This window comes from Heterodontus francisci, chromosome 31 (genome assembly GCF_036365525.1).
Source record: "Heterodontus francisci isolate sHetFra1 chromosome 31, sHetFra1.hap1, whole genome shotgun sequence".
NCBI lineage: Eukaryota > Metazoa > Chordata > Chondrichthyes > Heterodontiformes > Heterodontidae > Heterodontus > Heterodontus francisci.
Window position 1 is genome coordinate 32,828,894 of NC_090401.1, and position 288,358 is coordinate 33,117,251.

The window sequence follows — 288,358 nt, forward strand, 5'->3', positions numbered from 1 at the left end:
CCCATATCATATCAAAGCAATTAAAACAAATTAGCATCACCAATAGAATACAGCTCCTACAAACCTAAGGTGTGCCCAGTCAAAGTGGTTTCCTGCAGACCAGCTGCAAGAGAGCTGCTTGAACATCAGTTATGGATGCTGCCTTCTAATGTCATGTCACCAGTTTAATGAGACCTCAGGGACTTCCTAATACTTTTTGGCATAAATTGTTTTTTAATCTTTATGAAATACTGCAATAATAATCTGAGTAGAATCTAGATATCTGTCAGAAGGAGGTTAGATTTCACTCAAAAATGGCACTTGGTGCCAATTATGGAAAAAATGTTTCCTTAATCAACATACTTCTTTGTTTTCTTTACGAATATATATATATAATTCAAGGGCCACAATTTTGCTTTCCTATTATGATATGCTCAACCCATTCTCTTCAGCAAGAAACTCTGAACTGATATGTCAGAGCTTCTGAAAAATCCTTTTGTAGAATTTCAATTTTGTTTCAATGTGAACATATTTTAATTTGACAATATTACTAATGCTCAGTATTAATTTTTACTGGCATTGCATGTAAGAATATTTTAAATCATGAAATTAAATTAAAATCTACACAAAATTATTTCAGATAAATATTCAAGTTTAGGATTTTGTTGTCATATAGTGATTTTGCACCCATTACAATAATTTTGAAAATCTGAATAGAACTTTTAAAGGAGAAGAATAGCTGCTGAGGTTAAATTAAACAATTTAACCAGTGTTTACCAATACCTGCCATATAATCATTGGCCAAATCAGTTGTAAAGAGCTGGGCAAGCCTGCCACCTGCTGACACATTCCATTAAATACAAACAAACTACGTGAGCAGTTCTTAGGGATTCATCATCTTGAGGCTTGAATTCTGTAAACAAAATACCAGCACAAATTCAGCATCGAGTAATTCCTAGAACCAATAACAAGCTGTGTCTTCATTATAGTTGTCTCTGGTTGCACCCCTATTGTTATTCCTCTCATGTTTGTTCACCCCATATCATAAATGTTTGGATCCAAGATTGATGAAAAGTATTTCAAATTAAACCAGAATATACTTTTTCAAAAAAAAAATTAAAATTTCCAGAGGGTTGGGTAATCCACAGATATCCTCAGGAATGTGTGCCCTGACATGCAGCATGGTAAGGGATATGCATCATTTTGAAAGAGCGCGTACAATTAGAAATTTTCCGCTTACGCTTGTAAGTCTAGAAGAAAATATTTTAGTAACTTTACCCTATTTATACAGCAAATGAATAATTCTTTCTTTCATGAGCCAGACCTAGCTAGTGAACAAGTGAATTTGGTATCCTGGATTATCACTTAGGACTAGGAAAGATATTGATCCTCAGTCTGCAAGGTGTTTGGCGATGGGCCTCAGAAATAAAGATCAAATGTTCATAGCTGAATAAAAACTGACAAAAGTTGGACTGACAGCTTAAAACAAAGATTGATACAGCCCCAGAAAACTGTTATTGACACATGAAGGCACACCGTTCGATTGAAAGTGCAGCAGTACTTGGGCTTGTCATAACTTAAACAATCTTTTTTGCAATACATAAAGATGCAGTTTGTAACAGCAGTTGATTTAGAAATTACTAGAGAGAATGTAAGTACTGAAGGCATGAAGTATATTTTATCGGGGCATTTCCCCCATGGCCAAACTAAGTTTGAACAAACAATCTGGTGCATTTTCTAGCTAATTGGAGCTTGTTATAATTGAATAAATCTCAGTAATTTCTTTCAAGTAGAACTCATCACAATTCCAACCCCAGTCCAAATGTTAGCTTTGAAACCCAAGCAGTGACAACAATGCTCCAAAGCAATTACTGCATTCAAACCAGAAACATCCCTTATATCTCAAGAAATCAGTTACAACCAGTCCTGAAGAAAATAAAGCTTCACACACGGCAATAGCCTGGCATACCCCAGAACGTGTGAGGAAAATAAAAATAACATGCCTTCAAAGGTCCCATTTTAACAGTAATATTTGTTATGGTGTGGCTGGTCTCCACTGTTCACCTCCCAACTGACCACAGTGTTTTTTGTTTAAATTAGTGCTTCAGCCCGTTTTGTTGACCAAATAAACAATGACAAGTTTTCTCATGAGCTTAAAATAGATTAAAAATTTATTGAACACGATTCATCACCCATGCAAGCATGCACTCTCACAAGCCCACTCAAGAGGAGATAGATAGAGGGTAAAGGGTAAGAGGTGTTAAGAGTTAAAAGTGCAAAAGTCTGTTGTTTCAGAAAAACCTGCGAGATCCTCTCGGAAGGTGAGTTTTAAAGTTGCAGACCTGTTTGCTGGTTTTCTTGTATTTGCTGGGTTGCTGAAGACTTCTGGCTGTATATTTCTGTTTGGAGACCATGTTGATATTTTTAGTTCATGTTACGACCAGGTGAGAAAGGTAACTAGGTGTCTCTTTCAGCCTTCACCTGGTCTTATTGTAACAGGATTTAATTTTTAAACATAGTGTTTTGAGCTCCCCCTTTGGTGAATCCTTGTTCATTGCTTTCCAATTATCAGGCAAAGAAATGAGCATAAATAGGCTTTCTTAGATTTAAACAAAAGTGAAATTTATTAAAACTTGAACTCTAATTCGGTTAACACCTATGGTTACACGGCACGCCCACGCTAGCATACACACGCAGTACACATATGCAAATAGGGACAGAAAAGAGAAGAAAAACAAAGTGAAAAAGTTTGAAACAATCTCTGAAGGGGATTTGCTACTGTGCTTCGAGCTCACTGTAGAGTCCCTGATTGTAGGTAGTCTTGCTTTTCATTGGGGCCCGGTATTCTTCTTAAACCTGGTTTACTGTAGGAGACTTTTCTCTCTTGGGGTTCATGTGGCTTCAGTTCCCTGAGAAAGAGATGGGAGCAGACAGGAGAGGCTGCACCGAGCCAGCTACGAGAGGTCTTTTCAGTCCAGGAGCAAACAGCTTTGAGTTCAAATTCTCTTTGGCAAGTTAAAAAAAAAAACAAGTCAGTTAGTCACGTGACTAAACTGGTCTGACTACGTGTGCTCGTGTATTCGGCCATATTAGCAGTCAACCTGGAATGAGAGCTCCTCCACCCTCAACGCCTGGTAAGCAAAAGTCCATTGTGGAATGAATAAGTCAGGGCATGGTCTTTTGTCCCTTTTAAGCACTGTCTGTAAATATGCAAATATCTTTCCAGTTAAGGGCATGGTGTTTGTTTTTTAAACAAGTTCTTTCTTTACTCCAGTAACAGTTTAAAAATCAATGTTCATGTGGCAAAATTAATGTGCCTCATACTTGGCAGGTGGGGCCTGCATGACAGTTCAGTTTTCACTGGTGGAGTTGTTTGAAAGGCAATCTCTTTCTTCTGCTGCTGTTGGCTTTCAACTTGTCTCAGCAGGATTCAAATGTTAGCTGGAACTGGTCCTTTTCTTTCTTAGTTTTGCACTGGAATTCAAGATGGCTTTCGATGTTGACCGTGTGGCTGGAGAGACCAGACTGATGTTGATGACAGAGCTGGAAAAGACCCCATTAAGTCTTAATGAGTTCACCACACCATTAACACACTCTTTTTGCCTTCACCCCATGACCTCCTTGTTAGTTATCTCTCTGGCCCTCTGTCCAATCCCACACCTTACCTTTCCTACCACCCCTGCTTTATTTGCTTAAAACCTATTACATTTCTAACCTTTGCCAGTTCTGATGAAAGATCACTGACCTGAAACGTTAACTCTACTTCTCTCTACACCGATGCTGCCAGACCTACTGAGTATTTCCAGCACTTTGTTTTTATCTCATTAAGTATTAGTTTTGCCCATGTGACTTTAGTTTTCAGTTCCTGCCGGGCCTGGGGAGCCACACTGGGGCTTTTCACTCCCCAGGCCCTTAATTGGCCTTGGGTGGGACTTGCACCTCCTTGAGGCAGGAAGTCCTGCCTTTTGGAGATGCTGGCCAATCAGCATGCCGGCAGCTCTTAATACCAGCAGTACCACCCAGCCAACAGAAGCAAAAGGAACAGCAGCCCCGAAAACAAGGTCGTTTTTGGGGGCCTTGCTGGTGACAATCGGCCAGGCCCCAGTGAGGCGGCGGGGGGTCACTTAGAAATGGAGGTCGGGAGGATGAAGGTTGGATTGTGGGGGAGGCTCTCCACGGGGCACAAGGTGCATGCTCATGAGGGCTCCCCCATCCCACAGCCCGCAAGGAGGTCATCAGGTTTTACCTGGCAGCATTCTGAAGGCCTTTGCCACTCGATCAGTGGTAAAATACCAGCGGCAAAAGGAGGCCCTTAAGTGGCAGTTAATTGGCCACTTAAGGACGTCAATTGGCCTGGGGCCCCATGTAAAATTGCAGCGAGACGGGAAGTTATCAGGAATGGCAGCCCCCCAAACAAGCCCATTCATGCAAGGTGGGGTGGCACCGTAAAATTCCAGCCAGAGTGTCTGGGAGTGCCTTTGTTTTAGCTTTTGAGTATAGCTCACATCTGTGTGTGATAAGCTGTCTCATTTCCATGTAAACGGGATGAATTGATTTCAGTTCCAGTAGACATGGGTGCATTTTAGTACAGTTGTTGTTACGGCTCATGTGACTTATCCTCCATTTTATTGACAGTAAATACACCAGTCTTTTAAAATTTTTTTTTTTTTTTAAATATAACTCTTCCATTGGTTTCAATATTTTCATCACTGCGCTTCTCGTGAGCATGACATATTCAATTGCATGTGGGATGTATGGGGGTTGGTTGGAAGGTATCACACACGCAACTGTGACTCAGAAACCAATAGCTCATTTTAACTTTTTTCTGCCTCCGATTCATGTACAAATTCCACACTCAAATTCACAAACAGATATAACGAAGTGCTTTTGCCAGAGGGAATAGAGATCTCACGTCCTCTTAAATCACTAGTCTTATAACCAGTGAACTACCAGTCCTGAAACAGTGCACAATTATGAAGTGGATTTTTTTTTTACTGTGGAAGTTTTAAGAATCAATGAGTGAAACTGGGTAAGTTGAAGATTTATTTATGAAACAACATATTATAATCTTCAGAACCCCGATTAAATTAGTAACAAATCATAATGGACACTAGGTACAAGGCTGGTTTTAGCTGTGCTTATTCAGTAAGAATCCACGAGGCGGAGAGTATCGTGGATAATACGTATAGAGAGGTGGTCACACCGCAGTCTCAGACTCCACAGGCAGGAGGGGAATAGGTGACCACCAGGCACAGCAAGAGGACGAGGCAGGCAGTTCAGGAATCTCCTGTGGCTATTCCCCTGCAAAACAGATATACTGCTTTGGATACTGTTGGCAGGAATGGCCTCCTAGGGGAAAGCAGCAACAGCCCAATTTGTTGCACCACGGTTGGCTCTGCTGCACAGGGGGAGGAGTAAAAAGTGTGGGAATGCAATAGTTATAGGGGATTCAATTGTAAGGGGAATAAATAGGTGTTTCTGTGGCTGCAAAAGAGACTCCAGGATGGTATGTTACCTCCCTGGTGCCAAGGTCAAGGATGTCTCAGAGCGGTTACAGGACATTCTGAAGGGGGAGGGTGAAGAGTCAGGGGTCGTGGTACACATTGGTACAAATGACATAGGTAACAAAAAAAAAGGATGAGGTCCTAAAAGCTGAATAACGGGAGCTAGGAAGGATGTTGAAAAGTAGGACCTCAAAAGGTAGTAATCTCAGGATTACTACCAGTGCCACATGCTAGTCAGAGTAGAAATAGCAAGATAATATCGGATGAATACATGGCTGAGGAGATGGTGTGAGGGGGAAGTGGGACGAGTACAAACTGGACGGGTTACACCTGGGCAGGACCAGGACTGATGTCCTCGGGGGAGTATTTGCTGGAGTGGTTGGGGAGGGTTTAAACTAAAATGGCAGGGGGATGGAAACCTTTGCAAGGAGTCAGAGGAGGGGGGGATCAAAGACAAGATAGACCAAAATCAATCAGGGCCACAGTGAAAAATAGTGGGAAGGGGACAAGTAATGTTAAAAACACAAGTCTTAAGGCTTTGTCCCTGAACGCATGGAGCATTCACAATAAAGTGGATGAATTAAGTGCACAAATAGATGTAAACGGGTATGATATAGTCAGGATTACAGAGATATGGCTGCAAGGTGACCAGGGATGGGAAATGAACATCCACGGATATTCAGTATTTATGAAGGACAGACAAAAAGCAAAAGGTGGTGGAGTTGCATTGCTGGTTAAAAGAGGAAATGAACGCAATAGTGAGGAAAGATATTAGCTCTGACGATGTGGAATCTGTACGGGTAGAGCTGAGAAATACTAAGGGGCAAAAAACATTAGTGGGGGTTGTATATAGACCCCCAAACTGTAGTGGCGATTTTGGGAATGGCATTAAACAGGAAATTAGAGATGAATGCGATAAGGAACATCTGTAATTATGGGTGATTCTAATCTGCATATAGATTGGGCAAATCAAATTAGTCACAATACCATAGAGGAGGAATTCTTGGAGTGTATACGGGATGGTTTTCTGGACCAATACTTTGAGGAACCAACTAGAGAACAGGCCATCCTACACTGGGTATTGTGTAATGAGAGAAAAATAATTAACAATCTAGTGGTGCAAGACCCCTTGGGGGATGAGGAAACATAATATGATAGAATTCTTCATCAAGAGTGACATAGTTGATTCTGAGACAAGGATCCTGAATCTTAGTAAAGGAAACTACGAAGGTATGAGGGGCGTGTTGGCCATGACGGAGTGGGAAGCATTACTTAAAGGGATGATGGTGGATAGGCAATGGTAAACATTTGAAGAGCGCATGGATGAACTGCAACAATTGTTTATTCCTGTCTGGTGCAAAAGTAAAACAGGTAAAACAGCTGGTGGTGAGAAGGGCCCTCCCAGTCAGATCCTTCATGCACACCCGAAGTCTCGCCCCCTCCGCACAGTGCCCCCGCGTTGGCTGTGGTGGGGAAGAGACGGTCGCCCACCTCCTCCTGGAATGTGCCTTTGCAAAGCAGGTGTGGAAAGAGATGCAGTGGGTTTTGTCAAGGTTCGTCCCAAGCAGCTCTGTAACACAGGAGTCTGTGCTCTACGGGCTGTTCCCAGGGACGCACACCGAGACAAACATCAACTGCTGCTGGAGGACTATCAATTCGGTGAAAGACGCCCTTTGGTCTGCCCGAAACTTGCTGGTCTTCCAGCGCAAAGAGTTGTCCACCACCGAATGTTGCAGACTGGCACATTCCAAGGTCCAGGACTACGTGCTGAGGGACGCACTAAAGCTTGGGGCAGCCGCAGCAAAGGCTCAATGGGGAAAGACCACAGTGTAAGGTTCCCCCACCAAGCTAGACTGAGGGGCTGAATCCATGGGAAACCCCTCGAACTGTATCGTTTATATTCTGAATTGCTGTAAATGTAAAACTGTAATTGACATGACAATTGAGAAACGGAAGGGTTGGGAAGAAACTCATGACAGTATTGAAGGAAACTGATCTCCCTTGCAATGTTTGTATTTTTTGGTGCTGTTTGGAAACTGTTTGGCAATGTAATTTTTACAGATTTTTATGAATAAAGTATATTTTGGAAATAAAAAAAAAAGTAAAACAGGAAAGGTAGCCAAACCATGGCTTACAAGGGAAATTAGAGATAGCATTAGATCCAAGGAAGAGGCATATAAATTTGCCAGGAAAAACAACAGACCTGAGGATTGGGAGCAGTTTAGAATTCAGCAAAGGAGGACCAAGGGATTGATTAAGAAGGGGAAATAGAGTACAAGAGCAAGTTTGTGGGGAACATAAAAACTGACTGTAAAAGTTTCTATACGCATGCGAAGAGAAAACGATTGAAGACGACAAATGTAGGTCCCTTACAGTAAGAAACAGGGGAATTTATTATGGGGAATAAAGAAATAGCTGACCAACTAAATGCATACTTTGGTTGTCTTCACAAATGAGGACACAAATTTCATACCAGAAATGTTGGGGAACAGAGAGGAACTGAAAGAAATCAGTATTAGTAGAGAAATGGTGCTGGGGAAATTGATGGGATTGAAGGCCGATAAATCCCCAGGGCCTGATGGTATGCATCCCACAGTACTTAAGGAAGTGGCCCTAGAAATAGTGGATGCATTGGTGGTCATCTTTCAAGATTCTATAGACTCTGGAACAGTTCCTATAGATTGGAGGGTAGTTAATGTAACCCCACTATTTAAAAAGGGAGGTAGAGAGAAAGCAGGGAATTATAGACCAGTCAACCTGACGTCAGTAGTGGGGAAAATTCTAGAGTCCATCAAAGATTTTATAGCAGAGCACTTAGAGAACAGTGGTAGAATCGGGCAGTCAGCATGGATTTACGAAAGGGAAATCATGCTTGACAAATCCACTAGAATTCTTTGAGGATGTAACGAGTAGAGTTGATGAGGGGGAGCCAGTGGATGTGGTTTATTTGGACTTTCAGAAGGCTTTCGACAAAGTCCCACATAAGAGATTAGCATGTAAAATTAAAGCGCATGGGATTGGGGGTAGTGTATTGCGATGGATAGAAAATTAGTTGGCGGACAGGAAACAAAGAGTAGGGATAAATGGGTCTTTTTCTGAATGGCAGGCAGCGACTAGTGGGGTACCGCATGGATCGGTGCTAGGACCTCTGCTATTCACAATATACATTAATGATTTCGATGAGGGAACTAAATGTAATATCTCCAAATTTGCAGATGACACAAAACTGGATGGGAGGGCGAGTTGTGAGGAGGATGCAGAGAGGCTTCAGGGTGATTTGGACAAGTTGAGTGAGTGGGCTAATGCATAGCAGATGCAGTATAATGTGGATAAATGTGAGGTTATCCACTTTGGTAGCAAAAAACAGGAAGGCAGATTATCTGAACGGTTATAAACAGAGGGGAATATGCAGCGAGACCTGGGTATTCTCGTACACCAGTCCCTGAAGATAAGCATGTACGTGCAACAGGCAGTAAAAAAGGCAAATGGTATGTTGGCCTTCATAGCGAGAGGATTCGAGAACAGGAGCAGGGATGTCTTGCTGCAATTATACAGGGCCTTGGTGAGGCCACACCTGGAATAGTGTGTGCAGTTTTGGTCTCCTTATCTGAGGAAGAATGTTCTTGCTATAGAGGGAATGCAGCGAAGGTTTACCAGACTGCTTCCTGGGATGGCGGGACTGACATCTGAGGAGAGATTGAGTCGGTTAGGATTATATTCGCTGGAGTTCAGAAGAGTGAGGGGGGGGAATCTCATAGAAACCTATAAAATTCTAACAGGACTTGACAGGGTAGATGCAGGAAGGATGTTCCCGATGGAGGAGAGTCCAGAACCAGGGGTCATAGTCTAAGGATACGGGGTAAACCTTTCAGGACTGAGATAAGGAGAAATTTCTTCAGCCAGAGAGTGGTGAGCCTGTGGAATTCACTACCACAGAAAGCAGTTGAGGCCAAAACATTGTATGTTTTCAAAAAGTTAGAAATAGCTCTTGGGTCTAAAGGGACCAAAGGGTATGGGGCGAAAGCCAGAACAGGTTACTGAGTTGGATGATCAGCCATGATCATAATGAATGGCAGAGCAGGCTCAAAGGGCCTACTCCTGCTCCTATTTTCTATGTTTCGAATCAATCAGCTGACTAGGGAGCTGAGTAAACCCGAGCCACTACACATGTAGTGTCTCCCACCCATCCTCCTCCTCTAACCTAATAATAAGACCCTTTTTACCCTCCTCCTCTAACCAAAAAGGACTGAGCAGGTAAGCTATTTACTGTTTTTGTTAATATCTATAGTTGTACTTAACTAAGGGGTAATTGAATAAAAGAAATGGCAGCCAGTGTAGTGTATTGCTCCTCCTGCAGAATGTTCGAGGTGAGGGAAACCTCCGGTGACCCTGCCGACTTCACCTGCTGGAAGTGCATCCGTCTCCAGCTCCTATCAGACCGTGTTAGGGAATTGGAGCTGGAGCTGGATGAACTGAGGATCATTCGGGAAGCTGAGGGGTTGATAGATAGAAGCTACACGGAGGTCGCTACTCCACAAATCAAAGGCAGCTGGGTAACAGTTAGAGGTGGGAAGAGGTCAGTGCAGGGATCTCCTGTGGTCGTTCCCCTCAACAACAAGTATACAGTTTTAGATACTGTTGGGGGGGACGGCCTATCGGGGGCAGGCTGCAGTGACCGGGCCTCTGGCACGGGGTCCTGCACTGTGGCTCAGAAGGGAAGGAGGGAGAACGGGAGAGCACTAGTCATCGGGGACTCGATGGTGAGGAGTACGGACAGGCGGTTCTGTGGGCGCAGGCGAGACGCACGGATGGTTTGTTGCCTCCCTGGTGCCAGGGTCCGTGATGTTTGTGCGTCTTCAGGATCCTTAAAGGGGAGGGGGAGCAGCCAGAGGTCGTGGTGCACATTGGCACCAACGACGTAGGAAGGAAGGGTGGCACAGATATTAGAAGTGAGTTTAGGGAGTTAGGCTGGAAGCTGAAAGCTCGGACGGACAGAGTTGTTATCTCTGGTTTGTTGCCGGCGCCACGTGATAGTGAGGCTAGGAATAGGGAGAGAGCACAGCTGAACACGTGGCTGCAGGAATGGTGTAGGAGGGAGGGCTTCCAGTTCTTGGATAATTGGACTGCATTCTGGGGAAGATGGGACCTGTTCAAACACGACGGGCTGCATCTGAACCAGAGGGGCACCAATATCCTGGGAGGGAGGTTTGCTAGTACTGTTCGGGAGGGTTTAAACTAGTTTGGGAGGGGGATGGGAACCGGACTTGTAATCCAGGGACCAGTGGGTCCACTCAGAAAGACAAAGAGTGTAGTGAGGTATTGGGGAAGGTAGCACTGTCACAGAGGACAGATGGGCACGGAGAAGGGTTAAAGTGCGTATACTTCAACGCAAGAAGCATCAGGAATAAGGTGAGTGAATTGAAGGCGTGGATGGGCACTTGGGACTACGATGTTGTGGCCATCACTGAAACGTGGATAGGTGAGGGGGAGGAATGGTTCTTGGAGGTACCTGGTTATAGATGTTTTCATAAGATTAGGAATGGTGGTAAAAGAGGTGGGGGGGTGGCATTGTTAGTTAGAAATAGTGTAACAACTGCTGAAAGAATTTTCGAGGAGGATCTGCCGACTGAGGCACTGTGGGTTGAGGTCAGGAACAGGAAAGGAGCAGTCACCTTGATGGGAGTTTTCTATAGGCCCCCCAATAGCAGCAGGGAGGTGGAAGAGCAGATTGGGAAACAGATTTTGGAAAGGAGCAGAAGTCACAGGGTAGTAATTATGGGGGATTTCAACTTCCCAAATATTGATTGGCAACTCTTTAGATCGAATAGTTTGGATGGGGTAGTGTTTGTGCAGTCTGTCCAGGAAGCTTTTCTGACTCAGTATGTAGACTGCCCGACCAGAGGGGAGGCAATATTGGATTTGGTACTAGGTAATGAACCAGGGCAAGTGATAGAGCTGTTGGTGGGCGAGCACTTTGGAGATAGTGATCACAATTCTGTAGCATTCACTGTGGTAATGGAGAGGGATAGGTATGTGCAACAGGGCAAGGTTTACAATTGGGGGAAGGGTAGATATGATGCTGTCAGGCAGGAACTGAGGAGCATAAGTTGGGAGCATATGCTGGCAGGGAAGGGCACGGTCGAAATGTGGAACTTTTTCAAGGAGCAGATAGTAGGGGCCATTGATAAGCATGTCCCTGTCAGACAGGGAAGGGATGGTCATGTGAGGGAACCGTGGTTGACAAGAGAGGTTGAGAGTCTTGTTAGGAAGAAGAAGGATGCGTATATAAAGTTGAGGAAAAAGGGCACAGGCATAGCTCTGGAGGGATACAAGATGGCCAGGAAGGATCTGAAGAAAGGGATTAGGAGAGCTAAGAGAGGGCATGAAAAATGCTTGGCGGGTAGGATAAAAGAAAACCCCAAGGCCTTTTACGCGTATGTCAGAAATATGAGGATGACTAGGGGGACCATAGGTCCGGTCAAGGACAATAGCGGGAGACTGTGTGTTGAGCCGGAAGAGATAAGTGAGGTTTTGAATGAGTACTTCTCTTCGGTATTTACGAATGAGAAGGGGTGTATTACTGAAGAGGACGGTGGGAAGCAGACTGGTAAGCTCGAGGAAGTGCTCGTTAGGAGGGAAGATGTGTTGGGGTTTTTGAATAACTTGAAGATAGACAAGTCTCCCGGGCCTGACGGGGTATATCCAAGGATGTTATGGGAAGCAAGGGATGAAATTGCAGAGCCGCTGGCAATGATCTTTTCATCTTCTCTGCTGACGGGGGTGGTACCAGGTGATTGGAGGGTGGCAAATGTTGTGCCCCTGTTCAAGAAAGGGAATAGGAACAACCCTGGGAATTACAGGCCAGTTAGTCTTACTTCGGTGGTAGGCAAGTTGATGGAAAAGGTGCTGAGGGATAGGATTTCTGAGCATCTGGAAAGACACTGCTTGATTCGGGACAGTCAGCACGGTTTTGTGAGGGGTAGGTCTTGCCTCACAAGCCTGATTGAATTCTTTGAGCAGGTGACCAAGCAAGTGGATGAGGGTAAACCAGTGGATGTGGTGTACATGGATTTTAGTAAGGCATTTGATAAGGTCCCCCATGGTAGACTTATGGAGAAAGTCAGGAGGCATGGGATAGTGGGGAATGTGGCCAGTTGGATTAAGAATTGGCTAACTGATAGAAGGCAGAGAGTGGTCTTAGATGGTAAATACTCAGCCTGGAGCCCAGTTACCAGTGGCGTGCCGCAGGGATCAGTTCTGGGTCCTCTCCTGTTTGTGATTTTTATTAACGACTTGGATGAGGAAGTCGAAGGGTGGGTCAGTAAATTTGCAGATGATACAAAGGTTGGTGGAGTTGTGGATACCGAGGAGGGCTATTGTCGTCTGCAAAGGGACTTGGATAGGTTGCAGTGCTGGGCTGAAAAGTGGCAGATGGAGTTTAACCCTGAAAAGTGTGAGGTCGTCCATTTTGGAAGGACAAACATGAATGCAAAATACTGGGTTAACGGTAGGGTTCTTGGGCATGTGGAGGAGCAGAGAGACCTTGGGGTCTATGTGCATAGATCATTGAAAGTTGCAACTCAAGTGGATAGGGCTGTGAAGAAGGCATATGGGGTGTTAGCGTTCATTAGCAGAGGGATTGAATTTAAGAGCCGTGAGGTGATGATGCAGCTGTACAGGACCTTGGTAAGGCCTCATTTGGAGTACTGTGTGCAGTTCTGGTCGCCTCATTTTAGGAAGGATGTGGAAGCCTTGGAGAGGGTGCAGAGGAGATTTACCAGGATGTTGCCTGGAATGGAGAATAAGTCTTACGAGGAAAGGCTGAACATTCTAGGCCTCTTCTCATTAGAAAGGAGAAGGATGAGGGGTGACATGATAGAGGTTTATAAGATGATCAGGGGAATAGATAGGGTAGACAGTCAGAAACTTTTTCCCCGGGTGGAGCAAAGCGTTACAAGGGGTCATAAATTTAAGGTGAAGGGTGGGAGATATAAGGGGGATGTCAGGGGAAGGTTCTTTACCCAGAGAGTGGTCGAGGCATGGAATGCCTTGCCCGGGGAAGTTGTTGAGTCAGAAACTTTAGGGACTTTCAAAAGGCTTTTGGATAGGTATATGGATAAAGGAGAATGATGGGGTATAGATTAAATTGTCCTTGACAGAGGACAAAGGATCGGCACAACATTGTGGGCCGAAGGGCCTGTTCTGTGCTGTATGTTCTATGTACTGATCACATGCCATCACTTTTGTTGGAGTCTCTGTTTGGGTAAATCTGTGAACAAAACTGACTGCTTCATAAGTTTGGTATCTTCACATTAAAGCCCAAAGTAAGATATTACGAAGAAATATTTTATGCAGTATGGAATGAGATTACATTCAGAATTTAATAATGACAGCATGCATCATAAATATTGAGATAGTAGTCTCTATCCGCAATGCTTTTATATGAAAAGCAACATAGAGCTGAAGATAAACTACAAAAGGGGTGCAGAACAAGAAAACACCATTCAAGGTTTAGCTCAGCAAGTTTCTGAAAAATTGGCAACAGCTCCCAAGAAGTTGCCCTCACCTGACAGATGAGCCTTTCTGGTTGATGCCAGTCCTATCATATGAAATACAAAGACACCACAGACTGAAAACCTATCCTGGAATAAACTAGTTTTCATGGTTAGAGGCTTCCACTGCTCACTGTTTCAAACAAAATGCAACTCTTTTGTGCATATTCTGCCCTCTGCTGGTGCCTCAAAGCCCAAAAACTTCCCAGAAACAAAGATTAAATTTAGTATATTTTACTGCATAAATTAAAAACAATCTATAGAAGTTATTGCAACATTTTTTCATGTACCAGGTTATTTGCAACTTTCAATAATCCCAATGCAAAAGTTATGTTTTAATGCATTTTATTGATTTATCACAATTCAAGTGGGAAATGTGCTGTGAACTTGTGCAAAACAATTTGCTCTCCAAACACACCATCCCAGAATTTGGAGAGATCGTGGGGGGAAAACTACCATTGTTCCTAGGAGGAGAGTTAAAATAAGATACTGACAGATTGGTGAAGAGCCACGTCCACCAGTTTCATTTCACTTCATTCAGCTCTTTATACTTGTATTTGTTGGAGTCTGTGTTTGGGTAAATCTGTGGACACTAGTTCCCCCTCTCTTCTCCTCCCTCCCCCCCCACCCCACCCAACCCCGAGACTCCATTCCCTCTCTTATCCCTCCTCCCCGAGTCCCAGTCTCTCCAATACTGATTGGAGTGGAATTTGGCGTATAAACACATAACTTGGCTTTACTCATCCAGGAGACCACCGATAGAAATTTTGCAAAGTTTCACCTTGGTGAGTATAGAAAGCTGTAAACAGAATCATCAGCTCCTACATTCATCTCTTAGGAGGCTGAAGGAGGACTAACCCACCCCACGCCAGATTCCACTCCAATCAGTATTGGAGAGACTGGGGCTCAGGGAGGAGGGACCAAGAGGGATAAGAGAGGGAATGGAGTCTCAGGGGAAGAGAGGGGGAACTAGTGAATAAGGGTTGGGAAATTGGGGGTGGGTGCAGGAGGGAAGAGAACTAGAGAATGCGGTGGGGTCGTGTGGGCACGGCATCCAGCATTTCATGCAGAGTTGGGGGCAGCAGCAGAGTGGAATGAGTGCCGAGAGGAGCAGCCAGTAAAGGGTCGAGTGCAACTTACGGGACTTTACTATGGGTAGTGAAAAAATTGTTTCCACTGGCGTACGAACAGGTAACAGAAGGGACACAGACCGAGAATTTTCACTGCGCTAAAGAAAATCCCTGCCCTGATCTAACTTTGCAAACTCCAACTCCCATTTGTTCACATCAGGCAGAGAGGGGAGGGTAATAGCTTGCAACACAACTGCAAGCTGCAATCCCACTCCTTCAGTTCCTCTGAGCAACAAATCCCACCAACAACCCAGAGCTTGGTGCTGTGTCTCGGGATCTTGCTTAATTTGTAGCTGGGGCCCAGAAGCTCATCCAAAATTCAGCCTCAGACCTCATTTTAACAATAGAGGTGAGCTACTGGAACAAGTCAGACCTCCAGAGGCAGGTCACCCAACATTGGGGATCAAATTTGAACCTGTTGCACTGCCAAACAGCGAAGTGAAACAAATGCAGGAGGACTGAGCATGGGCTGCTAGTGGCCCACAGTAATGCTTTGGAGCTAGGAGAGGCCCATTTTCCTCTACCAGCTCTTCAGCAGCCTGCAGCAGTCCCTTTCAAAGGCCACTGTTGAACTAGAAAAATTAGTCAAAGCTTGCACCACACATGTTCCCTGTAGTTCGTCACACATTTTGCATAAGAGTCCTGAAACAGGCACAGGACCTTTTTTGCATATTTGAATAATCCAACATAGACTTCAGGCAGCTGCCAGGGACATCTGAAAGCAGCAAGGACCACAATGCAGAGTAGATGCAGACCCTCACCAGAAATCGATAGATGTTCAAAAAAAAAAAAAAAAATGGGTGAAACATTAATTTCTACTCAGTTCTGATGAAAGGTCATCAACCTGAAACATTAACTCTGCTTTTCTCTCCACAGATGCTGCTTGACATGCTGAGTATTTTCAGCTTTATTGTTTTTATTTAATTTCTATCCAAGTGTGTCCAAATGACTTTTGCTGAATACAGCCCACTTTAAGTGCTAGGATGTTAAATCAGACTTATGTAAAATGAGTTTGACACCTCCACCATCGAAGCACTTAAGGTGAAAATCAAAAGACAAAAACGCCAAATATTCACCCAAATTACTTTGCTATACCAGCTATAACTTGGTGTATAGACACTGAATAAACTAGCCTCAACTACAGATTCAAATTCAAAACATTACACATCTAAAGAGTTCAAAACAAAGTGTTACCTACTGTCCTGAAAATAGTGGCTTGCATGAGTTTCCTGCAATTTTGAAAAGACCTGAAGTTTCTTTCCCTTCTGGGCCCGGTATCTTGGATTTTGAAAGACCTTCTTTTGAACTGCACACAATTATGTTCCACAGTACCAAATAATATAAATAGATCAAAAATGGAAGAATTATGCTACACATATTGTTAACAATGTATGTTGTGCACTGATGTTAAGAGATTTAATGGTGTACGTAGACTTGTCCTGGTATCAGACTAATACATGGGTGTACAATCCTACCACCAGCATTCAAAGCCAAATACAGAGAACTGTCTCCATATATCAAAATTCACTATTACCCAACAAAAATATAACCTGATATTTTGAGAGACCAACTATTAAAGTTAACAAATATTAAAATAAGCCAATTATAAACTGATTTTTTTTTTTTAAAAAGTGCAGTAAGTACCCTCTAACATAAAATGACTGCCAGTGAAAGAGAAAATCCAATTTTGGCTTCAATTAATGAAGATAAAGAACCAATGTTGCTCTCATCACTTATGACATGATCTGAAGACTTTAATAGGATTACTATCTTGCAATTTCAATTCACTGATACCTATAGTCTGCTATTCTTAAATCATCAATCAGCTGATACTTTAACCACATGCAGCATAGTTTTAAAAAATCTGATATTAGATCAGGAACAACAGAATGCCTGGGACTTGGTCCGGGGTTTGGGAGGGGGGGTGGGCGGTGCGGGGAGAGGCAGGGGAAAACGAGGGAAAAAAGGGGAAGAAAATATTGCAACACTGATGAAAAATTACAGGTTTATTCTTGCACACATTCTGACATCAGAATTAGATTAGATTAGAGATACAGCACTGAAACAGGCCCTTCGGCCCACCGAGTCTGTGCCGAACATCAACCACCCATTTATACTAATCCTACACTAATCCCATATTCCTACCAAACATCCCCACCTGTCCCTACATTCCCTACCACTTACCTATACTAGTGACAATTTATAATGGCCAATTTACCTATCAACCTGCAAGTCTTTTGGCTTGTGGGAGGAAACCGGAGCACCCGGAGAAAACCCACGCAGACACAGGGAGAACTTGCAAACTCCACACAGGCAGTACCCGGAATCGAACCCGGGTCCCTGGAGCTGTGAGGCTGCGGTGCTAACCACTGCGCCACTGTGCATTTACTTTTTATAGACCATACAAGGATTCAGTAGGCTGTGTGTATATAGTCTCATTACACAATAATGAACCTTGAAAAAAATAACAGCACCTTTGCAATGAACAATCAGCTTGGTGAAGGGATTAAAACAGGGGGGCATTTCAAAGAAGCCCATAATAACCAAGCAGGCTCTGTTTTGTGTAGGAAACCAATTCATAAGCACTTTTTAAGAAGTCTTCCCATCTCCAGGTCCCCATGTATTACCCACCAATGTGCAACAGGGAAGGCATGTATAAAACACCAAAGCCTCTGCCAACACCAATTTGTAATTAGACATTATGTGTCACAGCAGCGCAGGTTGCCCACACCTTCCAATCATTTCTTCCTCCTCAGTCATCACATCTAACCAATAATGCATCAACAAGTTGCAAGGCAAATCAAACTGCTTTAGATCAGCTCAAAGATCATTGTTCAGGGCTAAGACGTGGTCAAGATTTCTATTAAGATGGTTTAGACCATAACCACATTTAAAGGCTGTATGTTAACTACTAGCTGCTGGTCATAAGACATGGAAATTTGCCCCTACCCGCTTCAGAACTTGATCATTTTATCAAAATGAAACTTTCATTGAGTGTGGGAGCAGTTTCTCTCACCCTTGAGCTTGATCAAAAACTTGTGATCTACAGCCTTTACAAAAAAAAGGAATATTTTGCAATTAAACCCGATATGCTCCCTCTTGTATCGATAACTGTAGAATATTTTAAGCATAATTGGCTAGATAAGCAGTCACCCAAGTTGGGCCAATTTAAGCACCAGCTTCAATCATACATCTTCAGTGTTCTATGGACTTCTTATTCAATATTTATATGAATAGAAAAGGTGATTAGCATACTTGATCATATAAATATAATTTAATTTCAGATTTAGCAAATCAAAACAGAGGCCCAAGGTTTATGGATGTTTGTATATGACTCTGAACAGTGGTGTCTTTCCATTGACCACTGGAAAATTTGAATGAAACAAGTTCTTGGCATGTGCTAGGCCCAGGTAAATGAAACAAACTTTGTTACTTAGATCTTCGTCATTTGAAATTATAGAATAGTTCTCAGCAGATTCAGAACTTCATGAAAAGGACAAAACATCTGCAGCCAGTTACAGATTTATTGATAACCCAAGTTTAAAACAGATCTGTGAAAGAAAGAAGCTATAAATATAAAGGCATCAAGTTATCAGATCAGGAATATGGAGGTTTAAGTGAATACTGAAGCAAGTCAACATCATAGTACACTCAATCACCTGCAGAGTGTGATGGTATCAGTTCTAATCACACTGAATGCATACAAGTAAAATATACAGTGGCATTTTAAGATGTTCTGATAAGGGAGTGTAAAACACAGTACAAGTAGTAGTAACAATGGGAGTTCTTGTGTATTAGGATATGCAATATTGTTGTACAAGGCTTTGTCATATGGTATAATCATTTAAACACATGCTGATATTACTACTACCCAAATGTAGTATCTCCCTCTTTCACCTGTATTACTTGATTAGCCAATTGACCAATTTTTCTTGTGATTGTGCAGTTGCTTTTTATTAAAGCAAAAACTCAATTCACTTAGTATCATTAATCAATGATGGAAGCCAAGTGGTTATTCATGGTCATTATCGGTAGCATTTTGAATGAAATATTATTCAGCAGAGATCAATGGAACCAAGACAGGCTTCACACTCAATTCACCCAATTACTGGCATGTATTTGAATGTTCTGCACCACTTGTAAACAGAACTAAATCAAAGTTAAATAAGCTTATGACAACAGTTTCCTGCAGGAATTCAGGACACCTGTAATACAACTGCAGAATGCTGACAATCACCACACCAAACCACCACAGCAGGCTTAGGGCCTCCACTTGCCTTCACTCCAGACTCCATTCATTTTCATGAAATCCAAGTGTTTCATTATTTCATTTGTGCATTTTTTGGCATTAAGCTTTTGCAGTGAAGGTATAACTCAAATATTCTGAATCCCATTGAAATTGGAAGGGGGACCAAACTGCAATCTGCAATGTACTGTAGGAATGATATCAGTACCAGCACTGGTGTACATATTCTGGACCATTCTAAGCAGTATGTCATGCTACACAAACTGTCAGGACAAAAGTTATTTATGCATACAGTATCCCCTTTTGCATAAATCCCTCAAAACTATAATTGGTCTTTTCACAAAAGATCAGGTGACTGTAGTTATTTTAATATTGGCAGTAGCAGCATACACCACTACAATTATCTCAACTTTCACCTAGGGTCCACAAACCAAAACCTTTAGATAGGAACGAGTCAAAGAAATGTTGTGGTGTGGTGTGGGTGGGAAGTGGGGTAGGGGTCTTGGGCAGATGATACTTGGAACAATAAATTGACAATCGTAGAAGTTATTGAGCCATGAAAAAGGATGCTATCTTATTCTATTTGTACAACAGTACAAATCAGATCAAAAGGCTGAACCAGTGGAAATATTATTCTGGCATGATTGTGGGTTTGGTACTTTGCAAAGCCACCACTGTACTGACACAGCTAGACCGCCCAGTGTAGAGATACAGAATCGCTTAGCGTTAATCCACAAAAGTTCAGTACACAATGTTCTTCTCATCGAGAAAGGGCACCACTCTAGTCTTTAATGCAAGTCCTGTTGTGCTTTGCTTGCATTTTGTTTTGTCTACTGCTGTGTCAGCAGACTTGGATCGCGGGAAGGTTGGCACAGTCATCCTATGGTTGGGCTACACAGCAGCTCTGGGTGTGCCATTGTGAGTCACTGTCTTCATATTCTGCATATTCACTTGGTGGCTGCTTGGTCTGTGAGCACTCACTCCAACCTCAAATACCTCATGGATGGCTTTACGAAAACAATGGAAATTGTAGTCTATCAAACCTGTAATAGAAATCAGGTACACTCTAAAACACCTTCAGTTTTCCACTTCTTACAGCCATACAACTTCCTGATGGAGGTAGAAGACTTTTGCCAAGATCTATGGGCAGCATAAAAAGGGGAAGTAATCCTGGTTGGAAGTGCTGTAATTTAAGCTAAGCTTCACACACATTGAGAGTTATAAATGTAGGGCAATGTCTTTCAAAATAATAGATCCACTAAGCAACTATTAAATGGTAACTGTGAAAAGCAATTGCAATAGTCTTTACTATTGAAATTCTGAAATGTTACAACTACATAATTCAAATCCTATAAAATGTACAGTTGTGTTATTTAAATGGTGTGCATGGCTTGCATCCATGCCAGGAAATCCTTTCATCTACACCACAGCAAGTGGCTGATAGTACCCAGCTTTTTTTTTTACTGCAATAGTTTCTCCAACAATTCTTGTGGTACAACCATGTTTACCTTTCTGGCATGGGCAAAGGATAGATTGGTCCTCCAGTCACTTCCTAAACAACTTCAGAACACAACAGAAAAGTTTCACTGACTTGGTGTAGGGTTAATTTGATATCATTTTAAAGAAATAGGTAAAATTACTGAATTGGAAATTTTCCTAAAACCAAATGCAAACTCTGCTAGTACACATTGTCGAAATATTGGACAACACTAAATTCAAAATGTTTTAAACCTGGACGGCAACCAGTTCTATCATGTGAAGTTTGTTATTGCAATGCAAATTCATGGCAAAATTCTGGTGGAAAATTAGACGTCTTACGATGGCGTGTGTCTGATTGGTGTCCTGTAAATTATCCTAAGGCAGAACAGGAGCTTTTGGTGTGCTAATACAATTTGCTGAGTAACTAGCTCGATTGTCTTCTACATATCACCTCCTGAACTTAAAAAGGAGTGATGTCATAAGATTAATACAAAAAGTTATTAAAATCATAACAGTATTGTTTAAATACCATTTAAGATTTTGCTAGTGCACCTCAAACTAGTAGGCTTTGCCAGCCTTCAGAACACACGAAAGGTCACAGACGTGAAACATTAACTCTGCTTCTCTCTCCACAGATGCTGCCTGACTTGTGTGTTTCCAGCACTTTGTGTTTTTATTTCAGACAACTAAATAAGGTTGAGTACTGTAGGATTAGTAGGCAGATACTGAGTTGGATAGGGGACTGGCTGCATTATCGTAGATAAATGGTAGTTATTAATGATAGTTCTGCATGGGGATCAATTACTAGGCAAATCCCATACCGATTGACATTAGGACCATTGTTCATTTTTGTCAAGGATCCTGATGAAAGCTTCGGAGGGAAACTGTCCATAGGTTTGCGGATGATAGATACGTGCAGGTGTAAAGATCATACAAGAGCAAAAACAAAAGTCATAGGCAGCTCCAAATGTTATAGGGTATGGATCCATATCTGGCTGTGGTCTTTTGACATAGATACATTTATTATGTACATGTATAGAGGAAATGGCAAGGAGTATGATTACACCACGCAGAGTGGAATGCTCAAGGATGCCGAGTAGAAGGACGACCCTTGGAATTATAGTGCACGAGTCACTAAAGATCCACAATTAGTGCTGCAAGGCTGTTTCAAAAGTGTTAGAATGCATTGACAGATCAATTAAATAAAAAAGTAATGGCACTATGTTCCTCTACAAGACCATGGTTAGGCTTCATCTAGAATATTATGCCCACTTTGGTCCCATCACGTGCTGGGTGATAATGTAGGCACAGAAAAGGCTCTGGGAAGGGCCACTAGATTGATATCTAGTTTAAATGCCCTCAGTTACCACAACAGACTAAGAGTTGGGGCATCATACTCTCAAAAAGTATAGATTTGATTCAGGCTTTTAAAATAAAAATGTAGAACAGTCCACATGGACAGGCATTTCAAACTAGACAGATTAGAGAGAGCCAGGCAACATGAATACAAGTTACTCAAGCATGGAATTAAATTAGAAGTTATGAGGTACTTCTTTACACAGTATTATTGACCTTTGGAACAAGTTGCCAGCGCTGCAGTGAGTGCAGATTTACTACAAACATTCAAAAGGAAGCTGGGCAAGTTCGAGTCTGGCCAACATAACTGCATAGGTAAGTATTGGAGAATGTTTCTCCAATCACCACAGTATCTTGGATCCTGCCCCATATCACTTCAGGGGCCAGAGAGGAATTTCCCAAAATATTTTCTGAAATTGGCCTAGTTTTTCTACCTTTCCCAGGCATCTGCATGGCTGGTTAGCTGGGGAGTGTGGCAACAATCAGGGTCATGGTGGATAGATATTATGCTGACAGTATAGGATAGACCAATGAACGAGCTGATCTTACCCTATCCTTCATTTTTATATGTTCAGGAATATGGAGTGTCTAGAAAAGACAGCGTAGGCTGGAAAGTTAGTTAGTGGTGTAGCCCGAAAGCCCAAATACTTGGAAGCCAAATGAAGTTAGTCTAGTGGGAGGTAGAAAGCTACCAAATGATTGTAGGATTAGCAGGCAGATATTGAGTTGGATAGGGAACTGGTTACATTTTCATACATAAATGGTAGTTATTAATGATAGGAGTTCTGCATGGGGATCAGTTACTAGGCTAGACATTACCAATACAAAAAATCCAGGCTAGCATTAGAGACCACCAGATTAGCACAAGGAGGAAGACAGCTTTCTCAATGGAGAGACAGGAAGGACATGAGATAAAAGGGAAGTTATTTTAAAGGGCAACCAAATATAAATGGGAAAGCTCAAGTGGTTCAGTTAGAGTTTATAATTGTAATGCATCACTGCAGCAGAGAAGCCACTAGAAGCAATACTCATCTTGTTATTTCCAAATGATACAAACAGAGAAAATGAAAGTCATGACACCCTTGCGGGACAGTGACTACAGAATGATTATATTCAACATGATTTGACAATCAGAAATACAAAAATATCTAGGAAACAGGTAAAGCCATTAAAAAGGACTAACTTCAAAGTAAATTAGTGAGCAGCTTCTGCAAATTGGGAAGGATTGTTCAGCAATACTTCTGTAGAGGACAAGTGGAACACCTTTAAAAAAAAAAGATAACGCAAGCCAAATATATATCTGGAACCAGCAGCTCAGGCTAAACAGGTGTAACCCTAAATGGAACAACAAAGCAAAAATGAAGGACGAAAGTGGTCTCGACAAATCGCGAAGGGAGAAAATTCAGCATATTTAAATCAGTAGCAACTCAGACCCTAGTTTGCATTACCTTTTCTCTCAAAGCTTTCCTCTCTCAGAATGCATACAAGAGCAAGAAACCTAGTCACTTCCTTTAAGTACAGGACTGTTGTATTGTTGAGTTTGATAATTGCCATAGACTCTTTATCATATGCACTTCCAGTGCCATCTTCTTTAAGTCTGCAGAGATAATTTATTATATGTATTACTTTCAGATTATTACATTAATTCTTCCGGCTTCTCTAGAATGCAATTTGACACTCATAACTGTTATAAAAAGAGGAAGACTAAATCTACAGAAAAAAAACTCCAGTTAAATTATTAGCATATTACTGCAGTGTATAATTTCAGTCACTAGATGGCAGAATATGCAGATCTTGCCAGCAAAATCCAGTGTGTGAAATATTAAATGCATCTTCCTGAACCAGGACATGGTATACTCCACATCGTGAATTACAAAACTACCATCAGATTTTCCATATCATGGCCTGAAAAAATGTTCAAGAAATGCTTTACTCGTTTTTAAAATTAATTTTTTTTTAATATAAAAAAGCAAGGTGAAGAATTATGAGACAGGATTGAAGGTGACAGGACAAGTAGAGAAGGCCGTTTTAAAACGTTTATAAATCATGGATTAGGCCCCAGGTGGTGTAGTGTGTCCAATTCTGGCCATCACATTGTAGGAAGCATGTCAAGGCTTAAGAGGAGATCTACTAGAATGGTACCAGGGGTGAGAAATCTGTTACGTGGAGAAACTGGAAAAACAGGTTGTTCTCTTTACAGCAGAGACGGTTAAACAAAGGCTTAATAGATGTTCAAAATCCAGACTATTGACTTGATACAGTAAATGAGAAACTCTTTCCAGTGGCAAATGGATCAGTAACCAGAGGAAACAGAAGCGATACAAAGAAACACTATTTTTTTTTTACATAGAGAATTGTTGTGATCTGGAATGCACTGCCTGAACTGGCTTCACCACCTTTCTATAAATTGCAAAAGACAATTGGATAATTATGTGAAAACATTTTCTGGGCTATTGGAAAAGTGCAGAGGAGTGGGAGTAACTTGATAGCTCTTTCAAAGAGCCAGCACAGGCACTATGGGCTGAATAGCCCCCTTGTGTTGGATAATTCTATGATATTGACCTCTACGCTTCAGTGAGAACTTGTTACTCAGAAATGGGCAACACTCACTTTGGGAGTTGGGAACAGCAGAAAACTGAAGGGTTTATTGCAGAATCTGAAATGCAGCTTCAAATAATGATTGATAGAGGTAGCGCAGCAGGATCCTTTGATCATCTGTCATATATCAACTGAAACCAATCAGAATGTACAGCTTCGAGAGGGGCTTTCTGCATCATTAGGGCAGAAAAGTGTGGCAGAAGAATCAATAACTAGAGGATATAGATTTAAGGTAATTGTCAAAAGAACCAGAAGTGAGATGAGTTTTTTTAAATTTTACAAAGCATTCTGTTTTGTTTGAAAGAGTGGTGAAAGCAAATTCAATAACTAGCAAAAGGGAACTGGATAAACACTTGAATGGGAAAAAAATTGCAGGCCATGGGAAAAGGACAAAGGAATGGGACTAATTGGATAGCTCTTTCAGAGCTGGTGCTAGGACAATGGGCTGAATGGCCTCCTTCTGTGAGGTATTATTCTATGATTGGGATCATAGGAAAACACCTCTTCACAACAGAAATTGCAAGGATGGCCAATTTACTCATGCACAAAGTGGAGTGGGTGAAAATGCTCGCAAAATGAAAAAACTGCTGGATTCCATCTTTGTCCCAATCCTCAAATATTTCCTGCAACAATGGTTCTGATTAGTTTGTCTGGTTTCATAGTACAGGCTACAGAAGTGTACTAAAACTGTATATATTCATTAATGCTTGTAGTTACTTACCCATAAATGCAGGAGACATCAATCACCACATCGATCATATCACAGCACAGCTCATATGACTGCATGTCTACAGGCGAACTGTCCGTGGCAATATAGATTTTGCTGACTACATCAAAAAGAAAGGCTTTTTCAATCCCTGAATTCTGCAGAAAAAAAATCAACAGTTTAAACGTCAGGTTTATCATGCTTAGATTTAAAAAAGCTATTGCTTTAAGAAAAGTGATTTTCACCAATTGAAAACCTCAACTGGTTACTCTCGTTTTTGTACTGGACCTCTTTTAAACTGTTACAGCAGCCAGTGCAATAAATGTATACCAGAAACTGCCTTGGATGTGAGGCAGACAGAAGCAGGAGACAATCGGGATAACAATGCCCTATATTTTCTGCTGTAGTCAATACTTGGATGCCATATGAGCTACTCCTCTTAGTTCCAAGTCACTTAATTCAAATAAAAACAAAAAATGCTGGAAATACTCAGCAGGTCTGGCAGCATCTGTGGAGAGAGAAGCAGAGTTAACGTTTCAGGTCAGTGACCCTTCTTCAGAACTTTTTCACTTAATTCAAATTATCTAATAATTCAATTACTGCAGCATTAAGTTCCCACTTTGCTGTGTTACTGATGCTCCTCAATTCACATTGTCATTTTTGCACTGTAAATAATCTTCCAATCAGGAGACTATAATTCTAATTTTATGCACATTTGAACAGCACCATGCATTAACTAATAGAAGAAAAACTCAGGCCAGACACTGAAAACATTTAATGCGATTTGCAAAATATGCACAGATCTGCAAAATTTAAAAACTTATGACACCACTAAATTAAATACAGATCTCCAACAGATCTATTAAAAACGTAATTGATGTAATTTGTTGCGGTATTCACAAAAATTTAAACTGGTCGATAGTCGTTTGCATTTTCCAATCAGCTTTGAAGGACTGATGAAAGGCTTCCCGGTTTCCCAGGTAAGCCGATGACATGCTCGGTGTCTCAATAATGTGATGACCAGGCTTTATGTCCCGGACAATCCACCTCAACCACTGGGCCAGGTCCCATCTTAAAAGGCCTCAATCCCACAAATATAACAGGCAATGAGCAAGTAATTTAAACAAAAACATCTAAAAAAGTGGAACAGCTCAACCAATTGTCTACTGGGACCGCCATTTTTAATTTACATTTCAGTAGGTGGTGTCAAGTTCCAGGACTTCCCTCCTACTGCTGAAGTTCCTGAATGAACAGTAATCCAGAACCTGAAAATGAACTGCAACAGATTACAACATGGTCTTTGTGACTTCACTCCAGAGTTATACTGCACATTTTGCATTGTTGTGAAGCAGGTTTGGCACTCCACCAATGCAAAATGTATAGTTATAACCATCATACAATAGGTATAATATGATCAACTTCAGTGTGAAAACAGATAGAAATGTCCAGCCAGATTTTATTTTTTTAAATTAAGATTAAAAAAAGTCATTAGCCTTCATCCTCTATTCTGGATTGAAAGTGTTATAATCTAGGTACTCACAGATATAAAGATGTTAAGTAGATTTTCCAGTGTTGGCAGCTGTGGGATAAGCTTCTGTACTACTTTACTAAATGCTTCAAATATTGAATGATCATAGATGCTGGTTAAGTAAAAGCTGGTTAAAAAAAAAGGCAACATAATCAGTAATATTGAGCAAGTCTAATTCTACCAAGTCAAAAGCTATTCAACCTGCCCAGAAGTACATCAACAAAATGAAACCTGAAGAAACTGACATTACATGCAAGAAATTCAGCCAAGATTTTAACCCAATATACTTTAGCTAATATTGACCTTCACTTTAAAAAAAAAACTACAAATTTGTGGCAGAGAGAAACTCTAAAAATTGAGACTGCACAATTACATGATTTGGGCGGCGCAGTGGTTAGCACCGCAGCCTCACAGCTCCAGCGACCAGAGTTCAGTTCTGGGTACTGCCTGCGCGGAGTTTGCAAGTTCTCCCCGTGACCGTGTGGGTTTCTGCCGGGTGCTCCGGTTTCCTCCCACAGCCAAAGACTTGCAGGTTGATAGGTAAATTGGCCATTGTAAATTGCCCCTAGTGTAGATAGGTGGTAGGAGAATGGTGGGGATGTGGTAGTGAATATAGGATTAACGTAGGATTAGTATAAATGGGTGGTTGTTGGTCGGCACAGACTCAGTGGGCCGAAGGGCCTGTTTCAGTGCTGTATCTCTAAATAAATAAAATAAAAAATAAATAAAGCAGCTCTGTGACATGGACATGATCAAATCCCTCCAAATCCTCAACCACCAAACAACTGGGGCTAGATTTTAGAGACAACAGATCATGGCAGATTACTGCTCGTTATTCCCAACAGCGCTAGAAGGATGGATTTATATCGTCAAGAGTTTACGCAAGAAATTGTTTCAATTTTTTGTTTAGCAGCAACTGGCCTATCCAGGAAAAAGTGTCCATCCTTTTTGATAGGCCTTTCAGAGGTTTTGCAATTCTAAACCAAAATGCTGAGTTTATGAAACTAATGGTTTACAATATGAATGAACTACAAGGCTGTAATGTAACAAAGCGAATATACTGTGGGTGCAGTGTATTCAAGCTCATCGTTGGCAGGTTTCTACTCGGAACGCCTCATGATGAGTTTCTGATCTCACATCATACAGCCATGGAGAGATATTGTGAAAATGGCATGTACTTTCCAACAGGGGGGCTCTGAAAAGAATAAGGAGGCCAGTTACCCTAGGCATTAATGGTAAATGTCAAGAAGCAGATCTCCATGCATCATTTTATCCAGGGAAAGACAGAAAAAGTTCTCCTTATACTGCCACAGTACAGTGAAACAAACAAGTTTACTGGTTAAGGCACTATTGGTCCCCAGGAGCTGCCAAGTACAGCCATTTAGTATAGCCGCTTTTCTAGTTTACAGATTAAATTGGTTAGAAAAAAGTAAACTAAAGCATTATACAAAAAAAAGGACAAACTAGGATGAGACAGCTGCAAGAACAAGCATTTAATGTTGAATTAAAATTAGTGTTTATTTTCGTAGTTTAAGGTGGTCATAACTTAATAGAACTTTAGTTGCTAAAATGTTAACATTTGCTTAAGTGTCACAAGCTGAAAATGATTAAAATTAGTTGTCCTGGAGACATGGGCCTTTCCCTCGAGGTGCTGATAGCACAAAATGTTACAAATATGAAGTGCAAAATAATCTACCCAAAAGGTCTGGGCTGCAACCATCCTAAAGCAGTCATCAAGGCTATTTAGGAAAAGCTATACTTGTCTAAACAAGGCTACAAATTCAAGATTGACTGAAGCTCTTTTAAACAAAATAGAGGAAGCATTATGAAAAAGGGTGAACTGCAGTTTACGAATAAAAAGAGTTTTATTATTCTTGACTTGAGCAAAAACTGATAAAGGTGTCAAATGAAAAACAAAAACTGCAAATGCTGAAATCAGAGAACAAAAATTAGAAAACATATTGGAAATATAAATCCAGTCAACCAACATCACTTTTTTTGCACTCTCCAGCCCAATATTTTTTGTGCTGTAACTTGTTGGAAGTGCGAGCTGCAAGCAGCATAGCAAAAGCAACAGGGCACCTGGGACCTCAGTCAACGGTGGGGCCAACACTGTATAAACTTAGCCAATAAGATTTAAGGATTGAGAAAGAGGAATGACGAAGTAGAGTAAATTAGACTTAAATCAGGTACAGAAAGCGAAAAGGGAAAGGAAAAAATTGGATTGAAAGAAGGAAAAGAAAAAATGCAAATATTTTAAATGACATTTTTAAAATCCTGAAGGACAATTTACTAACTGAAGGAATGAAACTCCAGTTTACATTGTTCACTTTCTGGGCCAGAGAAGATAATTGGCACTGCATTAACAGTTATCACCTCATTAAAAAGGTACTTACAGATTTAACTATCAAACTTAACTTTCAGTGGCAAGTTGTTAATTTGTAAATCCAGGAAGTTTTTAAAAACAAGTGCAGCTGTCTGTGAAGCAAACTTCAGAGCAGCATAAATCAACCAGCAAGTTCTGCGGCGTTGCAACTCACGACATATCTCTTAATCCCCAGAATTTGTTGAGCAATTTTCACATTTATAGTGGAGTGTGTCATTAACACGTCATTATTTCTACAGCAAGATTATAAAATGCATTAGGATTTAGGACAACCAAAAAGCTGGAAGCAGAGATTTTGAAATAAATACCAAGACTGACAATTACTCCAATGATCCACATTTCATATCAATGGTTAATTACAACATAAATACACCATTTTTCTGAAGCGAATTCAATCTATAGAGCATATTTGATATCAATGAGCCTGACAACAATGCAGCAGTTCTTCTGTCACCCATATTGCTTACCTCAGGTGGAGTTTCTCTAAACCAGCATCAGCAAGGTCATCATTGGCTCGCTGGTGAATGTCTCTTTGGGTTTCTATCTTGTGATCATCTGACAAACCATCTACTTTGTGGATGAATACTTCAAAATTGATTTCAGGATTGACTTTATATGCTCTGGATACTGTCAGGTGAAGTCTTGCTAGAGCTTCCATATAATCATCCTGCCAAGGACACAATATTCATCAGTAAGCCAACATTGGAAAGGAGTGCAACACAAACCACATTACACCATCAGCATCAAAAAAAATCACAGTGCACACTCAGACCAATAAAAAGCAAACACAGGCCAGCTTCTGTGGAACAGCAATCATCCTATTATTTTTCAACATTTGATTTTTCTGTCATCTGACCAAGCAGCAGCTCCAATCACTGATGTGGCTAATTATGGCACATATTTTTGTTTCATTTCTTGTTTAGGGGGTAAGGGAAGAGGAAGAAAAGCAGCTTTAGCAGATTAGATTCCTTTTGATTTTATTAACTATTTCATTCACTGAACAGATCCTGTAAAATGGTTTTATCCTGACAGAAACCAAATTCTAAATCTGGAACTAGCAGCAATTCAGATTTATTGTTGCAGCAGAAGGCAACAGTTTGGGTCCTGGCTTTGTAATAAAACAGATATCTGGGTGAAAATTCACAGCAACTGCTGTCCCTTCTACTATTGTCTGTTTACAGTTCTTCCCCTTTGTTGAAAAGTGAACTTTGAACTAACCTCAAGTATTTTTAGTTATTGCAAGTTGTACCCTGAATCAAATTTGAGCATTGCAGAATGTTACAGCACAGAAACAAACCATTTGCCCCATCAAATCCGCACAGATGAGCTGCATCTAATTTTTGTATATAACCGACAAACAGCACTTACCCAAATGACCATTTCTTCACTTGAGTAGCACTGGGCTGTTCAACTGTAGCAGACATCATCAAGCCACATTCTATCCTATCCAATGTCTACATTTAAGCAGTTTTAAAGTTGCCTTAAATAAAGTTAAAAGGTTGAAATACAACCCTATTTTGTTCCCAAACAGGCATTGAATAAGAATACTTGAACAAAAATTCTAGCTCATTATCCTTCCCAGTTTGGTGGTGGGGGGGGGGGGGGGGGGGGGGGCAGGGTAATGGAGGCCAGTTCAAGATGGACAGAGGATCAAACTTGGGGTCTCACTTGTTTGCACGTTGCAACATCTGACTATGTTTGTGTGCACTTACCCTTTTAACAATGGCGGGGGGGGGGGGGCGCGTGCGATGGTAGAGGAAGCTAAAGTGCTCAAAACTAAATGGGGTAGAAGAGTATTCCTCTCTCATTTGACACCATGCCACTAATGTACCCTTGCAAGTGCCTATGGAATAAGTTTGAATTAAACAAGACTGCAGATTTCACTTAATAACCCCTTGTAAAATAAAGTTATTCAACATTGTTAGAGAAAAAGCATCAGCACAGGAGATTACAGTTATTACTTAACTTGTAAATGAAATCAATTGCTGCTTTTCTCTGAAGTGCAGTCTGTTAGTTCAATAATAGATTGGTCATACTATTAAGACAAGGGCTTTACAAATATACAAAGATAAATTTTGCCCTTTCAAAACAATTGTTCTGACTAATTTAGTACCTTTTCTAAGATGCCTCATCTCCTTTTAGTTATTTATTTCTAACGTTTTTTTTGTAAATAGGGCAGAAAGTTGATTTTCTGTAAAGTCTCTACCAATACCCCTCTGTACCTAGCTGCTGGCACATTGCGTGGGAGCAGCCTATATTTCCTGAGCTCTGTGCATCAGTGTCCTTTCCCACTGCATCACCAAGTAGACCTCCTTTTACTAGTTTCCTCATCAGACAGGACACATGTACAGAAACATCTACAGTTTCGTCACAAACCTTAGAGCACATCAGGTGAGAGGAGAGAACAAACATAACTGCAACATCCTATTAACACTTTACATTCTAACATATGCTTTGTCATCCACTAATGGTTTAAACTTCAAAAAGAATTCAGCAGTTTTGTGGAAGGGTAAATTTGATGCAAAGGTACATTATCTAGGGGGAGAAACAGAATAAGGTGTATTCATGAGACAAAAAATAGCAATATAAAATGCACATATTTCTCTAATTGAAATCATTTGACAAAAAAAATTGTACTTGTAAAACTATTGAATCCCACTTCCCAGGAAAGTGGAAAGGACAGCCACGTTTTAAAAGTTTAACGCTAGCTTCAGAACTCAAGAGTCTCAAATCTCATGAATGTCACGACACACTAAATTGCACATGACTGTTCAGCTTTGAGAAACATCATGACTTGGACCAATCATTTAAATAACGGCCCGGAATTCACTGTGAAAATAACAGTTTAATGTGCATGTATTATTAAAGTGCAAATAATCCAGCAAATTTGTGGCAGAGATACAGCACAAGTTGCAAATTGCTACAAATTGCTGGATGATTTGTGCTGCCCTTTGGCCTCGCAAAAACAGAAGCATGTTGTCAACTTGCCCGTGACTTTGAAGAATTTGCTGCATTTGCACTGTTAAAACAAATTAAACTCACTGCAGAAAATTTTAGTAAAAGGCTCTGATGTTAAGTACTAGTAATGACAAGATTTATGTTCCTGCAATGCCACTTTAACCTTTTCTGGCCCAGAAAGGGAACAATTGAAACTGTGGAGTCTCAATCCCGCAGGTAGTAATTTGTTTCCCAAGTTTTTAAAAATGAAAACTTTTTTTTCTTAGTTTTCCTTTTCTCCCTCTTATTCAATCTTTTTTCCTTCAATTTCTCCTGCTGTGAGTAATATGACTCTAATGCACCCCTTTTCCTTTTCTGTCTTTCCTGTTTCTTTCTCTATTTTTAAATCTCACTGGTTAAGGAGATACTGTTGGACCCGTTGTTCACCAAGATCCCAGATGCTTCGTTGACCCCCGTTATCAGCTTGCACTTCCAGCAATTTGCAGTGCTAAAAATTTGAGCTGAAGGGTGAAGGAAAATGTAACAAATGGGGCATGTCGCAAAATGCCCCACTCCAGCAAATTCTGGGCCATGGCGTGCAATGCTATCAGAAAACACTTCAGGCATCCTTGTCACTGATCTGCAGAGTTCATCTGTCAACCGCACCTAATAAATTGTATGCAGTTAATAGTGGAGAATCAAATCTCAGATCTTAATCACCAATTTCAGCCTTTCAATAATTCAGAAGATAAGCTGACCTCGTGGCATTTTGCACATAGGGATTTAAGACCATATTTTGTAGTCGTGTAAAACAGGGTTGATATAATTAAACCATGGTGCACAGATGTAATTCAATCCCGATTTTAAAGTCAATAATTCTGCTCAAGCTTATATTTCCATTATAAATTCTCATGTATATATTTCTAATAGAAAGTGCCTATTATCACCCCTTCCACCAGTGGTGGCACTGCATCAACTTAGAACCAAAGAAAAATTACGGCACAGAAAGAGGCTATTTAACCGATCGTGTCCGTGCCGGACAAAAAAGAAAACTAGCCGCCCAATCTAATCCCACCTTCTAGCACCTGGTCCTGTTCCGTAGCCTTGCAGGTTACAGCACTTAAAAGAATTGAGGGTTTCTGCCTCCACCACCATTCCTGGCAGTGAATTCCAAACACCCACCACCCTCTGGGTGAAAAAGCTTTTCCTCATGTACCCTCTAATCCTTCTACCAATCACTGTAAATCTGTGCACCTTGGTAACTGACCTCTCCAGTAGGGGAAAACAGGTCTTTCCTGTCTACTCTATCCAGATCCCTCATAATTATGTCACCCCTCAGCTTCCTCTGTTCTAAGGAAAATAACCCTAACTGATACAATCTTTCCTCACAGCTGCAACTTTCAAGCCCTGGCAACATTCTTGTAAATCTCTATACTCTCTCCAGAGCAATTATGTCCTTCGTGTAATGTGGTGACCAAAACTGTATGCAATACTCCAGCAGTAGCCCAAACAGCGTTTTATATTGTTCCAGCATTACATCCCTGCTTTTGTATTCCATACCTCGGTCAATAAAGGAAAGCCTTCCACATGCCTTCTTCACCACTCTACCTACCTGTCCTGCCACCTTCAGGGACCTGTGGACATGCACTCCAAGGTCTCACACTTCAACCCCTCGCAATATCCTCCCATTTATTGTGTATTCCCTCGCTTTATTTGCCCTCCCCAAATGCATTAACTCACACTTCTCTGGATTGAATTCCATTTGCCACTTTTCCACCCACCCAAACAAACCATTTATATCGTTCTGGAGTATACGGCTATCCTCGATCAACTGCACCGTCAATTTTTGTGTCATTAGCAAATTTCGCAATCGTTCCTCCCACATTTAAGTCCAAATCATTAATATATACCACAAACAGCAAGGGACCCAACACTGAGCACTGTAGAACGCCACTGGAAACAGCTTTCCATTCACAAAAACATCTCACTACTATCCTTTGTTTCCCGTCACTGAACCAATTTTGGATCCAACCTGCCACATTCCCCTGTATCCCATGGATTTTCATTTTACTGACCAGTCTGTCATGCGGGACCTTGTCAAATGCCTTACTAAAATCCATGTCAATCACATCCACTGCACTACCATCAATCCTCCTTGTTACTTCCTGAAAAAAATCAACTAAGTTAGTAAGACATAACCTTCCCCTAACAAGGGGAACACTGCAATTACAGCAAGATAAATTTACATCAGCGGTCTCCATTACAAATGTGGACATAGGAATTTATAATGGAAAGATGGGACCAGAAGTTTGTGCAGATGAAAATTTTAATATAGATTCTGCTTTACAACTGCCTTTCCCTCCCCAACACCAAAAATTACCTTAACTGCATTGAATTCTCACTGTGATGCTGCACGGCTGCAAGTACGGACATGCTCAATGAAATTATTTGGGAAAGAGACTTGAAACTTCAAGGTGCTTTTCAAGTGCTTCTTGGAAAATATAGCATTTGCCTTATTCACTGCAGCTATATAAACAAGTGTGTTTATGCTTTCAAACAGTAAATAAAAGAATGGTTGGTTCAATAAATGTTGTATAAACAACCCTGGCACAACAGGAGACTTGAAGGAAAAAGGCCAATCTTATACAGTGTATAATGAAGACTTTTTGTCTGATGTTTAAATTAGCCAGGCCTTAAGGAATAGAAAAAGCTACTTCCTGACCGAAAAAGCAAGTTTTTTTTCCCACCATTGGTCTAAACACACTGATCAGTGACCAGCCCTCATCAGGGGTTGGAACCTTCAGATTTTGAAGCTTCTGAGCTCTGAACTTCGCACAGAGCTTCATAGAAATAATGGTGACAGGTGCAAGTGGAGCAACAGCAGAGATGGCAAGTGCACAGTTAGAAGCAGGCACTGGTGGACTAGACAGGGCCAAAGAGGCCAGTGAGTAGCAGGACAGTAGACCAGGTTGGCAAACGAAGAACAAAAGAGTAATGGAGGTGTAGGGGCTTTAGTCTATGGAGGAGTGGGGTAGGATGGATGTTTACGGTATTGGGGGCTAGGACTTTGTCTATAGGGATTAGGGCACAAAGTGCTGTCAACACTTATACATGCTATGATTTTTGCATATTTTGTTTAAAAATAAGTAATGGGAAAATTAAATCTGAAGTTTTTACATTTAAATTTCTCAGGTGAAATATGAATGGGGGATGGTTGCGTAGTGGTAATGTTGCTGAACTAGTAGAGGCACCAATTAATACTTTGGGGACAGAAGTTCAAATCTCACCATGGCAGCTGGTGGAATTTAAATCCAATTAAGTAATAAATCTGGAATTGAAAGCTAGTCTCAGTAATGGTGACCATGAAACTACTGGATTGTCGTAAAAACCCATCTGGTTCACTAATGTCCTTTAGGGAAGGATATCTGCCATCCTTACCTGGTCTGGTCTACATGTGACTCCAGACCCACAGCAATGTGGTTGACTTTTAACTGCCCTCTGAAATAGCCCAGCAAGCCACTCAGTTGTAACAAACCACTACAGAAAAGTCACAGAATTAAACCAGACGAGCCACCTTACATCGATCTAGGCACTGAAACGACAATGACACACCCTGCCCAGTCAACTCTGCAAAGTCCTCCTTATGAACATCTAGGGACTTGTGCCAAAGTTGGGAGAGCTGTCCCATAGACTAGCCAAGCAACAGCCTGACATGCTCATACTCACTGAATCATACCTTATGGCCAATATCCCAGACTCCTCCATCACCATCCCAGACCCACCAGAGGTGCTGGCACAGTGGTATACAGTCACAAGGTAGTTGCCCTGGAAGTCCTCAACATTGACTCCAGACTCCATGAAATCTCATGGCATCAGGTCAAACATGGGGCAAGGAAACCCCCTGCTGATTACCGCAAACTGCCCTCCCTCAGCTGATGAATCAGTACCCTTCTATGTTGATGATTAGGACAGGTTTAGATAAGGTAGACAAAGGAAATCGGATCCCATTAGCTGATGGTACTAGGGGACACAGATTTAAGGTTTTGGGCAAGAGATACGGATTGTGGGGGGTGGGGGGAAATGTCAGGAAGAACCTAACTCGCTGCCAATGGGTGATGGAAGCTGAGACAATTAATGATTTCAAAAGGAAACTGGATGGGCACAGGAGAGAAATAAACTTACAGGGCTAAGAGGATAGAGCAGAGGAATGGGACTGAATGGATTGCTCTACAGAGAGCCGATAGGGACTTGATGGGGCAAATGGCCTCCTTCTGCGCTGTAATGATTCTATTCCATGATCACCGGAAGAGGCAGGGATGGTAGCAAGGGGACAAAATGTATTCTGGGTGGGGCCTTCAACGTCCATTACCAAGACTGGCTTTGTCGCACCACTACTGACCGAGCTGCCCAAGTCCTGAAGGACATAGCTGCAAGACTGGGTCTGTGGCAGGTGGTGACAGAACAAACAAGAGGGAAAAACCTGCTTGACCTTGTCCTCACCAATCTACCTGCCACAGTTGCATCTGTCCATGACAATATGGGTAGGAGTGACCACCGTACAGTCCTTGTGAAGATGAGGACCCGACTTCTCACTGAGGATACCATCCATTTTGTTGTGTGGTACTACCACCGTGCTAAATGGGATAGATTCAGAACAGATCCAGCAGCTCAAAACTGGGCATCCATGAGGCACCGTGGGCCATCAGCAGCAGCAAATTGTATTCCACCACAATCTGTAACCTCATGGCCCGGCATCTCCCTCACTCTACCATTACCATCAAGCCAGAAGATCAACCCTGGCTCAATGAGAAGTGCAGGAGAGCATGCCAGGAGCAGCACCATACATAACTAAAAATGAGATGCCAACCTGGTGAAGCTCTAACGCAGGACTAGATGCATGTTAAACAGCAGAAGCAGCCTATGATAGATAGAGCTGAGCTATCCCACAACAGATCAGATCAAAGCTCAGCAGTCCTGTCACATTCAATTGTGAACAACATAATAGAAGGCAGCCATTCAGCCCTTTGAGCCTGTTCCGCCATTCAGTTAGATCATGGCTGATCTTCTACTTTAACACCATTTTCCTGCACTGTCCCCATATCCCTTGATGTTTTTAATATGTAGAAATCTATCGATTTCATTCTTGAACATACTCAATAACTGAGCCTCCACAGGCTGCTTGGGGAGAGAATTCAAAAGATTCACCACACTGAGTGAAGAAATTCCTCCTGATCTCAGTCCTAAATGGCCTGCCCCTCATTCGGAGACTGTGCCCCCGGGTCTGGACTCCCCAGCCAGGGGGAACATCCTTCCTCCATCAGTCCTATCGAGCCCTGTAAGAATTTTGAATGTTTGAATGAGGTCACCTCTCATTCTTCTAAACTCCAGAGAACAAAGGCCCGGTCTATTTACCTTTCCTCATAGGTCAATCCCTCCATCCCATGAATTAGTTTGGTGAACCTTAGTTGCACTCCCTCTATGGCAAGTACATCTTTCCTTTGCACACACTACTCCAGGTGTGGTCTCAACAAGGCTCTATATAACATACCATTTGCCTTGTTAATTGCTTGATGGTGGACAATTCAACAACTAACCAGATGAGGAGGCTCCACAAACATACCCATCCTCAATGATGGGGGACATAGCATGTCAGTGCAAAAGACAAGGCTGAAGCATTTGCAACCTCTTCAGCCAGAAGTGCCAAGTAGATGATCTATCTCAGCCTCACAGATGAAACTCTTCAACCAATGCAATTCCCTCCACGTGATAAAGACACAGGATACAGCGAAGGCTATGGGCCCCCGACAATATCCCCATTGTAGTGAAAACAATTACAGTCCCATCAGTCTACTGTGCAGAAACCACACCTGCCAAAATGGAAACATATTAATTTCGGCATATGGAACACCATGTGAACTTGTAATGTACATGGAACATAACTTGTTTTTAAAAAAAACACAGAACAGTGGCTGGATACATGGTTCACATTTGCATTGACAGACAGTTGCCAAGAGGAGTGCTCCCTGATTCAATTAGCCAGATGGGTTTTGTCAATAGTGATGATCAAAAGTCATTGATAGTAAATGTCTGTGTAAGAGCTAACATTTAATCCACCAACCTCCCCCCCCCCCCCCCCGCCCCCCAAAGAGTGTGTCTAGTAAGCTTTGAAGAACCAACAAACCTCCCAGTGATGCTGTCTCAAACAAAGAGCTAGTCACATGACTAACCTGCTGGCCAACCTGAGAATTGATTGAACTGTACTCACAGTAAAGTTTTGAGACAGACTGGTTTTTGAAGACCAAAGAGAAGCAAGGTCTCTCTCCCTCTCCCACAAAATTCCAGGGACCCACGGAAGTAACTTAAGCCTCAAGACAGAAGACCCCTGCAGCCTTCTAGTACCAATAAAACAAGTTTAAAAGTGTGCACTGGGCCCCAATGAGAACTGCAAGACTCAACCTCAAAGACTTTATATCCAACCCAAAACCAGTAACTGAATTCCATATACTACTTCAAACCTTCCCCCTTTAATTCTTTCTCCTCCTCTGTATCTATCTTGGTATGTCTATCGTATACGCATGCTAGCATGGTTGCAACGCATATTTTTAGTAGTTTTAAATGAGTTAGCGTTTTAAGGTTAGTAAACTTACACCTTTCTTGTTTAAACCTGAAAACCTGTCTGGTTGATTCTTTTACGATTACAATTCAAAAGCAGTAAGCAAGGACTCACTGAGGGGAAGCTAAAAACATTGTGTTTTTAAAAGTTAAACCCTGTTACAGCCAAACCAGAAAAGGGCCAAGTGGAGAGCCCTAGACCCCTTCCTCACCTGGTCGTAACAGAAATTTGGGGGCTAGCGTCCAATATTGGATCCACAGACTAACGAGAAATTGGAAGTGGGAAGTCAAATTGATCCAAATCAAACTGATCCCAATCAAAAAGAGAAAAGATTTCAATACAGGTTTTCCTGTGGTCATGTGCGCTAGAATACGAACATGTCCGCGACCGAAGCCAGTACACTCCCAAGCCAGGGTGAAGTAACTTGGGATAAGTTAAAGGCACTGTCTATGGAAGAGTTGAGGAATATGGCTGAGCAGTGTAGTATCACTTTCCGTGTCAAGGCTAGGAAATCGGAACTCCTAAGGCTAGTAGCCAACCATTTTTCCCTCGAATCTGAAGCAGACAGGGTTTGAAATGGACTCCGACAGGGTCTTGATGGCAAAGATACAATTGGAACAGAGGAAGCATGAATTAGAAGGCAGGGAGAGAGCGAGAGACCGAGACAGAAATTTCCAGAAGGAACAGGAGGAAAGAGCTGTGGTGGATTGAGTTAGCTAGGGGGCAACACAGTAACCCCAGTGAAAGCATGGAAAATACAAGTGCTGCAGAGCTGTGTACTGAATTTTTTAAAATTTCCAGACTGATTCCAAAATGAGATGGAGACATGGAAGCATTTTTTGTACCTTTTGAGAAACTTGCAAGGCAGTTAAAATGGCCGACTGAGAATTGGACTCTTCTGCTGCAAAGTTAGTTAATAGGAAAAGCCCATGAGGTTCATTCCCTGTTGCCAGATAAACTCAAATTATGAACTGACAAAAAATGCTATTCCCGGGGCATATGAGCTAGTACTGGAAACATACCACCAAACGTTCTGAACCCTCAAGAAACAGACTGATCAAACGTACTTGGGGTTTGAGAGAAGCAAGCAAGCAGCTGGCTTTTGACCAGTGATTGGGAGCTCTTAAAGTGCAGCCCAGCTATGAAAACCTCAGAGAGGTGATTTTGCTAGAGGAATTTAAAAACTCTCTCCCACTCTCCATAAAGACCCATGTGGAGGAAAAAAAGTACATACAGCGAGGCAAGCCACAGTTCTGGCTGATGAATTTGCTGTAAGATACAAGTCGGTTCTCCATGGAAAAACCTTTCCTAGGTCACCCCCACAAATCCAAAAAGGACAAAGTGTGGGGAGGTGATAGGAGCCCAAGCAGTCCCGGGAGAGAAAGAAAAGCAGGACACATAGGGGGTCCTCCTCCAGCCAAAACGGATTGTGCTGTAAGTAGGAGTGAGACCCGGCGATCTGTGTGCTTCCATTGTAATAGGGCAGGTCATCTCAGAGCTGACTGCTGGAAACTACGGGGAAAGCCTGTAGGGTTAATCAAGGCACACCCACTCAGTGAAGGCGAAAGGACCCTGATGGAAAGCACAGCTGAACAAGCTGTAGCTTTGACTGCAGCAGCAGTAAGACCCAGAAAACATACTGCTGCAGGTGCAGGAAAATTTAATAGGATTCCTGAAGTTTATTAGGAGTTTGTGTCTAAAGGGAAAGTAACCCCATACCCCTTGAGTGGGACAAGCAAGCCCACAGTAATCCTCTGGGATACAGGGGCTACTAGATCCTTTTTACTGGGAAAAGGCCTGAACTTTCCCCCGGAGAGTGCAGTAAATACCAGAATGGTGTTGAATGGTATTGGAGGGCAGTGCACACCTGTACCTTTACACCGGGTGCACTTGGATTGTCCCTAGTTTGCCTGTTGACGGGGTTGATCTGCTCCTAGGTAATGATCTGGCAGGGGCAAAGATGGTACTTCCCCAATAGTGAAAGAGAGACCGCAGGAGGTAAGAGAGACAGGGCAATGGCAGGAGACAGTCCCCTGCAGTTCCCCTGAATGTGTAGTGAATCAGGCCATGACCAAACCAGCTCCCCCAGAAGAGACTGAATTGGCACTGCAGACAGATGACCATGAGGTCTGTCTGTCTGAAACTTTCTTTGGAAAGATTAAATGGATCTTCCCTAGCTGAGGCTCAGTGAGCCAGCCCAGTACTGCGAGCATTAGCACAGGCTGCCCAGGCTGAAATTGAAGCAGAGGGAGTCCCTGATTGCTATTATTTAAAGAATGAGGTACTGATGAGGAAGTGGAGTTCTCCTCACAGACCTGAAGACAAAGAGTGGACAGTGGTTCACCAGTGGTGCCGCAGAGGTACCGGAGAGAAATATTAGAATGGCCCAGGAGATTACAGTGGCTGTACATGTCGGTATACGAAAAACCAAAGACCGCATAAGACAGCAGTCTGACTGGCCAAAACTCCACAAAGATGTGGTAGAGTACTGTAGGAGTTGTCATATGTGCCAGGTTGAGGGAAAACCCCAACCCACAGTGAAATCTGCACCTCTAATTCTTGTATCGGTTTTTGGGAAATCCTCCAGCAGAGGGCCGGTGAATTGTAAGGGATGCCTGCCAAGAACAAAAGGGGACAGACAGGCACAGGGCTCGCAAAAAGTTAGAGAGGAACAGGGGAAAAGGGACAAAGAGGACAGGTTAAAGGAAGTCCGGGAGGATTCCCAAATGAAAACCCCTACTGTCTGGTCAGCCCACCCTGAACTGTTTGAAAAATTAGACACCGCGTCCTCCTATGGAAATGCAGACACCAGAAGCACCCCTCCAGAGTGGCTGACAGCATTTACAGAAACCTGCAAGGACAACGCAAGTCCTCAAGAGGGCAGAGAAACAGTGAGGGTGATGCCCACCTGGTCGAAGTACCACAGGGGTGTGTAGTGGAATTTGGACAAAATACCTGTAAGCAGGAGTGTCCCAGTGGATAAAGGGAAGATTAGCAAAGAATTTCCCCCCTCCCCCGCAACCCCACAGTCAGGAGAAAAAGGGAACCGACCATACCCTAAAGTAAAAAGCACTTTCATGACTCATCAGAGCACTGAAAGCGAGGTCAGAGTGGATCCACCCACTGCCAACTCCCATAATCAGAACTCCAAACCAGGATTAATTAAATCTAACCATCCCCCTGCAGACCTCAACAGGAACAAAGGCACCCTAGACAATCATGGAAATGTTCAAACTTCAAAACTCCCCAAAAATCACATGTTTATTGGGATGCCCATTCCCAATGTATTGTAGACGGATAGTGAAAAAACTTTAAATCCCTTGAGCAACACCTAACTGTCTTAGACCCACCTCAAGGTAAAAGGGGTAGTTTAAAGCAGCACTACTACAAAAGAAAAGACAGGCTGCAACAATTTTAAGATTTCTGAATGAAATGAGAGAAATGCATGTGTGTTTTCCTGTACTTTCTCTTCCTTCTAATTTATAATGAAATGCTTCTCCTAATGTCGCATTTCATTCAGCTGGAGGTGGAGATGTGACGGAAATCACACTGCAAAAATGGAAACATATCAATTTCGGCATATGGAGCACCATGTGAACTTGTACTGGACATAGAACATAACTTGTTTAAAAGACATTATAGAACAGTGGCTGGAAACATGGCTGCACATTTGCATTCTGAGAGAGTTACCTAGCGAGACAATGGCAAAATTTAAGTCAATAGAAATCAGGGGAAAACTCTCCAATGGTTGGAGTCATAATAGTACAAAGAAAGATGGTTGTGGTTGTTGGAGGCCCAACATCTAAGCCCCAGGACATCACTGCAGGAGTTCCTCAGGGTACTGTCCTAGAACCAACCAGCTTCAGTTGCTTCATCAATGATCTTCTCTCCATCATAAGGTCACAAGTGGGGATGTTCACTGATAATTGCAGTGTTCCGTACCATTCGCAACTCCTCAGATACTGAAGCAGTCTGTGCCCACATGCAGCATGATCTGGACAACATTCAGGCTTGGGCTGATAAGTGGCAAGTAACATTCATGCCACGCAAGTGCCAGACAACAACCATCTCAAATAAAAGAGAAGCTAACCCTCGCCCCTTGACAATCAACAGCGCTATCATTGCTATATCCATGACCATCAACATCCTGGGGGGTTACCATTGACCAGCTATATAAACACTGTAGCTACAAGCGGTTCAGAGGCTGGAAATTCTGCAGTGAGTAGCTCACCTCCTGAATCCCCGAAGTCTGTCCATCTACAAGGCACAAGTCAGGAATGTGATGGAATACTCTCCGCTTGCCTGGACGAGTGTGGCTCCAACAACACTCAAGAAGCTCAACATCAAGGGCAAAGCAACAGACTTGATCAGCACCCCATTCACCACCTTAAACATTCACTCCCTCCACCACTGGCAGACAGTGGACAGCAGTGTGTACCATATACAAGATACACTGCAGCAACTCACCAAGCCTCTTTTGATAGTACCTTCCAAACCTACAACCTCTTCCACCTATAAGGACAAGTGCAGCAGACGCATGAAGCACTGCCACCTGCAAGTTCTCCTCCAAGTCACACATTATCCTGACTTAGATCTGTATCAACAATCCTTCACTGTCGCTGGGTCAAAACCCTGGAACTCCCTTCCTAACAGCACTGTGGATGTACCGACACCGAATGGACTGCAGCAGTTCAAGGCGGCGGCGAACTGCCACCTTCTAAAGGGCAATTAGGGACAGGTAACAAATGCTGGCCTTGCCAGCAACACTCCCATCCCACGAAACAGACACAGTGAATTGCAAATGATGATAATGCTAAGCCATGTAATAACTGTATTACTGTTGAAAGTTTAAATAGCAGGGTTATTCACTGCACATTGCCAAATCTCAGCACTAAAAAGATGATGAATATTGCTCTGTTACTAAGGCCCCTGAAGATCCAACTTTTTTTAAAAATCGCGTCAGATTTAAATGGCTGGCAAGGGCTCCAAGAAAAGCCAAGTAGATTTTAAGGACTGCATTTGTCAAAACAGATGGGTACACTTTTGCGAAACAGAGCAAACACAGTGCTTTTGTCTCATGATACAAACTGAGAGAGGTATTAAAGAACACAACATGCAAAGCCACTACAAGACCAGCCACAAAGCAGGATTTGGCACATATAGGGGACTTACCTTCCATGAAATGGTCAATAATTTGAAAAATTAACTCACCACAGCATCATATTTTCTAGCTTGCCAAGAGCAATAGTTGGGGGGGGGGGGGGGGGGGGGGGGGGGGGGGGGAAGTCTTTTGGGCCTCCTTATCTCGAGACACACACACATTATAACTAGTCTTCCTTCAGTAAAGATGGTTGCAAAAGCAGCAAGGCCCTCGTCAGGCGAGTGTTTTTTCGAAGCAGCACACGACAGCAAACATTTGCCCAGAGAAGATACGACAATTTCATGCAACACAATTCAAAAAGAGTGCACCAACTGTTTTAAGAGCGCCAAGCAACTGTTTCAAAAGGGTCCTTAGTTTTGTGTGGTACGGGCTTGCTCTGATTAAGACAGCAATAATGTGGACATTGTCCAGCTGGTCATCTTCAAGGGAAGAGTTGGTCACTCCTTCAAACCAGTGACTTCTTTGATCGTATGGTAGGAAATACAGGGAACCAGGAAAAAGAGATAGAAATAAAACTAAACGTGTTTATAATTTCAACAATGAGAAGTAATCTACTGCACTTCCAACAATAATAAAAACAGAAAATGCTAGAAATGCTCAGCTAATCAGGCAGCATCCGTGAAGAGGCAGAGTCAACACTTCAGGTCATAAGAGTTTTACAGCACAGAAACAGGCCCTTCAGCCCAACGCGCCTGCTTCGACCATCCAGCACCCGTCCTAACTAATGCCATTTCCCCGCACTTGGCCCGTAGCCTTGTATGCTATGGTGTTTCAAGTGCTCATCTAAATACTTCTTGAAGGTTGTGAGTGTTCCTGCCTCTACACCCCCTTCAGGCAGTGTTTTCCAGATTCCAACCACCCGCTGGCTAAAAAAATTCTTCAACTCCCTTCTAAACCTCCGGCCCCTTACCTTAAATCTATGTCCCCTAGTTACTGACCTCTTCGCTAAGGGAAAACGTTTCTTCCCATCTATCCTATCAATGCCCCTCATAATTTGTATACCTCAATCAGGTCCCCCCTCAGTCGTCTCTGCTCCAAGGAAAACAACCCCAGCCTATCCAGTCTGTCTTCATAACTGAAATGCTCCAGCCCAGACAACATCCTGGTGAATCTCCTCTGCACCCTCTCCAGTGCAATCACATCCTTCCTATAGTGTGGTGACCAGAACTGTACACAGTACTCCAGCTGTGGCCTAACCAGCATTTTATACAGCTCCATTGTAACCTCCCTGCTCTCGGCTAATAAAGGCAAGTATCCCGTATGCCTTCCTAACCACCTTATCTACCTGTGCTGCTGCCTTCAGTGATCTATGGACAAGCACCCCAAGGTCCCTCTGTACTCCCGAGGGTCCTACCATCCATTGTATATTCCATTGCCATATTAGACCTCCCAAAGTGCATCACCTCACACTTCTCAGGATTAAAGTCCATTTGCCACTGCTCCGCCCACCTTACCAGCCCATCTATATCGTCCTGTAGCCCAAGGCTTTCCTCCTCACTATTTACAACACCAATTTTTGTGTCGTCTGCGAACGTACTGATCATACCCCCATATTCACGTCTAAATCATTCATGTACACTACAAACAGTAAGGATCCCAGCACCGATCCCTGCGGTACCCCATTGGTCACAGGCCTCCATTCACAAAAACAACCCTGTACCATCACCTCCTGCCATTAAGCCAATTTTGAACCCAATTTGCCAAATTACCCTGGATCCCATGGGCTCTTACCTTCTTAACCAATATCCCATGCAGGACCTTATCAAAAGCCTTACTGAAGTCCATGTAGACTACATCAACTGCTTTACCCTCATCTACACATCTAGTCACCGCCTCAAAAAATTCAATCAAGTTAGTTAGACACGATCTCCCCCTGACAAAGCCATGCTGACAATCCCTGATTAATCCCTGCCTCACCAAGTGGAGATTAATCCGGTATCTCAGAATTTTTTCCAATAATTTCCCTACCATTGATGTTAGACTCACCGGCCTGTAATTACCTGGTTTATCCCTGCTACCCTTCTTGAATAACGGTACCAGATTTGCTGTCCTCCAATTCTCTGGTACCTCTCCTGTGGCCAGAGAGGATCTGAAAATTTGTATCAGAGCCCCCGCCATCTCCTCCCTTGCCTCACATAGCCTGGGATACATCTCCTCTGGGCCTGGGAATTTATCCACCTTTGAGCCCGCTAATACAGCTAATACTTCCTCCTTTTCAATGCTAATTTGATCAAGTAAATCACAATCCCCTTCCCTGATCATTACACCTACATGTCCCTCTCCATAGTGAACACAGATGAAAAGTAATAGTTCAAAACCTCACCTATGTTCTCCGGTTCCACACACAGATTGCCTCTTTGATCACTAATGGGCCCCACTTTTTCCCTGGTTATCCTCTTGCCCCTAACATATTTATAAAACACCTTGGGATTTTCCTTTATCTTGTCTGCCAGTGATTTTTCATGCCCCCTCTTTGCTCTCCTAATTACTTTTTTTTTTTAGTACTCCCCTACACTTTCTATACTCCTCTAGGGCCTCCGCTGTTTTCAGCACTCTGAATCTGCCATACGCCTCCTTTATTAAACCTTATCCAATCCTCTATATCCCTCGACATCCATGGTTCCCTTGACCTGTTGATCCTACTCTTCACCTTTACAGGAACATGCTGCACCTGAACCCTCAGAATTTCCCTTCTAAGTGACTCCCACTGGTCTGACTAGACTTTCCTATAAGAAGCTGCTCCTAGTTCACTTTGGCCAGATCCTGTTTTATCATATTGAAATCTGCCTTCCCCCAATTCAGTACGCTTATTTCCGGTCCCTCTATGTCCTTTTCCATAACAACCTTCAATCTGAGAGTGTTATGGTCACTATCCCCAAAATGCTCCCCTTCTACCACTTGTCCGGCTTCATTCCCTAGGATTAAGTCCAATACCGCTCCTCCTCTTGTAGGAGGCTCTACGTGCTGGCTCAAAAAGCTCTCCTGAATGCACTTGAAGAATTCTGCTCCTTTTAAGCTTTTTGCACTAATACTATCCCCTCTAATAAAGGGGAAGTTGAAATTTCCTACCATTACCCTATTATTATTGCACCTCTGAGATTTGGCTACATACCTGCTCCTCTACCATGCCTGACTGTTTGGAGGCCTACAGTACACCCCCAGCCAACTAATAGCCTCCTTTTTGTTTTTAAGTTCTACCCAATTGGCCTCAGTAGAGGAACCTTCTAAGATATCATCCCTCCTTACTGCAGTAATTGTCTCTAATCAACAGTGCAATGCCACCTCCTCTTTTACCCCCTCCACTATTACATCTGAAGATTTTATACCCTGGGATATTAAGCTGCTAGTCCTGCCCTTCCCTCAACCATGTCTCAATGACAGCAATATCATATTCCCATGTGTTAATCAACACCCTCAATTCAGCTGCCTTACTAGTAAGACTCCTTGCATTAAAATAGATACAATCCAGCCTTGCATTATTTGCCTGAACCTTAACAGGTCTACATTTACTCTGTCCTCCGGACTGACTTTGCTTCACATTTATATTTAATTGCATTGAAGGAGTGCAATAGAGGTTACCACGGGGAGATACGCCGAGCTCGACCATTGTTTGGTAAATTTTTGAAGAATGATTGAAAAGCAGCTCGATGGATATCATCTACTGTGGAACTCGTCGTCCGCCTGGGTTATGTAGGTCTACTCGTCCTGGTGCAGCCACTGTGTGAGCTATGTGCCCAACTGGAAGGCGCTGGCCAGGGACGTGAAAGGCGGCCCAAGTGCCCATGAGGCGGTCGAGGCTCAGGGCCTCAATCCGGCCTCGGTCGCCCTTCCGCCGTCACAGCTGGGAACCGGGAAGGAAGCTCCATCGTGAGCTGGATGGCGACCAAGAGCGCAGCATCAGCCTGGAGGATGCTGATATCGAGGAGACTGTGCAGGCTGTGGGCTGGCCCGCTCGCCAGAGTCGCGCCCCCGCTGGACACCTCCCCCCAGCACCCCCTCCTTTGCACCCCTTTCCCCCTCCCCCCACACCCCCTTCCTGCGATCCCTTCCCCAGTTCCACCTCGCATTGCCCACACCCCCTTCCCTCCATGAAATCACACAGCTTACTTGTTAGGGCCCCTGCTTAGAGATAGGAGCCAACAACCCCACTGCCTTGTGGGCATCTTGGGAGAGACCAAGGCTAAGGGAGTAAACCCTAACAGAAAAATCCGGAGCGGAACCCCGAATGCGGTCATGTGTCACCTTTGGCACGTTTCCGGCAGTTCCAGCAGCCATATTAGTGCCAAACTTCGTGCTCTACACTCCTTTGGACCCCACTAGGAAGGCCGAGAGGGGGGGTTTTGATGCTTGGGCAACTCACAACCTCCCTACATCCGCCCAGGCATGCGCCATGGAGAGGTCACTCCATAGTCGCCTCACAGCTACCAAAACAACACAGAAGGTAGCAGTTACGAATTATAAGTCCAGCTCAATTGGCATAGAGATTGGGCGCCACAGGTTGCCTTTGTCGGTGGGAGAGGTCATCGCATCTCACTGGACAGCTACCGCCCGCCACAAACTGGGCAGCCCTCCCCGTCAGTAAGGTTCTGTCCCGCCACAGTCCATCTGCTTCAGTGGGTGCTTGGAGCTCAGGGTCATTGCCCGAAAAGTGGACTGCAACACCGCACCTAATAGCATGACAAAAAAAAAAAGAGGTCCAACCCTTAATTCTGACGGTCTAGCTTACAAAAATGTGTGTCCTGGCCTGTCGGAAGACCTTGCACAAATCAACAATTCTCGGAAGACTGCCATCATTAACAACAAGCTCAGTAGACTCAATGTGGACATTGCAGCACTTCAGGCGACAAGCCTCCCTGCAAGCAGATCTCTATGAGAGCAAGACTACACCTTCTTCTGGCATGGCAGGGATCCTGAAGAAGCAAGACAGCATGGAGTGGGCTTCGCCATCAGAAACTCTTGGCTCAGCATGATAGAGCCACCTTCAAATGGCTCAGAACGCATACTGCCCATCCGATGGCTCACCGCCTCTGGTCCAGTACACCTACTCAGCATCTAGGCTCCAACACTCTGCTCCCCACCTGAAGTTAAAGACCAGTTCTATGAAGAGCTCCATAATATCATTAGTAGCATTCCCAATACTGAACATTTGTTCCTGCTGGGAGACTTTAATGCCAGGGTTGGGGCCTCATGGCTCAGCAGTACCACATAACTCATGGCCCTACTGCCTTGGGCGCTATGGCATTGGAAGGATGAATGAAAATGGACAGAGACTGCTGGAGTTGTGTACCTATCACACCTCTGCATCACTAACTCATTCTTTCATAGTAAACTCAGTCACCAGGTTTCATGGAGGCACCCAAGATCACGTCGTTGGCACCAGCTGGACCTCAGTCACAAGGCGAGCCTCTTTAAACAGCGTTCAAATCACACGCAGCTTCCACAGTGCGGACTGCGACACCAACCACTCCTTGGTGTGCAGCAAAGTTAGACTCAAACCAAAGAAGCTACATCACTCCAAGCAGAAGGGCCGCCCACGCATCGACACTAACAGAATTTCTAATCCACAGCTGTTACATAAGTTTCTAAATTCACTTGAAAAAGCCCTTCAAAACACTCCTACAGGGGAAGCAGAGACCAAGTGGGCCCACATCAGAGATACCATCTATGACTCAGCAATGACCATCTATGGCAAACGTGAGAAGCAGAATGGTTTCAATCTCACTTTGAAGAGCTGGAACCTATCATAGCCGCTAAGCGCACTGCACTGTTGAACTACAAGAAAGCCCCCAGCAAGTTAACATCCGTAGCACTTAAAGTAACCAGAAATGCTGCATAGAAAACAGCTGGGTGGTGTGCAAATGACTCCTGGCAACGCCTATGCAGTTGTATTCAGCTGGCCTCCGACACCAGAAACATCAGAGGAATGTATGATGGCATTGAGAGCGCTTTTGGGCCAACCATCAAGAAGATCGCCCCCCTCAAGTCTAAATCAGGGTACACGATCACTGACCAACGCAAGCAAATGAACAGCTGGGTGGAGCACTACCTAGAAATGTACTCCAGGGAGAATGTTGTCACTGAGACCGCCCTCAATGCAGCCCAGTCTCTGCCAGTCATGGATGAGCTGGACGAACAGCCAACAAAATCGGAACTCTGTGATGCCATTGATTCTCTAGCCAGTGTAAAAGCCCCTGGGAAGGACGGCATTACCCCTGAAGTAATCAAGAGTGCCAAGCCTGCTATACTCTCAGTACTCCATGAACTGCTTTGCCTGTGCTGGGATGAGGGAGCAGTACCACAGGACATGCGCGATGCCAATATCATCACCCTCTATAAGAACAAGGGTGACTGCGGTGACTGCAACAACTACCGTGGAATCTCCCTGCTCGGCATAGTGGGGAAAGTCTTCGCTCGAGTCACTTTAAACAGGCTCCAGAAGCTGGCTGAGCGTGTCTACCCTGAGGCACAGTGCGGCTTTCGAGCAGCGAGATCCACCAGTGACATGCTGTTCTCCCTTCGCCAGCTACAGGAGAAATGCCGTGAACAACAGATGCCCCTCTACGTTGCTTTCATAGATCTCACCAAAGCCTTTGACCTCATCAGCAGACGTGTTCGCTTCAGACTTCTAGCAAAGATCAGATGTCCACCAAAGCTACTAAGTATCACCTCATTCCATGACAACATGAAAGACACAATTCAGCATAGCAGTGCTTCATCAGACCCCTTTCCTATCCTGAGTGGCGTGAAACAGGGCTGTGTTCTCGCACCTACACTGTTTGGGATCTTCTCCCTGCTGCTCTCACATGCGCTCAAGTCTTCAGAAGAAGGGATTTCCCTCCACACAAGATCAGATGGCATGGTGTTCAACCTTACCCGTCTAAGAGCGAAGACCAAAGTACGGAAGGTCATCAGGGAACTCCTTTGTGCTGATGCTGCATTAACATCCCACACAGAAGAGTGTCTGCAGAGACCCATCGACAGGATTGCAGCTGCCTGCAATAAATTTGACCTAACCATCAGCCTCAAGAAAACGATAATGCGAAAGGATGTCAGAAATGCTCCATCAATATTGGTGACGACACTCTGGAAGTGGTTCAAGAGTTCACCTACCTAGGCTCAACTATCACCAGTAACCTGTCTCTAGATGCAGAAATCAACAAGCGCATGGGAAAGGCATCCGCTGCTATGTCCAGACTGGCCAAGAGAGTGTGGGAAAATGGCGCACTGACATGGAACACAAAAGTCCGAGTGTATCAAGCCTGTGTCCTCAGTACCTTACTCTATGGCAGTGAGGCCTGGACAACATATGTCAGCCAAGAGTGACGTCTCAATACATTCCACCTTCGCTGCCTCCGGAGAATCCTTGGCAACAGGTGGCAGGACCGCATCTCCAATGCAGAGGTCCTCGAGGTGGCCAGCATCCCCAACATATACACCCTACTGAGCCAGCAGCGCTTGAGATGGCTTGACCATGTGAGCGTTATGGAAGATGGCAGGATCCCCAAGGTCACATTGTACAGCAAGCTCATCACTGGTATCAGACCCACCGGCCACCCATGTCTCCGCTTTAAAGACGTCTGCAAACGCGACATTAAGTCCTGTGACATTGATCACAAGTCGTGGGAGTCGATTGCTAGTGATCGCCAGAGCTGGCGGACAGCCATAAAGGCGGGGCTATAGAGTGGCAAGTCGAAGAGACTAAGCAGTTGTCAGGAAAAAAGACAGAAGCGCAAGGAGAGAGCCAACCGTGTAACAGCGCCGACAACCAATTTTATCTGCAGCGCCTATATAAGAGTGTCACTCTAGAATTGGCCTTTATAGCCACTCCAGGCACTGCTTCACAAACCACTGACCACCTCCAGGCACTTACCCATTGTCTCTCGAAACAAGGAGGCCAGAGAGAGGGAGAGAGATCACCCTCTACTGTGCTTCCACTTAGTATCCCATCCCCCTGCCAAATTAGTTTAAATCACCTCCTCCCCCCCACCACAGCACAAGCAAATCTCCCAGCAAGGATGCTGGACCCGTTCTGGTTCAGGTGCAACCCGTCCATCTTATACAGATCCCACCTTTGCCAGAAACAGGCCCAGTGATCCAAGAATCTAAAGCCCTCCCTCCTGCACCATCTCCCCAACCATGCATTCATCTGCTCTCACCTCCTATTCATATACTCACTAACCCATGGCACTGGAAGAAACCCAGAGATTACAATCTTTGAGGTCCTACTTTTTAATCTGCTGCCTAGCTCCTTAAATTCTTTTTGCAGGACCTCAGCCCTCTTTCTACCCATGTCATCGGTACCAATGTGGACCACAACCTCCGGCTGTGCACCCTCACCCTCCAGAATACTTAGTAGCCGTTCAGTGATATCCCAGACCTTTGCACCAGGGAGGCAACATACGATCCTAGAATCACATCCGTGACCACAGAAACGTCTATCTGCAACCTTTCATCAGAACAGAACAATTTTTGTTAAAATATAGTGAACAGGATATGACCTTTTCCTGCATCTTGAGCAGGCATTTACATGCCTGAAGCTGTCACAGGCTACTTAATGGCCTGACTACTTGTGCTGCTACAGCTACGCATGGGGACAGATATGGAATGGTTAAGGCTGTTTGTCAAGATGGTGCCCATCAGTAAGATAAATGAGTTCCGAAAAAGAGTCACTGACCTGAAACGTTAACTCTGCTTCTCTTTCCACAGATGCTGCCAGACCCGCTGAGTGGTTCCAGCATTTCTTGTTTTTATTAATAAGATAAATACTGTCTTTTGTTATTTTCTGTGCTGTCATCGGGAAAGCAGATAGATTAAATTGTCCCATTGGTGCTGCAAGTTGAAAGAGCCAATTCAAGCCACCACCACTGCATAGCACATCAAGCAGAATCATCAACCCACTACCAGCCATGGACATGGTCCTTTAGTCAAGCAAGAGACTTGACCATTGCCAGTTTTGAAATCTGATGAAGTGCACAATACAAGATCCTGCTGTCTTTATGTATGCTGGCTCAACCACTACGCAGTATTCAGATGTTCTTTATATTGTACCATTAAATACACAGACCTATTCATGGAGTAGGAAGAAAAAACCCTGCTAGAGCTCTGACATGAAGCATGGCTACTGGACCTTGTATTTCACAAAGCACCAACTATTCTCAACAAGAGGTGGACCACGTTTGGCACGAGTGTTTAGTCATGTGTATGCTTGAGAGAGCAAGATTCAGTTGTTTGACAGCCAGCTGGTTTATGGCCAAGTTATTGCAATTCCCTCAGGTGCTGCCATCCAAAAGGCCAAGACTGCAGCCATTATTCTTCATCAATGGGGTGGGGGGGGGGGGGGGGGTGGGAAAGAAAGGGGGCAGGGAATGCAACTTTGCCAGCCATTTCAGACTCCAGTAACTAACTGCCACAACTGGAAGTGTTTGGAAGCCTTTTTACTTTCAACATTTACAGTGCCCCAATACCTAATGGGATGGATGGGTTCCAGTGCAACGACCTGTCGAAGATTAAGTTCGAATAGGTGCACCAACATTCTACGTAGCTGTTGAGAAGAATTTGAAGTCTGTGATGTAATGCTATTATTTGGTAGGATGCAAGTGTACAAATATTCTCACAAATGAACTTGCAGGACACCTGGTCACATTTGCAGGACTAGAATGTCTTTGGTTTTCCAAGCTGAAGCTGACATCACTAATGAAAGACCAGGAAAAGCAGAAGCAAGCTCATAACTGAAAAACTGGTCAATGGTGTTATGAAACAAATAGTTGCCCAATAATTAGAAGCATTTTTTGTTGTAAATATAAAGCCATGATCTTACATGCTAAAGATGTGTGAATGTTTGTTCAATGAACGTGCAAATGTTTTATTGAAAAAGTGATGCAGTCATTCACAGCATTTAATCGTGATTCTGTTTGATCCAAAGCGATTCCACATGTGCAGACTACTAGACGATTTTGCTTTTGTACATCTGATACCCTACTCTAAAAGATTAGCCTTCCCTGGCATAATGTATAAAAGCTAAAATAATTTAATTTTTTAAAAATTCATTCATGGGATGTGGGCGTCACTGACTAGGCCAGCATTTATTGCCCATCCCTAACTGCCCTTGAGAAGGTGGTGGTGAGCTACCTTCTTGAACCGCTGCAGTCCATGTGAGGCAGGTACACCCACAATGCTTTTAGGAAGGAAGGGAGTTCCAGGATTTTGACCCAGCGACAGTAAAGGAATGGCGATATAGTTCCAAGTCAGGATGGTGTGTGACTTGGACGGGAACTTGCAGGTGGTGGTGTTTCCATGCATCGGCTGCTCTTGTCCTTCGAGGTGGTAGAGGTCGCGAGTTTGGAAGGTGCTGTCTAAGGAGCCTTGGTGAGTTGCTGCAGTGCATCTTGCAGATGGTACACACTGTTGCCACTGTGCGTCACTGGTGGAGGGAGTGAACGTTTGTTGATGGAGTGCCAATCAAGCGGGCTGCTTTGTTCTGGATGGTGTTGAGCTTCTTGAGTGTTGTTACAGCTGCACCCATCCAGGCAAGTGGAGAGTATTCCATCACACTCCTGACTTGTGCCTTGTAGATTGTGGACAGGCTTTGGGGAGTCAGGAGGTGAGTTACATGCCGCAGGATTCCTAGCCTCTGACCTGCTCTTGTAGCCACGGTATTTATATGGCTACTCCAGTTCAGTTTCTGGTCAATGGTAGCCCCTAGGATGTTGATAGTGGGGGATTCAGTGATGGTAATGCCATTGAATGTCAAGGGGAGATGGTTAGATGCTGTCTTGTTGGAGATGGTCATTGCCTGGCACTTGTGTGGTGCAAATGTTACTTGCCACTTATCAGCCCAAGCCTGGATATCATCCAGGTCTTCCTGCATTTCTGCACGGACTGCTTCAATATTTGAGGAGTTGTGAATGGTGCTGAACATTGCTCAAACATCCCCACTTCTGACCATATGATTGAAGGAAGGTCATTGATGAAGCAGCTGATGATGGTTGGGCCTAAAACACTACCTTGAGGAACTCCTGCAGTGATGTCCTGGAGCTCAGATGATTGACCTCCAACGACCACAGCCATCTTCTTTTGCGCTAGGTATGACTCCAACCAGCCGAGATTTTTCCCCGATTACCATCAACTCCAGTTTTGCTAGGGCTCCTTGATGCCATACTCGGTCAAACGCTGCCTCGATGTTGAGGGCAGCCACTCTCACCTCACCTCGAGTTCAGCTCTTTTGTTCAGGTTTGAACCAAGGCTGTAATGAGGTCAGAAGCAGACAGCTTTTTACATTTTATGACCGATTGACATTACACTCTGGGTACAGCTAGAACAGAAACAAAAACCTTTCTGGAATTTTCAGTATAAAGACATAAAACCATTATCTTTTGTCAGTTTGAGTTTAAAAAGCAGCAAGTGATAACACCTTTAATTTGAAGTTTTAGCTCAAAAATGTTTCTTATATTTATCTTCCAGCTTGTTTTCAAGTCATTTGGAAAAACAAATTGAACAGAGGTGTTACCACTGAGAAAAATATTTTCGATAAACAATTCAAAAATAAAACTCAAGTGTTTTAATCAATTAATTTAAGCACTTAATAGTTTCAGCATAAAACTTCCTGAAAAGCTTCTAAATTAATTCTCATGTTTGTTGGCAATTATGAGAAAAAACTCATCCTATTCAAATGAGAAATTATATAAAAAATGATGCAGATTAGGAAGTTCTTCACAGTGCACAAATTCAGGTGACAGGATACTGAGAATTACAGGAACTGACTTTGTACTTATATAGAATAGACTATATATGGTTTGAAAGATTGTAAGTTTTTATCTTCAATGAACAAGTAGTCAAAAGTTTTGGAATAAAAGCCCAGCCATTAGAAAATAATTAACTGCATTTATATGGAATCCTGTGGCAACACAAAATACTTTCAGGATGCAAGAATAAATCACTAGTACCTAATCTTCTGGTTTACATAACCATTATATCAGCGTGTGAACACTTTAGAATCTTTAAGTATGAATGAATCACTAACGGCCAATTAATGATAGTGACTGCAGAAATGTTAGGTACACTAAACAACAAAAAGAACTCGGTGTCAGAACTTAAAATCAAGGCTACACTTGACATTTCTTCAGATAGATACAATTTTTAAAACAAAAATGATTGCTCGCTGTCAGTTGTCATCCTCACTTGCGTTTCATCAACTCTTCCATCTATGAAAACTGGCACCTCATGGTGCAGGAGTAATGCAACTCACCAGATGGAGCAGTATATAAAAAAAAAAATCACAGCTCAGTTTATTTGGTGGTGGGTGAGGGTGGCTGCACAGGACCAAAATCTGTAATAAATTGCAGTGTGTGAACCCCCATCACCCCCAAAAACAAATTAGATCCACTTTTCCTTCCAACAGTTGGAGTTGGAAATGTAAACTGAATTGGCATTGCGAGGGAGTGTGTGTGGATGTCTGTTTTATAAACGGAATTGAAGGAGTGTTGATCTAAATAAGATTGGAACAAAAAAAAACTTACAGCAATACCTTACAATATCAATACATGCTCCATAATTAAAATAAATATCTTACAGCTGCATTGTACTGAAGAGCAAAACCTGCTTTTGAAGCAAGGCAAGTCAATGCTGATCTCAAAGTCTTCTTTTAAATGTATACAAGAAAACTCGATCAACTTTCATATAAAAAAGTACATTTGTAAATGAGTTAATGCCAAAGTGCAGAACCTTTACGTAATCTGAACTATTAAACCCAGAAAAATAGCAAAAATGAATCTTTTCTAATTTAAAATAAAGTGTATGCTTTATCTGGACAGCTTCTAAACCAGCACCTTTTAAATCCTCAGCATTTGTATTGTTAGTTGCGTTGGCCTCTATACACATTCCAATTTGGAGGAAAGCACACTAACGAGTCCATTGCACTACAAAAAAAATGGAGCCCAGACTGCAAGTGCAGGAGGATTGGAAAGAAGGAAAAGGACAAGGAGGAATCACAACCATAAATCTGCACACTGGCTAAGTTATCTGCCTGCAGGTGGGGCATAGAGGTAAGCAATGCTTAGTGTTCGTTTTAGGGAATTTCAAATAAGGTAACAATTTAATGGGGAAAATGTTTTGCTCTAAGAGTCTCACCATTAAGACTGACTTGATAGACAAGTAACAAGTACTAGTTAATAAATCATTTGGCCAACATATTGATTTAAATATAATGGGTTGCGCTTCGAAAATGTTACAACATCTGCTGTTGTGAAATTGGTAAATTTACAAGCACTAGAGGAGTTCAGTATCATCACCTCATTCCATGACAATATGAAATGCACAATTCAACATGGCGGCTCATCAGACCCCTTTCCTATCCTGAGTGGCGTGAAACAGGGCTGTGTTCTCGCACCCACACTTTTTGGGATTTTCTTCTCCCTGCTGCTTTCACATGCGTTCAAGTCTTCTGAAGAAGGAATTTTCCTCCACACAAGATCAGGGGGAGGTTGTTCAACCTTACCCGTCTAAGAGCGAAGTCCAAAGTACGGAAAGTCCTCATCAGGGAACTCCTCTTTGCCGGCGATGCTGCTTTAACATCTCACACTGAAGAGTGTCTGCAGAGTCTCATCAACAGGTTTGCGGCTGCCTGCAATGAATTTGGCCTAACCATCAGCCTCAAGAAAACGAACATCATGGGGCATGACATCAGAAATGCTCCATCCATCAATATTGGCGACCACGCTCTGGAAGTGGTTCAAGAGTTCACCTACCTAGGCTCAACTATCACCAGTAACCTGTCTCTCAATGCAGAAATCAACAAGCGCATGGGAAAGGCTTCCACTGCTATGTCCAGACTGGCCAAGAGAGTGTGGGAAAATGGCGCACTGACACGGAACACAGAAGTCCGAGAGTATCAAGCCTGTGTCCTCAGTACCTTGCTCGATGGCAGCGAGACCTGGACAACGTATGTCAGCCAAGAGCAACGTCTCAATTCATTCCATCTTCGCTGCCTCCGGAGAATACTTGGCATCAGGTGGCAGGACCGTATCTCCAACACAGAAGTCCTCGAGGCGGCCAACATCCCCAGCTTATACACATTACTGAGTCAGCGGCGCTTGAGATGGCTTGGCCATGTGAGCCGCATGGAAGATGGCAGGATCCCCAAAGACACATTGTACAGCGAGCTCGCCACTGGTATCAGACCCACTGGCCGTCCATGTCTCCGCTTTAAAGACGTCTGCAAACGCGACATGAAGTCCTGTGACATTGATCACAAGTCGTGGGAGTCAGTTGCCAGCGTTCGCCAGAGCTGGCGGGCAGCCATAAAGGCGGGGCTAAAGTGTGGCGAGTCGAAGAGACTTGGCAGTTGGCAGGAAAAAAGACAAAAGCACAAGGGGAGAGCCAACTGTGTAACAGCCCCGACAAACAAATTTTTCTGCAGCACCTGTGGAAGAGCCTGTCACTCTAAAATTGGCCTTTATAGCCACTCCAGGCACTGCTCCACACACCACTGACCACCTCCAGGCGCTTACCCATTGTCTCTCGAGATAAGGAGGCCAAAGAAGAGGAGCTCAGTGGCTTTGCACAAAGGATGACAGAAGCCCGAGGTATGCTGCAAATGCACCATTGTGGGCTTACATGATTACAATCATTTCACACCAGTCCTGCAGTTGCTTACCATTACTCATTCTCTCTCCCTAGTAATTTCCCCGGTACAGCCCTCATCTCCTCTTAAGTCCAAGTGACGCAGACTTGAAAGGATATCCTCCACCAGATCTCGCTAGACCACATAAAGCACGATCAGATCCTGCTCTCATCTGCCAAAATTGCTCAATATTCCAGGAACATCCTGGAATGCAAAGATAATCCCCGGTTTCATTTCTGTACTGAAAACCATCTTAAACTCCACTCCCCCGTCTCCTCCACCTCACCTTCAAAAGTGCAAGCAGCTCATGGACTTCTTTGTCACTAAAGTTGAGACCATCTGATTAGTTGTCTTTGCCACATCCCTCTCTTCCACTAGCCCGCCGGGCCAAACTTCTTCTAAAGTTCCCTGCTGCCCCAGCCCCAAACTCAGATCTTTCTTTAGTTTCTCTCCTTATGCCCTCACCGAGCTCATCTTGTCCATAAGACCCACCTCCTGATCCCTCGACCCTATTCCCACTAAACTGACCACCCAACTTCCCCTCCTGGTCCCCACGTTTCCTGATGTTAATGGTTCTCTCTCTTCAGGTGTTGTGTTTCTTTTCTTTAACACTGCCGTTATCACCACTCTCAAAAAACAACCCTGATCCCACTGCCCCTGCAAACTACCACCCCGTCCCCAATCTCCCTTTCTTCTCCAAAGTCCTTGAACGTGTTGTTGCCTTCCAAATCCATGTTCATCTTTCCTAGAACTCCATATCTGAATGCTGCAAATAAGGTTTCCGCCCCTACCAAAGCAAGAAGTGGTTCTTATCAAAGTTACAAATGACATCCTGCGGCTGTGGCAAAGGTCAACTTTCCCTCCTCATCCTTATCAACCTCTCTGCTGCCTTTGGCACGGTTGACCACACCACCCTCCTCCAACACCTCTCCACTGTCGTCCAGCTGGGTGGGACTTCTCTCACTTCCTTCCATTCTTATCTCATCACAGCCACAGTATCACTGGCAGTGGTTTCTCTTCCTGCTCCCCCATCATTGCCTTTGGTGTCCACCCAGGTCCTCCTATTTCTCAACTTCATGCAGCCCCTTGGTGACAGCATCCAAAAACAAAGCATTAATCTTCACATGTATGCTGACAACACCACACTCTACCTTACCACCACTTCTCTCAAATCTTCCACTGTTGCTAAATTATCAGACTGTTTGACCGACATACAGTATGGAATGAGCAGAAATTTCTTCCAATTGAATTTTGGGAAAACTCAAGTCGTTGATTTTGGTTCCTGCTCCGAACTGTCTTCCCTAGCCACGGACTCCATCCCTCTCCATGGCAACAGTCTGAGACAAAATCAGTCTGTTCACAACCTTGGTGTCATATTTGACACCGAAACGAGCTTCAAAGCTCATATCCGCATGATCACTAAGGCCACCTACTGCCACCTCCATTAAGATCGCCCAAATTCACTCCATCTCAGCTTATCTGCTGCTGAAACCCTCGTTTATGTTTTGTTACTTCTAGAGCTGACTATTTCAACACACTCCTGGTTCGTTTCCCACATTCCACTCTCCGTAAACTTGAGGTCATCCAAAATTCTGCTGTCCATGTCTCAACTCGCACCATGTCTTATTCACCTATCACTCCTGTGCTCGCTGACCTACATTGATTCCCAGCCAACATCTTGATTTTAAGATTCTCATTCTCGTTTTCAAATCCACCCATGGCTTCGTCTCCCCCCATCTCTATAATTTCCTCCAGCAGCACAACCCTCCTTGATGTTTGCGCTCATCTAATTCTGGTCTCTCAAGCATCCCCGATTTTAATTGCTCCACCATTGGTGGCCACGTCTTCAGTTGCCTAGGATCTAAGCTCTGGATTTCCCTCCCTACACCTCTCCACCTTGCTTTCCACCTTTGAGACGCTCCTTAAACTTACTTTGAACAAACCTTTGGATAAGGAAGGGTGTGGCTGCATTGGAGGCGGTTCAGAGGTTTACTAGATTGATACCTGGAATGAGCGGGTTGCCTTATGAGGTAAGGTTGGACAGACTGGGCTCGTTTTCACTGGAGTTTAGAAGAGTGAGGGGCAACTTGATTAAAGTATATAAGATCCTGCGCAGTCTTGACAAGGTGGATGTGGAAAGGATGTTTCCTCTTGTGGGCGAGTCCAGAACAAGGGGGCAGAGTTTTAAAATTAGGGGTCGCCCTTTTAGGAGAGACGAGGAGAATTTTTTTCTGAGGGTTGTGCGACTTTGGAATTCTCTGCCTCATAAAGGTGGTAGAGGCGTGGTCGTTGAATATTTAAGGCGGAGGTAGATAGATTCCTGTTAGGCAAGGGATTATCGGGGGTAGATGAGAGTGTGGAATTCGATACAGAAACAGATCAGCCATAATATTAAATGGCAGAGCAGACTCGACGGCCCAAATGGTCTATTTCTGCTCCTAATTCGTATGGTCGTACCTGACCAATATCTCATGTGGCGAGGTGTCAAAATGCTCCTGTGAAGTGACTTGTGACGTTTTATTACTTTAAAGGCACTATGTAAATAGAAGTTGCTGTTGTAAAATGGAGCCAAATTCAGTGATAGGTTCTAACACCAGAACAAGATATTCCCTGGAGTTTGGGCCTTCACATTCAATTCACACACCACATGTTCATCAGTCCAAAATGAAACTGGTTCATACCAGCACTGAAGCTGTAATACAAATGCACTATTAGAGACCAAATGACCCAAATATTAGATGCAGCATATGCAAGGAGCAAACCTGAGGCAGGACTGGGAATAAATAGCAGGCAATAGCTGAGGCCACATGAAAGTCAGAGGTCTGGGGACAACCAGGTGGAAGCAATGGCAGATTTTACATGCTCGTGATGCTGTCAGAAGCCTGTTGCGACAGGTTATGAAAGCTAGTTATGATTTTTTTTTGCTTGTAGAGTTGGCTACCAATGTTAGTTCAGAACACTCAGAATCATAGAAAGTTTAAGGCACAGAAAGAGGCCACTTGGCCCATCGTGTCTGTGCTGGCAGCAACACTCGCACCATCTGTCTCAATAACCCATTCAGGCAAGCTTAAAATGTCATCACACTTAGTTTAAACAATATTCAAAGTGGATGGGATAGAAGTTTTGATAATTAGAATGACTTCAAATTTTTTTTAAAACACATCCCGCACTTCAAACTCATCACAGCAGAGCTGTGCCATTACAGTACAATACAAGCAAAATGACTGATCTTTTAGGTTGCCTCTAGTCTCTATTTTGTCAGATAATGTATTTCAACCCATTAGAATTGTGTGACTGTCTCTAAGTGATCTCACACTAAAGCCTGGCTCAGGTCTAAAATTAAAACCCGACCCGAACAAAGCCAACCTGAACCCGACCCATTTAATTTTTTTTTGCGCCCAGCCCGACCCAACCCGAGTCTTCATCTGTTCCTGCAGCTGGAGTTGTGGGGAATCATGGGTAAGCCTCATCCCATGACTTACCGGAAGCAGTATCCAGCCCAACCCCGAATGCTGGACTTGGAATTTCGAACTGACCCGACACATGTAGTCGGGTCCAGTCGGGTAGCCAGGCTTGATCTCACACTATTCCTTCCCAAAGTCACAAGTTATACTGTAACTTTGTTGCAGCAACACAAAGTTGCAGTATAATGAATACTGCGAAACACAGGAAAAATTTATTGATTCCAATTCAATAGAATTGAATTGCTGAAGGGAAGAGACTTGTAGCCACAAGCTGATTTGCAGTATTGAAGTAATGTTGACTCACACAACAGATACAAAGAACCATTAACAAAATGAAAGAGCAATGGAATAAAGTAACTTATTACTGCTAGAATCAAAGACTCAAATTTCATGTGAAATATACAAGAGACATTAACTTGTGTAATGCAAAATGTAGAAGAAACAAAAAGATACTATACCAAGTAATGTTTGCCAAATCTGGGGAGGCAGAGAAGCAAAGAAAGAAAATAAATGACGACCTGAACATAGCTACTTACACGTATTCAGTGTAGTCACCACAGATTTATTTCAACAATATATTTTATTCATAAAAAATCTGTTAAAAAAAAACAAATTGCAAAACAGTTCCAATTTGACATTCCAGAAAGTGCAAAAGAAATCAGTTTCCTTCGATACAGAATGTGAGTTGCCTCACAATTTTTGCTATTCCATTTTACATGCAATGTACATTTGCATTACACAGCAAAACAATATTTTGGTGCATACAACCAGAGGGGTTTTACATGGGTTCCAGCCCCTCAGTATACTACGGGGGAGGGCCTTACCCCACTGAGCCTTTGTTGCAGCTGCCCCAAGCTTTAGTGCGCCCCTCGACTCACAGTCCTGGACCTTGGACTGTGCCAGTCTGCAACACTCGGTTGTTGAAAACTCTTTGCACTGGAACACCAGCAAGTTTTGAGCAGACCAAAGAGCATCTTTCACCGAATTGATGGTCCTCCAGCAGCAGTTGATGTTTACCTCAGTGCGCGTCCCTGGGAACAGCCCATAGGGCAGTATCCTGCGTTAGAGGTGCTCAGGATGAACCTCGACAATAACCAGAGATTGCAACCCTCCAATATAACTGTCAGAGGAATGCATTGTCCTGATACACCATTCTAAAGCCCTTTACTTGATCTGCATCATCAATTCAGTTACACTGCTGGCACCATTTGCAAAGCAGTGCCAAGAAAAAGGCAACCATTTGCAATAGCTGCTCACATCTACATGTGAACTTAAAACAAAGTCACAGAGCAAAGTCAGTTTTACTGCTAGTATATTTTCTTGCGATTGTCAGCTTGTCTCAATGAGAGAGAATGGAATGGTGGTACAAGCAAACTCAAATAAAAGCACTCAAAAGCACTATAAAAAAAACAAATGTAAGCTGGCACCATTATAGTCTACTCCCGATTCGAGCATCCGAATTCAAACTGATGATTCTTTTCAGTACTAGGTTCCAATTTCCTGTGTTATTTACTTCACTTAATTCAACTTATTGGATAATTCAAATTGTTAAGGCAAAGAAACTTAGAATTATAAAATGACTTACAATTAGACTGTACTACACTTTTAGGCTTTTGTGAACTCCAGTGCAACTTTAGGCCCAAAAGCAAACAAGAGTGCATCATTTTTAATTTACCAGAAAGCTGCTGAAACATCCAATTGTAATGAGATCTGGTAACTTACTTTCCTCTCTAGACTTCAGATTCAGAAATAGAATATGGTCGGAGACCAAGAGGGGTACAATTAGGAACAAATCACAGATAGTCAAATTTATTCCAAACACAACTGAGAAATGGAACTGCACTTTGAAAATGTTTAATTATTAAAACTGCATGTTTCAGCTATATCTGTTTAACAATAACTTCTAACAGTTTCTGCACCTGGTACCTTAATTTCAAGAACCAAGAGAGGATCTGAAAGTGATGAAAGAATTCCCCTACCTGCACAGCTGCATGATGGGCACCACCACTAATCAGGAAGTATAAATACAAAGAGAACACAGATGAAGTGCTGAGACACATCAAGACCAAAGTTGTGATTTTGGTACTGAAAGTGTGAATGTGACATATTAAATGATGTGACTTAACAGGATTGGCAAATGGAGACTGACTACTGAAGATGAAGTGCGAGTCCCGAGCTTAATTACAGGAGACCCAGCAAGTTCTGTACAAATATAGAGCACCTTCAACAGAATAAAACATTCTAAGGCGCTTCACTGGAATACTATAAAACAAAATATGACACCGAACCACATATTAGGTCAGTTGACCAAAGGCTTGGTCAAAGAGGTAGATTTTAATGAGTGTTTTGAAGAAGGAAAGAGGCAGAGAGGTGTAGGGAGGGAATTCAAAAGCTAGGTCCTAAGCAACTGAAGGTGCAGCCAAAGGTGGAACAATTAAAATCAAGGATGCTCAAGAGGCCAGAATTATTTGAGTACAGATGAGAGGGGGTTGTGGGATTGGAGGAGATTACAGAGGATAGAGAGGGTTGAGGCCACAGAGGCAAGGATGAGAATCTTAAAATCAAGACATTGCTTGACTGGGAACCAATGCAAGTCAGAGATTACAGGAGTGATAGGGGAACAGTGAGAGTTAAGACACAGGCAGCAGAATTTCAGATGACTTCAAATTTAGACAGTAGAATGTGGGATACCAGCCAGGGGTACATTGAAAGAGTCAACTCTAGGGGTAACAAAGACATGAATGAGGGTTTCAGCAGATGAACTGAGACAAGGCGAATTCAAGCGATATTACGGAGGTGAAAATAGGCAGTCTTAGCGATGGCGCAAATGTGTAGTCAGAAGCTCATCTCGGGATCAAATATGACATCAAGGTTGCGAACAGACAGTTTTCTTTCCCCCAGACTATTGCCAGGGAAAAGGATGGAGTTGATAACTAGGGAACGGAGTTTGCAGCAAGAACAGAAAACAATGGATTCAGTCTTCCCAATATTTAATTGGAGGAAATTTCTGCAGTCTGATTATTTAGCAAAAATGGAGGAGTTGAGAGAGGTGGCAGCAAGGTAGAGCTGGTTGTCATCAGCGTACATGTGAAATCGAATGCTTTGCTTTTGCTGCCAAAGCAAAGCAACACATCAGTGTTAAAAAGAAACCAGGAAAGGTGGTAAAGATCAAGGTGGCAAAGAAACCTCTTTTTTTTTCCTCTAAAAAAAGTCTAAAGCGTTCCATTGTTTCTTTAAAATGAACAAAGTGGGAAATTTCAGTGCTGGAGGGACAAAAATCAAAGGGGAACTATATGAAATGCTGCATTGCTACGAGGTCAAAATAAACAGTACATGTGAGCCAACTGGAAAGAAAGACTGAACTTCATGAGTAATCCAAAGATATATGCAAAAACAACAAGATACTGCACAAATCGTTATCTACCATCTGTTGCGCTAACATACTTATTTTGGGGAAATATGCAGTGGTTATATGCTGACATGTAATGAAGAATAAAACTGCAATAAGCAGATGGCTATTTGTAATAAAAGGAACAATTATGCACATCAGAACGATGTATTATGGTTATTTGATACCAGAAATTAGTTAATACTGGAATGAGCGCATCCTACCTGACATGACACAAATGTGAATATCATTTACTTTCTGTAAAACCAATAGCAATACAACATACTACTAAAGATTATCAAAACAATAGTGAAAAGCAAGTGGCATTTCATATTTATGTAATATATTGATTAACAGTATTTTTTTGGAGTAAGACAGTTTCCATGCTGCAAGTAAACGGAAAAAGAATGGATGTAGCTGTATGATCCTAGCTTAGCACATAACACTACAAGGACCAACATGAGACTGGTATTTGTTCAGACAGCTGGAAGCTAGATTCTGCATCTTCTTTAAGTAACAGTTCTGTGCTTGCCTTTGTTACCCCTAGGCTTGATAATTCTAATGCACTCCTGGCTGGTCTCCCACATTCTACCCTCTGCAAACTTGAGGTTATCCAAAACTCCACTGCCCATGTCTTAATTCACACCAAGTCCCATTCCCCTATCGTCCCTGTCCTCAACTACCTACATTGGCTACTGGTCAATGTCTTGATTTTAAAATTCTCATTGCATTTTCAAATCCCTCCATGGCCTTGCACCTCCCCACCTCATCCAGCCCACCACCCAATGGTAGCCATGCTTTCAGCTGCCAACGCCCCAAGCTCTGGAATTCCCTCCCTAAACCTCTATACCTCGCTTTCCTCCTTTAAGACACTCCCTAAAATCTCTCTCTGACCAAGCTTTTGGTCATCTGACCCAATATCTCATGTGGCTATAATTCTCCTGTGAAGTGCCTTGGACATTTCATTACATTAAAGGCTCTATATAAGTTATGTAGAACAGTGCTCCAAATACAAGTTTTAATATTAAAGAGCTGATAGGACAGGGTAGCTTTGCAATTTAACATTTCACAGGGAATTTATTAAACTCGCTTTGTTCCAATTATTGTGCAAACATTACCTTCTTGAGGGTGTGTCACACCACTTAACTTGACCTAGGCACCTGATTCAGACACAACAGAGGCACATCCAGACCAGTCAACACTGCAGAGTCCTCCTCACCAACATCTAGGGACTTGTGCCAAAGCTGGGAGAGCTGTCCCACAGACTAGTCAAGCAACAGCCTTACACACAGTCATACTCACGGAATCATACTTTTCAGCCATACTCCATCATCATCATCCCTGAGTATGTCCTGTCACACTGATAAGATGGACCTACCACAGGTGGTGACAGAGTGTTATACATTCAGGAGGGATGGAGTGACCTTAGGAGTCAACACTGAGTCTGGACCCCTTGAAGTTTCAAGGCATTAAGTCAAACATGGGCAAGGAAACCGGATTACCAGCTACAGCCCTCCCTCAGCTGATAGATCAGTACTCCATGTTGCACACCACTTGGAAGAAGCACTGAAGGTAGCAAGGGCACCAAATGTACTCAGTGGGGGATGTCCATCACCAAGAGTGGCTCAGTAGCATCATTCCTGACTGAGCTGGCAGACTGTGTGGCAGGTGATCAGAGAACCAATACAAGGGGGAAAAAAACCTACTTGATCTTGCCCTCACCAATCTACCTATAGCAAAGGCATCTGTCCATGACATAATCGGTGAGACTGACCACCACACAATCCTATGGAGACGAAGTCCCACCTTCGCTGCGAGGATACCCTCCATCATGATGTGAGACATTACTACCATGCTAAATGGGATAGATTCAGGACAAATCTGGAAGTGCAAAACTGGGCACCCATGAGGCATTGTGGGTCATCAGCAGCAGAACTGTATTTCACAAGATTCTGTAGCCTTATGGCCCAGAATATCTTGCACTTTACCCTTACTAACAAGGCAGGGTTCAATGAGAAGTGTAGGACAGCATGTGAGCAGCATCGGGCATACCTAAAAATGAGGTGCAACCCGGTGAAGCGGCAATGTAGGACTACGTGCATGCTAAACAGTGGAAGCAGCATGCTATAGACAAAGCCAAGCAGTCCCACAACCAACAGATCAAATCAAAGCTCTGCCACATACTGTTGTCAACAGTGGTGGACAATTAAACAACTAATGGGAGATGTAGGCTCTATGAATATTCCTATCCCTAATGATGACAGAGTCCAGCAAGTGAGTCCAAAAGACAAAGCTGAAGCGTTTTCAACCATCTTCAGCCAGAAGTGCTGAGTGGATGATCTAGCTCATTTCCTGAGGACCCCACCATCACAGCTGCCAGTCTTTAGCAAATTCAATTCACCCCAAGTGATGTCAAGAAACAGCTGAGCACATTGGTTACAGTTAAGGTTATGGACCCTGACTGTCATGCTCCAGAATTAACCATGCCCCTAGCCAAGCTGTTTCAGTACAGCTACACTGGCACCTACCCGACAGTCTGGAAAACTGGCCCTAGCCATACAAAAAAAAAAACAGCTCAGGTATGTCCTGTCCACAAAGATTAGGACAAATCCAACCCAGTCAATTACCACCCCTTCAGCCTGCTCTCATTCATCAACAAAATTATGAAAGAGGTTGTCGACAGTACTATTAAGCAGCGTTTACTCAATAATCTGCTCACTGATGCTCAATTTGGGTTCCACCGGGGCCGGTCGGCTCCAGACCTCATTACTGCCTTGGTCCAAAATGGACAAAAGTGCTAGATTCCAGAGGTGAGGTGAGTGTAACTGCTCGACAGCAAAACAGCATTTGATAGAGTGTGGCAACAAGACAACCCAGGAAAATTAAAGTTAATAGGAATCAGGGGATGACTCGCCAGTGGTCAGAGTCTTACCTAGCACAAAGATAGATAACTGTAATTATTCAAGCACTATCAACTCCATTATAAGGTCAGAAGCGGGAATGTTTGCTGATGATTGTACAGTTTTCAGTTCTATTCGCAACTCTTCAGCTAATAAAATATCCATGCCCGCATGTAGCAATATCTGCACAGCTTTCAGGCTTGGATTGATAGTAGCAAGTAATTTGTGCCACATAAGTGCCAGGCCATGCCCATCTCCAACAAGAGTCTAAACACCTTCCCGTGACATTCAATGGCACCAAGATCATCAAATTTCCCACCGCCTGGGTGTCACCATTGACCAGAAAGCTAACTGGAACAGTCAGCTGAGAGATTGTTTCTGCTGGTCGGGGAATCTAGAACATGGGGGGCAGCGCCTCAGGATAAGGGGCCAATCATTCAGGACTGAGATGAGGAGAAATTACTACACTCAAAGGGTTGCGAATCTTTGGAATTCTCCACCCCAGAGGATGCGGCTGTTCCATCGTTGAATACATTTAAGGCTGGGACAGATAGATTTTTGGTCTTGCAGGGAATCAATGGATATAGGGAGCAGGCAGGAAAGTGGAATTGAAGCCCAAGATCAGTCATGATGGTATTGAATGGCGGAGCAAGCTCGATGTGCCATATGGTCTACTTTTGCTCCATGTTCTTGTGGCTACAAGAGAATGTCAAAGGCTGAGTATTCTGCAGCAATTAACCCACCTCCTGACTCTCTACAGCCTTTCCACCACCTTAAGGGCACAAGTAAGGGGTGTAATGAAATACTCCCCACTTGCCCAAATGAGTGCAGCTCCAACACTCGAGAAGCTCAACACCAGCCAGAACAAAGCAGCCCACTTGATCAGCACCCCATCCACCATCTTAAGCATTCACTCCCTCCAACACCAGTGCAATGTGGCTGCAGTGTATGCAAGATGCATTGCAGCAACTTACCAAGACTTCTTCGACAGCACCTCCCAAACCTGCTACCTCTACCAGCCCCAGGATATTGCTGCAGGAGGTCCGCAGCGTAGTGTTTGAGGCCCAACCATCTTCATCTGCTTCATCAATGATCTTCCCTCCATCATAAGGTCACAAGTGGGGATGTTCGCTGATAATTGCACAGTGTTCAGTACCATTCGCGACTTTTCAGATACTGAAGCAGTCTGTGCCCAGATGCAGCAAGACTTGGACAACATTCAGGCTTGGGCTGATAAGTGGCAAGTAACATTTGTGCCACATAAGTGCCAGGCAATGATGACCTCCAATAAGAGAATCTAGCCAGCTCCCCTTGGCATGTAACGGCATCATCATTGCTGAATCCCCCACTATAAACACTCTGGAGGTTACCATTGACCAAAAACTGAACTGGAGCAGCTATATACTGTGACTACAAGAGCAGTTCAGAGACTGGGAACTCTGCGGTGAGTAACTCACCTCCTGACTTGCCAAAGCATGTCCACCATCTACAATTACACAAGTCAGGAGTGTGATAGAATACTCTCCACTTGACTGGGCGAGTGAGGCTCCAACACCATTCAGGAAGCTCGATACCATCCAGGAGAAAGCAGCCCGCTTGATCTGCACCTCATGTACCACCTTCAACCTTCACTCCCTCCTCCAGCGATGCACTGTGGCAGCAATATGTACCATATGCAAGATGCACTGCAACAACTCCCCACGCCTCCTTCGACAAATCCACAACCTCTTCCACCCAGAAGGACAAAGGCAGCAGACACGTTGGAACACCATCTGCAAGTTCCCCTCCAAGCCACACAACACCGATGTCCACATCCCACGAAACAAAAAAACCTAGGACAAAGGCAGCAGGCACACATGATCATCACCCCTTCCAAGTCATACATCATCCTGACTTGGAATTATACTACCACACCATCATTGGATCTAAATCCTGGAACTCCCTACCTACAGCACTATGGGAGTATATTCACCACATGGGCTGTAGCAGTTCAAGAAGGCAACTCACCACAACCTTCTCAACAGCAATTAGGGATGGGGCAATAAACACTAGCTTTGTCAGTGACATCCACATCACATGAATAAATAAAGAAACTCATTTGGCAATGTCATACTTGCATTACAACACCAGTTGCAACAAAGCAAAGCTGCTCTAATGAACGGTAATCAACCTGAAACTTTTAACTGTTTCTTTCTTCATAGATGCTGCCACACCTGCTGAGTATTTCCAGCATAAAAACAAATACTAAATAAATAATCTCTTGAATATAAAAACAAGAAATGCTGGAACCACTCAGCAGGTCTGGCAGCATCTGTGGAAAGAGAAGCAGAGTTAACGTTTCGGGTCAGTGACTGAAGAAGGGTCACTGACCCGAAACGTTAACGCTGCTTCTCTTTCCACAGATGCTGCCAGACCTGCTGAGTGGTTCCAGCATTCCTGGTTTTTATTTCAGATTTCCAGCATTTGCAGTATTTTGCTTTTATTTTAATGCAAAGCTGAATTTGGTTTACACAGACACAGTGTATCTTGCCTCTTGCATTACCTATGTAGCAGTCAACCCACTTCAAAAGAAACGTGAAACCCTCACGTCACAAAACATATACATCACCTTTGCAAATGGGAGAACTGAATAGGTGAAACCAGAACTATCCCAAATGTAGTATGTCAGTTAACACACTGGATGAGAAACAAAACAAAGCCCCCTCAATTCATTCAGGTAATCGGAGAACACTTCAAAATATGGTTGGGCTAAATAAAATACAGATGTCCCTATGTTTCGCCAAACAGATTGAGAGATAGACTTTTTTAAAACATTACAATGCAACATGATTTCAATTGTTCAGAGTTTTGCAGTGAAATGACCACTCAGAGAAACTAAAACCTAAGAAGTTATCAGTTCCCTCCCCTCCATCTTAAACAGATTACATCATTGGTTTAAAGCGCTCTGTGCAATGCAAAAGCCCTCAGTCAATGCTGGGCATTTTACCTGAGCGTCAATGACGAAGATGAGAGCCCCGGTGCCCCTGAAGATCATCTCATAGTCGAAGGTGGGGTCGAAGAAGTCCACCTGGCCAGGGAAATCCCAGATCTGGAAGTTAACGAAGGAGCTGTTGGAGATGTCGTCCTTGTAGATCTTGTTGGTGCTCTCCAGGAAGAGAGTCTCATTGGGGGACATCTTGTGGAAGACCACCTTCTGGATAGAGGACTTGCCGCTGCGCCTGAGGCCCATCAGTAAGATGCGGGGCTTACTGTCTGACTGCGACTCGCTACCTTCCATGTCGGCCTCTTCCACCCCGTAGCCGAACTCTTTGGGGAAAGAGTCCGCCACGCCGTAGATACACCCCAGCTGCTCCTCTTCGTCGTACTGTATGGACATGTCGGAATTTGGGAGGGCAGAGGGAAGGAGAGGAAGCCGCCCGGACTCGGCACCGCTCGAGCTAAGCCTCCAGCGCCGCTTCGCGCACCACGCAACCTAGCTCACCTCACCTTACGTCCCGCTTCCTCCTCACGCTGCCCCACCGCTCATTGGCTGGCAGGCGTCCCCTCCTCGGCCGTTTGCTCCCCGTCCTGCAAGGCCATTGGCCAATATTCACGTCCATCAATACTCGGCCGCCAGCAGGTTTGGTTGACGCCGTCATGTGTTAACATCACCTGATTTCTGCTGGGGACCTTTGACCCCCTTCCTTGTGCCAGGAAGCGGCCAGTGTTTGGCAATGGGCTGTAGAGAAAGCGGTTGCAGGTGGAGGGAGAAGCGGCCGCATAGGCGCATCAGGGCGGGGTGGAAGAGCCGGGGTGATGGCAGGGAGTGCTGATGCTCCTGGGGAGGGGGGAATGTTTAGTTTTGATGTGATTGAATTTCTGAGAGTGGGTTGGGTTCACTCCCAACAGGTGGATTTCAATCAGGGTGACCAGAGTACAAGCACCATCATGTGACTGGTGGAAAGGGATTTGTTTACAATGAGATATCAGATTATAACGTGCAACAACCCCCGATTCATTCAGCTAACTCCAGGCAGTAACCGCCTGTGATTTGATTGTGGAGGCTGCTGCATGCCATGACTTCTCTCACTGAACAGAACTATAGAATGGTTACAGCACAGAAGAAGGACATTCGGTCTGTTGAGCCTGTACCGGCTCTCTGCAAAAGAACAATTCAGCTAGTCCCACTCCTTTTGAAAACTATGATTGCATCTGCCTTCACTGCCCTTTCGGGTGGGGTGCATTCCAGATGACAACCACTCGCTGCAAAGAAAAATTTCTCCTCATGTTGCTGTTGGTTCTTTTGCCAGTCACCTTAAATCTGTGTCCTCTGGTTCTTGACCCTTCTGCTAATGGGAACATCTGCTCTCTACCTACTTTGTCCAGACCCTTCATGATTTTGGACACCTCTATCAAATCTCCTTTCAACCTTCTCTGTGGAGAACATCCCCAGTTTCTCCAATCTATCCACATGACTGAAGTTCCTTATCCATTAAATAATTCTTATAAATCTTTTCTGCACCCTCTCTAATGCCTTCACATCCTTCCTAAAATGTGATGCCCAGAAAAGGACACAATATTCCAGTTTAGGCCGAAGCAGTGTTTTATAAAGGTTCACCGTAACTTCCTTCCTATTGTACTCTATGCCTCTATTCGTAAAGCCCAGGATCCTGTATGCCTTTTTAACTGCATTCTCAACCTGTACTGTCACCTTCAACAATTTGTGTACATATTGTAGATATATATAAAAAAATTAAATACCATGTAATACATTCCAAGATCCTAATATAGAGCAAAATGTCGATAAACTCCTTAGGTTTTGATCCTGTCGTCAAGAACATTGTCTTGCATTTATGTTGTGTCTTCAATACAGAAAAATATCTGAAGATGCTTCACATAATCAGACTTAAATGGAGAAGACAAACCAAGCCAAGCCAAAGATCAAGCTATTAGAAGGGATGACCAAATGGTTAGTCAAAGGAGTGGGTTTCAAGGAAGGTCTTGCAGGGGGAGAGAGAAGTGGAGTGCCAGAGTGGTTAGGGAGGGAATTCCAGAACACAGGGCCTAGACTGAACCACAGTTTATGATTCCATCTCAATCATTGAATTCCAAAATTAAGGTTAAATCCAATAAAGTTGGCGATATCAATTTAAGCGTGCTGTGACACACTCAGCCATTTCCCTTTTGGGAACAGGATGCACTTCATCTCTACTAACAGGAACCATCAATGTAGTGCATATGTAGATGGATAAATGAGGTTTCATGGGAAATGGGCCATGTCAACCCCTCATGAATTAGTTGTAGAAAAATATTTTATTTTTCCTTCAAGAATTATTGGCTGATCAAATATTATTTCATCCATTGTTTTCTGATGATGAACATTCAGTTTTACTGTTAATGTAATGTACGTATTTGCTCAAAGTTGGTTTCACATGCAATTTTTTGGGAAAATCATCTGAGAATCAGAAAGAATGATATGTCTAGGGTACGCCACCCTTCTGTCATGTAAAATAAAATTAAATGTGATCTTTGCTTCAATTTAAATTATCTAGTACAACATCGCTGCAGTTCATGGCAGCTGCCCACCATGACACTGTCAACATAACAAGAGAAATAAGTTACAACATGGGCAAAATGAATTAAAACCACTATCTCTCCCCCTCAACCAAAGTCCACCTTGGCGCACTGGTGCTATTAACACAAAAATATATTTATACAGCACGTTCTTATCTAAAAGTTGACTGCTTTTATATATTGTGAAGAGGATTGCACAAATGAGATGAATGACTAGTTAACCTGGTTTTAGTGCTGTTGGTTGAGGGAGAAAAATTAGCCAAGATATCAGTAGAACTCCCAAACCTTGAACAGTGCCATGTGACCTTTAATATATATTTAAGTAGCTAGACAGGATCTTAGTTGAACATCTTGTCCAAAGGATAGTACTTCCAAAAGCACAATACGCAGTCAGTACTGCACTATAATGTAGACTTAATGTGCTTGAATCCTGGAACAGGACTGGCTCAGAGGTGATCGTGCTGCCATCTGAGACATTCCGAAAATAATTACAGAGGGGATTTTAACTCCCTCCACCCAGAGTACAGGAGTTAAAATCAAGATAGTAGATTAATGCCTGGTTTCCTGCTTCATCATCATCATCATCATCACATCACTAGCTTAATAGACAGCTGAAGCACTTGCCTAGCTCAGGCAGGAAGTTCATAAATACATTTCAGTTGGGGTCCTATTAAATAGCTAAGACCTCAAAGCCATTTTTATGGTCTACTGGACAAAGAATCCAATGTGAACATTCTGCTCAGTGGAACCTGTTGGCCAAGAAACGGACCATCAAAGGAAGGCAAAAAATTATTTTTTGTGGGGCCATGAGGAGTAGCAGTGTTCTTCACAATGACTGCAATCGCGAAACCCACCCCCAGAGCTTGGTGCCAGCTGAGGCTACCTCCGCGTCACCCAATATTGCAACAGCCTAAATTCAGGAAGCTGCATTGGGGTAGCTCATCAATTCTATTTAAATAAGGCCTGTCCCTCGAAATGGTCCCGATCTCCCACTGTGCCTCCTGGGCGATTGGCCAGCATATTCCACCAGCCATCTGCTCAAATGATAACATACTACCTACTATTTCAAGGATGTAATCCATCTAACTGCAGCTAACTGGAGTGTGAGTCAGAAGTTTGTAGGTGCAAGTCACACAGAGACTTGAGCACGAAATCTAGACTGACCCTCCAGTGCAGTACTAAGGGAAAGTTCGCTGTCAGAGGTTCTGTCGTTAGGCTAAAATAAGTTGGACATAAAAGATCGCATGGTACTATTCAAAGAAAAACAGAGGCTTGAGCAATATTTATCCCTCAACCAACATCACTAAAACAGCTTATCTAGTCATTATCTATTTCTATTTGTAGGACCTTGCTATGTGCAAATTGCCTGCTGTGTTTCCTCCAGAACAATGGCTACACTTCAAAAGTACTTCACTGGCTGCAAATGCTATAGGATGTTGTGAAAGATGTTATATAATTGCTAGTCTTTAATTGTGTTGCAATAATTTTGGAAACCAGTAAAACAATGTAATTATCAACAAAAGGTCATTAAAATTCTGATCTATTTTGCTAAGCGTTGCTTCAAACATGTGGTAGGAAAGAATACAGCAATAGAACTGTATTGGCCAGTTTCCCAAATTAATTTGATGGAGATTATTGAGCAAGGTGAACCCTATTAGAAACCAATGGTGTAAGGAAAATACAATGATGTCAAGGCCAATATCTTATTAATATGGCAGTTGTAAATGTGCTATGTTTTCTACATAGGTAGCCCAACCTATCTCATATTAACAGTTTATTTAAAAGAACAAAATTGCAAGTTTGAAATGTGTTTTCAGGTACAGGTGATGCCATCTAGTGGTTGTACTTTATGTGATTTAATTTTCTGTACTGATACATCTTCATTTACAGCATTCCCTTTAAAATGAGGCAGGGTTGGTATATACCAGAGGTGCACCATTGAACTGTAACAGTGTTCAGTTGGAGCAAGGGAAAAAAGTTCATGATAACATTGCACAGAAATTTAAATATTCAAACATGGAAAAAATAAAGCGAACACACAATGAACCAAAAGCCTTCTTAATTCTGAACTATTTGGGCCACCTTTTATATATTCATTTCTTTATGGGTGTTATATCTAATGTATTTTTTAACCAAAAAGTCAAATACAAAGCACATTTTAAGGGCTCAGTTCTGGAGATTGTTTAGTCTCCATTTGTTTAGTCACATATTGGAGCCTGGACATATGAGCCTCATCTGCCAAAATGCCAGTAAATGGTACGTCATTTCAAAATTAATTTCTTAGCTGACAAACAAATTCTTAATGCAAGAAATTAAAACCATTCCACATTCATTTGCTTTACTTATTCCTACCTCTAATATTTTAGACTGCATTGTTGGAGGTGTTGTTTGGATGAGATGTTAAACTAAGGCTCTGTCGACCTGTTTAAATATATATTAAATATGCCACTGCAATGGTTAAATGTCAGTGAGTACTCCTGGTGTCTTGGCTGATGACTGTTCCCTCAATCAACACCACCAAAACCAGATTAACTAGTCATTCATCTCCTTGCTATTCATGGGATCTTGTTGTGCTTAGACTGCCTTTATAAAAAGTCTTAGTATTTCATTGTGTGTGAAATGTTTTGAGATAATAAAACATTATTGCTCAGTTTTCTTTACTTAATTATTTATTTTGTTGTTTAGCTTTGTGTTGTGTTTTTCTCTGTCTCTGCCTTTCAGTTTGATTTGCCCCCTTGTCTTGGCCACACAATAGATAAATTGAGAGAAACAGCAGAAAATATACAGAAAGCCCAGAGATGGATTCCTAATGTTTTGATGAACCTTACAGTCCAGATTCAATTGGAGTTTGCCTATGTGTCCTTTTGGTATATTAAATGTTGTACCATATGCCTATTACCCAATGCTTTCACCTGCCAAATATTGACTTCCATAAACATTCGAACTGTCATGCTCACAAAGGGAACAGTGATGAAATATGAAATGAACTGGAGGAGTTAGGAAATGAAAGTCAAATGTTGAACTGAATTAAAAGAAAATGGACAAATTTGCACTTCAGACAAATTGGAGCAGAGGTCAGGTGACTCCTGTACTGTCAATAAACACATTTCTCTGTTAAAGACGAAACACATTATCTGTGCCTGAATTAGCTTTGGGGGGAAAACATTGAAATGGAAAACAACCCATTCCATGCTAACAATTCCTATCTGCAGGAATGGAGCTAACAAAGACTTTTGGAGACTGACTGACTCCAAAACCAAAGCCAAAATAAGAGCTGTGAAGTGACACCTATTTATCAAAATGGATCACATTCAGACACCATCAGGTAACAGTGGTTCCTATATCCTGGAATATTGTATGAATCACCCCAGCGGAGAGAGCCCTTAGTCACCTGACTGACACCCCAACCTGACACGTTTCTACCTTAAAAGGTATCTCTCTGGAGAGAGAGGCAGAACAGCAAAAGAAGGTCTTTTCCAGCCAGAACAGCTGTGAGACAGTTCCAGCTAAGCAGGAGCCTGCTGACAAAGCCTTTTAACTACTGCAGCAGAGAAATTGCAAGGTAACTTTGGAACTCACCCACCCGCAAAAGTGATCCAGGATATTCCCCCCATCGATTTCAGATTAAGGTTTAATCACAAGGATCCTGCAACACTTCATCCTTTTCAAGACAAAGAACACTCAGGCCTGCACCGTTGAAAGATTTTGTCCCAAAAAGCTTCAAAAAATTTTCTTAAAACAACAAACTCTTTTACACAATTGGACTCTAACTGCATGCTACCACTCTACTCTTTCTTTTTGTGCGTGTGTGTGTGTGTGTGTGCATGTTTGTGTGTGTGCATGTTTGTGTGCTAGAGTGCATGCGTGAGTGAGGTCCCAAACATTTTTTGGTTATTGTGTGAAATAAATATTTATCTTTTTTAACCTACAAGAAAATCTGTCAGTTGTCTGTTTATTTGACCCGTAAAAACACTCAAGAACTAAAACACATTTTAAAAAATGCTATCTTCTGTCAGTTGAGAGGTGAAAAGTGGAAGTCACCCACACCACCTCCCACCTGTCTGTAACAGAACACACAACTTGTTGAAATTTTTCTTTACTTACAACGATTTAAATTCCGCAATACGGTAAAGCCTCATGAGGCATTTCCAAAACAAGGAAAATAAAGGGCTGAATATTCCCAGCCCGCAGGAAGGCTGGCAATATGGTGGGGGAAGGCGTTGGGAGGGGAGCCCACATCTTCCCAGTACCATGGCATATTGTCAGTGGTGGGAACCTTAGCGGCGTGGCCGCCGACCCACTTAAGTGGCCAATGCCCCTATCAGCATTTTGCCCATGTCAGGAGGGCCTGCTGCCACATGTGGAGACCTCCAGATAAACCCTGGCGGCCTCCCAGCAGGTTTCAGGGGAAGGCCCTCCTCGTTGGATGTTCCATGGCCTAGGGAGGGGCCCCCAACATCAATGGCCATACCTGCAGCAACAGTGTCGTTGATGCACCACAACACTCACCCCCGATCGTCGGGGTTTGCCTGCTGGGCCCCGCTTCCTCCAACCAAACTTACCGCTCTTTGAGGGCACCCCACCATTGAGACATGCTCATCCTGCAGCTGCAGCCTCAGCACTGTTCACTGCTGCTGAGCTGCCAGCCCTCTGATTGGGTAGGCAGTTCTTGGAGGTGGGCCGCCTTCTCAAATGGATGGTGACCCCAGCAGCGGCCTGATAATTGGCCACCGCCAGTAATATGCTGCCCCAGGGTCCCACTGCCCGCCAAAGCGGGGTCACCTCCCACTTTTGTCTCCGGCAGCAGGACTTCCAGGTAAGATGAAAAATTCAGCCCAATGTCCTAAATCCTGCTTCTGCATAGATTTCCTCTGGCTTTGAGTTTCTATGTTCCAGACTAACTGTATTGTTCTGCCTGTTAATCTGATGTCCATGGACCTCATCAGTCACATGTTTTCTAAATGTTCATGTTTTTAGTTTAGAGATACAGCACTGAAACAGGCCCTTCGGCCCACCGAGTCTGTGCCGACCATCAACCACCCATTTATACTAATCCTACACTAATCCCATATTCCTACCACATCCCCACCTGTCCCTATATTTCCCTACCACCTACCTATACTAGGGGCAATTTATAATGGCCAATTAACCTATCAACCTGCAAGTCTTTGGCATGTGGGAGGAAACCGGAGCGCCCGGAGGAAACCCACGCAGACACAGGGAGAACTTGCAAACTCCACACAGGCAGTACCCAGAATTGAACCCGGGTCGCTGGAGCTGTGAGGCTGCGGTGCTAACCACTGCGCCACTGTGCCACCCTTTCTTCAGGAAATTTCCCTATGGTTTACAGTATTCCCACTTCATAATGAAAACCGTTATTCTACAAATATAGATCACAATCCATAGAATTTGGGAATGTGAATCAGTGAATTCTCTGTTAAAAAAAAGTTCTACTATTAATTTGCAGCATTGCATAATGCTTTATTCATACAGGTTAGAATACTGAAGATATAATTACTGTTTGTGACCAGTAGAGGCCACTATAGCAAGATAAACAAACAAATATTTCCAAAATGTCCATCTGTGGTAAAATAATTATTGCCTTTTACAAAGTAAACTGGAAATTTTTTTCCCTTAGTTTAGAACAGATTTCTAATTTTAAAGTCTTTTTTTTTGAGATGACCAGGTAATGAAGCTACTGTTTGCTGGTGGTTATGTCAACTCATTATTAACACTGACACCTAAGGAATCCCCACCCCCACTGGGGTTTACATGATTCTATGTGCTGATGTTTTATTAATGTTGGTAGAGTATTAAAGTCCCATTGAACATCACAATCCAAACACTCATTAGATTAACTAACTTCACATAACTTTACATAGTATTTTATGTTTAAACGGTTATACTGTGCATTGATATATCATTGTGCTTTGCAATTGGCATGGTGTAAGTTCATGCTACTGATTCTGCTATTCTAAGTTCCCAATTTCAGTCGTGCCATCAGAGAGAATCACTGCACAAGGAGAATCAGAAGGAGAATTAGCAGGAAAAGTCATCCAGGCATGTACAATCAGGCAAGAGGTATGCACCATTACAGCTCTTGAAGCAGGTTACCTAGTCACCCTCTCAGTCAGGGAATGGTACATAGCATGGGTAAGATAAAGAGAGGAAACAAAATATATTTTAAAATGGCAGCAGTGAGGAAGAAGCGGAGAATTATTTTTAAGGTTTATTCTCCAATCTGCAAAGTACCATTTTGCAAATAATTGACGTTATTAATTTACAGCATTGAGAGAACCTTAGCATTTGCGTCAACATAACTAGATGCAAAAAATCCTCATATAAATCATTTCTTTTCGACATCAGTTTTCTCTCTGTTTTTCTCTGCCCTGTCTCTTACCTCCTTTTATATTGTCAATTGAAGTTTCCCAACCGCCAAAGACTTGCAGATGAGGGCGGCACAGTGGTGCAGTGGTTAGCACCACAGCCTCACAGCTCCAGGGACCCGGGTTCAATTCTGGGTACTGCCTGTGTGGAGTTTGCAAGTTCTCCCTGTGACCATGTGGGTTTTCGCCAGTTTCCTCCCACCACCAAAGACTTGCAGGTGATAGGTAAATTGGCCATTGTAAATTGCCCCTAGTGTAGGTAGGGAATATGGGATTACTGTAGGGTTAGTATAAATGGGTGGTTCTTGGTCGGCACAGACTCAGTGGGCCGAAGGGCCTGTTTCAGTGCTGTATCTCTAAATAAAAAAATAAATAAATAAGACCTAAATTGCAATTTGCTAGAATAATCTCCTGAGCTTGATTTTAGAACTGGTCCCAACTTCAAGTGTACTACTCTTTAGGACAACTTTCCTCGTAGGCCAAGATCAGAAGAAGCTGAGCAACCTGAACTCCTCCTCATGTCACACTGCATTATCACTGAAATTCCTACATTATCACGGAATTCCGAGCACTGTGAATTTTAAAATACTTGTTTCAGACCTGATGCAGAAGGACACCAAAGAATGCAGTTGGTAGTGACTTTACTTTGCTAGGGATTGATTCATATGTAGGAACCACAATACACTACATTAGTACATTCAACATTCACATGGATGTTCATACTAAAGAACAAAATACCACACATATTAATATGGATTATTTTATCTTTATTTAACATCATTTAGCTCTCTGTAAAACTGCTACAAAATGTTTGACTGAATTTGCATAAGAAGGAACACATAGCATTGTGGAGAATAGAAATGTAACAATGATCAGAAATTACAAACATTCTTCCATTCACCAAGGTAAAGGGTGATCATGATAAATGCTTTGTGGTTCACCACACTCTCCCTTCCCTGCACTCCCTAGCTCAGGTATTGTACAAAATGTGCACTGTTAAGTTCTCTGTATGCTACCCAATCTCAGAAGAGCAACGTCACAGCACTCGTGTAGCACTTTCCTTACACCAATCTTCTTGTGATCCTACAGAAGATGATTTCCAACATGTGTTAAGTTCACAATAGGTCTGTGCTGTGGCCTTTTGGCCTACAGAAACTGGACTGTGATCTTTTCAAACTTATTTCACTCAAGGAACTCACAGACTTCATTCTCAGTCAGTGGTGGATTCAACTTCAAGTCTCAGAGGTTGTAGCACATTGGGCAGTATCTTACTGGTCCCATCAAGGTAGCTTTGAATGAATATAGGATGTTAGGGCATCAGGTCGACAGGCAGATGCATTCCCACTTCCAGCCGAACTTGCCAGAGGTGGGATGAAACCGGCAATGACTACCAGTGTAATAGCGCAGGTAGCCAATCCACATATTTAAGGGACCACCTAGGGGCAGATTGGGGATGCCACTAAGATCTTCCTGCAGTGGACTGGTTTTCTACCCCCCCCCCCCCACACTCCCGCTAAGGCCAAACCCTGGCAGGTGCTTGGAGACGCCAGGCCAGGGTGCCCGCGAGGCCTATTTTAGTTCCTCACCCCACTGGAGCGGCAGGGATCAATGGGCCACAGCCACAGGCCATCCTGTGGAGGTCTCCCCTCCACTCTGGTGGCTTGGCAGTTGTGGCCAGTTTGTTTTAAAAAGGTTGAAACCTCTTCAGAGGGCCCCTTCTGATCAGGCCTGCAGCCTCAGGAATCCGTCCACCATCCTTAATTGGACAGTTGTCGAGGAGGTGGCCAATTAGGAGGCCGTCTCCCATAAGATCTTGCTGGTGGGCGCACTGCCAGCAAGTGTGGGGTTGGGACCAGGACATGGTCCTGACCAATGCTTATTTTGAAAGGGGATAACAGCCTATTCATTCTGTGCCACCAAGTAACCAGTAGAACCTCCAAACAATTCTGAAATGTTACATTAATTGGCTATTGGAAATTCTTTTTACTTGCTGTATTTCCTGCCATTCTGGTGGTTTGTAGTTTTCCATAAGTTTTGTCCATATTCGTCGTTCATATTTGTGGACTAAATGATCAGAGGTAACATTATCAAATAACGGTAGAAATCTGGAGTGTTCACCCCTAAAAGGTTCTGGATGCTGGAACACTTGGAGCTTTCAAGAATGAGATCGATATATTTTTGTTAGTTAAGGTTATGAAGGCATATGCAGCTAATGCGGATAAATGGAATTGAGTCACAAATCGACCATAATTTACTGAATAGCAGGACACGCTCGAGAGGCTGAATGGTCTACATCTGTTTCTGTATTCCAAATGTAAAAGAGTAGCAGACTACTCATTTGGCACCATATTGCCTGAAACATGAATCAGTGTTGTGCTAAATTAAGTTTTAAGCATATTTTTGGATTACTAATTTTCAGCTTCCTGTCCATGTGGTTGCACGAGTCCACCTACAAGCATTTCCTAAGAGATTTCCTCAAAATGTCTCACTCCAACTCTGAATGCACAGTATTTATTTAGATAATGCAAGGTTGTCATCTCCTTTTGTCTGAGGTTTAAATGTTAAGATGGGGACTTTCATTCTATTTTAAAATGGCCACAATAATTTCTATTAAAAATACTGAGAAACCAGCAACTATAATCAGAGTGAATTTTGGAGACAATTCCTAGATACATTCACTTTCACACAGATGGTATTTGATCAATTACAGTAGCTACCTATGAAGGTGCCTAACTGAAGTCCAACACCATCTTTCATAGTTTGTCTAACACTTTCAGTATCATTAATAAAACTGTCACTGTGAAGCTTCTCTAACTCCAATTAGGGTGAAGTGAGCAGCTATTTAAGCCAAGAATTCCATCTGGTTGTTTAATTGGTAATCATAAAACCTGTAATAAGAGATCACATTGATTATCTGTATATGTAACCTGGAGTCAGCACCCATATGGACACATTATGGACAAATTTCACTGCAGTGTACATCCATGCCCTCAAGTCCTCCACACAAGATCATGGGCAGTAAAGTAGATCAGGACTGATGAACAAGTGGGGGAGGGGCAGAGTGAATGAGATGGTTGAAAGGTTATTTAAAAGATATTGTCAAGATGAAAGGTTTTGTTGATTTTTTTAGGTATGGGAAAATGTTGCTGGGGTTTAACAGTTTAATACAGCAAGATGGAAACATTAACTTTTACCACTACATTTAAGCTTTTTCACAATTATCAACAGCAAGAAAGCAGTAGAGATTCTAATTTTAATTTTTCAGGGCAATATGACATTAAAGTTAGATCGTTTTCTCTGATTAAGTGATTCTCTCTTTTCAAATAGCCTTACCCTATAAATTCACATCAAGATACTGTTCATGAAAGATGAGGTTTAACTTTACAAGAGAAACAAAAGTAGCATTATTGTAATTTTGTGAAATTAAAAAATAATAATTTAAGGTGCGCGATTGAAAATTGGAAGAGCCCATTTAGTGTGCTGAGGATGTTATTGGCTGAGGTTTGAATATTTGTTGCCCAGTTGTAGACGAAAACATCAATATCAGTCTTTCTGTTTATCTGACCTTAACTTCCATGTTTCCCCCTGTTGGAGGTTACTTACCAGGAAGGCAAGACAGTGTTGGGCATAGAATTCTCCAAACTGCTGCTAATGCTTCACACAGTTCAAGCAGGACGGATAATTTTTATGCTCACCAGTTTTCCTCTGAATGCTTGTTCCAGTAGTCCTGTAACTAAATACACTCAAGTATGCAAGTCAGTGGCATTTTGGGGGCAGTTTTATCCCTTCTCCCCCACACCACCAGGATGAAAAAAATCTGAAACCCAACCACAATGTACCTCCAATGCATTCACTTCCCGTACTGACAGAGGTGGGTTGGGGGCAGGCAACTAGCCTGTTCTCAGAATGCAAGTCTATCATTTAAATATTTTAATGAAGCTACTTGTCTCAAATTTGACCACAATTTTACTCAATGCCTGTGGGCTGGGTTTCCCACGGCTCTTGAAAGCCCGCAGCTGAAGTGGGCCAAGAAGGCGGCACAGTGGTGCAGTGGTTAGCACCGCAGCCTCACAGCTCCAGCGACCCGGGTTCAATTCTGGGTACTGCCTGTGTGGAGTTTGCAAGTTCTCCCTGTGTCTGCGTGGGTTTCCTCCGGGTGCTCCGGTTTCCTCCCACATGCCAAAGACTTGCAGGTTGATAGGTAAATTGGCCATTATAAATTGCCCCTAGTGTAGGTAGGTGGTAGGGAAATATAGGGACTGGTGGGGATCTGGTAGGAATATGGAATTAGTGTAGGATTAGTATAATATGGGTGGTTGATGGTCGGCACAGACTCGGTGGGCCGAAGGACCTGTTTCAGTGCTGTATCTCTAAAAAAAAAGGGCTGGATCCAGCAGGTAAGTGCCTTTCCAGCACAGCTTGTGGACCAGGAGGAGCAGAAGTGCTTCACCCCAGTTCCCCAAGCTCACCCGCTTCCTTCCCCACAATTCTCTAACCACCTGCCCATCGCAATTGGAACGCTCCACCACGCAATTGGACCTGTGCAATCAGACGATCCTGTAAGCGAACCCCCCCGCCCCCATCCTTCCTACAATCAGATGTCCGCCCCCAATCTTTTCCCCAGTCTGCGATGCCCTCCCTGGCCTATCCTCTCCTGCCCCCACCATGTCCCGACAAACCACAATCTCTGCCTGCTTCCTCTCTGATCACCAGTTGCGGCCTTGTGCTACAGACCTTCCAGCCCACTTGCCAGCCAACCTCTCAATCTGGCTGACAGACAGCTGCGAAAAGGAGTCAAAAATTTAAACGAGGTCCTGCCATTAAAATTAGCAGGACCTCTCTGTTACCCATAATTCCAGGTTTCCCAGCTTCTACAACATTCCCCGCCCTCCCCCCACCCTACCTCACCTCAACTGCCACTCCCTCTCTGTCTCCTAGCAAATATTGGGGCCTTTGACTCCCAAGTTCCAGTAGAGAAATCTTGTTCCAACTTAACTATACTTGTAATGCTTGGAGAAAGATTCAAGCAGGAATCATCAATATTTCTAGTACTACCATGTAGCACCTGTCTAACAGCTTTAGTTTTCTAAGAAGATTGCTCACACCGAGAATACAGACAGTAACTTAGTTTCTTTAATCACCACTGCTGGCTGGGCTCTGTAGTCTTTAAATGCAGTAGATCCTAAAATAGAACATGTAGCACAAGTCATACGTATGATCAATGCTATCCCTATCTCCAAATTTCCACATGGAAATACATGTCCTTCTCGATGTGCATCTTGCCATATGGAAACTGGAATGAACATTTCTGATAAACGTAAGAATCTCAGTCTGATTATGTATTTGGTGTTGCTGAGTGGACTTGCAGCAATTGAAATTTAGTGGTCTGATTGATTTTTCAAGCTGGAGTTTTTGGGTACTGTGAGCTTCACCCCTGTTTAATTATGATTCTAGCAGTTATGCAGTATGATTTTATAATGGTACATAGTTACATTCCCATTAATGAAGTATTCTGTTGGTCAGTGAAAGTTATTGTAGTATCTTAGTACAGCCTAAGCCACTATAATGATGCCAATAGGACTGCACTAAAAGTAATGATAACAGCAGAAATATGTCCAACACCATCACAGAAATTTTGCAAAGTGGAGATATAGTATAAAACGATCCTTTTAAAAATCTCCGCTCTGTCATAGCAAAGAGTGCAGCAGATTTGCCAGACAATAACTTTCTGCATGTAGCAACACCGTAAGTCACCTGAGACTAGCTGTTCTGAGATGAATTAGAGAAAGAGAGAGGGCCATGTGCTTCAAGGAACTGTGACTAGAGATGGCCTAGAGAGAATATGTTGCAGAGAGAACCCTTCACTTTGAAGGAACAAACTGCTAAGAGATGTGTGTTGATACAACAACAACTTGCATTTATATGGCACCTTTAACATTGTAAAACATCCAAGGCATTTCACAGGACTGTTAGAAAAAACAAAATTTGGCATCGAATCATGTATGGAGTAGCACAGATGACCAAAAGCTTGGTAAAAGAAGTAGGTTTGAAGGAGAGTCTTAAAGAAGGAGGGAGAGGTAAAGAGGTTTAGGGAGGGAATTCCAGAGCTTTGGGCCTAGGTAACTGAAGACTTGGCCACCAATAGTAGAACGATTAAAATCAGGGATACACAAGAGGCCAGAATTGGAGGAAAGCAGAGATCTTAAAGGGCTGCAGGACTGGAGGAGGTTACAGAGATAGAGAGCAGTGAGGCCCTAGAGGGATTTGAAGACATGGAGGAGAATTTTAAAACTGAGGCGTCGCCAAACCAGGAGCCAATGTAGGTCAGCAAGCACAGGGATGAAGAGTGAATGGGACTTGGTGCAAGTTAGGATACAGGCAGAGAGTTTTGGATGAGCTCAGTGTCATGCAGGCCCCCACCTGCCCAGAATGAGGCACACATTATTTCACCACATGAACATTAAAAACTTTTAAATGTTGCTGGGAAGAAAAGAGGGCCTATCACAGGGAATTGCGAGGCCCCTCACCGGAAAGACGTTTTTTTGAATACTAGCAGACAGTGTTGGAAGAAGACCTGGTCAGACCAGTTTAGTCACACGACTAACTGGCGGTTTGAATTTGAACTTGCCACAGAGTGCTTGAAATTCAAAAAGCTCTCTGCTCCTGGACTGAAAAGATCTCTCTCCTTTCTGCTCTCATCTCTTTCTCATGGAACTGAAGACCCCTTGAAGATACATGAACCCCAAGAGATAAAAGTCTCCTACAGTGAACAAGGTTTAAGAAGAATACTGGGCCCCAATGAAAAGCAAGACTACTTACAAAAGGACTGCAATGAGCTCGAAGCACAGTAAACAAGAAACTCTTCTGATATTGCCTCAAACCTCTCTATTTTATTTTTCTTCTGCTCTTTTCGCATGTGCGTATCGCATATGCATGCTAGCATGGGGCGCGGCATGTATCCGTAGGCGTTAACCATATTAGAGTTTAAGTTTTAATAAATTTCACTTCTCTTCTTTAAACCTAAGAAAACCTGGTGTGCTCATTTATTTGCCTTATAACTGGAAAGCAGTGAACAAGGATTCACCAAGGGGGAGATCAAAACACAGTGTTAAAAATCAAACCCTGTTACAATAAGACCAGGTGAAGACTGTAAAAGACTCCTAGACACCTTTCACACCTGGTCGTAACAGAAATTTGGGGGCTCATCTGGGATTTTACCCACAGAGGAGAGAAATTGGAAGTGGGAAGTCAAATTGTTCCCAATCAAAAAAGAGCAAGATTAATAGTTTTTTTGTGGTTGTGTGTGATTAAATACTAACATGTCTGCAACTGAAGCTAGTAGCTCTCCAAGCCACAATGAAGTAACTTGGGATAAGTTAAAAGCACTGTCTATGGAGGAGTTGAAAAAAATGGCTGAGCAGTGTGGGATCACTGTATGTGGCAAGGCGAGGAAGTCTGAACTTCTAAGGCCAGTGGCCAACCATTTTTCCCTTGAATCTGAAGAAGTAGAAACAGGCTTAGAAGTAGAATCCAACAGGATATTGTTAGCACAGATACAATTGGAACAGAGGTCGTAACATCAGGTTTACATAAGGTGGAAGATGGGAGGTCATTCAGGAGAGCATTGGAATAGTGAAGTCTAGCAGTAACAAAGGGATGAATGAAGGTTTCAGTAGCAGATGAGCTGTGCCGGGGCAGAGTCGGGTGATGTTACAGAGGTGGAAAGAGGTGATCTTGGTGATGGAGCAGATATATGGTTGGAGGCTCATCTCGAGGTCAAATACAACAGTCTGGTTCAGCATCAGACAGCTGCCAGGGAGAGGCATGGAGTCGGTGGCTCGGGAACAGAGTTTATGGCTTTGGTCCTCCCAATATTTAGGTAGAGGATCTTTTTACTCATCCAGTGGTGGATGTCAGGCAAGCTGTGTGACAAATCAGACACAGTGGAGGGGTCAAGCGACGTGGTGATGATGTGGAGCTGGATGTCGTCAGCGGACACGTGGACCCTGGCATTGTGTTTTCGAATGACGTTGCCAGAAGGCAGAATGTAGATGAGAAATAGGAGGGACCAAGGATAGATCCTTGGGGGATTCCAGAGGTAGCAGTGCAGGAGTGGGAAGAGCTAGGACTGGATAGCTAAGAAGGGAAACAGGCAAGACTACGCATCTGGACAGAGGAGAGGCACTGGAGGAGGATGGTGTGGTCAACCGTGTCAAAGGCTGGAAACAGGTTAAGAGGGATGAAGAGGGATATTTACCTTTGTCACAGGCACATATGGTATAATTTGTGACTTTGATAAGGTCCATTTCACAACTGTGGCAGGGACAGAAACCTGATGGGATTCAAACACGGGGCTGAATTTTACCGGCCGCTTGACGTTGCAGGTCGTGGTACAGGGGCCAGTAAAATGCTGCAGGGAGAGGCCCGCCTTGACCCACAACGTCGCAAAGGGCCCGCTGCATATCACTGGCGGCAGGGGGATTTCGGTGCGACCCCCCCCCGCCGTATGGCAGTGGGCCCTTCATCTAAACATGCAAATACACATATATTACATGCTAATAAACTTACCTGCAGACGGCGGACATCCCATGCCAATTTTACCAACTCTGAATGCAGCTTGCATACCTTCTGAACTCTGTACGGAGTTCTGGGCAATAACCTGGTGGGGAAGGGGGAGGAATAACATTTTCATGGCAGGAGGGATGGAGGAGCGGAGAAATCAATTTTTATTGGATGTGGGGGTGGTGGGAGGGGTTGAAGGGCAAAATATTGAAGGTTGGGGGGGAAGGTTTGTGTATTTGAAATATCAACTGATGGTCATTTAATTGCTTGAAATTACCATGGGGGGGGGGGATTGGGGAAGGGCCTCCATCACTTGTTTTTCAAAGTATTAAACATCATTCACATTTACCCTTTAAATACTGAATTTCTTTGTAAGGACTTAAAGACCTTTAAAAATGGCGCCAGCACCTACTTGTGGCGCCGGACACCCTTGCCGGGGATGCGGAGCCGCCGTCTCTACGTCATCAGGGGCGGCCAATCCACCCCCTCTATTTAAATAAGCCCCTGCACGTAATATCGCGGGGGCTCACGGACGGCGCATCTGTGCGGGATGCGCACAGTTCTTAGAGTGTGCCGCCGCAAACTGCGGCGCATTCATAAAATTCAGCCCATGGAGTTGCAGAAAAGATGGACACATGTTTGGGGGGGTGACATGTTCAAGGATTTTGGAGAGAAAAGCGAGGTTGGAGGTCGGGCAGTAGTTTGCAAGGACAGCGGGTTCAAGGTTTTTTGTTTGTTTTTTGAGGAGAAGGCTGATGATTTCAGATTTGAAGAGCAGGAAGACAGTACCAGCGGAGAGGGAATTGTTAACAATATCAGCTAACGTGGGGCCAGGAAAGGAAGTTGGATAGTCAGCTGTTTGGTTGGGATAAGGTGGAGGGAGCAGGAATTGGGTGTCATGGACAAAGTGAGCTCAGAAAGGGCATGAGGAGAGATAGGATAGAAACTAGAGAAAGATGTGAGTTCAGGGCTAGGACAAAGGGGGACTGTAATTTTTATTTTAACTTTGTTTTAACATTGCAGTGCTGTGGATTGATGGAGGGGGTGGTGATTTATGGAATGTGTGATTATCACATCCTTCACTTGTGAATTTCTTATGGTAGGACATGAAGAAATAGTCATGGCCAAAATGTTACACAATTATCATAATCTTTTTCACTATGTATGTAAAATTCTCCCTGGCTTTTTTACCCCTGTCATTTTACCTTTCACTAGCCATGTATCAGTTAGTCAATTTTCTCCTATACCTCTGCTTGTGCCTCTCTATAACTGACTTTTCAGTAGTGTGCAACCAGAGCCATGGTGACTTATAAATGTTAGTGTTCTCTGACTTTCTCTTTGGGGGAATTGCTTCTCAGATGATTAACACTATCCTGTAAGTAAGCTGAGCACTGAAATGCACCATGTGACATAATGTGGGATAAAACCTACAGTCCATTACTCCTAGCAGCACAGCTCATTACACTGGACCATCTTTGTAGCATCACCGATGTTATACCAGCACTCTACAACCAGGAGTCAGCAAAGTATTAGAACTTTATAAAATCCAAATCAACAATTGGAATATAGTTGACTATAGCTGTTTTTTTTTTTGGAGCATTAGTGTTATTCAAGTGAGGTGGCAGCAGCATTTTCCTTACTTAGAAATGTCAGTCTATTATTTTGATAAGGATACCTCTTCTAACTCTCAGTGCAGGACAGTGAGATCTGTCTATTCTCAGCCTATTAAGTACAGGGCCCGCAGTACTCCCAGTGAGTGGAGAGCATGTAATAATCTTTTCCAGTTCAAATGCAAAATTTTCAGCAGCTCCTAAAGCCATTGGTCACTGACTCTGTTTTTTCATAATGGTTAAAAGCTGAAGTACAGTGATCTGAAAGGAAAAAAAAAGGAAAAGAGAAAACAATCATACCAGAGGAATTAGGCAACATTAACAATCATCTTACAGATGAACAATGAGGAATCAATTGCCACATTTTACCAATAAAGAAAATGTTGCAGCCATAGATTGCAAGGCTTGGTTACAGAATTGTAAGATATGTGCTTCCAGCACATAACAGGAATGCCGAAGTATAAAATCCCAGCAGTATGTTTAATACATAGTCATACCTTATCTTGCTATCATACATAAGATGTATAATCTGTTATCATTTACAGTCCCCATTACTGTTAAATATTAAGCTAATTCTCCATCATATGTATCCTCATAACATAGTATGTTTTCCCTTTAAAAACTCAATTAATTATTCTTCATGCAGGCTGATAATACTATCCTTCTATTAAATTGATAATTATGAATGTTTCTTGGCCATCACTTGATTTATTCCCATCTATTACTCAGACTTAGCATCTGATTAATAGTTTAGGTACATCTCACTTTTACTCCCATCAGTCCTCCTTGGATATATAGGCTGTCTAGCATTAATTAATTCACTTTTACTTTTGTTTGAATCCCAACTTTAAAGAGTTACATATAAATGAAGGAGAAGAATAATCATGATTTTGTGAAGGAGAAAGAGGCATGATGATAGAAAGGTCCACCCAGTCTGAACCACAGTAAGGTGTGAACCTAAATAACCCACCTCATCATTTATCAGATCCTGTTTCCAAAACCACAAGATAGCAAAAAACACAAGGTTCTCTGGCTGCTGCTTGAACCAGTCACCCATCCCCTCCCCTCTGCCCATGCTCCTCCCTGCCAAACCTGGGGCTAGACCCATCATCTTTTGAAGAAGATTTTAAAGTACTATGCTAGTTACTGTAATTAAGACATTTCTTTTAATACTATACTGCTTGCCTAAAGTATTTCCAGATGTACAGTAGACAACCATCATTGAGACCATTTAAGGCAGTTAAAGAGCCTAGTAAAAAATATGACTTGAAGTCCATCAATGAACTTAATCCTGTATTTAATTAATCTGTTCATAATGTTTCACATGAAATGAAATCTAAAGACTTGTTATTGAGAAATAAATTAATTATTAGGAGTGGAGAGGTCAAAACTGTATATACCTTGCGAGGAGTTCAGAAAAATATATAAATGGCAGAAGGCAGAAAAAGGGAAGTCAAAGGCTATGAATTTTGGTGTACATACTTAATAGATGGCTCCTAGCCATCTGCACCTCTACGGCCCGCATATTACTTAGAAATATACAATATGCAATATACCATTTCTTTTTAATGAAGCCTTATTGTCTTATTACTGTAGACTCCAAGTTCGTTCCTGCAGTGTTCAACTTGCTCCTGCTCTGCATCTACCGTATGCACCATTGTGCTTTTTATATATATTAAAAAGAATCTAAAAATGTATTCTAAAAATTCATCACTCCAAAATAGTCAAAATCTCTTGCTCCCAGAAATACAGTGAAAACTGATGACAGTCGATGTGAGAGGGAGAAATGTTTTGTATTAAGCTGCTAAAATATTAAAACACACTGTGTTTAATTATATTTGTAAAGAAAATTTGCTTTTGAGGGCCCACATCGTCACCATTGAGTACATTTACAGGTGGGGTCGTTACAAAAAGGCTTGGCTGTACATCGTGTGTCATTATAAATGGGAAGTTCAGGATTAGAACTAATTAGCAAATTAGCTAAAGTTTGGCAACCACTCCTCTAACTACAAGATCACTGTCACAACCTTCCTCCTATTGGCCTTGTTTAGTCTTCATCCATTCTGTCTGTCTGTCTGCCAAATTGCCCTCTACAACCATCCATCCATGCTGTACTCTACAGGGATGTTTTGCATATGAAGGGTTCTCTATAAATGTAAGTTTTTTTAATTGTTGTTGTTAAAGAAAGGTATGCAAGCTCATGAGCATCTCCATGCTGCTGTTTGAACAACTTGACCCACATCTCTAAGTTAAGATGTATTGTGCAGCTGCAGATTATGTCCAGATCAAAGTGATAGTTCAGCTTAAATACACTTCAGGAAAGGGAACCAATGGAGTCCGCTGCCCTACTCACACCCAATAGTACAATATTCCAAGTTAGAGGTGTCCACTCAAGAGAGCTGAATTTGTGACAGGCCTGAAATATATCATTTTAAATGAGATAAAGGCCTCTTGTTGACCTATTTGCAATAATGTGCCATGTTCAGGGAATTGTATTCAGTAAGTGGCTTCGGACTAAACCCAGATTTCAAACATTTAGAAAATGAAAAAATTCATGATCAGAACAATTGGTCGTAAGAAGACTTTAGTTACAAAAAAACAATGTACTTGCTTTTAGAGTACTTATTTGTCCAATTTTGGGAACAATGTTTCAGAACCAGGATATTACAATTCATCCCACGTCTTTCTCAACCGTGTGAAATATTTTAAGTCAATTGTTAAAATTGCATTCATGAGTTTGCAGTTTCAGTGACATGTATGACTAAAGTGGGCAATAATTAGCCTGGGTCTTCTCAGCCAAGAACAATCAATGAAAGGAAACAGGGTTTTATTACACCACTTGTCCTTTTGAAAGAAAATCCACAAAAAAATCTTTTATTCATCTTGCTGGGCACCCTTGCAACAGTGTAGAGAGTGCTGGGAACATCGGCAGAAAGTTCAATTGGGTGGTAAATGGTGAAGCTGGAGTATAGCTTTGGTTGTGTCTGGAATTCACTCCCTAAATTTATCTCCCTCACTACTCTTTTAAGACGCTCTTTAAAACCTACCTTTTTAACCAAACTTTATGTGACTCAGTGTCAAATTTGTTTGATAATGCTCCTGTGAAGCACCTTGGGACATTTTAATACATTAAAGGTGCTATATAAATTCGAGTAGTGACTGTGTTGTTGTGAATTACACAAGATATTGATACCCTAGGTTAGTTCATTGAAGTAGGTTGATGTGCACTGTTTTGTTAAAGTAGGAGAAGCTGATGCTGAGTAGTTTTATAGATGAAATAAAGGAGCAACTAAAACAAGCAAATAAATAACACTTCAGTAGAAGCCATGACATGCAGGGCAGCTTTAAAGGTATAACACTAGCATGCAGGCTAAATACTTTGCAAAACCAGCAAGCTTTAGCTAAGCAAATGTAACTCTAAATGAATCAACAAATAAATGGGAAATGAGCTTAAGAAGGAAAGTGGCCTGTACAAATCATCCAAAGAGAAGGGGGAAGGTGCTCACTGGAATGAATAGAAGAAAATGCTGAAGCATGTTAAAAAGGGTGATCAGAGGGGCAATGAGAAACCTGGGAAAAGACATAGCAGCTGAGGCTAAGCCTAACAGTAAAAATGTCTTTCAGTACCACAACAAATAGAGTGCAGCCAGAGAAGAAACAAAAACCACTAAAAATTAAAAACAGTCTTGTAACTGAGGATGAATGCAAAATGGCAAATACCGCAAATGACTTTGTACTTACAAGGGAAGGGTTGAGCATTGTGTCCTCTCCAAACAAAGATATACCAAGTAGAATTAACGATCTCCAAGGATAAATGATATTCACCCCAGAGTGTTGAGAGAGATGATGGAGGAGATTTGTGAAGTATTGATAATCATTAGGAGAGGGTCAATGGACAGTGGGAGGTACCAGTAGATTGGAAACAGGTTAACATAGCACCGATATTCAAAAAGGGTAATAAAACAGATTGAGGCAACTATAGAATCGTTAGCCTTACTGCTTTCCAAGTAAGATAATAGACAAAATCAGGAGTAACCTTGAGAATCATCTGTACATCAATAACCTCATTAACAGCAGTCAGCAAGGATTCAGAAATGGAAGAACCTATCTAACCAGGTTTCTCTTCTTTGAATAAGTGACAACCCAAGTGGACTGTGGTAAGCTCTAGGACAAGGTGAACCTCAACTTCCAAAAGGCTTTTGCTAAAACAGGAACATGAAAGGCTATTAAATTAAAGTCAAAGCTGTGAGGATTCAGGGTAAACCCTGGGAATGGGTAAGAATATGGCTAAAGGATTGTGAGTACTCGTTAGAGCAGTTATGTTGGAGTTGGAGCTGGTGTACTGAGCTCTGTACCTCAGGGCTTGGTACTGGGACCACTACTGGTTCTAATTTACATATATGACTTGGATTTAAAAACTCAATGCAAAGTGGTCAAATTTGCAGATGATCCCAAGTTAGATGGGGCAGTGAAATCAGAGAAGGCAACTCAGAAGTTACAGAATGAGTTGAACAATATACCCAAGTGGGAAGAACAATGGAAGATGATCCTTAATGCACGCACACGTAGGGGTCCCAGCATCGGCCTCTGAAGGGAATGGGGCCGGAAGATCGGAGCAGCAGCAGCCCACCACAGAACCCAACGCCGGGAATGCCAGACCCAATCTTCCCGGCAGTGGGGAAGCTCCGTGGCAGCACATCTGCCGCTCTGTGGCAGGACCTGAATTTGAATATTAAAATCACTTATTTAAATACATTTAATTGGAAGCCGGTGTGATCTTACCAGCACTTCCCATCCATTTGTAGTGAAGTTGGGGGGGGGGGGGGGATGTTAACTCTGCATTGTCAATGTAGTGATGGCAGGAAAGGGTTGAACTCTGCACTTAGGTCAGTTGGGGGGATGAAAGGGGTCAACTCTGTACTTAGTGTATATTGGATGGAAAAGGGGTAATCGGGGCTTATCTGGTGTAATTGTGGCAGGATGGGTCAAACTTTATTTTTTGTTGCAGTTGGGGGTGCGGGGTTAACTTTCATCTGTCAACGCAGGCCTGGAAGCCCTTTAAAAATGGCGCCAGCGCCTACGCAGAAACAAGCGACGCCATTGACAGCGTTGCCGAGGCCACCCCCGCCACGTGATGGGGAGGGGGGTTCGGCCGCCCTGGGGGAGGGGGTGGCCACCCTGCATATTATAATGAGCACGTCAGCGCACAGCCCGCACATTTTTTTTCACAAAATACAATGCAGCCCATAATGTGCTTCATGTAGAGAGGAAAAATAGACATCATGTATACTCCAGTAAATGGCGTTGAAATAGCTAAGGATGAAACTGAAAGCAGCCCTAGGAGACTTTGTAGACTCAGAATGAAATATATCCAACCAATGCACAGAAGCAATCAATAAATCTAATGCATATCCAATATAGTAGATTATGAGTCAAAGGAGGTAACGATCAAACTGTATAATGCTGTGTTCAGACTGCAACATGAATACTGTGAATGAATACTATGTCTAGTTCTGGTTGCAAGCACTGGAAGCAGTGCGCAGAAGAGCCACATTCCTGGCCCCCAATATCAGGGGTCTGAGATATGAGGAAAGATCAGATAGGCTTGGGGCTTTTCAGCTTGGCAAGGAGGTGTCTGAGATTAGCCCTTACAATGCGTAAATAAAATCATTAAGGGTATAGAGAAAGTTAACCTGAAATATTATTTTGAATTAAGGTGCGAGAGTAGAATAAGGGAATACAGCTTCAAAGTAGGAAAAGGTAATTTTTTGACTGATACCAGGAAATTCGTCACACAAAAAGTGATCAACATGTGGAATGAACAGCCAGATAGCGTAGTGCCCTGGAATTATTTAAGAAACAATGGAAAAACATCAGCGTCTCTCTGGATGGCTGAAATAAGATGGGCCAAATGGTTTTCCTCCATGGTACTTATCAGTAAATAAACAAACTATATAACTATCCCTTTCTTGATATTATCCCAATAATATGAAAATTAAAATACTTTATCCGTCTAACTCGTTTTTTGATACTGCTGCTTGTACCTTCACAGGTCCAGATCTGTACAATAACAGTACCAAGTAGCTGGAAAGGTCGTAGCAGAATGTATGTCCTACAGAAGTTCAGAATCATATAACAGAACTACATTATCTACTTTATCAATTTTCAATCTGTATACTCGCTGTTGCCAATACCTGTTTCATGTTTCATTTATTTTTAAACTTGTATTGACAGCAGAGGATGGTTCAATCTGCAGCAATCAAGATCCATGACATTGCACTCACCTACTTTAATCCATTCTCTCAGGACCTCAAAGCTGTGGAACTTTTTAGTTCCCTCAGTCTTTTGTTTGGCTACAATCAACAGACTTTTAAACCCCTAGCTCAGCATTACCTAACCACTATTTCCTAATTTACCTGTTTGTTTAAATCTTGATGGTGTCCAGCACTACGGGTTTCAGCCCCTTCACTCTTGTTTCTCAATTTAAAAAATGTTTGATGGTCTATGTACATAGAGTAGTCTTAGTTTTCGTGGCATCGAATAAAGAAAGATCTGTTTGGGGTATTCGAGTCTTTATTCACTGTCTGTTTCTTGGTCATGTTTTCATATGACATGTTGCACATAACTGCTGATCTAAAGGTGAGCCCAAGTATTTGAAACAAAACAACCCCACTTTACTAAAATCCAAGTATGTACTCTTGTATTTAACAGAGGAAAGGTATTAATTAAACTAACGCTTATATCTGGAGATCGGTGGGAGCACGCCTGCCGCTGGCGTTACTTGCCAATGACATTCTCCGTGAGGGAGAGAGAGCCTGGGGACTGTCGCCGTTTCCGCTATGCTTCGACTCTGAGCTGGATTCACAGATTGAATCGGGGGTGTCAGGTCTTCTGGGCCGTTTGAGATCCGTTTTCGAAGCTGCCCGGACCCTTGTAGCACTGAAGCCAGATCTTCCCTTGTTACTTGGTTCAGATTCTGTGGCAGAGCCGCTGCGCTCGACCACTGTGGCGCAGTTAAATGAGGCGCTGACTCGGCGTAGTTTGCGACTGGTACTGGCTGAAATTGCGGGGAATGATGTGTGAAGGGACGGGTATAACATACCGGCTGTTGACAGCTCCATCTGACTAGCTGAATGTGAGTTTGGGGTGGAACCACCAACAGGCAGGGAGACAGCGTTGGAGTGCTCAATAAGTTCTTCACTCCTTTGGCTGGGAACCTCTGATCCATTTGATTTTTTGGGGCCTTCATTGCAGCTTGATGCTGTGCTAAACTGTGTATTAAATTGATTGGCCATTGGATGCTCCTCTTGCTCATCTTTATGACTTTGTTTCCGATCATCTTGGATGGGTTTAAACCCAGAGGGTGGTGTAAATATTGGATACATTGTGGGCTCCGCTTGTTTCTCAAATAACAAATTGTAACTGCTGGGGGCAGTAGGGATCATGGTCTGTGGGTGTCTAGATGTGGAGACTGAGATTTGCTGAACACTTGAGTTCTTCTGTGATTTGTTTATGCAGAGATCTCCCACTTCCTCTTTGAGTTTGGGATAATATCCAAAAAGTCCCACTTCAATTTTCTTACAGCCCAAATGAATGATTTCGAGAATGTTTAAAAACAAGGAAACTGCTGCAATGCACAACATGAATAACATGAAAACGGTCTTCTCAGTGGGTCTTGATACAAAGCAATCAACAATGTTGGGGCAGGGGAGCCGTTTACATTTGTACAGAGGATCCAATTCGAGTCCATAGAGCAAAAACTGACCCATCATAAACCCTACTTCAACTACAGACCTGGTGAGAATGTGCAGGACGTATGTACGTAGCAATGACCCTCTCAGTGGTGCTTTGTTTAATTTTCTGCGCTCCAACTGTCTTAATTCTCGCTCCAATCTACGCCTGTCTTCCACCATTGTCTCAGCCTCTTCCAGTTCACCTTTCAGCTCTACTTTCTTCTTCTGTCTTTCTTTCTCCAGTGCTCTGAGTCTATACAGAGCATGGCCCATATACACTAGGGATGGCGAAGACACAAAGATTACCTGCAAGACCCAGTATCGTATGAGAGAGATTGGGAAAGCCTTGTCATAGCACACGTTTCTGCAGCCTGGTTGGTCTGTGTTACAGATGAATTCCGATTGCTCATCATTCCACACGTCTTCAGCAGCCACTCCAAGAACAAGCATGCGGAATATGAAAAGAATTGTCAGCCATATTTTCCCAACAATGGTGGAGTGGACATGAACTTCCTCCAAAATTCCTCCGAGGAAGTTCCAGTCGCCCATCCTCAGTGCTTTATTTCAGTACAGAGTCCTAACAACAGAAATCATTGCAATTTTAGTTGGGTAGTTTGTTCAATGTTGATATCTTGTAAATTGCTAGATGTTTGTTACGCAAGGGTAATAAGGGTTATTGAACCAAGGAAGGTAGATGGAGTTAAGATACAGATCAGTCATGATTTAATTGAATGACAGAACAGGCTTGAGGGGCTGTTCCTGTGCTTAATTTCAACTAAAGGTAACTTAATGGTCCCAAAGGAGACTGGCAGATTCTATATTTTATATACTGTACTTGACAACATTACATTATTGAATGTCTATTCAATGTACCTGTTACCAATAAATACCCTAGAGATGCAGGATGAACATCAGAATGAACTATTTTGTTGAATTTCACAAGTGAAGCATGTATTAGCGATATTGGGAATCTATAATCTAGACTCTACTGAACCATCACATTACAAATCGATAATCATGCTCATTTTTAATCAGTATTTCTTTTCACAGACTCTGGGGGGATTGAGTGAATATTTGCACTGTATGGTGCATTTTTCTTCTAACAATTACCTTTGATTAATATTGAAGCAGTTGTTCTAAAGATGTATTTATCTAATACGAAAACCTGATTTATCTTCATAAATCCTCCTTTATGCACACTGAATAATAATTACACTAAAGATCAACTTTTATTTTGGTAAAGGTTATCTCATCAAAGGATGGAAAGGCCACAAGTGACATGAACCAAAAAAAGAACAGCATTAAGCAGGCTTGTGTGTGAAAGAAACAGAAGGTTCATGAGACTGAAACAATGGGGGAAAAGTACATAAGAAGATCTACACACAAGTGGGATTCCCTGTAACTTCAAAGTAAAGGATGTGTTTATTTTATTATAGATAGGTGTGATTTTTCTCATGTAGTCTCCCCTACACTGGGGAGACCAAATTCAGACTGGGTGACCGCTTTGTGTAACACCTCAGTGCAGTCTGAAAGTGTGACCCCAAGCTTCCGGTCGCCCGTCATTTTAATTCTTCACCTTGCTCCCACTCTGACCTTTCTGTCTTGCTGCAGTGTTCCAATGAAGCTCAATGCAAGCTCAACAAATAGCACCTCATCTTTCAACTGGGCACTTTACAGCCTTCTGGACCCAACATGGAATTCAACAATTTTAGATCATAACCTCTGCCCCCATTTTGTTTTGTGTTTCTTTGCTGTTTTTTTCTTGTTTTTCTCATTTCCTGTACTTTTCATTTGCAAAGCAGCTATTCAGGATCTTGCCATTCACACCTCCTCTAGAGACATGTTTTGTTTCTTTACTTGTCCCATTACCACTCCCTTTGGCCTTGCACCATGAAACCTTTTATCAGTTAAGCTCTCCTGCCCTTCACCCTATCACAGACCTTCACTTTTATTCTTCTTCCCACCTGCCCCCTTTCACTTGCTCAATACCTATTACATTTCTAAGTTTTCTAGTTCTGATGTAAGGTTACAGGTCTGAAACCTTAACTCTGTTTCTCTCTCCACAGATGCGGCCAGACCTGCTGAATATTTCCAGCATTTTCTGTTTTTATTTCAGATTTTCAGCATCCACAGTATTTTGCTTTTGTGAATTTCCCCATGTAGATTTCTGGCTAATTGTGTCTGATTGGAATCCCAGTGCTGCCAGTCACATTCTGCCACATTTGCTGAGAGCAGACTCCACAAATTCTTATGGCACTGCCAGATGGAGTATTGTTTGCCATAATGATGCCAATTAGGATTTTAATAGTCGAGCACCTTGTTAAAGGACAAAATTTTAATGAGGCATGGAATTGAAAATTATCGTAATCAGGCCAGGATTTCCTGCTACCAGCCATTTCATAGAATCATAGAATCATTGAATGGTTGCAGCACAGAAGGCCATTCAGCCCATCATGCCCAGGCCAGGTGTCGGCAAGAGCATCTTAGCTAGAGCCACTCACCCACCTTTTGCCAAAAGCCCTGCAATTATTTCTATTCTGATAATTATCCAATTCTCTTTTGAAGCCATGATTGAATCTGCCTCCACCGCATTTTCAGGCAGTGCATTCCAGATCTGAACCATTCACTGTGTAAAAAAAGTTTTTCCCATGTCACCTTTGATTCTTTTCCATTCACCTTAAATCGATGTCCTCCTCTTCTCAACCCTTCAAAGAATGGGAATAGTTTCTCCCTTTCTACCCTGCCCAGACCCCTCATGATTTTGAACACCTCTATCAAATCTCCTCCCAATCTTCTTTTTCTAAGGAGAACAGCCCCAGCTTCTGCAATCTATCCATGTAACTGAAGTCCATCACCCCTGGAACCATTCTTGTAAATATTTTCTGCACTCTCTATAATGTCTTCACATCCTTCCTAAATTGTGGTGTCCAGAACTGGACACAATACTCCAGTCGAGGCCAAACCAGCATTTTATAAAGATTCACCATAACTTCCTTCCTTTAGTACTCTTTATAAACCCCGTGATCCTTTATGTCTTATTAACTGCTTTCTCAACCTGCCCTGGCACCTTCAATGATTTGTGCACATATACCCATAGGTCCCTCTGCTCCTGCACCACCTTTAGAATTGTATCTTTTATTTTTTATGGCCTCCCCTCATTCTTTCTACCAAAATGTATCACTTCACATTTGTCTGCATTAAATTTCATCTGCCATATGTCTGCCCATTCCACCAGGCTGTCTACATCCTCTTCACTGTTCACAATACTTCCAAGTTTTGTGCCATCTGCAAATTTTGAAATTGTGCCCTGCACATCCAAGTCAAGGTCATTAATATAGATCAAGAAAAGCAGGGGTCCTAACACTGACCCCTAGGGAAACCCCACTATGTACCATCCTTCAGTCCAAAAAACAACCGTTCACCACTACTCTTTGCTTCCCGTCATTCAGCCAACTCGTATGCTGCTACTGTCCCTTTTATTCCAAGGATTTTAACTTTGCTGACAAGACTGTTATGCGGCACTTATCAAATTCCTTTTGGAAGTCCATGTACACCATATTAACCGCATTACCCTCATCCACTCTCTCTGTTACCTCATCAAAAAACTCAGTCAAGTTAGTTAAACATGATTTGCCTTTAACAAATCCATCTTGGCTTTCCTTAATTAATCCACACTTGACCAAGTGACTGTTAATTTTGTCCCTGATTATCATTTCTAAAAGCTTTCCCACCACCAAGGTTGAACTGACTGGCTTGAGTTGCTGGGCTTATCCTTCCACCCTTTTTTGAATAAGGATGTAACATTTGCAATCCTCCAGTCCTCTGGCACCACCCCTGTATCTAAGGAGGATTGGAAGATTATGGACAGTGCCTCTGCAATTTTTACCCTCCTTTGCCTCAGTATCCTCGAATGCATCTCATCCGGTTCTGGTGACTTATCAACTTTAAGTACAGCAAGATTTTCTAGTACCCCTTTATCAATTTTTACCCCATTCTGTGTCTCAACTACCTCCTCTTTCATTAAGACTTTGGCAGCATCTTCTTCCTTGGTAAAGACAGGTGAAAAGTACTTATTTAGTATCTCAGTCATACCCCCTGCCTCCATGTGTAAATCCCCCTTTAGATCTCTAATCATCCCCACTCCTCCTTTTACCAACCTGTTACTATTTATATGCCCATAGAAGGCTTTTGGATTCCCTCTTGTGTTAGCTGCTAATCTCTTCGCATACTCTCTCTTTGCATCTCTTATTTGTTTTTCACTTCCCCTCTGAACGTTCTATATCCAGTCTGCTTTTCACCTGTATTATCAACCCGACATCTGTCATATGCACTGTTTTTTGTTCTTCTGCTTCATCTTACTCTCTATCTCTTTCATCATCCAAGGAGCTCTGGCTTTGTTTATCCTACCTTTCCCTCTCATGGGAATGTACCTCAACTGCAGCCGAACCATCTCCTCTTTAAAGGCAGCCAATTGTTCCTTTACATTTTGATTCCAGTTTACCTGGTATGTGGCACTTTATAAAATTTCTTTTGGAAGTCCACGTACACCACATCAACCACATTACCCTCATCAACCCTCTCTGTTACCTCCATCAAAAAACTCAATCAAATTAGTTAAACACAATTTGCCCAAAACAAATCTGTTCTGGTTTTCCTTATTTAATCCACATTTGTCCAAGTGACTGTTAATTTGTCCCCTATTATTATTTCGTAAAGCTTTCCCACCACTGAGGTTGAACTGACTAGCTTACAGATCTGTTTTCACCCTGCCCCAATTAATTGCTTTTACTCTGGATTTCTCCTTGTCCTTTTCCATAGCTAACCGAAACCTTATGATACTATGGTCAGTGCCATCTAAATGTTCCCTCACTGGATCCATTTGACCCACCTCATTCTCCAGAACCAGATCCTTCCTTCCTCGTTGGGCTGGAAACATTACAGGAACTCTTCCCTGGAGATGGTGGGGAGGGAATCATCAGCGACCACAAGGAGGATCATGCAAAGAATCAACAGTAGGTGCAGGAAGGGTCGGGGAGAGAATCAGCAGTGGGCACAGGGAGGAAGGTCAGGGGTAGAATCAGCAGTGGACACAGAGAGGAAGGTCAGGGGTAGAATCAGCAATGGGTACAGGGTGGATCGCGAAGCAAATCAGTAGTGGGACCAGGGAGGAAGGTCAAAGGTAGAATCAGTAGTGGGCCCAGGGAGAAAGGTCAAAGGTAGAATCAGCAGTGGGCCATTGGTCAACGCTCTATCCAAGAAGCTGCTTCAGAGCATCAGGTGCCTAGTCTTGGAAGCGGCCCTTTTGTCTGCAATTATTGCACAGCCCAAAAAGATTGATTTAAAAAATAACAAGAAATAGAAAATATATTATGAGTTCTTTAGAAATTCTATGCTTTAAGCATATTGCATGACTGACAAATATGACCTTTCCTGCATGTTTTCTTCTTGTTGATCATATGCATAACATTGTTGAAGTTACCACAAACACTGCATTCTCATATCAAAACACTACTAAATTTGTAGTGTTCATAATATAACCATTATAATAATCTATTTCTTCTTTTATTTGCTATTCTTTCCTAAAATGGCATTTTAGCCTATGTCAGCATTTTTATATAATTGTCTCAATGTAGTGATTACTCTTGAAATTTGATCGCAATTTTCAGTGTGTAACAGGAGTGCAGTTGTACAGAGTGCAAGACAGTGAAGAACTGACCTGTGTTAAATCCATTGAAACACCTGAGCTGTAGAATCCAACCACATTTGTGCTTTGGCTTCAGCGATCTGCTGTCAAGCTGGGAACATGTTGAAGTAATTCCAAATAGTGTTTGTGTGTGTCACTGATCTCTGCTACTGCCAGCATAGCATTTATAGCAAGAGAGAAATCAATTTGCAGTAGATTGCGTGGTGACTGCAAGGAGAATAACCTAAATCAACATCCCTGTACTTACCAACAGGGATGCCCGGAGGATATACTATCTGGCTGTATGCAAAATTGAATTAAACTAAAACATTTTAACAGATAAGGAAAGAAGAAAGGATTTACATTCATATAAAACCAATATTACACATAGATTTCAAGATTAAATTAGTCATTTGTAACGAAATCATGCAGAGGACAAAGCTTGCTTTGTGGGGACCATGTCATGTGGGTCGAGTGGGTGCAAACAGCTGATCAATAATTTTGTGTTTTACAGCCAGGAACCAATCAATCGGTCACGTCCCATTTCACAGTTAACTGAATAGTCTCTTGCTCCATTTAAAAACATACTGCTCCTACACATGAGGAGGGTTGACTTTCTTTAATGTGTTTATGACAAATTATAAATTGGTTGTGCAAGGTGCAGGTTTGATGGGCCAGTGATTATTTCCTATTCAATACTGAATGTTGCCATCAGAACCAGTAGTTTTAAGTGGGGTGGGACTCACTTACTGGATGCTATGAGTGCCCTTAGAGCTCCAAAATGAACCAGAATTTTGTCTTGACGATGGGGGTCTCGACCACCAGCAAAAGCGCCAGTGAGACCACACGTCGCCCCCTCTGGGGAAGGCCCGCTAAATCAAGGACCCCAGCGATGGATGTCCCGTTGCTCAGAGCTGTCGGCCAGAGGTTGGCAGCTCTATAACTGAGCCGCGCCACTATGGAGACAGTGACTGCTGCCAGTACAGCACTCACACAAGGCTCTGGAACCAGGCCACAGGTAAGTCAGGACGGGAGGATTTCATGGGGTGGGGATCACAGTGGGGGGGGGGGGAGGTGGGGGCCGGCAGCAACTGCAGGGGTTGGCTCTCAGTGCCCCCCCTTTCCTGATTCCGATCCCTTGTTCAGGCACCATGTGCCTTTTAACGAGGGACAGCCCCGCCCCCACCCCCCCGCCAACAGAGCCGACAAGCAAGGGCCTCAATTGGTGGTGGGGCAGGAAGGCCGTTCACTGGCATTCCCACCTCAGATCTCAGATGTAATTTGGGTGGAGGCAGTAAGATGGCGGGATCCACCCACCACCAACCCGCCTGATTATATACTCTCCCCACCTCTGAACCCACTGTGGGGGAGAGCATGTCATTCCTCCCATGGTGTCTGGGGCACGCGTGCACACAGTGTGGGGCTGTCCCACATTAGCCAGGGCGTTAGCACGCACACAATGAACGGCCACTGGAAGTATGCAGAGCGGGCAGATCATGATGTTCATCAGCATGCAACACTGATTTGATGCCAGCTATGCCATTTTGGAGCTCAGTGTTTCACTAATTCCCTCTCTGTAACTCAAACAGCTGGACACACCTTCAGAAGCAGGAAAGCCCTCCCCCACCAGTGCGATTGAAAGGGGTTATCAGCAACTTATTGGTTAGTTGCTGGTTGATTTCCTCTGGCTGTTTCTACAACTCTACAAGCGTTTAGTGCTTTCTATAGTTGTTCAAGTTGCAAAGGTCTACAGGGAGTGGTGTGGCAGGTGCTGAAGGACTTGTTGCTGACTTCAAGGCATCTGCACAAACCAGTTGCTCCCAGGCATGGGTGCATTAGTAGCAATCCCCCTTGGAATACAGCCTGACTTGGACAATGAGCAGAGGCAATGCAGAGCAGGACAAGCTGCCGGAAGAGGGAAGAGGAGGAGTGGGAGAAGGGCTCTCAACAGGAGGCCATATCCACCTAGGGTGTAGAGGGAAGAATTCCCCTACCTGAACTTCAGTGAGCAACAATGTGTGAGATGTTTGTGCTTCAGTAAGGACAACCTCACTGAAATCTGCCATTTGCTGCAGCCACAACTACAACCTCAGACCAGGCAAGGACAGCATTGTCAGTGGCTGTGAAGGTGATTGTGGTGATGAACTTTTATTCACCTGGCTCCTTCCATCTGGATATTAGCAACATCTCCCCAGTGTGCATGTTATGCAAAGGAGGTCACTGAGGCTTGCTACTTGATCAGAGCTATCCACATTTCATTCTCTCTTACCAGACACAAGCAGGCAGAGTGAACATGTGGCTTCAACTAGGATTGCCGGCTTTTCCATGGTCCAGGATGCCACTGACTGCAGACACATCACTTTGCAGGCACCAGAACCATAAGGCATTCCACTCCTTCAATATCCAGCTGGTGCATTACCACAGGCAACAGATCATGCAGGTCAATGCCCAGTATCCTGGCAGCAGTCATGATGCTTTCAATCTGCTGCAGTCTGCTGTGCCAGCTGCATTTCAGCCACCTCTGCAAACCAAAGGGCGGCCATTGGGTGACAAGGGCTATCTGCTGATGACATGGCTGATGGCCCATGTACATGTGCACAGCATGCATACTTACAAAGCCATTCTGCCACAGGAAATGTGATCGAGCAGACCATTGGCTTGCTGAAACTATAGTTCTGCTGCCTGGAGTGCTCTGGAGGAGACCCACAGTACTCGGCAGAGCTCGTGTCAAAACGCATGGTGATCTGCTGGGTGCTGCATAACCTCCCCATCCTGAGGGAACAGCCCTTGCCAGAAACTGTACAACAACAACTTATATTTATATAGTGCCTCTAACATAATAAAATGTCTCGCATCATCGTTACAGCACAGAAGGAGGTCATTCGGCCCATTGTGTCCACACTGGCTCTCTGAAAGAGCAATTCCCTCAGTTCAATTCCCCTGCTTCTCCCCATAATCCTGCACATTCTTCCTTTTCATATAACTGTCCAATTCCCTCTTGAATGCTTCAATTGAACCTGCCTCCACCACGTTCTCAGGCAGAGCATTCCAGACCTTAACCACTCGCTGTGTGAAAAAGTTTTTCCTCGTGTCACTTTTGCTTCCCTTACCAAATACTTTAAATCTTTCCCCTCTTGCTCTTGATCCTTTCATAAGTGGGAACAGTTTCTCTCTGTCGACTCTGTCCAGACCCCTCATGATTTTGAATACCTCATCAAATCACCTCTCAGCCTTCTCTTCTCCAGAGAAAACAGTCCTAACTCCCCCAATCTCCAATCTATTTATTTATTTAGAGATACAGTACTGAAACAGGCCCTTCGGCCCACCGAGTCTGTGCCAACCATCAACGTTCCATTTATACTAATCCTACATTAATCCCATATTCCCTACCACATCCCCTCAATTCCCCTACCACCTACCTACACTATAGGCAATTTACAACGGCCAATTTACCTAAACCTGCAAGTCTTTGGCTGTGGGAGGAAACCGGAGCACCCGGTGGAACCCCATGCAGTCACAGGGAGAACTTGCAAACTCCACACAGGCAGTACCCACAATCAAACCTGGAGCTGTGAGGCTGCAGTGCTAACTGCTGTGCCGCCCCAAATCTATCTTCATAACCGAAATTCCCCATCCCTGGAATCATTCTCGTGAATCTTTTCTGTACTCTCTCCAATGCCCTCACGCCTTTACTCAGGTGCAGCGCCCAGAACTGGACGCAATACTCCAGCTGAGGCCGAACTACTGTCTTATACAAGTTCAATATAACTTCCTTGCTCTTGTACTCTATGCCCCTATTAATAAAGGTCAGGGTACTGTATGCTTTATTAACCGCTCTCTCAACCTGTCCTGCCAACTTCAATGACTTATGCACATATACACCTAGGTCCCTCTGCTCCTGCACCCCCTTTAGAATTGTACCCTTTATTCTATATTGTCTCTCCATGTTCTTCCTACCAAAATGAATCACTTCACATTTCTCTGCATTGAACTTCATCTACCACCTGTCTGCCCATTCCACCAACTTATCTATGTCCTTTTGAAGTTCTACACTATCCTCCTCACAGTTCACAGTGCTTCCAAGTTTCATATGATCTGCAAACTTTGAAATTATACCCTATGCGCCAAGGTCTAGGTCATTAGTATTGATCAAGAAAAGCAAGGGTCCCAACACTGATCCCTGGGGAACTCCACTACAAACCTTTCTCCAGCCCGAAAAACATCCATTAACCACTACTCTTTGTTTCCTGTCACTCGGCCAATTTCGTATCCATGTTGCTACCATCCCTTTTATTCCATGAGCTACAAGTTTGCTCACAAGTCTGTTGTGTGGCACTGTATCAAATGCCTTTTGAAAGTCCATGTACGCCACATCAACAGCATTGCCCTCATCAACCCTCTCTGTTACCTCCTCAAAATACTCCAGCAAGCTAGTTAAACATGATTTTCCCTTAAGAAATCCATGCTGGCTTTCCTTAATTAACTCACATTTGTCCATGTGACTATTAATTTTGTCCCTAATTATTTTTTCTAGACGTTTTCCCACCACCAAAGTTAAACTGACTAGCCTCTAATTGCTAGGCTTATCTTTACACCCTTTTTTGAACAAGGGTGTAACATTTGCAATTCTCCAGTCCTCTGGCACCACCCCTGAATTTAAGGAAGACTGAAAAATTATGGTCAATGCCTCTGCGATTTCCACCCTCACTTCCCTCAGTATCCTTGGATGCATCTCATCCGGCCCTGGTGCTTTATTTACTTTAAGTACAGACAGCCTATCTAATACTTCTTTATCAATTTTAAACCCCTCTAGTGCCTGACTTACCTCCTCTTTCAACATTGCCTGGGTTGCTTCTTCTTCCTTGGTAAAGACAGATGCAAAGCATTCATTTAATACCTCGGCTATGCCCTCTGCCTCCATGTGTAAATCCCCTTTCTTGTCCCTAATCAGCCCCACTCCTCCTTTTACCACCCGTTTACTATTTATATGCCTGTAGAAAACTTTGGGATTTCCTTTAATGCTAGCTGCCAGTCTCTTTTCATGCTCTCTCTTTGCTTCTCTTATTTGCTAGTTCACTTCCACTCTGGACCTTCTATATTCAGCCTGTTTCTCAATAGTATTTTCTACCTGGCATCTGTTATAAGCACACTTTTTCTTCTTTATCTTAATCTCTACCTCTTTTGTCATCCAGGGAGCTCTGGATTTGTTTGCCTTACTTTTCCCTTTCGCGGGAACATACCTTGACTGTGCTCGAACTATCTCTTCTTTGAAGGTAGCCCATTGTTCATCTACTAGTTTCCTGCCAGCTTTTGACTCCAATTTATTCACCCCAGTTCCATTCTTACCCCATTGAGGTTAGCCTTCCCCCAGTTAATTATTACCCTGGATTGCTCATGGTCAGCTTTACAGGAGCATTATACAACAAAGTATGACACCGAGCCACAAAAGGAGATATTAGGTCAGATGACTAAAAGCTTGGTGAAAGAGGTTTTAAGGAGTGTCTTAAAGGCGAAAAACGAGGTAGAGCCAGCGAGGCGCAGAGGTGTAGGGAGGGTTTTCTACAGCTTGGGGCCTATGCAATTGGAGGTGCAGCCACCAATGGTGCAGTGATTAAAATCATGGATGCACAAGAGACCAGAATCAGAGGAGCGCAGATATCTTGTTGGGTTGTGAGGCTGGAGGCAATTATAGAGATAGGAAGGAGCATGGCCATGGAGGGATTTGAAAACAAGGATGAGAATTTTAAAATCAAGACGAGCAGTTGAAGAGCAGGAGCAGAAGAAGGAAAATGAAGAAGATAAAGGAGGAAGAGGAAGGAAGGAGACAATCTAAACAGAATCTTTCTGCCCGGGGTTTCATGAAGAACATATCTGACTGTGATACCAGTAACTGCAACCCCAATTCCTCATTTACCAACAGTCCCATAACTTACCTTCCTTCTGTCATTAACCATCACAGTATCCACGAGGCCACAATGCAAAAATAAGATTTACCACAAAACAAACATTCCAAATTGAATTTATAAATAATATCATGCTAAAATGCATACAAGACGTCCACTAACTATTCTTGTGCTTTCCCATAGTGTCTGTTTTCTGTTTGTTTTTGTCTTTCCTAGCGCTCCTGCGAAGTGCTACCCCAGTGGCTACAGCATGGCTGGTGGAAAGCTGCTAACTTTCATTGGAAGAGACAACTGTGGAGGAAACTTGCAGGGTGATCTTGAGCAGCTCTGGACCAGGAAGGCCCAGCTGCAGACTGCACCATCTCAGTATGGGCTGCAGCAGTCTGGGCTGGCTGCCTGACTGGCAATAACAAGGGCATTGGTGGAGTGGCAGGGCTGGACTGGGAGGATGAATGCTGTCTTCCTGAGAGTGCAGCATGTTTGTGCTCCATGGAGCCACTGCCATTCCCCTGGGGGCAGTGCCTCAGCAATTTTAGTAACCTGTTAGAGGACAGATTGCTGTACTGCTGTAACACCCTGCAATCCCCTTTTCATGCTATAATCCACAGCCACAATGGCAGCAAGCTGAGCTTGCATAACAGCAGTCTAAGCTTCCACTGCAATATTTGGACAATGGGTGGCTTCTGCTTGTGCTGCAATAGAAGCTGCGAGATTGGCCATCAGACACTGCATCACGTGTGCTAATGGAGTGGGCCACCATTTCCATGCTGGAAGGGAGGGGCTCCAAGCTCTGGGTAAAGTCATGTGGCAAGTTACTCCTTGGCATTGACCGCTGGATTTCTAGCAGGCTTCCCAATGTACCAAGCATTTCATTGTACATACCCATCAGCATTCTACTGTAGGCTGCCCCATTGAAGAGCTCATCTGAGTCCTCTGCAGTGGAACCATTGTGTGAGACCTCCAGTGAGTTGGCACCTGCGCTATCCTTGCACCCTTTTTGTCTGCAGGCCACTTGTGCCTAGGGTCTCACCACATACAGATCCTGTCTCTAACCTATCATCTAATATACATGCATGGTTCATAACCCACACCCTCACAGTGCAAACACTGCACGATTCATAACCCAAACTCTCAGTGCAAACACTGCATGGTTCATATCTTCACAGTGCAAATACTGCACAGTTCATAACCCAAATTTCACAGTGTAAACACTGTACGGTTCATACCTTCAGAGTGCAAACACTACATGGCTCATAACCCAACACCATCACAGTGCAAACACTGCACGGTTCATACCCTCACCCTCACAATGCAAACACTGCACTGTTCATACCCTCACCCTCACAGTGCAAACACTGCATGGCTCATAACCCAACACCATCACAGTGCAAACACTGCACGGTTCATACCCTCACCCTCACAATGTAAACACTGCACGGTTCATACCCTCACCCTCACAATGCAAACACTGCATGGTTCATAACCCAAATTTTCACAATGTAAACACTGCACGGTTCATACCCTCACCCTCACAATGCAAACACTGCATGGTTCATAACCCAAATTTTCACAATGTAAACACTGTACGGTTCATACCCTCACAGTGCAAACACTGCATGGTTCGTAACCCACACCCTCACAGTGTAAACACCGCACGGTTCATCATTCACACCCTCACAGTGCAAGCACTCAGAGACCAAATCTCCTATGATTTGAAAGATGCACCTTCATTGAGCCCTATGAGCTAAAGTTGGTAGTCTCAGGCCTTGATCTGAGTGGCTCAGAGCACAGGCTGAGAGGCATGTTGATGTGAATTGATTTTCTTCATAACTATGAGGCACACAGCCCAAGGCATGTGGCCTACCAGATGTTTCTGTGGGCTATGCAAATAGATTGAAAGAGGAAAAACAAAGACAGATGCTTCCTCTCAATCAGCCATAGAAGAAAACCTACCTTTGTAGTTTTGATCAGGATGGATGAACTAAAATGGGAAAATGAGCTTTCTTCATCCATATTGATCTTGTGATATAGTTTGTAATACCTAAAATTAACATCAGAATTCAAGGGATTGATGGATGCACTCTCTTTCTCCTTCTGAGTTTGCTGCTCTTTTCAGTAGCCAACAGTAATTTTTCCCTGTGCTACATCTTCATAGTTGTCCTTCCATCATAGATTTTTTTTATTTAAATATGCCACTATTTTGAAACATTTCTGTATGCCTCAGCACCTACTTAATTAATTAAAGCTTATTAATTTTATTTTGGAGCTACTTCAGGCTAGATACTGATGTCTAGTAACTGTTAGCAATTTGTTTGTGGAGCCAATAATTTCCTCTTAACTTTCAATAAACTGATTAACTAGGCCAAGAAGCATCCATGTATTAAAATAATGATTTTCCATGTCATATGCTTGCACTTACACCCATTGGAATCTATGATATCTCTGTGGGTGATTTTGAATTAAACTGTTCATTTACATAATCACAACCAACTTTCCACAGATGGATAACTTGCCATCAGCAGTAAATTACGGTACCTGTGCGAATGCAAAAAATGCAGATCATGGTTTGGTGGCAATTACATGTGGTTTCAGCAGAGTACTGTCAAAATAGCCTTTTCATCCACAGGTCGAATGATCCCGGCCAAAGTAAGTTACAACTAAAACATATTGAACTGCACAGAAAGAAAAAAATTAAAGGCCTGAATAATAAACAAAATCTGCATTTAGATCAAAGGTGCCTGAAATGAAGTAGACTATACACATCAAAATGATCCTGGTTAGTAGACATTTGTTTCCATTTCAAACGTAATAGAAAGTAAAAATAAGAATAATCTCAATATTTTGAATTATGACATTCAACTATGTGCAAGCACAGTTGTCACATTATTGTTTTTTAAAGTTCTGATTCCGAAGCAACAAAATTTTATACTGCTACACAAACAACTCATGGTATGTCCTCAAACTAATGGAAAATTCTATGTGAAAAAAAAATCAATCTTGCTATATTTAACTAGATGTCATTGATGTTTCGATCACTGGCTAAATTAAGACAATCATTACAGTCACTTCTATTTCAAGGAGAACTCAACCTTCCCCTTCTTAATAACACTGTCAGGGGAAGGTCGTTTCATGTGTTTAGTGATTTCTACAAAAAGGTGAAAACTATGCAAAGTAATACCATCTGCTGCTTTTGCACCCCCCAAAAAGTAATATTGGGCAAGGCCTGGGAATGAATCATCTGCCCATCCACTTGGCCAGATAAAAGGTGTTCGGCCTGCACTATGCTCCTGTACAGCACCTATCCAGAATATTGCAGTTGAACTGGAAGGGGATCAGGGAGTTAGTGATGGGGCATCTTTGGGCTTGCTTTCTTCAGAAACCCTGGACAACATTCCAAAATGATGTGCTAACAATGTAGCTTGCAGTTTGGTGAACAACTTTTCAGGTATCTGAATCTAAGTATAATATCAAGAATCTTATCTATCCTTTGTTCACTATCATTTATTATTTTCAAGAGGTAGAAGGGCTTACTTTTCAAAATACTGTAGTACTAAAAGTGTTGACAATGCTGCAGTATATACTAATAGGTGAAAAAACTGCATCCATGTAAGAGGAATGATGTGATACTAATGAAGTAAATCATTTCACAAATGCAACTGAGCATGAAAAGATTCTTTATCTAAACTGTACAGTTTTCATAAGTACTAATGGATTATAAATCAAATCAAAAGGAAGAGAGCACAATTTCTCATGTCACAAAAAAGTCAGGTCTGAATTTCCTGGTCAAGTGGAAAATCAGAGATCCATAACAACATTGATTATTTTAAACCACTGAAGATGAGGTGACAATTGGAATTGTGGAGATGCTAATGATCAAATACAATGCCCAAATGAAACTGCATACACACAAACTTTTGTACAACTTTTACAAGAATTCACAATCTCAATCATGCCTTACCTCATTTTGCCGCTGACAGATGTACTCAGTGTGAAGGTGCACCTAAATATCAGCTAATACTTTTTTATCATAGGATGTTGGCGTCGCTGACAATTATTTGCCCATTTCAAGATGCATTTATTGTCCATCCCTAATTGCCCTTGAGAAGATGGTGGTGAGTCACCTTCCTGAATACAACTGAGTGACTTGCTAGGCCATTTCAGAGGGCAGTTAAGAGTCAACGTTGCTGTGGGTCTGAAGTTACTTTTAGGCCAGACTGGGTAAGGATGGCAAATTTCCTTCCCTAAAGGACATTAGTAAATGTGATTGGGTTTTTGCAACAATCCAGTAGTTTCAAGATCACCATTACTGATACTAGCTTATTATTCCAGATGTATTTAATGAACTCAATTTAAATTCCTCAGCTGCTGTGGTGGGATTTGAACTCCTGCCTCCAGATCATTAGTATAGGCTTCTGGATTACCAGTCCAGTTACATAACCATTATGCTACATTTTTAACAAGGTAAAGGTAATAAAATATTTTTTAAGACGATAATTAATGCAGTAAGAATTCCATTATTGTATCTGGATAATAGAGTGGATCCAAAGCTAGATAAGAATACAATAAAATCTGTGCAAAACAAAATACACTACTCATTCATCATTTAGAGAGCATAGTCCCTCATTAATTTGATTTATTTACTAAAAAATAAGTACAGGATAATCAATTTGGATTTTTCCATATATTAACATACAAAAAATGGCATCAAAATGGTTACAAAATAAATCAGATGTATAAGATACAGTCGAGATTTTTAGAAGAGAATCTGAACTGGACTGGAGCACACTAGGCAGTCTAAAACCAAAATGTGGCTCGATTTATTCCGACAGAAAAAAAAACGACTAACGCAAAATTGCATCACACATTTGGCCCAGGCTGTTGCTGGGAACAAAGGTGCATTTGGCAAAGTTGTTATGAGTACTAAATGGCAGATCAAGACTGGTTAAATACAATGTCCTAAATGGCTGACCACCTGACATTCAGGTCAGTAACTAACACATTTTAAAACATTTTTACCGCTAAACATTTAACAACAAAAAGACAGAAAAACCCTTTAAAAGTGTAACAAATTTTAAAATTCTCAAAAATATGAAAATTATTAAGATTTATCCTAAACAATTATAAAAGTTATGTTGCTTGAAATACATTACATTTTAAAGAATTTTAAAAACACTGTATGAATTTGACAAATAGAATGAATAAAAACAGCAAATTTAGTAACTAACATCTGCAAAAGCAAGGTGAGTGCATGTGCTTAAACTCAAGGTTCAGGCCATCAGTTCCTATAAGCTCAATTCTGGAATTTCGCAACTCTCTTTCTCTTTCCCTGGCACATAGCTGCCTGTGGCATACACTATAGCCTCATCAAGATGCAGAAGGTTGAATCCATACAGTGATTATATCACCACACTGACAATAAATGATGATATACTAAGGACAAAAATAAATAAGGTTGTGTAACAAGAGCTACTGTTTCCGATTTAGGTCAGCATGTCTGAAGAACATCTGCAATTTACTTTGCGTTTGTCATTCCACCCTAGGCTTTTACTGAGTGTCACTGGTTCACAATATATCTATGTGCACTCTAACAATCCCACACAATTGAAAAGATACTGTCTGGTATTTTTGCTGTCAGTATAGTGAAACTTGTCAAGAATGGCTATATTTGGGTCAGACTTTGTAAGCAGATGGCATGACAACACAGATTTAATTATGATTCAAATATGATTCATTGATGTATTTCTGGAACATATGTAAAGGAGGTAGGTCATCATGTAGAGATGATCACAGGTTTTACTTGCATTTTCTAAGTAATTTTATTCGATTGATAAAAATAAAATACACATCGCTGCATCTTTTTTTTTCTTAATGCAAAACAAAATTTTAGCTTCCTTCACTTCTCTCCACAGGAGCAACTCTTGTTAAACAAGCAATTGAATTTTCTACCTACATACTCACATGTATCAGTAAATGTAACAGTTTCGATATTTCCCTCCTATCAACTATATCCTGTGTGACATGTAGGATAGTTGGAGGCCTTGCAGCACTTTGTGCCCTGTTGCTTTCAGAATGGAATTCTTCTCATTCCAAACATTTAAACACTGATTGTAAAGGCTATAATATTTAATGTGTGAAATCAAACTTTACATCGCATTAATGTAGTTAGGGGACCCTGGATAAGCCTTCATACAACCTTTGAGCTAATTCGAAAATGTGGATAACAACTGTTAATATTTAAAATACATTTAATCTCTACCTTCTACGATTCATAACACACCCTATAACATCACTGTGAACAAGAGAAGGTGTATGCCACATTGTAAATAAGGATCATTTAGCAAATCTGCCTATCTGGCCTGAGCTTTGTCCACTGCTAGCATATCTCCAGAATTGTGGAGTGCGTGCCCCAAACTTTTTCACCCATTAATATTAATAGATAGAAAATAATACTTTGCAACATAGTGGATATATGCCCGAATTCCTGGTATGTGTGTTCAGCCACCAAAGATTCTTGCCAGAAAAGCAATTTAGCAGAATTACCTGTCACCTGCAGTCAGAATAGCATTAGGCAAGTAAACCTCCTATACAGGCCTCATTATTGGCTGTCAAAAAAGACAACACCCATTATCATCATAAATTCTTCTCTAGAATTGTCTTTTGGCTGCTTCTAAACAAAATTGGCAAGTAATTTTCAACCTATGGTAATTCTATTAATGTAGTAGCTGCAGAATTATGTCCTGCAAGTGCACTTGGGGCTGAATTTTCATGTTCAGGCAGGAAACAGGAGTCAGGACTGTTTCCAAGTCCTGAACCTGCCCCCGGGAGAGAATTCACTGAGCAGGATTCTCATGGAGCCGCCCCCTTAATTTGCATGGAGACAGGTTCCCTGTCCAAGTCAGGATGGTGGGTGGGTTCTCAAAGCTTGAAGGCCAATCAGAGGCTTTCCAGTTTGTGTGGAGCAGTAGCCTGCAATGGATGGTAAGTAACTGACAGCGTGCTTCAACATGGAAGTGCCGTCTCACCAACGTTTTTGAAAACTTAAATAAAAAAACGGAAAAAGCAGCCAGGTCACACTGTTGGGGCTTGGGGATGTGGGGGGGGGGGGGGGTGGGGGTGTGTGGGGGGTGTGGGTGTGTGGGGGGGCAAAATCCCTCTCATAGTAGCCTTTCGCTGCACCTGCATTCAGGCAGGCAGAGAGGGCATGTAGTCCTTCCTGAAGCACTGGCCCTTCAGCCTGTTACTTGATGCCCACCTCCAGGCAGTTCAACTGTCCCCGCCGAGTCAGGAAACTGGAGGCTAAACCAGTTAGCTTCCTTTCAGTGTGTTTAACAAGGCTCTTAACAAGCCTGATTACCTGCCTGCCTCAGGAACGGCATTGGAAAACTGGCACGCCAACCAGCACCAGTATTTTTGGGTCCTGTCCACCTCTGTTCCCGACTCAGTGAGGTGTGGAAATTCAGCCCTTGATGTTTCGTTTCAAGTATGAGAATAAGGCCAAATTTGAGATATTTACTCAATTAATCCCAGTTAATCCAATCTGGTTACATTGGTTATAGAATTCAGTTTTCTGCTCTTCCCTTTAAAAGTGTGACTATTTGAGTACACTAGAGATTGAAATTTCAATACCAGGATTGATAAAGCCTTATAGCACCTCAGCACAAAAAAAAATAGAATAATTTAAAGATAAGTCACATTTTCAACACCATGCAACTTAACCTAAAAAACAAATCAATTCTCCACTCATTCATCTCTTTCTCCAAATTCAAGTCAAAACACAAAGTGTTATGTGATGATGATGAATAAAAGTTTTCTCTACAAGTAAAGCCAGTGGCAAAGTGTTACAAATAGATCACTGTCATTGTGTAATGTTAAGAAGCTTGTGGGAAATGATTGTTCCAAATGCCCTTCAGGAGTTGTGATGTGCTTCTTGTCATCCGTGTTCAATGAATACCAGATAGACTGTAACGGTTCAAGAAAGCAGCTCACCAGCACCTTCTCAAGGGCAATTAGGGATGGGCAACAAATGCTTGCCTTACCAGTGATGCCCACATCCCATGAAATGAATAAAAATAGTGTGTACCCTTACTCTACATTAAAAAAATTCATCATGACCAATCCATTTCCCACCCCACCGCTGCCACCCCCATTGTTTAAGGAGCAGGAGATAGGAAGATGTTGAATATGATAGCAAACACTATGCAGGCAATATACGCCAAAATTGAAGCCCAAAATCTGGGATCCTTTAAGAGTTTCTGGTCATAGCAGCTGAAAATCACATAGCCAATGGTCATTCCAGCTAGACCGCCTGCAATGTGAGCCACAAAGGACACCTATAGGAAGCAGAAGCATAATGTTAGAACAAATAATCAAAGTGATTGTTTTTAATGTCATAATGATATAATGGAAAAACAAACTCAATTTAATTCCTGCAAATGAATCTATGGAGCTCAGCATTTTTCTGATTGGTAGCATGAACTTTACATTCACACTGTAAAAAGACTAATTTGCTGATCTACTTTCACTTTCCCATACACTCATTGGAGTTTGGCAGCAGCAGTTGAGGAGAACAACTCAGAATTCCTGTACGATATTTTCTTCCATTTGTTATGTTAGTGAAAAAGTTGATATGAGTATAAAATAGTCTTCCACTTTTTCACACATGCTAACATTGGTGAATGAAGGAAAATATATCCCCTTGTGTGAAAGCAGTATTCTTCCCCACACTAAAAATAAACTTATTTACATTAATTTAGTATTTTAAGCTTTCAAATGACCATCACCACGTTGTTCCAAAATGGTATTGTTGCAGTGTTGTTTATGGGACAATTTTTCATCCCTGTTTATTTCTCATGTGTAGATATACCACCCGGGATCCTTTAAGAGTTTTTAATACATCAGTGGATAAGTGCAGCACATGGTGTGATTTAGAACCATAAGGACCAGATGGGTCCCAAATTCAATCTCCAGACTGTACTAATTGATCTCAGCTAAGGAGGTAAGTGAAGGTCCCGCAATTGATCTCCTGCCATGAAATCAGCTAATGTTTCGAATGATTTCTACCTGGTAACCTTTGCTGAAAAGTCCATCTAAGAGGACATAAAGTGGTTGACTGTCTCGGGCTCAGCGGGGACACATTTTATAGATGAAAAACCTAAGGAACCTGACCACCTTGCAGAATGACCAATTAAATGATGCATTGGCGGCCTTCTAGAATGTGTTAGATAATATCCCAGCATGAAATTACTGCCTGAAGAATAGGAGGTGAAGAGAGAAGAGAAAACTAAGGGAGAAGCAATGCAACTACAGCAAAAAGGTATGGATGCAATTACCTGAGCCCCAGTTTCTACGGCTACTAGACTGCCAACCTGGATTATCAGAAATGATATGGGTCCTAATTTAAGGTAAACTGCTTGTTTAGCATCCTGCTACACAACATCAGCATTATCGTTTGTGGGGAAATCAGTATTCATTGTCAGCCCTTAAGCCTCCAAGTGTAGTGATTATCAGTTATTATCCACTTATGGAGAGGGTGGATAAACTCGGATTGTTTTCACTGGAACGACGGAGGTGGAGAGGCGACATGATAGAGGTTTACAAAGTTATGAGCGGCATGGACAGAGTGGATAGTCAGAAGGTTTTTCCCAGGGTGGAAGAGTCAATTACGAGGGGACATAGGTTTAATGTGCGAGGGGCAAAGTTTAGAGGGGATGTGCGAGGCAAGTTCTTTACACAGAGGGTGGTGAGTGCCTGGAACTTGCTGCCAGGGGAGGTGGTGGAAGCAGGTACGATAGCGACATTTAAGAGGCATCTTGACAAATACATGAATAGGATGGGAATAGAAGGATACGGTCCCCGGAAGTGCAGAAGGTTCTAGATTAGGCAGATCGGCGATGGCTTGGAGGGCCAAATGGCCCGTTCCTGTGCCGTACTGTTCTTTATTCTTTATACTGGCTGCGGTTTCAAAAATTAAGTAATTAGATGAAGTTTACAATCATAGTTCTCAATTGTTATACATTTTGTGGAGTGCAACGAATAGGAACCCCAATAAGAATTTTGTGTTGTTCCCATCATTCAATGTTGTTAATAAATGTTCCAGGGTTTTAATGATTTCGGAATTAGATCCTCATCAGTTTATTTCTAAACTGAAACACTTAGTTCCATATCTTCTTTCACCCCTTACCACAAGGCAATATATAAATATTTCAAATTAATCTCCAAATAAATTTGGCTGTCATGTTGTGAAAAACGTGCTGCATAGTTTTGGCACTCCACATTGGTACTTTAATAAGTTGAGTGATATTGTATACAGAGGTGACCCATAGTGTGCTCTTGTCTGAAGGTAAATAAGAAAAGCATTATTGCACACTTTGGCTCATGCCTATTATTCAAAAAGAAATACAGCCTTTCAGCTCTTATGACTCACAATATTGCATATTATTCTCATCCATTCCCTGCAGTCCCTTATCACGATTTATACTTGAAGAGATTTGCTCTTACCTTCTGTGTGTATCTGTGGTTCAATTTTTCAAAGTAGGGGTTAAAGAAACTCTCAGCAGAAGGAAATCACAGCAACAAGGAAGGAAAGCCAGAAAAATGTATATCTCAAAAAAAGCAGAAAAAAAGAAAGGTAGAATGAGGAGGGAAAGTTGAAAGCTACACTGCGGGAACCACCAGAACATTTCCAAGCAAATAAAACTAGCACCAAACCATTCATATTTATTTCTTCCTAACATTATAAGCTTTCAGGAACCAGAGCTCCACAACTGATTATTAAAATCATCTAAACCACAGGACATTTGCTGCAGGAGTTCCTCAGGGTAGTGTCCTAGGCCCGACCATCAGCCGCTTTGTCAATGAACTTTCCTCCATCATAAGGTCAGAAGTGGAGATGTTCTCTGATGATTGCATGATGTTCAGCATCATTCGTGACTCTTCAGATACTGAAGCAGTTCGTGTCCATATGCAGCAAGACCTGGACAACATTCACGCCACATAAGTGCCAGGCAATGACCGTCTCCAACAAGGGAGAATCGAATCATCTCTCCTTGGCATTCAACGGCTATACCATCACTGAATTCCCCACTATCAACATCCTGGGGGATACCATTGTCCAGAAACTTAAATGGACTAGTCATATAAATACTGTGGCTACAGGAGCAGTTCAGAGGCTGGGAATTCTGCGGCAAGCAATTCATCTCCTAAATCCCCAAAGTCTGTCCACCATCTACAAGGCACAAGTCATGAGTGTGATGGAATACTCTCCACTTGCCTGGATGAGTGCAGCTCCAACAACACTCAAGAAGCTCAACACCATCCAGGACAAAGCAGCCCGCTTGATTGGCACCCCATCCACTACCTTAAACATTCACTCCCTCCACCACAGACGATCAGTGGCAGCAGTGTGTACCATATACAAGATGCACTGCAGCAACTCAGCAAGCCTCCTTTGACAGCACCTTCCAAACCCTCAACCACCTAGAAGAACAAGGGCTGCAAATGCATGAGAACACCACCACCTGCAAGTTCCCCTCCAAGTCACACATCATCCTGACTTAGATCTGTATCGCCCTTCCTTCAGTGTCGCTGGCTCAAAAACCTGGAACTCCCTTCCTAACAGCATTGCGGCTGTACCTATATCAGATGGACTGCAGCAGTTCAAGAAGAGGCTCACCAGCACTTTCTCAAGAGCAATTAGGGATGGGCAACAAATGCTGGCCTGGCCAGCGACATTCACATTCCATGTAAGAATAAAAGAAAAGATATTGTCAAATGTTTTGTTGCCTTTTACAGCCATTCAACGCCTCAAAGTTTAATGGCCCTGCCACACCTGCCTAAATGCACAACTCTGTGCAAGTCTCCCCCTTATAACCAACTTCCCCTCACTCTTTTAAAGTGTTGGAGTAGCTTACAGCAATGCCCATGAGGTAATGCAGCCTTCATACCCTCAGCTTACACCTGTAAGTCATACAGAAGCACATTGTTTACCACTCTCAAGTGGGCTCCCAGTCAGAGATATTTAGAATGCTTTGAGCTTGTGCACAATATGCAAATTAAACTGATCCTAGAAAATACAGTGGAGTCAGTGTTAGTGGCTGCAAGTCCTGCCCTGCCACACTTGCATGCATGGAACATAGCTGCTTGCTGCACACCCATGGTAATACCTGGATTTTACTGCAAGTCACAGGAAGAAAAGGTTATTCGCTCTGTATACATTCTTTCTTCAAGAAGGCAACCCATAAAAGCTGGAAGGGACTGGTGACAAATGGCAGGCCGCCAAACTCAACAACTCATTCCCCTCCTGCTCTTCCCCCAGGAAGTAATGGTGGAGGGGAATTGCCAATAGGAAAGCTACTTGTCTCTTGTCTGAAGGAGTGGGCAACAGCAAACAGCAGAAAAGACAGACAGTACAGTAGCGGGCAGAAATAAAAAAAAAATCCAAAATTATTGAGCAATGTCTATTCTGCAAAGCTTTGCAATACCTGCTTGGATCTTTAAATTTACTTCCACCTTTTATCGTGCGCTGAACAACCCCAGGTAACCATTGTACACCGATGTGATTACAGCTCAGCATGCATGAGATAGTAATGACAATGGAACAAATTAACCCACTGTGTGTAACTAATAACTGTCTTGTTTATATATGCTCACCCAACTTAGAGTGGGCATTACTGTCATCTGCTAGAAATGACACTGGAAAATTAAATAGTGGCTAAAGTGGGCAGGGATCTGGAATAAAGCCCCATTTCCCACCTGAGCCTGCCAATCCACCTGTTAAGAGGAGGAAAATCCAAGCTAGGAAAAATCACATCTACAATACAAAAACAACAGAAAGTATGGAAATTAAAAAATTACTTCTCAGTAAGCCAGCAGTTAACAAGATAGGCGAATACCCAAATATTTTCCTATGACTGTGAGACTCTAGGTTATCAACCTAATATTATAATCTACATCATTCAACCTTGACTGGCTGCATTCCACAATTTGTAGTCTGACTGAAACCATCCTCCCTAAATATAGACCGCTTTTAAGAACAGTAGCGTTCACACACAAAAAAATTCCACATGAAACCAAGTGCAAGAATACCTTTATTCTAGAAAAACCTCACTTTCCCTGTCAACAAGACATGTAAAAAGTGTCTATTTAAATAGTCTTCAAGTGAGCTTTGGCTATTTTGTGCCTTTGCATCATAAAAAGCAAACAAAGCACTAGGGTTCGTTTATAGAGTGATAGAATTGAAAAGCAGTGAAATTATGTTAAACTTATAAAGAACCTTGGTTAGACCACACTTGGAGTACTGTGAACAGTTCTGGTCTCCATATTATATAAAGGATACAGAGGCACTGGAGAAGGTGCAAAAAGATTTACTAGAATAATACCAAAACTAACAGGACATACCTATTAGAAAAGATTAAACAGGTTGCGCACTTATCTCCAGAAAACAGAAGACTGAAAGGTGACCCATTACAGGTCTTTAAGATTATGAAAGGGTTTGATAGGGTAGAAGTAGTGAAGATATTGCCACTTCTGGGGGAGACCAAAACTAGGGGCTATAAATATAAGATAGTCATTAATAAATCCAATAGGGAATTCAGGGGTGATTATTTACCCAGCGGTGATTAGAATGTGGAGCTTACTACCACAGAGAGTAGTTGAGGCGTGCAGCATAGATGCATTTTAGGGGAAGCTAGGTAAACACATGAGGGAGAAAGGAATAGAGGATATGTTGATGGGGTTGATGAAGTAAGGTGAGAGGAGACTCATGTGGAGCATAAACACTGGCATGGATCTGTTGTGCTGAATTGCCTGTTTCTGTGCTGTAAATACTTTGTAATATTTTATAATCAGAGCTTTATTTTTGTCATGGATAGAAGCAATATTACTAATTTCACAATTTTTCTTTTTATTAAACCAAGAGATATGAAGCCAACCCTTTTGAATAGGAAACATATTTGCTTCCAGTGTATATTTTTATCATAAAGATGGAAAAAAAGTCATTGGATAACAGACAAGAAACACTAATATATCCAGATATGGGTGGAATTTTAAGATTTCCCTTGTGGCGGGTTTGGTGGGACCCCACCACCATCCTGCCTCCGCTGAAATTTAGTCCGGGGCGGGAAGTCCTGTGAATGGCCTTCCGCCCAGTTGCCAATTAAGGCCATTAACTGGGTAATTAACCACTAGTTAAGGGCCTCTTCCCGCTGCAGCCACAATAACCTGTGTGGCGGGCAGCCCTGTCACCGCACAGGAAGCACAGCATGAAAAGCCCTGCGGCTGCTTCACAGCTGTGGAGGGGAGCTCCCTCGTTAAAAGGCACTTAAGTGCCTGAACAAGGGACGCGGCATCGGGGAGGGTGGGCCCGCTGAGGCCTCTCCCCCTGCCCATGCTGCTGACACCCCTGCCCACCCATTCCACGACCCCTACCCCGTTAGACCCCTCCAGCCCTGACCTACCTTGAACCCAGTTCCAGTGCCACTCCTCGGTGTCCAGTGGCTGCAGTTACAGCAGCAGCCACCGCTTCCGCAGTGACACTGCAGCTGCCAGCCCCTGATTGGCTGGCAGCTCTGTGAGGCCGGAACGTTCGGCAATGGGGTCCTAAGTCATACAGAAGGCCCGAGCTGTCAAGTAAAGTGCCTGATTGACACTAAATTCAGCAGGCCTTCCATATATGAGCCGACGTGGGGATCTCAGCATTGGTTTCCCCCAATGTTGAGAGCACCCCCATCCTCCACCAGTACAAAATTCCACCCATGAGTTGAATTTTGCTAGCTCCCTGATGTTGGGGGTCCTGGTGGGGGAGCCCGGAGAATTCTTCCGGGAGATGCCCACCTCGACCCCCAACATTGAGGAGGCCCTGCCGCATTTTACCAGTGGCATGAGGCCGTAGTGCGTTCCCCCACCCCCCGCTGCATGGCAGTGGAGCCTTCATTTGCATAATAAAATTTAATCCAATGCATGTTAATGAACTTACCTGGATCGGGTGGCCGTCCCACGTTGATATTCCGGCCGGTGGCCAGAAGTCCCATGCCTTCGGAGAACCGAGGCAAGACACTGGTGGGGAGGGGAAAGCAGTGTAATTTTCAGAGTGGCGGGGGGGAACAGATAAAACTGATTCCATTGGCTGAGGGGATGGTGGGAAGGGGTTGAAGGGCAAAGATCATAAAGTTTAGGGATGAAAGGTTTTCTCGGAGGGGAGAGGGAAATACATTTATTGTTTGATGATGGGGGGAGGGGGGGAAGAGGGACTTTGATGTGACCTTTACTGTTTTTATTTAAATTAGAGGTAATGTTTCCTTTCAACATTCAGATGGTCTGTCAGGGCTTGAAGCCCTTTAAAAATGGCGCCAGCACCAGCGCGGTGGTGCCTGGTGATGTTGCTGGGGACAGAGCGGCACCCCCTCTACGTCATCAGGGGCAGCTGCTCCACCTCCTCCATTTAAATGAGCCCTTGCGCGAAATATCGCAGGGGCTCAGCGGTGGCAGCTCCGCACGGCCAGATCGCCAACTTCAAAGCGCGCTGTCACGATTTGCGGCGCACTAGTAAAGTTCAGGCCAGTGTGTCACAAAGCACTTCACAGCCAATCAAGTACTTCTGAAAAATGGTCACTCCTGTTATGTAGGTAAGCTTAGTAGCCAATTTATGCACAGCATGGTCTCACAATAGCAATGTCATAAATGACCAGATAACCTGTTTGAGATGTTGGGTTTAATGAAACCACAGATTTCGGAACCCTGACATCAGGACCAAATCGGGGTCCCAAGCCTGCATTTGCCAGCAGTAAGACTGTCTTGGCAATTATACTGGAGGTGGCCTCCTAATTGTCTGCCTCCGGGCCTGTCATCCAATTAAGAACAGTGGGGGGAGGGAGGGGGTGTGTCTTCTGATTCTGCCAGCCCAACCAAAGAGCTGGCAGCTCTGAAGATTCGGTAGCCGCACCAGGAGCGGTGGGTGCTGCTGAGGCAGCTAGGAGATTTCGGACAGACAAGTATTATTTCAAATTCTGGATGGCTGAGGGCAGAAGACCCCGTCAAACAGAGGAGAAACCCCTCCAGAGGGATCGTTGAGGTCTCAAGGGCTATCTTTCTTGCCTGTGGCCCCTTCTGTGGCTCTGATGGCCCTGCACCCACCCACCCCACCCCCCGCCCCCGGGCTACTGGAGGAAGTCCGCCTCCATGAAGCTGGAAGGGTCCCCACGCAGTGGGAAGCTGCTCCGCCGCCAGAAAAATGCCATTGGCCCGGGGAAATCACACTTAATAGGGCTTTGAATTATTTAAATTAGCTACCAAATTCCATTAAGCATGCAGCTGATCTGCAGCCAGTCCCGCAGTTAGGAAACTTCCCCGGTAGCAAGAATGTGCAGGCAGCCATCCCAATGTGGCTCCCCGCTATTTTCCCAGCTCCACCACCTCCCATCCCCTCCGAGCCTGCCACCCCAGGGCTGGGAAAATCCTGCTTGTTGGTTCAGTGATAAATGTTGGCCAGGACAATGGGAAAATCCTCCTGATCATCTGCAAATAAGGTGCAGTTGAATTCCTTATTTCCACCTGAGAGGGCAGATGGGGCCTCAGTTCAATGTTTCATCTGAAAGATGGCACCTCCGACCTTGCAGTGTTCCTTCAGTACTGCACTGAAGAATAAGCCTCCACTACGTATTTAAGAATCTGGAGTGGAACTTGAACCCAGAAACATCTGACTCAGAGGTGAGATTGTTACCACTAATCCAAGGCTGTCATACGCCATCGTTATCAAGTGCTAGTTTGCTTTCTGCTAAACAAACATTTGATTTAATTCTTAGTTTAAGTCATTAAAGATTGTGTGCAAGAATGCATCAGAAGTGAAAGGTTAGAACAGACGTCTATGGTACTTACACGGAAACCATCTCCTTCAACAAGGAATCTTCTGTATAGGGCAAACCCCACATCAGTGCCCACTGCAAATAAATATTAAAATGATTAATTTAAAACTTATCATTGAATAACCAGAAAATATAGACTAATGACAACAGTAAACTAAATTTAAAATATTTTAGGTGTAGGGTTCCCAGAAAATGGTCAATACAGAAACTAGGGCTGAAATCATTCATGGCAGAAATATATAAATAAACCATGCATGACAAGCACATGGAAATGTTTGTTTCCAACTGAATAATTGGATGGAACATAGAGAGACTTGCAATGCAATGAGCAATTAAATTCCACCATTCTGTTGAAATGAATGCTACTTATTCATGCATGATTAAGAACATTTCATCTGGTACTCCAGATTTGATATGATGGGCAGGATTTTCTTGTGGGCTTCAGGACCCCACTGTCAGGTTAAAGTCAGGGTCAGAAGCCTGCCATTTTTGCGAAAGTCACTCAACTGTGATTTTCCCTGAAATGGCCAATTAAGGACAGCGGGTGGGCTCTCGAAGCTGGAGGGCTAATAGGAAGGTCTCTAACTTGAAAGCAGCAGCTTTTAAGTGAGGAACAAGGCGCCCCAAAAGAGCACCAACATTTTCAAATTTAAAATAAAATATGGCCTTTGCAGTGGGCTACCATTGTGGGTTGGAAACTCCTCCCAATAGTGGTCTGCAGCTGCTGCTGCTGAACCCAAGCCGGCAGGGAAGGCCTATAAGCCTACCTGGAGTACTCGCTCCCCCACCCCGCCTCTCCGGTCAGGAGGCCACCTCTAGGCATCTGCACTGTCCCCCATCGCCTGCAGAGACTTGGATGCCAACTGGAAAATCCCAGTTGGCCTTTGACAATAGGCTTTAGTGGGCCCTTAGGCAGCTCAGTAGGCTAGCCAAAACCTTACAGGTGGGTAGACCTACTGTTCCCCACCCCCCCCCCCCCCCCACCTGCAGGAAAATGGTCCAGGCGAGGGATAGAACCAGGGAACTGGCATGCCAGCCGGCAGTGCGAAATTCTGCGCCCGCCTGCCTCTGTTCCTGCTGCAGCAATGGCTGAAACTCCAGCCCAATGTCAGTTAATCCCCTCCCATACAAGGCAATAGCGTTACTGAAAGCTGCAAAGCATTGTTTCCCAATATTATCTAACTATAGAGTAGCTGTTAGCTGCACCTCTACAGTCAGAAATTCCCCTTCATCTCAGATCATGACATCTTTACGAAGTCAAATAATCAAGAAGGAAATTAGAGGAGGGGGATTATAAAACATAAATACAAAATGTAAAAAAACTTACCTATGATCAAAATAAAAGCTAATCTGAAAACACCAAACAGTGGCACCATTTGTTTAAAATTCTGCAATCAAACAAATAAAAATATTATGGAGCTACAATTGTTTTTAATTGTGTCTAGATTTGCCACATAGTCCCATATGTCATTTTTGAGCTGATATCCATGCTCTGGATGTATGGCAAAATCATGCAGTTTTGCTGGTGATAATGTTCTGCCTGCAACTTGTACTTGATGTTGGTGAATTGATCTAAGCAGTTCAGTGTAAAGATGTTACAGCTGAGTGCTTAGCTCATTTAAACAGCTACCTCTCCAGACTTAATAAATGAACATCTAATACAGCAAACAAGAACATGGTTGAAGTACTCAAAAAGTGTAGTTAGTTCACTGAGGAATAGAGATTTGGTACTGAGGCAGAAGGTAAATGAAAATGGCTCCTGGTGTTTGTGTTGTTTCTCCTTAAAGGCAAGAGCTCAATTGGCTTTATCGCCCTTGTTAGCTTTCAGGAACGCTGTAATTGCTTGGGACTATTCAGAGTCATTAAGGCAGAAAGCCACATTTAATTTTTCTGGTACAATTTTTTGTCGCAGGAATGCATGAGTGTTTGTTTATCCATCCATGTTTAGTTTTCTTTGCCCTGTGCAATATTCATTGTTTTTTTGGAATACAAAATATGTAAGAAGGCCAGTTTAATCTTTCATGAATCTGGTCATACTTTAATGAAGTAACAGTTGCATCAAAACAGAACCAATGATCCCCAAAGTCAACCCAAGGATTACTGATCTTCAAGTCCATTGAAGAAGCTAAATTAGATGGCAAAAAATATTGTAAAGGATTAAGTATCAGCCGCATAAATCAGCTTCCAATCTGTGTCAATGTAAATCTGGTTTGGTTTTACAAAAAAACTACAGAAAAAGAACTGATAAATGGCAAGTTGGATTTTTAATATTAATTTGTGATATTTGAATTTTTCACAAATTACCAATCCTTTAGAGTTTCAATATAGGAACAGGAGTAGGCTATCCAGCTCATTGAGCCTGTTCCACCATTCATTGAAATCATAGTTGATCTATACCTCAACTCCATTTACTTGCCGTTGTTCAATATCCTTTGATAACGTTACTGAATACAAATCTGTCGATCTCAGTCTTGAAAATGTCAATTCACCCAGCATCCACAACCAGTTTGGGGAAGTGAGTTCCAGGTTTCCACTACCTTTTGTGTGTTAAAGTGTTTTCCTGATTTTACTCCGAAATGGCCCAGCTCTAGTTTTAAGATTATGCCCCCTTGTTATGGATTTTGCCAGAGGAAATAGCTTCACTGTATCTAATCTATCAAATCCTTTTATCATTTAAGACGCACCAATTAAATCACCCCATAACTTTCTAAATTCAAGGATATACAAGCCATGTTTAAGAAAAGCTGTTGACATAACTTAACCCTTTAAGCCCTGACATCGTTCTGGGGAATTTTTTTTAAATTTCCAATATATACTTTATTCATAAAAATCTGTAAAAAATACATTACCAAACAGTTTCAAACAGCACCAAGTCAAAAAATACAAACAGTGCAAAGGAGATCAGTTTCCTTCAATACAATCATGAGTTGCCTCACAACCCTTCCATTTCCTTTGTCATGCCATTAACATTTTTACATTTTACAGCACACGAAAATTTTCCCGATACAGTTCGAGGGGTTTCCCATGGATCCAGCCCCTCAGTTCAGCTTGGTGGGGGGACCTTACACTGTGGTCTTTCCCCATTGAGCCTTTGCTGCGGCTGCCCCAAGCTTTAGTGCGTCCCTCAGCACGTAGTCCTGGACCTTGGAATGTGCCAGTCTGCAACATTCGGTGGTGGACAACTCTTTGCGCTGGAAGACCAGCAAGTTTCGGGCAGACCAAAGGGCGTCTTTCACCGAATTGATAGTCCTCCAGCAGCAGTTGATGTTTATCTCGGTGTGCGTCCCTGGGAACAGCCCATAGAGCACAGACTCCTGTGTTACAGAGCTGCTTGGGATGAACCTCGACAGAAACCACTGCATCTCTTTCCACACCTGCTTTGCAAAGACACATTCCAGAAGGAGGTGGGCAACCGTCTCTTCCCCACCATAGCCACCGTGAGGGCATTGTGCGGAGGGGGTGAGACTTCAGGCATGCAGGAAGGATCTGACGGGGAGGGCTCTTCTCACCACCAGCCAAGCTACATCTTGGTGCTTGTTTGAAAGCTCTGGTGATGAGGCATTCTGCCAAATGACTTTGGCAGTCTGTTCGGGGAACCATCCAACAGGATCCACCATATCCTTTTCCCATAGGGCCTTGAGGACATTCCGTGCAGACCACTGCCTGATGGATCGGTGGTCAAAGGTGTTTTTTCGCAGAAACTGCTCCACGAGGGATAGGTGGTATGGCACAGTCCAACTAGATGGAGCATTCCGCGGCAATGTGACCAGGCCCATCCTTCGCAACACCGGGGACAGATAGAACTTCAGCACGTAGTGACACTTGGAGCTTGCGTACTGGAGGTCTACACACAGCTTCTTGCAGCCGCACACAAAGGTCGTCATCAGGATGAGGGCGACATTGGGTACATTTTTCCCGCCCTTATCCAGAGGTTTGAACATCGTGTCCCTCCGGACCCGGTCCATTTTGGATCCCCAGATGAAGCGGAAAATGGCTCGGGTTACCACCACAACACAGGAGTGGGGTATGGGCCAGACCTGCGCCACGTACAGCAACAATGTGAGCGCCTCGCACCTGATGACCAGGTTCTTACCCACAATGGAGAGAGATCGCTGCTCCCACATGCTCAGCTTGTGTTGTACCTTGGCTACTCGCTCCTCTTAGGTTTTGGTGCATGCCCCGGCCCTTCCGAACCATATCCCCAGCGCCTTCAGGTATTCTGACCTGATGGTGAAGGGGACAAAGGATCGGTCAGCCCAGTTCCCAAAGAACATGGCCTCGCTCCTGCCATGGTTAACTTTGGCTCCCAAGGCCAGTTCGAACTGGTCGCAGATGCTCATCAGTCTGCGCACAGACAGCGGATCCGGGCAGAAGACGGCGACGTCATCCATGTACAGGGAGGTTTTAACCTGAGTGCCTCCACTGCCTGGGATTGTGACCCTTGTTATGCTCGCATCCTTCCTAATAGACTCAGCAAAGGGTTCAATTTAGCAAACAAACAAGACAGGGGAGAGAGGACAGCCCTATCTGACTCCAGATTGGATCGGTAAACTTTCCGATTCCCACCCATTGATTGAGACTGCGCAACTGATGTTTGTGTAGAGCAGTTTGATCCAATTGCAGATTCCCTCCCCAAACCCCATTTTGGAAAGCACGTCCAACATGTAGGTGTGCGATATCCTGTCAAAAGCCTTCTCCTGGTCCAGGCTGATGAGGCAGGTGTCCACTCTCCTGTCCCTTACATAGGCAATCGTATCCCCGAGTATCGCGAGGCTATCGAAGATCTTACTGCCGGGTATAGTACAGGTTTGATCAGGGTGGATCACCAACTCCAGAGCAAACTTGACTCGACTGGCTATGACTTTGGACAGAATCTTGTAGTCAACATTAAGCAGTGAGATGGGCCGCCAATTTCTGATTTCTGCCCTCTCCCCCTTCCGCTTGTCGATGAGGGTGATGATGCCTTTCCTCATGGATTCTGACATGCTGCCGGCCAGGAGCATACTCTCGTATACTTCCAGCAGGTCCAAGCCGACCTAGTCCCACAGGGCCGAATACAACTCAACCATAAGTCATTGCTTCTGGGAGTTTTACTTGTCTCGACGGACCTGACGGTCTTTGTCAGCTCATCCAGAGTTAGCGGCTTGTCCAGTCTCTCCCTCGTGCTGTCATCTAAGACCTCTGTGATAGATGACAGGAAGGACTAGGAGGCTCTGCTGTCCGTGGGCTTTGCATCATACAGCCCAGCATAAAAGGATTTGCTGATCCTTAGTACGTCGGACTGCGAAGACGTCACCGAGCCATCCTCTTCCTTCAGGCTGCTGATAACAAAGCTCTCTCTGTGTACCTTTTGGAAGAAGTAACACGAGCACATCTCATCCTGCTCAATGGAGCGGACTCTGGACCGGAAGATGATCTTGGAGGCCTCCGTGGCAAAGAGCGAGGCCTGCTGGCTCTTCACCTCATGGAGGTCCTCCTTGACCTCGACCCCCATCGACTGCAGCCGGAGCAGATTTTGCATACTTTTCTGGAGTCGGGACATTTACCTCTGTCTCTCTCTCATCCTCTGAACACCTTTGAGGATAAAGAACCTCTTGATGTTCTCCTTGATTGTTTCCCACCAGTGAACTGGAGACTCAAAGAGGGGTTTCACGGTTCTCCAACCTTTGGAATCCCTTTTGAGTTCCTCAACGTTCTCTGGGGTTAGCAGTGTAGCATTGAGCTTCCATGTCCCCCTGCCAACCCGCTGGTCATCCTGTAAGTGACAGTCGGCCAGTAAGAGGCAGTGGTCGGAGAAGAACACCGGCTTGAAGTTGGTGGACCCGACCGTGACAGTACGGGACACAAAAAAGAAGTCAACCCTGGAACAGGCAGACCCATCCAATCTTGACCATGTGTATCTACGCTGCACTCCATCTGCAGGTTTGCTGAAGACGTCATGCAGTTTGGCATCTTTTACTGTTTCTATTAGGAATCTGGACATAGCGACATCGTTCTGGTGAATCTGCACTGTTCCTGCGCACCCCACTCCCTCCCACCCAGTACAATATATCCTTCCTGTACAAATGAAGCATCACTTCCTCCCCGTTATAGTCGAATCCCTTGAGATTAAGGCAAAAATCCATTAGCATCTTTGATTACCTTGTGTACTTGCACACTGGTTTTTAGTGTTTTGTTACCTAGACAACCAAATCCTTTTCCCCCTCTATAGTTACTAGTCTCTTGCCATTAAGGAAATATTTCAATTTGCATTTCGTGGATCCAAAACAGATGACCTCATATTTCCCCACATTGAACTCTGTCATGCTAGGCCCCCACCTGCCAAGAATGAGGTACATTAATTTTGTAATGAACATTGATTTTAAACTGTTACTGGAGTTGAGAAAGGATTTGTTAAACAGATCAGCCGTGGCTGGAAAAGACATTTGCATATTAACAGACGGTGTTTGGAAGGACAATGCAGCCATTCCCTGACAAATTCAACTCACAAAAGAACTTTGACTACAGACGTTGAAGGTGGGGGAGCTCACATTCCAGGCTGACTGCTAAGATGGCCGCATACACAAACGGACATGGTCAAACAAGCTAGTCACATGACTAACCTGATGGGCAACCTGAGTTTTTTGAATTTGGAATTTGTACAAACAGTTTGGGCAAAGTGTTTGTTTGCTCCTGGTCTAAGAAGATCTCTCTCCTGTCTGACTGCTTCCATCTCCTTCTCACAAGCCTATGAATCACTGAAGACACATGAACCCTAAGAGAGAAAAGTCTCCGACAGCAAACAAGATTTAAGAAGAATACTGGGCCCCAACAAAAAGCAAGATCTATCTACAGTCAAAGACTCTACAGTGAGCTCGAAGAACCGTAACAAAAACACTTCAGATATTGCCTCAAACTCTTCCATTTTATTTTTCTTTTGCTCTTTTCTGTCTCTATTTGCATGTGTGTATCCCGTATGCATGCTAGCGTCAACCGAATTGGAGTTTAAATTGAATAAATTTCAACTTTTCTTCTTTAAACCTAAGAGAGCCTGTTTGTGCTGGTTTCTTTGCCTTATAATCGGAAAACAGTGAACAAGGATTCACCAAGGGGGAGCTAAAAGCATGGTGTGTTTAAAATTAAACCCTGTTACTGTAAGACCAGGTGAAGGCTGCGAGGGACCCCTAGACACCTTTCTCACCTGGTCATAACAACTCCAATTGCCATAGTTTTGACCTCTCATTTCATTCTATGTCCCTTTGTACCTTCCTGCTTCCTTCTACGCAATTAACTGCGTAATCCAACTTAGTGTCATCTGTAAACTTGAATATTTAACTCTCTATTCCTTTATCTAAATCATTGATATACATGGTGAAAAGCTAAGATCCAGTACAGATCCCCAGGAACTACTGCTTGTTGCATCCTGCCAATAACTGTACATTCCCTGTATCCCTGTACTCCATCACCTACCTCAATCAATTATCAAATCATGTCACAAGGTTATCTCCAATTCCATACACTGTTATTTTTGACAATAATCTCTTGTGTGGAACCTTGGGGGGAATTTTATCCTGGCGGCGGGGATCTCAACATAGAGAGAAACTGACACTGAGATCCCTGTGTCACCTCTTTTCTGGAAGGCCCGCCGAATTTTGCGCTAATCAGGCACTTAAGTGGACAGCGGCGGGCCTTCCATAGGATCTAGGATCCGTCGTCAGAAGTCCAGCTCTTGGACAGCTGCCAGCCAGAGGCCGGCAGCTGCAGCACCACCGCGGAGGCAGTGGCTGCAGCTGGAGGCCAAAGAGCGCTGCTGAAGCCAGGCATCAGGTAGGTGAGGGCAGGGGGGAGGGTCTCACAGGGTGGGAGTCATGGGGCAGGGGGGTCAGCAGCAAGGGGAGGGAGTGGCCCTCAGCGTCCCCCCCCCACCCCCCCCGCCCCGATGAGAGGTCCCTTGTTCAGGCACTAAGTGCCTTTGAATGAGGGACCCCACCCCACCTCCCCCCGGAGCCATGAAGCAGCCCACACAGTTTTCCGTGGCATCCTTCCTGTGCAGTGAGAGGGCCTCTTCCCACCGCATGGCTAATTGCAGCTGTAGCGGGAAGAGGCTCTTAATTGGGGTTAATTACTCAGTTAGGGGCCTCAATTGGTGGCAGGGATGGGGAAGGCATTTCGCAAGACTTCCCGCCCCAGACTAAATTTTAGCATCCAATTTTAAGCTGTCCCCATCTCCAAACCCGCCTCCTATAAAGATAACATCCATTGACACTCCCGTGTCCACTATATTAGTGGCCTTTCCAAAAAATTAAAGTAGATTAGTCAGACGTGACCTACCCATCACAAACCCTCTTTGAAGGCACTATACTGAAGAATTGCCTGTCACCTTTCATGGAGGATTCAATTTTAAAGTATTATTTTGGAAAATTAAGCAATCTTCCAGTGATTCTAGATAACATTGTAGCTAATGTGTAAAGGATGCTGAACAAACTGCCCAAATTACCCAATCTGTTACCTTTTAGTGAACTACTGACTAGAAGCAATGTTGCAAACCTGAGCCCATAGATCATTCAACATGGCAGCTATAAATACCATGAATGGCATTCAAAGGCATCGAATTAATGGTGTGTGAGACAAGCCTCAGACTACATGGCACATTCACAGAAGTTCTTATCTCTGCTATTTTAACACACATATCAATCCATTAAAAATAAGTAGGTGGCACCTTCTCAAGCACAGAGGAAGAGAGCATGACTGGGAACAGTAGCATAGCAGTTTTATTACTGGACTAGTAATCGAGAGGCCTGGACTGACAAACTGGAAATATGATTTCAAAATCCCTCCATGGCAGCGGTGGAGTTTAAATTCAATTAATTGAACAAACCTGGAATAAAAAACTAGTATCAGTAACGGTGACCATATAACTACTGGATTGTCATAAAAACCCTTCTGGTTCACTAGATTTCCTTCCCTAAAAGACATATTGTTCTTATTACGTCTGGCCTATATGTGACTCCAGGTCCTCAGCAATGTTGTTGACTCCTAACTGCCCTCTGAAATGGCCAAGAAAGCCATTCAGTTTTTAAGAAGGTGGTTCGCTGCCACCACCTTCTTAAGGGCAATGAGGAATGGGCAATAAATGCTGGCCTTGCCAGTGATACCCACAACATTTGACCCCAAGATGAGCTTCCAACCTTGTATTCATGCCATCACTAAGACCACCTATTTCCACCTCCGCAAAATCACCTGACCTCACCCCGTCTCAGCTCATGTGCTGCTGAAACCTTCATTCAAGCCTTTGTTACCATTAGACTTGACTATTCCAATGCACTCCTTGGTGGTGTCCCATATTCTACTCTCCTTAAACTTAAGCTCATCCAAAACTCTGCTGCCCATGTCTTAAATCGCACCGTCCCGTTCCCCTACCATCCCTGTGCTCACTGAGCTACATTGGCTCCCAGTCAAGCAACGTCCTGATTTTAAAATTTTCATCCTTCTTTTCAATTCCCTCCATGGCCTTACCTCTCCCTATCTCTGTAATCTCCCCCAGCCCCACAATCCTCCAAGATACCTGTGCTCCTCAAATTCCGGCCTCTTGAGGATCCCTGATTTTAATCACTCTGCCATTGGTGGCCGCGTCTTCAATTGCTAAGGCCCCAAACTCTGGAATACCCTCCCTACACCTCTTTGCCTCTCCACCTCATTTTCCTCCTTTAAGACACTCCTTAAAACCTACCTCTTTGACTAGGTTTTTGGTCATCTGACCTAATATCTCCTATATAATATAAAATAAAAACAAGAAATGCTGGAAATACTCAGCAGGTCTGGCAGCAACTGTGGAGAGAGGAGCAGAGTTAACGTTTCAGGTCAGTGACCCTTCATCGGACCTAATATCTCCTTTTGTGGCTCGGTGTCATACTTTTGTTTCATAATGTTGCTGTGAAGTGCCAAGAGAAGTTTTATGACGTTAAAGGTGCTATATAAATATTAGTTGTTGTTGTAGTGATGCCCACATACTGTGAATGAATAAAAAGAGTATGAGCTGGATTTTATGCAGGTGGTGGGGGTTCTGACACCAGGCCAGAAAGGCAAGGGGTATCCCACTTCTTCCATTCTGAGGGATCCAAGGCCACATTTAATGGTGCTCAGTCAATTAACTTCCTGGTGCCAGGGACCCCATCATTTTAAGGATAGGGATCCCGTCTCCATCTGATTGGCCGGCAGCTCAGCATCCCAAGCAGCGCCACCGAGAGCAGTGGTCACTGCTGGTACTGCAGTAGGCCCAAGACCAGGGGTAACCATGATGCCCCAGACTGCAGGTAAGCGGGAGCGAGCTCACCAGGGCCAGTCAGGCAGGCCCTGGCAAGGGGTGGGGGAGTGGATAGTTGTTGAGGGCAGGAGGATGGATGTTGGCACAAGGGCGGCTTTTACCTCTGGAGGGCCTCTGTGGGTCACAGATTGCTCAAGCGGGAGAGCCCACCATCCACCAGCCCACAGGGAGACTACCAGGTTTTAGCGGGCAGCCTCTCCAAGGCGGGGCATCCACCAGCCACTGGTAAAATACCAGTGGCTGCAGAAAGAGGACCTTAAGGGCCTCAATTGGCCTCTGGGCAAGGAGACTGTCCTTGGCTTTCCTCGCCCCTGACAATTTTGAATGGCATCAGGAAGGTGATGGGCACTTCACCCACCACCTTCCCTTGCTATTTTATGGGACCACACCACCCTGCCTGTCTCTACAGGGCTGATAAAATTCAGCTGATGTATTCAAATACGATGCATTCAGTGTCATTTCAGAGCTGATGTGTTTGCAGTTGAAACCTACACACTCTTTTTCTTTGCCTCTTTGACTCAATGTCAGGTTGCTTTATCTACCTTCCTCAGAGTAACTCATTTCTTCCTTCCCAGAACCACAAAAATGAAAACAATAGAAATAAAAGTCACTCGATAAAGTAAAGGAGCAAAGTGTTGAGTATTTTGCCATCACAGAGATTCTGATGCAAATTATTAAAATAATTATAAGATATTGGTATCTGCAGTCTGGATTATATGGCCACAAGGTCAGCCTATGGTATTTTTACATTAAAAGCCACTATTGGGCAGAGACTGAAATTATATATTGGTGTTTACAAGATTTTGCTTCCTCCAATTTTCTCCTAACTTCTCCTGAAAGTGCTCATCATGAGGTACCATTATACCATTGTTGAGATCCCTCCAATACCTAACACAAGTTGTCATTCCTCATGTGTTAGACCAATCCTGTGCTTACAACATTCATATGCACATTTTACGAGAGGAGTCACAGAATAGCGATCAGGAATTAGAACACTGACTGATTGAATTTTCCTCCATTCATTGTCGAGAGGGATTAATTATAGTGGCCGTACCACCACCTAGTGCAGATAATCTAACTCATTATGCAAGGATGATTGAACTTGGTGGTATTTCCTTACTAAAATGTAAATCAAGATGTTTACCTAGCCTGAGCCTGATTCAAGTCATTCTCTCACCACATATCACAGTACCACACCAAGAAAAACTGTACAAACAGGAAAAGTCAAGATTTCAGTCTGTGCTGAATTAGTTGATCTCCATTGAAAAAATTGGTTAATGGAAGAAAAATAAATAAATAAAGGGGGGAAAGAACAAAATATAACAAGTTATGAAATGCAAATTGAAAAGAATAGAAAAAAGGGGTTGAGGATTAAGAAAACAAGAAATGTAATTAAATATTTTTTTAAAAACATAAATGTACTGAAAATATGATGCAAGAAAGATACTAACCCTTTGATTTTAATAACTTTATAAAATAATTTTCAAAAGCTCAATGCCTCAATTACTCAAACTAGCACAAGATTTGCTAAGATCAAATGAGCAAAGCAACTTTGCTGTCTTTAATACATTTTTCAGCATTAACTACAATGGGGAATGGAGAGGGGGAAAGAGAGGAAGAAATAATCTAGATAAGAAAGGTTTGAACAAAAAAAAAGTGGCACATTAAGTTAAAAAAAATACATTAACTGGTCAAAACTCTTTTTTTCTACTACCCACCACCCCCTCCCCCACACTACAATGTGAATGAAATATTAATTAATTTGAACCACTTACCACTAGTACATTCATAAAGTAGCCTCCCATTAGGGCATAGCCTCCACCAGAAGCTCCAACTAGTCCAAGCATAGGATCAAATACTGAGCTAGCCAATGAACCTGCAACAAAATAATGACAAAGGATAATAGGACCTAACTTGCCTTGCCCAACTTCAGGATACAAGCTTAGACATGAACTGTTTCACCTGAGTACAATGCAACTTAACAGAGCTAATGGCTCATTCACAGAAGTTCTGGTCTGATGAAATTTTTTTTTATATTTCCAAAATATACTTTATTCGTAAAAAAACTGTAAAAAATACATTATAAAACAGTTCAAAAACAGCACTAAGTCAACAATACAAAGAGCGCAAAGGAGATCATTTTCCTTCAATATAGGAGTGAGTTGCCTCACAACCCTTCCATTTCATTTTACCTGCCATGTAATTTTTGCAGCAAACAAATATTTTCTGGATACAGCCCGAGGGGTTTTCGATGGAACCAGCCCCTCAGTTCACCTTGGTGGGGGTACCTTACACAGTGGTCTTTCCCCATTGAGCCTTTACTGTGGCTGCCCAAGCTTTAGTGCGTCCCTCAGCACGTAGTCCTGGACCTTGGAATGTGCCAGTCTGCTACATTCAGTCATGCACATCTCTTTGCGCTGGAAGACCAGCAAGTTTCGGGCAGACCAAAGGGTGTCTTTCACCGAATTGATAATCCTCCAGCAGCAGTTGATGTTTATCTCGGTGTGCGTCCCTGGGAACAGCCCGCAGAGCACAGACTCCTGTGTTACAGAGCTGCTTGGGATGACCCTCGACAGATACCACTGCATCTCTTTCCGCACCTGCTTTGCAAAGACACATTCCAGAAAGAGGTGGGCAACTGTCTCTTCCCCAACAGAACCACCTCGAGGGCATTGTGCGGAGGGTGTGAGACTCCGGGCGTACAGGAAGGATCTGACGGGGAGGGCGCTTCTCACCACCAGCCAAGCTACATCTTGGTGCTTGTTTGAAAGTTCTGTCGATGAGGCATTCTGCCAAATGACTTTGGCAGTCTGCTCGGGGAATCAGTTCTGGTCTGATTAAATATGAGACTAAAATCTATCCTCTTCATGAATCCGGCTCTTCTTGTCTCCACCGTGGCCCTAGGCACATGTGCACGTATACACAGCACACTGAAGAGAATCAAGTGCTTTTGTTAACTGTAGAAAGTACAAATGTGCTTGGATTGTCGACTTGACTGTTGAACCAGTGGAAGTGTATTATGGCCAGATTTGTGCCAGTCACAGGGATGTTCCCTTGAGCCAGGCTGATTTGCCAGCCTGAGGATCATTTGCCTCCATGGAGGGCACGTGGAGATTGGCTGCAGCAGACATCAGTGGCATGCTACAGTATAGTGTGCTCAGCCCTGTTTAAAAATGGCGCCTAATCCTATGCAATAGATTGCATTGGTTTCTTAACCACATAAACCTTAAAAGGGACACTCAACTACCCCATACCCTATAGCATTGCTGCACACCGGGGACAAACATATTCCAGCACTGCAATTGTCCATATGACTGGAAAAACATCAAAACATATTTATATAATGTTTGAATAGGTCTAAATTTAGGCGGGTATATTCCATGTGGCCCCACCCTCTTCATTTCTGCCAAGAATCCTGTAGGCGGCAGAGACAAGCAATTATCTCGCTTGAAAAATTTGGGCCATAGTTTCTAAATTATTCGTCTCATCACATTCAGTGTATTGCATTATAATGCAACACACCACAAAGGAAGCTCCTATTTTAGGAGCAGGAAGCATAAGGCCTGTCCAGATGGAATATGTAGATACCCTGGTTATAATAGTACAGTACAAGTTCCTTGTACAATCACAGAGGAGGGAGTTAAACTGGTCACAAATGCCAGCTTGTAAGATAGGACTATCACAGCAACATGCATATATGGGGCTTGCTGTTAGCACAAGGAGAGGGGTGGAGTGGTGGTTACAGGAAGGTGCGGAGGAAGTGGGGCAACGATAGTGGGTGACAAATGCATAACATCGTGGCACGCATGGGAATGTATGTTTTCAACAGGGATTCCTCATCATTATTTTATTTCTGGGTTTCGCGTCTCCATTGCACGTGAACCAGTGTAATACAAACCCATTTCAAGACCCATTTCACAGACGCAATGGTTGAAGAGGGTTGGAGATTTGTGTATTGATTTGAATTAAGTAGAAGCAGAATAATGGAAGTCAGGAGGGCAAAAGCAGCACCCAGGTACAACAAGGTGTCCGTGGATGTACTGCTGGGTGCAGTAAGGGCAAGAAAGAAAGTTCTGTTTTCCAGCAATGGGAAGAAGCACGCTGTAGCCACAACAAAGAAGGCATAGCTGGAGATAGCCCAAGAAGCGAGTAGTTTCAATGCACTACTTCATCTCCCCACTCCTCCATCAACCAATGCTACTCACCCCACTCATCATGTAATCTGATGCCATCAGTCAGCTCCCCTGATTCTCAGCACACGTCTTCAAATGGCACTGTCAACATGTTCCTCAAATGTATGCAAGTGCCAGTGTCACACGTGATGTATCTATTTGATAGTCATCATCACTGAATGCACTGCATCTATCAGATGCACACATGTCTTACAGACACTCATAGGTCTATCATGCCACCTTTGCAGCAGCCACAGGGATTGCCCCACATAGAAGTGCCAAAAAGAAAAAGATAAAAGCTCTGTAGTTCACCGAGTGCATTCACATGTTTTTTAAAAAATTTGTTAATTCATTTAATTTATTAAATCATTTAATACACTACTTTGCACCACTTTCCAGTTCCCCATTCTGACGCATGCCAATTCTGCTTTTCGTTTGTACGGTGCTGAATGTTGTCATGCTCAGAAGGAGCCGTAATGAAATAAACAATGAACTGGAGAAATTATGAAATGAAAAAGTAAAAAACTGTGGTACTTGACTATCTAACAAAATAGAAGAGGTCAGGTGATACATCCTCCCCCTCCCGCACTGGAAATATACATGTTTGCCTGCTGAAGATGAAACTCGTTAACCTCATCTGAATTATCTTTGGGGAGAACACATTGAAATTGAAAGGAGCCCATTACATATTGATGACTCTTAACTACAGGAATGAACTCACAAAGACTTTTTGCCAAGGGCACCTCGATGGGTGTAAAGTACACCACATCATTGAAAATGGACCGCAATCAGCCCATCGTGCAACAATTATTCTCATATCCAGAAGCATTGAATGGTCACCACAGGGGAATGAAACCTTAGTCACCACACTGAGACTCAAATCTAAGGGCTTTTACCTTAATGGTAGCCTTTGGGAGACAGAGGGAGATCAGCCAAAGAAGACACTGAAAGCCACATTCCAGCAAAAGGCTGAGAGATCAGTCCAGCTAAGCAAGAGGCCCTGCTGCTGATACTATACTTCAACTTGCTACAGCAGAGAAATTAAAGAGTGACCTTTTTTTATAAAAATCCCCACCTGTGGAAGTAAACCAAGAATTTCCATCACCGTCTCCGGACTGAAGTTTTAACCACTAGAAATCTACAACATCTCAGCAAGTGCAAGACTGCAAACATCCAGGGCTGCACCTTTGGAAAGACTTTCCTCCCAGCAAGATTCAACAGGTTTCTGTAAACCATGAATTCTTACACCACTTGGGATTTTAATTGCATCTTATCCTTTTCCTTCTATCTATCTATCCTTACTTGTGCATGTGTGTGTGAATGAGTGAGTGGGTTAAGGTTGAGAACAATTCGGGTTTTGCTGTTTAAATAAAAATGTAACCTTCCTTTTTTTGAACCTACGAGTAAATCTGTTGCTGTCTGTTTATTTGGCAAACAAAACACTCAGGGGCTAAACACCATTTTAAAAAAAATACTGTCTATGGTTAGTTGGGAGGTGAGAAGTGGATGTCACCCACACCATTTCCCCACCTGTCCATAAAAATGTGAAGACATGGAATTAATTGAGACCGGTTGATTCATGTGCCTTCTGGCTCAGTGTGAGTAACTAGCTTATCTTTGAGTTATTGAGTTATTATGGAAACCCTGGCAGCAATGTGATTGCTTAGTCTGGCAATGGGATCCCCATATTTTTCCTCCTCCTCAGCATTGGAATCCTCATCAGGAGTACTGAGCAGTTTGTTCATCTTGCACCTCATGTCCTCATTGCTGCATTATGTTGTCCAGAACACAGCACACCATGATTATCCTAGAGCAGGGGATAGGCAGCCACATTACAATTACATTACAATTTTTGTCCTACATAAGGAGCCGGTGAAAAAATTTTGGAAAGATAAAGGCATTAAAAATTTATTGTACTATTAATCAAAACAACAACAAACCTGCATTTTTGTGAAGAAGCATTAAATGAGAAGACTAATTTATTTTGACTTACTTTCTCATCACTATGTTGCACATTGATTTAGTGACATACCTGGCATTGTTTTTGCTTGCATAAGTACTCAATCTCTGCCCGCAAACTTGATGTAGCAATGTGGAGTATTTTGGATAGATGTCCATCTGTCAGGACTAATCTAGATCTCTTTCTTCCCCCACCCCCCTCTCACTCCCTCCCCTCTCTGCTTCTATCTCTCCCCCCAACTCTCTCTCAATCACCCTCTCTGTCTCTCTCTCACTCTATCTCTCCGTCTGTCCCCCCTCCCTTTCCCTTTCTCCCCATATCTTTCTCCCATCTCTCCCCCTCTTCCTCTCCTTGTATCTTTCTCCCCTCTCTCACTGTCTCTCTCCCTCTCTCTCCCACCTCTCTCCGGGTCTCTCTCTCTTCCCCCATACCCCCATGTCTCTCTCTCTCTGACTCTCTCTGTCTCTCTCCCCCTCCCCCTCTCTGCCTTTCTCTCCCCACACCCCCGTGTGTCCTTCTGCCCCGTGTTCTCTGTCTCTCTCTCTCTCTCTTCCCGTTCTCTTTCTATGTGTATCTCTTACTCCCAGCTCCATGTTCGACACTCCCCACTCCTTGTTCCCCACTCTCCACTCCCTGCATCCCGCTCTCCCCACATGCTACTCCCCACTTCCCCCCTCGCCACTTCCTCCACTCTCCACTTCCTGCTCCCCCCTCTCTACGCTCCGTCTCCACTCCCAGCACCCTGTCTGTGCTCGATTGTGAGTCATCAAAGTTCTCAATATTTTTGCCTCTTCCTTCCAGGGTACTACCAGAGACACAGTGAGGATTTCGCAGTCTGTGGTACATAAATGCGTCAGGCAGATGATAGATGGATTGTTTACGGGCCTGGAAGTGATGTACCCTTCCCCTCTGATGACAATATCCACAATGAGCGGGCACATGGAATCACATCTTTGGTTGACTTCTCAGACTGCCAGATCCAGAAGGAGCAGGTCTTCTTCTAGGAGGCCGCAGATGTCTGCAACCCCACCTGACATGACAACCTCAGATGTCGGAAGCACTGCTCCTCTGACAGGTCAAGAAAGCCAAGCCTCTGCCTGTAGATCCTGTTGGGTGAGTAGTGTCTCCTCCAATCTCAAACCCTCAGTTGCTCCCCTCTCTCTTATCCACCTGCATTTCCCTCCATTGCACAGTCTTACTACTGATGATGCTCATTCTCTTCCTTGTCTGAAGCAGCCACATGCCACCCACCGTGATGTTCTCTGGGAGCGTCTCCAAACTATACAAATAAGTCTCCCACAGCAAGTATTCTTACCAAACTATTTCATCGAGGGAACTGGGAAAGCAGCTGTGAATGCTGAACATTTTTTGAAAATGGATCTTATGACCTCCAAACACCTTGATAAAGTGCCTCGCAATCTCACCTCGTTTTCACTGCCAGGTTTCCCGATGCCTTGGAAACCTGTGCAGCAGCTGTTAATTCCAAATCAGGCTCACAATTGCATTATAGGAGTGTGATTTAAATATGTTAAAGATGGACTGGCCTCTTCACGGAGGGATATTTGGACACCCTGATATCTTCCTCTGAATAAAACAGCAACAGATGCGTGTGTGATAGGTAAGAGTTGTATTCGTGCATTTGATTTAGCTCAACCCTCTCCCACCCACTGTGCAGGGGTTAATATTGAAGCTATGGTCTTTTACATGTGGTACATGAGACAGAAAATAACTTTGTTTCAAAATAACTAGAGAAGGATGCTTTTTCAAGTTGTGTCTTGCAGTGTGGAGGTGTCAAGTGAGAGTTACACTGCAACAGAACGTTATTATGTTGCTCCAAAAACTAGCTCTTCCAGGTTAGATATGGAAATGTTCAAACAGGTTTGGATTAGAGTGGAATGTTGCATTACCTAGATGTCAATTGTATTACACAAAGATAGTGCACAATACTGCTCACAAGTATATATCATGAATTAGTATGTAAGCACAGAAATGCTTACTCCTGCTAGACCTTCACCCAGACTTTCCTCACACAGTATTTGACCCTTCTTCCTAAAACTAAATCATTCCTCAATGCTAAACACATGATTTGGAATAGCATACAAAGGATCATGAAACTGTAAAATTAACTCACCTGCAATCACACCTGCAAGGTAGACCAGGCCAACCCGATGGCCTTTGTGAACCAACTCTAATGGAATTCCTAGAATAAGCTGCATAAATAGGTTCCCTATTATGTGCTGGACTCTGCAGGTACAAAAGGAGGACAGGTTATTTATGGTTATTTGCAGGTGTACATTTCACAAAAAACATCACCCTCAAGAATGACTGCTTCACAAAAAAAATGTACGTTGGAGACAGCGGTACAGTGGTCCTAATCATTCTGATAGACCACTAGGAATGTAAGGTCTTCACCACTACAAACCCACATTCTTTGATCCTCACTGCAACATGTGTTCTAGCAGGCCACTGGCCATTCATGTTTCCAAACAGCATAGTCTCCCTTCACTACAACATATTTTATACAGTTTGCAGAAATGCTGTTCGACCTGTTTGGTCAGGCATGATAGATCCTTAACATTGTATTGAAGTGATTTGATTTTACTTGCATGTCTTTTCATTTTGTCAGCTTCAATGACATGGATTGGGGTTTTCTGTTTCTGTGCTTGCCATTATTTTCGCTCCATTAATGTGAATGGATAGAAAACTGCAGTTGGCAGGTGAAGAAGCAGAAAACCATGGCCATTATGTCTGGCAAAAAATCCTTTCAATCGAATGTATGTTAAATATACTTTCAAATTACTAACAAGCCATATTGTACAAACTAAAGAAAAAAGGAAACTAAACCCAAATGAAGCTATTCCTTGTAATATTTCATTATTCCCTGAATGTAAAAGGCTTGTGATGCCCATGTATTTCCCAGTATTGAGGCAACAAAAACAGCTGAAAATCAAATCTGTGTGGGGAAATGTCACAGAAATGGGATTAAGAGTGTGACCACATCCCACAGAGCCAATATAGACATGATGGGCCAATTACCTCATTCTGTGTAGTAAAATTCTATACTCCCATAGCCATTGGTCTGTCACTACATTTACCCCTGGGAGTCTAGTGGATTAAAAATATACATTTTCATCCGTAGTCAATCTTGAAGGTTAGAACATAGTTAACAAATTTTTTAACTACTGACTTTAAAGCCTTTACTTCAAGCCCCTTTATTACATAAAATGGGTCAGATTCATTATTCCCTCTAAGCTGCATCGATGCAGCAATCGGGAACTTACCACGCAGGACATAAACAGAACACACACAAGCAGTGGTCCCTTTAAGATGCACGCATGCACAGCCATGCGACAATCTTAAAGGGACCATGCAGTTCAAGAAATGGGTCATGTACAACTAAGGGAAATTAGAGGGAACACTAGTTGGATTGTTTTTTTTTCCATATACAATACCCACATAAATGTAAAGTCATAATAGTGTCGTGCAACCAAACAGCAAGTTAAATTACTTCATAGAAAATAGACACAGGATTTGTTGTTGGACTGCTAAATGTATGATTTGTAATTATTAGTAGAAATGTAATATTAAACCTTATAATAATTCAATGACTGACAAAGTCAACTACTGGTTATACAGAATTTCACCCAACAGTACAGTCTTCATTTGCAAGTGTGCAAAGACTATACAAATATTTGAGGAAGAATTGCCACTCCCAATCTTACTTCCACCTGAGCAGAACATTGGCTATCTTTTTTTCATTCCTCCCTCGCTGTAAACAAGCAAGCCAGTTGTAATGCCCCCATCATTTCTGCAGATGACAACAGCCAGCCCATTTGGTCAGTATAGCTGAGTATCATGTTGGCCATTGTCATCATGATGCCCAGTTGTTTTTTAAAAGTCAACACTAAGAACTAAGAAAAAATAGGTGTGTGATTTCAGACATTTCCTGTGCTTTATTTATCCATAAACAAAACAACATTTGTGTGAGGAACACTTACCCGGCATGTACTAACATGTATGAAACAAATCTCCAGGCTTCCTTCCTCTTGTCTGGCCTATATATGAATGGACTTTCCCATACCCCTCTGTCCAAGGTAATCCACTGCTTCTGAGGCATCCAGACCGCATAGTAAACAAAAATAGCCAGCTGAAAAATAAAATGAGAATTTCGCAATGGAAGATTTAAGAAGTAAATAATTTAACAAACCAGAGTATAATTGCTGCACGTTGTGGTAATTATGAATTCCCAGAAATATGGAGAGGTGGGGATTTGGCTTTTTTGTACCATTCAGAGATCCAATAATAGCATATTTGTACACTTGAATCCAAGAATCTGATCCCATACAACATACAAGAGTCTTTCTAGGCCACCAAGGAAAATGACAGGTACCTCATTTTATTCTCATTTTCTCTTTCTCTCCCTCTCAGAGTATTGTGTGGCACTGGAGAAAATTGATTAACACTCCCCTGTAAATGACCAACCTCGATGTAACCGGCCAACAGCAAAAGAGAAAATAAACACTTATTTAGGCCATGAAGGAACCCAGACTCTCACACCCCCAATGGTCGAATGAATGGGATAATTAGGGAGGATGTAGATCCCTTTTAGTATTGTCACTGCTTCAACCACAAAAGGACAGTGGGTGAAATGTGCAGTGATATAGCTGGAATTCGTGCTTAGTTTTTGCCCCTGCATTTCCAGCCCTTGCCCCATATTTTGAAGCAACAGACCTCCCTAAAATTATCCATGGCAATATAAAAGTATTTGTGAGTTAATTCAAAATGGATTTGGCTTATATCTCAATTCTACCAACAAGTATTGTGAATAACATTGATGTTGTTAAAGTCTGTGTATACTTTTTGTTTTATTCGCCAAAAGTGAGTGATGGCTTTCTTAAATCATGGAACTAGGATCAACCCAAGAACAAACTGCAGTATTGTATCAACTTAAAGAATAGAAATACAATTCTCAGTAGCATAATTTAAGAATTGCATAAGCTATAAAATATCTCAGACAAATCAGGCTACCCTGAGCAAGTAAATCAGTAATGCTCCTTGACTTTTCACATACCGATTAGCAATTGTGAAGTAGACAACAAACTGTTGATTCTCCCATCCCTACACCCACAGTAATTGTTCTACACAACTCAAATAAATTATATTTAAAATTCATGCACAAATTGTTTTCATTTCTCAAAAACACTATTGAGTTTTCAAAATATCTTTTTCACCACCCAAAAGGCATGTGTTTTTTTGCATATTTTTTCTCACCTTTAAGGGATTTCCAAAGATATGTCAAGCCTAAGGTGTAGGACAATAGTAGCAAAGACAATTTAAAATGGGTCGATTGTCTTCATATCACAGATTCCAGAGTATAAGTTTTTAAACTCTGCTTACCCAAATCCTAGGGATCTATATGGGATCCCAGGGTCTAAAGGTCCTATTGATCAGATTGCTGTATTTTTCTTTATTTGTGGACTTGCTAGCACAATGTTTCTGTACACTAAATAAAATATTTTCTTTGGGTATCAGACACCTTCATTCGGAATTTAGGGCTTAGGTTTCACCAAAGTGTCAATATTTACAGGAGATCCCTACGCAGAAGAGCATGAAAATCAATGCTCTTGGCCAATACGAAAACAATACTGCAAACACAAACAGAATGTTATAAATTCCTCAAAGAAATTGTATTGTACAATGAAGGCGATAGAAAGATGTCAGTTGGTAAGAAGTAGGAGTCAGTACCTCAACATTTCCAGTTTATTGTTTAGTGTACTAGCCTTGAAGATCTAGTGAAGATAGCAACAATCAAATGTGTGTATTTATTTAGCACCTTTAGCATAAAGAACATCCCAAATATCTTCACTGATTGATGTAAGAAAAAGAGATGGTGAGTAGGAGGTTTGGAGGAATGACCAAAGGCTTGTTCAAAGAGTTGATGTCAGAAGTTTCATGTTGGTAGGATCGTATCTTCAATGTCAATATAAGAGGTTCCATCTCCAGTATAAGTGATTCCATGTAAATTAAAAGTTTCTTTGCCATAATGCAGTAATTTACAGTTACATCGATATAAATGGAACACACAATGGAGGAGAGTGCAATGGGTCTTTCTCCATTAGTTTATGAGAACTTCAAAACACACTTACTCATCAGGTTATCAAATCTTCCTTACTTGTGGAAAATTGAATAATACTGGATTTGTACTATTTGATTAGGAGAAGATAATTGAGATCAAGCATTTCTGATAAGAATCTAAAATGCAAGAGAAGGGCTTGAAATGCTTGTTCATAAGCTGAATACTGAGTCTGGATTGCTGCCTTCTAATAAACATCTATTATTCATATAATGGAGAATTTTTTTTTGATGATGATTGCTCCTTTTGATATTTCAGATTACTGTTGAATAACAGAAGTTTTCATTGGATATAATGATATGATGTTGCATCTCTGAATATACAAACATAGGAATGTAAAGTACTGTATAAAGTAATTTTGATTAATCTGGCCAGCAGCTACAAGGAGCTGTAATGTGAACTCTTAGAAAGCTAGCTTATCTGCAGTGGCAAAACAATTCACTCTTCCACAATATACATACTCATCAGTTACAGTTGTGCACTAAAGGTTGTATTGTTTTAATGTAATGTGGACTCTACCTTGTTAATCTGTTAATTGTGTATCAATTGTTTGATTATATGCAGGTGGAGCATGTTAATTGGGGTCTTACTTGAGCACTTATAATCAGACACTTACTGAGACTGGTGAAGGGTTTTGAGTGAGGAGCCGCATGTTTTAAATCCTTTTATTCTGCATAATAAATGTGAAACTGAGTAAAGATAGCCTCCAGCATTATCTTTCCATAACAAGCTTTCTGGAATTTAACATACCTCAGCTAAACTTATGGAGATAATGAAGACCGGTGGAGGAAGGCAATTTGCTCTTTCCATATAGCGACTTCTCGTGTCTTCAGGAAGCATCCAATTAGACACCGTTGTGTGAACCTTGTGACACCATGGACAGCATTGTGGCAATTCCCTATTCCCCTCTTCATTCAGATTTTCATTTTCCGCTTCTCTTGGCTTCATCTCCATCTTGAGCACCTCAGTAAATCCTAATTCAATGTTATCTGTTGTTTTTTAAAAAAAAGTCACAACATAAACAATTACCAAAACACCAAAATCCAACAATTCAGAATCACACTGGCCAAGATCAGTGACGTACTACTCTTGGCTGATCAGCAGAAAATAATATAGAAAAGAAAGCACTTATAAGCAGACACTTACTGAGACTGGTGGAGGGATTGAGTGAGGAGCTACATGTTTGTAATCCTTTTACTCTGTACAATAAATGTGAAATGTAAGTGTGATATAGTGTTCAATTCCTTCCCCAATATACCATCAGACTGTTACAAGTACCAGTGTCAAACGAATAAAAGGTCTGATCTCAGATGCAGAATAGTTTCACTGAATTACCTATTGCACAGCATTTCAGATGGAGATGAAGCCAAGAGAAGCAGAAAATGAAAATCCTGAATGAAATATCGATCTAGTCTTTAAGTGAAGGCAATCCTGATTAAGACTATTTTGGCTGAGCAGAGAAAAACATGTGATTGTGTTAGATCTAGTGATTAATTAACCTGCCCCTCCATTGTCTCACCTTGCCTGGTTTCACCCTTACCTGTCCTGTCCTAGCCAGAGAATATCCTGCAAAGGCTTCTCTTCCTGCAAGTCCCCCAAGGATCTATCTTTTGGCCCCCTCCTATTTCTCATCTACATGCCAAGACATGAGGCTGGATTTTAAGGAGCCCTCGACGTTGAGATCCGTGGCGGGGGGTGCCTGAAGATGGCTCCGGATGAGGCCCGCCATGGCCCGCCCGGCCCAATCCTCCCGACAGTGGTGAGATACCGTGGCAGCTACCCACCACCCCTCCCCCCCACAAACCCGCTGCTCGACGATGGGACCACATCACAATATTCAAATTAATAAAATTAATGCATTTACATATACTTACCTCAGATCTTGATGGCCTGCCGTGATCTTCGGCGTGGCAGCTGGCACTCCCACGTCTTTGGATCCCTGTCCGGGGAAATGAGGCGCGACACTGGTGGGGAGGGGGGAGGAATTAAGGTTATAAGTGCGGGATGGGGGGGTGGTGGGGGCATGGGTGTCAGGGATGGTGGGCAGGGTTGTTCTTTAAACTTTGTGCAGTTTTTGGGGGGAAGGTCAGATGTTAAAGGTAAGTGTTTTGGGGGAGGAAGGGCAAATAATTAATGCTATTGTTATTGGGGGTGGGAGAGGGGCAAAATAAATGGATTTATTTAATTTTATTGAATATGTCTTTAAATATTTAAATAAGCCAGCAGGGCTGACTGCCCTTTAAAAATGGCATTAGCACCTGCGCACAGGCAGCTGACATCATTGCCGGAGACGGACAGCCCGCCCGCTCCTCATGATTGGGGGGGGGATGAGGTCGGGCCACCCCAGCTATTTAAATGAGCCGCCGTGCTTAAGATTGCAGTGGCTCTTTGGCGTGTGGTGCGCACGGGCAGGCCGCCATTTTTTGAGCTCGCCGTTGAAATCCAGCCCATGATATTGTGCAGTTCTGGTCGCCTCATTTTAGGAAGGATGTGGAAGCCTTGGAGAGGGTGCAGAGGAGATTTACCAGGATGTTGCCTGGAATGGAGAATAAGTCTTACGAGGAAAGGCTGAACATTCTAGGCCTCTTCTCATTAGAAAGGAGAAGGATGAGGGGTGACATGATAGAGGTTTATAAGATGATCAGGGGAATAGATAGGGTAGACAGTCAGAAACTTTTTCCCCGGGTGGAGCAAAGCGTTACAAGGGGTCATAAATTTAAGGTGAAGGGTGGGAGATATAAGGGGGATGTCAGGGGAAGGTTCTTTACCCAGAGAGTGGTCGAGGCATGGAATGCCTTGCCCGGGGAAGTTGTTGAGTCAGAAACTTTAGGGACTTTCAAAAGGCTTTTGGATAGGTATATGGATAAAGGAGAATGATGGGGTATAGATTAAATTGTCCTTGACAGAGGACAAAGGATCGGCACAACATTGTGGGCCGAAGGGCCTGTTCTGTGCTGTATGTTCTATGTTCTATGTTCTATGATATCAAGTTCATTTTTCGAGGGTTAGGCGGAACAAGCCCAAAAGAGGAGTTGAAGCCTGGGAAAGATCAGCCATGATCTTATTGGATGGCGGGGCAAGCATGAGGGGCTGAATGGCCTACTCCTGCTCCTATTTCTCATGTTCTTATGTTCCATTGGTACGTTGATGACAACCAGCTGTATCTCATCACCACCATCTCTCTTGCCTCCTCCACCGTCTCTGTGTTGTCAAATTGCTTGTCTGACATCCATCCTTGGAATAGCTGAAATTCCCTCCAACAAACCATTGGGAAGGTTAAAGCCATTGTCTTTGGCCCCCACCACAAACTCCATTTCCTAGCCAACCACTCGAACCCATCCTTGCTCATTGTCTTAGGCCAAACCAGACTGTTCGCAACCTTGGCATTCTATTTAACCCTGAGCAGAAACTTTGACCTCGTAGCCTCACCATCATAAAGACTGCCTATTTTCACTTCATTTCTGCCTCTGCTTCAGCCCATCTGCTCCTGAAACCCTTATCCATGTTTTTGTTACCTCCAGTTTTGACTATTTTAATGCTCTCCTGGCTCGACTCCCATCTTCCACCCTTCAGAAATCTGAGCTCATCAACCCTAACTCGCACCATATCCCATTCACCTATCACCCCTGTGATCACTGATCTGCACTGATCCCCCCCTCAAATCTAAATCGGGGGACATAATCACTGACCAACGCAAACAGATGGACCGCTGGGTTGAGCACTACCTAGAACTGTACTCCAGGGAGAATGCTGTCACTGAGACTGCCCTCAATGCAGCCCAGCCTCTACCAGTCATGGATGAGCTGGACATACAGCCAACCAAATCGGAACTCAGTGATGCCATTGATTCCCTAGCCAGCGGAAAAGCCCCTGGGAAGGACAGCATTACCCCTGAAATAATCAAGAGTGCCAAGCCTGCTATACTCTCAGCACTACATGAACTGCTATGCCTGTGCTGGGACGAGGGAGCAGTACCCCAGGACATGCGCGATGCCAACATCATCACCCTCTATAAAAACAAAGGTGACCGCGGTGACTGCAACAACTACCGTGGAATCTCCCTGCTCAGCATAGTGGGGAAAGTCTTTGCTCGAGTCGCTCTGAACAGGCTCCAGAAGCTGGCCGAGCGCGTCTACCCTGAGGCACAGTGTGGCTTTCGTGCAGAGAGATCGACTATTGACATGCTGTTCTCCCTTCGTCAGATACAGGAGAAATGCCGTGAACAACAGATGCCCCTCTACATTGCTTTCATTGATCTCACCAAAGCCTTTGACCTCGTCAGCAGACGTGGTCTCTTCAGACTACTAGAAAAGATCGGATGTCCACCAAAGCTACTAAGTATCATCACCTCATTCCATGACAATATGAAAGGCACAATTCAACATGGTGGCTCCTCATCAGAGCCCTTTCCTATCCTGAGTGGTGTGAAACAGGGCTGTGTTCTCGCACCCACACTTTTTGGGATTTTCTTCTCCCTGCTGCTTTCACATGCGTTCAAATCCTCTGAAGAAGGAATTTTCCTCCACACAAGATCAGGGGGCAGGTTGTTCAACCTTGCCCGTCTAAGAGCGAAGTCCAAAGTACGGAAAGTCCTCATCAGAGAACTCCTCTTTGCTGACGATGCTGCTTTAACATCTCACACTGAAGAATGCCTGCAGAGTCTCATTGACAGGTTTGCGTCTGCCTGCAATGAATTTGGCCTAACCATCAGCCTCAAGAAAACGAACATCATGGGGCAGGATGTCAGAAATGCTCCATCCATCAATATTGGCGACCACGCTCTGGAAGTGGTTCAAGAGTTCACCTACCTAGGCTCAACTATCACCAGTAACCTGTCTCTAGATGCAGAAATCAACAAGCGCATGGGTAAGGCTTCCACTGCTATGTTCAGACTGGCCAAGAGAGTGTGGGAAAATGGCGCACTGACACGGAACACAAAAGTCCGAGTGTATCAGGCCTGTGTCCTCAGTACCTTGCTCTACGGCAGCGAGGCCTGGACAACGTATGCCAGCCAAGAGCGACGTCTCAATTCATTCCATCTTCGCTGCCTTCGGAGAATACTTGGCATCAGGTGGCAGGACTATATCTCCAACACAGAAGTCCTTGAAGCGGCCAACATCCCCAGCTTATACACACTACTGAGTCAGCGGCGCTTGAGATGGCTTGGCCATGTGAGCCGCATGGAAGATGGCAGGATCCCCAAAGACACATTGTACAGCGAGCTCGCCACTGGTATCAGACCCACCGGCCGTCCATGTCTCCGTTATAAAGACGTCTGCAAACGCGACATGAAATCGTGTGACATTGATCACAAGTCGTGGGAGTCAGTTGCCAGCATTCGCCAGAGCTGGCGGGCAGCCATAAAGACAGGGCTAAATTGTGGCGAGTCGAAGAGACTTAGTAGTTGGCAGGAAAAAAGACAGAGGCGCAAGGGGAGAGCCAACTGTGCAACAGCCCCGACAAACAAATTTCTCTGCAGCACCTGTGGAAGAGCCTGTCACTCCAGAATTGGCCTTTATAGCCACTCCAGGCGCTGCTTCACAAACCACTGACCACCTCCAGGCGCGTATCCATTGTCTCTCGAGATAAGGAGGCCCAAAAAGATATCACCCCTGTGATCACTGATCTGCATTAGCTCCCAGTTCACCAATGCCTTGGTTTTAAAATTCTCATCTTCATTGGCCTTGCCAAACCCCCATCTCTTTAACCTTCTCCAGCCCTACAACTCTGGTCTTTTGTGCATACCTGCTTTCCTTCGCCACCCTTGGTGGACAAGCATTCACCTATTGAGGCTCTAAGGTCTCAAATTAATTCCCTAAATCTCCTCAGTTCTCTGCCTTCTTTTAAGACACTCCTTAAAACCTAACTCTTGACCAAGTGTTACGACCAGGTGAGAAAGGTGTCTAGGGGTCCCTCTCAGCCTTCATTTGATCTTACTGTAGCAGGGTTTTATTTTAAACACAACATGTTTTGAGCTCCTCCTTGATGAATCCTTATTCATCACTTACCAATTACAAGGCAAAGAAACCAGCACACACACAGGTTTTCTTAGGTTTAAAGAAGAAAGTTTGAAATTTATTAAAACTTAAACTCTAATTCGGTTAACGCCTACGAATACACGCCACACCCCACGCTAGCATACATAACGCGATACACACATGCAAATAGAGACAGAAAAGAGCAGAAAAAAAATGAAGTGGAAAGGTTTGAGGCAAGATCTGAAGAGTTTTTTGTTATGGGTCTTCGAGCTCACTGTAGAGTTCTTGTTTGTAGGTGGATCTTTATTTTCGTTGGGGCCCAGCATTCTTCTTAAATCTTGTTCACCTTAGGAGACTTTTCTCTCTTGGGGATCATGTGTCTTTAATGGATTTCAAAGCTGGTGAGAAAGAGATGGGAGCAGACAGGAGAAGCTCTTTTCAATCCAGGAGCCAAGAGCTTTCTGTCCTCAAACACTGTTTCTTCAATTTAAAACTCCCCAAGTTGGCCAGCAGGGTGGTCACAGGACCAATTGGTTAGAGCAGGTCTGTTCTGTGTATTGGAAGCAGGGGATAGCTCCCTTGTTCCAACACTATCTGCTAATATGCAAAAATGTCTTTCTGGCCAGGGTCCTGGCAATTCCTTGTAACAGGCCTTCTCTTCTTCCCAGCAACAATTTGAAGTTTAATATCCATGTGGCAAAAATAATATGCCTCATTCTTGGCAGGTGGGGGCCTGCATGACACCAAGATTTTAGTCAGCCATCCTAATATTAACTTCTTTGTCTTGTTTAATTTGTCGTTTGATTATGTAGAGACTTTTCAGGTCGTTGACCTTTCATCATGAAAGGTTATTGACCTGAAATGTTAACTCTGTTTCTATCTTTATAGATGCTGCAAAACCAGCTGAGTACTTCTGGCATTTTCTGTTTTTATTTCAAATTTCTAGCATCCATGGTATTTTGCTGTTGTCAAATGGGATGTTTTACTATGTTACAGGTGCTATATAAGTGAAAGTTGTTGTTGAGCAGCAGGTTAGTTTTGCTCCACTGAGTTTGTGAGGAAGCTAGTGGAAAGAGATTTTTCACTGGGTGGAAGAAAATTGGGATTGGAGGATGGTGGGGGGTTGCAAGCAATAAAGGAGACAAGAAAGTGATTAGAGATTATCGCAAAACCACTGGTGAATGAGATGGCCAATCGTATGGGTTGGGCAATTTATATGAAGGGAAGAAAGGAGGGAGTGAAGTCAAAGGAGAGGGGAAGATTTGAGGTGAAGGTAGAAATGACCAAGGATGCTCAGTTCAGAAGCCAAGGCAGGTGAGAAGAGGGAGAAGAGGACACTTCAATAAGGAGGCTAATGTACGCAATAAACAAATGACAAGGATTTTAAAGGAGGTGAGATAGATGGAAATGAGTGAGGTACTCAAAAAGTGTTGTTTCAGAAGAATGGGGAAAAAGCAAAGGGGAGATTAGGCAATAAGCCCACTGCCATTGCTGTTTGGGCTTTACAGATGGTGGAAAGTGTAGTCAGATAGGGAGGTGTATGTAAGAGGAAAGGAGTCGCTATTCAGGAACCATGTTTCTGTTGGTGTCAATTGTCATTATGATCAAGTTGAAAATGACCATTTTTTAGGGAGTTGATGAGGGCTATATGGAGAGTGGTAGTGATTGTTGATGGACTTGTGCAGTTGAGTGGTGCTAGTAAGAGAAAATAGCAGGATGGGCCGAATGTTGGCATAATTAATCCAAGGAGCGGGCGGGACAAGGTGATCACTAGCAGCAGAGAATGAGGTTTCCTAAGGTTGGTTTTCTGGATGCTGCCCAAATGAGACATGGAGGAAAAATAAAACAAAATTATAGATTCTCTTGATACTCAAAAAAGTACTTTGAAAGGTTCTCCCATATGAATCTGTTCCAACAGAAAAGATACTTCACTCGACAGCATCCATGTTCTGCCTGTAAAACAGATGCTTTGAAATGGAGCATTTCTCTTCCCCCATCCCAGAGGTTTTTCTCCATGTTTTCTAATCACTAATTATGAATTTATTTTAAACAGTGCAGCTTGAAGTAGAAACAGAATAGAATATATTTATTCCAGTCTGTCTGCGTGACATATTTGGAGACTATAACAGCACATCAGATTTGGCATTCTACTAACAAAAATTGCAGAGATGTTTGTTGATAAGTGGAAATCCTGTTTAGGCAGGAAATTACGCACATAATTTAATAATGTGCAAGTCTTAAGCATTAATATGAAGCCTTCAGATTTACTCATTCTGAACCCTTGATGCAGTACCATTTAAGTACATGGCTATTTGCTTAATGAGAACAGAAAAATCCTTTAGATTTATTCATCTGGTTTGAGCTTAGTTATTATGTGACCCACACTACAAATTTTAGTGCAAGTATTTTTAGAAACATAATCACTTCCTGTGTCTGAAGCTCTAATTAATTTGCCAACCAAGACAGCTGAAAAATACATACATGTGAACTTGAGACATATTTCATCATTTATATAACAGAAGAATCTTGCATTTGTATAGCACTTTGTCCTCAAGATGCCTCAAATTAGTACATGTCCACTTTTTCAGTACTACACAATCACATCATTGGGCTTGAGCCCACAACCTTTTGATTCATAGGCAAGTGAGTTACTGGTTGAGCCAAGATGACACATAAATTCTTCTACTTATTATCAGATATGCAGACCCAGTTGTATCAGCCTATCTCAGTCATCCTCATTTATAAACAAAGGGCCAGATTTTCCTGGGGACTTGCACCATTCTAGTGGCACATCTCCGGTGTAGGGAGCCTTGAACAGCGCTGAAGAGGAAATTATGGAGTAAGTGACTCACATCATTAGTTATACCACTCCATATTTTCCTGGGACCTTTGCGCTGCTTCATCAGAACTGTTGCCAAAAACAGTGAGAAGTTAATTATTGTAGTTTTGCCCCTCATTAATCAATGGTGGCTGCGATTTCCCTGCATTTAAGCCAGTTTTCATACTACTGCCATTTAGACATAAAGATAATGATGCTAGTTACCTGGTGGTAGCCTGATTTATATGTGCAAGTCTGTGAATGTAATTATGTGCAAACACCAGTGTAGGGAATGGGACTTGTGAGAGGTACATCGGTGCATTTGTTGTTAGATTTGCCTGTTGATTAACCAGTCTGCCTTCCAATAATTCACATTCCTCTAACACAATTAAAACAGGCCAGGTAAAGCTACATTAATGCTCTCGATCCAGGTAATCGGTGCAATGTTAAACAGCACCCTCCCCCCAAACACAATCTTCCCTATCCACAGTATGTGCTCTCCCTGCAGGCTCTGGGATGTCCTGCTGGTTTTACTCGGTCAGCAGCTTTAAATGTATTTTGAAAACTAATTTCACAAATTTGCTTTCCTGTTCCTTTCTAAATGAATTTCCAGGATGAAGAGACTTTAGTGTTTTAAAATATGCAGAACAACTGATTTCAACATCATCATAATGTCACAGGTAAATGCTAAATGGTGAGAGCAATTAAAAAAACAGAAATCACATAGCGATTGAAACTAGATATTAATATTTGACCAAAGAATTCTTAACAGTTTATGAACACCATTGGTTTGTCGGAATGACTGCTGGTGTGGTCCATTCTGCAGAATGAAATATACACATGACCTTAGATTTATGTTTTGCTCTCTCTGAAAAAGCCAGGCCCTGTGGATAAGTCATTGCTGATGTAAATTACAACTAGCAGAGGAAGGAATATTTATATAGGACTTCAACGTTAGAAAATGTCTCAAGGAGTTTCAAAGAAGCATTCTAAAGCAAAATTTGACACTGAGTCACATGATGAGATATTAGGGCAGATGATCAAAAGCTTGGTCAAAGAGGTATTTTTTAATGAGCGCCTTAAAGGATGAAAGAGAGGTAGAGAGGAGGAGAGGTTTACGGGAGAAATTCCCAAGTTTAGGGCCTTAGCAGCTGACGGCACAGCCACCAATGGTGGAGCAATTAAAATCAGGGATGTTCAAGAGGCCAGAATTGTAGGAGTGCAGATATCTCGGAGGATTGTGAGGCTGAAGGAAATTACAGAGATAGGAAAAAGCAAGTTCAAGGAGGGATTTGAAAACAAGGATGAGAATTTTAACATTGATGCACTGCTTAACCCGGAGCCAATGTAGGTCAACGAGCACAGGGTTGATGGGTGAATGGGATTGGGTGCGAGTAAGGACACGGGAAGCAGAGTTTTGGATGACCTCAAGTTTATGTAGGGTAGAATGTGGGAGGTTGGCCAGGAGTGCATTAACTTCACTGGTGTTGTACTTCTAAATGAATAAAATATTCAAACTGCATTCTCAGGTACTTTTTCACTTAACAGAAACTAAAGTGTGGTTACCTGACCCGAGCCCAAGCAGACCTGACGACATGTGTCGGGTTCGGGTCGGGTCGGGTCGGGTCTCTCTTCCAGGTCCAGCATTCGGGCTCGGGTCGTAATCTTCAAATGAACATTCAGGACGTGCAGTCCAGACTCCGCACTCTGCAGTAAAGCCTGGCTACCCGACCAAACCCGACTACATGTGTCAGGTTTGGGTCGGATCAGACATTTTAAAAAAATTAAAGGACTCGGGCCTGGGACGGGTTCGGGTTGGCTGTTGTCGGGTCAGGCCCAGGTCAGGTTTTAATTTTATACCTGAGCCAGGCTTTAATAGAAACTGCTGTTGTTATAAGATGAAATGTTGCAAAACTGAAGTTCCCTCTTTACTTCCTGTTTGTTGCATGAACTGCTGGAGAACTCCGATATGCACAGTAACTGCTGAAATCCTGGGCAAGGTCAGCAAAACATGACATTACTGAATAGTGTTTGTGCAAAAGATAGGCCATAAACTCATCCCTGATAAGCCCATTTCCTTTTTCTTTTATTGCTAGACTTTGATCACTCCATTTAATTAATTGGGGCTTATTAAGTTGAAATAAGTGAGGCTGACCCTTAACCTTAATCCAGCTATATACTGCATTTATCTGCACTTCATACTTAAAAAATAGATTTTTTTTTTATGAGCTTGGGATATTAAAAAAACCCTTGTTTCTAAAGGATCATGTAATTCTTTCTCTCCTTCACTGAGGTCAGCTCAGTAGCCACATCCTATTATTTTGAAACTCATACATTCCCAATGAACTCACTCACCCAATTAATTTCTTTCCTCAGTTGTGCCCCTGTTAAATATCATTTCACAATGGCAGATGAATATTTTTACTTTGACTTATAGGGCTGACTTTTACAGCCCCCCTGACATCGGGTGTTGTGGCGGGGCTGGGGGGGGGGGGGGGACGGAAAATGCTTGTGGCAGAGGCCTGCCCCAGGCCTCAATGCCAGGAAGGCCTGGCCCGATATTGCAGGCTTTGGTGAGGCCTCCCCCCCCCGCCCCGCCCCGCCCCCCCCCCCCGGCGACGGGAGCAGAATTTATATATGTTAATTTATTTAAATAAATGAATTAGTTACTTACCCATTCTCGCCATCCATTCCAGAGCAATATTGATGCTGGTGGCCGCACTCGCGCGCCTTCGGATCCCCGTCTGGAGATCTGAGGTGGAACACTGGTGGGGAGGGGATAGCAGGTACGTTTTTCAGTGCTGGGGGTGCGGGGGAGAGTGACGTTAGAGTAATTTCATTAGTCTAGGGGTTGGTGAGAAGGGGTAAAGTTTAAAGTTGATGAACCTTGGAGGTGGGAAGGTCGGGAGCACAAGGTAAGTGCTTTGGGGAGGGGAGAGGGCAAGTAATTAATTCTATGCTTATAGGGGAGGGGGGGGGAGGATTTTTAAAAAATCAGTATTCCTTGAAATATTTAAATTGCAAGTTAGGGCTCAAAGCCCTTTAAAAATGGCGCCACACCTGAGCAAAGGCAGCAGATGCCATTGCCGGGGGGGACCGCCTGCCCCCTCCATGTCATCGGCGGGGCAGGGGTGGTCCACCTGGCCATTTAAATGAGCCACTGTGTTTAATATCGCACGGCTCCGCAAAGTGTGGCCTGGCAGGTGCGGGCCCTGCAGCGGCAACATAAATTTCAGCCCATAATGTTAGGAAATAGCAATGTATAGTTCTGTGTAAAGCCTTGTCATAAATATTTTGGAGATCTGATATCCTATGGAAAAAATTAAACTATATTAATAAATTGGGCTCAATTTTCATTAATGACTATCAGATTTGCAAATATTGGTCCAAACCTATTAAATCCTAGAACTCCTTACATAACAGCATTGTGGGAGCATCTTCGCCACACAACTCCGATGGTACAAGAAGAAGTCCCACCACTACTTTCACAAGGGCAGCTAGGGATGGGCAATAAATGTTGACCTTACCAGCAATGCCCACAGCCCAAGAATGAATTTGGAAAAAGCAGAGCAATTTTATGATTCCCTAATTTTGTTAGCCACAATTAATTTTTCATCTAAATCTGGTGCATGGAGTGTGACATTGATGGTTTTTGAAGAAGGATTGTAAGTCAAGTGGCATAGTTCTATTTTCTAGCAAAACATCCTTTTGGAGGGATAGGCATGAAATGAAGTCCAGAATGCATCAATCCACAAGTGTAAGGTTTTGTGCAGGACACACTGGCCATTAGCTGCACCTATTCTGATTTGCCGCCATACTTGCTGCAGTCTATTCTAAATAGAAATGCAGAAAACGATTGGCGGTGAGATTGGCAGCTAAAGTTACAGTGTGTGCCGCTGATCCCACCATTGCAGGTAAATCTGGTCCACTTATTAATCGTGAGCAATTCAATACCTGTGTATAAACGGGATGCAGTTATTAGCTATTCTCATTCCATTACTTTATGGATGAAGATGGTATCACTCTCATTCTCCTCCTCCCTTTTCCTGCAAATCATCTGATTAGAATTATTTCCTCATTAAATTATGGAAGATGTAGATTACTGAAGAAACATAAGCAATTCTTTAAAAAAAAATGCTGTCAATTTTAAGAACTGTCCTGTCCATCTATACAGTACGTCAGTGAATGAGAATGATGGCATAGACAAATCTAGTCACAACTTGTTCCTATATAGATTATTTGCCTCAATGTTATGCTTACATTTGGATTTAAAAAGTCACTTCTCGCTTATCTGTGTCTAACTCACCATGGTGCAAAGGATCCAAATGTTGTGGCCTTCATCATGAGCCACTGTTTTTCAATCACAATGTACTTTGGGGTTTCCTGTGTTTTAAGCAAGGTCAAAATAGTTTTATCTTCAAAGCCACTGTTTATTTCAACTGGCAGTGTGAGTCAAGTTTAAGTTTGCAATCATGAAGATGTTCACAGCAGCAATAGTAAATTTATGTAATTTGCAGCTATCCTGCCTCTGATTGAAATATAGCTTCAATGCACCAACATTTTAACCATTGTACCATTTTCTAAAATAATCTAAGCTTCAAAAGATTTGTTTCTAATTCCTTTTAATTACAGAGATATGCCAATTTAAACCTGAATATATATTAGTTTAATTTATAGACATGTTTGCCAACTGAGTGGGAAGTACTTGGGTCACATATTTCCACTAGACTGGAGCCTGTGCTCACAGTTTATATTAGCAACTTTACAAGGTTAAAAGAAAATCCCCAATGTGCAACCAATTTTCAATTATTCTTTCTGAATCAGAAGCAGTTTATATTTACAAGTTAGGGTGACATTTTAAAATTACAATGGATGAGAATGTTGTCAAAACTGCACCCACTCTGCTGTAGTAACTTAGGCAGAATGCGATGGAAAATTTCGGGCAAAGTTACGGCAGCAGAGTAGGAGCAGCTCCATGCAAATACTCAACCAATATATTGTTGCTTTAACTGAATGATATTTGAAAAAAATATTTCTATGTTTTCTTAGCTGGACTGCCTCTATTCCAATACTTGATCTGCTTTTGCAGGCTCAGTTTTCCATACAATTCTAGGCTTGAAATCCATTTGGATAAACCCAGTTACCCTCTGTGTCTCTCAGTATTCCCCAAGAGGCCAGTCAAGGCACCTGTCACTGCCTCCCTACAAACAGCAATCCCAAATGTCCCATCTTATCTCTCCCATTCACCACGCCTGCTGGGGGTGGTTAATGTCGTCAACCTCCTTCCTGTCTTGCTTGTCCCATCCACCACTGTCCACTCAGACTCCACCAGCTATTACTACCCTTCTCTGCATTACTCTCCAGAATATCCATTGATTTACAAATAAGGCCCACACCATCTACAATTTTAATGTGGATGATTGCATCAACTTTATGGCTGACAGAAACTTAGCTGATGAATGGTCTCACATTACCCCTGAACAAAGACTTCACCAAGCTATACCTTCCATCATCTCCCTCATTCAAACCAGAGTTGTAATGCTGTGGTCCTTATTACCAAATCACACCATGATCTCTCCTCACTAATCCTTTGGCACCTTTTCTTTCTTCAGGCATCTCACCTTGTGCCACCCCTCTTCTCTCTCACCCTCTTTTAAATCCTCATTCTTTACAAAGCCCCACCCCAGGTTTCTCCCCAAGATATCCTTCCTCCTTTGCTCCCTCAGTGTCTGCATTGAACAACTTCTCATGCTCAATAATTTTAATCTCTGTTTCAACTCGCCTTCCCCTCTCTCTCTTCTGATCTCACTGCCCTCTTATTCTCCCTAAACTTGTCCCTCCATATAAACTCTCCTACCCATATTCATGACACCCCCTCTACCTACCATCTCAAACGGCCTCTTTACTTTCATGGGCTCAATCACAGACAAGGGCATCATTGGCCATTTCTTTGTATTGATCATCATCCATGATACCCTATCATCTTCCAACCCTTTCTCTATGTCAGCCCTGGAACAGACTTTCCAAAATTGGTGATTTACAATTGCACTTTCAAACTGCCAACTGCTTTGCCTTTGGCCTTCAATTCACCATAATACTTTCTGCAGCTATAGATTTGTTCAGCCATGCCCACACCTCCACCACAGATGCCCATGTCCCAGTAAAATCTTTACTCTTTCACATCCTGGACATTCCCATCACACCCCCACCTCCACCCTTCACACTTAGCCACCTCAATGGGATCAGTCTTGAGTACATTTGGTATGGATCTGTTTTAATCATCCATCACAAGTTCTTGTTGGAACAGATCAAGTGGCCTCAATCTCTTCTGCCAAAATCACTCAGTATTCCAGGATCATCCTCAGAGCAAGGATAACCTCCAGCAAAGTTATTCCAAGAACCATCTTTTCCTTTCTTTCTCTCCTGACTACAACACTCATCTTCCAGCAAGTTTGAGGAGATCATGGACTTTGTCAGTAAACCCTTGACTTTAACCTAACCTGCCCAGCAAATTGGGTGGATTCAGGTCAGGCGTCCATTTTACATTCCATACAATTTACTCTCTGTTGACTTCAATGGAAAGTGAAATCAGATGGGGTCCAACATTGGCATCGAACCCAAATCTGCCTGATTTCCACTGAGCAGGTTAGGTTAAATTTGAGGTTTAAGATTCAGCCCATCTGTTCAGCTGCCTTTGCTGCTGCCCCCTTCCTCTTCAAGCCAAATTTCCTTTCCTGGCTCCACCTCACTATAGTCCTGATGCCACATCTTTCACTAGTTTCTCTAACTCCTGTGATGCCTTTGGCCCATGAGCGCAATTGCTTCCCCAAACCACAATCTCTCTTTTCAAAATTCTACTCTTTAATTATCGCTGCTCCTCAGTGGTAGCTTAGCAAAACCTCAGTTTGTCTATCTGTCCCCATGTCTCCAGTATTCAATTACGACTGACCTACACATTCCTCTGCAGCTTCTTTACATCTCCGTCACTATATGCTTGCAATAAATAGTTTTATCAAAGTTCATACTTTCGTTTTACAAATAACTGCCTTTTTGTCATTCTTCCTTCCCTCATTTCTTTGATTTTCCTGTTACCTTTCACTACTCCAAGTCTTAGTTAGGACCTCAGTCAATCTCATATTGCAACTTAATGGTCCTTAATGAAGACTTTGCATCTGTCTTCACAAAAGAGGGGGACAATGCAGATATTGTAGTTAAGGAGGAGGAGTGTGAAGTATTGGATGAAATGAACATAGGGAGAGAGCAAATATTAATCGGATTAGCATCCTTAAAAGTGAATAAATCACCAGGGCTGGATAAAATGTACCCCAGGCTGCTAAAAAGAAGCCAGGGAGAAAATAGCGGAAGGTCTGACCATCATTTCTCAGTCCTCACTGGATACAGGTGTGGTGCCGGAGGATTGGAGGACTGCTAACATTGTACCTTTGTTTAAAAAGGGAGTGAGCGATAAACCGACTAATTACAGGCCAGTCAGTCTAACCTCAGTAGTGGGCAAATTATTGAAATCAATTCTGAGAGACAGCATAAACTGTTACTTAGAAAAGCACAAATTAATCAAGGATATTCAGCACAGATTTGTTAAGGGAAGATCTTGTCTGATGAACTTTATTGAATTTTTTGAGGTAGTAACAAGAAGGATTGATGAAGGTAGTGCAGTTGATGTGGATCTACATGGATTTTAGCAAGGCTTTCAACTAGGTCCCACATGGCAGACTGGTTAAAAAAAAAGGCCATGGGATCCAGGGAAATGTAGCAAGCTGGATACAAAATTGGCTCAGTGTCAGGAAACAAAGGGTAAGTGTTGACGGGTGTTTTTGTGACTGGAAGGCTGTTTCCAGTGGCGTTCTGCACGGCTCAGTTCCAGATCCCCTGCTTTTTGTGGTATATATTAATGATTTTTGGGTCAAAATCCTGGAACTCCCTTCCTAACAGCACTGTGGGTGTACCTACCCCACATGGACTGCAGCAGTTCAAGAAGGCTGCTCACCACCACCTTCTCAAGGGCAATTAGGGATGGGCAATAAATGCTGGCCTGGCCAGTGACACCCACATCCCATGAATGAATAAAAAAAAAAATTTGGACATAAATGTCGGGGGAATGATCAAGAAGTTTGCAGACGATACAAAAATTGGCTGTGTAGTTGATAACGAGGAGGATAGCTGTACACTGCAGGAAGATATCAATGGGCAGAAAAGTGGCAAATGGAATTCAACCTGGAGAAGTGTGAGGTGATGCATTTGGGGAGGTCAAACAAGGCAAAGGAATATATAATTAAAGAGAGAATACTGAGAGATGTAGAAGAAGTGAGGGACCTTGGAGTGAATGTCCACAGATCCCTGAAGGTAGCAGGACAGGTGGATAAGTTGGTTTAGAAGGCATATGGAATCCTTTCCTTTATTAGCCAAGCTATATAAGAGCAGGGACATTATGCTGAAAGTGTATAAGTCATTAATAATTGCACTAGACAGGGTACAAAGGAGATTTACGAGGATGTTGCCAGGACTGGAAAAATGCAGCTATGAGAAAAGATTGTATAGGCTGGGGTTGCTCTCCTTCAAACAGAGGAGGCTTAGCGGAGATTTGACTGAAAAGTACAATGTTGTGAGGGGCCTGGATAGAGTGGATGTGAAGGGCCTATTTACCTTAGCAGAGAGGTCAGTGACTAGGGGACATAGATTTAAAGTGATTGGTAGAAAGATTAGAGGGGAGAAGAGGAAAAGTTTTTTATCCTAGAGGGTGGTGGGGGTCTGGAACTCACTGCCTGAAAGGGCAATAGAGGCAGAAACCCTCAACTCATTTAAAAGGTGTCTGGATATGCACCTCAAGTGTTGTAACCTGCCAGGCTACAGATCAAATGCTGGAAGGTGGGATTAGGCAGCTTGGCTCGTTTTTCGACTGGCGCAGACATGATGGGCCAAGTGGCCTCTTTCTGTGCAGTTAGCTTTCTATGATTCTAACTGCAGAGCCACCCTGAAATTCTTTAAGAAAATAATGACACAACTAGTCTACTGTTTTAAAGGCCACCAAGATAAATTATAGAGTCTTGGTAGCCTTTTAAGTGTTGTAGTTAAATAGTGTCACAGAAATGTATTTGTAGCTGGGTTCCTATGCATCACGGCAATTGTCATGGAGATGGAATCAAGTTTCCATTCAGTGCAAACTGTCATTCTGTCTGGATAAGTAAATTACAGTCCAAAGCATATATGCAAATTATATAGAGGAAAAAAGTTCAAATGAAACTTGCTATGCATTAAAATGGACCTTTAGCTCCCTATCTTTGCCAAATTCAGAAATATAATTTTAAAGCAAGAATCTATTGTGTCCTATGCTAAACAAAACCAGTACAATTTATACAATGCAGTGATCTTAGTTACAAAATCAATACTGGCTATTCCATGCTGAACATAAAACTGGTTTGCCAAGGATAATTACAGCAAATCACAACCCAGAGCCATTAGTTTTTTGCACATTCGCAGTACAGTTTTATTTCCCTCACGTGATGATACAGTGGCCTTGAAAAAGGTTCAAAGGAGAGCTATGAAAATGATTCCTAGCTTAAAAAACCTTTGTTACTCAGATAAGCTTAAAGAGCTGGAGCTATATATTTTAAAGCCATATAGACTTCGATGCAACCTGGTACAGGTATACAAAATAATGAAAGTGCTGGATTGTGCCTGTTGATAGATTATTTCAGTTTGACAGATTGGGGAGGACCAGGGACATGCATTTAAAGTATGCAAAAATAGTAAATATCCACACCATCACAAAGACCATTAATCTCCAACTCTATAACATCGCCTAACTCTGCCCTTGCCTCAGCTTATTTGTTGCTGAAACCCTCATCCATGTCTATTTTACCTCTACACTTGAATGTCTATTTTACCTCTACACCCCCTCCCTATCTCGGTGATCTCATCCAGCCTTACAGCCCCCTGAGATCTCTGCACTCCACCAATTCTGGTCTCATGAGCATTCTCAATTTTAATTGCTCCATCATTAGCAGCCATGCCTTCAGATGCCAAGGCACAAAACTCTGGAATTCCCTCTCTAAATCTCTCCATCTCTCTTTCCTGCTTTAAGACACTCCTTCAAACCTACCTCTTTGACCAAGCTTTTGGCCATCTACCCTAATATCTCCTGATGTGACTCAGTGGCATTTGGCTTAATAACACTTGTAAAACACCATGGAATGTTTTATTATGTTAAAGGTACTATATAAATGCAAGTTATTGTTGTACTAAGCTAGATTATAGGCAGTTCTTCTTTTCTCACAGAGTAGTGAGGTTCTGGAATGCGTTGTTGACTTGTCCAGTGTATGCTGACTCTGCATGCCTTCAAGAGGCAGCTGAACCTGCATTTGCTGGGGTAGGCGGTCGTGTAGTGGAAATATCACTGGGTTAGTGATCCAGAAACCCAGGCTAATGCTCTGAGTTCAAATCCCACCATGGCAGATGGTGAAATTTGAATTCAATTAACAAATCTGGAATTTTTTTTAAAAAGCTTGTCTAATGGTGACCATAAAACCATTGTCGATTGTTGTAAAAACCCATTTGGTTCACTAACGTCCTTCAGGGAAGGAAATCTGCCATCCTTACCTGGTCTCTCCTACTTCAGACCCACAGCCATGTGGTTGACTCTTAAATGCCTACTGAAATGGCCTAACAAGTCACTCAGTTCAAGGGCAGTTAGGGATGGGCAATAAATGCTGGCCTAGCCAATGATGCCCACATCCCACAAACAAATAAAAAAAAAGATAAGTGGATTAGCAATTAACGTAAACATGGTCAATGTGAGTTGTAGACTAGGTTCAATTGCCTGAGGAGGTCAGAGAGGAATTTTCAAGATTTGCTTTTCCCTTATTGGCCCCGGTTATTTTTATATTGTTTTCTGCCTCTCCTGGGAGATTACAGGCTATGGAGGAGGGGTAGGAAGTGTCTAGTCATCATGCTCCAGGCATTCTAAGTGTGGTGCAGGCTTGATGAATCAACTAGTCATTTCCTTCCTGTCATTTTCATATATTTTTAAGTTTTGTGAAGGTGAATGGTGACACAGACTCGGAGGAACTTGAATTTTTTATACATCAGTTAAGTTTCGACAGAAAGTGTCTTTATTTCCTGATAGATGTTTAACTGGTATCCATGTTGTGCTGTAGACAGAGGAATATCACAATTAATGCATTAACTGTTCATCCATGAGTATCATCAGCAATAGTTTTCAGGCTTTAAAATATGGCAAATGTACAAAAGCCTGATGACTATTGTTGAGTGGTTTTGGATTGTTCTGCTCTATAAAGCAATCCAGCAATTATGCCATTTGAACCTTTTCAATAATACATGTTATTATATATCTAAAAGCCTGCTGGGTAATGCCAAGATAGGACAGTCGATCTACATAGGAGGTTAAGAATCAGTGGTCAATCCTATAATGTTGAAAGATTATAATCTTAAGATTTGGATTTAAATGTGGGAGGCATGATTGCGAAATTTGCTGATGACATAAAAATTGGCCGTGTAGTTGATAGTGAAGAGGATAGCCTTAGATTCCAGAAAGATATAAATGGTTTGGTTGAGTGGGCGGAAAAGTGGCAAATGGAATTCGATCCAGAAAAGTGTGAGGTAATGCATTTGGGGACGACAAATGAAGCGAGGGAATGCATAATAAACAGGAGGATATTGAGAGGGGTAGAAGAAGTGAGAGACCTTGGAGTGCATGTCCACAGGTCCCTAAAGGTGGCAGGACAGGTGGATAGAATGGTGAAGAAGGCATATGGAATGCTTTCCTTTATTGGCCGAGGTATAGAATTCAAAAGCAGGGATGTAATGCTGGAACTGTATAAATCGCTGGTTAGGCCACAGCTGGAGTATTGCATACAGTTCTGGTCACCACATTACAGAAAGGACATAATTGCTTTGGAGAGAGCACAGAGGAGATTTACAATAATGTTGCCAGGGCTCAAAAGTTGCAGCTATGAGGAAAGATTGGGTTGTTTTCCTTAGAACAGAGGAGGCAGAGGGGTGATTGAATAGAGGTGTACAAAATTATGAGGGGCCTAGGTAGAGTAGAGAAGAAGGATCTGTTTCCCCTAGCGGAGAGGTCAATTACCAGGGGACACAGATTTAAAGTGATTGGTAGAATGATTAGAGGGAACATGAGGAAAAACCTTTTCACCCAGATGGTGGTGGGTGTCTGGAATTCACTGCCAGGAACGGTGGTGGAGGTAGAAGCCCTCAATTCTTTTAAAAGGTACTTGGGACCTGCACCTGAAGTGCTGTAACTGGCAAGGCTATGGACCAGGTGCTGGACGGTGGGATTAGATTGGGCGGCTAGTTTTTTCAGCCGGCATGGACATGACGGGCTGAGTGGCCTCCTTCTGTGCCGTAATTTTTCTAATGTTCTTTGGTTCTAAAAGTAATGGGAACTGCAGAAGCAAATATGAGAATATGCATCTAAAAATATTCTTGTTATTGGAATTTCAAACAAGAGAAGCTCTGGTGGTCCTCTGAGCATTAGGAGAACCTTATGAACAACTAAACAAAAATAGAGCAAGAAAAGAAATAATTGTTGTAAAGACATCCAAGTTGGCGAAGGACCCATGGGGTAGAATTAGTTCGCATAGCACCACAGACGGCTGTTGATTCCCCAGGAACAGGTAGCATCATGGGCTGCGAAACTAGAAGCGGTGATACACAAACAAATTTCTCTCCCTACGAGTGGAGTGGGCCAAGATATTCAGAAACTGCATGGCAGTCCTGCAGTGCATGCCACAATACTGTGGGTGTACCCACACTAGATAAACTGCAGTGGTTCAAGAAGGCAGCTCACCACCACCTTCTCAAGGGCAATTAGGGATAGGCAACAAATGCTGGCCATGCCAGCGATGCCCAAATCCCATGAAACGAATAAAAAAAGCCCAATGGATTAAATGACAGCACAATTTCTATTAACTCATCTGCAGTATGCATGGCAAATAATTATTTTACAAAATCATTGATTTTGATTGATTAGGCAATGTGCAATAGCTTAATGGTGTTTGATTAGACTATTGGATAATAAAAAACAAGTGGTAAACTGACCCTGTTAGATCAATCAAGAACATGTCAGCATCCAAAAATCAAGAATTAGAGGAAATTACCTATATCTTAAATAAATATTCTGTACAAAGGCTGCAACATTAGGTAATTAATTAATGAGCCTTAGTGTCATTGAAGAAGCATTGAGCAAAACTTCCAGTGATCTTTTCTACATGTGATGCAGTGACACTTACAAGCAAAAAGGAATTACAGGTGTATGACCTTACAAAAATCATATCGTAAAGGTTTACAGTGTAACAGATGTAAACACTAGTTTAGGTGAGCAGATACTAAAATTAGAACTGCTCAAAAGTGCTTACTTTTATTCTAAAAATATGGAAGGCACCTACAACGAAGTTACAATTAAACTTTGCTGTAAGATCCGAAACCATTTTAGAACACTTGGCCTTCTTTATAGAATGTAATAAAAGCAATATAATTACATACATTTTAAACACAGTACCTTACAGAAAACTTGCTACTTCACTTTCAACAAGGTTGATTTTAACCCCATCTGCCTGGCTCAAACCAGATGAACAGGCAGTTAAAATTGGCCAAGTGACTTCACCATTAATGTCCAACACCGATTATAGTGCCTTCTATTTTAATCTGCTCATCCAAACTACGGAAAGACAGATGGCAGCAGGATCCTTTATGTGCAAATGATATCATCAGGCCTCCATTACAATTTTAACTGTGGCCTGAGCAGGGAAGCGATTATGGCTTGAAATGAAAACCAAACGTGCCAGAAATACTCAGCAGGTCTGGCAACATTTGTGTAGAAATAAACAGAGCTAATGTTTCAGGGCTTTCCAGTTGGTTGAAGACAGCAGGAAGAGGAGGGGAGACAGTGGTATTGTGGTAATGTCATTGGACTAGTAATACAGAGACCTAGGCTAATACTCTGGGAACAAGGGTTCAAATCCTACCAAGACTGCTGATGGAATTTAAATTCAATTAATTAATAAATTTAATGAATTAATAAAAATCTGGAATTGAAAGCGAGTCTCTGTAATGGTGACCATGAAACTACCATTGATTGTTGTAAAAACCCATCTCGTTCACTAATTCCTTTAGGGAAGGAAATCTGCTGGCCTACATGTGACTCCAGACCCACAGCAATGTGGTTGACTCTAAACTGCTCTCTGAAATGGCCATTCAGTTATACAAATCCAAAATTGATCTAGGCATCAGAAATGACAACAGCAAAGCCAACCCTGTCGAGGACCCTGCAAGTCCTCCTTTCCAAGATCTGGAGCCTGTGCCAAAATTAGGAGAGCTGTCCCACAGCCTAGTCAAGCAATGGCCTGACACAGTCATACTCACGGAAACATACCTTAAACCCACTGTCCCAGACACCACCATCACCATTCCTGGGTATGTCCTGTCCCATTGGCAGGACAGACTCATCAAAGGTGGTGACACAGTTGGGAGGAAGTTGCCCTGGGAGTCCTCAACATTGACTCTGAACTCCATGAAGTCTCATGGCATCAGGTCAAACATGGGCAAGGAAACCCCTGCTGATTACCACCTACCACCCTCCGTCAACTGATGAATCAGTAGTCTTCCATGTTGAACACCACTTGGAAGAAGCACTGAGGATAGCAAGGGCACAGAATGTACTCTGGGTGGGGGACTTTAATGTCATCACCAAGAGTGGTTCGGTAACACTGTTACTGATCGAGCTGGCCGAGACCTGAAGGACATATCTGCCAGACTGGGCCTGTAGCAGGTGGTGAGGCAACCAACAAGAGGGAAAAGGCTTCTCGACCATGTCCTCACCAATCTCCTGCAATCGCAGGAGGTGTAATACCTGCCCATTTACCTCCTCTCTCCTCACTATCCCAGGCCCCAAACACTCCTTTCAGCTGAAGCAGCGATTTACTTGTACTTCTTTCAATGTAGTATACTGTATTCGCTGCTCACAGTGTGGTCTCCTCTACATTGGGGAGACCAAGCGCAGACTGGGTGACCGCTTTGCGGAACATCTCCGCTCAGTCCGCAAGCAGGACCCTGAGCTTCCGGTTGCTTGCCATTTCAACACTCCCCCCTGCTCTCATGCTCACATCTCTGTCCTGGGATTGCTGCAGTGTTCCAGTGAACATCAACGCAAGCTCGAGGAACAGCATCTCATCTACCGATTAGGCACACTATGCCTGCCGGACTGAACATTGAGTTCAATAATTTCAGAGCATGACAGCCCCCCATTTTACTTTCATTTTTAGTTATTTTTTCTTCCTTTTTTTTTACATTCCTTTTTACATTTTTTACAATCTTTTTTTGCATTTATTTCATTTCATCTTAGTTTGTTCAGTTTGCTTACCCACTGTTTTTTTCAGGTTGTTTTTCTTCAGGTTTGCACTTGCTGCTGTTCAATATTCAGTGTATTCACACCTAATCTGTACTAATGCTTTGTCTTTCAACACACCATTAACATATTGTTTGCCTTTGCTCCGTGACCTTTTGGTCAGCTATGTGGCCTGGTCCAATCTGCACCTTCTCCTTTGTTATCTCTTGCCCCACCCCCACCTCACTTGTTTATAATCTGTGACTTTTCTAATATTTGTCAGTTCCGAAGAAGGGTCACTGACCCGAAACGTTAACTCTGCTTCTCTTTCCACAGATGCTGCCTGACCTGCTGAGTGATTCCAGCATTTCTTGTTTTTGTTTCAGATGTCCAGCATCCGCAGTATTTTGCTTTTATCCTCACCAATCTACCTGCCGCAGATGCATCTGTCCATGACAATATTGGTAGGAGTGACCATCACACAATCCTTGTAAAAACCCGGCTGTATTCACACTGACGATACCCTCCACTGTGTTGTGTAGCACTACCACAGTGCCAAATGGGATAGATTCAGAATAGATCTGGCAGCTCAAAACAGGGCATCCATGAAGCAATGTGGACCATCAGCAGCAGCAGAATTGTACTCACCCACAATCTGTAACGTCATGACCCAGCATATCCCTCACTCTGCCATTACCATCAAGCTAAGGGAACAACCCTGGTTCAATAAAGAGTGCAGGAGGGCATGCCAGGAGCAGCACCAGGCATACCTCAAAATTAGGTGTCAACCTAGTGAAGCTACAACACAGGACTACTTACATGCTGAACAGCGGACGCAGCAATGCATGCAATAGACAGAGCTAAGGGATCCTATAACCAATGAATCAGATCCAAGCTCTGCAGTCCTGCCACATCCAGTCGTGAATGGTGGTGGACAATTAAACAACAACAGGAGGAGGATCCACAAATATTCCCATCCTCAATGATGGAGCAGCCCAGCATATCAGTGCAAAAGAAAAGGCCGAAGCATTTGCAACCATTTTCAGCCAGAAGTGCCGAGTGGATAATTCATCTTGGCCTCCTCCTGAGGTCCCCAGCATCACAGATGTCAGTCTTCAGCCAATTCGATTCGCAACACCTGATATCAAGAAACGGCTAAAGGCACTGGATTCTGCAAAGGCTATGGGTCCTGACAACATCCTGGCTGTAGAAATGAAGACTTGTACTCCAGAATAAAGGCTGGCTCGGGTCTGCAAATTATACCCGACCCGAGCCTGAGAGAACCACATCCGACCCCGAGCCCGACCCGGCCCAAGTCCTTCCATTTTTTCCTGCGCCCGACCAGACCCAACCATCAGTTAACCTACCTTCCGTTTTCACTTTGTTGCTTATCTGCACCAAGCTTAAAATAACTCTAACAAATCCACCTTCCAGCCCAAAAGGTAAATTAATATTGGAGCCACTTACCTGAGGTTGTGATAGAGTGTGTCCGACCTGGCCCGGCCCGACCCGAGCCTGAATGCCAGACCCGGAAGTGCAACCCGACCCAAATCCGACACATGTCGGTGGGTCTCGTTGGGTTTGGGTCAGGTAGTAGGCCTTTACTCCAGAACTAGCCGCACCCGTAGCCAAGTTGCTTCAGTACAGCTACAACACTGGCATCTACCGACAATATGGAAAATTGCCCAGGTATGTCCACAATAAGCAGGACAAATCTAATCAGGCCAATTACTGCCCCATCAGTCCACTCTCGATCCTCATCAAAGAGATGGAAGGTATTGTTGACAGTGCTATCAAGCACCACTTAAACAGCAACAACCTGCTTACTGATGCTCAGTTTGGGTTCCGCCAGGGCCACACAGCTCCTGACCTCATTACATCCTTGGCCCAAACATGTAATTCAAGTTGAACTCAAGAGGTGAGATGAAAATGATTGCCCTTGATATCAAGGCAACATTTGACGGAGTGTGGCATCGAGGAGTCCTAGCCGAAATGAAGTCAATGGGAATCAGGGCAAAAACATTCCACTGGTTGGAGTTATACCTAGCATAAAGAAAGATGGTTGTGGTTGTTGGAGGTCAATCTGCTCAGCCCCAGGATAATGGTGCAGGAGTTCCTCAGGGTAGTGTCCTAGGCCCAACTATCTTCAGCTGCTTCATCAATGACCTTCCCTCCATCATAAGGTCAGAAGTGGGGATATTCGCTGATGATTGTACAATGTTCAGCACCATTCGCAACTCCTCAGATACTGAAGCAGTCTGTGTCCATATGCAGTAAGACCTGGACAACATTCAGGCTTGGCTGATAAGTGGCAAGTTACATTCATGCCACACAAGTGCCAGGTAGTGACCATCTCCAACAAGAGAGAATCTAACCATCTCCCCTTGACATTCAATGGCATTACTATTGCTGAATCCCCCACTATCAACATTCTGGAGGTTACCATTGACCAGAAACTGAACTGGACCAGCCACATACATACTGTGGCTACAAGAGCAGGTCAGAGGCTGGAAATTCTGTGGTGGATAACCCACCTCCTGACTCCCCAAAGCCTGTCCATCATCCACAAGGCACAAGTCAGGAGTGTGATGGAATACTCACCACTTGCCTGGATGGGTGCAGCTCCAACAACACTCAGGAAGCTCAACATCATCCAGGGCAAAGCAGCCCGCTTGATCAGTGCCCCTCAAACATTCACTCCCTCCACCACCAACATGCAGTGGCAGACGTGTGTATCATATACAAGATGCACTGCAGCAACTCACCACGCCTCTTTCACCGCACCTTTCAAATCAGCAACCTCTTCCACCCAGAAGGACAAGGGCAGCAGACACGTGGGAACACCACCATCTTCACGTTCCGCTCTAAGCCACATACCATCCTGACTTGGAATTATATTGCTGTTCCTTCACTGTCACTGGATCAAAATCCTGGAGCTCTCCCCTAACACCACTGGGTATACCCGCACCAGATGGACTTCAGCAGTTCAAGAAGGCAGCTCACCAGCACCTTCTGAAGGGAAATTAGGAATGGGCAACAAATGCTGGCCTAGCCAGCACCACCCACATCCCTTGATACAAATAAAAAAATTTCAAAGAACAGAAAACGCCCATGCAAGTAAGCTTTGTTACTTTCCTTGTGGGGCCTGGAAAATCAAGAGTACTCCTTTGGGCCCCACAAGGGATGTTTAGTCCTTCTCTTCCCCAAGCTCCTGCCCTACTTTCATCTTGCAAGACCCTCCCACAACCCCTTCCTCACAACTTATCTTGTTGTTGGCAAGATTTTGGTGCCAGCTAACAGCCACTTGCCACCCAAACTCATGCTTCCAGTCAGATTGATATCATGAAGAAGAGGTCCAAGTGTTTAAATCACCCAAACCTCATGCTGCCAAGGTTGGGTGGGGTAGGGATTTGACACTCACTTCGTCTGCCTCGCACTCCCCCCCACCCTGCCCCCACCCACCCCCACCCACTAATACCTCCTGATTCTCACTCCCAGTTAAAAACTGGGCTAATGTCTTGTTTCATATGTCTCGTTGAAGAAAATGGATGGTTTTAAAAATGAACATAGCATGGAACAATTAAAACCATAATCAAAATAATAAAACAAGTAAAAATCATAAATTGCACATATTTTGAACTAATTTGATGAGATGTTTCTTTTAAAGGGATCTTCAAAAATACACTGTGCTAACCTCAACAGAAACCTAAGGAATTGGGAAATGTGAGGGGTGCAATTTGGTTTGTTAATCTCATTCCTCTATAATCCATACCACTCAGACAAACACTAAGATAAAAATGTCTGCTGTATTCCACTAATGTTAATTCCCTACAAATCCTGAATTTGGCTTTCTTCATACATAATTTTTTTATCATTCTATCACTTCTGTTACATTTTTTTGACAAATTATTGGAACGAATTACTAACATCAAAAAGTACACTATTACTTTCACATGTAGTTTATCTGGATACTTTAGAAATAATCTGGGGTGGAAATTGAGTTGTTACGATCAGGTGAGGAGGGTCGAAGGGCTCCCCTCTTGTTCCTCTTGTTGTTTCACTACAACAGGTTTATTTCTTTTTAAAGGGGATATACTTGCCAATTCAGTAAGTGTTTAACTATTTACAAGTTTTGACCATAAAAAGAACCAATCGGACAGGTTTTTGAGCTTAACAAAGAAAGAGGCTAGTTTTATTGTACTCAAACCGATCTAAGTAAACTAATAAACTATGCTCTAACTTTCACACACACACAAATGGATTACAAAGTGGGGAAGGATAGAATGTTCAGATTAGAATCCAGAGCAATAAAAAGGGGTATACAGTCTGTGGAGTTTGGTGACTCGGCTGGCTTCCGGATGAACTCGGTGGTCCTGAGGCTTCCGGCTTGTAGATGTGGCCAGTTGATTTGGGGTTTTCCTGGAGACAGTGATGCAGATGATATCCTTCATGGAATCTCCGTCTTCAGCAGTGATAGGCCTAGGTGGATGCAGCCAGCAAGCAAGGTTCGAAGCAGGGGGAGAAGGGACCACACTGGGTCGACTCTTGTCTGTGTCTAGCTGCTCGTCTCTGTTGCTGCAGGGAAAACACCAGCTTAAACACACAAATGTTGGGCCTGTCACATGACCGTCACCCAGTGATTCAACATGATGGCTGAGTGTATATTCCCTCTTGTAACTTAATCAGTTCATGTCTAGGAATTCTCTTCCATCAACTGGGGTCTCATTGTTCAAGTGATTAAGTTTGAGTGGTTCATCCCCACCAGTTTAATTTCCCAAGTGATTGCTTTAATGTTTTGTTAATGGGAGCAGGCTAGGTAGTTCACACAAAAGTTCCCAAGTCATTCTTCTGGAGGGGACTGGCCAGACAATGTGTCTCCACCTCAATGCATTGGAGTGTAGGGTATAGTGATGCAAATTGCGGTGGCCATCTTAGCTGCTAGCAGTCACCTTTCGGCTGTTCCTTTATTTCTTTAAAAAAAATTTAATTCAGGTTTCTGGCCAGTGGATTAAAAAATCATCATTCAGCCTAGCACACGTTTGTGATAGTCAAAATAATTCCTTTTTTGCAAAACTTTTTAAATTTTACTGCAATATATATTCATCTCCTCTAGGCCTTTCACCCCTAAACAAGAGCGTACCTAACTTTATTTGAAGCTGTGATGTCCTTTGGTTGACCAAAAGTTTAATTATTATAGTTCAAGAGCCCTATCTCAGGGGAATGAGCATCATGGAGAGGGAGGGAAGGAGTTAAATCATTATCATTTCACTTCAGACATGGGCTGGAACTTGCAACTTTTGCAACAATACAGAGCAGGCAGTAGCGGATCTGACTTGAAAAGGAAAATCGGATGGCGTGTATAATGGGCGGCTGATCTAATACCAACCGTTTTACACCTGCTGCAAAGTTGAAAATTCCACCCATGGTTTCAAATGCAATTTAGACAGATGTAATGGTGATCTGTTCTCTCTGTCATCCATAATGTTCTTAGGTGAAATGTGTTTGCCAATCTGAAGGTACAAATGTAGAGCACAAAATTATCCAAATTTCAGCATGATATAGTATTAAAATGATGGTCTTATTTAGAAAGATCCACCAGGATGCTGTGGTGTGGGAAACTGAAATGTCACATTGATACACCTCTTCCAGGATTGGGATTTTGAGCATTGTTACAGCAGATGTGAGGGAAATTTACTCCGCTTCTAACGTTAGGAATACTTGACTTTGGAGCAATTGATGACCACAATGAGTATTAATAGTGAAAAGGTGCCCACTCTCCAGCATGGACCACTCTCAGATGATGAAATCCATCAGCATAATATTTTTATAACAATTCCTACATCTAAAACAAAATGGTACCTTTCCACCATTCACTCTTGAAGTACTTTTTTCAGTATCACACAAATGGTATGCTTATAGGACAGATCCTTGCCTTCAAGTTTTAGCACTGTAATGGGCAGGAATACAAAGAGCTGAGATCAACACTATGAAAAGATAAGCTGCTGTACCAAAATTCACATCTGATGTAAAAACCAAATGAAACCAATCTGGATACTTATAAGCGAAACCATGCTATCTATTCTTAACATAGGAGTTTGAAGTGGGATTTAAACTACAGGAGCAGATGAAATGGGAGTCAGTTATTTTTACTAATTTATCACCAGCTGGGGAAATTGACTTTTCCTCCAGATATGATAGAAAATGCCAGAGGTTACTTGTGAAAAAGATGCATTACCTTCCTGTTTCCTCAGCATTTGTTTAATGACAAATTATATAAAGGGCATTTGCCAGAGAAAATGAACAGTGGTTTTCACTGCACAAATCTCAAATTATGCGCATTTCTTTGCTGTGGCATTCAAGTGCACTTACTGTTTAAATGTGCAGCAATAAATGAGGTGAAGTCATCTTATGCACCTTGGGGATGATTTTCTACATTAAAGGCACTAGATAAATACAAGATTCTGTTAGTATCATCACATTTGTGATATATTGGACTTAAGCATCTTAAACTTAGTTTCTGGTCATCCTTTATTTGCACACTGATGATATCTCACTGTACCTTTTCTTTCAACCCTCTACTACCTCCATGCTGTCAAATGCTCGTCTGACATCAAGTCCTGAATGATTCACAATTTCTTTCATTCAACATTGGAAAGACCAAAACCATCATTGTCAGCTCCCACTACAACTCCATTATTTCACCATAGAATCTATTGCTCTCGCTGGTCACACTTAGGCTGAACCAGATCATCTGCATCTTACCATAATTTTCAGCTCTGTATCCTATCCAACACCAAGACCATTTATCTCACCTGCAACCTTGTCTGCTTTTGCCCCTACTTCAGTTCCTCAAATGCAGAAACCTTATGTATGTCTGTCACTTCTGAACTTGCCTACACAAATATTCTTCCTGCTGACCCCCAATCCTCTATCACCTAGAAACTTGAACTTGTCTATGAAGTGCATCCTATTCCACAGTAAGTCCTGCTCAACCATCACTTCGTTCCTCCCGATGTATACAATCTTCACATTCCCAAAACATGCAACTCTAAATTACCGGTCCTTGTCTATAACTCCATTCATTGCCTTGCTCCACCCATCTCTAATCTGTTTCAGCCCTATATCCCTTCCTGAAGCCTCTGTTCCTCTGAGGCAGCCCTCCTGTGCATCTTCCCTTCCAGACTTCAATGCCTTCAGATGCTTTTGTCCTCCCTTCTAGAACTCTCTCTTTATACCTTTCTGTCTCTGGATCCCTCTCATGCTACCTTTAAAACTCTCCTCAAATTCCATCACTTTGGGCTATGAATATACTTAGGCAAAGAGCACCCATCAAGGTGAGGAATCAATATAGCTTAACGAGAGAGGAGAGGGCAATAGTGAGAAAAAAAACGAGGGGGAAGGTATCGGGGCTTTTCATAAGAATCTCAATCACTTTCGGTATTAATCATTACCTATTCCACATTTACACAAAAATGGTACACCTCTAATTGGCTTTAGATCCAACCTTTCGTGAAGAGGTAGGTAGCGTTATCCTCTATTTCTATTTTTAGGAAAGTTTAATTAAAAACGCCAACTCAGCCATTGCAGCTTTTGATCAGTCTACAAGTTATTGTATTAATACATTTATTGCCGTCTATCCACAGTCCTCTCAAGAAAGAAACTAACCCTGTTTTGCTCTCATTCGCTCTTGCTCCACTTCCTGGGCGAAACACATCGGTTGCTATTTTTAACTTTTCCTGTCATCATTGTAGTACAATAATGTTCGCATTGAGGTTCGCAAGGGAAGCTAGCCGTCAAGATTAGGACTACAACTAAAATCCATAACTAAACATTTTAATTTATTTTAATTTAAGAAAGCAACGTTGAGTAAACCGTCTCACAGCTGTAATATCTGTTGATAATTTCCTTCCTGCTGGTTATAGCTTTGAACGAATTAAAGTAACAAGATTATCGCGAATTATAAAAGATTCTCACTCGGTACTTACAATTAACGACACTGAGAAAGAAGAAATGACGAACTGTTTTACGCCCTAAGTGAAACAGTTTGAACTCTTGTTTACCTGGATCAGGTACTTGGTGCTCTTCAGATTTTTTTTCAAGGATTTCCTTTCAAACGCACTCAAAGGAGATGGCGCTGAGAATTTGTAACCGACATCCACTAAGTGCTCCTTGCTGCTTACTGAGCGCTTTCCACACACTCTGTAATCTTTCCGAGCCTTGAGTTTATTCGTAAATGTTTTGATCAGTTTTCCAGCCACTGAAACCAAGCTGATTGGTTCATACGGGAGCGAGAAGGATTTATAGAGGCTGGGTGAGCTGTCAATTACCTGATGTCTCTCAACATAATCCCTTTGCACTCCCAGGAGGAAGTAGCTTTCAACAGTAAAAAAAAACTTTAAAGATCACAAATAACACGGGCTGACAAAATGTTAAGCAACAAAAAGGTACAGGACAGCAATCTGGCTGTACCCCTTGTGATGCTATTACACTGAAATACAATATTTTGCATTTTGGCAGGGCAACTGGCGAATAATTTAACAATCTTCTTCAAAAGGGTGTTTAGCAAAGTCTCTGCTTTAGGAGGCAGAAGAGGCATGCGATCTTGCGCAAGTGACACCCTTACATTCTGCATTTCCAGAATCACAATTTAAAACATTATATAAATTGTTTTAATAAATTTTAAATTGCTTTCTTTAAAAACAGTGTTCCATAATCAGTTCGAGACTGATATCCTACATTACAACAGTGACTACACTTCATTGGTTGTAGAGCGCTTTGGGACGTTCTCAGGTTATGAAAGGAACCATATAAATACAAGTTTTTTTTAATTTATCTTGTGCTTTCTATCACAAGTAATGGCAAAAGTCAATAGAAAATCATGAACCATCTGATGTTTTCCCGGCTGCAACGTTTCCTCTTTTTCCTTCCCTCCTACAGTTCCACAACTGCTGGCGGCCCTTTGTTATTTCGCTCTAATGGACATTTCCTTATCTAAATTGGACAAAGTCATCAGCAGACTGTTCAATGTCAGTGTTAGCTATTCTGTCCATACACATGCATTTCCACCAAGGATAGATTTAACAGGGAGCTTTCATTGCCACTCGGGATGCTGGGATAGCCAAGGTCTCCACCTTTCTCGTTCTTCAGAAGTAAAGCGAAGCACAAATTGTCACATGTGGAAAAAGGAGGCAGAAAAAAAGAAACTTAAAAATACATATTTTTGAACCATGGAAACGTAGTTTCTGAAACGTGTGAACAAAATACTGCGTGGGCAAAGTGAGCTATGGTAACTTTTACACTCATGGAACTGCTAGATGTGTCATTCAAAACTGTGTTGGCAGCCCAGTACATTGATAAAATTATTTATCAAACTCTGCTCCCTCACCATCCTAACACATACTTTTGACATTTAAAATGCTACAATTTTTAGGATAAATTATAATTTAAATTTCAATGATTTAAATAACCAATATGTCTGTTCAGGAAAAGATTTGATGCAGCACTATTTCAATACATTTATTAAGATTTTACTTATATGTACACATGCATTGAATAAAAATATCTATTCTGACCATAATGTTCCATTACAATTTATACCTCAAGGATCAAACCCAATAAAAACACAATGCGTGACACAAATTGTTTGTAGAACCTTGCCAAGGAAATAGCACAATCTTATTTTGTCTTCATTTTCTGCCAAGTACACTATAGATTTCCTGCGTTAATCCTGACAGTAGTGTGCTGTTGCAATTTTTCATTTTTAAAAAAATTTTAAAGCACTGATTGCTCATTACAAACCTTATTCAGTTTGGTTCATTGATTTAAGTTGCTAATGGCCACATCAATGCAAATATTGTGGTTTCTGTAATCAGACTAAACTCAGGGCAGAACAATGCAAAATGTGTAATGACCAAAGCCACATCTGACATATCAATTCTGATAGCTCTGTTTGAATTCTTCCTTATATTTATGATATAGTATAGACAGGATGAGACAAATAGCCTCCTTCTGTGCTGTATTATTCTATATCCTTTATGTTAGGGGTGTCCAAACTTCTTGTCTTCATAGTCCACTCAGTTGCTTAACATGAAGTCCATGGACTGCATACAAGTTTCCTAATTAAACCCTTCCACCTGTCCATCCCCTCTACTCCTTGAAGACCCTCCCTAAAATCCATTTTTGAGCAAGCTTTTGGATATCCCTCCTAATATCTTCTTCTATGGATCATCAATTTTTGTCTCAATATACCTCTGTGAAGTGCCTTGGGATGTTAAAGGAACTACATTAATGTAAACTGTCATTGTTGTGCCAAAACCATTGGTAGCATACTTAGGATGGTCCTGTGTTGCTGACACTTTTCGCATGCTTTTGATGCTATGTCTGTTTTCTCCTTCCTGCCTTCTTTAATCTTCCCATTCAAGGTGGCACATTTTGCTCCTGCCCCTCCCTTTGCAGTTCAAGTTGTTAATATTCTGCCTTTCTTCCCAATTCAAGCTGACACTTTTCTCCACCTCCACTCGGTGCAAGATGGTATTATATCCCTTAGTCCTCTGAGTTCAAGGTGGCACTCTTCTCTGCCCCTTCAATTTCATACTGACACTTTCTTCCCCACACCATCCCCTCACTTCATATTGATATCGTTACCCCTGCCCCAACAACGTTATATAGGTATTACTCCCTTGCTAACTGCAGCTGGTAATGTTTTCACCCTCCAATATTACACTGGCACTCTGTCCCTCCTCCAATTTCACTCTGAAACTGGTTTCAAACTTTGTTCCCTATATTAATAATTTTTTTTAAATTGCTGAGTTCCCTCTCAAACACACATAAATAAAATAAATTCAGCCGATTTTAGAATATAGGACATAATATAAATGAAAAATGAAACAATGGCAAAAATGCAATTTTGTTTCACAATGTATGTAAAATTACATATACACCAAATCAACAATCACAAGTATTATAATAAAAACCTTTCTTTTGGTGACGTTGCCACAGAGCAAATTGACAAATCATGCTTTATCTTGTTTTGGTGTTTAATGCAGAAAATGATTTGTGTTATTGCTTCTAGAGACCAGACTTCAGGTATTTTAGACCTCAAGAATTTTAGATATTAGTAATTTTCTATTCTTCATAGGAGTGGGAAGGTAGATGGCTTACAAACAGCAAGTTATGGTATACTCTGTGGATACATAATCCTGCTGAAGATAAAAACAAATTCGGGGAATTTTAGACACTGATGTATGCTGTGAGATACAGACACAGGTGAGCAATGGGAGGCCTGCAAAGAGGAGTTCGGGTACAGACTAGACACATTCCCATGATAGCAAAAAGGAAGGGCATCTAAAGCTCAAACTCTCTGAATGATTCAAAGAACAGATTAGCGAGTAACGTAAAAGAGAACCCAAAAATCTTTATAAACATAGAAAAAAATAAAAGGACAGTCAAAGGAAGGGTGAGGCTGATTAGGGACCGAAAAGGAAATATTCTTATGGAGACAGAGAGCATAGCTGAGGTACTAAAGGAGAATTTTATGAAAATATGAATTAGGAGCAGGAGAAGGCCACTCGGCCCCTTGAGTCTGCTCCACCAATCAATAAGATCATGGCTGATCTGATTGTAACCTCGCCCCCACATTTCCACATACCCCGATAACCTTTCTCACCCTTGCTTATCAAGAATCTATCTACCTTTGCCTTAAAAATATTTAAAGACTCTGCTTCCACTGCCTTTTGAGGAAGAGAGTTCCAAAGACTCACGACCCTCTGAGAGACATAATTTCTCCTCATCTCTGTCTTAAATGGGCGACCGCTTATTTTTAAATAGTATGTTACGACCGAGGCGGGAGTAATGCATTGTCAATTCAGTCCCATTACTCCACAGGTCACAGCATATTATTAAAGTTTCCCACCTACCGGAAATTAGCCAAATTAAACACTTTATTAACCCCCAGAATAAAACACACCAAACCAGTTAGCTTTAAACAACAACTAACCATTTATTGATTAGCTAAATCTTAAACAATACTGAGATAAATCTATGTCTGAAAAGACTTTATAACTTCTTATTCCTCCTAACCCTCATACGCACACACATGCATTCAAAAAACAATGGTTAACTGGTTTTTAAAATGATGTTTTAAATTAGAGCTGTTTCTTAGGAATAAATAAATTACTGGATTGGAAGTCTTGGTGGATTACATTCCCGATTCGGTGAGGTGTCCCAGAGTCAAATAGTTAGATGCCACTAGAAGTCTCCAGGCGAGTTTGATGAACAGTCTATAATGGATAGGCATTCAGGGTACTTTAGGTGCAGTAGGCATCACACAGGTTTGCGTCTGCCTGCAATGAATTTGGCCTAACCATCAGCCTCAAGAAAACGAACATCATGGGGCAGGATGTCAGAAATGCTCCATCCATCAATATTGGCGACCACGCTCTGGAAGTGGTTCAAGAGTTCACCTACCTAGGCTCAACTATCACCAGTAACCTGTCTCTAGATGCAGAAATCAACAAGCGCATGGGTAAGGCTTCCACTGCTATGTTCAGACTGGCCAAGAGAGTGTGGGAAAATGGCGCACTGACACGGAACACAAAAGTCGGAGTGTATCAGGCCTGTGTCCTCAGTACCTTGCTCTACGGCAGCGAGGCCTGGACAACGTATGCCAGCCAAGAGCGACGTCTCAATTCATTCCATCTTCGCTGCCTTCGGAGAATACTTGGCATCAGGTGGCAGGACTATATCTCCAACACAGAAGTCCTTGAAGCGGCCAACATCCCCAGCTTATACACACTACTGAGTCAGCGGCGCTTGAGATGGCTTGGCCATGTGAGCCGCATGGAAGATGGCAGGATCCCCAAAGACACATTGTACAGCGAGCTCGCCACTGGTATCAGACCCACCGGCCGTCCATGTCTCCGTTATAAAGACGTCTGCAAACGCGACATGAAATCGTGTGACATTGATCACAAGTCGTGGGAGTCAGTTGCCAGCATTCGCCAGAGCTGGCGGGCAGCCATAAAGACAGGGCTAAATTGTGGCGAGTCGAAGAGACTTAGTAGTTGGCAGGAAAAAAGACAGAGGCGCAAGGGGAGAGCCAACTGTGCAACAGCCCCAACAAACAAATTTCTCTGCAGCACCTGTGGAAGAGCCTGTTACTCCAGAATTGGCCTTTATAGCCACTCCAGGCGCTGCTTCACAAACCACTGACCACCTCCAGGCGCGTATCCATTGTCTCTCGAGATAAGGAGGCCCAAAAGAAAAAGAAGGCATCACACAGATCTTTCAACACGGAGTATAACAACAGGTCTACTTAGATTTTGAATTAGCAGTCTATCAGTAGAAACTTTACTGAGTTTCCAGAACTCCCAGAAACACAAAAGACAACAGAAAGTCACTCCTGAGGCAGAGACTTCTTAGAGACAGGAGTAAAAAGAAATTTGCTACCTCCAATAATGCAAATATTCCTTTCCAAGGGTCTTTTCCTCTTTAGGTGAAACACCACCTGTAGGCCAATGTAGATTTCCTGCTGAGAGAGACAAATTCTTCCATCCTTCAGGAGAGCACGCTTTGCTAGTTTGCCAGTTCAACTGGTTCTAGCCAGTCTTTACACACAAAGTGATACAATATGGCATGTGACCTCTCTCTCTCTTGCTGTTGTTTGTGAAACAGGCTTGCAGCTCACACTGTTCCCAGAGAATATAAAAACTACTCTCAGTCTTAAAGGCACACAGACCCCCTTTAGTTTTTAAACTGAGAGAAAAATACACTTTCACGACAAGTGACCCATAGTTCTAGATTCTCCCACAAGGGGAAACATCCTTTCCACATCCACCCTGTCAAGACCCCTCAGGATCTTATATATTTAAATCAAGTCACCTCTTATTCTCCTAAACTCCAGCAGATACATGCCTAGCCTGTCCAACCTTTCCTCATAAGATAACCTGTCCATTCCAGGTATTAGTCTAGTAAACCTTCTCTGAACTGCTTCTAACGCATTCACAACCTTCCTTAAATAAGTAGACCAATATTGTACACAGTCATCCAGATGTGGTCTCCCCAATGCCCTGTATAACTGAAGCATAACCTCCCTACTTTTGTATTCAATATCCCTCACAATAAATGATAGCATTCTATTAGCTTTCCTAATTACTTACAGAGACATGGTTACAAGATCAAGTTTGTGTAATCCTGATAGTAAAGGATGGCATAAGGACATTAATAAGAAGGGATCTGGCCTCAGAAGATCATGAAGTAGAATCAGTTTGGGTGGAAATTAAAAATAGCAGGAGTCAGAAAACACTGCTGACAGTAGTGATATTATTGGTCAGAACATTAAATGGGAAATTATTGGAACATGTAAAAAAGGTATTAATTGTAGGGGGACTTTAATCTGCTTTTAGATTGGAACAATCAAAATTGCAACAATGGTCTAGAAGATGAATTTGTCGAATGCTTTTGTGACAGTTTCTTGGAGCAATACATTGTAGAACTGACTAGGGATAAAGCTGTCTTAGATCTTGTATTGTGTAATGAAGCAGGGTTAATAAGCAATGTCATAGTAAAAGATCCACTGGGAAATAGTGATCGTAATACCATTGAATTTCATGTCAAGTTTGAAAGTGACACATATCAATCAAAAACAAGAATCTTAAACTTAAACAAACCTAATTATGAATATATGAGGGGAGAACTGGCTAAGATTAATTGGGTAGATAGACTGGAAGGTATGGCAGTAAATGAACAGTGGGAAACATTTAAAGAAACAATTCCAAGGGTTCAAAGACATTCCGTTCAAAGACAAAAACTCATCAAGCAAGACCCATCCGTGGCTCACTCAGGAAGTTAAGGAGAGTATTAGACTTACAATGTTGCAAAAAAAAAAGTAGCAAGTCTGAGGATTGGGAGTGTTTTAGAAACCAGCAAAGGGACACCAAAATGTTGATAAAAAGGGAAAAAATATATAGAATGAGAGTAAACTAACCAGCAGTATAAAAACAGGTTGCAAGAGCTTTTATAAGTACATAAAAAGGAAGATAGAGAAGCTAAAGTAGACGTTGGTCCCTTAGAGGCAGATTCAAGAGAAGTCAACATGTGGGATGAGGAAATGGCAGAGGCATTGAACAAATATTTTGTGTCTGTCTTCACAGTAGAAGACACAAGTTCTATACCAGAAATAGGCAGTAACCTAGGGGCTAAAAAGAGTGAGGAAATTAAGGATATTGATATCAGCCGAGAAAAAGCATTGGAGAAACTTGAGGGATTAAAATCTGCCAAGTCCCCAGGACCAGATGGCCGACATCCTAGGGTTCTAAAAGAGATAGCTGCAGAGATAATGGATGCACTGGCTAGGATTTTCCAGAATCCCATAGATTCAGGAATGATCCCGTCAGATTGGAAGTTGGCAAGCGTTATGCCGCTTTTCAAGAAAGGAGGTAAAGAGAAAACAGGGAACTACAGGCCAGTTAGTCTGACATCAGTTATTGGGAAGATGTTGGAAACTATTGTTGAAGAAGTCTTAACAATGCACTTGGAAAATCATAGTATGATTAGAACAAGTCAGCATGGTTTTACTAAAGGGAGATCCTGTTTGACAAATTTATTAGAATTTTTTGAGGATGTAACTAGTAGGGTAGCAAAAGGGAAACCAATAGATGTAGTATACCTGGATTTTCAAAAAGCATTTGATAAGGTGTCACATGAAAGATTAATAGACAAGATAAAGGCTCATGGTGTTGGGGGTAATATATTAGTGTGGATAGAGGATTCGTTAACAGACAGGAAGCAGAGAATGGGCATAAGTGGGGCATTTTCAAATTGGCAGACAGTGAATAGTAGGGTGCTGCAAGGATCTGTGCTGGGGCCTCAGCTGTTTACACTCTATATTAATGACTTGGATGAATAGACAGAGAGTAATGTATCTATGTTTGCCGAATATACAAAGCTCGGTGGAAAGGTAAGCTGCGGGGAGGATGTAGAGAGGCTGCAAACAGATATAGACAGGTCAAGTGAGTGGGCAACAAGATGGCAAATGAGTATAATGTAGCGAGGTGAGCAGTTGTTCACTTTGGTCATAAAAATAGAAAAGCAGAATATTTTTTAAAAGGAGTGAAACTGGTAAATATTGATGTTCAGAGAGACTTGGGGGGTACTCGTACAAGGAACACACAAAGTTAACATGCAGTGCAGGAGGCTATTAGGAAGGCAAATGGCATGTTGACCTTTATTGCAAAGGGAAATGGAATACAGGAATAAAGAAGTCTTACTAAAATTGTACAGGGCTTTGGTGGCACCGCACCAGGAATACTGTATGCAGTTTTGGTCTCCACATTTCAGAAAGGATATACTTGCACTGGAGGTGGTGCAGTGAAGGTTTATTAAATTGGTCCCTGGGATGAGGTGGTTGTCCTGTGATGAGAAGCTGAGTAAATATATTCTCTGGAGTTTAGAAGAATGAGAGACAATCTAATTGAGACATACAAGATTCTGAAAGGGCTTGATGGGGTAGAAGCTGATAGATTATTCCCACTGCTCAGGGAATTTAGAATGCGGGGATACATTCTCAGGATAAGGGGCCAATCATTCAGGATTGAGATGAGAAGAAATTACTACACTCAAAGGGTTGTGAATCTTTGGAATTCTTTACCCCAGAGGCCTGTGGATGCTCCATCTTTGAAAACATTTAAGGCAGGGATAGAATCTCAATCGTTACAGTGCAGAAGGAGGCCATTCGGCCCATCATGTCTGCTCCGGCTCTCTGAAAGAGCAACTCCCTCAGTTCCATTCCCCTGCCTTCTCCCCATAACCCTGCACATTTTTCCTAATCATATAACTGTCTAATTCCCTTTTGAATGCTTCAATTGAACCTGCCTCCACCACATTCTCAGGCAGCACATTCCAGAACTTAACCACTCGTGTGTAAAAAAGTTTTTCCTCATGTCACTTTTGCTTCTCTTACCAAATACTTTAAATCTTTCCCCTCTTTCTCTCAATCCTTTCACGAGTGGGAACAGTTTCTCTTCATCTACTCTGTCCAGACCCCTCATGACTTTGAATACCTCTATCAAATCACCTCTCCACCTTCTCTTGTCCAATCTATCTTCATAACTGAAATTTCTCATTCCTGGAACCATTCTCGTGAATCTTTTCTGTACTCTGTCCAATGCCCTCATGTCTTTCCTATAGTGCAGTGCCCTGAATTGGATGCAATACTCCAGCTGAGGCCGAACTGGTGTTTTATACAAGTTCAACATAACTTCCTTGGTCTTGTACTCTATGCCCCTATTAATGAAGCTCCAGATACTGTATGCTTTATTATCCGCTCGCACAACCTGTCCTGCCACCTTCAATGACATGCACATACACACCTAGGTCTCCCTGCTCCAGCACCCCTTTTAGAATTGTGGCCTTTATTCTATATTGTCTCTCCATGTTCTTCCTACCAAAATGAATCACTTCACATTTCTCTGCATTGAACTTCATCTGCCACCTTGCTGCCCATTCCACTAACTTGTTTATGTCCTTTTGAAGTTCGACACTATCCTCCTCACAGTTCACAGTGCTTCCAAGCTTCAGATCATCTGCAAACTTTGAAATTGTGCTCTGTACACCAAGCACCAGGTCATTAATATATATCAGTCCCAACACTGATCCCTGGGGAACTCCACTACAAACCTTCCTCCAGCCCGAAAAACATTCATTAACCACTACTCAGCTGGTCTGGCAGCAGAGTCAACGTTTCAGATCAGTAACCCTTCATCAGTGTTCTGATGAAGGGTCACTGACCTGAAACGTTAACTCTGCTTCTCTCTCCACAGATGCTGGCAGACCTGCTGAGTATTTCCAGCATTTCTTGTTTTTATTTCAGATTTCCAGCATCTGCAGTATTTTGCTTTTACATTAACCACTACTCTTTGTTTCATATCCATGTTGCTACCGTCCCTTTTATTCCATGAGCTACAAGTTTGCTCACAGGTCTGTTGTGTGGCACTGTATCAAATGCCTTTTTTGAAAGTCCATGTACACCACATCAACAGCATTGTCCTCAGCAACTCTCTCTGTTACCTCCTCAAAAAACTCCAGCAAGTTAGTTAAACATGATTTTCCCGTAAGAAATCCATACTGGCTTTCCTTAATTAACTCGCATTCGTCCATGTGACCATTGATTTTGTCCGAATTATTTTTTCTAGAAGTTTTCCCACCACTGAAGTTAAACTGACTGGCCTGTAGTTGCTGGGCTTATCTTTACACCCTTTTTTGAACAAGGGTGTAATGTTTGCAATTCTCCAGACCTCTGGTGCCACCCCCGAGTCTAAGGAAGACTGAAAAATTATGGCCAATGCCTCTGCGATTTCCACCCTCACTTCCCTCAGTATCCTTGGATGTATCTCATCCGGCCCTGGTGCCTTATCCACTTTAAGTACAGACAGCCTATCCAATAGAGTCAGAGTTATACAGCACAGAAGCACGCCCTTTGGCCCAGCGTGTCCATGCCGGCCATCAAGCACCTATCTATTCTAATCCCATTTTCCAGCACTTGGCCCATAGCCTTGTATGCTATGGCATTTCAAGTGCTCATCTAAATACTTCTTACTTCCTCTATCAATTTTAAACCCCTCTAGTGCCTGACTTACCTCCTCTTTCAACATTGCCTGGGTTGCATCGTCTTCCTTGGTAAAGACAGATGCAAAGTATTCATTTAATACCTCAGCTATGCCCTCTGCTTCCATGTGTAAATCCCCTTGTGGTTCCTAATAGGCCCCACTCCTCCTTTTCTCACCCTTTTACCATTTATATGCCTATAGAAAACATTGGGATTTCCTTTAATGCTTGCTGCCAGTTTCTTTTCATGCTCTCGCTCAGCTTCTCTTATTTGCTTTTTCACTTCCCGTCTGGACCTTCTATATTCAGCCTGGTTCTCAACAGTATTTTCTACTTGGCATCTGTCATAAGCACACTTTGTCTTCTGTATCTTAATCTCTACCTCTTTTGTCATCCAGGGAGCTCTGGATTTGTTTGCTCTACTTTTGCCCTTTGAGGGAACATACCTTGACTGTTCCTGAACTATCTCTTCTTTGAAGGTAGCCCATTGTTCATCTACTGGTTTTCCGGCCAGCTTTTGACTCCAATTTATTCGTCGCAGCTCCATTGAAGTTAGCCTTCCCCCAGTTAATTATTCTTACTCTGGATTGCTCTTTGTCCTTTTCCATAGTCAGCCTAAACCTTATAATACAATGATCACTATCCTCTAAATGCTCCCATACTGATACTTAATTCACTTGGCCCATCTCACACCCAAGAACCAGGTCTAGCAATGCCTCCTTTCTCATTGGACTAGCAACATACTGTTGTAGAAAATTTTCCTGAACACATTCTAGGAACTCTTGCACCTCACTGCCCTTTACACTACTATTATCCCAGTCTATGTTTGGATAATTAAAGTCCCCCATTATAACTACCTTATAATTTTTGCACCTCTCTTAATTTCCTTGCAAATTTGTTCCTCCACATCCTCCCCACTAGCTGGTGGCCTATAGACAATACCGAGCAATGTAACTGCACCTTTTTTGTTCCTTAGCTCTAGCCAAATTGATTGTATCCTCGATCCCTGTGGAACATCCTTTTTCTCCAGCACTGCAATGCTCTCCTTAATCAATACCGCCACCCACCCCCCTTTTTTTCCTTTCCTATCTTTCCTGAAAACCCTGTATCCAGGAATATTTAACACCTTGTCCTGCCTTTCTTTCAGCCAGGTCTCTATTATAGCCACAACATCATATCTCCACATGGCAATCTGCACCTGTACCTCACCAGTCTTATTAACCACACTACCTGCATTCACATACATGCATATTAACCGATTCAGACTTTATTACTTTCTCCCTTACTCTGACCCCACCTAATGTACTATTCCCTACTCTTGTGCTATCCATCTCCCCCAGTATTCTGTGCATCTTGGTATTCCTCTCTGATACTTGCTCCTGATTCCCACACCCCTGACAAGTTACCAGTTTTGCTTCCCTACAATCTGAGCTCCCTCTCAGGTTCCCATCCCCCTGACAATTTAGTTTAAACCCTCCCCAACAGCACTAGCAAATCTCCCTGCGAGGATATTCGTCCCAGTCCTGCTAAGATGCAATCCGTCCATCTTGTATTCTTCTTAAACCTTTTTTGCTGTAGGAGACTTTTCTCTCTTGGGGTTCATGTGTCTTCAGTGGATTCAGAAGCTTGTGAGAAAGAGATGGGAGCAAACAGACAGGAGAGGCTGTGGCGAGGCAGCCAGGAGAGATCTTCTCAGTCTAGGAGCATTCTGCTTTTTGCCCAAACTGTTTGTACAAATTGAAAAAACTCAGGTTGCCCAGCAGGTTAGTCATGTGACTGGCTGGTTTGACCATGTCCTTTTGTGTATTCGGCCATCTTAGCAGTCAACCTGGAATGCGAACTCCCCCACCTTCAAAGTCTGGTGATCAAAAGTCCATTGTGGGCTGAATGTGTCAGGGAATGGCTGCTTTGTCCTTCCAAACACTATCTGTTAATATGCAAATATCTTTTCCAGCCACGGCTGATCTGTTTAACAAGTCCTTTCTTCACTCCAGCAACAGTTTAAAATCAATGTTCATGACAAAATTAACGTGCCTCATTCTTGGCAGGTGGGGGCCTCGCATGACACAGGGCAGAATTCTAACTGCCAAAGGGAGGCAGGTTAAAGCCCCGAAAAGTGGTGTCAGGTCGGGAAACCGACATGATCCCACTCACTTCTGGGTTTAACCTGGGCAGGTTTGCAGGTGAGCAGGGATACCTTTGGGGATGTTGGATAAGTAATTAAAATATTCAAAAAGGCAATTAACTGAGGATTTAACACAGCATTCTGGCTTTAACAGCCAAGGCACGGGTTTACAGAACTGTGTGTAAGTCGCCAGGGTTAATCAGGCAATAGCTCAGTGGGGCGTTTCTTCAGTGAAACTAACAGGCTGGGTTAGCCTTCAAACAGTGAAACTGAAAGCTGCCCCCATGCCTAGGTAAGAGGCTGGTGCTCACAGCACTTCTTCGGAAATGTATTCTCACTGCTTGACAGGTGATTTCCAACTTTTTGTCAGTCAGTTAACCTGTCTTGCACTTCCCTGCTGTCAACCTTCACTTCAGCATGGGGGCAGCTTATGGAGCTCTACCTTGATCTCTTGGTGAAGAACAAGAGGAGCAGGACAAGCAACACCAACAGCACCAGGAGCAGCAGCAGTAGCACCAGCAGCAGCACCTTCTCCTCAGCCATATGCCACTCCACAGGACAGAGAGGATGGACACAGAGGTCCTGCTCGAAGGAAGAGAGACCCCCACAAAGAGTCTACAGACAGCTCTCTCAATATGCATGAGCACCAGTGCCTCAAGAGGCTCAGGCGTTCATTGACAAGTCATTGCTGACATCAGCAGCCTCTGGGAACAAAACCTCCTTTCCAGTGAACCAGGTGGGCATGGATTGCCAGTGACGGTGGCTATCACTAGAGAGCCCTCTCCTGCCTGTGCCCCCCATCCCCACCCCCCCACCCACCACCACCACCCCAGTCCCAACTGGTTATCAGCTTTCTTCTGCAAGGATAGACATTTCTAGACTTCTTTATTATTTTGATGGGCTTGGTGTATGATCACAGAGAAAAACACAAGGAATATGTGGAAACATTAAACTGTTGGCATATTTTAAATCCACAGTATGCATGTGCAGAATAAGGAAAATGTTATGTATCAAAAAAAACACAAATAATTACTTATCATTTTACTTTGCTGTTTCTGCTTTGTTTTCTCTCACTCAATTTCTAAACTGAAGTGTATATTCTACTACTGATTTTACCTGTTACTACTTTTTTGCTCCCTCTTTTTCTCTCCCTCCATTTTCCTTCAGAACCAATGCTGGTTGCATTGCTAATTATCAGCCTCCTAAAAAATCTCTGAGTCTCTGTTTCCATTTACACAGAAAAGTAATCCTGCAGAACAATGACTGTCATTATACTAACCAAATGTGGGTCCCACTGAATTCAGGAAACCTCAGCTACGAGAAAGTTGTAGAATGCCATAACATACATTTTGCATTTCCGTGGAAAAATTATGCTAAATTTTCAGTTTAGTATTATTTTAAGGCCACCTTTTCTGTAATTGAACAAATACTTAGAGAAATAAAGCCTCATATTACTGAAGGTTTTTGTATTTTCAGCATATTTATCAATTCAATTTATCGTTTGTGGACAATGTGTAATTGTAAAAGCAATATTTCCAGCACAGTTCCACATGTACATTTCTTGTAATAAATGTGTTTTAAACGCAACACACCATTACACCAATTTCCTCAACCTGTACAAGTAATCTATGGTTAGGGCAACCAAGGAAGTTTGATGTCACATCTTTAGATCTGATTTTCTTTGATTGTGGTTGTCATGAGTTTAAACCCATCCCCAGTTCTAGTTAATTTCCATTATGTTCCAACACTTAATCTCCCCTTTTGGATATTACGTGCACCAGGGTGATGTAGGATTGTTTGTGGTTTTCCTTCTGAGTTACCATACTCTTCTACATCATGGATATAGAGCACTGCATATCTATCAGAAAGCCCAGACTCCTCAAGAGTTTTCCACAGTACCTCTACCTGAATCCTCTTCCTCTCAGCAGATGGCCACCCACTTCACTTATTCTGCTTCAGTACCCCCTCTTTAACAGAGGGGTGACCAACTTCGGCAATTAGTTCCTTCAGCACCTTTCATCTTACTTTAAGTTTAGTGTCTACAATTGTTTGCGAAGCTCAGAAACTTTGAGTTTCAGGGAGTGCGGCTGGATACTCTGGGGTGGAAATTGGATGTAGTTGCACCCATTTTATGGGCGTAAAATGGGCACAACGAGAGCCAATTTTAGGGACATACATCCTAATGCCTGTTTAGGCCTCCTTGCTAAGCTGGAGTGCGATGAACAGAGCAGGAGCTGGGCTTGGGACTCTTCAGCAGCCCAAATAATATCAATGAAGTCATTGGCTCAATTTCGGGATGATGTCAGTCCTCTCAGTTGGGACGTATGCTCCTTCTTTATATACCTATGTGAATCTATGTATTATTCACTCAGATCCTCAATTCAAATAGCACAATCCAGTTAACATAAAAATTAATTTGATGTTGAACTACTTAATTACAAAAACAGTCCAATCAGCACAATGTCAGTCACACTAACACACAACAACAACTCCTATTCAGGCCAAACTCATTTCCTTACCTTCTCTTAGAAAAAGCTTCAGTCAGCCTCTGGAAACTCAGGTAGATTGAAGTAAGGAAACTAATCTCGAAGAAGGGATGGATAATTAATAGGTTTCTCATAGACTTACCTATGTAGCAAATATGTAGTCATCTGTCTATTCAAAAGTACATTTGTGAAGTACTGTATGTTCAATTTATAATAAAGTGCAAACAATTGCACTATTGATTTACATATTAGAGCTCCATCATATTTAAACCCCTCATCTCCTCACCCTCCCCTTATCTCTGCTGCAGCCATACACTACTCTCCCTTCGTCAAACTCTCCATTCCTCTGACTGGCCTCTTGAGCATCCCCTCTCCCTTTAACCCACTACTGGCAGCTGTGCCTTCTGTCACCTTGACACCACATTCTAGAACCGTAAAAATTCCTACTAAACACTACTGAAATCCAATTTGTATTCAATCTTGCATTTATCTTTACCTCCCAAACCCGTGACCTCCACCACCTTAAAGGCTAAAGGCAGCAGGTGCATGGGAACACCATCATCTCCAAGTTTACCTTCAAATCATACAGCATCCTGACTTGGACTTATGTCATCATTCCTTCATTATCACTGGATCATAATCCTGGAACTCCCTACCTAACAGCATTGTGGGAGCACTTCAAGCAGTTCAAGGAAAATCACCCACCACCACCGCTTTCTCAAGGGCAACTAAAGCTGAGCAATAGGTGCTGGTCTTGCCAGAAAACGCAAAAATGACTTTAAAAAATCAGAACATTTTAATTGTGCTGCCACCCTAGAACTCTAAGACTGCTTAATACTATAGATTATATTTGCAATTTTAATTTCCTGTCGCATTTTATCTGTGATACTCTCAACTACTTGTCAATATCATCAATACCTGGAGAAACAGTTGAGAAAGGATGTGCTTACCAAGAATCAGAAAGAGGAAATGAAAAGCATGTATTACTCTCTACTTAAGTTCAACAACAGCAAAGGCCTATTACTCAAAATCCTGAAACGAGAATTTCTTGTTCACTAAATAATCCATCCAAGACTCGAGCTTGTTTGCCATTGATATTTACTGGTCAACCTGTGGAAAAATAAATTACACTATCTCCTTTAGACATATCCCTTTATGGTTTATTAAAGCTATGAAAAAGTTGTACATTCCTAGACTGTTGTTGACAAAGTGTCAGATAGGACAGCAGGCTGTATAACTGTTTTTAAAGGTGTTGTCCTGTGGATAACTGTAAATGCCCGAATAGTTTTCATTAGTCAAGGTTGTTCAATTCTTAAGCAGTTACTTAAGCCTGTCACTATAAAATTCAACTATGCAAGACGTTGAAACAGATTAACTTTAATAACTATCTCTAATAACTCACAATAAAATACAATTCAATAGAAAATCAGATTAATTACAATTGAGACTAAAATAAATTATAACTATATATAGAACAGTTATTCAAGAACAGAGGTCAATTGTAATAAAAATCTATTATCTTGAAACAAATTCTACATTTAAGAGAGTATGAGATCTTTATTTAATCTATTCTTTCCTTTTATATTTTGGTTCAATTCTATTTCAGATCACTTGTCAATCCTTCTAATTTATCAGTATCTTGCTCTCAGGTTCTCCAGCTCTGCTTTCATTTAACTCTATTTCCCTTGGAATCTCTGGTTCTTCTCCCATTAGTGTGTCTCTCTCTTCATCTTGTTCCTTTGAAATGTCTGCCTGATCTCTTTCCTTCTCTGTCTCTTGGTCCTTCAGCTGTTCTCTTTGTCTCACTTTTGCTTGGTCCTTCAGAAGCTCCAGTTCTTCTGTTCTTTGCTTCTCCTGCTCTTGGTTGTTCAGAATCCCCAGCTCTTCTCCACTTTCTTTCTCTCCCTTTTGGTCATCCAGATGCTCCAGCTCTGCTTCTCTTTGTTCATTGTTTTCCTGTTTCTTCAAAATTTCAAGACAAATGACAGTGTGTTTTTCTGTATCTTTTTCCTTCATAATCTCCAGTTCTACTCCTATTTGTTCTTCTGTTTCTTTCTCTTTCAGATTCTCTGTCTCTTCTCTTTGTTTCTCTTTCTCCTCCTCCTCCTTCAGAATATCCAACTCAGCGATTCTTCGACTTTTTCTCTCCTTGTCCTTTGAAATCTCCAGTTCAGTTCTCCTTTGTTTCTCACCCTCTTGATTCTTCAGGATGTCCATCTCAGATCCTGTTTGATTTTCTTTCTCTTGGTCCTTCAGAAGCTTTATGTTCATTCCTCTGAGTTTTTCTGTCTCTTGGTCAGTGGGGTTCTCTAACTCTGTGTCTCTGTGCTTTTCACTCCCTTGATCCTCAAATATCTCCAAGTCAGTTCCTCTTGGATTTACTCTCTCTTGGCCATTCAAGCCATCCAGCTCTGCAGCTTTTTGGTTCTGTCTGTCCTCCTCATTTATATTCTTCTGCTCTCCTATTTGTGTGTGTGTCTCCTTGTCACACAGAATGCCCAGTTCTGTTTGTGCATCACTGACTCTGTGCTCCTCTGGCTCTGCAGTCTTGTTGCAATTGATCTCTTTCTCTTTCCTTTCTTCCAGCTCTACCCTAACATGTTTCTCCTTCTCCCTTCGACTCCCCAGGTGCGCTCCCAGTTGTCTTTTCCTGCCCCGGATTTTGCAGCCCTTCTCTCGGTTTCTCTTTCTCCTTCGGATTCTCCAGCTCCGTCCCCATTTCTCCCTCGGCCTCTCCCTCTGAACCTCCATCTTCGCTCCTGACTACCAGGCCTTCGGGGGCTTTCACCGCCCGCTGTGATCTGTTAGCTTTTCTTGGTGCCCAGGTGGGGTTCCTCTCCCCGCTACGCTGTCCCGTTTCCAACCGCCCCCTCTCTTCAAACTGCTGCCCTTTGTCTTTAGCTCGAGCCAAATGTCCTCGAGCTCCTAACGGCCGCCCGCTTCCCAACCGCCGCGACGCGCGCTGCCTTTCAAACCCTCACCTGGCCAAACAACTGCCGCATTCAACTCACCCACCAACAGAAGCTGTTTAAAATTCCATCCTTCCTGCCCTGCCTCACAACATGAGGGCCAAAGCAATGCGAGACAGTTGTGTTCTCCAGTAATCTACTACATATTAAATTCCGATAATCCTTTGGTGGTGACACTACAACTGCAATCCTGTGATCTCATCACTGAATTGAGTTTTCTAACCATGGATGCTGGCCATTCAACTCTATACGGGAGCAGAAACCAGACAAGTAGCACACCTCAATTAGCAGGTAAGAAAGTTTAATCAGACAATGTATCACTGTTAGAATTTATGTGGTTTTAGTGAATGGCTTGGATGATGAAAAAAAAGGAAATGAGGGAGTGCTACATTGTTGGAGGTACCATCTGTTGGATGAAACATTAACATGAGATTGAACCTTTCTGTTCAGGTACATATAGAAAATCCCATGGCATGATTTGAAGAGTCGCAGGGGAGTGCTCCCAGTTTCCTGGCCAAGTAATTATTCCTCAACCAACACTACCAAAACAGATTAATTTGTCACATTTCTCTCATTAATCTTGATGGGAATATCCTGTGCCTAAATTGGCTGCTACATTTGCCTACATAAAACAGTCACTATACTTTAAATATAGTTAATTGGCTGTGAAATAATAAAACATCCCAAGGTGGTAGTTAGTATGATCACTGAAGGCAAGATCAAAAAAGTAGGTTTTGAAGGAGCATTTAAAGGAAGAGTGAGAGGTAGCAAGGGAGAGAGGGGTTTAGGGAGAGCATTCTTGAGTATAGAACTGGGATGGCATGGAAGCAGAGGGAGGAGGGTTCATTCTGGAACATTGGACTGGAAAGGGTTACAGAAGGAAGGAAGGATAAGGATTTTGAAATTGGTGTGTTGGGGAATGGGAAGCAAAGGACAGCAGTAACAATCAAATGGGAATTGCGATTTGTGAAGGGCAGACTTGGGAGGCCAGAAAGGAGATCGCTGTGGGCTAAAGAGTATGGTAGCCTAGTGATTACAGTACTTGATTAGCAACTTCCACAGACCAGTCAAGGAATAACATGGCATAAATGTCCTTGGAGTTATATCAATCAGCCAACATTTTAGAATCCTCCATCACTATCTTGGAGTATGTCCTGTCCCACCAATACCGTTGAATGGATTTAACCCTGGGAGTTCTCAACATTAACTCTGGACAGGCTCGTCAAACTTCAGGTCAAACAGGACCAAGAAAATCTACTGATTACTATCTACTGCCCCGTATCAATTTATAAATCAGTACTCCATGTTGAACAGTACTTGGAGGAAGCATTGAGGGAAGCAAGGGCACAGAATATATTCTGGAAGGGAGACTGTGATATCTGCCACTAAGACTGGGTCAGTATTACAACCCACTGACCAAGCTAGCCAAGTGCTGATGGACATATCAGGTGGTCAGGAAACCAACACAAGGGAATAACCTACAGTGACCTTGTCCTCATCGGTTTACCTGTTGCAGTTGCATCTGTTTCACAATATATTCATAGAGGAGTGACACTACACAGGCCTTATGAAGACAGTGTCTCATCTTCACAGTGAGGATGCGCTCTATCCTGTAGTTTGGCACTACCTTTGTGTTAAGTGGGTCAGACTAAGAATAGATCTAGCAGTTCAAAGCTAGACATTCATGAGGCATCGTTGGCCATCACCAGCAACACATTGTAACCTAAAATAAAAACAACGTGCTGGAAATGCTCAGCAGGTCTGGCAGCATTTGTGGAGAGAGAAACAAAGTTAACGTTTCTTCATCGACCTGAAACAATAACACTGTTTCCCTCCCCACAGATGCTGCTAGACCTGATTTCCAGCACTTTGTTTTTATTTCAGATTTTCAGTATCTGCAGTATTTAGCTTTTATTTCATTGTAACTTCAAGTTTGGCTCTCTCACCCTTTCTCCTCTATCATCATTAAGCTGAAAATTGACCTTGGTTCAGTTCAGCAGAATTATGTCTAAAGTCTTATTTCTAGTCATTACCACCATAGTAACATTGGATGCAAGGAATGCTAGAATATTAACTGGTGCCCAGTGTTATTACAGCAGGTAGAAAAGCACTGATATTTTAAAAGACCTTTGATTTTGGGGAATTAATTCAGCCCAGGACATTGCAAAATTTACAAAACAAAATCACTCTTTCATTTGCTCCACACTACAACAGACATTTCCTAAGGGGTCTGTAGTTATCCTTACCATTTAGTATAATCTTACAGTAGTGGGAGGATGAACAAAAGGAGCTATTATATTGCTTTGCATGATAAAGCCAGATCTAGTGGTGGGCAAGTACGTTAGTCATATGCTAGGTGCAGTGTAGTCTACATCAGAGCGGAGAATTGTACTTGGAGAATGGGGGGTGGGTGGGGGGGGGGGGGGGTGGGTGGGCGGCAATGAAGGATTTGGAGAGGAGGGGATTGAAAGCAGAAACAAGGGAGCTGCTGAGGAAGTTGAGCATACCGATCATCAGCCAGGGATGAAGGTTACCAGTGGGATCTCAAGGGTCTGTTTGAGATCTCTTTAGCTTAATATCTTTATAAATGATTTGGAGTTAGGAGTCACAAGCACAATGACTAAATTTTCAGATGATATAAAGTTAATGAAGGTGATAGACAAAGTCAAACAGTATAATAAACATAGAAACAAAGAAAGTTCATGACATAGAAGGAGGCCACTTGGCCCATCAGGTCTGTGCCAGCTGAAAAACAAGCCACCCAGCCTAATCCCACTTTCCGTAGTTGGTCCATAGTCCTGTAGGTGACGGCACTTCAGGTGCACATCCAGACACCTTTTTAAATGAGTTGAGGGTTTCTGCCTCTACTACCCTTTCAGGCAGTGAGTTCCAGAGCCCAACCACCCTCTGGTGAAAAAAATGTTTCCTCATCTCCCCTCCAATCCTTCTACCAATCACTTTAAATCTATGCCCCCTAGTCACTGACCTCTCTGCCAAGGTAAATAGGCCCCTCCCATCCACTCTATCCAGGTCCCTCACAATTTTGTACATTCCAATCAAATCTTCCCTCAGCTTCCTCTGTTCCAAGGAGAATAACCCCACCCTATCCAAACTTCCCTCATAGCTGCAATTTTCCAGTCCTGGCAACATCCTCGTAAATCTTCTCTGTACCCTCTCTAGTGCAATTAGATCCTTTCTGTAATGAGGTGACCAGAACTGCACACAGTACTCAAGTTATGGCCAAACTAATGATTTATACAGTTCCATCATAATCTCCTTGCTCTTTTATTTTATACCTTGGCTGATAAAGGAAAGGATTCCATATGCCTTCTTAACCACTTTATCGACCTGTGCTGCTACCTTCAGGAATCTTTGGACATTACGCCAAGGTCCAGATGAGATCCAATGTAGAGCTCAAGCCGGGGTACCAACCCTGGTTTAATGAAGAATGCAGGAAGGCATGCCAGGAGCAGCACCAGGCATACCTAAAAATGAGGTGTCAGGCTGGTGAAGTTACAACACAGGACTACCTGCATGCTAAACAGCAGAAGCAGCATGCGATAGACAGGGCTAAGTGATCCCACAACCAATGGAGCAAATCTAAGCTCTCAGTCCTGCCACATCCAGTCGTGAATCGTGGTGGACAATTAAGCAACTAACAGGAGGTGAGGTGAGAGTGACTGCCCTTGACATCAAGGCAGCATTTGACCGAGTATGGCATCAAGGAGCCCTAGCAAAACTGAAGTCAATGGGAATCCGGGGGAAAACCCTCCACTGGTTGGAGTCATACCTAGCGCAAAGGAAGATGGTTGTGGTTGTTGGATGTCAATCATCTCAATCCTAGGACATCACTGCAAGAGTTCCTCAGGGTAGTGTCCTAGGTCCAACTATCTTCAGCTGCTTCATCAATGACCTTCCCTCCATCATAAAGCCAGAAGTGGGGATGTTCGCTGCTGATTGCGTAATGTGCAGCACCATTTGTGACTCCTCAGATACTGAAGCAGCCCATGTCCAAATGCAGCAAGACCTGGACAACATTCAGGCCTGGGCTGATAAGTGGCAAGTAACATTCGCACCACACAAGTGCCAGGCAATGACCATCTCAAACAAGAGAGAATCTAACCATCTCCCCTTGATGTTCAATGGCATTACCATCTAGGCCTTTTGTGTACTAATAGATAGAATTTGATTGTCCCTGACAACATTCCGGCAATAGTACTGAAGGTAAGATTAATCCATACCTCCATTATTGTTGTATCATGCAAACAGCACAATGGTGGAAGGTAAACTAGATGGGCCTTGGTCTTTGGTTCAGAAGCCAAAAGAACATAAGTATAAGAAAGGGAAACAGACAAAACTTTATACCCAAAAGGGCACTGAGTTATGAAATAAGTTACCAGAGATGGTCATTGAAGGATATAATATTCAAGCCAATTTGATGAGTTTCTGAAAAGGGAATTGAGAGATGAAGGAAGGCAGCTAGGTGAAATAAATTATTGAGAAAAAAAAAGACAAGTTGGACCAAATAGTCTTTTCTTGTTCTTACAATTATTGTGTTCTATTGTGAACACATACGGTTTCATGCTGCAGATGCTGGAAATCTGAAATAAAAACAGAAAATGCTGGAAATACTCAGCAGGTCATCTATAGAGAGAGAAAGAGAGTTAACATTTCAGCTTGATGACCTTTCATCAGAACTGGGAAAAGTTAGAGATTTAATATGTTTTAATCAAGTGAAAGGGGGGAGGGCAGCAAAACAAAACGGAAGGTCTGTGATAGAGTGGAAGGCAGGAGAGATTAAATGACAAAGTTGGTGGTGCAGGGCCAAAGGGAGTGCTAATGGGACAAGAAACAAAAAATATGTCCAAAGGAGTAGTAAATGACAGATTGATAAATGGCTGCCATCCAAAAGGAGAAACAAGGGGCTGAATTTTGCAAGCCCCCCCACCAATGCGGGGTCATGGCGGGCAGGCCCAGAAAATACTTCTGGGAGAGGCCCGCCATGCTCCCCAATACCGGGAAGGCCCCACCCTATTTTACTGGCTGTTGCTGGACCTCAGAGCGGCCCCCCCGCCACTGGGCGGTGGCACCCCAATTAACGTATGCAAAGCGCTACTTACCTTGCCGCATTATGCATCCCAATGCCTCTAACGTCTCTGTTCGGCATCTTCCGGTGAACGGGCGTCTCTCATGTGGGGTCCCGTTCACGACTTACAACATTCGGCGGAACAGCAGTTACAGTCATCGGAACCTGTGCAGATAGGTTTTGCAAGATGGGTATCAACTTGGCAAGTGTTTTCACAGAGGTGGGAGGGGCTGGTATTACTGGGGGCACAACTCTGCAAGCTTGAAGGAAGGTGGGGGGGATGGTAATACAGGGGGAACAACTCTGCAGACGTGTAGGGAGGTACTGCATACTCGCCCTCTGTAAAGGTTATCTGCTCTGTGCCATTGATTGTTTGTGTGAATGAAGGAGCAATGGCAATCCAGTCTCCCTGTGGGGAGAGTGCTAGAAATGGTAGGCATGTAAAAGTTTATCTGGTTGGTGGGCCAATCAATGCAGCTGTTAGAATCTGAATGTGATCATGCTGTGCCTCTCTTGTCGAGAGAGAAGACGGGCAATGCTATGCATGAAAGTAACTGATGTACCAATTAACATCAATCTGTGGCCTGTTAGGTAACTTGGAAGAAGTGAAGGAACGGAGTGTAATTGAAACTTGGAAATGGAGATGTTTCACCCTAGATTCATTGTCCCACTTGAGGTGAAGATCCATCTGCGCCACAGGCAAAACCAGCAGGCCCACATAGAGGTCCCCGGTTGTGAGCAGCAGCAGCAGCCCCCAAGGAGAGCACACCACTACAGAACGCCGCGCATCTACAGGTCCCGCATAACATACCCGCAGATGTCAGAGTGCCAGTGTCAGAGGAGACTGTGGATATCAAGAGAGGCGGTGACACATCTCTGTGCCCTGCTCAACGATGAACTGCAGCCCATGGGATTTGGTGGACATCCTATGCCTGTGGTGACAGCAGCTCTTAACCTTTACAACTCTGCATCATTTCAGGGGCCCACCGGAGACCTTTGTGGGGTCACATGGTCAGCAGTGCACCGCTGCATCAGGGAGGTCACCGATGCCATGTACCGAAGGGCCGGTGACTACATATGCTTCAGCTCCATCACGGGATTCCCACAGGTGCAAGGGGTCATAGACTGCACCCATGTGGCCATCAAGGCTCCTGCTGGGTGACCAGCTGCCTACATCAACCGAAAGGGATTTTACTCAATCAACGTACAGCTAGTATGTGATCACTGGAAGCAGTTCATGCAAATCTGCACCAGTACCAGGTGCCGTTGCTGTTCACCGAACTACCTCAAATGGAGGTGTGGTTTCTTGGAGACAAGGGCTATCCCTTGCAAACATGGCTCCTGACCGCAGCACAGCTGCAGAGGAGAGATATAACACCAGGAACGGCGGTACAAGAGCCACCATTGAGCAGGCGATCGGCATGCTGAAAATGCGCTTCCGCTGCCTGGATAGATCGGGTGGTGCCCTGCAGTATGTGCTGGAAAGTGTAGCTTGTATCATTGCTGTTTGCTGTGCTCTGCACAACTACACACTCAATAGCAGGGAGGCTTTGCAGGATGAGGAGAAATGTCAATGGGACTCCTCCTCGGACGATGAGGACTTACAACAGGAAAGGCACATGGGAGGACAGAGGGCACCCAGACGCTGCCTGCAGGTCGAGCAGTGAGCTAGGGATGCACGGCGGCGCCTTATTGATCAAAGGTTCTCCACTCCATAGGAAGCACCATGAGCTCTGCAAGCCACACAGCACCCTCGCTCACCTGTTGTGCAGCGGTCCGCATCTACAACATCTTTGTCTCAACCATTACAGGCAGCAGCATACTGAGCCATTGTCCATGTTACTGCATCCGTGGAGACGCACATGAGTAATGCTGGCATGGCAATGAAGTTATTGCATACATTGGCACTTCTGAAAGGCTGATGATGTAATGGGATGAGACATGAACGGTAAATGCTGGCACAGTTGATTAACATGTGTGTTGTTTTTACTGTGTGAGTGAAGAACATTTAGTGATAAACTTGTTTACATTGTTGTGGCACCATGCATTCCCATTTATGTCAGTGTTTGTTTTTTAAATGCTTGCAGGTGCTCCTTTGCGGTCTCTACAGTTGAGGGCCCTGCCAACCAAGTTTGGGGGGTGGGGGAATTTTCTTTGAGGAAAAAGGATGCCATATCAAAAACGCTGATCATTACAACAGATGTGACAGAGAAACTGGTGGATGGAATGAAGTCCTTACAGGAAACAGGATGTGAGGCAGTGTAGTTGACATAGCTATGGGAGTCAGTGGGCTTATAGTGAATAGTTGTTGAGAAATGGAGACAGAGAAGTTGAGGAAATATGTCTTCTTTCTATTAGAAACTACATATTTAATTGCCTGAAATTATTGCAAGCTTTTTGTTTTTTTTTGGTGAAAGTTAAGGATTGTACAAACAATTTTCTATTGTAAAATGATAAATTTGAGTCAATAGTACCATCTGGGATATGTGGTTATATCTAAGTAGTTACTACGTGGGTAATTCTGGTTGTTCTTCAAATAGTGCCGTGGGATCATTAACATCCACCTGATCGGACTGACAAAGCCCTACTTTAATGTCTGATATGAAAGAAAGCAGCTCCAGCCTCCAGCAGTGCAGCACTCCCTCAGGACTGCGCTGAAGTGCCAGCCTGGATAATGTGCTCAAGTCTCTGGAGCAAGACTTGAACCCACCACCTTTCTGACTAAGAGGTGAGAGTGCTACCACTAAGCCAAGGCTGACACAAATAAAACATTACGTAAATGGACAACAAAAAATTCAGAATTTACTAGTGTAAATGAGGTAGCACTGCCAATATTCCAGGAATGGGATTTCAATTTCTGTGTTTCTTCCAAGTCCTGGAAAAAATGAACAGTGCTAATATATTTCAAACTTTCAATTTCCTTTCTCAATAAGTAACAATCCAGCTCATTTTTAAAAGTGTCTATTAAATGTGAGTAAACCCCTTTCCCTAGGATACTGTTCCACACAGAATTTTAAGTTTTAGCAGTTAGATTGGCTCAGCGGTAGTATCACTTTTGCTTGAGTAAGAATATCATGAGTACAGAGATTTCAGCATATAGTCTAGGCTGACACTTCTGTTCAAGTACTTAAGTAACTTTGGCAAATACTAACAACAGTGCACTAGATTGAAAAATATTGCATTTTAAAATCTTTGCATTTTTATTGCTTTTAGCTGGAGAATAAACTGAAGAACTATAAAAATTAAAAATGCTATAAAATACCTTTCAAGAAGTCATGCAACAATGGCTTTAACATTAGATCAAAGCAAATACATAAAAGCAGGATCAGCTCCCCTTTATGCCTGTGCATTCATAGCATGGCACTAGGTCAAGCTCAAGACTGCCACAACAGGGTGCAATGTGGGAAAGCACTTTGTTTCTACATATAACAATTTATACACACAAGTACATACACACTTTCATTAGTCATATATGGTCTAAAATTTCAGATTTATCTAGTGCTCATGAGCACATCAGATTAGCACATTAGGACACTCCTCTACCACACATGGAAATATTTTCCAGGACATAACTCAGTAACTATTTTTGTATGCTCCTACTTTTTCTTAGTAAGATAGTAGGACTAAAATTAACTATCTTTTACATGTTTGTTTCTACTATGCAATGTTCGCTTTTAAAGAGAGTTTCTACTATTCAAAGCTGGCTCTTACTTCATTACTTTCTTCCAGGTATTATTATCTCATTTCGGTTGCTACAAGTTGAGAAATTTCCACAACCAACCAACCAACTTACATTTAAAAGATGCTCCAAAAATGCAATTTGTTGTTTGTTGTGTGTGAAAATAGAATTTATCCCATCATAGCTGAAAGGTTATCTTAAATTCAAACTCAGCTCACATTTTTTTCTAAGGGGATATATCAATGGTTTATGCATTAGATTTTTAAAAAGCAGGTCCTTCCACACATTTACAATTCCACAACAGGGTACAAGTGACCAATAGCAGCAGCTCTGTTTCATTATCCCCCTCCCTAACTTGTGTCCTTAGAAGTAGAGTAGTGGAGTCAAAGCATTGGAATAATTCAAAATGGTATATCCTGGGCTGGACGAGTTCAATCTGGTTCTTGCTATCCAGCTATTCCCTAGATAAATACAACTGAACCATTACTTCATTTTAAATGTAAGTTCTATATTGATATGCATACCAAAAGTTTATATGTGGCCAGGTTAGGTCACCTACTTATCTTAATATATCTTTTATTTTAAAAAGAACTAGAATTCTTAAATACAAATCTTTCCATCATATAAGACTCTCAATCACTGATACTGAGGGGCATTATTCTATGCTACATTTGGGTGGAGATAACAAAAGTTAGGCATTTTATTACGGTAAGTTCTCTTAAATTAGATTAACCTATAAAACACTTTAAAATACATAAATGCCAGGGAAACATGACATTTTAGACACATGGAAAAATTTTGTGACCTCTTTCAATCTACTACATTCTGTACTTGTGTACATTAAGCGACTGTATCAAAGAGGTTCAAGGTTATGTTAATTTAATGTATTGCAGCTAAAAATACCACAACTCCACATATCCTATTAGAGACAAAGCTGGTTACAAAATTAATTTAACCCTTAACAGATTAGCAGTATCTTCTAATTTTTAGGAAAATGAATGGGATAGGAGAATGCATCAGAGTTCTTACGGAAAATATTTTAAAATGAACCGATCAAGAAATTAGAGTATTTGGAGGTCCATAAAGTTCTGATTCTAAGAGAGCATAAATAAAAGTAGAGAGCTGTGACTGTGACTTAGTAAGTTTTACTTGGTACGAATTACTATGTACCTCCATAGAGAGGGAAGGAGAAAAGGAAGCTATTTATGATCAAGTACTTGTCAAGAGATTAAGTCTAAAACAAATGGATCAAAGGCAGGCTGTTCCCAACAATATTGGAGAATTGTTTGCAGACGCGTTAGCAAATTTGAACAGGGTAAAATGGTTTCCATGCCAACTGTCAAAGATAATTTATGTCCTCCTATTTTTGACAATGGATTTTGAGAGATTAAGGAAGTTGTAAATTTGATGGTTAATCAACTAATATAGGCTGTTGTATCCATCGACTATCCCAGATTCCCCATGAGGTGTAAAGGAAGGACATCCAAAGCTAGAGCTTCCTAGATGACTAAAGAAATTGAGATTAAAATGAAACAGGAAAAGGTTTATGACAAATGTCAGGCTCATAATACAGTAGAGAATCAAGCAACGTACTAAGAATGCAGAGAAATAAATGAAATAAGAATGGCAAAGAAAGTACATGAGAAAAGATAATTGAGTAATCTGAGTAACATTAAAAAGCAACACAATAGTCAAAAGAAGAGTGGGCTAAATATGGACCAAAAAGGAAAGCATCTTGTGGTGGCAGAGGGCACGGGCTGAGGGACTGAATGAGTACTTGGCATCTATCTTCACATAAGGAGGATGCTGCCAATGTGATGTAGATGGAGAAGGGTGTAGAGAAATTGGATAGGATAAAAATAGATAAAAGGGGGGTAAGTTAAAAGGTCAGTAGCACTCAAAGTAGAAAAGTCACAAGGTCCAGATGGGCTGCATGCTAGGTTGCTGAGGGAAGTAGGATGGAAATATTTGAGGCTCTTGCTGCAATCCTTCAGTTATTCGTGGAGATGCAAATAGTGCCAGAGAATTGGATGGTTTCAAATGTTGCCCCTCTCCCATTTTGAACGGGGTGATAAACATAGCAACTACAGGTTAGTCAGCCCAACGTTGTGGTGAGGAAACTTCTGGAGACCATAATCCAGGAGAAAATTAATTTTCACGTGGAAAAAGCATGAGCTAGTCAATCGCAGCCAATAGTGTCTAGTGATGGAGTTCAATAACAAGGGTTGATGTGTTTATGTATATGGACTTTTAAGAGGCATTTATTCAAGTGCCACATATTAGACTTGATACCAAAATTGAAGCCCATCGGATTAAAGGGGAAGTGGCAGCATGGATACAAAATTAGCCAAGAGACAGAAAGCAGAATTACATAAAATGTTGTTCTCCAGGGCTGTTAGGACCACAACTCCTTTTGATATATATTAATGACCTGGATTTGGGTATAGGATTCATAATTTAATGTTTGCAGATGAACAATGAGGAGGATAGTTGTAGATTTCAAAAGTACAGACATACAGAGTGGTGAAATGTGCAGACACACGACAGACTAAATTTAATACAAAGAAGTGTGAAATGTTGCAATTTGGGAGGAAGAATGAGGAAAGGCAATATAAACTAAATGGTACAATTTTAATGGGGTTGCAGGAACAGAGAGACATGGGGGTTCACATACACAATTCCTTTAAGATGGCAAGACAAGCTAATAAAGCTATTAAAAAGCATATGGCATTCTTGATTTGATAAATATAGGCAAAGTACAAAAGCAAAGACATTAAGCAAAAAAAAACACACACCGGTTGGGCATCTGCTAGATTATGTTCAAGTGTGGGTACATTTCTGGAAGGATATCCGGGCCTTGGAGAGAGTGCAGAGGAGATTTACCAGAATGACACCAGGGATGAGGGACTTCAGTGACGTGGAGACTGGAGAAGCAGTGACTGTTATTCTTAGAGCAGAGAAGGCTGAAGGGAGATTTAACAGGTGTTTAAAATTGAGTAAATAAAAAAGATATTGTTTCCACTGGCCGGTGGTCAGTAACTAGAGGACAAAATTAAGATAATTGTGAAAAGAATATACACATGCACATAACGAGTTATGGTGATCCGGATGCATGCCTAAAAGGATGGTAAAAGCAGATCAATAGAAATTTTCAAAAACTCCATATATCACTGAAAAGGAAAGATTTGCAAGGATATTGGGAAAGAAGGTGGGGAGGGGGTGGAGGCAGGGTTGGGGGGAACCAGTTGGATAGCTCAAGAAGGCAAGGTGCGATTCGGTGAATGGCCTCTTAGCAGCTTAGAAAATTTAAATTAAATTAATTAATACATCTGGAATAAAATGCTAGTCTCGTTAATAATAATCATGTAACTACCGGATTGTCATAAAAGCCCATCTGGCTCACTAATGCCCTTCAGGGAGAGAATCTGCTGCCCTTACCTGGTCTGGCCTACATGCGACTCCAGACTCACAGCAATGTGGTTGGCTCTTAACTGCTGTCTGAAATGGCCTAGTAAGCCTTTGTGTCAAACTGCTACAGAAAAGTCAAAGAATAAAACCGGACCAACCACCAGGCTATGACCTAGGCACCAGAAAGAACAAGTCAACCCTGTAAAGTCTTCATAAACATCTGGGGACTTGTGCCAAAATTGAGAGCTGTCCCACAGACTTGTCAAGCAACAGCCTTACATAGTCCTACTCACCAAATTATACTTTACAGCTAGTGTCCCATTGAAAGGGAGGCGGTATTAGTGGTTTTAGCAGGCTTAAAAGTGGATAAATCCCCAGGCCCTGATGAGATGCATCCCAGGCTGTTACGTGAAGCAAGGGAGGAGATAGCAGGGGCTCTGACAAATTTTCAAATCCTCTCTGGCCACAGGAGAAGTGCCAGAGGACTGGAAGACAACGAATTTGGTACCATTATTCAAGAAGAGTAGCAGGGATAAACCAGGTAATTACAGGCCGGTGAGTCTAACATCAGTGGTAGGGAAACTATTGGAAAAGATTCTGAGAGACAGGATTAATCTCCACTTGGAGAGGCAGGGATTAATCAAGGATAGTCAGCATGGCTTTGTCAGGGGGAGATCATGTCTAACATACTTGATTGAATTTTTTGAGAAGGTGACTAGATGTGTAGATGAGGGTAAAGCAGTTGATGTAGCCTACATGGACTTCAGTAAGGCTTTTGATAAGGTCCCACATGGGAGATTGGTCAAGAAGGTAAGAGCCCATGGGATCCAGGGCAATTTGGCAAATTGGATCCAAAATTGGCTTAGTGACAGGAGGCAGGAGGTGATGGTGGAGGGTTGTTTTTGCAAGTGGAAGCCTGTGACCAGTGGTGTACCGCAGGGATCGGTGCTTGGACCCTTGCTGTTTGTAGCGTACATTAATGACTTAGATGTGAATATAGGAGGTATGATCAGTAAGTTCACAGATGACACGAAAATTGGTGGTGTTCTAAATAGTGAGGAGGAAACCCTTAGATTATAGGTAAAATGGGCAGAGCAGTGGCAAATGGAATTTAATCCGGAGAAGTGTGAGGTGATGCATTTTGGGATGACTAACAAGGCAAGGGAATATACAATGGGTGGTAAGACCCTAGGAAGTACAGAAGGTCAGAGGGGCCTTGGTGTACTTGTCCTTAGATCACTGATGGCAGCAGCACAGGTAGATAAGGTGGTTAGGAAGGCATATGGGATACTTGCCTTTATTAGCCGAGGCATAGAATATAAGAGCAGGGAGGTTACAATGGAGCTGTATAAAATGCTAGTTAGGCCACACCTGGAGCACTGTGTACAGCTCTGGTCACCACACTATAGGAAGGATGTGATTGCACTGGAGAGGGTGCAGAGGAGATTCACCAGGATGTTGCCTGGGCTGGAGCATTTCAGCTTTGAAGAGAGACTGGATAGGCTAGGGTTGTTTTCTTTAGAGCAGAGAAGGCTGAGGGGAGACCGGATTGAGGTATACAAAATTATGAGGGGCATTGATAGGGTAGATAGGAAGAAACATTTTCCCTCAACAGAGGTATCAATAACCAGGGGACATAGATTTAAGGTAAGGGGCGGGAGCTTTAGAGGGAATTTGAGAGAAAAAAATTCTCACCCAGAGGGTGGTTGGAATCTGGAATGCACTGCCTGAAGGAATGGTAGAGGCAGGAACCCTCACAACATTTAAGAAGTATCTAGATGAGCACTTGAAATGCCATAGCATACAAGGCTACAGGTCTAGTGCTGGAAAATGGGATTAGAATAGATAGGTGCTGGATGGCCGGCACAGACACGATGGGCCGATTGGCCTGTTTCTGTGCTGTATAATTCTATGCTCTATGTCCCAGACTCCTTAGCACCATTCGTGAGTAAGTCCTGTCCCACTGGCAGGTCAGACCCACCAGAGGTTGCAACACAGTAGTATACAGTCAGGAGAGTATGGTCCTGGGAGTCTTCAACATTGGCACTGGACCCCATGAAGTCTCATGATAAACACAAGAAAGGAAACTCCCTGCTAATTACTGTCTACCACCTTCCCTTAGGTGATAAATTAGTACTCCTCCATGTTGAACACCACTTGAAAGAAGCACTGAGGGTGGCAAGGGCACAGAATGTACACTGGGTGGGGAACTTCAATGTCCATCATCCAGATTAACTTGGTAGCACCGCTACTGACCAAGCTGGCTAAATCCTGAAGGACATATCTGCCTGATTGGGCCTGGGGCAGGTTGTGAGAACACCAATAAAAGGGAAAAACCTATTTGGTCTCATCCTCACAAATCTACCTGTTGCAGATGTATCTGTTCATGACAGTATTGGTAGGAGTGATCACCACACTGGCCTTGTGGAGACGAAGTTCTGTCTTCACACTGAAGACACCCTCCATCGTGTTGTGTGGCACTCACCACCATGTTAAATAAGATAGACGCAATAGATCTAGCAGTTCAAAACTGGGCATCCATGGAGGTGCTGTGTGCCATCAGCAGCAGAACTATAGTCAACTAGTCTATAACCTCACTCTACCATTATCAAGCCAGGGGACCAACCCTGGCTCAATGAAGAGTGTAGGAGAACATGCCAGGAGCAACATCAGGCATACCTAAAAATAAGGTGTCAACCTGGTGAAGCTACGATGCTGGACTACATGTATGCTAAACAGCAGAAATGGCATGCAGACAAAGCTAAGCAATCATACAACCAGTGGATCAGATCAAGCTCTGCGGTCCTGCCATATTCAGTCGTGAATGGTGGCCAACAATTAAACAACTAACCGGAGGAGGAGGCTGCACAAACATTCCCATCCTCAATAGTGGGGGAGCCCAGCACTTCAGTGCAAAAGACAAGTCTGAAGCATTTGCAACCAACTTCAACCAGAAGTGTTGAGTGGATGATCCATCTTGCCCTTCTCCTGAGATTCCCATCGTAGGTGCCAGTCTTCAGACAATTCAATTCACTCCACATGATATCAAGAAACAGCTGAACGCACTGGATACCGCAAAGGCTATGGGCCCCAACGACATTCCAGCTGTAATACTGAAAACTTGTGCTCCAAAACTATTCGCACCCTTAGCCAAGCTGTTTGAGTACAGCTACAACACAGATATCTATCCGACAATGTGGGAAACTGCTCAGGTATGTCTTGTCCACAAAAAGCAGCACAATTCCAATCCAGCAATTTCTGCCCCATCAGCGTACTCTCAATCTTCAGTAAAGTGATGGAAGGTGTCGTTGACAGTGCTATAAAGCGGCACTTACTCTGCTTAACAATGCTTAGTTTGGGTTCTGCCAGAGCCATTTGGCTCCTGATGTCATTACAGCCTTGATCCAAACAGCCAAAAAAAGCTGAATTCCAGAGGCGGGGTGAGAGTGTCTGCTCTAGATAGCAAGGCAGCATTTGACTGTGTGACATCATGGAGCCTTAGCAAAATTGAAGTCAATGGAAATCGGGGAAAAACTCTCCACTGGTTGGAGTCATACCTAGGCACAAAGGAAGATTGTTGTGGTTGTTGGTGGCCAATCATCTCAGCCCCGCGAGTTCCTCAGGGTAGTATCCTGGCTTAAACACCTTCAGCTGCTTCTTCAATGACCTTCTCTCCATCTTAAGGTCAGCAGTGGGGATGTCCGCTGATGATTGCACAGTGTTCAGTACCTTCACAGTTCCTCAGATATTGAAGCAGTCTGTGCCCACATGCAGCAAGACCTGGATAATGTTCAGGCTTGAGCTGATAAGTGGCAAGTACCATTCGCGCCACAAGTACCAAGCAACGATCGTCTCCAACAAGAACATCTAACCATCCACTCTTTTGACTGGAGAGAATCATCATTGCTGAATCCCCAACCATCAACATCCTGAAGGTCAACATTGACCAGAAACTTAACCAATCATATAAATACTGTGACAAGAGCACGTCAGAGGCTGGGAATTATGTGACAAGTAACTCACCTTCCAACTCCCCAAAGCCTGTCCGCCATCTGCAAGGCACAAGTCAGGAACGTGATGGAATACTCTCCACTTGCCTGGATGAGTGCAGCTCCAACGCTCAAGAAGCCCATCATCCAAGATAAAGCAGCCCACTTGAGTGCCCCATCCACCACCTTAAACCTTCACTCCTTCCAGAGTGGAAGCAGCGTGTACCATCAACAAGATGCACTGCAGCAATTCTCTAAGTCTCCTTCGAGAGCACCTTCCAAACCTGCAACCTTCACTACCTAGAAGGATAAGGGCAGCAGACCCCTGAGAACACCATCATCTGCAAGTTCCCTTCCAAGTCACTTATCATCCCGACTTGGAACTATAATCGCCAATCCTTCGCTGTTGCAATGTCAAAAACCCAGAAATCCCTCCTTGACAGCACTGTGGATGTACCTACACATGGACTGCAGTGGTTCAAGGAGGCTATTCACAACCACCTTCAAGGGCAATTTGGGATGGGCAATAAATGCTGGCCTTGCCAGCTACAGTCACATCCCAAGACCGAATAAAAAAGGTTTTAGGTAATATAGGACGTATGCAATATAGTTAAGGGAATAAAAAAGTAAAACCAGTTACTGTAATTTGACTTGCAAGAGTGAAATGAGATAGGAGTGGGGTTTTACAGCACAGCTTCAAAATCAGTAAAAGGTGAATTCACTAATAGCAGGAAGCCGTTCTTTACAGAGTGATCAACATATCAAATAGTCTTCTAGTGAGATAGCATATAGTAGCTAATGACGGTTAGCCAATAAGTTGAAGGTAGGGTGGTACTTATTTCAGGACTCTCAGCACTGTATTTTACAGCAAAGTCTATTTAAACACTATGCTACAATAGGCTAGAGTCTGTTTAAAGTTTCTATGAAATACAGCAGACAGAACTCATGATCAATCCTGCAGCAAGGTTTCCCAATAACACTGATTTCTGCAGCAAAATGCAGTGAGTAGAGGATAGTTATATACAAATTATGTGCATAAAATCAATCCCAGTCACTTACAACAAGACCTCATTGAAGGGGAATAACTCATCATCTGCCTTCTGTCTGGTAATACTGGTGTCACTATATGCAGGCATTAAGTGTGGCCAATGCACAATGGAAGATGCAGTTGGCATGATTTAAAATCAACTCATATGGAAAGGTCTTGCTGCAGGCCCACATCTGACCTGTGGCCCTGGACCAAAGCACACTAACTGGTTGCATCAAGCAGTAAGCTAATGGAGAACTTTACCACAGGACTGCTCAACCGTTGTGCTTCTGAGGCCCCTCGCCATACCCACGGAGATAAAATTCCACAGAGCCTCTGTAACAAGTACTTTTGCTGTATAAAAATTAGTTATACAATTAAACTTATTTTTGCTTTACTTGAAACTTGTTGCTGGTGCTGAGCAACAATTGTCAATAAGTAGAACAGGGTTATCCAACATACAGCCCACAAACCACATTCCTGCCCATCAAAGGTTGCGATCTGGCCTGCGAATCATAGTGCGCTTTGTTCTGGCCTGATGAAGGCATCTGCTTCATTCCAGCCTGTCAGTCAGTGGCAAGAGAAGATAGTTGTGTTTAAGGAATACAATATCAAGTGAAATTATTCTACAACACAATAGCAAATTTGACAGTCTGATAGGCCAGGTGAGAATTGATGGAGTGAACTCGATCAGGTAACAATCTTCAAAGTTACAAACCAGAGTTCAGAGGCAGCAACCAAAGTCAGTTTTTTTGATAACTGAAGCACTAGCCAATAGAGTAAAACATTGGTCTGATGAGGAATTTGTGAAAGGCTGCTTGGGCAGCGGTAGAAAAGAAAAACAGCCTTTCATATCAGACCATTGCTAGATGAGCTAGCATCCGACATTCAAAATTCTCTGGTCAAAAGATTCTGTGCTTGCCAATTTTGCAGTTTAGGCCTCGATAAAAGCACAGATGTGTGAGACACAGCTCAACTGGCCATCTTTTTGAGCGAGTCACTGAAACCTTCGAAGTTATTGAGGAACTGTTGGCCCCATGTCCAATGAAAGGTACAAAACATTTTTTGAAGCAAAAAGTGTCTTGACGATAAATTTTTCATGCCTTTATCTTTCAAAATTTGCTCACCGTACCCCAGGCCGACCAAAAATTTAGTACAGCCCCCCAGTTGAAAAGGTTGGGCAACCCTGCTGTAGAATTACATTCAACACGCACATCAAACTCAATGTTCATGCTGGATCAGTGATGCTGAAGTTAGTAGACTTCAAGGTTGTCACCAAGGTCGAACGAGTTGATATAACTGAAGTTGATAAAGAGCAATACTGGAGCTAAACACTGAGTGTTGAAGGCTAAACCAGCTCTCACTTCTCTGTTCATTAGTAACAAGCCAGAGTATGCCCAAGACCGGGTGGAATCTCCTTGATGACATGGCAGGCCAATGGCTATAAACAGCTAGGAACAATGGCAGTTTCCAGCTCCACACATCCTGTAACTGGACTGGCATCTAAATGGATACTCAACTGGTGTCAGTTGGTGACTTGGGGCAGGAAGGTAAAACTGTGCCCTGGATACTGTAATCTTCAGATATCAGCTTTAAATTGATTTTAAATTGTTTGCCCAGTGGAGGAAGGGAGCCACTGGCAGACCCCTTAAAATCTAGCATTGAGAATCCCTGTTTTAGCACAGAGCAATGTACACTTCTATACTATTAAGCCAATTCAAGCAAGTGTGGAAAACGTTAAAAGTCATCTGTGTTACAAGCATATGCTTGTATATTGTATCCAAATCTTTCCTCAGACAATAGTATCTACAAGCCCCTTTCAGTTTACTCCATCATTCTTTAACAATTTACTTGTAACTTCTTGCCACCTGATCCACTTTACTTTGGTTTCTGAAACTAGCTACGCTGAGCAAGATTTCAGCGAAGCAGAATATAATGAAATACTAAGTTACTGAACCCTCCCCTTCCCAAAATTAGGAATCATTAAGTTGTTTGTATTGGTTTAATGAGTTTCAATGAAACAAATGGCATTTAATGGTAAATTAAAATAATTTTCTAGACAATGGAGATGTGGTATCCACAAAATACATCTAATACACAGAACACTTTAGTAATTAGCAAATATTACCCTCACAGACAAGGAACATTTGTTTTGTAGAGAGCCAATAGCCTTGTCACCAGCTGTCCTGTATTTGTTAGATAAGCTTGAGAAATTCTAAAATTGATATTCATGAAAGTGTGTTTGTGAATGATTAGAACAAGTTTTTTGTCCTCTGCAGGTTTAAAATCTAGACCTCTAGGATTCAATTCATGTTACATCGACTACTTTTAAACCTTCAAAAAAAATTGAGCTCCACACAAGTCTTAATTTTGATTTTTATTTTGTCATTTATATCCAGCAAGTTTTCTGCATATTTATTCTACTGCAACAGGAATCAGCCAGTACTATATACTGCCAGAAAACAAGCTAGCCATTTTATAACTCATGACCTCAAGTTGTAAGACTGAGGGAAGATAAAGACAAACTGTAAAAAGAATCAGATGGGAAAGTGTTTAAAACAGAATTAGATTGTAGGAAAGATTTCCTCCCAAAACACAGGTGCACACAGAAACATACATGCTTTACTATCACCCAAGACTTGTTCAAACTTAGCCCACTCACACCCTATTCCTCTTTGCCATCTCCTCCCACAGCAGGATTAGCTGACATACCACTTTTGGAAAGCAGAAAGTTCACATTTTGTTCTGGTGATCTTTGCTTACAGCAATGTTATTTAGTATTCACTCCATTCTATAAATGAATATCCTCCATTTTAGCCTTTTCTACAGTAAAAAGAGATTGCAGTGCCCTTTGGTGAGATTCAAAAGGGGGAGATTTGTGCTCAAGCACAAACTAAGATTTCACTCATTCTTGACCCAAGTAGTTCAGTCAGGACTTTTATCTTCCATTAAAGTGTTGACAAAAATGCATAAAATGTAAATTGTTGAATGCGAGGCACTGTTCTTAAACTAGCTATATGAAAACTCTCCACTACCGGAAAGTCTATTTGAAATTAAGGCTTGGAACTAATTTGAATGAAAATGAGTTGATAAAATCACAGGCTGAAAAGACATTGTGCTCTGATTAAAAATGTGACTTTAGAATCAGTTGTACATAATGCAATGAACACCAACCAACAGGGAAACTAGAACTGTAGATGAGAGGGAAGGGAAATGTGTCAGAATACTGGGACTAGAAAGCTTTGAAAGGATGAGCTTCTTTTAAAAAAAATTATGTGGATACAATTACAGACCCAATTATTTCAAAGTGCTCCTCCCTTCTCCCCCCCCCCCATTCAAAAAGAGAGATTGAATAGCCCCACTATATTTAATTTCATGATGCATTTTAACTATCGAATTCAGTGGAATTCCTAGCCATCCCTGTTCCCAATAGCCAGAGCCAAAGTTGTTAGTTGCCTGTAGCAGCACCCAATTGTTATGCCACTGAAGACCAAAGACTGATTATGTTCAGATATAACTAGATGAAGTTTGCAGTAATTTTAAATTAAGTTTTAATTTTGTCCAAATTGATTAAGCACAAGGACAGCTTGTATCTGATTTCCATTGTAAACGGCAACCAAATAATGCAACTGTTTGCTATTAAAAATGCCTACAACTGAAGGGAAAAACTGAAAGCATAGTCTATGTAAATTCACTTAAGAATTTACAGTACTGCTTCCCCGTATAATGAATACCTCAAATGTGAAAGTGTGGGGGCATAACTAGGGGATACAAAGCTGCATTTGGAATCCCCATATTCTACATCATAACCAAGTTTTTTTTAATACAAACACTGATGCCAGCTTCATTTGGAGTGCATCCTTAATGCAAACAACTTTATAATGTCAAGACATTTTTACCATCTGGCTGTTTTCATAAGGCCACTCTAGATTTATTAACAAATCGGTAATAAAACTCAGGCAAACACAAGCAAATGCAAGACTAATGCAGGTTACAAATCAATTTTCAAACAGGATTCCACATCCCCAATTTATACTAAGTGTTTAAACCAAAATAGAATATAAAAGGAGATGTCTAGTTTGTCAAATTTTATTTATTTATTTTTTTTTTTTTAAACTAAACTTGTTAGTACTACACAGGGCAAGAAATGTACAAAGAGTAAGGTAAAGTTGCACTTTTTGGTTAGGTATGCTTTTAAAAAAAAAAACATTCATTGCAATTCATTCTTTGAACTGAACAAACTCTTATTCCTGTATACTGAAAACAGAATTGTCATAACAATAAATGGGTCAAATAATACCACTGTTTGCCCTTGTATATTTGTAATCCACTAATCTGGTGATGAGGATCCCTTGATACTGTAGTCTGGATACAGAATATCAAACAGCTGGATTTGGAGTTCTCCGATTTGCATACCCAATTAAGAGTCCAGCACAAGCCAAATTTTTCCAAATGGGCTGGGTTTCAGAAACCAGTCTATGATCTAATCCATCTTGTGATCATATACATATTGTATGTGAATACAGAATTGTACAATGTTATACTGGCTGAGCTAAAGCTCAATACATTTACAGTTAGTGGGATTTAGAAGCATTTTAAATTAAAAATTCAATTTGAGCAACTATCTTTAAAGAGCCAGCTAAAATGATCTTGCAGACATATCCAATTACCAAAAGTTGGCAAATATGATTGAAAGCCAATTTAAAATTCCTGGTGCAACAGGTTAAAAAAAAAGTTACCATCTCACTATTGTTTAAACAGACAAATTCTACAAAACTGGGTTTAAACCAAGAACACGTTTAAGAAAAGGCCATTTAGCCCATTTTGACCAAAATACAATGGAGAGAAAAAAAGACCTTTGTACCATTTCACAAATGATTGTTAACTTTTCCATTTTCAAGAGATAAATTTAATATAAACAAATCCCTGACACAAACCATCTGTTCCCCCTTCCAAGTGTCTAATTTGAAACCAAAAATTATAAGCATTGGTATAGTGACTTCCACCTGTATACAATTCATATGGTCTGGCCAGTGAACCATGAATTTTTATATTCTTGGCTGTCAGCTTCTGTTTCAGACCATCCATGGGTTTATGTTCCAATTCAAACATTGAACCCAATGACTAGATTGGATATGTACATCCCACTTACTGCAAAGTAACAGTGTTACAGATGTTTGCAGCTGACAGGCAACAATGCTCCACTGAATAAAAAAATAAAATCCATTCTACAAGAAATGGAGATTTCTGCAGTATTACTGTAGTGCACTGTATTTTTCAGATCAATACAGAGAAACCAAAATTTCTACTTTAAAGATGTCCAAAATTCAGACTAATCACTTGTGACAGAACTTTAATCCTTTCAAAAAGGTTTGAATGGTAACAATCCCATATTCAGTGCCACTTCTTAAAGGCAGATTAACTGTTGCTTGGTATTCAGCTTCTTGAACTGGAAATAAGTGGCAGGTTATTCTCAGTAGCAGAGTTAGCAGTGGAAAGTAGACAAATCTCTGTACTGATAGCACATTGACTGGTAAAGTCAGAATTTTTTTTGTTTTTTGTTTCATTTTTACAAGAGGTAGGGTGGGCCAGCAATGAAGAGTTAAAATCCCTCAAGGAGGTGGGTAAAACATGGCACCAAAGTTAGTTCTCATAAGTACAGCAGCTGACTTGAGGTGAAAGCCAACACCCGTTCAATCACAAAATGCTTCAGGACACATCTGTAAGAAAAAGAAAAAAAGTTACTGATACAGTATACAGATAGGGAAAAAAAGCAGCATTGTTATCCTGCAGAAAAAAATTCCTAAATTTAGCAAAGTGACTAGTCATACAGTTAAAGTTAATTCACTATGCAAACTACAGATTGATATTAATGCATTCAAGGCACTCCAACAGTTAAGGAAATTATCCAATGTTATGCAAAGACAACATTAGAACTTCATTGTAACAGTTAATAGAATTGCTTAAGAGCATCTACATGCGCAGGATCATTGCAGAAATTAATCACAAAGCAAAGTTTATTTTTTACAATGCAGCTTTCATTCCTTACTATATCTATTACAATTTTGGATTTTTTAAATGTTAATGAGATGTGGATTTCGCTGTCAAAGCCAGCATTTGTTGGTCTTGAGAAGGTAGTGGCGAGCTGCCTTCTTGAACTGCTGCAAGTCCATCTGGTATGGGTACACCCTCAGTACTATCAGGGAGGGAGTTCCAGGATTTTGATCCAGTAACAGTGAAGGAACGGCGACATATTTCCAAGTCAGGGTGGTGTGTGGCTTGGAGAACTTGCAGGTGGTGATTCCACTCGTCTGCTGCCTTTGTTCTATGTTGAAGGAGGCGTGGCGAGTTGCTGCAGTGCATTTTGTATATGGTACACACTGCTGCCACTTGCGTCGGTGGTAGAGGGAGTGAATGTTTAAGGATATGGATGGGGTGCCGATCAAGTGGGCTGCTTTGTCCCGTATGGGGTTAAACTTCTTGAGTGTTGTTGGAGCCATAATCATCCAGGCAAGTGAAGAGTATTCCATCACACTCCTGACTTGTAAAAGGTGAACAGACTTTGGGGAAATCAAGTATTGGGCTACTCTCCACAGAATTCCCAGCCTCTAACCTGCTCTTGTAGCCACAGTATTTATGTAGCTGGTTCAGTTCCGTTTCTGGTCAATGGTAGCGCTGTTGAATGTCATAGGGAGATGGTTAGAATCTCTTGTGGGAAATGGTCATTGCCTGGCGCTTACTTATCAGCCCAAGTCTGAAAGTTGACCAGGTCTTGCTGCATGTGGACACTGATTGCTTCGGTATATGAGAAGTTGTGAATGGTACTGAGCATCGATCAGCAAACATTTCCACTTCTGACCTTATGATGGAGGGAAGGTCATTGATGAAGCAGCTGGAGATGGTTGGGCCTAGGACACTAGCCTGAGGAACTCCTGCAGCAATGTCTTGGGGCTGAAATGATTGACCAACAACCATAACCATCTTCCTTTGTGCTAGGTGCAACTCAAGTGAAGTTTTTCCAATTCCCATTGGCTACAATTTGGCTAGGCCTCCTTGATACCACACTTGGTCAAATGCTGCCTTGATATCAAGGGCAATCACTCACTTCACCTCTGGAATTCAGTTTTGTCCATGCTTGGACCAAAGCTGTAATGAGGTCAGGAGCCAAGTGGCCCTGGCAGAACCCAAATTGAGCATTAATAAGCAGGTTGTTGCAGTTTAAGTGGTGCTTGACAACACTGGCGACAACACCTTCCATCACTGCTAACGATCTTGTGCAGACTGATGGGGCTGTAATTGGATGTGTCCTGCTTTTTGTCGACAAGACATACCTGGGCAATTTTCCACATCGTCAGCTGGGTGCTTGTGTTGTAGCTGTACTCCAACAGCTTGGCTAGGGGCACAGCTAGTTCTGCAGCATAAGTCTTCAGTACTACAACCAGGATGTTGTCAGGAGCCCCTAGCCTTTGCAGTATCCAGTGCCTTCAGCTGTTTGTTATCAGGTGGAGTGAATTGAACTGAAACCAAATTGTGCCAAACCTAGAAGTTTCCAGCTAAATCCATTCGTTAATGCTCATTTTGCTGAGAAGAGGGTATTCATTGCCTCCTCCCCTTATCTTGACAGCAGTAATTTACACTGGGCTAGTCCAACAGATTCCAGCTGCCCTCTAGTGCCTCAAAGCAGTCATTCTTCATGCTTAAGCTGCATACAGTGAGTGCTGCCAGGTTTTTCAAAACAAGATGGAACCAGTCAAACCCACAGGACCCCCACAATATTTTATTCAATTACAGTCACACCCCTACACCCCATCCCTTCACTTCACTTCACTTTCCTAGTCCAGACAAGTCAAGGTCAACTGCAGTAACTAGACAGTCACTCTCAGTTGCGATCCATTTATTCAGCATAGAGTGGAGTCTTCTTGATCTGCACAACTCTGTTCATTTCACTTCTAAGCTGGTGGGAGCTACCATTTAGGTTCTTGCATCAAAGATTCGGTCCTGGTCATCATTCACTTGAATGTTCTTAAAGCTCACCTACTCCCACCTCAACATTGTTTCAGAAGATGAGCACTTGCCCATGTACATCAGCTCCAGACTTCACCATGCCAATGCTTTCCTGGCTGGCCTTCCATCCACTATCCCATGCAAACTTCAGGCCATCGAAAACTCTGCTGCCTATTTCCTATTCCGCATCAAGCCCCACTTATCCATCACTCCTGTCCTTGCTGACTCATGTTGACTTCCAGTGCCTCAAGTTTAAATTCTCACCCTAGTGTTTAAATCCCTTACCAATTTCTAACCTCCTTCAGCCATACAACCTTCATCAGAACTTTGTTCAACTGAATCTAGCTCATGTGTATCCAACCTCTTTATTCCACCATTGTTAGCCATACCTTGAACCGTTTAGGCCCATGATCTGGAATGCCTCTCAACAGTGCACCTCGCTATTTCCCTCTCCTTAAAAACATGGCATGAATTTCAGGCAGCCCCCCAGAAAAAAAAGCCCAAAAATAGGCAACAAACTATTGCCTAGGCACTCTCATCTCTTTTCACCAGTCTCTCTTCGAATATTCACCACCTCTTCGAATATCCTCTTTGGTTCGATAACCATTTTTGTCTAATTAAACTGGTGGTGTGTGCTGGGGCTATATACATGCAAGCTGCTGTTTGCACAGCAATATTACCAGTTAATAAAGCCAGACAACAAAGTGGCAGGCAACACCCAAAGTGCATGTTTAAGATTTTTTTTTCACCATAAATGCTACTTGTAACATGGGAACTGAAGACCTTCTGTAATAACTTACTATCTGCATTGTATTAATTATTTCAATCTCAGTGATTCCTGACAACGCAACGGCCTGATGTCAGAGTGCGCCAAGCTGCCCACATGCACAGCTACATCTTGCCAGGACAAAGTTGCACATGCGCAGGATATCAGTGTATCCGCGCCTGGCCCATCTTTGCGCACGCACGATAAAACGTCATTGGGTATCCAGCCACCCACTTGACTGGAGGAAGTGGCTAAATGGGAGACGGAGGCTGGAGCTCTCCCCCTTCGGCAACTCGCTCCAGGTCTGGATGCTTCCCCCCTGCAACCCCACCCCCCATCTCAGCTGCTCGCCCTAAACCTCGCTGCTTCCCCCCCAACTCCCCTGGCTGATTGTTCCTCGCTTCGTGCCATCCCGCTCTCGCTCCCCGCCCGCACCCCCCCGCCGTTAGTTCTAGGCCGTGCTGCTTTCCTCCTCTCGGGGCCGTCACCCCTTGTAGCCCGCCTTGCTTCTTCAGAAGCGTGGAGACTTATCAAACATGGGAGTGAGTGGCCGAGGGGAGGGAAGTGGTGTGGCCTAGAGCTGGGGGGGGGGGGAGAAACTGAGCGCGAGGTGGCACGAGCGGGGAACAACCGGCCAGGGAAGTGGGGTGGGGGGATGGGGGAGATAGAAAGAGAGCTGCCGAGGGGGGGGGGGGGGGGGGAGAAAAGAGAGCGGCCAGTGGGGCAGGAGCTAGTAGTTGCGTTCAGGTGAAAAATCAGTCCTCGTCAATCACAGTAACGAATTGGCAGCACATTTTATACTCTGCCCGATTTTTGTTTCCATCGATCGGGGTGTCAATTAACTATCTTCCAATGGAAATTCAATCATACCCGACCCTGACAGAACCACATCCGCCCCGAGCCCTTCCTTTTTTCCCCCCACGCCTGACTAGTTAACTTACCTTCCGTTTTTCACTTTGTTGCTGATCTGGACAAGCTTAAAATAACAAAGCCACCTTTCTAGTCCAAAAATTAAATTAGCATTGGAGCCACTTACCGCTGATAGAGAGTGTCCGACCCGGCCCAACCAGAGCCCGAATGCCAGGCCCGGTAGTGCAACCCAACCCAACACATGTTGTCGGGTCCCGGTTGGGTAGCTGGCCTTTATATTACTGGGCTTCCGTCCACAATGTAAGGTTAGTTTACTGGAATGATCTAACCATAAGCATTTCCTTTGATAAATTGAGCAGCACCATCTTTAATCCTGGCAGATGCCTGAATGTCACAGACACTGAAGTTCCAGTTGAAGAGCCTGCATCTGCGTATGTGCAAGTACTGCGCCACCTAGTGGTTGCATTGTCAGCAAACGCAGTCTTTCAATCTAACGAAAGTGTGCATATTTTGATTTGTCCAGTGGTTTGATGTTTTTATTGAGGATTGTACCAGTGACATTTAGTATTTCTAAATGACTATTTAAAAGATGAACGATTCAAAACTTGAGATATGACCTGCAAAATAGTTTGGTTAAGTTTAGATATGGACAGTTTTTAAACTTAGTTAACAGTTGCATGGAAATGAACACATGACTACTTGGCTGCAGTTATGTGGGGCAAGTATCAATTCGTGACCTATTCACGTTAAAAGGTATTAGTGATTCCACAAACTGACTTGAATTTTGCTGCCGCTCAGTTCAAAAATTCTTTTAGCAATTCCAAATCTATTCCCAGGCTCAGTGCAAACTATGGATATTGTTGCTAATTTATGCACGTTATACAAAAAGCAAGCACTAAAAGCCAAAACCCAAGACTTTTTGCTGAACATTCAGGGTTGTACACACAAGATACTTGGCTATATCTCAGTATTGAGACTAAAGCAAAATACCACAAATATTGAAAATCTGAAACAAATAGAAGCGTTCTGCTATTCCCAGGTTACTCCTCTAGACCCATCTTGTGTTTCTTTACTTGTCCACTACCATCTCCTTTTGCCTTGCAATATTATTTTTGCCATTTAATCCCTACTTCCCTACCTCTGTACTTAAAACCTGTTACATCTCTAACTTTTTCCAGTTGACAAAAGATCAACAATCTGAAATGTCAACTTTCTCTTTACACAGATCTGCCTGGCCTGCAGAGTATTATCATTTTGTGTTTTAACAGAATATTGAGTGTTGTATACCAAGACTCAGACCAAAGATATACGGACATGGCTTGGAAAATGGACTTGAAACCCCCAAATTGAACAGCTTCTGTGTTCTTATGCACTATGAGGTCAAGATTGCCACTATAACTTGGTGTCCATACAGTCACCTTTGCATCATTACAAATCAGAGATCATTTTCTAGCCTGACAAAAAGTAATTAATTGTGGAAACTGGCCTTTGCAGTTGTGTAATATGCCAAACAAGCTAGTGGATGGCAGATGCTTAATATTTCCTGATAGATACAACCAACCATTCAGTTTTGGTCATCTGTGTAAACTTTTTAATTGCACCTTTAGTGCCTCTGCATCCTTATAACGGAGACCAGAATGGTACACAGAACTCCAAGTGGAGTTGCCTTGGAAGTACGCATCATCAACTTCGAATTCCAAGGAGTCTTATGCACTCCATGTTGAATAACATTTGAAGGAAGCCCTGTGGGCAGCAAGGGCACAAAATGGACAAGGTCCCATACCTGGAGTACATCACCAAGACTGGCTCAGTAGTACCACCTCTGGTCAAATTCTCAACGACATAACTGTCAAGACTGGGCTTGCAATAAGTAATGAGTAAATAAACACAAGGGAATAGCCTACTTTACCTTATCCTCAACAACCTACTTATCGCAGATGTGACTTTGTATGAAAGCATTGTTACGAGCAGACTCTGAGGGCGGAGTTCCAGAGCGGTGAGTATATAGAGTAAGTTACCTCGGGTGGGAAAAAAAAAACTGAAAAGTGACGTCACAGAAAAGCTGTGACCTGATTGGCTGGTAGGGAATCTGTACCGAATTTGAAAATAAAACTGATAAAAATTGATTAAAACACTAATTAACTAATTAATAAGTAGAGTAACTAAACCAGAGGGAGGAGATTACTGTATTCAGACAGCATTTAATATTTATTGTAGAAATCTAGGACTAGGGACCACAGTGAAGTGCATCATAATTTAGTAAGGATTTAATAAGTACTTATTTATTTTATATCAATTAACTAATTAGTGATAGAAATGTCAGTTAGAGGGGTGAAGTGCTTCACCTGAGAGATGTGGGAAGTCCATGACGCTTCCAGCGTTCCGGGCGACTACATCTACAGGAAGTGCACCCAGTTGCAGCTCCTCACAGACCGCATGGATCGGTTGGCGCGGCAACTGGATGCACTTAGGAGCATGCAGGTGGCGGAAAGCGTCACAGACAGGCGTTTTAGAGAAGTGGTTACACCCAAGGTGCAGGCTGATAGATGGGTGACCGCTAGAAGGGGCAGGCAGTCAGTGCAGGAATCCCCTGTGGCTATCCCCCTCTCTAACAAGTATACCGTTTTGGATACTGTTGGGGGGGGGAAAAAGAGATGGTCTATCAGGGGAAAACAGCAGCAGCCAGAGCAGTGGCACCACAGCTGGCACTGTTGTTCAGCAGGGAGGGACAAAGCGCAGAAGAGCAATAGTTATAGGGGACTCGATAGTCAGGGGCACAGATAGGCGCTTCTGTGGACGTGAAAGAGACTCCAGGAAGGTATGTTGCCTCCTTGGTGCCAGGGTCAAGGATGACTCTGAACGGACAGAGGGCATTCTGAAGGGGGAGGGTGAACAGCCAGAGGTTGTGTACACATCGGTACCAATGACATAGGCAAGAAGAGTGATGAGGTCCTGCAGGGGGAGTTTAGGGAGTTAGGTAGTAAGTTAAAAAACAGGACCTCTAGGGTTGTAATCTCTGGATTACTCCCCGTGCCACGTGCCAGTGAGGCTAGAAATAGGAAGATAGTGCAGCTAAACACGTGGCTGAGCAGCTGGTGTAGAAGGGAGGGTTTCAGATATCTGGACCATTGGGCTCTCTTCAGGGACAGATGGGACCTGTACGAGAAGGACAGGTTGCATCTAAACTGGAAGGGCACTAATATCCTGGCTGCAAGGTTTGCTAGTGTCACTCGGGAGGGTTTAAACTAGTGTGGCAGGGGGGTGGGAACCAGAGCAGTAGGACAGCTAGGTGAAGTAAATGAGGAGGACATAGTAAATAAGGCCAGTAGGACTCAGAGGAAGAGCAGGCAGGGAGATGTTGCTGAGCACAGCGGGACTGGTGGTCTGAAGTGCATTTGTTTCAATGCGACAAGTATAACAGGTAAGGCAGATGAACTTAGAGCTTGGATTAGTACTTGGAAATATGATGTTGTTGCTATTAGAGACTTGGTTGAGGGAAGGGCAGGATTGGCAGCTAAATGTTCCAGGCTTTAGAAGCTTCAGGCAGGATAGAAGGGGATGTAAAAGGGGTGGGGGAGTTGCATTACTGGTTAAGGAGAATATCACAGCTGTACTGCGGGAGGACACCTCGGAGGGGTCATGCAGCAAGGCACTATGGGTGGAGCTCAGGAATAGGAAGGGTGCAGTCACGATGTTGGGAGTTTACTACAGGCCTCCCAACAGCCAGCGGAAGGTAGAGGAGCAGATATGTAGACAGATTTTGGAAAGATGTAAAGGTAACAGGGTTGTAGTGGTGGGTGATTTTAACTTACCCAATATTGACTGGGACTCACAGTGCTAGGGGCTTGGATGGGGCAGAATTTGTGAGGAGCATCAAGGAGGGCTTCTTGAAATAGTATGTAGATTGTCCAACTAGGGATGGGGCCATTCTGGACCTGGTATTGGGGAATGAGCCCGGCCAGGTGGTCGAAGTTTCAGTGGGGGAGCGTTCCATAAGTTTTAAGGCACTTGTGGATAAGGATAAAAGAGTCCTCGGGTGAAGGTGCTAAATTGGGGGAAGGCTAATTATAACAATATTAGGCAGGAACTGAAGAATTTAGATTGGGGGCGGCTGTTTGAGGGTAAATCAACATCTGACATGTGGGAGTCTTTCAAACGTCAGCTGATTAGAATCCAGGACTAGCATGTTCCTGTGAGGAAGACAAGTTTGGCAAGTTTCGGGAAGCTTGGATAACACGGGATATTGTGAGCCTAGTCAAAAAGAAAAAGGAAGCATTTGTAAGGGCTGGAAGGCTAGGAACAGATGAAGCACTTGAGGAATATAAAAACAGTAGGAAGGAACTTAAGGAGTTAGGAGGGCTAAAAGGGGTCATGAAAAGTCATTGGCAAACAGGATTAAGGAAAATCCCAAGGCTTTTTATACATATATAAATAGCAAGAGGGTAACCAGGGAAAGGGTTGGCCCACTCAAGGACAGAGATGGGAATCTATGCGTGGAGCCAGAGAAAATGGGTGAGGTGCTAAATGAGTACTTTGTATTCACCAAGGAGAAGGACTTGGTGGATGATGAGCCTAGGGAAGGGAGTGCAGATAGTCTCAGTCATCTCATTATCAAAAAAGGAGGTGGTGTTGGGTGTCTTGCAAAGCATTAAGGTAGATAAGTCCCCAGGGCCTGATGGGATCTACCCTAGAATACTGAGGGAGGCAAGGGAAGAAATTTCTGGGGCCTTGACAGAAATCTTTGCATCCTCATTGGCTACAGGTGAGGTCCCAGAGGACTGGAGAATAGCCAATGTTGTTCCTTTGTTTAAGAAGGGTGGCAAGGATAATCCAGGAAATTATAGGCTGGTGAGCCTTACGTCAGTGGTAGGGAAACTATTAGAGAGGATTCTTCGGGACAGGATTTACTCCCATTTGGAAACAAACAAACTTATTAGCGAGACAGAGCATGGTTTTGTGAAGGGGAGGTCGTGTCTTACTAATTTGATTGAGTTTTTTGAGGAAGTGACGATGATGATTGATGAGGGAAGGGCGGTGGATGTTGTCTATAATGGACTTTTAGTAAAGCCTTTGACAAGGTCCTGCATGGCAGACTGGTGCAAAAGGTGAAGTCACACGGGATCAGAGGTGAGCTGGCAAGATGGTCACAGAAGACAGAGGGTAACAGTGGATGGGTGTTTTTCTGAATGGAGGGATGTGACTAGTGGTGTTCCGCAGGGATCAGTGCTGGGACCTTTGCTGTTTGTAGTATATATAAATGATTTGGAGGAAAATGTAGCTGCTCTGATTAGTAAGTTTGCGGACGACACAAAGGTTGGTGGAGTTGCGGATAATGATGAGGATTGTCAGAGGATACAGCAGGATATAGATCGGTTGGAGACTTGGGCAGAGAAATGGCAGATGGAGTTTAATCCGGACAAATGTGAGGTAATGCATTTTGGAAGGTCTAATGCAGGTGGCAGGTATACAGTAAATGGCAGAATCCTTAGGAGTATTGACAGGCAGAGAGATCTGGGCGTACAGGTCCACAGGTCACTGAAAGTGGCAACGCAGGTGGATAAGGTAGTCAAGAAGGCATACAGCATGCTTGCCTTCATCGGTCGGGGCATAGAGTATAAAAATTGGCAAGTCATGTTGCAGCTGTACAGAACCTTAGTTCGGCCACACTTAGAATATTGCGTGAAATTCTGGTCGCCACACTACCAGAAGGACGTGGAGGCTTTGGAGAGGGTACAGATGAGGTTTACCAGGATGTTGCCTGGTCTGGAGGGCATTAGCTAGGAGGAGAGGTGGGATAAACTCGGATTGTTTTCACTGGAACGACGGAGGTGGAGGGGTGACATGATAGAGGTTTACAAAGTTATGAGCGGCATGGACAGAGTGGATAGTCAGAAGCTTTTTCCCAGGGTGGAAGAATCAGTTACTAGGGGACATCGGTTTAAGGTGCGAGGGGCACCTTAAAGTTTAGAGGGGATGTTACAGAGGGTGGCGAGTGCCTGGAACTTGCTGCCAGGGGAGGTGGTGGAAGCAGATACGATAGCGACGTTCAAGAGACATCTTGACAAATATATGAATAGGAAGGGAATAGAGGGATATGGGCCCCGGAAGTGCAGAAGGTGTTAGTTTAGGCAGGCATCAAGAACGGCGCAGGCTTGGAGGGCCGAATGGCCTGTTCCTGTGCTGTACTGTTCTTTGAGTATCGCACAGTCCAAATCCTATCACACCAAGGATACCCACCATAGTCACGTGCCACTACCACTGTGGTAAGTAGGATAGATTAAGAACAGATCCAGCAGCAGAAAATGAGCATTTATGAAACGTCTTGGGTCACCAGCAGAATTACATACCACCACAATCTGCAGCCTCAGAGCCCTGCACATCCCTCACTCTGCCATCATCAAACCAGATTCAAAGAAAAGTGTGGAACAGCATATCTGGAGCATCAAACCTACCTGCTAATGAGGTGCCAACCTGGTGACACTACACAGCTCTACATGCAAGGTGAACGAAAGCCGCACACTTTACAGAGCCAAGCAATTCCACAATTAAATCGATCAAACTCTGCAACTAACCACATGTAGTGACGAGTGCCTAACAGCAGTTCCATGAAGTTCCCCATCTTCAACAACGGCAGAACACAATGTGAGCACAAAGACAAGGCTAAGTTTTTGCAATAATCTTCAGTCAGAAGTGCTAAGTGGATCATCCTTCTACCAAAGGTCCCCACCATCACAGAACAGCTTATATTAGAAGCAGCCTCCAGAAAATTTAATTCTGTCCATGTGACATCAAGAAATGACTGGACACAGCAAGGACTATAGGCCCCAATAATATCCCTGCTTTGAAGACCTGTGCCCCAGAGCTAGCCACACCCCCCACCTAAGCTATTCAAGTACAGCTATAGCACTGGCATCTACCCAATAATGTAGAAAATTGCCACGGTATGCCTGGTCTACAAAAAAGGACAAATCCAACCTAGCTAATTACCACCTTATCAGCCTAGTCCTGAAGTATGGAAGTTGTCATCAGTGCTATCAAGTGGCACTTGCTCAGCAATAGTCTGCTAACTGATGTTGAGTTCTGCCAGCATCACTCTGCTCTATTTCCATGTTTGAGCCAGGGGATAAACAATTCCAGAGGCAAGATGAAAATGGCAGCCCATGACCAAGGCAGCATGGGGTGTCAAGGAACTGTGGTAAAACAGAAGCAACGGGATTTGGGGGAAGATTCTCCAGTCACTGGAGTCATAACTCGGACAAAAGGAAGATGGCTGTGGTTGTTGGAGACCAATCTTAGCCCCAGGATATCAATGCAGAAGTTCAAGGAAATGTCCTTGGCCCAACTACCTCCACCTGCTCCAATGATTCACCCTCCTTCATAAGCTTAGGAGTGAGACGGTTTGCTGATGTTTGCAATATTGAGCTCCATTAGTCCATTCTCAAATACTGAAGCAGTGAGCATTATCCAGGCCTGGGCTGGTAAATGGCAAACATTTGCACTACACAAGCACCTGGCAATCATCTCCAACAAGAAAATACTACCTCCTCACGACGTTCAACAGCATTAATAAAATTCAGGGGCCACTATTCATCAGAAACTTAATGACAGCAGTCTTTTAAATGCTATGACTACTAGAACAGGTCAGAAGCTGAATATTCTTCAGTGAGTGGCTCATCTGACTCAAAGTCTCTCCACCATTTTCAAGGCACAAGTTAGGAGCTTGATGGAATACTCTCCACTTGCCTGGATAGGTGCAGCTGCAAAAACACAAACAGCTCAACACCATCCAGGACAAAGTTGTGAGACTGACCAGCATTTCACCTAGTCTAAACATCCACCAGCAGCATACTGTGGCAACATGTAAAGAATGCATTGCAGCAGCATTCCAAAGCTTCTTTGGCTGCTTCTACCAAAGATCTCCCACCTAAAAGCACAAGGACAGCATGTACAAGTGAACATAATCAACTCCAAGATCCCAGGTCACACATCATCCTGATGGCATATTGCATCGCCCTCATCCTAACTCAAAATTGTGAGCTCTCTACCTGGCAGCCATTTGGGAGCACCTTTTGCACGCAGACTGCAGTGGTAATGTTACTGGATTAGCAGTGTCACTGGACTAGCAATCCAGAGGCCCAGGCCAATACCCTGGGGACCTGGTTTCAAATCCTACCACAGCTACTGGTGGAATTTAAATTCAATTAATTAAAAAATCTGGAATTGAAAGGTAGTCTCAGTAATGGTGACATGAAGCTATCCATTGTCGTTAAAAACCCCTCCAATTGACTAATGCTCTTTAGGGAAGGAAATCTGCTGTCCTTACCTGGTATGGACCAATGTGACTCCAGGCAGCAATATGGTTGACTCTTAACTGCTCTCTGAAACAGCCTAGCAAGCTACTCAGTTGTCAAGAGCAATTAGGGATGGGCAATAAATGACAGCCTTGCCAATGACACCCACTATCCCAAGAACAAAAAAAAAACACAAGTGTTTTACAATCAATCACTTTAAACCCTTCAGCCTTTGTTAGGTCTAAACCACAATTCTAGAGGTGAAATACCATTGCACATCACCAAGGATCTTCATAATTGCACTTTCTGCCACACAATACCTGTACAGCACTGAAGCAAAGAGTTGGTAAGCAGTTTATATTGCTGGTAAAGGATATAAAAATGTATTAAATTGCTTTTAACATTTCAAACAATTAGGAAAAAGCAACTCAAAAACAAACCTGTATCAACAAAGTCACATTATATAAATCAGATATGCAGAAATCTTTATATTTAGGGCCTAACTGGCAAAAATGGTTAGATGCAACTCTGTTATCCTCCAAAACAAAAAGCTCTTTCAATTTGGAATTCTGAAGTGTACAAGAAGTCTACACTTACAGCTGGCAGGTCGTTCTCCATATCGTCTCATAATCTGGTCGTGTGTGAATTTCACAAAAGCATCATATTGTTCTGAAAAAAAAAAACAGGTTATTCTATTTAAAACAAAGTACATTTGAAGTTGGCTTTGAAGAAAAAAAAATCCCTTGGATTCAATTCAATTCAATTGACACTGTTACAAAGTATGCTATGCACACAAGTCCAAGCTATGCTATACTGTAAGATTAAGTTTGGAAGGGCCTTTGTATTAAAAGTTTATACTTTTTTCCCCCCACTATCGGGGTCATCAGCGCAAGGCCTATGGAAATATTTTACTGGACCAGATTTGCTATGTACCCACAATTTGAAGAATTTTATTTTTTACCATGCTACATTGACAGATTATACCCATGTATATCAAGCTCAAATTATCCATATTAGAATTAGAATTAGAATATTACAGCGCAGTACAGGCCCTTCGGCCCTCGATGTTGCGCCGATCATCTGACCTACACTATTCCATTTACATCCATATGTCTATCCAATGACCACTTAAATGCCCTTAAAGTTGGCGAGTCTACTACTGTTGCAGGCAGGGCGTTCCACGCCCCTACTACTCTCTGCGTAAAGAAACTACCTCTGACATCTGTCCTATATCTTTCACCCCTCAACTTAAAGCTATGTCCCCTCGTGTTTGCCATCCTCATCAGAGGAAAAAGACTCTCACTATCCACCCTATCTAACCCTCTGATTATCTTGTATGTCTCTATTAAGTCACCTCTCCTCCTCCTTCTCTCTAACGAAAACAACCCCAAGTCCCTCAGCCTTTCCTCGTAAGACCTTCCTTCCATACCAGGCAACATCCTAGTAAATCTCCTCTGCACCCTTTCCAAAGCTTCGACATCCTTCCTATAATGCGGTGACCAGAACTGCACGCAATACTCCAGGTGCGGCCTCACCAGAGTTTTGTACAGCTGCATCATGACCCCGTGGGCTCTGAAACTCGATCCCCCTACTAATAAAGGCTAACACACCATATGCCTTCTTAACAGCCCTATTAACCTGGGTAGCAACTTTCAGGGATTTATGTACCTGGATACCAAGATCTCTCTGCTCATCTACACTACCAAGAATCTTCCCATTAGCCCAGTACTCTGCATTGCTGTTACTCCTTCCAAAGTGAATCACCTCACACTTCTCCGCATTAAACTCCATTTGCCATCTCAGCCCAGCTCTGCAGCCTATCTATGTCCCTCTGTACCCTACAACACCCTTCGACACTATCCACAACTCCACCGACCTTCGTGTCATCCGCAAATTTACTAACCCACCCTTCTACACCCTCATCCAGGTCGTTTATAAAAATGACAAACAGCAGTGGCCCCAAAACAGAACCTTGCGGTACACCACTAGTAACTAAACTCCAGGATGAACATTTGCCATCAACCACCACCCTCTGTCTTCTTTCAGCTAGCCAATTTCTGATCCAAAGCTCTAAATCACCTTCAACCCCATACTTGCGTATTTTCTGCAATAGCCTACCGTGGGGAACCTTATCAAACGCCTTACTGAAATCCATATACACCACATCCACGGCTTTACCCTCATCCACCTGTTTGGTCACCTTCTCGAAAAACTCAATAAGGTTTGTGAGGCACGACCTACCTTTCACAAAACCGTGCTGACTATCGCAAATGAACTTATTCTTTTCAAGATGATTATAAATCCTGTCTCTTATAACCTTTTCCAACATTTTACCCACAACCGAAGTAAGGCTCACAGGTCTATAATTACCAGGGCTGTCTCTACTCCCCTTCTTGAACAAGGGGACAACATTTGCTATCCTCCAGTCTTCCAGCACTACTCCTGTCGACAATGACGACATAAAGATCAACAACAACGGCTCTGCAATCTCCTCCCTGGCTTCCCAGAGAATCCTAGGATAAATCCCATCTGGCCCAGGGGACTTATCTATTTTCACTCTTTCCAAAATTGCTAACACCTCCTCCTTGTGAATCTCAATCCCATCTAGCCTAGTAGGCTGTATCTCAGTAATCTCCTCGGCAACATTTTCTTTCTCTACTGTAAATACTGACGAAAAATATTCATTTAACGCTTCCCCTATCTCCTCTGATTCCGCACACAACTTCCCACTACTATCCTTGATTGGCCCTGTTCTAACTCTTATCATTCTTTTATTCCTGATATACCTATAGAAAGCCTTAGGGTTTTCTTTGATCCTATCCGCCAATGACTTCTCGTGTCCTCTCCTTGCTCTTCTTAGCCCTCCCTTTAGATCCTTCCTGGCTAGCTTGTAACTCTCAAGCGCCCTAACTGAGCCTTCACGTCTCATCCTAACATAAGCCGCCCTCTTCCTCTTGACAAGCACTTCAACTTCTTGAGTAAACCACGGCTCCCTTGCTCGACAACTTCCTCCCTGCCTGACAGGTACATACTTATCAAGGACACCCATAGGGATCAACATTAAGTTTTCTCCACACCAGAGGTCAGTTCACTTTTAGTAGTTTTAAATTGGCGGACTGCAGGCCTGCCCAAGTGTCGTTAGGAAGACCAAAGATTACCTTGTTTGAGTCTTAAAATGCTGCAGTGGTTCATCCCAATTGTCTAGCATATCACACCAAGCCCATCTCCTCAGCAGAGGTGTACAGACATTATAAATGTTTTTTTCCAGAAGCACTAAACAAGTGGGCTGGGCAACTGCAGAGACAGAACTCAAATAAAAGGAAGCAATTATGACTTGAAAGTCACTCCTGCCTCAGACAGGTTATTTGATGCAGTGTGCGCCATGGGCCAAGACACACACTTTTTAAGATCTTAGCCAAAAGTTCTTTCATGCTGCGAGCACCTTTGTGGTCCACTCCCTAGACGCTCCACATAGCAGAATGACAGCTGCCTGAATTGGGAGAGCTAAAAACAATTGTTGCTGACAAACAGGAAGCAAGAAGTAAAGGGAAGAAAAATAAAGACAGAATTGAAGGGAAAATGCAAAATAGAAATACTTTGCTGATAGAAGGATGACTTGTAAAGCTCAAGTTTTTATTTTTAGGACTGGGCTCCATCAAGAAGCAATGACTTGAAAGATAAGCTACACCTACCTGTAGCAGTACAATATACAGATCTGCAAGACTAGAGACATTTGACTTCTTTCAAAATGATCTCCAGCAAATTCGAAAATAAACAGTCAACTGAATACTGCATATTAACAGGAAGAACCAACTTTCTGCATACAGGTTAGTGATGGCAGGAGAGAAAATACCTTGGAATAAAATTCATTTTCACTGAAAACAGGGAAATGTCCACTTTTCTCAATTTAGCCCTGCACTTTAATTCAAAGTTGTGAGGAAAGAACAGGAGAGTGGGATTTTCAATAGTTTCAGTAGATGAAACCAATGACAGAGACTGCCCCTATCCAGTTACAACATTCATCCACATATTACAGCCTTGTTTTTCAGATACTGCTTTAGCAAAGACAACTATCTATAAACCTGTGTATACAGACCATTAAAAGATGAGTGTTGCGGTTCACAAGCAGAGACTTTATCCATCGTTACATTTGCTTATCACTCTCTCCTTCGACACAGCTTTCCAGCTCTCCAGTTAATGAATTATTTTTGTGATGCTCCTACCTGCAAGTTTTGTGTTTAGAACTTGTTCATATTCCTCCCGGATCTTGCTTTCATGGTCTTTAAGCAGGCGCTCACAGATTATTCCAACCTGTCGTAGTGTGAACAAAGGCTGATCTTTCTTAGATAATGTCCCTATATAAAAAAAAAAGAGCTCAGTTCCAAATATATAGATGCAGTTCCACCAGAAAATAAGTTTCTTTTCACCGACTGGTCCATAAATCTGATGAGTATATTAATGTAGTCCTCTACACACGTTCAACGTTGCATAGTTTTGTTAAAACTCTGGCCTGTACAGATTTCCTAGCCAAATATATGACTGCAGAAATGACCACTAAGCGTTTAAAACAGCTCCTCAAACCGTGGGCAATTACTGAATCACCTAACATTACCGAGGTTACAGACAACTGAATACATTAGCTTTTTCTTTATATAAATGTACCACTCGCTTTCAAAGATGTTAAGTTGTATTGACAGAGAAACAAAGGCAGAAAAGAGAAAGACCAGAAAGACCAAAGAGAAAAGGAAAACAAAAGGGAGGTCTTAAGTGGAATTACTTCTCCCCTTTTGCAAAGCTTGGAATCTCCAGGCCTCTCAGTATGAGCGTCCTTATTCTTTTCTGGTTACCTGGTCAGTCTGACAAAAATTTCCAACCTGATTCATGGTGTTTATTCCTGTTAATTCAAATCAGTTTTTGCTAGAAAAAAATGCAATTATTGCAAAGTATGCAAATTTAATAAAATAGCACAGGAACATGAGAAATGTCAAAGTTGCCATTGAAATACATGACCTATCCCCTAGCTGCAGTGGCGAAAGCCAGTTCTCATGGCTCCTTCTGCACAATGGATCCACTTTCTTTGGTTTGTTCCTCTTATTAGCAGAACCTGTACAGCTCAACTATTTTCATGTTAGCCAGCAAACAGGACTTTATCAATATCTAGTCAAACAATGGCTGCTGGCGTATACAACAGAATGTATGCTCAAGAGGAGTTAGCTATTTCAAGGTCAGTGGTACCAATGTGGGATCAACTTTGAGGCAACTACTTCCCCTGTGGGTAGGATAAATTTACAGTGCTAAAAAAGGAGCCGACGGACTCTACTTTTACTAGTATGCACAATTCCAATTCACAATTTTCAAGTATCAAGGCAGATCTTCTACCTTGTGATCCCGTACTTCAAATTTGCATAACTACTTCTCAAAGTCTTTCATACTTATTTCCAAAGATTATTGGAACAGTAACCCAAGGTAAAGTAATTTTGTAATTCACCATCACAAACACGTTCATTTAAATATGCCTTTCCTTTCACAGGGCATATACATGTTGCTCCTAGAACTTAATGCACCAGAGTCAACTATCAACATTGAAACAAAATGTAATCCAGCATTTTTAGGCAACGCTCAAGGTTATAACAAGACATGTGACGGAAGGCTTCATTAATGACTGCTCAAGCAAAACCGACAATCAATCGTAACCTGGAGACCCAGAGAATCGCCAACAGCTTTTCCCAAGCCAATGCAAAACAAGGCTTCAGGTTTTTCTTTTTGAGGTGGGGGAGGGGGGGGGGGGGGGGCAGAGGGAGGAAAAAGTGTTCATGCAAACTTTCGCACTAGTGCTGATTCTACAGCCAACCTGGAAATGGAAAAAGTACTTTGTTAAAGAAAAATGCAAGATCTCTACTTGGACAGTCAAGCAACACTGTTGCAAACTAGGACAACCTCAATAAAACAAGTGCACCACGTCAAGCTTTTTTGCTTTCATCCAACTGTACATTTCAGATTATGCCATAGGAAATGCTGATTTTAAACTCAAGATGGCATTAATTACAGGAATAGATGGAATCAACCAGGAGTAAAAAGTAAACTGAGTAAGTTTACTTTAATGAGCTGATACCAAAGCACGGCTGCTATCAATAAAAGCAAAATACTGCGGATGCTGGAAATCTGAAATAAAAACAAGAAATGCTGGAACCACTCAGCAGGCCTGGCAGCATCTGTGAAAAGAGAAGCAGAGTTAATGTTTCGGGTCAGTGACCCTACGGCTGCTATCAAGCCAGCCCAAACTGATTTAAAAGATTTTGTAGAAATATTTACTGAATTAAACTGTTTAAAAAGATGACCCTTAGACTATATTGCAGAACCAAAAAAAATGACAGTTCAGATTTTGTTAAAGAGGATTATTTGCTATTGTTTTGTATGTGGGGGGTGGGGAAGAAAAACTAATCTGCATATGACAATTTCATAAGTGTATGGCTCTTACCTACATATAAAGGTTGAAGGAATATACAAAGCCAACATCCTTATACAGCAATATAAAAGCAAAATACTGCAGATGCTGGAAATCTGAAATAAAAGTAGAAAATGCTGGAAATACTCAGCTGGTCTGGCAGCACCTGTGGAGAGCAGCAGAGTTGATGTTTCAGGTCTGTGAAAGGTCACAGACCTAGAACGTTAAAACTCTGCTTCTCTCGCCACAGATGCTGCTAGACCTGAGTATTTCCAGCATTTTCTACTTTTAATCCTTAAGTGCACACTTTGCATTTTGTTAAATTTTCTCTTTCTCCCCTCACTTTAAAATTTAAAAATATTCCTTCAAGGCCATCGACTTCCTCAACAGCTGTTATCAACAAACTATTGCAGAAGCAGTCGGCAGCACACAGATGTTGCTTAAGAAACCTTTTTCTAGCTGGCCTTCCAGATAGGTTCTCAAACAAAGGTCTCCATTTAGTGAAACAGTAAAGAACAATGGCAAAGATCAGACAAATCACAAACCAGAGACAGTGTTAGAAGTACGTCAAACCTGGTTGCAACTTGGGTGGCATGGTTCAGCATCAAATGCGTTATTATTGGAACTCCAGTGTTGCTTTGGGTTTACTTTATTAGAGTATTCAAGATGTTTTAAAAACCCATTTGTTGTCTGCATTTCTTTTATTAGTTTGTGGGATGTGGTTGTTGCAGCTAGGCCAGCATTTATTGCCCAACCCAAATGCCCTTGAGAAGGCAGAGGTGAACTGCCTTCTTAAACCGCGCAGTCCTTGGGATGTAGGTACACCCACAGTACCGTTAGCAAGGGAGTTCCAGGATTTTGACCCAGCGACAATGAAGCAACGGTGATATAGTTCCAAGTCAGGATGGTGTGTGGCTTGGAGGGGAACTTGCAGGTGGTGGTGTTCCCAAGCATCTGCCAACCTTGTCCTTCTGGGTGGTAGAGATTGCAGGTTTGGAAGGTGCTGTCGAAGGAGCCTCAATGAGTTGCTGCAATGCATCTTGTAGATGGTACATAGTGTTGCCATTGTGTGTCAGTGGTGACAGGAGTGAATGTTGAAGGTGGTGGATGCAGTGCAAATCAAGTGGACTGCTTTGTCCTGGATGGTGTTGAGCTTCTGGAGTGTTGTTGAAGCTGCACCCATCCAGGCAAGTGGAGAGTATTCCATTACACTCCTGACTTGTGCCTTGTAGATGATGGACAGGCACTGGAGAGTCAGGAGGGGAGTTACTTGCTGCTGAATTCCCAGCCTCTGAACTGCTCTTATAGCCACAGTATTTATGTGGCTGGTCCAGCTCAGTTTCTGGTCAAAATTTTGATAGCGGGGGAATTCCGTGATGGTAATGCCACTTATCAAGGTGAGATGGTTAGATTCTCTCGAGATGGTTTTTGCCTGGCACTTGCGTGGTGCGAATATTACTTGCCACTTATCAGCCCAAGCCTAGATGTTGTCTAGGTCTTGCAACATCTGGACACAGACTGCTTCAGTATCTGAGGAGTTGTGAATGTGCAATGTTCAGTACCAATCAGCAAACATCCCCATTTATGACCTTATGATGGAGGAAAGATCATTGATGAAACAGCTGAAGATGGTCGGGCCTAGGACACTACCTTGAGGAACTCCTGCAGTGATGCCCTGGGACTGAGATGACTGACCTCCAACAACCACAACTATCTTCCTTTGTGCTAGGTATGAAACTAGCCAGTGGAGAGTTTACCCCCAATTCCCACTGACTCCAGTTTTGCTAGGACTCCTTGATGCCATACTCAGTCAAATGCTGGCTTGATGTCACTCACCTCACCAGTTCAGCTCTTTCGTCAATGTTTGGACAAAGGCTGTAACAAGGTCAGGAGCTGAGTGGCCCCAACAGAACCCAAACTGAGCATCAGCAAAGTTATTGCTGAGCAAGTGCCGCTTGATAGTGCTGTCGACAACAGATTCCATCACTTTGCTGATGAACGAGAGTAGACCAATAGGGTGGTAAGTGGCCGGGTCAGATTTGTCCTGCTTTGTGTACAGGGCATACTTGGGCAAGTTTCCACATTACTGGGTGGATGCCAGTGTTGTAGCTGTACTGGAACAGCTTGGCATAGGGTGCTCTGGAGCACAAGTCTTCAGTACTTTTGCTGGAACGTTGTCAGGGCCCATAGCCTTTGCAGTATCCAGTGCCTTCAGACGTTTCTTGATATCACATGGAGAGAATCGGACTGGTTGAAGACCGACATCTGGGTTGCTGGGGACCTCAGGTTGAGGCAGAGATGGATCACCCACTCGGCACTTCTGGCTGAAGATGGGTGCAAGAGCTTCAGCTTTTTTTTTTTGCATGATGTGCTAGGCTCCCCCATCATTGAGGATGGGGATATTTGTGGGGCCTTCTCCAAAATATTAATTTGTTCTAGCTTTTCGTTTGCTGAATGCATGTTCATTGTTGTGAAAAAGGGATGGCAAAGCTTCAGATATTTATTTCTACAACTGATCACAGGCTTGGAAGGAGGCAGGGTCAAGTAATTTTCCATCAGTACATAGTTTAAAACTGTGCAACTTACACTGGCATAGCACAAATACAAAACTGAAAGAAAGTGGAAAAGGCACATGGCATTGTCATCTTCCTGCTGGAACTTTAGTTGCAAACAGGAAGCCCTGATCCTCTCAACCTGTTTGTCTAGAGTAAATGCTCAACCTATTATACAGTTAAGGTTACAAAACCCAGCTGAATTTAGACTAGCAAGAATATTGGTGCAGATTTCTGAAATATTTTGGATAGCTTGCTTACCTGGTGAGCTTGGTGCATTTAGTAAAGTGTTAGGTGATCCCTCAGCAGAACTGTTTGTCTCACTTTGATTAAAACTTCCTTCTAACTGTCTCCTCCATTGGAAGCGGCTATATTCTTGCTTGATGTTCTGAAATATCTGTTCTGCAATTTAAAGAAGGGCAGAAAGTAGAACCAAGTGAGAAATAAAAACAAAAATATCACAAGGCCAAATTTGTTTGTTTCTTGTAAATCATAAATTACAAATTTCACATCCCAATACATCTTTGTATATAGCAACAGTATGCTGCAAACAATTTCTGGGATAAGACCCAATTCTGAAGTGCTGTCTGTGGAATGCAATTTCAATTCTATTTTGTTTGATGGACATCTTAGTTCATTGCCATCCTAGAGTCCTTTCCCACTTGATCCTGGAATGTGTTGGCAGTGCCACCCACAGGGCAAGGTGAGTGCTGGAGTAACAGCAATATTCCAGCCAAAGTAGGGGTGATTAATGTCCTACAAACCCATGTTGCAATTGCTCATGTTTGAAATCGTGGGGGTGGGGTAGGGGGTTGTTAGCTCATTTGCAGGTGTCTGTGGTTGTAGGGCATATCTATTACAATGCAAGTTATTTAAGACTGCCAATAAGTGCCCATATTTTTGGAGTGTCCATTTGTACAAATATCACTATTGCACTAAATGGGTCAAATAGGTTCAACCATTCACAAACCTTGACAGGTATCTTAGTCCACATCAGGCCTACAAAATACTTCTTTCAAACTAAATATCAACATTGGGAAAATAATCAGTTTAAAAAAAACTGGTGTACTGCAAAATAAGCCAACAGAAAATTTACAGATTCACATCCTTACAGAGCCAAAATCAAGATCACCCGCTGTGCAATGGGCCAGCAGCAAGCAAATAATTTTCAGCTTCATCTGCCAACAATGGAGAGTATACCCCATGATCATGCAATTACACTTCAACACATTTCCACAAAGCACAGCAACATTTGTTCTTGTGATCAAGCAGAGAATTGCCAACAGACCACTTATTTTTATATTAAAATAAGTTCTCCCAAGGTAGACATATTAAAAGAAATAAGTTACATTGTAAAATCTCCACTCCATAAGAGCGGGAGTGTGACATCCCATTTCCCATGCCAACCACTGCCTCTCTTGAATGAGAGAAACATTTGTCAAATTTGATAGACATAGTACCTTGGAACAAACCTACCAAAAACTGGATCAAACTGTCCAAATTATAATGTAAACCCTTAAAATGATTATGCATCCCATCATTTTAATCCAGAATCAAATTCATGTTCCAGGAGATAGAAAAACATTACTTTAAACAGAACCTGGAGACAGGGCTCAGTAACGGTTGCATTATGAAGTGAGTTATAGTGTTGCTCATTGGTGGTCTTTATACTCTGCCAAAAAGCTTAGGACAGTCTAGCAGCCCCTGCTGGCTAAAGTGCATAACGCTGTTAACTGCACGGATTCCGAAATGTACTTTAATTTATTTTATTTATTTAGAGATACAGCACTGAAACAGGCCCATAATGGGTGCCAGAATTTAGTTTTACATTTATTCTGGACTTTCCTCAGGACAAGTAACTAGTACCATGATAAATACATATCAGAGTTCCAGAAAAGCAACAGTAAATAATGCAATAACCACAAATAATGAAAACATACAGAAAACTGTGGATTAATTAGGTGAACAGGTTTTTTCCCTTTGGCCTCCTTATCTCGAGAGACAATGGGTAAGCGCCTGTAGAGCAACGCCTGGAGTGGCTATAAAGGCCAATTCTAGACTGACGGGCTCTTCCACAGGTGCTGCAGAAAAATTTGTTTGTCGGGGCTGTTGCACAGTTGGCTCTTCCCTTGCGCTTTTGTCTTTTTTCCTGCCAACTGCCAAGTCTCTTCGACTCGCCATGCTTTAGCCCCGCCTTTATGGTTGCCCGCCAGCTCTGGCAACTGACTCCCACGACTTGTGATCAACGTCACAGGACTCATGTCGCATTTGCAGAAGTCTTTAAAGTGGAGACATGGACGGCCGGTGGGTCTGATACCAGTGGCGAGCTCGCTGTACAATGTGTCTTTGGGGATCCTGCCATCTTCCATGCGGCTCACATGGCCAAGCCATCTCAAGCGCCGCTGACTCAGTAGGTGTGTATAAGCTGGGGATGTTGGCCGTCTCGCGGACTTCTGTGTTGGAGATACGGTCCTGCCACCTGATGCCAAGTATTCTCCGGAGGCAGCGAAGATGGAATGAATTGAGACGTCGCTCTTGGCTGACATACGTTGTCCAGGCCTCGCTGCCAGAGAGCAAGGTACTGAGGACACAGGCTTGATACACTCGGACTTTTGTGTTCCGTGTCAGTGCGCCATTTTCCCACACTCTCTTGGCCAGTCTGGACATAGCAGTGGAAGCCTTTCCCATGCGCTTGTTGATTTCTGCATCTAGGGACACGTTACTGGTGATAGTTGAGCCTAGGTAGGTGAACTCCTGAAACACTTCCAGAGCGTGGTCGCCAATATTGATGGATGGAGCATTTCTGACATCCTGTCCCATGATGTTCGTTTTCTTCAGGCTGATGGTTAGGCCAAATTCGTTGCAGGCAGCCGCAAACCTGTTGATGAGACTCTGCAGGCACTCTTCAGTGTGAGATGTTAAAGCAGCATCATCAAAGAGGAGTTCCCTGATGAGGACTTTCCGTACTTTGGAATTCGCTCTTAGACGGGCAAGGTTGAACAACCTGCCCCCTGATCTTGTGTGGAGGAAAATACCTTCTGAGGACTTGAACGCATGTGAAAGCAGCAGGGAGAAAAAAATCCCAAAAGGTATGGGTGTGAGAACGCAGCCCTGTTTCACGCCACTCAGCATAGGAAAGGGGTCTGATGAGGTGCTGCTATGTTGAATTGTGCCTTTCATATTGTCATGGAATGAGGTGATGATACTTAGTAGCTTTGGTGGGCATCCAATCTTTTCTAGTTGTCTGAAGAGAACACGTCTGCTGACGAGGTCAAAGGCTTTGGTGAGTTCAATGAAAGCAATGTAGAGGGGCATCTGTTGTTCGCAGCATTTCTCCTGTATCTGACAAAGGGAGAACAGCATGTCAATGGTCGATCTCTCTGCTCGAAAGCCACACTGTGCCTCAGGGTAGAAGCGCTCGGCCAGCTTCTGGTGCCTGTTTAGAGCGACTCGAGCAAAGACTTTCCCCACTATGCTGAGCAGGGAGATTCCACGGTAGTTGTTGCAGTCACCACGGTCACCTTTTGTTTTTATACAAGGTGATGATATTGGCATCGCGCATGTCCTGAGGTACTGCTCCCTCGTCCCAGCACAGGCATAGCAGTTCATGTAGTGCTGAGAGTATAGCAGGCTTGGCACTCTTGATTATTTCAGGGGTAATGCTGTCCTTCCCAGGGGCTTTTCCACTGGCTAGAGAATCAATGGCATCACTGAGTTCTGATTTGGTTGGCTGTATGTCCAGCTCATCCATGACTGGTAAAGGCTGGGCTGCATTGAGGGCAGTCTCAGTGACAACATTCTCCCTGGAGTAGTTCTAGGTAGTGCTCAACCCAGCGGTCCATTTGTTTGCGTTATTCAGTGATTATGTCTCCTGATTTAGATTTGAGGGGGGCGATCTTCTTGATGGTTGGCCCAAAAGCTCTCTTCATGCCATCATACATTCCTCTGATGTTTCCGGTGTCTGAGGCCAGCTGAATATGACTGCATAGGTGTTGCCAGTAGTCATTTGCGCAGCGCCTGGCCTGGCTGTTTGTGCAGTGCTTCTGGCTGCTTGAAGTGCTACGGATGTTAACTCGCTGGGGGCTTTCTTGTAGTTCAACAGTGCAATGCGCTTAGCGGCTATGACAGGTTCCAGCTCCTCAGTGTGAGATTGAAACCATTCTGCATTCCTTTTCGCACGTCTGCTGTAGGTGGTCAAAGCGGACTCATAGATGGCGTCTCTGATGTGGGTCCACTTGGTCTCAGCATCCCCTGTGGGAGTGTTTTGAAGGGCTGTTAGTGAGTTTAGAAATTTTTATAACAGCTGTGGATGAGTAATTCTGCTCTTGATGCGCGGGTGGCCCTTCTGCTTGGAATGATGCAACTTCTTTGGTCGGAGTCTAACCTTGCTGCACACCAGGGAGTGGTCGGTGTCGCAGTCCACGCTGTGGAAGCTGCATGTGATTCGAACACTGTTTACGGAGGCTCGCCTTGTGACGATGAGGTCTAGCTGATGCCAACGACACGATCTTGGGTGCCTCCATGAAACCTGGTGACAGGGTTTAGTGTGATAGAACGGGTTGGTGATGCAGAGGTTATGATAGGTACACAACTCAAGCAGTCTCTGCCCATTCTCATTCATCCTTCCAACGCCATAGCGCCCAAGGCAGGAGGGCCATGAGTCATGGTCGGCCCCAACCCTGGCATTAAAGTCCCCCAGCAGGAACAGGTGTTCGGTGTTGGGGATGCTGCTAATGATATTATGGAGTTCCTCGTAGAACTGGTCTTTAGCTTCAGGTGGGGAGCAGAGTGTTGGAGCATAGATGCTGAGTAGGTGTACTGGACCAGAGGTGGTGAGCAGTCGGATGGACAGTATGCGTTCCCAGCCATTTGAGGGAGGCTCGATCATGCTGAGCAAGGAGTTTCTGATGGCGAAGCCCACTCCATGCTGTCTTGGTTCTTCAGGATCCCTGCCCTGCCAGAAGGTGGTGTAGTCTTGCTCTGCTAGAGAGCCACTCGCAGGGAGGAGTGTCTCCTGAAGTGCTGCAATGTCTACATCGAGTCTGCTGAGCTCGTTGTTAATGATGGCGGTCTTCCGAGAATCGTTGATTTGTGTAAGGTCTTCCGACAGTCCAGGGCACATAGTTCTGACGTTCTAGCTTGCAAAGCGAAGGGCTTAGTACCTTCTTTCCTTTTTTCATGTCGTTTGGTGCGGTGTTGCAGTCCACTTTTTGGGCAGTGACCCTGAGCTCCAAGCACCCATTGAAGCAGGTGGACTGTGGCGGGACAGAACCTTATTGACCGGGGGCTGCCCGATTTGAGGTGGGCGGTAGCTGTCCAGTGAGGTGCAATGACCTCTCCCACCGACAAAGGCAACCCGTTGCGCCCAATCTCTACGCCAATTTAGCTGGACTTATAACCCATAACTGCTGCCTTCAGTGTTGTTTCAGTCGCTGTGAGGCGACTATGGAGTGACTTCTCCATGGCACATGCCTGGGCAAATGTATGGAGGTTGAGAGTTGCCCAAGCGTCAAAACCCCCCTCTCGGCCTTTCTGGTGGGGTCCAAAGGAGTGCAGAGCAGATATGGCTGCAGGAACTGCCGGAAACATGCCAAAGGTGACATGACCGCCTACGGGGTTCCACTCTGGATTTTCTGTTAGGGTTTACTCCCTTAGCCTTGGTCTCTCCAGAGATGCCCACAAGGCAGTGGGGTTGTTAGGGTCCCTACACAGGTGTAGGAGGATGCCAGTGGGAGGAGTGGAGGGAAGGGGTGCGAGGGGGGAGTGGAAGGGGAAGGGGTGGCGGGGATGCAGGTAATAAGCCATTTCCTCAGTTCCCACCATCGACGCCTGGAAAGCTCATCCGCGTCCGTCGGGAGGTGAGCGACATCCTCGGGCGCCGGTACCAGCATTGCTGACAGTGCGCTGCAGATGCTCTCCGAGCCATCTCCCGCGGGCGCTTTGAAGTTGCGGCCAAGGAGCCGTTTGTGGCTATTTGCGGGTTCGGGGCTTGCCCTCTGATACTTATTTCCCTAGGGTCCCGCTGCTCCTTCTTCTCTGCAATGGACTTACCGCACGCCGTGGCCGTGGACACTCTGAACGGTGTAAACAGCAGGATCGGAGATCAAAGTATCACCAGCTGTACTTTGCAGATTCATCCGGATTTCGTTCAATTTCATTGAGAAAACAAAGAGCAGGTATGGCTGGGGGAGGGCAGTGGGCCCAGGTAACCTAAACTAGCTGTTAGCTTGTAGTTAGGGCTACAATGAACTGATTAAAGAGCCAGGAGAGTTTAAACAGTTTAAAAGGGTAGATTGGGGGAAGAAAACATTAAGAATGGGAGCAGATGGCCATGGATAGAGTTGAGCAGCAAGGGAGCTTCCTAGGGAGCTTACAACCCAGGAGCTATCACTGAAGAACAGGTAGATACTAGGAAAAGGCTAGAGTAAAATTTGAGACATTTTTCCTTAGACTGTCCCTTCGGTTTCAAAGTAATTATATTTTTAATGTCACATGCATCCTTTCACAACAAGCTCTAGTGAATTATGTACCATGGCAAATGATACAAATATATAAATTAAATAAGAACCTTCATTATAACATTTCAATAAATCTAGGTATCTGCAATTTACAAGCAACTAGCTTGTTACTATTATCATTCTTGGAGATATGCCTATTTTTCCTCCAAACTTGCAATTGTGAAAATTGAGTTTCAATTGCAACTTAACATGGCAAAATATGCAAGTGCGGCACATAGAAATCCAGCTTTAACAAGATGTTGCACTTCTAAACCAAAGACTTTCACCTCGCAATCTGATTGGGTTCATCGGGTCTGCATGCTTAAAAACTGGTTTGAATTTATTAGTGTTGAGCAGGTGAGGAGCAATGCAAGTTGAATTTCAGGATGGAAAACAAAAAAAAAAATGCCAGAACATGCTGCTTAAGCAAGTGGCTGTTTTTGAGCAGCATGAAGGAGTTGGAGATTCAAAACCTAGGCACACAGATGCATAGCATTTCCGATGTTTCTAAATAGAACAGAGGATGTCTTGAAGGGCTGGCAAAAGGAAATGAAAACAGGAGAGGAAATGGAAGTATGAAAGTAAAATGGCTGCTACTGAAGTGTTGCTTTGGTGCTTTAAATCAGAAAAAAGCTCCGTTTTATGGCTGCCGGTTGAAAGCTAAAGCCAAAGAACTTAGCATAAGCTTTACATGGAAACATGTCATTATAAAGTGAGGGACAATTTTGTTTACAACGAGCGGTGTGCTGCAAAAGTGGACAGTGACAAACCTGCTGCTGATGCATGGAGCAAGAAAGTGTTGCCAGGTTTGTTAGATTATCAACCCAACTTAAATTTACAATTTTAGAGCATAACAGGCCCCCCTTTTTTATTTTGTTATTTTCTCTTTATTTTATTTGAGTTTGTTTAGACCATGCCTACCCAGTTTTTCTTAATGTTTCTGCTTGGGGCCAGGGCTGTTCATTTTTGTCAATTAACACCCTCTCTGTACTAACGCTTTGTCTTTCACAACACCATTAACATACCATTTGCCTTTGCTCCATGACCTTCTGGTCAGTTATTCTGTGACCTTGTCCTATCAACACCTTCTCTTTTGTTATCTCTTGCCACACCCCTGCGCTGCTGGCTTAAAACCTTTTACATTTCTAATATTTGCCAGTTCTGATGAAGGATCACGGACCAGAAACGTTAACTCTGCTTCACTCTCCATAGATGCTGCCAGACCTGAGTATTTCCAGCATTTGTTTTTATTTTAATTTACAATTAATGCTTTTCTACCGTACCCTACCTGATCAAATCTATGCAAAGAGAAAAGTAAACAGTGGCAAAATGAGAACAAAACATTTGAACAAATTGTAGTGTGGTAACCAAAGGCTCAGACCAGGTAAAACCTCATGATCAGGAAGAGTAAATTTGGTTAACTTAAACAACTGTCTGGTATCAATACCAGCACCAAGATCTGCAGACACTGAGTAAATAAAGCTTTACGCCCAATGTACAGTGAGCAGGATGCCTAGTTACGTCTAACTAGGCATGAAGGTGATGTCTTTACCCATTGCATCATAGGTTTGATGTTCTGAAGGGATTTCAAGGAGCTAAATTCTAAATTACTCCAGGTTGGTAGAAATTTCTAGATTAATCCCAGTGCCACACACTTTACCAGATGGGGAAAGCTAGAATGATGGCATGGGAGACATGATAAAAAAGAGAAACAAATATCAGAACACAAAGTTACCAAAAAACTCATTTTAAAAAATTGCCAATTTTTAAAAATGTTCCAAATTTGTAAAAATTAGTTTTTCAGGATCAGAGTTGTTCAGCAGTAATTATGGCTTAGTACATTAAAAACTCAGTTACTCCTGATGGAACAAAGCTTAATATTTTATGGAGAGAATATTGTGTAAATAGTTGAAGTTCACAAATCAGTGATATCTATTTCAATTCCATCCGCAAAGGCTGCAACAGTGCACTGTGAAGGAGAATATTACTGCCAGCAGCTTTCATATTTCCATATTTAATTGCAGACCCCAGAAGTTGCAGCCAGTTTTACATAATGATGAAGGGTACTGAGCCTCATTAATACTACCACAAATTCTTGGCCAATGTGGCTATTGAGAGATATTCAGGACAGTTTTCCAGAACCATATGAGATTACAGCAGACGGGAACAGGCTGGATTTATTGGAACAAAACAATTAGTCAACATAAAGGTAAGGGAGCATCTTGCAAACACTGACCATAATATGACAATTCAATATTAGGTTTGAAAGGGAGAAGGAAGAGTCACCAGCAAAGATTGTAAAAATTAAGGCAAACTTTGAAGGGATGAGAAATAAACTGACTACTGTAAACTGGGTTGAACTGATGATGGAAAAACCTATAATGGCAGTAAGCAAAGTATTTGGATTGATACAAAACTAGTACATACCCCTCAAAAGGCAATAGTTCCACTTGTGTAATTAAACAACAGAAAATGCTGGAAATACTCAGTAGATCTGGCAACATTTGTGGAGACAGAAACAGAGTTAACGGGCTGAACTTTCCCAACTCGATGGAGACAGGGATGGAGGTGGTGGGGGCGGGGGAGGACAATAGGGGGAAGCAGTGTTGGGACCCCTCCCAACATATTCCCACCTCTGGGGGGTAGGTTTCACCAGGGCGAGCTGGGACCAGGGTCTGCTGACTGTTCCACGGAAGGCAGGCAGCCAATTAGAGCAATTAAGGCCCCACTTAAGGGCCATTTTGCGACAGCACCAGTATTTTCCCACCGTCAGAGCAGCCCCCTGCCAAATGCAGAGGCCACCAGCTCATTGAAGACGTCCTCCTGGTGATCGTCTAGGTGCCAGAGCCGGAGGCTTAATATACCAATAAGCACTCTGCGGGGATCAAAGGCCACAAATGCGCCCGTCGCTACTCCCGCAGAGGGGTTTCACTTCTGCCCCAACTGGCTTCAGGCTGCTGTTTGATGACTTCTCTGCAGGCAACCGAGGGTGCCTCCATGTTGAGTCACACCCGCCAACCTCAGCAGCACCCCTCTCTCCCTATGAGGCTGCCAGCCTGATATTGCTCTGGGCCCTCTGATTGGACCCCCAGGCTTGGGAACCAGCCCACCGCCTTAACAGGATAGCAAGTGCTTAAATGGCCAATTAGGAGGCAGGTGTGCTGACATGGGTGGGCTCAGGACCCCGCCATGGGCCCAACATTAGGGTCCCAACTCCTGCCAGAAAATCCAGCCCAACATTTCAAGGTCGGTCCACCTGAAAAGGTCAACACTCTTTCTCCACAGGTGCTGCCAGATTGGCTGAGTATTTCTAGCATCTGCAGTCTTTTGTTTTTGAGTAGTTAAGCAAACATGGTGAATTAAGAGACAGTATCAATCTAAAAGAAAGGCTTATAGAAATGCAAGTGGAAATCTAGCTAGACAAAAACAGCATTCCAAAAAGTAATGAAATGCATAAAGGGAACATGTAAAAAAAAAACTTGTAAGGGATATCAAAGCTAATGAGTATATTTAAAAATATTCAGGAGAGTGGAGAAGGGAAATGTAGATCCATTATGGTCTTGTCTGCATCCAACTTCTATAGATAGGAAGTGGGAGACTTATTAAAGGAGTACTTTATCTGTTCACACAGAGAAAGAGGACAAAATACCAAAGGCACAAAAGGAACCTAAAAGCAAGTCAAGGGGAGGAAATTAGGAGATACGCAAGACAGACAAACTTCCAGAACATTATTTCCATCTTTTTCTTTTTAAATCACCTGGGGTGAAGAAACTGCAGAAAGACAATTTTGTAAATGTGTCTAGTGCCAGGAATTGTGTCTTTGGATAGGAAAATTGCAGTGGTCACTGCATTATTTAAAAAAGGAGGGAGGGAGAAACTAAGTAACTACAGATTCATACATTTAACAAATTGTGGGGAAGGCATTAGAATCTTGGACAGAATGACTGAGCACTTGGACAAGCATCAGCTGAGCAAAGAGTCATCATGGAATTGTGAATGTTTTTTTTTTCTAACAATCTCATTTTCAAATTAAAAACTATGAGCGCACATGGAATTGGAGGCAACCTTGTGACGAGTCAGTAATTGGTTGAGAGATAGGAAAAAGCTTGGGATAAAGGCATGTGCCAAGTGGCATTCCCTGGGATCTACACCAGGCATCCACTTTTCACCATATAGCAAATGACTTGCTTGAAGGAACGGAGCGTTGTACTTCCAAGTTTGCAGTTGACACCAATTTAGGAGCAGAAAGTTACTAAGGGACATAGACAAACTAAGCATATGGGCAAAACTATGGTAGATGGAGTTCAAAGTGGGAAAGCTCAGCATAGTGGGGAAAGTCTTTGCTCGAGTCGCTCTAAACAGGCACCAGAAGCTGGCCGAGCGCTTCTACCCTGAGGCACAGTGTGGCTTTCGAGCAGAGAGATCGACCATTGACATGCTGTTCTCCCTTTGTCAGATACAGGAGAAATGCTGCGAACAACAGATGCCCCTCTACATTGCTTTCATTGATCTCACCAAAGCCTTTGACCTCGTCAGCAGACGTGGTCTCTTCAGACTACTAGAAAAGATCGGATGCCCACCAAAGCTACTAAGTATCATCACCTCATTCCATAACAATATGAAAGGCACAATTCAACATGGTGGCTCATCAGAGCCCTTTCCTATCCTGAGTGGTGTGAAACAGGGTTGTGTTCTCGCACCCACACTTTTTGGGATTTTCTTCTCCCTGCTGCTTTCACATGCGTTCAAGTCCTCTGAAGAAGGAATTTTCCTCCACACAAGATCAGGGGGCAGGTTGTTCAACCTTGCCCGTCTAAGAGCGAAGTCCAAAGTACGGAAAGTCCTCATCAGGGAACTCCTCTTTGCTGACGATGCTGCTTTAACATCTCACACTGAAGAGTGCCTGCAGAGTCTCGACAGGTTTGCGGCTGCCTGCAATGAATTTGGCCTAACCATCAGCCTCAAGAAAACGAACATCATGGGGCAGGACATCAGAAATGCTCCATCCATCAATATTGGCGACCACGCTCTGGAAGTGTTTCAAGAGTTCACCTCCCTCGGTTCAACTATCACCAGTAACCTGTCTCTAGATGCAGAAAACAAGCGCATGGGTAAGGCTTCCACTGCTATGTCCAGACTGGCCAAGAGTGTGGGAAAATGGCGCACTGACACGGAACACAAAAGTCCGAGTGTATCAGGCCCGTGTCCTCAGTATCTTGCTCTATGGCAGCGAGGCCTGGACAACGTATGCCAGCCAAGAGCGACGTCTCAATTCATTCCATCTTCGCTGCCTCCGGAGAATACTTGGCATCAGGTGGCAGGACCTTATCTCCAACACAGAAGTGCTCGAAGCGGCCAACATCCCCAGCTTCTACACACTACTGAGTCAACGGCGCTTGAGATGGCTTGGCCATGTGAGCTGCATGGAAGATGGCAAGATCCCCAAAGACACATTGTACAGCGAGCTCGCCACTGTTATCAGACCCACCGGCCGTCCATGTCTCCGCTTTGAAGACGTCTGCAAACACGACATGAAATCCTGTGACATTGATCACAAGTCGTGGGAGTCAGTTGCCAGCGTTCGCGTGAGCTGGCGGGCAGCCATAAAGACAGGGCCAAAATGTAGCGAGTCGAAGAGACTTAGTAGTTGGCAGGAAAAAAGACAGAGGCGCAAGGGGAGTGCCAACTGTGCAACAGCCCCGACAAACAAATTTCTCTGCAGCACCTGTGGAAGAGCCTGTCACTCTAGAATTGGCCTTTATAGCCACTCCAGGCACTGCTTCACAAACCACTGACCACCTCCAGGCGCGTATCCATTGTCTCTCGAGATAAGGAGGCCCAAAAGAAAAGATAGATAGAAAGAAAGGTGGTCATGAGCTGCCACAGTCCATGTGCTATCAGTACACCCACAATGTTGTTGGGTCCAGGATATTGAACCAGCTGTGAAGGAATGGATACATTAATTATGAAGCAGGATGGTGAGTGACTCGGGGGGGTGGAGAGAAAGAGGGAGTTGGAGGTTGCGGGGAAAACTTGCACGTGGTGGTGTTCCCATGTGTCTGCTGCCCTCGTCTTTCTAAGTGATAGAGTGCACGCGTTTGGAAAATACTGTCGAAGGTGCCTTGCCAAGTTGCTGCAGTGTATCTTGCAGATAGTTCCATGCTGCTCCCACTGTGCGCAAGTGGTGGAGGGAGTGAACATTTAAGGTGGTGGACAGTGCCGATCAAGTGGGCTGCTTTGTCTGGGATGGTCTCAAGCTTGGAGTGCTGTTGGAGTTGCACTCACTCAGGCAAATGAAGAGTATTCCACCACACTCTTCACTTGTGCCTTGTAGATGCTGGATAGGCTTTAGGGAGTAAGGAGGAGAGTTATGCGCCACAGAATTTCCACCCACTGACCTGCTCTTGTAGCCACAGTATTTATATGGCTGGTCCAGTGAAGATTCTGGTCAATGGTAATCCCCAGAACGTTGATGGTGGGTGACTGAACAAAGGTAATGCAGTTGAATGTCAAGCGGAGGTGATTAGACTCTCTTGTGGCAGATGGTCATTGCCTGGTGTGAATGCCATTTGGCACTTAGCCCAAGTCTGAATATTGTTTAGGTCTTGCTGTACGTGGGTAGGGACTGGTTGCGAAGGGTACTGAACACTGTGCAATCAGTAAACATCCCCACTTCTGACCTTATGATGGAGGGAAGGTCATTGGTGAAGCAACTGAAAGTGGTTAGACCTAGGACACTACCCTGAGCAACTCCTGCAGTGATGTCCTGGGACTGAGAGGATTGACCTCCATCAACCACACCCATCTTCTTGTGTGCCAGGTATGACTCCAACCAGAGAATTTCCCCCCGATTGCCATTGACTCTAGTTTTGCTAAGGCTCCTTGATGCCATATTCAATCAAATGCTGCCTTGATGTCAAGGGCAGTCACTCTCATCTCACCTCTGGAATTCAACTTTTTTGTCCAGGTTAGGACCAAGGCTCTAATGAGATCTGGAAGGGATTGGCCCTGGCAGAACCCAAGCTAAGCATCGGTGAGGTGGTTGATTTAGAGTAGAACAATGGGGCGGTAATTGGCCAGTTTAGATCTGTCCTGCTTTTTGTGGACAGGACATACCTGAGCAAATTTTCCACATTGTCAGATGCCTTTGGTGTAGCTGTACTGGAACATTTTGGCTAAGGATACAGCTGGTTCTGGAGCACTGCTCCTCCAAAAGGCAGTGGCTGCTGAGATAATTGAAATTTGAAATAGAACAATAGATATTTGCTGGGGAAGAGATCTGGAACAAAAGGCAGGTAAATATAGAATTGAGGTACAGGTCAGCTATGATCTAATTGAATGGTGGAACTGGCTTGAGAGGCTCATTAGAACAGATGACCAATGTTCCTAAATCACTTGCATTCATAGTGCTAAAAAGCAAAAGAAAAAACCTCAAGATGCAAAGTATGTACATTTGATTAATTCCATTTTCGTCCATATTTCTAAAATTTGGAAATACAAATTGGTTGCAATTGGAGCTGTAAATCTTTTGTTTAAAAAAATGGCCCAAATGCAAACTTTGGCACTCAGCGCACTGACACTCATCCCTCTTTTTATGATGAGAGTGAAGTTCTATTATCTCTACTACAGGAGACATAGGCTTTTTAAATGGGTTCTATACTCCATCCATAGAGTGAATTGTGGAATCCCAACTCTATACCATATTGCTTGATACTATAGCACAGAATTTCATTTTGAATGTTGCTTTGCAACTGACTTCACTGATCACATCATTCAAAAGTATACAAGGCAATTTCTGCTGTCATATGAACTGAAAGTACCCCCAAAAGTTAGATAAGAATTTCACGTGAATTGAAGGAACTGCTCAAAAACAGTGAGGCCAGCGAGAACAAACAGGAATCTCGCTATAATGCTCTATTCTACAGGGTTTTTTTTAAAAAAAGCCTCAGAGGATCACCACAATCATCTATATTTTATATCCTTACCACCAGTTCATTTTCTAATCCAGTAATGTAAAAAGGGTAATGTCACATGGCAGGAAGAGTTTCAAACAAACATTCTAATAATGAAGACAGGATATTTTTCAAATATCACATTTTTAAATGTACACGTGCACTAGATTTTCTTTGCACAAGAAACAACAATTTTCTGCCCCTAATTTTGCAGCCCATTTTCTAACAAATTTAAGATCAAGCCATTATACTGTTTGAGACAAATGTGCTAAAGTTTGAGAAATTCCCTCAGTACTCCCCTCAGGGAGGAAACAAGGCAATGGATGGCCGTCTTCATTATTCTTCCAACGATCCATTTTGCATGCCAGATGAATTATAAATCAGAACTGTTCCACATTGAGATATTTGTTCAAATTAATGAGTTTTTAAACCCTGCAATGATTCTCTTCCTTTTAAAAAAAATGCCATTTTTAAAGTCAATTTTTATTTCAAAATTTGATCTTTGAAACAGCAACCTTCATCGCATTTAAAAAATATTTGGATATACACCTGGAAGTGCCATACCCTACAGGACCACAGACCAAGAGCTGGAAAACAGGATTAGGCTGGATGGCTCAAATGCAGACACGATGGGCCAAATGACCTTTTTCTGTTTAGATATGGAGACAGTGAAAACCGGTACATTATGGTACTACTCAGATGTACAATGCCATGTCTAACAGAGAAAAATACTGCAATTTTAGACACCAGACTTTGATACTGCAGCCCACAAACAGATGGACTGCTGTTATGAAATCTGCTTCTTTGACCAGCTGACACTTTAGTTTCCCTAACCCTAAATAAAAGGCTCAAATGCAACCGCGTCTAACTATGTGGGAACAAAACGGAGTGAATCTTCCTAGATAGGGCGGCACAGTGGTTAGCACTGCAGCCTCACAGCTCCAGTATCCCGGGTTTGGTTCTGGGTACTGCCTGCGGAGTTTGCAAGTTCTCCCTGTGACCGCGTGGGTTTCCGCCAACAGCCAAAGACTTGCAGGTTGATAGGTAAACTGCCCCTAGTGTAGGTAGGTAGGTGGGTGGTAGGAGAATGGTGGGAATATGGGATTAATGTAGGATTAGTATAAATAGGTGGTTGTTGGTCAGCGCAGACTTGGTGGGCCGAAGGGCCTGTTTCAGTGCTGTATCTCTATGAAAAAAAGTCTATAATTAACATCCTGACAATTTAAAATTCTGCCTTCTCAATGGAATATTATAAACCCAAAATATCCAATGATGTGATCTTCATTCCACATACAAATCCATCACCAACAAAACTGTATAGGCTCAGTTGTTGCTGTGCATTAAAGATGGAAAACTTCATAACCTGCTAATTAGTAGCAGTGATAAAACATGTGTTTATGGAGTTGCACACGCTTTCTCAGACAGGGCTATCAACTCTTCCAATTTAGGATTGTAAACAGTAGCAATTACTTTTTAGACCTCAAAATTTCAATGTATATGAGCATGTGGTTTATTTGGACACTTTCTAAAATTTTGCATGGAACATTATCTAGGACACCAAAGAAACAAGCAATTCAATGGGAAAAGTGACTCACCCAAGTTCAAGTAAATTGATTATATAATGTTAAACATAAAAAATCTCATTAACACTTCACAGGGGCACAAATAAACAGAAAAATTAAGCAAAAAAATTGTAAATCACTCAATTCAGAGACATTGAGCTCAGCACTCAAAGCAATGTCAGAATCTCCAATTAAAACAGTAGAGGATTCATTCGAGATCATATTTAAAACACTAAAGCAAAGACAAACTTAGGCGATTGGAGAAATAAAGTTCAGGCATTGTCGAACCATGGCGAAAACAAGATGGCTCAAGCAAAAATAGAGGTTATAAAGAGAATGACCAGGTTACAATTCAAAATGACAAATCATGTCACATGCATGCATATTAACATTTAATGTGCTGGGAAATTCTCAGAAATGGCTTTTCCAAAAAATCAAACTATTTGTTGCTTCTAGAGCAGATTGAAAGATGCTTTTAACAAAAAAAATTATGCTTATGAAGGATTTAGTTCCGCTCTCAGAACAGATGTTAATTTGTTTTCAGCACCTAGTGTCAGCATCAAGCACTCAATTCAGTCACAGCAGAGGTGCTGCTCCAATAATGCAAACAGTATAACAATCTCCTCTACTTTTCCACCCCACTACTGCAAAAACCAGTCTGAACCAATTCATGCTCAATTTGGGGGGGGGAGGGGAATAGAGGCCATGCCCAGTAAGAAACATGCCATTTGGCTCATCAAATCTGTTTCACATCCACGTCACTCACATAATTGTGCATCATGGATGAATGTCACAGATCACGGTACAAGACAGGACAGCTTGTGACAGATTTAAACTTTAAAAATTTGCATTGAAGCACAGCATTTTACAGTCAAAGCAAGCACAAACCAGCCTGACACTACCACTTTAGATTCTGCATTCATAAACAAATGACTTATGACTTTAGTTACTGTGCAAACATGTGAAATGCACTTACCCACATAAAAGCCCAAACATTAGTCATTGAACATATCAAACACTGCAGTCTAATCATCTACCCATTAATCTTTAAGAACAGCCACTTCCCAAAAATGTTACATATTAATGGCATTTTCAAAGCAAAATGAAATATTCATTAAAATGCTCTAATTAGTTTAATTCCATAAATGTACCACAAGCTTCTTTATATCATGAATATCCAAAGACCTTTGTCCTAAAGATACTTAAAGATAGCACCACAATTACATAGATCTTTGGATAAACTACCAACATACATTCCCCCACCATTTAAACTGCAAATTAGATTGCATTTAAACCTAATTTTTAAATGCACTGGATTATTTGGCTGGCACAATAATTTAACAGAACAGATTGTCAGACGATTTTAAATTGTGAACATCACAGTGCTCCTATATTACAAATATCATAATGCAGTCATAGGAATTAAAAATAAAATTAGAAGTGGTTTTATACATAACAAGTTACAAAACCCTGAAGTGTACTCATAATACAAGAAATAGGGCTTTCGCCAATGAACTTCCAATGGCTTTTTACGAGACCTCGTTGAGATTTGTCCCAAAGAAATAAAACAACTAGCAATTTGTATAATGTTAAAATACAAGCTGATATTTCAGAAGTCAGAAACCTCCGAGGTATTTTGGCAGCAAAGACCCCTCCTCTTGCTTTAAAAATGGCAGCCGTTTGAGGGGGTGGCTGTAAAGAAAATAATCAACCCTTTTCCATCGATTTTCAGCTTTATATTGTACACAATGTGGGCTGCTTTGACGGTGATAGCCTATTGGACCTCTATTTGTAAAGCCACAGTAGGTCCAACAAATGAAGCAGATTGCGAAACAAAGACTGAATGAATTCCCTATAAAACTACACCTTTAACACCCTCCAATAATAATCGCCGTTTTTATTACTATTGTCTCGCTTTGCCATTGCCCCGCCACCCCCACCCCTCTGTTAAATTACCTGGTGTGAGCCGATGTGCTGACGAGCTCTCTCCGCCAAAGGCCGCCGCCTCTGTCTTCAGATACTTCTGGGGCGAGGGTGCCCCAGCGCCGGGCCCTGTTAAAGGCATACACCGCCTCCGCTTGGGGGACTGAGACTGAGGGCTGAGCAGCGCGTCAAACTCAACGCTTCGTTTCAGTGTAGCCCCACACGCCATGATACGCCAACACACACTCGCTACAACCGAACTCAAACCGAAAGGAGGGAAGGGCAGGGCAGGAAGGCTACGTCCGACCGCTCCGGGCACCCGCCGACCTCCACGTTTCGGCTTCTTCAAAAGAAATGTAGCTCTATTTAATTGCCCCTTCTTGTAAAAGTAGAAGCTCCGGAACGGCGGAGTGAAGCCGCCCTGTTTATGTGGCGCTTCTCCTTCAACCACTCGTAGCTTTCGCTTTTCAAACAGCAATGGCGTCTCCGGCCAAGCAACCACCAACAGCCTCGCTTTCAGTAGCTTCAATAGCGTCACAATGTGGACACCTCCACTCACTACCCCTACCAGGGGAGGACCACTCAGACAGGATAAAACATAGCTTAACTAAACCTGCTTTCTGAGTAACTTATCGTAATCAAAACTAATTTACATAATTATTAAATATGACATATATTGAATATTGCTTTATTGGAGTTAAAGGAGGAGTATTGCACAAATGTAGTTCATCTGGGTTTACCTTCCCTTATTTCTTTAAACATATATTTCTTTATTTAAAGAGACAGTATCCTTTTTGAAGGCCTGCATTGGCTGAGGTTCAAAATTAAAAGTCCTCAACTCCACCAGGTTTTAAAGTACGGTTTCTACTCATCCTTTGGAAGTGGCATTCAATTCATTTCAAAACGATTAATTGTAGGAAGTTGTAAAATATATTACGTTGTTTCAGTATTTTGAAAATGTAGTGATAAAATGAAGCATGCAGGTAATATGTATTTTAAATGTAGACTTGTTAACTTATAAAGGGTTTATTTTGCATCTGATTTGTAAGAAAAACTGTTAAACAATATCATCACTTTTGATATTTTTTTCACTTTTCTCCTGAAAATGGCCAAGCAAGCAAGAATATATACAATTCCACAGCCATCAAGTATCTCTCCAATAGCAGTCAAATAGTGACTATTCAAATCATAGAACCGCAGAATCACTGAATTTTTACAGCACAAAAGGGGCCATTCGGCCCGTCATGTCTGCGCCGGCTCTCCGAAAGAGCAATTTACCTAGTGCCACTCCTCTGCCTTCTCCCCTTAGCCCTGCACAGCGTTCCTTTTCAGATAACAATTCAATTCCCTCTTGAATGCTTCGATTTGACCAGTCTCCACCACAATCTCCAGTAGTGTATTCCAGATCCTAACCATTTGCTACGTAAAAAAAATTCCTAATGTCACTACTGCTTCTTTTACCAATTAGCTTAAAACTGTATCCTCTTGTTCTCAATCCTTCCACCAATGGGAACAGTTTTTCCCTATCTACTATTCTCAGCATGTGTGCACCTCAAGCCCCCTCAATGCAGACTGGGTTCACTGCCAAGCTCTTCTCATGTCTTACTGGCCTAAGTCTGAACCTCAGGTACTGTTGGTTCCAAAGGGTCTAGTGGTACCTGATGTTTATAAGCCATTGTTTACCAGGGAACACCCCCACATCTCCCGCTGACTCTTCTGTAGGTGTACGATATGGTTCTGTAAGCACCTACATGTGTAGACCCAGAGTGCTGATTGGCTGATTGATCGATCGGAGGGCTGTGGAAACCCTCTCCATCCCTGATGTATATTAAGTCCATTGCCTTATAGCTGTGAGTGAGATTCTTCACCTATTTAAAGAGGGAATGCTGAATTTTCCCTTATGATTCACAACCTGGGAAGAAAATTCAGAAGTTGCACACGCTGAAACTGTGAGCGCCCATGATTCTGTTAGCCAGCATCAACTGTGGCCAACGGTGGACTCCCATTTTTCATTTAAAGAGAAATTTCATGCCCAGCTCTGTTTTTACTCCTTGCCTTTGCTCCTTCTACAATGCACAGTCATCAGAAAGAAAATTCTCAAGGCAACCTCCGTGAAGAAATCAGCATGTCTAACAGTACGAGGGACCTGGGCCAACATCATAGAGATACCAACAGTAACCTAGCAGTTCTTCAGGAACTGTGCCTTTCCAACTGTCTGTTATTTTAGTTGCCTCACATTGTTATATATCACAGTATTAAGGGTGGTGACATGAGTAAGATGGATTAATGCCTCTGACAGTAATGTACCTTTGGTATGACTCCAGTTTCCTTTCTAACTTTGCAAGCCAAATGTGATGATGAAACCTATCTGTGCCCATGGAGTTTAAGAGGTCCCAGTGATGACAGGTTGTATCTAACCCACTATATCACCTGAAGGAAATGGCAACACAAAAACAGGGGCTGGAAGAATGGTCACAGGGGCTTATTACTAGAGGGATGGGGAGAGGTACAATCCTTATTTACAGAGCTGAACTGATGGAGTAAAGCTCTATATTACTACACAATCAGGTGTCCCATCAGATAAAGATGGGAAATGTGAGAGCACCAAATCTAGATTGTCACGATTCCTATGTTCAACTCTTCAAAGAATTGGAATTAGCAACTTTTATATGTCTTGACAATAAGTGCCAACACACCATCCAATAGCAGAGGCCATCACACCCAAGCCCAGTCCTATCCTCACCCAACATCTGCATCTTCCCAATCAGAATCCCCTGAGTACAATTAGAAGCAATAACTTGTCTTTTTTTTCAAATTACAATGACATCTCCATCCAGACAATCATGAACTTTAAAAATGGCATCAAAGAAGAGCAGCAGTAATGCTACTCACTGTATTGAGAGATAGTGCAGGAGGGAGGGCTTCAGATTCCTGGAACATTGGGACTGGTTCTGGGAGAGATGGGGTCTGTACAGGTCGCACCTGAACAGAGCTGGGACCAATATCCTTGTGGGGCAATTTGTTAGTGCTATTGGGGAGGGTTTAAAGTTTAAACTAACTTGGCAGAAGTGTAGGAACCAGGAGGTAAATTTAGAGAGGAAAACCAAGGTGCACAGAGAATTGTGAGAGACATAGCCCTAGAGTAGGAAATAGTAAGGCGTTAGGTAGGGTCAGTGTAAGAGGGAATATAATAATGTCTAAATTAGGTTTACTGTATATGTATATGAACACACAAAGTGATAAGTAAGGTTGGTGAGCTATGTGGAAATATGATGTTGTGGTGATATCGGAGACCTGGCTCAAAAAAGGGCAGGACTGGTTACTAAATATTCCTGGATACAAGGTGTTCAGGAAAGATAGGGAAGGAAGGAAAGGAGGAGGACTATCTGTATTGATTAAGGAGAACATTACAGTGCTGGAGAGAGGATGTCTTAGAGGGGTCAGGGACAGAATCTATTTGGTTAGAGCTAAGCTACAATAGAGGTGCCATTACATTGCTGAGGGTATTCTTTGGGCCACCAACTAGTGGGAAGGATATAGAGGAACAAATTTGCAAGGAAATTACAGAGAGGTGTAAGAATTATAGAGTAGTTAAAATGGGGGACTTCAATTATCCTAATATAGACAAGGATATTAATAGTGTAAAAGACAGTGAGGGGCAAAAGTTTCTAGAGTGTGTTCAGTAGAATTTTCTACATCAGCTCACCACCACCTTCTCAAGGGCAATTAGGGATGGGCAATAAATGATGGCCTAGCCAGCGACGCCCACATCCCATGAATGAATAAAATAAAAGTATGTTTCCAGTCCAACAAGGAAAGAGGCATCGCTGGATCTGGTTCTGGGGAATGAGGTGGGTCAAATGAATCAAGTGACAATCAATAGAGGAACATTTGGGGGTCAGTGACCATAGCATCATAAAGTTTAGGTTAGCTATGGAAAAGGACAAGGAGCAATCTTCTACATTGGGGAGACCAAACGCAGATTTGGTGGCCGCTTTGCAGAACACCTCCACACATTCCGCAAGCACGACCCCGAGCTTTTGGTTGCTTGCCATTTTAATTCACCACCCTGCTCTCATGTCCACATTCTGTCCTCAGCCTGCTGCAGTGTTCCAGTGAACTCAACGCAAGCTCGAGGAACAGCACCTCATTGTCCAATTAGGCACTCTACAGCCTTCTAGACTCAATATTGAGTTCAATAATTTCAGACCATGAGCGCCATTATTTATTTATTTAGCACTCTATTCCATGACATCTCTGTCATTTAACCTTTCCTGCTCTCTGTCCTATCACAGACCTTCCCTTTTATTCTTCTTTCCCCCTCCCCCCTTTCACTTGCTCAAAGACTGTTACATTTCTAACTTTTGCCAGTTCTGATGAAAGGTCACAGATCCTGTTTCTCTCTACACAGATGCTGCCAGACCTGCTGAGTATTTCCAGCATTTTCTGTTCTCATTGCATATGACACATATCAGGTGGATAATACAATCGAGAACCAGGCTGAATATAGAAGGTTCAGAAGGAAAGTGAAAAACAAATAAGTGAAGCATGAGAAGTATGAGAAGAGACTCACGGCTGACATAAAAGGGAATATAAAAGCCTTCAATCGGGACATAAATCGTAAAAGGGTGCTAAAAGAAGGAGTGAGGCTGATTAGGGACCTAGAAGGGGATTTATGCATGGAGGCAGAGGTTTGACTGAGGTACTAAATGAGTACTTTGCATCTGTCTTTACCGAGGAAGAAGATGCTGCCCTAGTCGTGATGAAAGAGGAGGTAGTTGAGTCACTGGATGGGCTAAAAATTGATAAAGAGGAGGTACTAAAGTTACTGTACTTAAAGTTGATAAGTCACCAGGACCAGATGAGATGCATCCAAGGATACTTATGGAAGTAAGCGTGGAAAATGCAGAGGCACTGACCATAATCTTCCAACCCTCCTTAGATACAGGTGTGTTGCCAGAGGACTGCAGAATTGCAAATGTTACATTCTTGTTCAAAAAAGGGTGTAAGGACAAGCCCAGCAACTACAGGCCAGCCAGTTTAACTTCGGCGGTGGGAAAGCTTTTAGAAATGATAATTCGGGACAAAATTAATGGTCACTGGGACAAATATGGATTTATTAAGGAAAGCCAGCATGGATTTGTTAAAGACAAATCATGTTTAACTAACTTGCTTGAGTTTTTTGAGGAGGTAACAGAAAGGGTTGATGAGGGTAATGCGGTTAATGTGGTGTACATGGACTTGATAAAGGGCCACATAACAGGCTTGTCAGCAAAGTTAGAGCCAATGGTAAAAATGGAACATTAGCAGCATGGATATGAAATTGGCTGAGTGACAGGAAACAGAGAGTGGTTGTGAACCGTTGTTTTTTTGGACTGGAGGATGGTATATAGTGGGGTGCCCCAGGGGTCATGTTGGGACCCCTGCTTTTCTTGATATATATTAATGACCTAGACATGGGTGTACAGGGCACAATTTCAAAATTTGCAGATGACACAAAACTTGGAAGTTTTGTGAACTGTGAGGAGGATAGTGATAGACTTCAAGAGGGCATAAACAGGCTGGTGGAATAGGTGGACAAAAGACAGGTGAAATTTAATGCAGAAAAGTGTGAAGTAATTCATTTTGGTCAGAAGAATGAAGAGAGGCAATATAAATTAAAGGGTACAATTGTAAAGGGGGTGCAGGAGCAGAGGGACCTGGGGATATATGTGCACAAATCATTGAAGGTTGCAGGGCAGGTTGAGAAAGTGGTTAATAAAGAATATGGGATCCTGGGCTTTGTAAATAGAGTTCAAAAACAAGGAAGCTATGATAAACCTGTATAAGACACTGGTTCGTCCTCAACTGGAGTATTGTGTCCAGTTTGAGGCACCACACTTTCGGAAGGTTGTTAAGGCATCAGAGAGGGTACAGAAAAGATTCAGGAGAATGGTTCCAGGGATGAGGAACTTCAGTTATGTGGAAGTTTAGAGATACTAGCTCTGTTCTCCTTGGAGAAGAGATTAAGAGGAGATTCGATAGAGGTATTCAACATCATGAGGGGTCTAGACAGAGTAGACGGGGAGAAACTGTTCCCTTGGCTGAAGGATCCAGAACCAGCGATTGGCAAAACAACCGACATGAGGAAAAACGTTTTTACACAGCGACTGGCAACGATCTGGAGTGCACTGCTTGAGAGTGTGGTGGAGGCAGATTCAATAATTATCTGAAGAGAAAAAATTTGTAAGGCTACGGGGAAAAGGCAGTGGCTGGGACTAGGTGAGTTGATCTTGCAGACAGTTGGCACAGACACGACATGCCAAATGGATTCCTTCTGTGCTGTAACCATTCTATGATTCTGTGATTCCACCTTCCAGATGAGCCATAGTGGAAGACACCATACTAAGCCTACATCTATTGCTGTCTATGCTACAGATTCTATGGGCTGGATTTAGTGAGACCGTCACAGGTCCCGATGGCAGACCCAGAAGTGGGTGCTGTGCCCACTTGTCACATGTGTGGCCGGCCCATCGCGATCTCATGGCAGACGGCCAATTATCATAATGGTGGTGTGGGGCCCACCAGGCACATGATGGGGCCGGGATCAGGGATGCCAAACATGATGTCAGGTGACTCTGGAGCAGGTGCTGGTGCCATATTTAAAGGCCTGCCGGTCCTGCATTCACTCCTGCCTGGTTTAAAAGAGTGCCTTCCTGACTGCCCTCTGCAGCCCCGGGACCCCTTCTGTTGCCTCTGCTGCCCCAGGACCTATTCTGCTGCTTCTCTGCCCAGGACCCATTCCGCTGCCTCTGTTGCCTGTTAGGTAAGAAGCTGAACATGGGCCTGCAGAGACCATGGCTGAAGGAAGACACCAGATGGCCCAACGTTTAGCGATGTCTCCCTAGAGATTCTCCTCCAGGCTGTAAGGGAATGGTGGGAGGTCCTGTTCCTCAGTGACGGCAAGAAGAAGTCCTCCCACCTCACCAAGCAAGCTTGGATGGAGATTGCAAAGGAGGTCAGCAGCTGTGGGGCACTCCCCACCCACCCCACCCCCCCCACCCCCCCGTACATGGGTCCAGTGCCACGAGAGGTTCAACAACCTCTTTCATTCTGCCAAGGTGAGTCTTTATTGATTTTAGTCTGAGAGGCCATCATGGTGGCTGGAAGTGCACAAGTATGAGATTGTCTTTTGCCAGTTTTGGCCCATCACTCAATGTGCCTGGCAGCCAGTACAAAGAGTTCAAGATCCAGTGCTGCCGTTCATCACTCTCCTCCATGCCCTCCTCATCGGTGGAGGAGTGGTGTTCAATTATGTCCTCGTCATGCAAGGCCTCCCCCCTCTGCTGTACTAGATTGCATAAACACAGCAGACCACCAAGACCCTCACTGGGACATACTGCAGGGCTTCACTGGATCGATCCAGGTAATGAAATCTCATCTTCAGCAGCCCAAAGATCTGCTTGACGGTCGCTCGAGTAGAGCCATGGCAAGTGTTGTACCTCGCATCTGCTGCAGTGCAAGGGTTCCTTAGAGGCGACAGTAGCCATGTCTTCAACAGGTAGCCCTTGTCCCCAAGAACCCATCCCTGAAGGCGAGCCCGGGGCCTGAAGAGCTGCGGCACCTAGCATTGTCTTAAGTATTTAGGCGTCATGGCTACTTCCTGGGAAATGGAAACATACCGGTAGGAATCGCTTTCGGTGGTCATAGACCAGTTGAGCGTTGATGGAATGGAAGCCCTTCCTGTTGATGAAGGCAGCTGGCTGGTTTGTTGGAGCCTTGATGGCCACATGCATGCAGTCTATCACACCTTGCACCTGAGGAAATCCAGCAATGGCCGCCAAATCCGATTGCCCTCTTGGCCTGATGGTTAGGGTCGGTCCTGTAGTGCACATAATCGCCAGCCCTCTTGAACAGGGCCTTGGTCATATTGTAGCCATCAGCTGCTGCCTGGGAGATATCACACATGTCCACAGAAGTGTAAAAGTTAAGTGCCACGGTGATTTTCAATGCCACGGGCATAGAGTGACCACCAAATCCCATAGGTCATAATCCGTCCTGCAGCAGGTCTCATAAGTCAATGACAGCCTGCCTGGAGAGCAATAGTCTTTGCCGACGATGACGCTTGGACATTTGGAGGGAGTTGACTCGAGTCCGGTACACTCTCTGGTGTAGATGGGCCCTTCTTGGCATTGCCAGCTGCTGTTGCTCTCATCGTGGACCTTAGCGGGCGGACGCAGCTGCCTCTTGGCGTCCCTCCATCGGATGTGCTGCATCATGCCATGGGTGTACAAAAAGACAGGGCGCTGAATTTTATGCTGCACCAGCAGGTCGGATGGTGGCGTGGGGATGGTGTAAAATTGAGCGGGAGGCTCCGGGAGGCCTACCCGCCCCGCTTCTGCCTCCGGCCAAGTTTACGGCGTTGGGCGGAGGGTGGGAAACGGCCCACCAGCTGGAGGCCAATCAAAGCCCTTAAGTGGCCACTTAACGGTCACTTCAGGGCCCTCGCCTGCCTCCATGGGTATTTTACCTGTGGCAAGCGGGCGTGCTGGGGACGTGAAAGGCCGCCCAGCGATAGCTGCAGGCCTTTCCGCGCCCCGGCGTGAGGGGGGGGGGAGGGTGGGGGGAGCATGGCAGTCAGGCACAGGGTGCCTCCCAAACCACCCCTATTACCCAAGACACCGCACTCCCCCCAAACGATCACTCCAGCCTCACCAGGGAAGGATCGAAACCCCCTGGTGAGGCAACCCCAACTTACCTTCCCTCTAGGCTCCCTGGCGTCAGCCGGGCTGCAGTCCCAGCAGTGGCCACTGCTCTCAGTGGTGCTGCTGGGACTAAGAGCTGCCGGCCCGCTGATTGTGGGTAGAAGTCCCGCCTCAGAACAATTAAAGCCCGGGGACTGGTAAAATGCGGGACGGATCCCCGGGCTAGGCTAATTCCCGTCCGCCTAAGGTAAAATTCAGCCCAGGGTGTATGAAATCCATGCCAGGTGATCAGTAGGCCTCCAGAGTGCTGTCCTTGCAGAGACGAACCTGCCTTGGTAACTTTCCCTTTGCTACTTCTCCCGGCAGACATGCTGTGGCCCTCAGTGCACACCCTTGCCGATAGCCGATTCTCTTACTCAGCAGTATGGGCACCGGACCCTGTCACCCAACAGTTTGGGCACAGGATACTGCCATCTGACACCCAGCATCCCCTTGCACAACACCTGACACCCTGCTCACCTGGTACTGCCACCCGAGACCCTGCTCACCCAATACTTCCACCAAAGACCCAGCCAACCCATGCAAAATGTACAGCACTGCAATCTGACAATGGCCTCCGCTCTCCACTCTTCCCTTATCCAGTGCTGGTCATGGCTGCCTACCCATCGCAGCACTAAGGCCTCGCCTCGGTGCCGCCAGCTTTCAATGGCCGGGATTCCGAAGGCATGTGAGGGCTGTCCATCATCCACTTAATTCCAAGCCCTCCATTGAATTGCTTACAATTACATGCAAATGCATTAAAACTAACTGTTCTACAATTTAATATACATTCCCGTCACGTTGGGGCGGCAATGCGCCCTGGTGCTTTCCTGCCGCTGACTAAAGCCGGAACTGACATCGCGACATTAGATTTCCGGGTGGACTCATCTGTCGCTATTCTCCAGCCTCCCAAACCTCCAGTCCCGCTCCAAATGCCTGCACTAAATTCAGCCCATATGAAATTAGGTCAGACTGGTAGTGAGCAAGAATGTACTGCTGCAGCCTTCTACTGAGCCTGCTCAGCAAACCTGCCAGAGTAGCACGATTGCTATACATTGGGTTTTTAATAAAATTACTGACAGGTGATTTTATCACAATACTGTATCGGTGATTCTACTGCTAATTAGAATGTTAAACTCCTTTATAGTTCATAAGTTTATTTTTGGTGAAATATCATTTAGGGGTAGAAAAAGTACACACAGGAAAGGACACAATTTTCACCTCTAAATTTATTTAACAGAGGGCAAAATTGACATTGAAGCATAAGAACCTAACTCTATATCACTTTTATTTGAATCTCAGAAAAAGGCAAAGATGCACTTAATGAATTTCTACACAGAACTATTCTGTTAAGTGTATAGTTTTATAGTTCATATGTCAGAAGCATAGCTCTGTCTTGCTTGAAACGCTAATATCTTAATTACACATTTTTGATATGAAGTTTTAGACAGGCAATGTATTCAGAATTTAGAATGATCTATTAGTTGTGTTCTTAAAAGGTTTTCTTTGATGCGTAAGGAAGATAAGATAACACATAAATCTGTCTAGAGATAGAAAGAAGGTGGCTGGTCAGTTTTCCAGAGGGAAGTCATCAGGCATAATTACAAATTAAATACAGAATTTCCCATATGTCTTTGAAATGTTAAGTATATACAAAACTTACGGAACCCTGTTAGACATTTAGAGTTGTGCTCAGAGTAAAAGTATATGATACACAGGTCAATTATGAAAAGGAAATCAAATCAATAGATAGTCAAGTAACTGATGTTCACACTCTATCCACATGCCTGGTAAAATTGAGTAATAGCATGTTTATACGTCTAATGGAAAGATATGTGTTGATGTCCTTAAAATAAGCCAGTGTCCATTTCAAGTAAAGCTGTACAAAAAGTAGGATAGCAGTCTCAGGATGTGGTAGGGAGTACTCCATGTTATCTTAAAAGATCCCCTTAAAATTTCTGATAAAAATTGTTTAGGCTTTTTATTATTTTAGGATCATCTAATGTATTCTGTAATTCAAGTGTCATTCTACTGCATATTTGTTGCATTCCATTAGTCATGCATAATCTCATTCCTTATAAATGAATTCAGTTAGTAGTTTTAATCTGAATAATATGGTTTCGTGTTTTCCTCCTTTTGGAGTGGACAAGGGAGTGTGGTGGGTAGCCTGTGCAATCTCCAGTGCAAAGTTCTGCAATAAAAAATGAATGGCTAGTCCATTACAGGATAGCATGCATTTAAATCCGATTGTTATAAAAAGAGTTCACTTTGAAACCTTCTTAGTTTTGGGAGGAATTTTTAAATTGCAGTGCAGGTCCAGTGTTCCTTTGCTTGGTTCATTGAAGTATTGAAGACTACTCTGGTTAAGATTCAGTCCACATCGGCGGTGAGAAATCCTGTTACGATTTCTCAGGTGAAGAGTTTTCAAGGTCACCTTGTAGTCTCTGCCTCTGTGGTTTAAAGATGTTCGGGCAGGGTCTTCTTCTTGGCTGGAATGGAACATCTGCTGCCTGGATGGCTGGCTTTCTGATCTGTCTTTCAGAGAAGTCGCTTTTTAAAGAAAAAACCTTATCAGGTTTGGTTTTGGTCGGGTGTGTTCATATAATGTCTTTGAACATGGAACAATTGTTACACAATGGGGTTTGAATGTGGCTTAACTTGAGAAAATGGTGTTATGTCCTACCTATTATCTTGACTTTGAATCTGGAGTCTCCCTGACTCTGAAGGCCTTTGTCAACCCAATTCTTGGAGATAGGAGCTATTTAGCATTGAATTGGCTGTTTAGCATTGTAATGTGCCTTCCCCAGGACTAGTCCAGATGTGATGATGGGTTTAGTTTACAACATTCCCTACGTATATTTGCAGTACAGGAGAGCTCACCTGAACTCTTACTCCATTTTGTCTGCAACAAAAGCTTGTCTATTATTTGAAGTTTAGTTCATCAATTCATTTTTCCAGTTCATAATTGCTGCTGTTCGCTTTAGTTCATAACTGTTCCTCACGTGTGTGTGACACCAGTTATGCTGTAAAATAAGCTGTACTTCATGCGGGTAGAAAATGCAAGGGTCCAAATGAGCACTAATAAAGTATAAAGCAAACCTTTCCAACCTATATTTCTCTAGATTTACATTAACAATACATAATTCTGTGTGTGTGATAGCAGAGAACCCGTATTGATGAAACAGTATGTGGTGTAGATCAATCATGTTTGCCCATGGGAACAAGAAAGTGCAAGTCCACATATCCTTGTACTATTGGAATCTTGAGATAATTATAAGGTTCTGCCTATGCATTAATCCCTCAGAGACCTGCTTGTATTGAGGCAGTGAACCACAACTTTCAGATCCATTCACCAGTTTTTAAAGATAAGAAGGGTTAAATTGGATAGCACCCAAAAATGGGTGCAGAAATCATGATGCATGATTACACCTCCACCTGTTCAGTGTAATACTGGCAGCACATCAACTCCATGCCGCATCCTCATTTGAATGATTGCTGAATGCAGTCGACGCTAATAGTGGTGTTTGTTGGCGGCACGCATTAGCAGGGGGCCCAATATCATTACTGGCTAGCGCTACTTACAGTTAGCCTGCACTGCTTAAAGCTAGCCAGCACCTGTCAAAGGGAAGATGCATTGTGGCTGTTGGAGGTGCTGAGATCATTCGGAATAGCGCTGTGCAACAATCAACAATGGCTGACTATGGGAGACAGTGCGCATCAAGTTTTCCAACACTACACTACGGGTCTTAGCGGAGGAGGCGGAAAGGAAAAGAGATGTTCTGTGTCCTTAGAAGGCAGTGGGAAAAGAGCCAGGAAGGTAAATGCCAGGAATTTAGCTATGAAGACCTGTATGCAGTCTGTAAGAAGTTCAATGACCTCGCATGAGTGGTCATGATCATGAATGCATCTTCAAAAGCCATATCCTACCAGCTGCATCACTTGTCATCCAGTAGCTGAAATACAACTGTCAAAGCGCACTGCCTCAGAATGAATGCATCATGACTGCTGCCAGGATACCGGGCATTAACCTGCATGATGCACTACCTATGATCACACACCAGATGCACTTTGAGGATGTGGAATCTCTTTCGGTTCTGGTACATGGCAGAATTGACATGAGGCACATGCAAGGCAATGTACATGCAGTCAATGGGATCCTGCACCATGGGGAAGCCTGCAACCTTTGCAAACCCTTGTGCTTGCTCCTCCTGCTTCTCTCTGGCAAGAAGGAACAAAAGGAAGTTATCTACTTTTGAATAGAGAGCCTTAGTGAGCTCCCTTATACAACAGTGAACTATAAGCTGTGAGATGTTTCTAATATCTCCAGCAGCAGCCCAGAAAGAGCCAGATGCATAAAGGTTCATAGCCACAGTCACCTTCACAGCCACTGGCAATGTGGTCCTTGCCCTACTCTGAGACTGGAGCTCTTGCTGCAGCAGTTGGCAGATATCAGTAACAACTTCCTTAATGAAGCACAGATGTATGACACACCGTTCCTCACTGAGGTTGAGGTAGGAGAATGATTTTGTAAATACCCTGGGTGGATATGGCCTCCTGCTAAGAACCCTTCTCCCGCTTCTCCTTCTTCCTCTTTTAGCAGCTTGTCCTGCTCTGCTTGGCCTCTATTCATTTTCTCAGTCGTGTTCAATTTGTTACGACCCGGTGAGAAAGGTTTCTAGGGGTCTCTTTCAGCCTTCACCTGGTCTTATTGTAACAGGATTTAATTTTTAAACACACTGAGTTTTGAGCTCCCCCTTGATGAATTCTCGTTCACCACTTTCCAATTATAAGGCAAAGAAATGAGCACAAATAGACTTTCTTAGGTTTAAAGAAGAAAAGTGAAATTTATTAAAACTTAAAATTAAACTCTAATTCGGTTAACGCCTACGGATACACGCTGCGCCCCACGCTAGCATGCATACACGATACGCACATGAAAATAGAGACAGAAAAGAGGAAAAATAAAGTAGAGAGATTTGAGGCAATCTCTGAAGAGGGTTTTTTTGTTACTGTGCTTCGAGCTCTCTGTTGTCCTTGATTGTAGGTAGATCTTGTTTTTCATTGGGGCCCAGTATTCTTCTTAAACCTTGTTCACTGTAGGAGACTTTTCTTTCTTGGGGTTAAAATGTCTTCAATTGTTTCCGAAGCTGGTGAGAGAGGTGACAGAAATGAAAGAAGACAGGAGAGAGATCTTTTCCTGTCCAGGAGCAAACTGTTTTCTGAGTTTTAAAACTCTGCTGCAAGCACAAATTCAAAAAACTCCAACAGCCAGTTAGTCTTGTGACTAAACTGGTCTGACCACGCCTTGTGTGTATTGGGGAAGCAGGGACTGGTTCCTTTGTTCCAACACTGTCTGCTAGTACGCAAAAAAGATCTTTCTGGCGAGGGGCCTGGTAATTCCTAGTGATAGGCCCTCTTTTCTTCCCAGCAACAATTTTAAGTTTTAATGTTCATGTGGCGAAGTATGTGTCTCATTCTTGGCAGGTGGGGACCTGCATACCAAATTCCAAAAGGCAGCCCTACTTGTGCGTCCATTTGTAAGTGTTTGTGCAGAAGCCTTGAAGTCAGCAGTAAGTTCTTCAACACCTGCCACATGGGTTTGTAGAATATCTTTGCGACAGCTTCCTCAAACAATATGTTTTGGAACCAACTAAGGACAAAGCTATTTTAGATCTAATGTTGTGTAATGAGGCAAGGTTAATTAGTAATCTCATAGTAAAAGGTTCACTGGGAAAAAGTGATCATGATACAATTGAATTCCATGCCAAGGTTGAGAGCATAAGAACATAAGAAATAGGAGCAAGAGTAGGCCATTTGGCCCCTTGAGTCTGCTCCACCATTTAATAAGATCATGGCTAATCTGATTGTGGTCTTAACTCCACTTTTCTGTCTGTCCCCCATAACCTTAGACTCACTTGTAGATCAAAAATTTGTCGAACTCAATTTTGAATATATTCACTGCTCTCTGGGGTAGAGAATTTCAAAGATTAACAACCCTCTCAGAGAAGAAATTCCTCCTCGTACTCAAGTCCAAAACAAGAATCTTAAACCTAAACCAAGCCAATTATATAGTGTTACAACCGAGGCGGGAGGAGTGCACTGTTTATTCTAGTCCCGTTTCTCCACAGGTCACAACATATATTTAAATTTTCCCACTTACCAATACAGTCAATCACATACTCTACTTTTCCCAGAATAAACCAATCAGGTTTCTTTAATAAACAACAAAATTATCAGTTATTATAAAACAAGTCTTAACCAGTAATGAAGTAAAGCATAAACACACAGATTGAAAGATTACAGTTTCCTTTTTACACACACACACACACACACACACACACACACACACACACACACACACACACACACACACACACACACACACACACACACACACACACACACTCTCTCACTAACCAGGAAAATAAAAGGGATTGTTGTTTAGAGCTCTGTTACCAAAAAAAAACTACTTGGGCTGAATACTTGATCATTCTTGAAGAGAAACCAGATGAGATATGTTGTGTTCCAAAACTGTCATACAGTCTAGCCTCCGAGTACATGTAGACAGGTCACTGAGATCTTTTAGAACAGTTCTTTTCAGGTGGCATTGAGAATTAATTTAGCAGGCTTTTCTTCAAAGACAGGAGACGAGATGAGTTGACACAGTGGACTTCTCAGGGTCTTTTAGAGAGGTGCTGGAAAGCTGAGCTGGGTTGTGGTCCTTTCTCCTTCCTTGGGAATTCCCTTCTCTCCTTGGAAATTCTCTTCTTCTTCTGCAGGCTTTTTAAAGAGATGGAACAGGCTGGGCTGAGCTGAGGTTCTGTCCTTCAGTTTTATTTTTTAAAAACTCCAACCCCTTTTAAACAGTTCATTCCCAACTCCAAACAATTCAAAAGTACAACTGGAAACAGAAAGTCCACCTTCTAACCTGTTACTTCTCTGCACACATCTTTCCCAGTTACAGGGCTTCTGTTCTATTTTCAACTTTAAGTCATGTGACAATCAGTAAACATTGTTGTCAAACAAGTCCACTTGATGACTTTCTTGGAAAAAACTGGTCCAACATTTCTTCAGTTTGACCATGAATTCCTCAAAAAATATATTGAACAAAAAACTGAAGCACTGTCATAACAATATGGATGAGGAGAGAGTAGGCTAAAGTTGACTGGGTAGACTAAAAGGTATGGTGGTAAATAAACAGTGGGAAACATTTAAAGAAATGATCCAAAAATTTTGACAAAAATACATTCCATTAAAAACAGAAACTCAGCGAGAAAGATCCATCCATGGCTTACCAGTTAAGGATAGTTTTAGATTAAAATAAGAAGTTTATAGTATTTATTGGATAAATAATGGATTATCTTTAAGGAAGAGATGCTTCAGGTACAACAAGGGCGAAAGACAGGGGAACCAAAAACAGGGCTCCTTGGATGACGAGGGAGGTAGAGATTATGATGAAACAAAAAAAAGGGTGTATGATGCATGTCAGGTGAATTCTTCAAGTGAGAACCAGGTCGTATACAATAAGTTGAGAGGAGAGGTGAAGAGGAAAATAGGACGAGCAAAGAAACAACATGAGAATAGAATGATAGTCAACAAAAAAGGGAACCCAAAAATCTTCTATCGGCATGTAAATAGTAAGCAGGTGGTAAGAGGTGGAGTGGGGCCTATTAGGGACAAAAAGGCTAATATATGCTTAGAGATGCAGGGCAAGGCTAAAATACTTAATGAGTACTTTGTATCAGTGTTTATTAAGGAAGAGGAAGCTGACAAAATATCAGTAGAAATGGAGAGAGTAGAGGCAATGGTTAGGGTAAAAATTGAGAGTGGGGAGGTACTAAAAAGGCTGGCTATGCTTAGGGTAGATAAGTCACTTGGTCCAGATGGTTTGCATTCTAGGTTACTAAAGGAAGTGGGGGTAGAGATAGTATAAGGGCTTATCATAATCTTCCAATATTCCCTGGATATGGGGGAGGTGACAGAGGATTGGAGAGTGGCAAGTGTGACACCCTTATTCAAGAAAGGGTGTAAGGACAGTCCTAGCAACTACAGGCCAGTAAGTTTAACATCAGTGGTGGGCAAGGTTTTAGAAATGGCGTGGTGGCCTCCGTGCTTGGCCATTAGTTTGTGGTGCTACCCTTGTGGCCTTGGAGAAGGTGGAGGCAGCCTGCTCACTGGTCTCTGCCTGCAGCTGAGATGCATGTGGCAGTCGTTCTCATGGTGGTGATGCCTGTGGGGGCATCTCCACAGGTTGCTGCAACTGCATCATTGCAGACCTTGTCTGGTGCTCCGGATGCCTGGAGAGGGAACACCAGCTGGGACGCAACTAGCATCCGCTCCAGACATCTCTGCACCACTAGCATCACTGACTGCTCCAGGCTACACAGTGTGGCATGTATCTTGTGCATGCCAGTGCACTGCTCCTGCATCCACTCAGTTTGATGCCGCATATGGCTCTGCACAAGGTTGGCCACTCTCTCTATGGAGGTGCTTATGTGCTCATAGCCCTGAGCCATTATGGCGCACATGAGCTGGATGGAGTCCTCCATTAACAGCCTGTGACCCCTCACTGCATCAGGGAACTCTGACATGTGGGAGCACATCTCCTGCTGCTGTTCCAGTTAGAGCCTTCTTTCCTGTGACTCCTGAGGCCCTGCATCTGTGCCAAGTTGAGCAGGGCTGTGTCTGTCCTCCTTTCTCTGAGGTGAACTGCCCACAGCTGCCTCTGCCTCTGGCACCTCCTCCTGCACACTTCTGTTATTTTCCTCACCCAGTGACATCCTATCAAAACACATGCCAGAACACACCAAGGCGAGAGTATCTCCCTGGTGGATGGTGTGCTTGTCAGATATGAAGGTACTTCCTTGGTTCCATGAGGTTTCTCTGGGGCCACAGAGATGGGGGAGAAGGTGTCGGTGGATGGACGCCTGCAACTGTGGGAGATACAAGAAGAGATCATGAGAATCAGGCTAGGAGAGCAGAAGCCACTGCAGTGCTGTGGCATGTTACTGGACAGGGCGGTGTTCACTGCACCCCCTGCCCCCCCCACACTCCATTGAGCACTTTTCCCTCTGTAATCATCGTCTGCACCATGGGCTTCTAAATCGGGCCTGCACTTCATCTGGCCTTCCTTTGCTCCCGCCCCTGCGGCTTCTAATTGATCACCAAACCCGACTCCAATCCAATTAAGCGGTCTAAGGAGTTGCCCCCAAGAAAGTCATGACTTCAATCTACTTCCCTTGGAGGCGGGTTCAGGACCTAGAAGCAGTCCCAACTTCTGTTTCCCACCTCCAATGCGAAAATTCAGCCCATTAAGAGAGTGGGCAACAATGTGGCAGATGGAATATAATGTGGAGAAATGTGAGGTTATTCACTTTAGAATATTTTTAACGGCGTGAAACTTTTAAATGTTGATGTCAGAGAAACTTGGGTGTACTCATACAAGGAAAACAAAACGTTAGCATGTAGGCACAGCAAGAAATTAGAAGGCAAATGGTATGTTGGCCTTTATTGCAAGGGGACTGGAGTACAAGAATAAGGAAGTCTTGCTCCAATTGTATAGGGCTTTGTGAGACCACACCTGGAGTACTTTGCACAGTTTTGGTCTCCATATCTAAGGAAGGATATACTGCCTTGGAGGCAAAAGTTCACTGGATTGGTCCCTGGGATGAAAGGATTGTTGTATTATGAGAGGCAAAGTAAACTGTGCCCAAATTCTTTAGAGTTTAGAAGAATGAAAGGTGATGTCATTGAAAAATACAAGATTCTGAAGGAATGTGGCAGGTTAGACACTGAGAAGTTGTTTCTCCTAGATGGAAAATCTAGAAAAGCAGACACAACCTCAGGATAAGGGGTCAATCATTTTGGAGTGAAATGAGAAATGTCTTCCTTCAGTGGGTTGTATATCTTTGGAATTCTCTCCCCCAGAGGCTTGTGAATTGAGTATTCATTGAGTATATTCAAGATTGGGATAGATAGATTTTGGGGGAATCAAGGGCTATGGGGAACAGGTGGGAAAGTGGAGTTGAGGCAGAAGATCAGCCATGATCTTATTGAATGGCAGAGCAGGCTCGAGGGGCCATATGGTCTACTCCTGCTCCTATTTCTTATGTTCACACCAATCCCTGTAGACTTTTGAAACTTGACACAACTATGAAGAGCACCAGAAACCTGCAGCATTATCACAACAGCTAGAAGAAGTAAACCTGCAACTAACCTGTAAGTAATTTATGACCCCTTTAAATAGCGTTGCTCTGTGGTCCTTCATACTTCTTAACACATGTTCAGTTGTGTGTCGGCTGGAGCGTGGAGCTCCAAAATGGCAGCCCTGGTGTCCCAACTTGTTCCATAGTCATATGGTACTTGAAAAAAAGCAGTGACTTAGCAATTGGGATTGATGCCCCATTGAGTACTACTCCAATATAGTGTCAAACTTCATGTATTAAGTGGTCAAGCAGCCTATTGAACCTCGTTGACAATATAAGCTTTTCAAAAACATATTTAAATGTATTGAGAGTGTGGGCATACTTTCCTGCACTCCTAATACAGCACAGGAGAGTATGTCCACACTCTCAAATCATTTAACATTTGATGGTTTGGAGCATAGCTCTGCACATGCATGTAAGCACAACATGCCTTCTAAAACATAGTTTTCTAAGTGCTATATATCAATGTATAATGTAATAACATAACTTACGATGGAAAAAAATCAATTGTGTTTACTGTGTGTCATCAGAATACTTACATTTGATATGCATCAATGAACATGTAATTTGCCAATTTTGGATGCATGCAATTGTACTACCAGCCACCAGGATCTTGATATTAGATTTCACCCTTGAACTCACTTACTGGTATAGCTTCTTAAAAAAAAACTCACTTTTTGAATTGCTTGAGGGAAAGGGGAGTTATTCTACTTTAGACACCTTTTGTGATGGTAGCAGCTGACAAACTGTAAATTGTCTGCCAGTGTGCTTGTAACATCGTCCATCCCTGTCCCTGCCTCAGCTTATCTGTTGCTGAAACCCTCATCCATGTCTTTGTAACCTTTAGACTCCGCTATTTCAATGCTCTGCTGACCGGCCTCCCAATATGCCCCTAAACTTGAGTTCATCCAAATTTCTGCTGTCTGAATCCTAACTTGCACCAATCTGTTATTGTTGTAACATTGGCTGCACTCAACTGAGGTGTCAAATTTCTGTGGAAAACATAGCCTAAATGTGGTCTTTTACACTGCATAGCTAGATTTTGAAAAAGTTGAGACTGGCATTCTGGGAAACTGACCAAGGAGCAAACAGAGTGAAGGAGCAAAGATACATGTAAACTAGCAGCTGTTCCCAATGCACCACATAATGTTGGTTGAATGGAGAGAAGATGAGCCAATACAGCATAGAAACTGGGTAGATAAAGAATACTCAGGGGTGGCCCAGGTAGGTTATTTTTATTTAGTTTACTGTCCTGTTATCGTAATTTAAGGCTGAGAAAAGAAAAAGAGTGAAGCATTTAATAAGCAGTTTCACATTCATCAAGCTCATTAAAATTGGACCTTTGTAAATCGCTGGCTTGTGTCTGCCCAAACTAAATGGCACCCTAACATGAATCTGTGTAATACAGTGAAGCATTGTTATGTTCCAGATGGCATACAGTCAGGCGTCTGAGTACACATAGACGAGTCACTGGGATCTTTTCAGAAGCAGTTCGTTCGGGGTATGTCAAGAGGAAGTCTTCCAGAGGCTTCTCAGAAGAAATGCTGCTTCAGTTTCTCTATGTCTTACACTTGATTCTCAGGGCTTCTCAAAGAGGTGGAGAAAAGATGAACTGGTCTTCTCCTTTAGCAGGCTGACCTCCAACTGACTCAAAACAATATTCAAAAATGAAACTTACTCATGACCACCATAAATCTTGACATGCCACTTCTCTTGTAAGCAACTCCCATAGTCAGAAGGCACCTGTTGTTTACTTAGCTGAAGACATGTGACATCCAGTAAATGTTGTTTCTAAACACAGTCCTTCCAGTGATCCTTTAAAAAAACAAAGTCCAACATCTATGGAATCACTTCAGTCCTCCAATGAATCCATCTCCACATTCTAAAACATGAGTCCTCAAAAAATATAAAAAAAGAAGTACTTTCATAACAACGGCTGGAATTTTATGCCCCCCCAAAGAGTGGGATGGTGGCGGGCGGGGAGGGGGCATAAAATGGAGTGGGAGGCTCAGTGGGCCCTTCCCGACCTGCTCCCACCTCTGCTGCCACTTTACGCAGGCTGGTGGCGCGAAAAACGGCCTACCCGTCCAAGGCCAATCAAGGCCCTTAGGTGGTAAGTTAACGGCCACTTAATGGCTCCGCCCACCGCCACGGGGATTTTACCCTTGGCTGGCGGGCGGCCCAGGCCCAGGAAAAGCCTCCTGTTAAATGTAGGCGGCTTTCCAACGGCCTGAGGGATTCCTCCGGATCTGACCCTGTGCCTGATGGAGGGCTGCACCCGATGTCCTAATCACCCCCCCGTCCCTCCCAATTGACCACCCTTGCCTCGCCGGGTCCTGACCAATTGCCCCCAGTGAGGACCCAAAAACTTACCTGTTCTCCGGGCTCTCCAACATCTTCCAACATCAGCTGAGTTGCAGTCCCAGCAGTGGCTACCACTCCCAGTGGTGCTTCTGGGACAGAGAGCTGTCGTTGACCGGCAGCTCCATTAGACAGGACCTCCTGCCTCAATGAGGTAGAAGTCCCACTTCAGACCAATTAAAAGCCTGGGGACCACAAATTGTGGTCCGGTCCCCAAGCCAGGCGGAGGTAGGTTCGCCACCGACTTTTCAGTCGGTGGACTGTTCCGGTCCGCCAAGGGAAAAATTCCGGCTAATATTTTGATTTGCAAAATTAAAAAATGAGTGGAGAAAGGCTGTAAAATATCGCAGTCTCACTCAAGATTAGAGAGTTGCAGGATATCCTAAATGGGTGCAAAAGTTTTAACAGGCTGGAAGATTTCAAAAAGGTAAGAACCAGATCTTCTAAACCAGATCTTCTAAACCAAAAAAGTAATGAATGACAGTCAGGAGATTAAATGTTTAGTCTAATAGAAGCAGCTTTGTAAAGTGTATCGCACAGCTACGTAGCAGCTCAAGTCTCTGAGAATAGAGGGAGAGAAATTAACAAGTAACAATGTAGAGAGTTAGGGGAAGAACTTTGGTGCCACTTTGGCATAATTTCAGCATATTCAGCGTACTATTGCATTTACTTCACGCACAAGGTCACATTTCAGTTTAGTCAGACAAGGCTGACAAACCTTTCACCCATGATTAAGCTTTATAAAAATGGTAAATGTCAATGTGAGCTCCCTTTTGCATTGAAAAAGGATATTGAGAAACAAACTGAAATGTAACACTTCATTTTTCACAATTTTCCTGAAATCAGTTTTCTACTTGGTTGCGCATGAACAGAAATCTAAAATATAAGTGCCAATCAGAGCAGATCGATACTTTGATGTTGCATGCTGAAGAGTAGGAAAAAGAATCCAATACACGGGTGTGACTGAAGACATGAATCAAATGAAGGACAGTGGTCTTAATCTTTGAGTGTTGCTCATATGATAGAACCCCCCAAAATTCAAGAATCTTTGGTTTCAATCTGTCATCTTCAAACATTTTCAACTCAGAAAATGCTTCATGAGTAATCAATGGGTCTTCATGAAACTCACCTTATACAGAGAGCACCATATCTCTAACCTGAGGCCCATTCTACTTCAAATATATAAACTGTTGCGCAAAACTATCTCAGAGTCATACAAACAGAGATGTCCAATGCTTGTGGCTCTGTATGTCGACTGCAATTTTAACTATTTTCATGAACCTTAATTATGGATGAGCAGTGCATCAAGTTCACCTCTCTGTAACTGAGTCTGAAATAGCTCAAGTTTGTTTACAAAGTCATTTATAAACATTTTGCATAAGTTCAGGTAACAACTTCATCTGTCCCGTGGTTCCAAATCTAATTTATCCGCATGTGGCTTCATGTCTACTAAAAAGATCAAATCCAAAATATATTGAGGGTGGTTGATGGTCAGCACAGACTCAAAGGGCCTGTTTCAGTGCTGTATCTCTCCATGACTCAATGTAAAAAAAAATCATGTTTTGCCTAAAAACCCAATACACTGCACTGGATTAGTATTGTGCAGTTGAGGACAAGCCTCAGCTAGCTGTATTTTTTCACAATGGCCGGAATTTTACTTTCATCGGACAGAAGCTATTCACCAACTAAAAGTCGGTGGCGATCCCGCCTCCGCCTGGCCTAGGGATCCAGTCCGCATTTTACGGTCCCCAGGCCCTTAATTGGTCTGAGGTGGGACTTCCACCTCATTGAGGCAAGAAAACGCACATAATGGAGCTGCCGGCCAATCAGCGGGCTGGCAATTCTTAGTCCCAGCAGCGCCACCAGGTGTACTGGCCACTTCTGGGACTGCAACTCAGCTGAAGACTGAAGAGGAAGGACGGCCCCGGGAGAAAGTAAGTTTTTGGGACATCGCCGGGGTGATCGATTGGGCCCCAGCGAGGCAAGGGTGGTCGACTGGGGGGACTGGGGGGCTTGTTGGGTGTGGTTGGGGCATTGGGGGCAGCCCTCCATCGGGCACAGAGTGCCTGATCATGAGCGCCCCCCTCCCCCGCAGATCCCACTACCGACTGATCCTAACATGGCTGCAAGTCCATCTGTAGTAATGGAAATAAGTTTCAGTAAAGGCGCCTTTGCTTTCTAAAATTAGACCTTAGGACTTCTGTCGTGTTGTAGTGTTTTGACATTGCAATTGCATTGTGCACTGTGTACTCCAGAGGCTGTTGTAGAACACACATGCTAGCAAAGAGAAAGCAAAACTAAACAGAATAAATGGAGAAGCCTTTACATTTAGCAGCTGCAGCCGAAAACGGTGTGCAGATTGCAAGCTGAGTTTGGTGAGTGGGATTTAAGTCTTGTTATCTTTATAAAAGTCTGGTCTGCAGTTAGCATTTAATTGGTATTTACCCTCTAGATAAAGTAGGGTTAAAGAAAGTAAAGTAGGGTTAAAGAAAGTTAAGTAGTGTTAAGAAAGTAAAGTAGGGTTAAGAAAATAAAGTAAGGTTCTTACAGTCTGAGGCAGGGCTTAACAGGCTCTACTGCAGAGTAGCTGATTAGTTAAGTAGCTGACCAGTCAAATCTGGTTGATGCAGTTTCAGCTTCAAAAGGTATAAATGCAGAGATCTGGGTGCAGCCTGCAAACGGTGTGCAGATTGCAAGCTGAGTGTGGAGATTCGAGTTTGGTGAATGTCGAGTTCGGTGAAGGAGAGAAGAGCTGCTCCATTTTTCAACTTTTTTTTCTACTTTATAACCCTCCAGTATTTGGTTCTTGCTTCGGTGCAGAGGAAGGAGCTGGTTGGTGAGTAACTGGTAAGCTATTCTACTTATAATAAATACTCTGTAAAGTTAAGGTATGGCAGGGGAGCTCTACCAAGTAGAATATACAGCCTATAGCATATGGGAAGTCATGGACGCACCATGTGTCCTAGACAAACATATTTGCAGGAAGTCTCACCGGCTGCAGAAGCTTGAGCTCCAGGTTTTGGAACTCGAGCGGTGGCTGAAGTCAATGTTCTGCATCCAGGAGGCAAGGACTACGTGGATAGCACCTTTAGGGAGGTGGTCACACCGCAGGTTAGGAGAATGCAGGCAGAGAGGGAATGGGTGGCTGCCAGGCAATCTAAAAGAACCAGGCAGGTAGTGCAAGAGTACCCTTATATGATCTCACTCACAAATCGGTTTTCCATTTTGGATACTGGTAAGGGTAATGGTTCCTCAGACGAGTGAAGTCAGAGCCAAGTTTATGGCACTACAGATAGCTCAGCTGCATAAGGGGGGAGGAAGACTGGAAGAGCAGTAGTGATAGGGGACTCGTTAGTTAGGGGAACAGACAGTTGTTTCTGCGGCAGTAAACGTGACACCAAGGTGGTGCGTTGCCTCCCTGGTGCCAGGCTCAAGGATGTCATGGAGCGGCTGCAGGACATGCTTCTGGGGGAGAGTGAACAGCCAGAGGTCATGGTCCACATTGGTATCAATGACATAGGTAAGAAAGGGGATGAGGTCCTGAAATCATATTTTAGGGAGCTAGGAAGGAGATTTAAAAGCAGGACCTCAAAAGCAGTATTCTCAGGATTAGTCCCAGTCCCACATGCAAGTGAGCATAGAAATAGGAGAATTGAGCAATTGAACACGTGGCTAGAGAACTGGTCTAGGAGGGAGGGCATCAGATTTCTGAGACATTAGGACCAATTCTGGGGCAGGTGGGACCTGTACAAGATGGATGGGTTGCATCTTAGCAGGACTGGGACGAATATCCTCGCAGGGAGATTTGCTAGTGCTGTTGGGGATGGTTTAAACTAAATTGTCAGGGGGATGGGAACTCGGATTGGAGGGAAGCAAAACTGGTAACTTGTCAGGGGTGTTGGAACCAGGATCAAGTATCAGAGAGGAATACCAAGGTGCACAGAATACTAGGGGAGATAGATAGCACTACAGTAGGGAATAGTAGGTTATTAGGTAGGGTCAGAGTAAGGGCGAAAGTAATAAAGTCTGAATCAGGGTTAATGTTCATGTATGTGAATGCGCGGAGTGTGGTTAATAAGACTGGTGAGGTACAGGTGCAGATTACCATGTGGAAATATAATGTTGTGGCTATAACAGAGACCTAGCTCAAAGAAGGGCAGGACTGGGTGTTAAATATTCCTGCATACAAGGTGTTCAGGAAAGGTAGGAAAGGGAAAAAAAGGAGGAGGGGTGGCAGTATTGATTAAGGAGAGCATTGCAGTGGTGGAGAAAAAGGATGTCCCAGAGGGGTCAAGGGCAGAATTAATTTGGCTAGAGCTAAGGAACAAAAAAGGTGCGGTTACATTGCTTGGTATTGTCTATAGGCCACCAGTTAGTGGGAAGGATGTGGAGGAACAAATTTGCAAGAAAATTACAGAGAGGTGCAAAAAATATAGGGTAGTTATCATGGAGAACTTTAATTATTCAAACATACACTGGGATAATGGTAGTGTGAAAGGCAGTGCGAGGCTAGAGTTCCTAGAATGTGTTCAGGAAAACATTCTACAACAGTATGTTGCGTGTCCAACAAGAAAGGAGGCACTGCTAGACCTGGTTCTTGGGAATGAGGTGGGCCAAGCGGATCCAATATCAGTAGGAGAGCATTTAGGGGATAATGATCATTGTATCATAAGGTTTAGGCTGACTATGGAAAAGGACAAAGAGCAATCCAGGGTAAGAATAATTAATTGGAGGAAAGCCAACTTCAATAGAGTAAGAATGGAACTGGGGCCAATAAATTGGAGTCAAAAGCTGGCAGGAAAACTAGTCAATGAACAATGGGCTACCTTCAAAGTAGAGATAGTTTGGGTACAGTCAAGGTATGTTCCCTCAAAGGGGAAAAGTAGGGCAAACAAATCCAGAGCTCCCTGGATGACAAAAGAGGTAGAGATTAAGGTAAAGAAGAAATAGTGTGCTTATGACAGATGTCAGGTAGAAAATACTATTGACAACCAGGCTGAATATAGAAGGTCCAGAGGGGAAGTGAAAAAGCAAATAAGAGAAGGAAAGAAGAGAGCATGAAAAGAGAATGGTAGCTAGCATTAAAGGAAATCCCAAAGTTTTCAATAGGCATTTACTATAAATAGTAAAAGTGTGGTAAAAGGAGGAGTGGGGCTGATTAGGGACCAGAAAGGGGATTTACACATGGAGGCAGAGGGCATAGCTGAGGTAGTAAATGAATACTTTGCATCTGTCTTTACCAAGGAAGAAGATGCAACCCAGGCAATG

At 43.0% G+C, this 288,358-nt stretch overlaps 5 protein-coding genes across 14 annotated transcripts; all 5 read right to left on the minus strand.

Moving 5' to 3' along the window:
- Positions 1-699: 699 nt before the first annotated feature.
- On the minus strand, positions 700-72,039 carry rragca (Ras-related GTP binding Ca). Of its 4 annotated transcripts, none has more exons than XM_068011237.1 (7): positions 71,531-72,039; positions 29,932-30,131; positions 27,091-27,205; positions 25,566-25,708; positions 23,695-23,843; positions 23,430-23,581; positions 20,366-20,454 (listed from the first exon to the last, which is right to left on the minus strand). In XM_068011237.1, exons 1-7 carry the CDS (start codon positions 71,918-71,920, stop codon positions 20,449-20,451), a joined length of 1,155 nt encoding a protein of 384 aa, XP_067867338.1. In that variant the 5' UTR covers positions 71,921-72,039; the 3' UTR covers positions 20,366-20,448. The 4 variants fall into 4 exon arrangements, with proteins under 4 accessions (XP_067867340.1, XP_067867339.1, XP_067867338.1 ...); XM_068011240.1 differs by having other exon boundaries at positions 23,430-23,509; positions 71,531-72,038; XM_068011239.1 differs by lacking the exons at positions 20,366-20,454; positions 23,430-23,581 and adding an exon at positions 700-892 and having other exon boundaries at positions 71,531-72,038.
- A 25,353-nt stretch (positions 72,040-97,392) lies between these two features.
- Positions 97,393-98,937, minus strand: gja9a (gap junction protein alpha 9a). The gene has a single exon (XM_068010913.1). It carries the CDS (start codon positions 98,935-98,937, stop codon positions 97,393-97,395), a length of 1,545 nt encoding a protein of 514 aa, XP_067867014.1.
- A 15,636-nt stretch (positions 98,938-114,573) lies between these two features.
- rhbdl2 (rhomboid, veinlet-like 2 (Drosophila)) lies at positions 114,574-199,816 on the minus strand. 7 transcript variants are annotated; one of them, XM_068011242.1, is made up of 9 exons: positions 181,631-181,901; positions 179,430-179,517; positions 150,149-150,387; positions 147,264-147,412; positions 145,397-145,509; positions 138,909-139,009; positions 128,158-128,218; positions 126,844-126,905; positions 114,574-118,304 (listed from the first exon to the last, which is right to left on the minus strand). In XM_068011242.1, exons 3-9 carry the CDS (start codon positions 150,350-150,352, stop codon positions 118,125-118,127), a joined length of 870 nt encoding a protein of 289 aa, XP_067867343.1. In that variant the 5' UTR covers positions 150,353-150,387; positions 179,430-179,517; positions 181,631-181,901; the 3' UTR covers positions 114,574-118,124. The 7 variants fall into 7 exon arrangements, with proteins under 7 accessions (XP_067867343.1, XP_067867344.1, XP_067867345.1 ...); XM_068011243.1 differs by lacking the exon at positions 181,631-181,901 and adding an exon at positions 181,556-181,628; XM_068011244.1 differs by lacking the exons at positions 179,430-179,517; positions 181,631-181,901 and adding exons at positions 179,940-180,013; positions 181,556-181,589.
- On the minus strand, positions 198,405-199,532 carry LOC137347038 (trichohyalin-like). The gene has a single exon (XM_068011044.1). It carries the CDS (start codon positions 199,530-199,532, stop codon positions 198,405-198,407), a length of 1,128 nt encoding a protein of 375 aa, XP_067867145.1.
- Positions 199,817-219,303: 19,487 nt separating the features above from the next.
- On the minus strand, positions 219,304-262,325 carry akirin1 (akirin 1). Its single transcript, XM_068011249.1, has 5 exons — positions 261,835-262,325; positions 244,129-244,269; positions 239,094-239,225; positions 235,468-235,539; positions 219,304-222,659 (listed from the first exon to the last, which is right to left on the minus strand). Exons 1-5 carry the CDS (start codon positions 262,028-262,030, stop codon positions 222,649-222,651), a joined length of 552 nt encoding a protein of 183 aa, XP_067867350.1. The 5' UTR covers positions 262,031-262,325; the 3' UTR covers positions 219,304-222,648.
- Between the last annotated feature and the right edge of the window lie 26,033 nt (positions 262,326-288,358).

Coding starts and splice junctions, on each gene's coding strand:
- gja9a (XM_068010913.1), bottom strand. CDS start 98,937: ATGGGCGACTGGAACTTCCTCGGAGGAATTTTGGAGGAAGTTCATGTC.
- rhbdl2 (XM_068011246.1), bottom strand. CDS start 150,352: ATGGAGATGAAGCCAAGAGAAGCGGAAAATGAAAATCTGAATGAAGAG. Junction 147,413..150,148: donor TCTCCATAAGTTTAGCTGAG/GTATGTTAAATT, acceptor TTTATTTTTCAG/CTGGCTATTTTTGTTTACTA. Junction 128,219..138,908: donor ACTTTATGAATGTACTAGTG/GTAAGTGGTTCA, acceptor GTTTGATTGCAG/AATTTTAAACAAATGGTGCC.
- akirin1 (XM_068011249.1), bottom strand. CDS start 262,030: ATGGCGTGTGGGGCTACACTGAAACGAAGCGTTGAGTTTGACGCGCTG. Junction 239,226..244,128: donor AAATGCACCAAGCTCACCAG/GTAAGCAAGCTA, acceptor TTTTTTATATAG/GGACATTATCTAAGAAAGAT. Junction 235,540..239,093: donor TCTAAACACAAAACTTGCAG/GTAGGAGCATCA, acceptor TTTTTTTTTCAG/AACAATATGATGCTTTTGTG.
- rragca (XM_068011237.1), bottom strand. CDS start 71,920: ATGTCCATACAGTACGACGAAGAGGAGCAGCTGGGGTGTATCTACGGC. Junction 30,132..71,530: donor TCTTCGTCATTGACGCTCAG/GTAAAATGCCCA, acceptor TGTCCTTGGCAG/GATGATTATATGGAAGCTCT. Junction 23,582..23,694: donor GGAAAGCTTTGAGAGAAAAG/GTAATGCAAACT, acceptor TGTTCCATTTAG/GGTTACACCTGTTTAGCCTG.
- LOC137347038 (XM_068011044.1), bottom strand. CDS start 199,532: ATGGAGGTTCAGAGGGAGAGGCCGAGGGAGAAATGGGGACGGAGCTGG.